Raw genomic sequence first — 288,358 nt, 5'->3', positions numbered from 1 at the left:
AATTGGGAGTACTTTGCTAGGTGATAGCATATAGTAGGTGCTCACTGTATGTTTCACTTTTACAACTTATTAACCTGCCCTTTTTGACGATTCTCCCAGGTACTGGACTCTGCTAGGCTCTAGGTCACAGAGATGAATAAGATTTCTTTTTTTTAAGTCCTAATCTCATAAACCAAAGTTGTTGTCAGGAAGACAAATGTTAACTAAGTAAAAAATATACATAAACAAGATCATTACAGACTGTGATGAATCCTATAATGGAAATGAAACAGATAAGGAGATACAAGGTAACCAAGGGAGGCTACTTTAGATTGGATAGCCAGGAAAGGTTTTCTAAGTAGTGGGGCTTCAAGCAGACAATTGATGGGAAAGAGAATGAACCAGCCATACAAAAAAACTTGAAGAAGAGTATGCTAGGGAGAAAGAAGAGTAAATGCATAGGTCTTGAAAACTTTGATGAATGTATGTTTTACAGATGAATGATTGAATAATATACATTAATTAGTAATACTTTAATGACTATTTACATTGCAGTCTACACTACAACTTTTTTGATAGTCCCCTTTCAGGTGCTTTTCTCCATTTACCAAGCGAGAATACAAAGTTCTTTGCACATTTTCCTCCTTTAAGAAATTGCGTTATGTATCTGTCACTTGTACACATAAATTCATAACTAGGCAAGCACTCCTTGGCAGTCCTATTACATTGTGTACATATGAGTTATGAATGAGTTTGTTTACTAGGTCCAAGAATTACACATATCTTCAGGGCTAAGAAATTCTCACGGAGCCTCTGCCAACTCCACAAAATTATAGTCTTATATGAATTCCCCAAGGAGGGGGAAGGGATTATTTTATTATCCCCGTACTTTTTCTCTAGCCTATAGTAAGCAGTTGCTGCTAGAGCTGCAAATACTAGAGAAGAAAAAAATTTAATAAAAATAACATCCACACTCCATAGATTTTTTTTTTGGTCAGATGCTCAGAAAACTATGTTTAAAATGAAATGTAGAGGTGACTTTGAGAAGTTGAATAAATGAAGGAATCGAGGATTATTTTGAGTTAGAGACATGTTAGGTAATGGCTGTGTCTCTACCTTGACTGGTTACATGTAAATGAATCAATTGGACATGGAGGTCCGATCAACCAGGTCTATTCACTGCAACATTATCAGCTTCCCAAATAGACTAGAGAGAGAGATAGCTAAAAAGGAAACTTGGTGTGTATATATGTATATAGTACAGTTTTAGAGAAGAACTTGAAGGAAAATTACAGGTAAACATTGGGATGTCCTCTAGATATTACTCCATATTTCTAAATTCAAGATGGAAGCAAGTTGATGAGCCATATATTTGCATATTATTTATCTAAAACAAATCTGCTCCATTAGTTGAATCCATGTTTCCACTTGAGTGCAGGTTGGCCCCTATTCAGATAGCATTTTAGCACAGCCCTAAAAAAAACCCAAATAATAAAAAAAATGTTTAAAACCACCACTAGAACTTTATTTCTTTAGATGAAAGCACTCATCCTTGTTAACATGAACATTCCCTAGCCAATGAGTTTTGGATCCCTTCTTGAAAGCAATGTTTCCTAACAACTAGATAAAAAGCGTGAAGGCACTGAGCAAATGATATGGTGGGAAAGGAAGGAAAAAATGCAAAATGGCAAGACCTTAATCACCACAAGCAAATTTCCCCTACCTTAACATTTTCTCTCTGGCAAGTTTTGTCCCTAGGTTTTGATTTAGGTTTCTGACAATTTGGCAAACTAGATATATGGTACAATGATTCAGAGCATATGCAGAAAACTTCTAAGACCTAACACAAATAAAGTGGCTCTAGGACTGTCCCCAGCCTCCAGCCCTGAGAGAGTTTCTAGGTCATAACACCAGGAGGGAAACCAACTGAGGGACACCGTGAGTTGAAGAGATGAAGCTGTCTGAGTAGACCAAGACCTCCAGGGTTTGCAGACCAGAGTACTAGAGATGAGAGAGTTGCACAAAGACAGAACTCAGGACACCTGCAAAATCCCCTTCAAGCATTTAGCAGAGTACTCATCGGAGCATCAAAGTAAAGAATTATTCAAGGTTAGGGTAAAAACCAAGTAAAAGCATTAGAGAACAGTGCCTGGTACTCACAAAGGGCTGGCAGTAGTGCTTCTTTGCAACAGGCAGACTGGAAAAAAACATAATTCACAGAGCAATGGGCAATAACTTCAGGAAAGCCTTACCTCAGTAGTTGCAAGTAATACAATTAAGCACTACTCTGTATCTGTGAAACAAATCATAAAAGAATCAAATTGTTTCCAAGTAAGTTAATTGGATCTTAGAACAAATCTCTAGAATATTTATAGCAACACAAAATGATACACCTAAAAAAGGGTAAAATTCTAATATCTAGCATCCGATCAACTAAAAAAGTGAATTTAGCAAGATTGCAGAGTAAATATAATGTGCAAAAATAAATTATATTTCCATATACCTGTCGTATACAACCAGAAATTGAAATTAAAATACCATTCAAAAAACATAAAAATTTAAAATACTTGAGGTAAGTCTGTCAAAAGATGTAAAAGACTTGTATGGTGAAACTAAATGACTAAATCATATGGCCTGAGTGGCAACGAAGCTTGCCTCTTCGCCTGGATCTATTACACAGCCCTCTGTTGCTGTGAGTCTCTTAGAAAATGGAACTCTGACTTTTTAATGATCGCCATCCTTACTGTTGTGAGATGGTATCTCATTGTGGTTTTAATTTGTATTTCTCTAATGACCAGTGATGATGAGCTTTTGTTCATATGTTTGTTGGCTGCATAAATGTCTTCTTTTGAGAAGTCTTTCATATCCTTTACTCACTTTTTGATAGAGTTGTTTTTTTTTAATTGTAAATTTAAGCTTCTCATAGATTCTGGTTGTTAGCCCTTTGTCAGATAGATAGATAGATTGCAAAAATTTTCTCCCATTCTGTAGGTTGCCTGTTCACTCTGGTAGTTTCTTTTACTGTGCAGAAGCTCTCTAATTTAGTTAGGTCCCATTGGTTAATTTTAGCTTTTGTTGCCATTGCTTTTGGTGTTTTAGTTATGAAGTCTTTAGTCATCCCTATGTCCTGAATGACATTGCCTAGGTTTTCCTCTAGGATTTTTATGGTTTTAGGTCTTACCTTTAAGTCATTAATCCATGCTGAGTTAATTTTTGCATAAGGTGTAAGGAACGGGTCCAGTTTCAGTTTTCTGCATTTGGCTAGCCAGTGTAAATTAGTTCAACCATTGTAGAAGACAGTGTGGTGATTCCTCAAGGATCTAGAACCAGAAATGCCATTTGACCCAGCAATCCCATTACTGCGTGTATACCCAAAGGATTATAAATCATTCTACTGGGCCAGGCGCAGTGGCTCAAGCCTGTAATCCCAGCACTTTGGGAGGCCGAGGCGGGTGGATCACGAGGTCAAGAGATCAAGACCATCCTGGTCAACATGGTGAAACCCCGTCTCTACTAAAAATACAAAAAATTAGCTGGGCATGGTGGCACGTGCCTGTAATCCCAGCTACTTCAGGCAGGAGAATTGCCTGAACCCAGGAGGCGGAGGTTGCAGTGAGCCAAGATTGCGCCATTGCACTCCAGCCTGGGTAACAAGAGAGAAACTCCATCTCAATAAATAAATAAATAAATCTACTATAAACACACATGCGGCCGAGGTGGGCGGATCATGAGGTCAAGAGATCAAGACCATCCTGGCCATGGTGAAACCCCGTCTCTACTAAAAGTACAAAAATTAGCCGGGCGTGGTGGTACGCGCCTGTGGTCCCAGCTACTCGGGAGGCTGAGGCAGAACAATTGCTTGAACCCAGGCAGAGTTTGCAGTGAGCCAAGATTGTGCTACTGCACTCCAGCCTGGCAACAGAGTAAGACTCCGTCTCATAAAAAAAAAAAAAGAAAAAAGACACATGCACATGTATGTTTATTGCAGCACTATTCACAATAGCAAAGACTTGGAACCAACCCAAATGCCCATCAATCATAGACTGGATAAACAAAATGTGGCACATATACTCCATGGAATACTATGCGGCCATAAAATAGGATGAGTTAATGTCCTTTGCAGGGACATGGATGAAATTGGAAACCATCATTCTCAGCAAACTAATACAGGAACAGAAAACCAAGCCCTGCATGTTCTCACTCCTAAGTGGGAGTTGAACAATGAGAACACATGGACACAGGGAGGGGAATATCAGAAACCAGGGCCTGTCAGGGGTTGGGGGACTAGGGGAGGGATAGCATTAGGAGAAATACATGATGTAATGTTGGGTTGATGGGTACAGCAAACCACCATGGCACATGTATCTCAGAATTTAAAATATAATTTAAAAAATAATAATTTTTAAAAAGGAAAAGAAAATGGAAGACTTCTGAGGGACTAAATAGATGAGTTAAAGCAGTATTCTGTATTGCAGTAAATATTTCCTCTGAGCCCAAAGAGGTCCACTAAGCATAGTGCTTCTCTTCTTGCAGCAGGAGGTGTCAAGTGCAATAATATATTCTTCATCTTAGGGGAGGATAACCCAGTATTGTCCAGTCCACTGACTTCAGAAAACAATATGGAAGGCCTCTGAATCTTCATGGGGCTTATCTCTTATCAGTTAGTACTAGGGAATCATCTAGGGTACTTACCACTTCTTGTTCAGAAGATTCAAATAACATGATGTTATCAATATAGTAGGCTAGTGATGTCCCATGAAATCTCAAGATAACCAATAGTTTGCAGACACATTATGACAGAGAGCAAGAAATATAACACAGCTCTGGTCAAAACAATAACTTCATTATTATATAAAAGCAAACTGCTTTTTATTCTTTCTACTGATTGAGATTGAGCAAAACACATTGACCCAATTAATAGTTGGATATTGAATAGGAATGACTATGTTGATATGCTCCAATAATGTTACCAACTTAGGCATGGCCACTAAAATTGGGGCTACTACCTGTTCATATTTATGGTATTCCAACATTATCCCTCATTATCTATATGCTTTTTGCAGGAGCAAGAATTATACCTTGATATGATGAAGACCACCATCCCTACATACTTTAAATTCTTTATGCTGGCACTAGTCTCTGCAATTCCTCTCCACTGGTATTGCTTCTGATTTACTATCTTGGTCAAGAATGGGTAGCAGTTTCAGGAACTTACACTTCATACTCCCCAACATTTTGGGCTTTATAAGATCAAATGTTAAAGTTCTGTTTGTGTTAATAATTTTTATTTCAGATGTATATTCAGGACCAGGAAAATAACTACAAGATGAGTCTGTGGATCCACAGTAAGATGGGCTTGGGCCGGGACTCCATTTACCAACTACTTGCATAAATTTTACTTTTTCTTTGGGCCTCCAAAAGCCTGTATATTTTCCTTTCTCCAGTTTGCAGTTATCCTGGAAAAAAAATCACAGATTCTTTTAGGAAAGGATTGAACAAATATATACTTATGATGACATTATAGGGTACTTCCTCAAGGGTACACAGCCTGTGCTTCAGTCGCTTGGCTCTCAGACTGTAAACTGACTTAGATTTGAAAAGTGAATGAGATATTGCAATTTTCTATTATAATGGCTGACAACAGCCCAGTATGCACCAGCTTTCACTTTTAAAAAGTATTGCTGTTGTCACTGTTATACCAATCAGCTAACACCTTACTCCATTGTCCTGTTTTAACCCTAGCAACACCATGATCTAATGGCCAGCAGCCTAAATCCCTATGGATCAAGGCACCTTCATTGTCACTCTATTCTTTCTGTGACAATCTAGGATAACCACAGATTGATTGTCAAAACCAAGACACTTTTGAGAGTGAAAGCTGGCACTAGTAATAATATGCTGGGACAATAGGCAAACATCCTGCGCAAAGTATAACATATGTTGACCTTACTTGTTATGGTAATTAGATCCAGCTTGCCTCTGATGATTCAGTGCTGCCACCTGGCTTCTGCCACTTCTTAATCCCTTCATACTCAAGAATTCCAAAAATCACCACTCCATGGCAGCATCACACACCATCAGCTCCAGTCTATACAAGACAACCAACATGAAACTTCTTGAAGATGTTGATGACACCTTCACAGGTACATTGTTTGCTGACTTTAGAAAGGTGATATCCTTTGGGACCTCAGGTATTACACAGTAAATCCTTTCTAACCTTTCCATATCCTTGAGCCTTCTGAACTCTTTCCCAATCTTATGCCAAAAAAAATTCTGGCATCTTTACTTCATTTACTATAAACTACTGCTATATCCAAATTTCAAAAGGCCATCCCAGCAGACTGTGAAGACTGGTTCCAGGTGTCTTTGCCAAGATACTGAATCCTGAGTCATATATGAGTGTCCCCATCAGTAAATTTTCTCCTATCTAGCTTTATATTTCACACTCCTCCCCAGTTCAATGTTCTCCAGATGTGGTCCCTCTCATGTTCCTCTGGTTCATGACTGTGCATATGATCCACATAATTCAATTACCTTGACATGTAAGCTATTTCTTTTTGGAGCAGGGTACCTCGTTATTCAACTTGAGCTAAAATGTGACCCTAGTTATGGGGGTCATACCCCAGGTGAGCCTGGGGTAATGAAGGGTAGAATCAGTATGTTAGTAAAAGGCACAACTTTATGAAACACTTGCTATAGCTGAGATCACTACACAGTCTCCAAGTACAGGAAGGCCTTTCTCCATGGTAAGTGGAAGGGTCTGCTTTTGCTTGCCAGAGGATTTAGAAGAATTTAGGCATTACAGATCTCAGGCTCATCTATCTAAGTGCCTTAGTTCCAGATCTCAGAGCCCTATTTTGTTTTATATCAAGGTCCTATCTTTACATAGGAAATCTGTCAAGTGGGCACAGTCATCCTCCTTTGAAGCACTGCCACCCTTAAAATCAGATCCAGGGCCTGGTTTTCAGCACAGTCTGCCATGTGGCTGCAGGAGTAGAGCAATAAGCTGTGTCAGCCAAGGTCTGAGTATTTCCATTCTGTTTAGCACAGTCATTATTGTAAATGAAAGCAAAGTCTCTTTAAAGAAAAGCAGAGTCTCTTTAAGGAAAGAAACGTCTCTTGGAAGAAGATTTATAGTATATTCTTGAGGCTGAATTGCAGGGCCCTTTCTCAAGGGGTCTACCCTCCTCTTCAATCAAAGGATTTGAGTTTGTGAACTGATTTAGATATTCTTTGCACAAATGGCTTTGACTCTCCGTTGTGGTGACTTAAGTCCACTTTCTGGCCATGAGACCTAGATTTTTTTTTTTTAATCCTGTTGTAAAGATCAAGTAACATTTTAGTATAATGTCTATCTATTTCACTTTCCTAGCTGATGGCCAAACATTCTGATTACTCTTTATCCCTCATACTCTTTACCATAAATGTGTCCTCATTGTCTTTGGCAGGTAAATGCTACCAGTTGGCTCTGGTATGCCAGGATCTTAGCTTCTCCATTGAAATCAGGGGACCGATTGCAATGCCAGCATCTTGCATAAATCTTCTTGGCCTACAGAGGACTGTGAGGATTCAGGTGCCCTCTTACTAATCTATTGCTTAATGCCCCAGTGAAGGAAGTATTTTCTGAGGTACCTAGTATGATGTAGTGGAATAGACCATGGGGTTAGTGTGTAAATCACTTATGATAAATCCACTCCAACATCCCCATTCTAAACCTTTAAATTTATTCCTCTGCCTCATGTGGGGAAAGCTCCATCTCCATCTCAAAGAATGTGGGCCATAATGGAACCGAAGTTCTGCCAACCAGCCAAGTAAACTGTTAGAACCACTTGCAGATGTGTAAGATAACATGTAATCTCTGGAATGGATGCCAATTTTAATACATTAGACTCAATCCAGTCATATTACAGAAACAATGTGTCATAAGGAATTGGCTAAACATATTAAAAGACTAAAAAGGCAAAAGGAATACATTGAGATAACATAGAAATAATAGGATAGAAAGAAGCTACCATTCCAAGGGCTGGGAAACAAAGAGAAGAGGTTGAATTTGTTGAAACCCAGACTCTTGGAGAGCCTCCATGTAGCAGGAACTCAGGCCTCTGAGAAGGAGCACTGGAAGCTGGCATCTCTGAAGGGGTCGATATTGGCAGTCACAGAACATAAAACAAGGAGCTGGTTGTTTCTCCTGCAGGCTTTCAGTCTCCCTCTAGTGTTTCCTTTTGGGAAAACATAACAGGGAGCCAGCTGCCAAAACAGGCTTGTAGAGCATCACAAAACAAAGTGTAGAAAAATGACGTTGGTGTAGAGAAACAACAGCTGAATAACCAGCATGGTGCCCCTCAGATGATCACACAGGCAGTTGGCTCAATATGACCTCATTTGGGCTTTCCAATGCCATTAACAGTTCAGTCTCCTCCATCATCCTATGCTTATAATTATCACCATATTTTTTGAGGCATGAGTTGTGCTATAGCCACAAGTACATGCCAGTGCCTCGGTTTCCCCCTGCATCTCATCCCAATTAACCCCTGATGAAAGCCTTAGTGATTCTGACACTATTAAAAGCAGGAGTTATCACCACCCCCCCTTACCACTGGTAACAGGGTCCCTACTGGCATCAGACTAGAGAGAAATGTAACTCCCAAATCCTAACTTGAGGCATCTGTTTTCAAAGGTTATCCCTGATTCCAGATGTCTTGGCTTGAGTCCTCCAGAGTACAGAGCCTAAGGCAAACACATTTATGTCTTGCTACTTTAGCTGAGAGTTCAAGCCCAGGAAAGCAGGAATGAAGAAATAAGGGGAAAAAGGCAGGAAAGTAGGGGAAACCAACACAAGGTATATTACTGAGACAGCTACCACCTGCTACCAAGCACAACTCATGGCTTGATCTGGCAGGATTCTAAAAGCCGATGAACAATTGCATTTCAGGACAGTCTGTGGGATGGAGGGAGAAAGAAAGGGTGAATCATTTTTCTGCCAGGTCCCATCTCCTTTTGTTCTAAGATCCACTCTCTGTTTCTCTAAGATGCACTTTCCTGCAATTCTGGTTGAATGTGTGGGCGTCGAGTATGTCCTAGGACTTCTTAAGTCTCAGTAGCAACAGAGGCACTAGCAACTTAGTAGCAACTATGGCAGGAAGTGAATGTCTCATGTCTTGAGCGAGAACAAGTAACTGTCTGGTTGAAGTGAGCCTTAGCCCTTGGGCTGCTGGGCTGGTCATTACAGCCTGCAGGCGGTGGAATGGGGGCAGGGCAGTAAAAAAAGGGCCCTGGCGAGGCTGAAAAGATTGAAGTGGCTTCTGTTACAACCATCATTTATATTGACAAAAGATAAAAAGAAACCAACGGACTATCAAAAGGAAAATGATTGAATAAAATACATATAATTATATGCAATTGTAAAAAAAACATGAAAAATCTATAAAATATATTATTAAGTGAACAAAAAAGATACAGATGAGCATTTATAATATGCAACCTTTCACAGAAAAAGTAGGAAAATTCAACCATACTTGTATCCCTTAGTATATTACATAAAAAATTCTGGAATGATGCATATGAAACCATAAACAGTACTCATCTATGGGTAGGACCCGAACATATGGGAACTAATATGGGAGGACAAGTTTCCATTGTAAAACGTTTTATGCTTTTGGGCTTTTGAACCATGTGAGTATATTAGCTAAGTATCCATTATAGAAATACGGGAGAGTGGAGAAGTGTTAGAGAACACACAGAAAAACAAAAAGGAAGAAAATACTACTTATGTCGCAGGCGGAAAATATAAAGCAAACAAAAAATGACAATACAATAAAACTAGTGCAGATTTGTAAAACCCCAGAACTTGTTCTTCAAAAACTTTAGTAAGATAGTCATATGAGACTTAGTAAATAAAAAAGAAAATGAAAATAAGTAAAAATGCAGAATGAGATAAGGAATAGTAATGCAGGCATAATATTATAAACAAGTATATACTGACTAATTTGAAAACTTAGATGAGATGAAAAAAGTCAAAGAGAAATAAGATGCTAAAATTAAAAATTAGAGAATTTGAAGAAAACACTGAGAATGAAATGGTAGCAAAAAAACCTCCATTTCGTCCCTCACCCTTGCTTGCCCCTCGTCAAATCTCCCAGGCCTGAATGGCTCTACAGTGAATTCCACCAACATATCAGGGAAGGTTAGCATCTATGTGATACAAATTGTCCCAAGGGTGGAACAAAAGCTGCCTAGATCATTTTATGAGTACAGTGAAATCTTGATTCCAAAAACAGTACAAGAAAAGAAAACAGACAATTTCTTTTATATATAAATGCTACCTTCAAAAATACTAGCAGAATCTGACTACTTCTCATCTGCTCCGTAAATTCCAAGCCACCGTTATCTTTTGTCTAAACCTTTTGCAACAGATCTCCCTGTTCCCACTCTTGGCCCACTGCCATCTCTTCTTCATAGAGGCAAGAGTGTTTTTTCTTTTTCTTTTTTTTAAAATAAGATATAATTTTCTCATTCCTTTCATGTACCTGCCTAAAGGTCTCTGGCAAAAGAGACCTTCATTTTCTTCCATACCCCATTGCTCTTTATCCTCTATTATACATTATTTTGTTTTACTTATTATCATCTTATATATTTTGTTTATACTTTGTTGTCTGTCTCACTCAATAATTAAATTTCATGAGATCGGAGATTTTGTTTTATCACTGCTGTTTTCTCTGCACTTAAAAAAGTGGTTGGCACATAGTACTAATAGATAAGTAGAAACTTAAATTTGCTGAGTAATGTCATTTATATAAGTACAACAACATGGTAAACAAAAAACAATCTTGTATTTTGTTTAGGAACATATGGATATTCCTAATGTTGTATGTAGGCATAACTACCAAATACAGGAGAATGCTTACCTCTGGGGAGAGGAAGGGCATAGAGAAGAATGTGAACAGTATGTAGTCATGTTTTATGTTTTATTTTGAGTGGTAGGTTCATAGGTGTTTGTTATATTATTTTCTTACCTTTTTAAACCATACAAACAGTCAGTATATTCGTGGTCCAGTATATAGACTGAAGAGCCTGACCAATTGGGTTTGAATTCCGTCTCTGCCACTCAGAAGCTGCACGACCTAAGAAAATGCACTTAACTTCTCTGTTCGGTGTCTTTCTCTGTAACATGGTCATAATAATGTCCATCTTATGAAGATGAGCATAGTGAATATATGCAAATTGGTTGGGGAATAGTCATATGACATAAGACTCTTCCTTATTTCATACTATGAAGATCAAATTCAAAAGAGGATTCTAGGCCAGGCACGGTGACTCACACCTGTAATCCCAACACTTTGGGAGGCCGAGGGGGCAGATTATGAGGTCAGGAGATCGAGACCATCCTGGCCAACATGGTGAAACCTTGCCTCTACTAAAAACATGAAAAAATTAGCTGGGTGTGGTGGTGCACACCCGTAGTCCCTGCTACTCGGAAGGATGAGGCAGGAGAATTGCTTGAACCCAGGAGGCAGAGATTGCAGTGAGCCAAGATCGCACCACTGCACTACAGCCTGGGCGACAGTGTGAGACTCCATCTCAAAAAAAACAACAACACAGTAGAATCTCAAGATTCTACTCTGAGAAACAAAATAATAGCTCCCTTTAGCATGGCCCATTTTATAGTAAGTACAGAATAGAGAAAATAGACATACCTATGTTTAGATTTTGGTCATGATACTTACTAGTACTCAACACTATGGAACAGATATAACAAATGCATAGACCCTACTTTTTTATTATACTTTAAATTTTGAGATATATGTACAGAATGTGCAGGTTTGTTACTTAGGTATACATGTGCCATGGTGGTTTGCTGTACCCATCAACCCGTCATCTACATTAGGTATTTCTCCTAATGCTCTCCCTCTCCTAGTCCTCCAACCCCCGACAGGCCCCAGTGTGTGATGTTCCCCTCCCTGTGTCCATGTGTTCTCATTGTTCAACTTCCACTTATGAGTGAGAACATACAGTTTGGTTTTCTGTTCCTGTGTTAGTTTGCTGAGAATAATGGTTTCCAGCTTCATCCGTGTCCCTGCACTCATCCTTTTTTATGGCTGTAAAGTGTTCCATAGTGTATATGTGCCACATTTTGTTTATCCAGTCTATGATTGATGGGCATTGGGTTGGTTCCAAGCTTCTGCACAGGAAAAGAAACTATCATCAGAGTGAACAGGCAACCTACAGAATGGAAGAAAAATTTTGCAGTCTATCCATCTGACAAAGGGCTAATATCCAGAATCCACAAGGAACTTAAAAAGTGTACATGAAAAAAACAACTCCATCAAAAAGTGGGCAAAGGATATGAACAGACACTTCTCAAAGGAAGACATTTATGCTGCCAAGAAACATATGAAAAAAAAACTCACTATCACTGGTCATTAGAGAAATGCAAATCAAAACCACAATGAGATACTATCTCACACCAGTTAGGATAGTGATCATTAAAAAGTCAGAAAACAACAGATGCTGGAGAAGATATGAAGAAGTAGGAACGCTTTTACATTGTTGGTGGGGGTGTAAATTAGTTCAACCATTGTGGAAGATAGTGTGGCAATTCCTCGAGGATCTAGAATTAGAAATACCATTTGGCTTAGCAATCCCATGACTGAGTATATACCCAAAGCTTTATTAATCATTCTGCTATAAAGACACATTCACGCGTATGTTTACTGCAGCACTGTTCACAAAGATTGTCCTCTTAAGGAACTTATCCTGGCAGTGAGACAGTAAGATACATAGCTAAATTATAATGCAATGTGAAAATTTCAGCACTAGAAATAGCGTAGAGAAGGGAATGTTTAAAATATGAAGAGCCTAGGGACAGTAGTACAAAACCTGCATTGTGTCAAACTTATAATAAACCTTAACTGCTTCTACTTTCTGTTCAATGGTCTGAGAATGAGCTTTTAATTAGAAAGAATATTAATTTAAGCTACCATAAGGAAGGATTAGTATTTGTTTTTCAACATTTAAAACACGGAAGGGAAAATTCTGATACCAAATGCAAGCTATTACTGTGTTCATATACTCTTAAGTGTCATAAATTGAAATTAGTCCTAGGAACTAACAATGTACAAAAAGCATGTCCTGCCAAATCTGTGGTTATATTTAGCTCAATATAAACCAAGGAACTATTTTTCCACTGTTTTCGATTCCTCTGTGTTTCATACAAATAATTCTCTAAAAATACACATTTCAAAGTATACTGACTTCTAAAAATGCCAAAGCTTTATTAATCATTGAGCTCAAATGACCTTTCATTGAAATTTTAAGTCCCCTATTGATACTAATTTAGTCTAAAGAAAACAAATTTGTAGTGTTAGGAAAGAGAGAAGGCATTGAACCTTCCTGAGAGCTTATTAGCTAAGGCATTCATGGTCTTTGTAAAATTTCTGTCTTTCTGAGCTTAAAATAGTGTACACTCAAGCACAATTGCAAATCAAGTAAAGTCTGTCTTCACAGCTCCTCTTTCTAGTAATTAAAGTCTCATATGCTGAAGAACTCTGCTTGTTGTACCAGCAGACTAAACAGTGTTGGAGACTGGGATGGGATACTCTCAGGCTGAGGTTGTATCTAAAAGAAGTGACAGAGTTCTGTATTTAAAGACACTTTGCATCTACATCCTTTTGAGAAGTTGACCATAGACTCAAGTAACTCTTGGGGAATAAGATCTATACAGATAATGAATTTCTGGAAAAGAAGGCAAACACAGTGGTTAGGAGTGTGGGCTCTAGAGACAGACTGCCTCACTTAGAATCCTAGTGTTACAACTTGTTGCTGTGGGACCTTGGGGGAAATTTTATTTAAACTCTCTGAGCCTTGTTTCTTCATTTGTAAACTTGAATGATAATAATACTTATCTTTTAGGGTTGTTATCAGAATTCAGTGAGTTAGTATTTGCAAAGAGTAATAGGGCCTGAAACAAAGTATGTGTTATTTAGGTCCTTTAAAAACAAATAAGTAAATACATCAACCATCCAACTAGTATAATTCTACTTCTGGTAATGACAGATGAAGTTATTACTGAACATAGCTAAAGTGAGCTAGAGAACATTTTTGAAAAATTCTTCTTAGAAGCACTGAAGATTTAATTCACTAGTGATGAACTACTGGGGTAATATCTGGGTAAAGGAGGAAATTCAGGACTATGGGCCTGAGATTTGATGCCAGTTTTGCAGAGTCCAGAGGTCAGCAGATGTGGAGACTGTTACCACCACATCTTCCTTATCTTGGGATTCCTCTTTGTGTAAGAATATAACCAAAATAAAACCATGCCTGGTTTTAGGTCATCTAGGTGTTCTCCCAAGTCCAGAGGTTTAAACAAGATAAAGGGTATTATTGATGGTGAGTGCCTTTAGACACCTGAGAGAAAGAATTTAAAATGTCTGAAGGAAGACAGAATTATGCAAGTCTTCAAAATTTCATTTTAGAACACATTTTCAAGTAGAATGACTAGCACATGATTAAAGACAAGAAGCCATGTGATGATACGTCATATAAGTGAGATAGACAGCAGAGAGAAAACCAAGAGGACTCCAAATGCTAGAATTATCAAATAAAGACTTAAAAACCATGAGGTCTACAATGCTCGTCTTGTTTATTTCAAAGACAAAGACTATGTTTGAAGATTTCAGCAGAAAACTAGAAACTATAAGAAGTTATATCAAAGAGTTAAGAAAGAATTAAATAAAAATTATGGCATTTAAACATGCAATAATAAAAATTGAGAACTTGAAAGAATTGGAAAGCAGATTAGAGAGAACTAAAACAAAATTAGTGAACTAGAAAATAGAACAGAAAAATATCAAAATTAAGCACAGGGGAACAAAATCATGAAAAACAGAGGAAGTAATGACAAGACACATAAAGGAGAGAGATTGTCTAATGTATAGTCATGAACTGCATAACAACATTTTGGTCAAGGATAGACCTCCTATACAGTAGTGGTCCCATAAGATTATAATGTGTATTTTCACTATATTTATATGTTTAGCTATGTTTATATACACAAATATCATTGTGTTAAAATTGCCTACAGTATTCAGTAAAGTAACATGCTTTGTAGTTTTATAGCTTAGGAGCAATAAGCTATACCATACAGCCTAAGTGGGTAGTAGGTTTACATGAACTAGGTTTGTGTAAATACACTCTATAATATTTGTACAGTGATGAAATCACCTAATGGGGAATTTCTCAGAATGTGTTCTAGTTGTTAAGCTACATATGACTACTTAATTAAATTCCCAGAAGAAAATTTTTTAAAAAAGATAATTGGATAAAAGCAACTTTGGAGAGATAACAGCACAGAATTTTCAAAATTGGTGAAAAACAGAGATTCACATATTTAATAAGTCTAACCAACTATGAGCAGCATAACTTTTTGAAACTCACACTTAGATATATAATAATGAAGGTGCATATAGTGGCAAAGACAGAGAGAAAAATCTTACAGCAGCCAGAGAAGAAATGCTGACTTCAAATGAAAACAATTATATTGGTTGTTTCTAATACTTTTCACAGCTCTAAGAAAAACCAGAGGACAAATAATATTCTTTCAATGAATGGAAAGAACAAAACTTCTGGATAAGAATTCCTTACCCAGCAAAAATAACTCAAGAATGAAAGTAAAGTACAGGGTCAGAACTAGAGTGAGGCAAGCAAGACACTCAACATGCAAAGTTTAAGAAGGAAATCACTGTCAGAAGCCAAGCCTGAGAGTGCGTGCCTTCTTCTATTTTACACAGTAGGCAACTTGCTTGCCTTTCCCTAGTGCTTTCACTTGCAAACCAAAGACTTTTTTGTCTTAACTTTTATTTTAAGTTCAGGGGTACAAGTGCAGGTTTGTTATATGGGTAAACTCGTGTCATAGGGATTTGTTGTACAGATTATTTTGTCACCAAGATACTAAGCTTAGTACCCAATAGTTATTTTTTCTGCTCCTCTCCCTCCTTTCACTCTCTACCCTTAAGTAGACCCCAGTGTTTGTTGTTTCCTTCTTTGAGATCATAAGTTTTCATCATTTAGCTCCCACTTATAAGTAAGAACATACAGTATTTGGTTTTTTGTTCCCGAATTAGCTGCTAAGGACAATAGGCTCCAGCTCCATCCATGTTCCCACAAAAGACATGACCTCGTTCTTTTTTGTGGTTGCATGCATACATGCTGTGTATGTACCACTGTTTCTTTGTCCAATATGTCTCGAATAAAGACAGATTTCTTTACTGATGGGCATTTAGATTGATTCCATGTCTTTGCTATTGTGAACAGTGCAAATTTATATTCCTTTGGGTATATACACAGTAATGGGATTGCTGGGTTGAATAGTAGTTCCGTTTTCAGCTTTCTGAAAAAAAAAACTAAGGAAGTTTGCAAAACACTTCCCTAAATCAAAAGAAATTCAAAAGATATTCATCAAAGAGAGGAAAATTAATCTTAGATGGAAGATTGAGCTATAGAAAAGAATGAAGAACAATGAAGGCTGTAGCAGTGTAATTCAATTCAATATTCACACTAAGAAGATCTGAGAATGTGGACAAAATATTTTAAAAGCTATTTCCTTTAAGGTATCAGGATTGCTGACAAGAGAGTAAAAAAATGACAGGGCTAGTATTCAAAACACAGAAACCCATTGTGATAAACCTGGTATTTGGTGTTGTTTACCCTCTAAGAGTTTCTACCAATTCTGGAAGAAGTGCTAAGACATTGAGCACCATTTTTGACAGCCTCATACGATTAGGAGAACAAATATTTCAATACAGAATTGAAACTTCAGGTTCAACCTCACAGAGATAGTTTATAGAAGTAAGGTTCAAGTTAAAATTATCCAAATTTTTGAAATTGGATTAAGGTGATACCATATTCCTAGTGTCTTTAGCTGCCTATAGAAGCAAATCTATCTCCATTCTCGAGGCAGATAATATTTTTCTAGATGTCACCTTATTTTTTATGGTTTTTTGTATACAATATTCTGCACACAAGCAAAAATAACCAAACACACAAAGAGACAAGACAACAGGAATAAAAACAAGACAAACAATAGACAATAGAAACATAGCCACAGGGGTAGAAATTAATAGTATTATCCAATGTAAGCTTCAAAATAACTATCCTTAATATATTCAAGGAGATGAAAGATAAGACTGAGAATTTTGTCAGAGAGGTGAAAAATTGTAACAGAAAGTTAAAAAAAAGACACTAAACTAAAGGACTCATTGGATGGGTTTAATTGCAAATATGATTAATCTGAAGATTAATCATTAAATCCTTAAACTGGATGATCAGTCAGAAGAAAATATTTAGAATGAAGCATGAAGAAGTGCATGGTTGGAAAATACAAAAGAAAAGGTAAGAAAAACAGGGAACACTGCGAGAATATCTAACATACATGTAATTTGTGTCTTAGAAGAAATAAAGACAGAAAATAGCATAAGAGCAATATCTGGAGAGAAATTAGTTGTGAATGTTTCCAAATCTTACAAAAGTCAACAAGCCAAATATTTACAAAGTTTAATGACTTAAAAGTCAGATAAATAAAAATAAATTCATTTCTTGACACAGTGAAACTCCATAGAACCAAAGAAGAACAATATTAAAATAGTCACAGGGTAAAACAAAAAAAATACAGCGAATTCAAAAGCCCTACAATTATTTTGGGAGCTGGTTACCCAACAGAAATAATGAAAACAAGAAGACTATGAAATAACATCATCATAGAGATTTAAAAAATGACTGACAATCAAAAATTCTCTACCAGAAGAAAATACCTTTCAGCAATATAGGTAAAATCAAATCACTTTAAGACAAATGAAGGATGAATTACCTGTCACCAACAGATACACGCTGGTAGAAATACAAAGAATGTTCTTCAGGCCAGAGTAAAATAACCACAGAAGCTCAAAAGTGTTGAAAGAAATAAGGACAATGTAAAGAAAAATGTCTCAGTATATCTAAATGAACATTGAAAGTATAAAATACTAATAATGAAATCTTCTGATGATTAAAAATTATATAGAATTAAAATATATAATGACCAACATGAAAGTTTGGAGGGAATTAAATGGAATTAAATTTTTCTGAAGACCTTATACTTTCCAGGAAAAGGAAAAAGGTAAGTCAAGGAAGCATGTTATAATAATTAGGGTCACCATTAAGAGAAACAAAAATACATATAACTGCCAAACTAATAAATACAATCCAGGCCAGGCACAGTGGCTCATGCCTGTAATCCTAGCAGTTTGGGAGGCCGAGGTGGGCGGATCACGAGGTCAGGAGTTCAAGATCAGACTGGTCAACATGGTGAAACCCTGCCTCTACTAAAAAATACAAAAATTAGCTGGGCATGGTGGTTTGTGCCTGTAATCCCAGCTACTTGGGAGGCTGAGGTAGGAGAATTGCTTGAACCTGGACCCAGCAGCAGAGGTTGCCGTGAGCCAAGATCACGCCACTGCACTCCAGCCTGGACTACAGTCAAGACTCCATCTCAAAATAATAAATAAATAAATAAATACAATTCAATACAATATAATACAATACAATACAAACAGTGTGAAGATTGAAGTGAATTACATTGCTACAGCCTTCTTTATTCTTCATTCTTTTCTATAACTCTGTCTTCATCTAAGATTAATTTTCCTTCCTTTGATGAATATTCTTTTGAATTTCTTTTAATAGAGATGTGTTTGCAAACTCTCTTAGTTTTTTTCAAAAACAGAACCACTATTCAACCCAGAAATCCCATTACTGGGTATATACCCAAAGGAATATGTAATATCAAAAAATTTGATGTAACAAGATAGGCAAATAGAAAACAGAGTTAGAAAACTAAATCCTGTATCCAATAAGGAGAAAGGAATTTTGAACAGGGAAGGTTTGAAGGTACTCTATATTCAATAGTTAAATATTCTTTCTATTATATATAAATAATATATTATTTATTATTTATAAATATTTATTCTTTATATCTCTTCTCTACCACAGGATAGCAAAGAAGTTTGGTAAGGTGCCCCAGTGACAGGTCTTACTTGGAAGACTCCTCCTAAGTCCTAGAGAAAAGCTGTTCAAGGGAGGTATTACATGCTTTTGACCTCTTTATTTTCCTTCTTTGTCTTTCCAGTGGCCTTTACTAATAAAACTTAGGACTTTCTTTGCCAGTTATCAGAGAAAAAAAATGTTCTAATGTTGGGAACGATCCAAGATAGCTGATCGCTAACATCTTGGGATTGCAGCTCCCAGTGAAAGTGCAGTGAACGACAGGACGCCATACTTTCAGACAAATTTTTGTCACTCACGGAGCAGAAGATTCCCAGTGGAGGAGCCTCACGGGTCACCAGTGCTACTCTTGTGGCCGGCGCAGTGGTTTTGCCCGCACCTCGGCACGGCAGCTCTTGGTGCAGAGTAAATGGGACTGGTTCCCCTTCTGACCAATGTTTGGAGCTCCAGGAAGGCAGAGTCGCCTATGACAGACACAAGAAGGAAGCCAGACTGGAGATTCCCGGGCAGAAAAGCACCATCAGTCTTAATGCTGCTGTTTTGGCCGGCACAGTGGGTTGCTCATATTTCGGCCCTGGGAATTAACAACTTGGACGTCCACTCAGAGACCTAATTTGAAAGTTGGTAATTACAACAATAACAGGTGGATACATCTACAATGATGGGAGGAAACCGGTGTAAAAAGGCTGAGAATACTCAAAATCAGAATGCCTCTCCCTCTGAAGAGGATCACAGTTCCACATCAACAATGGAACAAGACTTGATGGAGAATGAGTGCATCCCATTAACAGAATCAGGCTTCAGAAGATGGATAATAAGAAACGTCTGTGAGTTAAAAGAACATGTTGTAGCCCAATGTAAAGAAACTAAGAACTTTGAAAAAAGGTTTGACGAAATCCTAATGAGAATAGACAACTTAGAGAGGAATATAAGTGAATTAATGGAACTGAAGAATATTATGCAGGAACTCTGAGAAGTATGCACAGGTTTAAATGCTCGAATTGTTCAAGCAGAAGAAAGGATATCAGAGGTCAAAGTCCAACTTAATGAAATAAAACAAGAAGACAAGATTAGAGAAAAAAGGATAAAAAGGAATGAGCAAAGTCTCCAAGAAATGTGGGACTATGTGAAAAGACCAAATTTAAGTTTGATAGTGTACCTAAATGCGACAGAGAGAATGAATCCAAGCTGGTAAATATTCTTCAGGAAAATTTTCCTAACCTAGCAAAGCAGGACAATATTCAACCCCAGGTAATATAGAGAACACCACAAAGATATTCCTCAAGAAGAGCAACCCCAACACACATAATCGTTAGATTCACCAGGGTTGAAACGAAGGAGAAAATACTAAGGGCAGCCAGAGACAAAGGTCAGGTTACTCACAAAGGGAAGCCTATCAGACTAACAGCAGATCTCTCAGCAGAAACTCTACAAGCCAGAAGAGAGTGGGGGCCAATATTCAACATCCTTAAAGAACAGAACTTTCAGCCCAGAATTTCATATTTAGCCAAACTAAGCTTCACAACTGAAGGAAAAATAAAATCTTTTATGAACAGGCAAGTACTCAGAGATTTTATTACCACCAGGCCTGCTTTACAAGAGCTTCTGAAAGAAGCATTACACATAGAAAGAAACAACCAGTATTAGCCTTTCTAAAAATATACCAAAAAGTAAACAGCATCAACATAAAGAAGAATTTACATCAACACATGGAAAAAACAGCCAGTTAACATCAAATGGCAGTAATCCTAAATTTAAATCAACTAAATCCCCCAATCAAAAGATACAGCCAAAACCCAATGGTATGCTACATCCAGACCCATTTCACATGCAAGAATACACAAAGACTCAAAACAAAGGGATGGAGAAAGAGTTACCAACCAAATGGAGAGCAAAAATAAATAAATAAATAAAAAGCAGGAGTTGCAATTCTCGTATCTGATAAAATAGATTTTAAAGCAACAAAAATATAGTGGTAAAAGGATCAATGCAACAATAAGAGCTAACGGTCCTAACACCCAGATACATAGAGACTTAGACTCAATGAGACAGAAAATTAATAAGGATATCCAGGACTCGAACTCAGATCCAGAACAAGTAAACTTAATAAATATTTATAGAGCTCCCCACTTTAAATACACAAAATATACATTCTTGTCAATACCACATCACACCTACTCATAGGTTTAAGTGAAATATTGATTGGCCATTATTAATACCCATTTTTTTAGGATAAAGCAACATTTCTGTTCTCTCTCCCTCTTTTTCTTCCTCTTTCTTCCTCTCCTTCACTCCTTTTTTCTTTCCTTCTCTCAAAAAAAAAAAAAAAAAAAAAAAGAAATCAACTTGTAGACCTCTAGATCCAGGTCAGCAATGTTTCTCTCACTGCCTTATTTCCTTCCTTCCCTTCTCTCCCTCCCTCCCTCCCTCCCTCCCTCTTTCCCTCCCTGCCTGCCTTCCTCCCTTCCCCCTCAAAAAAAAAAAAAAGTTCTAATGTCAGAAGCATGGCAGCAAAGGGTGGATTTGGGGCAGAGAGGCTGCTATGCTTTGGATGTTTATCCCCCGTAATTGCATATTAAACTTTAATCCCCAATGAGGTAGTGTTGGGAGACAGAGCCTAATGAATGGGTGGTGTTTCGGCCCTGGGGACAGATCCCTTATAAATAGATTAGTGACTTGCTTGGGGGTGAGGGATGAGTTCTCACTCTACTAGTTCCTGAAAGAGCTGATTGTTAAAAAGAGCCTGGCACCTCCCATACCCTTCTTGCTTTCTCTCCTGCCAGGTGATCTCTGCACATACAGGCTCTCCTTTGCCTTTCACCATGAGCAGAAACAGCCTGAGGCCCTCATCAGATGCCCAATGTTGAACATTCCAGCCAGCAGAATCGTAAGCCAAATAAATCTTTTTTTTTAATAAGCTACCTATCCTTAGGTATTTCTTTACAGGAACACTAAATGGACTAAAACTGAGGCAATATATTCATAACTGGTATAAACTAATGAATCAGTAATTGCATTAAATATAAACAAAGTGATCCCCTTTAAGACATATTTTCAGGAAATCACAACTAGATGCTATTTACAAAAAAGTACAGCTAAGAAATAAAGACATAGAAGATATAAAAACAAATGTATATAAAATGATAAACTGAATAAGAATCTAATAAATAGTAGCCTTACCTCACTAATATCAAACAAAGTAGATATTCAGACACACTATTACTAGAAGTAAAAAAAGATATTTCACTATGATTAAGTTCAATTCATAAAGAATGTATAACGAATAAAAAATTGTATGTATCTATTAACATAGCCTCAAAATATATGGAAGCAAAAATTGATAAAGTTACAAAGTGAAATGGACAAATCCAAAATTTTATTGTAATATACATTTTCCAGTAACGTATTAAATAAGCAGATAAAAATCACTAAGGATATAGAATATTTGTGAGTTTGTTGCAATGATAGACACATAGGTCTCTGGAACCATAAAGCGAACTCTCATACCTACATTTATGTGAACACTTGATTTATCACAGATATAGCCTTGAAGTTTGGTAAGGGAAAAGATAGCCTTTTCAGTAAATCTTGTTGGATCAAAGAAAAGCACTTAATGTAAAGAAAATGAATCATACAGTAGACTAATATTAAAATTATGAACTGTTCATCAAAATACATTAATAATAGACTAAAAGACAAGATATGGGTGGTAAAAGTCATTTACATATCATTTATATTATATACACTGACAAAGAGATCAGATCAAGAGCATTATAAAAAAGACAGACAAGTAACTAAAAAAAGGTCCAAAATCTTAAACACAGTAGAAGAAAATCTTTCTTCACATAAGAAGAAAAGCAAATGGCTGATAAAAGTGCTCAACCTTATTAATAATCAGGGACATGTGATTTAAACTAACGTGAGATACTAATACCCACTTGAGTAGCTAAAATTAATAATCTGACAATAACTGAAAGTGGTGCAAAAGCAATTGTTAGTCACTGCGAAATAGAGTGTAATCTGGCATGACCACTTTGGAAAACAGGCATGATCTCGAAGGAATTAAGATACATAAGGTGCATGACCCAGTTGAGCACCCAGTTGTATTCTTTCCCTAAGTATCTACTCTATACAAATGCAGACTTACTTATATCAAAAGATATACACAAGAATTTCCAAAGCAGCATTTTATGTAGTAGCCAAATGTCCGTCAATAATAGGGTAAATTAGAAAAAGAAAATGTGACATATTTATTTAATTGAGTATTATACAGAGATGGAAAGTAATTAACGACAACTCCTATTTACAATGTGGATAATTGAAAAAATAGAATGATGAGTAAAAGAAGCCAGCTACAGTAGATTAATATAAAGTTCAAAACCAGGCTAAATGAAACCATAATGTTTAGAATGCATACTTTAGTGTGTGTTTACATATATATATATTTTTTTTTTAACTACAAAAGTATGCATCCTAAACATTATATATATCTACTGTTCATATATATATGAACAGTAACAAAGTGAAAACTATACAAGTCAAGAATGTGGGAATGCCTTAGGGAGGAAGAGGTTGTGATTCAGCGGAGCATCTGGGGATTTCTGGGGTGAAAGCAGTATTCCATTTCTACATCTGGGTGAGAGTTACATAAATGCTTTTTAATAGTTCACTTTGCTGAACATGTAGGTTTTTGCCCTTTTCAAAAGATATGTTTTATTTCATAATGAAATAGCCTCAAATCCAAAAAATAAACAATTATCCATAGTGAAGTAATTCTAACAAAGGTGACACATTGTGTTGGATATTTCCTGTTTATTCTCTCTTTTAATGCTGATAAAAATACTACAGTTCTCATAATCACATATTACAGTATTATCATCTCCATTTTAGGAGTATGAACTATATTTTAGTTGTTATCTTTCAAAACCTGGCACCATGCCTTGTATTCAATAGGAACCATCTATGTTTGATATTAAACAGTGGTTCAGAGATGTTAAATGCTTTTTTCCCCCAAAGGCAACATATTATACAGGGAGTGGAACCTGCCAACCTAGGTTTTCTTAGTCCAGGCTCCATCAGGCATGCCGCAGCTGCCTCTCCACGTTTCTGCTGTGGCAGACAGAAGAAGCTCCCCTGATTCTGATTGCCAACTGCACACACAGCTAAATAGAAAACCTATTTCCAACCATGGACTGCAAATAGCTTGCAAGATTAAAAGGCAACTAGAAAGCTAAAAAACAAACCATGATAGGACAAATGGGGACCGTGCACCTTTTACTGCTATGTGAAACTGACATCAGACAGGGAACTAGCATCCCTTCCTCCAGGCAGCAGGCGCTGTCCTTTTTCCCTCACTACAATATTTGCAGGTGTTATTCTGGAAGCAACAGAAATAATATTGAAATTTTATTATTTTTAAGTATTTGAAGTTCCTCCTTTTTCCCATTGCTTAAAGTATGTTTAACTAGTTCATCATAGTCAAGAAGTATTGTAATTATTTCAATACAATTAAACAGTCTTTAGGGCTCGTTCCCTGAACATGTTTACCCTTGTGAAACTAATAAAAATGTGTTTCTTACTGGTTCCTGACATACAGAAATTATAAAAGTCTAGCAGAACAGAAGAATTTTACTCTGTGCACTGACAGTGACAAACTCAGCAGATTCTCAGGTAGAGGAGCAAGCTCTAGGGACTTTCATGAGAAGGGATTTCTCAAACTGCAGGTCACAATCTGTCAGTAGGTCCCAACCATTTAGAAAAAAAATAGATCAGAATACTGTTTCATGAAATATTTGTTTCACATTACATATTTATGTGTGCAAGCATGCATATATATGTGTATATATATATATCTATAAATGTACATGTACCAAATTGTGTGTTATAAAATGTTTTTTCTTTTTTCCTTCTTTTTTTTGAGACAGAGTCTTGCTCTGTCTCCCAGGCTGGAATGCAGTGGCACAATCTCGGCTCACTGCAACCTCTGCCTCCTGGGTTCAAGTGATTCTCCTGCCTCAGCCTCCTGGGTAGCTGGGATTACAGGTACCCACCACTATGCCCAGCTAGTTTTTCTATTTTTATTAGAGACAGGGTTTCACCATGTTGGATCAAGCTGGTCTCAAACTCCTGACCTTGTGATCTGCCTGCCTCGGCCTCCCAAAGTGCTGGGATTTCAGGCGTGAGCCACCGCGCCTGGCAAAAACGTTTTTCTTAATGTAGAACATGGTTAAAAATGCGCCTGCAAAAACCTGATTTAGGTGTTATTTTCTTTCATATTCTATAAGATTTATGTCAGGCCTATACAAGTGTTCACTTTTGTGATAATTAAGATTGAACAAAGAGAAATATTGGGTTAGTTAACTGGTTTATCATCACATGTGATCTAATTAATCTGAATCAGTAACTTGATGGTGATGCAGAAACAAATGGCAGCCCGCTGACCAGCAGGCGCTAGCAAATTCTGTTACATCAATAAGCTAAGGCAAGAAACAACTACTAATATTCTACACTGTTTTTTAATCTGGTCCAAAGGCAACAAAGTTAGTTGTCCCTGGCTAGTGAGTCCCTGGCTAGTGCCAATGTACACCAAAGACTAATCCTCTAACTCATCCTAACTGCCACCAAAGACTTAGAACCAATCAGGTTATGGACCTTCAGTCACAAATGTCAACTGAGTTGCCTTATGACAAAGCATGAGGTTTTCAACTGAGTTGTCTTATGGCAAAACATGCTTCATGTTTGAATATTTCTCCTTATTTACTGCAACTGTTTGCAGTAAATTTACTGTTTTAGTGTTTTCTGTTTACCTTTGTCTCTATTAGGACAGGAGTTAGTTTCATTTCGTATATAAAAGAGATTACAAAGATACCTCAATTCAGAATATTTCTCTTTTTGGCACAATGACCTTATTTAGATACTGAATTATTTGGGGTATACGAAAAAAACTTTTATCATTATTAGAACAAACAGACTCTGGAGTATTCTAAGATAAGTTCACCCTGACAGATTATATGCAAATAAAAGTTTGGTAAATTGATTATTTTGCTACAAGTATGAAAGCATAGATGTACATTATGAATGAAAATTTGTGAAATGACTTAGTAGAGCTAGAACTAAAGGCATTCTATTTGTGAAGATAAATACTCTAGGTCTTTTTCTAATTGCACTGTGAGTCATGCAAGAGGATGCAATAGCCTGGTTGAATTCTGGACAAAGCAAACATCGACAGGAAAGCAGTAAGAGCTAATTTTGTGACTGATTCTAAAATAATCAATTACCCTTGATCAGTATGACTCTTTTCCTCAGAGATTCCATGGGATCACTGGTGTTAATAAAACGTTTTAACTCCTGAGAATGGTTTGCTCCCTTTCTGAACTATGGAGATGAACACAACTATTAAGAAGACAGTGAACATTTGAAAGAGAGATTAAGTACCTTTTTCAAAATACAAACACTACTGCTAATTCTTCACCATCTTTCTCTTACTCTTGGGAAGAGAGTGCAATCCTGTTTTAACACTGTTGACAGTTTAGTACAGCCTTACTGCTAGTAACCCTTTCCATTACAGGACTTAACCGATGTGCTAGGTTCTGGGCAAAGTTTTCTATACATGTTTCCCTTTTGTCTTTACAACTACCTGTGAACGAGAAACTGTTATCCTTAAAAAAACAAGGCTCATGAAACTCCAAAGCCTGTTTTCTAACTTAGGACTTTCTATCCTACTCCACATCCTTAGCACTGCCATACTGCAGTTTGACAGCATCTTATTTCTGTCTACTAAGATGCTTTCTGCTACCAAAAAACAAGTAACTTAAAGGCAAGATTATATTTACATCCCCAAGTAATGAAATTCTCATATATGATTATGTTTTTGTTGGAAGGCCATCTTGTACAGAGAGCTATTATTTATAGGCTGTACAAAATATATGCAATGATATATTTTAATTTAAAACAAGGTTTTTTGGTAGAGATGGAGTTTAACTCAGTTGCCCAAGCTGATCTTGAACTCCTGGCCTCAAGTGATCCTTCTGTCTCTGTCTCCCAACAAGCTGGGATTACAGGCATAAGCCATCATACCTGGGTAATGTTTTATATTATTGCTCAAAATTGTGTTAAACACTTCTAATCTTATATTGCTATTCTCATGTTGTCATACTAGTGGCACTCTTTCCCCAAATACTATTTGGTGATTTATCCAGGCTGAGGTTGGGTTTACTCTTCAAGAAAATTTTGGGAAAGACTAGTGTCGGCCAACTCTAAAACAGTGCCGTAGCCAACACTGAAATTACAACCTTAGAGTTTACCTTCTAAAGAATAAAGGCTTCTTTCTAAAAAGACTGGAGCCAAGTGTCATGGCCCACCACTACTGAAGACCAACTATAAACTGGTACTGTGTGTCTAACTCAATGAAGAGTAGATGATAAACCCTTTCATCTTTGAGATTATGTGTACTCAAGCAGTGCGCTTATTATGTAAAACAAAGTTGACAGCATGTGTTAGCAAAAATTTGAAACCAAAAAGAAAATTAATTTCCTTTATCCCTATGATTTCCAAACATTTGTGGCTGTAGGATTGTTCTCTATTTTTTTATATTAGAGAATTCCTGTCTTTTCTGGTGAAAAGAATATAAGAAAATTGCCTCGGAATCCTCAGTGCTAAATTTCTGAAGAAAAAGTCAGAGCACAGAAGCAGAAAGAGTATTACATATTTCACTAGGCTCAATAACTTACTCTCCTGAGATGTATTTTTGAGGCACTGGCCACCCAAAGCAGTGCTTAAAGTAAAACCAAAATTAATAGGCGACCCAACCGTCAATTGACCAGAGTCTTCAACTTAACCAAAATGGCCTAACAGCGCCCTATTTTCAGAGAAAAGGGTAGACAGCAAGCACATGATGCCAACTTAAGTATTTTGTGAAAATTATTCCTAAATGTCAAGTGTTTACTTGCAGTCAGTGTTTACTTGAGGTCAGTACACTCTGTTTAATCTTTTATTGTACACTTCTAGAAATTGAAAGTTGGTAAGAAGAATGATAATTCTGGGTCCATACAAATCCTTTATTAGGAAAAAAAGGATATTTAGTCATGTTTACCATAATGAAGTGCAGTATAGCATCCAAAGTCATTTTTTTTTTTTTTTGAGATGGAGTTTCGCTCTTGTTACCCAGACTGGAGTGCAATGGTGTGATCTTGGCTCACTGCAACCTCCGCCTCCTGGGTTCAGGCAATTCTCCTGCCTCAACCTCCTGAGTAGCTGGGATTACAGGCACGTGCCACCATGCCCAGCTAATTTTTTTTTGTATTAGTAGAGACGGGGTTTCACCATGTTGACCAGGATGGTCTCAATCTCTTGCTCGTGATCCACCAGCCTCGGCCTCCCAAAGTGCTGGGATTACAGGCGTGATCCACCACGCCTGGCCCCCAAAGTCATTTTTAATATAAGGGTTGGGCCAAAAGCATTTTTTAAATTAAACAAAATTTACTCAGAAAGATAATCAACTAAACCATTCTTCATTCCTTTGAGAGGTTCTCTTATTGAGCCCTCTTTTTTTGGAGGCATCAAGGGGGTTCTGGAGCTTCACATCAAGAAAGTTAATAGTTTCTACAATTGAGAATAAGATCTTTATATTCTGGAGCCATAACAGGCAAAATAAACACTTTCACCATTATCCACTATGTTTTCTGTGACATCCAAAATAATTCAGTAGATGACATTTAATTTCATTATGAAGCCACTATTCATTATTTGATATTGTAAATCTCAAGCTGATAAATCAAAATAGTACCAAAGCCAACGGATATGGAACACTTTTTCTCTTTAAAAAAACAAAAATCTTCAATTGTAAAGCAAGTATAAAATCCAAATCTGACTTGTACTTGCATCTTTTCTCTGACGGAAGATACACTAAAGGACATTGTGGATTTGGGTTATTCCTGCTTTAGAACCAACCCTGATATAGTGCCCAGAATATAAAAATAAAAGGGTACTGATTCTCCTTGTACAGCTTTGCAGGGTTGCAGTGCCTTTTGACAAGGGTAGTAGGTGGTACCCACAGGTCCAAAATGAAAAAATCCAGGTTCTCTTGGAATTGATACTGGCATTCTGAGACATGTGAAAAAGTGGGACTGATGTTTTCAAATATCTTTTGGAAATTTAACTGTGGTGAGGATAGACTTCAAAATACTTGATAAAGAAGTGGAATTAGAGACAGACCTTTAAAGATGGGTAGGACTGCAGAAGGAGGAGCTCTACAGGGCCAGAAGAAAAAGGATATTTCTTGATTTTGTTTTCAGACCAATATTTTCAAATATTTTAATTGTTTGCATACCTAACAGTTAAAAATAATTGTTTATTCACCAATATATGATGTTTTATTTATTTATAAATTGCATACATATATTGTCATTCTAACAAAGTATGTACGCATACAAAATATAGTTAAAAAATAAATATAAACAAAAGTTCCTACATTTTCTTGGTAAACCTCAATGAATAGTCTTGAGCAATCCCTGGAGTACACCTTCCATGTCCCCTTCTCTCTCTCTCTCTCTCTCTCACACACACACACACACACACACAGAGTGTACACTGGTCTAGACTTGACTAGTACAAGTTGGCCTGGTCTTACTTTTAAGAACATGAGTCTCCTGACTGGCAACAATCTTAATGCATTTAATTTGTAGAAACAAGATCAAGGAATATTTGAAAAAATTACTATTTTTATTCAGGAATAATATTTCTAGCATGATTGTGTCCAGTGATGAACAAGAATTTCTCTGGTATCTAAACTATCTGTTGCATTGTGAAGTATTATGCTTAAAACAGAATTAAACCCAGTTTGAGAGGAGTAAACAAAATAGACCTAGGACTTTGAAAGAATTTAATACAAGTTTAGTATAACGTTTAAACTTTTATTGGATAAAAGTGGGTCTTACGGGTAAAATTCCTTGATTATTTACTCTAAAAAATCAGTTTTGGTTAGCTCCATATTACAATTGAGTTTTAAATGTATGCATTTTGGTATATATTAGATTGTGTAACATTTTCACAACATATTCACTTGAGTATTTTACAAAGTATAAACAAAAAAGGTGCATTTACATGTACCAATAAAAATGACATTAACAGGCCGGGCACGGTGGCTCACACCTATAATCCCAGTACTTTGGGAGGCCGAGGAGGGTGGATCATGACGTCAAGAGATCGAGACCATCCTGGTCAACAAGGTGAAACCCCGTTTCTACTAAAAATACAAAAATTAGCTGGGCATGGTGGTGCACACCTGTAGTCCCAGCTACTCGGGAGGCTGAGGCAGGAGAATTGCTTGAATCCAGAAGGCAGAAGTTGCGGTGAGCCGAGATCGTGCCATTGTACTCCAGTCTGGGTAACAACAGCGAAACTCCGTCTCAAAAAAAAAAAAAAAAATGACATTAACATTAAATGTTTAAGTCAAATAATTGGGCACAGATACTTTTAAATTGGGGGTATAGCAGCCTGGGTAACATGGACAAGAGATGTTGCCCATCTCTACAAAAAAAAATTAGTTGGGGATGGTAGCACATGGCTATGGACCCAGCTACTCAGGAGGCTAAGGAGGGAGGATCACTTGAGCCAGGGAGGTCCAGGCTGCAGTGAGCAGTGTTTGTCCCACTGCACTCCAGCGTGAGGGACAGAGTGAGGCTCTGTCTCAAAAAAAGAAATTGGGGGTGTTTTATTTTAAAATCAAGAAATATCTTTTCTTTTAGACCTTCCAGGGCTCCTCCTTCTGCTGTCTTACCCATCTTTAAAAGTCCCTATCTAGGAGAGGGACTCAAGATGGCGCTGTGAGAACAACCCAGGATTGGAGCCCGCGTTGAATTCGCAAACGGTGAGTCAGTGCTGCATTTCCAGACTGATCTTTGTTGCCCACAGAACGGGGAAACTCCCAAGTATAAAAAGACACGGGACGCCAGGCAGTAGGTCTGCCTGGCGAAGCCGGCAGCCGGGGCGGCGGCGGCCGGCCCTACCCAGCAATCCCCACAGGGCGCGCTTGTCCGGGTGCCTTGTTGAACCGGCAACCTGAGACTTGAGAGGGCTGGACTTGAGACTGAACGAGACTTGCACAGTAGCCCAGCCCAGGGGATTGCAGGGACAGATCGTTTGGGATACCCAGTGGGACGAACAAAACCGCCATTTCAAACTATCCCGGGCAGACGGTCCGAGACGCTCTGTGGGGGAGGGGCGTCCACCACTACGGAGGCAACCTGCCCCAACTGATATACACGCCCACTGCTGAGGCAGCCAGCCGTTGCCGAGGCAACCCGCCCCACCTGAGATACACGCCCACTGCTGACGCAGCCTGCCGATGCTGAGGCAACACGCTACAACGAAGAGACTCCGCCGCAGGGCGTGGCGGAGACCACGGCAGAGCCGGCAGGAACAGCGCGAATCACACAACAGCAGGGCGGAGCCTCGGCAGCCAAACAGTGGCTAGTCTGCCTTTGAGCTGGGCAGGACACCTGATCGGACATCCAAAAATAAAGCCCAAACCCCTCAACACAGAGCATTTGAGGAAAAAAAAAAGGGTTGTTTAATGAGCTGTGTTGCAGCAGAATCAAACATAGCAGCCTAACAGCCCTGAATGAACAACAGAGTGCACAACTCAGCAATTAAACCCCTATAAAGTACAAACTGTCTTCTCAAGCAGCTCCCTGATCCCTCTATATCCAAAAGACTGTCATTAGGCAGGCATCATCCTGGGACAAAGAGAGCAGAAAAAGAAACTGGTAGCATCCCTCGCTGTGCCACGGCTACTAGAGGTGCACCCCAGACAAGCAGGGTCTGGAGCGGACCTCAACAGTCGTACAGCGAAGGGGCTAGACTGGTAGAAGGAAAACCAAGCAACAGAAATACTTCATCATCAACATTCTGGGTGTCCACTCAGAGACCCAAACGAAAAGTCAGCAACTACGCAGACGACCAGCGGACAAATCCACAAAGATGGGAAGAAACCAGCGCAAAAAGGAGGAAAACACCCGAAACCAGAACACATCGCCTCCTAGAAAGGACCAAAACTCCTCACCAGCAAGGGAACAAAGCTGGACGGAGAATGACTGTGACGAAATGACGGAATTAGACTTCAGAAGATGGATAATGAGAAACTTTTGTGAGCTAAAAGACCATGTATTAAATCAATGCAAAGAAACTAAGAACCTTGAAAAAAGATTTGAAAAAAGATTCGAGGAAATGATAACAAGAATGGATACCTTAGAGAGGAATATGAATGAATTAAAGGAGCTGAAAAACACAATACGAGAACTTCGCGAAGCAAACGCAAGTTTCAATAGCCGAATTGACCAAGCAGAAGAAAGAATATCTGAAGTCGAAGACCAACTCAATGAAATAAAACGAGAAACCAAGATCAGAGAAAAAAGCGCAAAACGGAATGAACAAAGTCTCCAAGAAATGTGGGACTATGTGAAAAGACCTAACCTACGTTTGATAGGTGTACCAGAAGGGGACGAAGAGAATGAATCCCAGCTGGAAAATACTCTTCAGGACATCATCCAGGAAAATTTCCCCCACCTAGCAAGACAAGCCAACACTCAATTGCAGGAAATACAGAGAACACCACAAAGATATTCCGCAAGAAGAGCAACCCCAAGGCACATAATCGTCAGATTCAACAGGGTTGAAATAAAGGAGAGAATACTAAGGGCAGCCAGAGAGAAAGGTCGGGTCACCCACAAAGGGAAGCCCATCAGACTCACAGCAGATCTCTCGGCAGAAACACTACAAGCCAGAAGAGAGTGGGGGCCAATATTCAACATTCTTAAAGAAAAGAACTTTCAACCCAGAATTTCATATCCAGCCAAACTGAGCTTCAGAAGTGAAGGAAGAATAAAATCCTTTGCGAACAAGCAAGTACTCAGAGATTTTGTCACCACCAGGCCTGCTTTACAAGAGCTCCTAAAAGAGGCACTACACATAGAAAGGATCAATCAGTACCAGCCATTCCAAAATCACACTGAATGCTAAAGAGCTTCAACATAATGAAGAATCTACAACAACTAACAGGCAAAACAGCCACTTAGAATCAAAATGGCAGTATCAAATTCACACATAACAATAATAACACTAAATGTAAATGGACTAAATGCACCAATCAAAAGACACAGACTGGCAAATTGGATAAAAATCCAAAACCCATCAGTGTGCTGTATCCAGGAAACCCATCTCACATGCAAGGATACACAAAGGCTCAAAATAAAGGGATGGAGGAAGATTTACCAAGCTAATGGAAAGCAAAAAAAAGCAGGAGTTGCAATTCTCATTTCTGATAAAATAGACTTTAAAGCAACAAAGATCAAAAGAGACAAAGAAGGCCATTACATAATGGTAAAAGGATCGATACAACAAGAAGAGCTAACGATCCTAAACATATATGGACCCAACACAGGAGCACCCAGATACATAAGGCAAGTTCTTAATGACTTACAGAAGGACTTAGACTCCCACACAATAATAGTGGGAGACTTTAACACTCCACTGTCAATACTAGACAGATCAACCAGACAGAAAATCAACAAGGATACCCAGTGCTTGAACTCAGACCTGGAGCAAGCAAACCTGGTGGACATTTACAGAACTCTCCACCCCAAATCCACAGAATATACATTCTTCTCAGCACCACATCACACCTACTCTAAAATTGACCACATAATTGGAAGTAAAGCACTGCTCAACAAATGCAAAACAACTGAAATCATAACAAACAGCCTCTCAGACCATAGTGCAATCAAGTTAGAACTCAGAATTCAGAAACCGACCCAGAACCGCACAGCTTCATGGAAACTGAACAACTGGCTCTTGAATGTTGACTGGGTAAACAACGAAATGAAGGCAGAAATAAAGAAGTTCTTCGAAACCAATGAGAATGAAGACACAACGTGCCAGAACCTCTGGGACACATTTAAAGCAGTCTCTAGAGGAAAGTATATAGCAATAAGTGCCCATATGAGGAGAATGGAGAGATCCAAAATTGACACCCTATCGTCAAAATTGAAAGAGCTAGAGGAGCAAGATCAAAAAAACTCAAAACCCAGCAGAAGACAAGAAATTACTAAGATCAGAGCTGAGCTGAAGGAGATTGAGACACGAAAAACCCTTCAAAAAATCAATAAATCCAAGAGCTGGTTTTTTGAAAAGATCAACAAAATAGACAGACCACTAGCCAGATTGATTAAAAAGAAAAGAGAGAAGAACCAAATAGATGCAATAAAAAATGATAAAGGGGAAATCACCACAGATTCCACAGAAATTCAAACCATCATCAGAGAATATTACAAACAACTCTATGCACATAAACTAGTAAACCTGGAAGAAATGGATAAATTCCTGGACTCCTGTGTCCTCCCAAGCCTAAACCAGGAGGAAGCTGAAACTATGAATAGACCAATAACAAGGTCTGAAGTTGAGGCAGCAATTAAGAGCCTACCTCACAAAAAAAGCCCAGGTCCAGATGGGTTCACAGCCGAATTCTACCAGACACACAAGGAGGAGCTGGTACCATTCCTTCTAAAACTATTTCAAACAATCCAAAAAGAGGGAATCCTTCCCAAATCATTTTATGAGACCAACATCATCCTGATACCAAAACCCGGCAGAGACCCAACGAGAAAAGAAAACTTCAGGCCAATATCCATGATGAACATAGATGCAAAAATCTTCAATAAAATATTGGCAAGCCGATTGCAACAGCAAATCAAAAAACTTATTCATCATGATCAAGTAGGATTCATCCCAGGGATGCAAGGCTGGTTCAACATACGCAAGTCTATAAACGTAATTCACCACATAAACAGAACCAAAAACAAAAACCACATGATTATCTCAATTGACGCAGAGAAGGCATTTGACAAAATTCAACAGCCCTTTATGCTAAAAACCCTCAATAAACTCGGTATCGATGGAACGTATCTCAAAGTAATAAAAGCTACTTATGACAAACCAACAGCCAATATCATACTGAATGGGCAAAAACTGGAAGCATTCCCTTTGAAATCTGGCACTAGACAAGGATGCCCTCTCTTACCACTCCTATTCAATATAGTACTGGAAGTTCTAGCCAGAGCAATCAGGCAAGAAAAAGAAATAAAGGGTATTCAAATAGGAAAGGTGGAAGCCAAATTGTCTCTATTTGCAGACGACATGATAGTATACCTAGAAGACCCCATCGCCTCAGCCCAAAAACTCCTGAAACTGATAAACAACTTCAGCAAAGTCTCAGGATATAAAATCAATGTGCAAAAATCACAAGCATTCGTCTACACCAATAACAGACTTAAAGAAAGCCAAATCAAGAGCGAACTGCCATTCGCAATTGCTACAAAAAGAATAAAATACCTTGGAATACAACTCACAAGGAACGTAAGGGACCTCTTCAAGGAGAACTACAAACCACTGCTCAACGAAATCAGAGAGGACACAAACAGATGGAGAAACATTCCATGTTCATGGTTAGGAAGAATTAATATCGTGAAAATGGCTATACTGCCCAAAGTAATTTACAGAATCAACGCTATCCCCATCAAGCTACCATTGACTTTCTTCACAGAACTGGAAAAAACCACCATGAACTTCATATGGAACCAAAAGAGAGCCCGCATAGCCAAGTCAATTCTAAGCAAAAAGAACACAGCAGGGGGCATCACACTACCGGATTTCAAACTATACTACAAGGCTACAGTAATCAAAACAGCATGGTACTGGTACCAAAACAGAGATATAGACCAATGGAACAAAACAGAGGCACCGGAGGCAACACAACATACATACAACTATACAATCTTTGATAAACCTGACAAAAACAAGCAATGGGGCAAGGATTCCATGTTTAACAAATGGTGTTGGGAAAACTGGCTAGCCATGTGCAGAAAGCAGAAACTGGACCCCTTCCTGACACCTTACACTAAAATTAACTCCAGATGGATTAAAGACTTAAACATAAGACCTGGCACCATAAAAACCCTAGAAGGAAATCTAGGCAAAACTATCCAGGACATAGGAGTAGGCAAGGACTTCATGAACAAAACACCAAGAGCATTGGCAACAAAAGCCAAAATAGACAAATGGGACCTAATGAAACTCCACAGCTTCTGCACGGCAAAAGAAACAGTCACTAGAGTGGATCGGCAACCAACAGAATGGGAAAAAATTTTCGCAGTCTACCCATCTGACAAAGGGCTGATATCCAGAATTTACAAACAACTCAAGCAGATTTACAGGAAAAAAACAAACAAGCCCATTCAAAAATGGGCAAAGGATATGAACAGATACTTTACGAAAGAAGACATATATGAGGCCAACAATCATATGAAAAAATGCTCATCGTCACTGGTCATCAGAGAGATGCAAATCAAAACCACATTGAGATACCATCTCACGCCAGTTAGAATGGCGATCATTAAAAAATCTGGAGACAACAGATGCTGGAGAGGATGTGGAGAAAAAGGAACACTTTTACACTGTTGGTGGGAGTGTAAATTAGTTCAACCATTGTGGAAGACAGTGTGGCGATTCCTCAAGGCCTTAGAAATAGAAATTCCATTTGACCCAGCAATCCCATTACTGGGTATATATCCAAAAGACTATAAATCGTTCTACTATAAGGACACATGTACACGAATGTTCATTGCAGCACTGTTTACAATAGCAAAGACCTGGAATCAACCCAAATGCCCATTGATAATAGACTGGATTGGAAAAATGTGGCACATATACACCATGGAATATTATGCAGCAATCAGAAATGATGAGTTTGTGTCGTTTGTAGGGACATGGATGAATCTGGAGAACGTCATCCTCAGCAAACTGACACAAGAACAGAAAATGAAACACCGCATATTCTCACTCATAGGTGGGTGATGAAAAATGAGAACACATGGACACAGAAAGGGGAGTACTAAACACTGGGGTCTATTGGGGGGAAAAGGGGAGGGCCAGTGGGAGGGGGAGGTGGGGAGGGATAGCCTGGGGAGAAATGCCAAATGTGGGTGAAGGGGAGAAGAAAAGCAAAGCACACTGCCATGTGTGTACCTACGCAACTGTCTTGCATGCTCTGCTCATGTACCCCAAAACCTATAATCCAATAAAAAATTAAAAAAAAAAAAAAAAAAGTCCCTATCTAATTCCATTGATTTATCAAGTATTTTGAAGTCCATCCTCTCCACAGTTAGACCTAGTCATTTCTCTGTAGTTTATATATTGCACATTGCGGCACTTTCCACCATCAATCTGATAATAATAATAGCTACTTTGCCCAAGATCATAGTTTGTAAACGGTAGCTCTAAGAAGAGCTCCACTCGATCTGACAACAAAGTCAATACACCTCTTCCATATTGCATTTTGTAAGTTATAACGACTAGACAGGGATCTGCAAAGGGTTGGGATAGTATCAATAGTATCACAACATCTAGCATAGCACCATGATGTACAAAATGAGTAATCACAAATGTTTGTTAATTTGAAATGATAAATGCAAAGCAGTTACTTTTTGGGTTTCTTTCTACACTATACATCATCGAGCAAAAACAGTTACTTTGAATACACATATTCAAATTACGTATATTAATATAAATTTAATAGATCATTTTGTTGGCCCTTATAATTCATATGTTCTTTAAACATATTCTTGTGTTTTTTAAGGAAAGGAATATGGGAAGCAAATCAGTAGATTATAATAATGTGTTATTCTGAAGTAAAATACTAGAAAGTAAGATAATATAATACTATTTAAGTTGGAAAATTCCACTGAAAAGAAAATAATTATTTTACAGTCTTGCTCTGTTGCCCAGGTTGGAGTGCAGTGGCGTGATCTCGGCTCACTGCAACCTCTGCCTCCCAGGTTCCAGCAATTCTCCTGTCTCTGCCTCCTGAATAGCTGAGACGACGGGAGTGCAGTGCCATGCCCAGCTAATGTTTGTATTTTTTAGTAGAGATGGTGTTTCACCATGTTGGCCAATCTGGTCTCGAACTCCTAGCTTCATGCAATCCGCCCACCTCGGCTTCCCAAAGTGCTGGGATTACAAGTATAAGTCACCATGCTTGGCTGAAAATAAATTCATTACCTGAGAGAAAAATGCTTACTTTACAATTTATACTGTATTTTAAATTTTTGTTATTCTTTGACCTTTCCAAATTCACAGTAGATGGTTACTGATGCACACTAAAATATAGAGTAATTCTACAGAGGAAATTTACTGGTGCACAGTAGTATTTGCATACCCTTCTCAAGAATTCTAGGATGTTGAACAGGGCACCAGAAATCCTGTTTGACTGAGACCACCCAAGGGAAATTAGGAAGATCTGTTTGTCCAGATTTTTGGGAATGCCAGTGGAAGACATTGTAAGATAATAGAAGATGCCTGGAAAGACAGGAAATTTCTCCTGAGACAGGAGAAATTCCTCTTGAGAGAGGAGAAAGTCACATCGTGGATGACCCATTTGGACTTGAGCGGCCAGCTTGGATAGAAAATGACACTTTTAAGAATGGTACCAGAGGGAGTTTCTGAAATGCTCTCCAGGGTAGCTACTGAGAACTTGCTCTAAATTTCCTGTAGAGAGACTTCTAAAGCTGAAAGAGTAAGGCTACTCTTTGGAAGTTGCGAAAGTTGTATTCACCATTTAAAGTCAATTCAAGGTTTTCTAAGAAACAGGAAGAAAACAATTTTTCCTTATTGAGTGTAATGTGTATTGTACACTTTGACCCCTTTACAGCAGGGTTAGCAAATGATAGCCTATTATGGGAATTTCATCCAGCCGTCTGTTTTCATAAGGCCCATCAGCTAAGAACAGTTTTTATATTTTTAAATCATTTTCTAAAATTAAAAAATAACATAATATGTGAAATTTGTGTGAAACTTAAAAATAAGTGTCCATAAACACTTATTTTTATGTGTTTTTTTAATGTATTTTTCCATGGTTGCTTTTCTGTGACAATGGCAGACTTGAGTAGTTACAACAGAGACTGTATAGTCCACAAAACCTAAAATATTAACTGTCTGTATATTCACAAAAAAAAATTGCCAACCTCTGATCTACAATGATGAGGGAGACAAGGGGAGATATATATATAGTGATGAATATGAATGCATGGACAATTCTCCAGTGAGGTAATATCTTAAGAGTCTTGAGAAAATTTGAAAGGAAATACAACGAAAGCCTCATAAATAATAATTTTAATGAGAAATCGTTTGGAGAAATAGCAAGGAATTTATAAAAATGATATCAGTGAGGCTAAAGGCTCAGCAGATTCTCAGGCTTGTGAAAATTATTTACGGCAAGAAAAAAGTTTTATTTCTGAGTTAAGGAAACAAGAATGGCATAAAAGCTACTGAATAGGGTAAATGGCATAATGCTGCCAAAAAGAAGAAATTAAGTTGAATTACTTAACTCTCTTTAACTCAACTAATTCCTTAAGCATGTTCTATCTTTTCTGTGGTGATATCATCATGTAGAAGGAACAAAATAAATGTTAATAGGAAGAAATAAAAGACAAAGAGACTAAAATAGTAAAGAAACATCTGTTCTAGTTTATCTCAAGGCCTGGATGATCAATACCTCAAGATGACAAAAGGATCGGTATGTCAGTCTATCAAAAGGCCATCTACTGTTACTAAGTGGCTGTTGATAATCTTTCAGAATTTGGAGAGAACCGAAGAGGGGCTTAAAATTTCGAGTTAGAAAAATCAAACATCCAAAGTTTTTAAAAAAGAAAGCTGCAAACTATGGGATTGAGAACTTGCTGTGACTCCCAGTAAGAATCTAGGGTGAATTACTGAGTCTTTAAGCACTGAGAATGGAAACTTGTGATGAGGAGGAAATAGAATAGGTTTTCTTTTTTTTAGTCAAGCCAGAAAAAGCTCATATGTTTATATGGTATTATAATATATCTTGATGATAGGAAGTCCTTTGATAGGTTCTCTTCCTTTTTAGAAGAAACAGAAGGAATGATACTACGGATTAAGAAGTATCATCAAGTGCAATTATGTTGATTTGCAATTAGGGTACTTTATTAATGATACTCCCCAAAGTGCTGATTAATGAATTAATGCCAAGTTATGGAAGATTCTCCAGATGTAAGCTACTCTCTCTCTTCTTTTCACCAAATGATTGGGTTCAGGATATTGCTGGCATGATGCCCAAATTTGCAGAAACTCCGTAGTAACACGGAGTAGCTAACATCTCATGGTTAAATCAAGATCCAAAATGATCATCAGAAATTGAAACAAAACTGTACAATTAGATCTTGAACAAAACAAAGCAAAACAAGAACAACAAAACAAAAGCCAAATGAAGCACAATTGTGGTTCTCAGTGCCAGCTGCATATTAAAATTATCTGGGGAGATTTGTATTTAATTGGCCTGGGGTGCAACCAGTGTATTTTAAAAACACATTCCAAAGGATTTCAAGTTCAGTGAGTGTGGAGAATCACCTATAATACACTAACTATGGAAGTAGAGGAGAGGGTGGTAAGTGGAATAACTAAAGCCCAGTGCATATATAGAAATGTTTAAAGGATTCTGGAACTGTGAGGTCAATGAACCAATGATCCTGTGAAATGTGGCAACTGAAAAAGTTAAAATGGTCCTCAGTTGTAGATACCAAATAGAAAATTAGGAAATAGTAGGCCAGGCGTGGTGGCTCACACCTGTAATATCCCAGCACTTTGGGAGGCTGAGGCAGGTGGATCTCTAGAGCTTAGGAATTTGAGACCAATCTGGGCAGCATAGCAAAACCCATCTCTACAAAAAATACAAAAATTGGCCAGGTGTAGTGGTGTGCACCTGTAGGTCCAGCTACACAGGAGGCTGAGGCGGAGGATTTCTTGAGCCCAGGAAGCAGAGGTTGCAGTGAGTGTCACTGCACTCTACCCTGGGTAACAAAGTGAGACCCCGTCTCAAAAAAAAAAAAAAAGCAAATTAGGAAATAGTAAAAGCTTACTTTCATTTGTTAAGTAATTACTCTTGTAAGGCAATTACTCTTGCATCATGAACAAAAAAAGGATTTTTAGTGCATCATATTGTTTAATCTTCACATTAACTCTGTGAGATAGATATTATGACCCCCAATTTGTGGTGGAGAAAACTGAGGCTTAGAGAGGTTAAGTAACTTGTGTAAGACTTCCATTGGTATCTAGTTTGGCCAAGATTTACTGAATTACTATGTGAGTAATGACGTGAAAATGGCCTGGAGAGACCAGTTGAATTTATTAGAAAGAAAACATCTATAAGTGATATTTTAATGAAGAGTTGGTGTTGAAGTACATATAGATAATGAAGAAAATACAATATTCAAATATTTTATCAAGATCTCCCAGCCTAGGATGTTGATACATTTATAGACCTATGAAAAAAAAAAAACGTGTCAATTAAAAGGAGGGTTTATTTTCTGGAGAAAAAATAATTTTGGTTTTTAATAATACAAGAAATATTTATAAAGTACCTATCTTGTTCCAAGTATTTTATTTCTGATTTAAGCCTTATACAACCCTATGAAATAGGAACTATGAATATTATTCCCATTTAGAGAAGTTGCCCAAAATTGTAGAGTAAGTTGTATAATCAGGATTTGAGCCGAGGTCTATGTAAGTTAGAGCTGGCATGCTGATTCACTCATGTTGAATTTAAGGTGACTGTGTAGTATCCAAGCAGAAATATGCCAGAGCAGTTGGAAATAGGTCTAGATCACAGGCAAAATGATTAATTATACACTTATTTAATAGTTTATAAATGGATCTACCAAGTAATTTTAAATGGAACATTAGCACAAACAGTTTTGTGTATCATAAATATCACTAGTTGCTAAAAATTTTGTATGGGACAGATATACTCTATTTTATACAATCCCTGGTTCCTTCTTTGTTATAAATATTTCTTGCTCATCAGTGATGACAATACCTACTTCTTCTTCTATCTTGGACCAAATACTCTTATTTTGGAAGGAAACTGAAAAAAAATATGAAACAAAACTAAGGTTACTTTGACTCTTATGTTCTAAATAAGTTCATTTGTATTTAGGTAACATGGTTTCTATTTTTATTATTTTGAAAGCTTTACTGAAGTATAATTGACATTCAATAAGCAGGACACATTTAAAGTGAACACATTGATGAGTTTTGACACATATACACAGAAGTGAAATCATTACCACAATTAAAATAACAAATATTTCCATAATTCTAATCTATTTGGGAGCCCCTTAATAAGCTCTCCCTCTTTCCATCCTCATTGCCAGTAATCACTGCTGTGCTTTGTGTCTCTACAGATTAGTTTGCAGTTCCTATAATTATTTATAAATAGACTCATAGATTTTACTTTTTATTTTATTTATTATTATTATTATTATTATTATTATTGCCTGACTTCTTTCACTCAGAATGACTTTGAAATGCAACCATGTTTGGGCAGGCACAATGGCTCAAGCCTGTAATCCAGCACTTTGGGAAGCCAAGGCAGGCAGATCACTTGAGCCCAGGAGTTCCAGACCAGCCTGGGAAACATGGAGAAGTCCCGTCTCTACTAAAAAATACAAAACATAGCCAGGCATGGTGATACATGCCTGTAGTCTTAGCTGCTTGGGATGTTGATACAGAAGAATCGCTTGAACCCAGGAGGCAGAGGTTGCAGTGAGCTAAGATTGCGCTACTGCACTCCAGTTTGGGTGACAGAGCAAGACCCTGTCAAAAAAAGAAAAAAAGAAATGCATCCGTGTGCATGTGAATGTGTGTGTGTGTGTGTATGTGTGTGTGTGTATACATGCTTCAGTCTTCTGTATTGCTTGGAAGTAATCACAATTTGTTTATCCATTCATCTGTTGGTAGACATGCAGTTTGTTAGAGTCTGGGATTATGGCAAATATATGTTATGAATATTCATGTTCTTTGTCTTTGCATGGACATATGCTTTCATTTCTATTAGGTAAATACCTAGAGAATGGACTGGCTGCCGATTTATGTTTAACTTTTTGAGAAACTACCAAACTGTTTCTACCAGCCATATAGCCCCATATCTTTACCAACACTTAGTATGATCAGCTTTTTACATTTTAATGAGTTGAAAAAACATTTAGTGGTATCTCATTGTAGCTTTGTCTTCCTTTGATACTAATGATTTTAAGCACATTTTCATGTGTTTATTTGTCATCCTGTAGCATCTTTGCTGATGTGCCTGGTCAAATCTTTTGCATGTTTTAAAATCAGGATTTCTGTCTTCTTCTTAATGAGTTGTATGAATTGATTACATATTCTATATACAAGTCCTTTGTCAAAGATGTGTTTTGTAAATATTTTTCAAAATATTGTTTTAAATCATGGTTGAACTCTTAAAAGTAATCATTTACACAATCAGTATTTTCTTCTAAACCAATTCTAGATTGTGACGTATCTTAAATGTTAATAACCACATTCATTATAGGAAAGCCCAACACTTGTTAGGAATTAAAGCAAAATTTTCACTGCTTTCTTCATTAAATACAAAGTGGTTTACTTCAGTTTCTCTTCTTAAGTCATATAGAAAAGTCTACATTTTCCAAAAAGGTGTTAGTATTGCAAAACACATTTTATATAATCAGCATTTTTTTCTAGAATGGAATATTTTTACTTCTTTGTTTACTTGATAAGTAGTAATGATGGACTAACATCATTGCATAAAATATCCATTGCTAAAAAATCTTAGTACCAATTCATCACATTTATTTTCATTAAAATTACTATTTATTCAGCTTCATTTTAACATAATTTTTTCCAGTCTTTGATCCTTTGGGTTCATTTTTCTCTATAATTACTCTTCAACATCTTTTTTTCAGAAATCAAAACTTCCACTTGGTAGTAAGCAGAAAAAACACCTTTAAAAGCAATAGATAAGTCATCAGAAAACACAGCATCTATATTTAAAGCAAATTGCAGCATTTGCTGAATTCTAGCACTTTCTTCTGCATCCTTCTGTTAAAACTGATAGCCAGCTTTACATTTATAAAGTTATATCTTAGTTGTCTGAAAATCCTGGACAGTGCACTTATCAATTTGTATCAGAAAATGGTATTATCTTTAAATGCCAGATGATGAATAATACTATCATAAAAGTCAAAAGTAAGAATAAAACTGGTAGGTATTCCAAAGGAAGTACCTCTGTGACATAATCTTTGTCATTTTCTCTAATATGCTGCAAATGTATTTCTAACTTTAAAAAAAAATCCTTCACAGAATCACAATTACATTTGATTTAAAGTTCCACTACAAATTAACTAAGACCTTCTAGCAGTTGTTTAGAAGAGAGGAGATAATAGGAACAACTCTAGCTGTTGGGTTGTTTCCCATCAATTGGAAACAAATCTCCTGGAGATTAGTCTTAGGTAGCATTTACTTCCTTTTCTAAAAGGTATGTAAATTGAATTCAGTATTGATAAATGATACAAAACAGGAAGCATTTGTGTCTGAGTGTGAAGCTGTCTACACTGGAACATAAATCAGAACTGCCCTTTTCTCCCCTATTAACATATCAACTTCTTTCTTAAACTGAGAATATAATTTATTTAATTGTGAAGGAGGAATTTTATTCTTAAAAAATATTTAAGAATAACCATTAACGCAGGTGCGATGGCTCATGCCTGTAATCCTAGCACTTTGGGATGCCAAAGCTCAGGAGTTCTAGACCAGCCTGGGCAACACAGTGAAACCCCATCTGTATTTAAGATACAAAAAATTAGCCAGATGTAGTAGCATGTGCCAGTAATACCAGCTACTCAGGCAGCTGAGGCAGGAGTATCACTTGAACCTGGGAGGCGGAGGTTGCAGTGAGCCATGATGGGGCTACTGCACTCCAGCCTGGGCAACAGAACAAGATTCTGTCTGAAACAAAACAAAACAAAACAAAAAGAATAACCATTAACGAGATCTTGAATTGTCTGTTGGAGATTTAAATTTTAGTGAATCTTTTAAAATAAAAAAATTCACTCAAAAGTAAACAGCCCTTTTCTCTAAACTTTCAGGATAGATTATTTCTTTGGTTCAGGACTTAAACCATTAAATTCTCCCTACTGCAGACTGGATCCAAGACAACGTGAGTAATAGAGAAGCAAGATTATTAACTGATGTGTACTCTACTTCTTCTCTTTCAAAGCCCACTAATTCAGGATTTTTGTTTGTTTTATTTTATTGGATGTGAGAATTTTTGGCAAGAGTTGAAGTAGGAGACACAGTGAAATGGTAGAGAAAAATATAAATTTCATTTTATCAAAGAAGCCCACTGCACTATACATCCAGCTAGTGCAATGACTCTTCAGATAAGTTGCTTGACAACAGAAACAAATAGGCCAGCTGCAGTGGCTCATGCCTGTAATCTCAACACTTTGGAAGGCTCAGGCAGGTCAATCAATTGAGTTCAGGAGTTTGAGACCAGCCTGGGCAACATGGTGAAACCCCTGTCTCTAGAAACCAAATAGCTTAGCTTCAAACTGGGTTTTAAAACCTTTTTTCCTTTCCTCTTTTCTCCCCAGTCTGAAGATACAGTTCTAAAATAAATTACACATGTGTTTTATACCCTTAAAATATTTTCTTTCCTCCCTTCTCCCCAGTCTGAACAGTCTGAAGATGTAGCTTGGAGACAAACAACATATGCGCTTCCTTTCACCTTAAAATATAACCTCAAGCTGTACTATAAACTTTCACTGCCTTTCCTTTCCTATACCATACTCCCATGCTTTCTGCATATTTATTTGCTCAAATGCTTTTTTTTTTTGAGATCTTCCTCTGCCCCTTTTGGGGTGTTGCTGGGGCTCTGTTCTGTTTAGACTTAGCTGCTGGCATCACCATTTGGGCATTTTTATCTATTTGTATTTGTGACACGCGGGGCTTTGCTCACGTTGACTCAATCATCTAGGAGGACTGGTTAAAATTAAGACAAGAAATTTGGAACCCTACCTAGCCCCTTGACGGGGATGTTTTGGGGAGCGAGCCATTGTTTACATACATTTGTATTTGTTTGCATCTGTGGCACTCTCAGGGCTTTGCCCACATCCAACTCTGTCACCTAGGGACCCATTTCGTGTCAGCCGGGACGGTCTCAATCTCCTGACCTCATGATCCGCTCACCTCAGCCTCCCAAAGTGCTGGGATTACAGGTGTGAGCCACCACGCCCGGCCCTCCCTTCCTTTCTTTTCTTTCTCTTTTTTTCTGTTTTATCTAGGGGTCCAGCCTTGAAAGGGAAAAATGGTTTCCAACATCCAGGTCTCTAATTTTGTTGTTCTCTTTGAAACTCCAAGTATTATGTATTATGTCCCATTTCTCCGCACATTTTAAACGGATAGACAAATTAGAAAAAAAAAATCAAAGCTCAAAGAGTTAACTTACACTATAGCGTTAGAGTCTTCTAAAACACTCTATCTTCCTTTCTTTTTCCTGCCTGCCTTAAATCTACTAGTTACTAACTACTAGTACCGAGAGAAGCCTCATTATTTATGGTCTAACTACAGCATAAACATTAAAACTCATTTAAAGTATGTATGTTTTAAAAGGTTTTGTTAAACCAAACTGCCATAAAGACTACCTCACCCCAAATTTTGCCTCACAGCCTTCCTTAGATTATCTAGCAGGGCAAACCAAGTTTAGCCATGTGAATAGTTTCCAATTCTATCAAAAAAATAACGTAAGAGTCAGGTATCTTTTATTTGTTGGTGAGTCTGTGGTGCTGTCTCCTGACTAGAGCTCTGAGGTAAAAGCTATTGAGTCTTCGTGTATGTATGTGTACATGTTTAGATATGGATACATACTATACATATAATAGTTACATTCTGTTTTCTGTCTAATATACTACCAAATTGACATATAGGTAAATGAATACTCATAAATTAATCCTCGCGGGTGAAGTGGTTCATGCCAGTAATCTCAGCACTTTGGGAGGCTGAGGCAGGTGGATCGCTTGAACCCAGGAGTTTGAGAACTGCCTGGGCAACATGATGAAATCCTATCTCTAAAACAAACAAACAAACAAAAAAAGGAATAGTGATGACACCTGTAGTCCCAGCTACCCAGGAGGCTGAGGTGAGAGGATCACCTGAGCCTGAGGAAGTTGAGGCTGCAGTGAGCCATGATCACACCATTGCATTGCAGCCTGGGTGATAGAGTAAGATCCTGTCTCAAAAAAAAAATTGAGCCCAAATGTTTTTCAAGTTCACATACATCTTTGATAAATAAGCCTGCCTTATACATTATTAATAAAATAATAGTTAAAATGTTTAAAAAGCTATTAACACACATTTTTATTTGAGTTTATTGATTAAATGGTTTCATATTCATCTCTGCCAAATATTATTAGGTGACAAAATGTAGCATAAAAATTATAGAAGTATAAACCCACCCAAAACCAAAATAATTTTACTTATATAATTTTTAATAAATAAAACATTTAATATTATTTAATAAAAACAACTAAATCTTCTAAATTATTAACAAATGTCCATATGTTTAACTTTAAAATTTTTAAACACCTAATGTTCATAAAGTTTAAAATAGTTAAGAAAAAGTTAACTAACTTTAAATCATGTCCATCCCTACATAATATGTTTTCAAATGTAATCTAAATAAGCAAAAATAAAAAATTGAGTATGTATAATGAAATAAATGCTTATAAGTAAACTTTGTATATAATTTAAAATCTTAAAATTATTATAGATGCTTATTAAATGTCTGTGCCATTTTCAATTTTAAAAATTATTATACAAAAACATATTCCAAAATTGTAGAATGGTTCTCACTATAAAATGCTAAAACCACTAAAAAACAGTTTTACATACAAAATATACAAAAATATACTTAAAAAATAAAATGTTTTTAGTAAAAAGTTATAAATGGTAAAAAAATACAATTTTTGTTAAAAAATATAATTTTGTCCAATTCAGAGTTTTAAAAATCACCTTAAAAAACTAAAAATTAAAACAAATACAAAAAATTTGTGAAGAGCGAATCTTATTTTAAAAGTTCTATAAGTAGGCCGGGCGCGGTGGCTCACGCCTTTAATCCCAGCACTTTGGGAGGCCGAGGCAGGTGGATCACGAGGTCAACAGATCGAGACCATCTTGGTCAACATGGTGAAACCCCGTCTCTACTAAAATTACAAAAAATTAGCTGGGCACGGTGGTGCATGCCTGTAATCCCAGTTACTATGGAGGCTGAGGCAGGAGAATTGCCTGAACCCAGGAGGCAGAGATTGCGGTGAGCCGAGATCGCGCCATTGCACTCCAGCCTGGGTAACAAGAGCGAAACTCCGTCTCAAAAAAAAAAAAGTTCTATAAGTAAAAACAAGTTGACTAAAATTTAAAGGGAATTATTTAGTTTCTCCATAGGTTAAACATTAAAATAAAAATATACTAATCCAGGACCAAAATATGGGCCCGTGTGTCTAAATAACAGGATTTTCTCAAAAAAATTAATCTACTTTTTAATAAAAAGTGATAGAATTATAAAAATTTTACTAAAATGTTACCTTACAGTCATAATTATAATTAAATAAATATTTATAGTTTAATTAAAAATTGAGTTTAACATTAATAGTACACTAATACAAAAGTAAAATTTACCTTTCTTTTTTAAACAACACTTGGCTGGGCACAGTGGCTCATGCCTGTAATCCCAGCATTTTGGGAGGCCGAAGCGGGCATATCACGAGGTCAAGAGATTGAGACCATCCTGACCAACATAGTGAAACCCCGTCTCTACTAAATTCCAAAAGTTAGCTGGGCGTAGTGGCATGCACCTATGGTTCCAGCCACTCGGGAGGCTGAGTCAGGAGAATTGCTTGAAGCTGGGAGGTGGAGGTTGCAGTGAGCCGAGATCGTGCCACTGCACTCCAGCCTGGCACCTGGCGAAAGAGCAAGACTCTGTCTGAAAAAAAACGAAACAACACTTTGATAATATTAAAAACAAGAAAAGATTTTTCTTTTTCTTTTTTCTTTTCTTTTTTTTTTTTGGAGACAGAGTTTCGCTCTTGTTACCCAGGCAGGAGTGCAATGGCGCGATCTCGGCTCACCACAACCTCCGCCTCCTGGGTTCAGGCAATTCTCCTGCTTCAGCCTCCTGAGTAGCTGGGATTACAGGCACGCGCCACCGTGCCCAGCTAATTTTTTTTATTTTTAGTAGAGACGGGGTTTCACCATGTTGACTAGGATGGTCTCGATCTCCTGACCTCGTGATCCACCTGCCTCGGCCTCCCAAAGTGCTGGGATTACAGGCGTGAGCAACCGCGCCCGGCCTATTTTCCTTTTAAATAAGCAAAAAAAAAAAAAAAAAAAAAAAAAAAAAAAAAAAAAAAAAGAAGAAAAAAGACATGCTGGCCTTATGCTGTTTTTATTGGGTCATATTTAAAAAACAGTCTCCCTCTATCAATGAGTAAAGACTTTTTGCCTTAACATTTTTTAAATTGTCATTTGAATTAAATAACTTAAAATAACCAAAATTTTATCTAATATCTAATAAATAACTTATAAGTAATATCTAATAACTTTAAAAATACCAGTAAATAAAAAAAACTTTCAAGACTCCCATAAAATACATATCAAAGAAACTAATTACATAAACTATTCTAATAAAATCTTTTTCTAACTTTTTGTTTAAAACACTGTTAATTCTTTTGTTTTACAAAGTCCAAAAACCTTTTTTTAAGCTATTAACAACTCTCTTGCTTTCTTCTTTTTTTTTTTTTTTCTTAATTGTACTTTAGGTTCTGGGGTACATGTGCAGATCATTCAAGATTGTTCCATAGGTACATACATGGCAAGGTGGTTTGCTGCCTCTATTCCCATATCACGTATATCTGGCATTTCTCCCCATGCCATGTTATCTCTCCCCAACCTCCCCACCCCCTACTGTCCCTCCACTAGCCCCTGCCAACAGACCCCAGGATGCAATCCTCCCCTCCCTGTGTCCATGTGTTCTCATTGTTCAACACCCACCTATGAGTGAGAACATGCAGTGTTTGATTTCCTGTTCTTGTATCAGTTTGCTGAGATGATGGTTTCCAGATTCATCTATGTCCCTACAAAGGACACGAACTCATCATTTTTTATGGCTGCATAGTATTCCATGGTGTATATGTGCCACATTTTCCCTGTCCAGTCTATCATTGATGGACATTTGGGTTGGTTTCAGGTCTTTGCTATTGTAAACAGTGCCACAATGAACATACGTGTGCATGTGTTTTTTTTTGTTTTTTTTTTGAGACGGAGTTTTGCTCTTGTTACCCAGGCTGGAGTGCAATGGTGCGTTCTAGGCTCACCGTAACCTCCGCCTCCTGGGTTCAGGCAATTCTCCTGCCTCAGCCTCCTGAGTAGCTGGGATTACAGGCACGCGCCACCATGCCCAGCTAATTTTTTGTATTTTTAGTAGAGACGGGGTTTCACCATGTTGACCAGGATGGTCTTGATCTCTTGACCTCGTGATCCACCCGCCTCGGCCTCCCAAAGTGCTGGGATTACAGGCTTGAGCCACCGCGCCTGGCCACATGTGTTTTTATAATAGAACAGTTTATAATCCTTTGGGTATATATCCAGTAATGGGATTGCTGGGTCAAATGGAATTTCTATTTCTAGGTCCTTGAGGAATCACCAGACTGTCTTTCACAATGGGTGAACTAACTTACACTTCCACCAACAGTGTAAAAGTGGTCCTATTTCTCCACATCCTCTCCAACACCTGTTGTCTCCAGATTTTTTAATGATCGCCATTCTAACTGTCATGACTCAATGTGGTTTTGATTTGTATTTCTCTAATGACCAGTGATGATGAGCATTTTTTCATATGTTTGTTGGCCTCACATATGTCTTCTTTTGAAAAGTGTCTGTTTATATCCTTCCCAAATTTTGAATGGGATTGTTTTTTTCTTGGGATTGTTAGTTCTTTGTAGGTTCTGGATATTAGCCCTTTGTCAGATGGGTAGATTGCAAAAAATTTTTCCAGTTCTGCTGGTTGCTGGTTCACTCTAATGATTGTATCTTTTGATGTACAGAAGCTCTGGAGTTTAATTACATCCCATTTGTCTACTTTGACTTTTGTTGCCAATGCTTTTGGAGTTTTAGTAATGAAGTCCTTGCCTGTGCCTATGTCCTGAATGGTTTTGCCTAGGTTTTCCTCTAGGGTTTTTATGGTCTTAGGTCTTATGTTTTAGCCTTTAATCCATCTGGAGTTAATTTTAATATAAGGTGTAAGGAAGGGGTCCAGTTTCTGCTTTCTGCACATGGCTAGCCAGTTTTCCCAACACCATTTATTAAACAGGGGATCCTTTCCACATTACTTGTTTTTGTCAGGTTTGTTGAAGACCAGATGGTTGTAGATGTGCGGCGTGGCCTCTGAGGCCTCTGTTCTGTTCCATTGGTCTATATCTCTGTTTTGGTACCAGTACCATGCTGTTTTGATTACTGCAGTCTTGTATAGTTTGAAGTCAGGTAGCATGATGCCTCCAGCTTTGTTGTTTTGCTTAGGAGTGTCTTGGCTATATGGGCTCTCTTTTGGTTCCATATGAAGTTTAATGTGGTTTTCCCCAGCTCTGTGAAGAAGGTCATTGGTAGCTTGATGGGGATAGCATTGAATCTATAAATTACTTTGGGCAGTATGGACATTTTCACAATATTTATTCTTCCTAACCATGAGCATGGAATGTTTTTCCATTTGTTTGTGTTCTCTCTTATTTCCTCGAGCAGTGGTTTGTAGTTCTTGAAGAGGTCCTTTACATCATTTGTTGGTTGTATTCCTAGTTATTTTATTCTTTTTGTAACAACTGTGAATGGGCTCTCTGTTAGTCTGTTATTGGTGTATAGGAATGCTTGTGATTTCTGCACATTGATTTTGTATCCTGAGACTTTGCTGAAGTTGCTTATCAGTTTCAGGAGATTTGGGGCTGAGATGATGGAGTCTTCTAAAAATACAATTATGTCACCTGCAAATAGAGACAATTTGACTTCCTCCTTTCCTAGTTGAATACCCTTTATTTCTTTTTCTTGCCTAATTGCTCTGGCTAGAACTTCCAACACTATATTGAAAAGGAGTGGTAAGAGAGGGCATCCTTATCTAGTGCCAGATTTCAAAGGGAATGCTTCCAGTTTTTGCCCATTCAGTATGATATTAGCTGTGGGTTTGTCATAAATAGCTTTTATTATTTTGAGATACCTTCCATTGATACCTAGTTTATTGAGAGTTTTTAGTGTAAAACGCTCCACTGCACTCCAGCCTGGGTGGCAGAGTGAGACTCCATCTCCAAAATAATAATAATAATAATTGACCACAAAGTTGACTGCAATTAATTTGTAACCTAATTAAGCCCAAAATGACATCAGGCCTTTCACTAAATAAAACAGCAATTCAAAATACGCCATTAAAACAAACCGTGCCACCTCACAGCCCCTTCCTTTCCTACATTCCAAATCCCTCTCTCTTTAAAAACCTCTATATTCCCTCCACAAAGGGAAAAGTGGAAATTTTTAAAAATTTCACCCATTCTTCCCCTTGCTAACACGAGTAATAATGTCTTGCTCTCTTTCTGTCACACCTCATTATTATTTTGACTTGTTTCTATAAACAAATGGCTGAACCCTTTTGCCAGTTGCACATCTAGTTATTACCCTTTTATAGTGCACATGGAAAATAAGAGGTTACTTGATTCTCCAGTTCACTCTTTGATGTCAGCCCTCCAAATTGGGGTATAAGGGGCACAGGTACCCTAAGATCCAGACTACCCAAGTGGTGGGACTAGCTGATGATCCATTGTCCTCTGATGAAGCCCACATTCTGGAAATGGAAGTCCTTGCAAACCTCTTCAACCCACTGCAGGCATTTGCCTTCTCTGATACTATCCACCTCTCCTCACCAAGGATCTGAAGACACAAGTTACAGAGTCTGGTAGACTGAATATGAATGACGTGGCAAAACAAGAAGCATCTTCTGTTCAAGTTCCTGCCATTTGTCAGTCATGGGGTCCACCAGGCTGGAAATCACCCATACTGTCTCCCATTCAGTGCCTCCATTCAGTGTGTCCCATTCAGGATCCATGATGTATTTAAGCGCCAACCTCATGGCATGTATTCCTGCAAGGAATCAGCCCTTACTTCACACTGAGCACCTTGGCTCATTTAGGTTCCCTGGGTCTCTGACCATGCACCATTATGATATCTAGTGGGAATCTCCACAAGACTTTCACAGAGAAGTCAGATGACATCCTTGTGAGAAAATGATGGACTACATACAGATGGCCTGAAGCAATCTGCTCTTGAAGACTTTTGAGGATTGCCAAGGCAAATGGTGTCCTTATTGAAAGTTCTCCCGCTGCAAAGCAACTCCTTGTTGCTTTAGACCCATCAGAAACAGGAAAACATTAAAATCAAGGGGATACACCCCCACAACTATATCTCACTGCCAACACTTCCTTTACCACCCCCTTTTCTCCAGTATGTTATCTGACACACGAAGAGTATCTCTGTTGTTTTTTTGTTTTGTTTTTGGTGGTTTTTTTCTGAAATGGAGTTTTGCTCTTGTTGCCCAGGCTGGAGTGCAATGGTATGATCTGGCTCACTGCAACCTCTTCCTCCCAGGATCAAGTGATTCTCCTGCCTCAGCCTCCTGATAGCTGGGATTACATGTGTGTACCACCACACCTGGCTAACTTTTTGTATTTTTAGAAGAGAGAGAGTTTCACCATGTTGGCCCAGCAGGTCTCGGACTCCTGACCTCAGGTGATCCACCCATCTTGGCCTCCCAAAGTGCTGGGATTACAGGCATGAGCTCCTGTGCCTAGCCTGTTTCTAGCTTTATCTTTGCCTATGACAAGTTTCTGGTTCAGCTGATAGCATTTCTCCCAAATTCAGAATACATAAGAAATCACTGAGAATTTACATCTGATTACCATAGATTCATTCTCTCATATTACAAGGCTCAAAGTTACAAAGAGAAATAGTATGTGATTGTGATGTTGGTGTTTCGTTAAAATTTTCTTAAAGTTAAAATTGTTACTTTTCTGAGGAAGTAGCCAGAATAACTCTCTCAAATTCAAAAAACCATTGGCACAATTTGAAGTCAGTCATCATTTCTAACCAATGTATACTCTTTCTGCTGCTAAGATAGCTTGACAATTTTAATATCTACATTATGGCCTATATGATAATCCCAGCAGTATTCTGGGGATAAGATCTTAGAGGGTTCGTTGAGAAAGAAATCCTTGTTTAGGTGGCTTTCATCATGCCACTTGGCTTTGATGTCATTTTTCCTGTCCTGGAGGATTCCCTTAAAGCATTCCTGGGTGATATTGAGAACTTGAATGAGTGTTCTACCAAAAATGACTTTGTGGTAATAAAAATCCCGCTGGCTGAATGAAAGGTATGCTGCCGACTCCTTCCAGCTCTCATAACTATACTCCTCAGGATGTGTCCCATACCACCAGGCCTGTAGCTGATCCACCAACTGGCCCAGGGTCTCTACCCCAAAATTATCTTGGAACACCTGGTCCTCATCCATGCAGAAGAGGAAGTTGACTTCCTGTTGGATGTGGGCCAACATGTGCTCCCTGATGGTCTTCATGCCCATCATGCTGATGTCCTGCTACCTCTTCTCAAGCTTGGTATCAAACACTGAAGAAACACAGAGAACCCAGCTCTATCAACAGCATCATAGCGACATGGGCCATGATATAAAATATGACTCTGTGGCCGACCATGAAGTACCTCTCAGCAGATGTTATAAACTCCTTCAAGTAATACTCTGTATATCTTCCAACAGCAAAACCCATCAACCCCACGGCAGTTTTCTGTTTGGCATAATAATTTTCTAGGATAGTTCTGTTCTAAGTGCCTTCCCACACAACCGATGCATTCCAACTGGTCACTGTCAGCACCTCTGGGTGACTGTATGGATTAAACCAGTCCCATAGCTGAAGGTTTTTTAAAAATTTTTTGGTCATCTTTCTATCTTTATTCTCTTTTTCTTTGTATCTTCTTCTTCCTCTGCTTGATGATTGTGAGTTCCATTGTTGAAGCAGCTTGGAAACCACCAGCCCTTCTGAGTGCCGCTGTCAACAACTTCTGGGTGTTTTGAGTGATACATCCACTAGAGATAGCCTGGGGTGTTGATGCATTTCCAACCCACAAGGATCACAGTGGAGACAACCAGTACTGGTGGAATTACCTTTCCTTTGACTTTCATTATCTTCTCCTCATCATCTGCTTCTTTCACCCCAGAGTAAAAGGCAAAACAATGAAGTTCTACTGAGCTCCCTTCTGCAGAAGGAAAGGTTGAAGGAAGGGAAGGTGCTGCATTCCAACTCTTGACTGGCAGAAGTTGGTAGCCCAGGGCCAGAGCATGGCAAGTGACGCTAGGCAGGGCATCTCACTCCCAGCCCAGGTGGCGCCCTCTCCGCTGCCTCTGCCCTAGCCAAGCAAGGCATGTGGGGGAAACATGCCGGCTCTGACATTCAACCCAGAATTATATTTCAGAAATTACCAACTAGTTGAATAAATATAGCTCTATTTTTTCCCTTTAACTCAATTTACAATAAATGTAGAAATTGAGCACAGGCCACATGTACTTGGCAGAAGGCTGTTTCAAAAATGAACATCAAACTTATTTTCTCCAAGACTCTCCTCCCCATCATCCATTCAGCATTCAGTTCAGAAAAAATTACCTACAGAACAATGGTTTTCAAATTATGTTTCATAGTCACTGTATTCTTATTCCTTGAGCTGTTACAGGTACGACTTAAATTCTATGCTTAAATGTGTCAAGCAGCTGCATACTACCTATTCCTCTTACATGTTGCCATTATTAAATGTTCTGTGGGCTGGACGCTGTGGCTGTAATCCCAGAACTTTGGGAGGTTGAGGCAGGTGGGTCACTTGAGATCAGGAGTTCTTGACCAGCTTGGACAGCAGGGTGAAACTCTGTCTCTGCTAAAAATACAAAAATTAGCCGGGCGAGGTGGCGCATCTGTAATCCCAGCTACTCAGGAGGCTGAGGCAGAGGAATCACTTGAATGCGGGAGATGGAGGTTGCACTGAGCCGAGAGTGCGCCACTGCACTCCAGCCTGGTGCCTGGCGACTGAACGACACACTGTCTCAAAACAAACAAACAAACAAAACCAAAGTTCTGAGACATTGTACTATTAAGAAAACTGTTTTCTGCACTTTTTCTCTTTTAATCACAACCCTCTCCAGCAACAACACCCCCTCTTCCCCAGCCAACACATAACCTAAGACCCGAAGCTCCTATTATTTTATGGAATTAGTGTTCTAGGGTTCACAACTTAGGAAATCCTACAGCAGAGCCTCCTTGTAATAATAGGGGGAAGAATGGAAAGCCATATAAAGCCCTGGAGAGTTTTTTTCCCCTAAGAATATTGATGTTTTCTTTATCTCCTGCCATATCAGAACTGCTTTAGTGAAAAGTTAGAGGGTTTTAATTCCATTTACTTTTATTTCACATTCCTAGTCTCTAGCTAGCAGGGGTGATGTTTATCAAGTTACCCTCTTTTTGCCTCTCACACTTAAAATGTGAAAAACACCAATTTCATAGGGCTGTTCTGAGGACTGAGTTAATACAGTGCCTCACTCATAAATAAGTGCTCAGCCGGGTGTAGAGGCTTACACCTGTAATCCCAGCACTTTGGGAGGCCAAGGTGGGTGGATCATCTGAGTACAGGAGATCCACCTAATGTCAGGAGATCACCTGAGGTCAGGAGGCTGGCCAATATGGTGAAACCCTGCCACTCTACTAAAAATACAAAAATTAGCCAGGTATGGTGGCAGGCAACTGTAATCCCAGCTACTTGGGAGGCTGAGGCACGAAAATCGCTTGAACCCGCAAGGCGGACATAGCAGTGAGCTGAGATCACGCCACTGCACTCCAGCCTGGGCAACAGATCAGACTCTGTCTTAAGGGGGAAAATGTGCTCATAATTTGAACAATTATTATCACATACAAATACTTGAACTTGTGTCTTTGAAGGACTCAAAACTTTAGTAGAATCAATTTCTATATTAGAACAGTGACAGAAAGGTCACAAAGAAAAGCTTAGGGACAAATGAAGGCCATTGACTACCAAAACATTTGGACTTTATTCTGTAATAGCCACTGAATGTTTTCAATAACACTATAAAAACAATGCAGGAAATATTAGTTATAAATATTGTTATGATCCACGCAATGTACTAAGCACTTTATATACAATATTTTATTTAACTCTCTTTTTTTTGGAGGGAGTTTCACTCTTGTTGTCCAAGGCTGGAGCGCAATGGTGCAATCTCGGCTCACTGCAACCTCTGCCTCCCCGGTAAAAGCGATTCACCTTGCCTCAGCCTCCCAAGTAGCTGGGACTACAGGTGCCTGCCACCATGACTGACTAATTTTTGTATTTTTTGCAGAGACAGGGTTCACCACATTGGGCTGGGCTGGGCATGGTGGCTCATGCCTGTAATCCCAGCACTTTGGGAGGCCAAGGTAGAGTTATTTAACTATTACAACAATCCTAAGCTTAGGAGTTAAACTCTTAAAACAACCCAGAGGGAATATCCTGATCATCATTTACCCATGAAGAAACTGAAGCTGAGAAAGATGAAAATGAATCCCAGCACTTTGGGAGGCCGAGGTGGGTAGATCACGAGGTCAAGAGATCGAGACCATCCTGGTCAACATGGTGAAACCCCGTCTCTACTAAAAATACAAAAAATTAGCTGGGCACAGTGGCGTGTGCCTGTAATCCCAGCTACTCAGGAGGCTGAGGCAGGAGAATTGCCTGAACCCAGGAGGCGGAGGTTGCGGTGAGCCGAGATCGCGCTGAGCCGAGATCGCGCCATTGCACTCTAGCCTGGGTAACAAGAGCGAAACTCCGTCTCAAAAAAAAAAAAAAAGAAGAAGAAGAAAGAAAATGAATTGCCTATGACACCTAGTAAGTGGCCGTAAACATGATTTATATTTCAGGAATCTGACTCCAAATATCATAGTTCAGCTGGAAATTCAAAAGTAAAAGAATTTACACACAAATCATGAAAAAGACAAACCATGATTTGGCTTCTGAGAGGACACAGGATAAAAGAAAGTATTATTGTTAATATTAAATGACTGAGACCTGAGATCCACACATGCAAAACACAACCTGCCTCTCTCTCTCTCTCTCTCTCTCTCTCTCTCTTTCTCTTTGTGTATGTGTGTGTTACATTAAATATTATGGAAAGTCTGCTCAGAGCAAAAGGAAATTAATTGTGGCTGAAGCACTCAAGGACAGCTCGATAAAAGACATTAATGATGGCAGATGGGTAAAATAAAGGAGAAAGATGGCATTACTGCGGACAAAAATGTATTATAATCATCTATTACATTTTAAATTATTATTATATTTTTTCGAGATGGAGTCTCCCTCTGTCACCCAGGCTGGAGTGCAGTGACATGATCTCCGCTCACTGCAACCTCTGCCTCCCGGGTTCAAGCAATTCTTGCACTACAGCCTTCCGAATAGCTGGGACTACAGGTGCGTGGCATCACACCCGGCTAATTTTTGTATTTTTAGTAGAGACAGGGTTTCACCATATTGGCCAGGCTGGTCTCGAACTCCTGACCTCGTGAACAGCCTGCCTTGGTCTCCCAAACTGCTGGGATTACAGGGGTGAACCACCGCGCCCGGTCTTTATATCACACATATTAAAGTAAAAGGATACATGAGGGCAGATCGGAGTTATGCATGAAATTTAGACACATATTATGAGGCTAAATCCCGTTTCATTTGTTTTATTAACTGCTATTGCCTGACTCTGAAGTATTCAGTAATAGTTGACTATAGAAAAGAATGGTAAAGGTCAGGTAGATTTGATCAGATCTGAGGTATGTGGAAGTAGAGGGCTATTTTGTTGTTTTTAACAAGAGTATCAAGTGAGATTGATTTTTCATCTCTTCACCCAGCTCTCTTTCAGAAAGGCCTGTCAGCTAGCTCCATCCCTAACACTTTTAGGGGTGTTGACCCTTAACTGGCAAAACTTGTGTTTAAAATCCCAAATATTAAACAGATAAAAAACGTAGATAGTAAATACTTCGATAACTCATTTCCAGGGAATTGTATGTCTGAGGGAACAATACACGGCTGCAGGTCCTACGAGGCCACAAAAGCTAACTACAGAGATAGTCTTCAGCTATTTTGAAGACAGTAGGCCTTGACTACCGTCATCTCTCGCATGCCCATTAGTCTTACTACGGTCCTGCTGGCGTCAGAGAGGTGGCTGGCTCTACGACGCACGGAAGGAGTGTGTCCGGCCAGAGAAGTGGGGAGGCTCGGCTGCCTTGGGAGGTGCAAGGAGTAGCGCTAGAAAGTCGCCGTTAGGCCTCTGCCAAGAACACCAATGGATCCGCAATGCGCCTGGCCAAACTGCAGCGGCTTAGCTCTTTTAAACACCGCATAACAGAGAAAGCCTGTATTGGAGAAAATAAGAATCTGCGGCAGAAACGGAATGCGCGGTGATTCAAACATTTTTATACAGCATGGTTCCCTCGCCAGACTGCAAATCCCAGCATCCACTCCTTCCACGGGAGCCAATGAAAAAGCTACAAGTTCCTGCAGCCAATCATATTCTGAGCCAGTGTATCACCCGACTGAATTCTGGGATTTGTGGTTTTCACGTGGCAACATTTACACCATGGTGGTTAAGGCAATACAGGCCACTCGTCTGATCCCAAACGAAACCTCCCTGTTTTAATTCTTATGTTGGTTCTGCAAGCTGACTCCTTAATTGTCGTTACTCCCAGGCTTTCTCCTTCTCAAAGATCGTAATCTTCTTCTCTTAATGTCACTAAATAATCAAATTATTTTCAGATTAAGGCCCACTCGTTCCGCTCATCTCCTGTCCTTTAACCGTCATTTAAAGTATCGCGAGAACAGCCCCTTTTAGTGATTGTCATGCCTCCAAAAGGCGGGTCACGCGAAAATTGACACAGGCTTCAGCCAACCGAATTGTGCTTTAACTCTCGTCTGCAGCGTGCTTGGGCGAGGCCTCCTGAACTCTGACCTTAGCTTTCCGTAGCGTCCTGCGTCTTCCGCCCCCGTCCCCGAGCGAAGTAGGCGGGCTTTGGCCTTTTGCCCTAGGGAGCGAGTGCGGAGGGAGTGGGAGCGAGACGGCCCTGAGTGGAAGGGTCTGGTTACCCTTACTGGCCGTGCTGTACGCCTCGCCGTTCATGAGTTCGTCCTTCCGCGAATAGCGCCGTCATTAGGCTGGTCCGGTAGCCTCGGCTTACCCCGGGACAGGCCCACGCCTCGCCGGGGAGGGGGCAGCCCGTCGAGGCGCCTCCCTAGTAAGCGTCGGCGTCGCGCTGCGACCCTGGAAGCGGGAGCTGCAGCGAGCGAGAGGAGGAGCTCCAGCGGCGGCAGCGGGCGGCAGCTCCATCAGCGCCAGCGGGCGGGATCGAGGCCGTCAACATGGCGAGCGCCTCGTACCACATTTCCAATTTGCTGGAAAAAATGACATCCAGCGACAAGGACTTTAGGTGAGGCCGAGATCCGACTCTCACTCCACCTCTGGGTTCCCCCAGCCGCGGCCCTGGCCGTCACGCAGGCCTTGCCCCACCCCTTCGGCCGCAGCCAGTAGCTTCGCTGCCCGGAGGTCTCTAGCCCACCGCTCCGCTGGCCTTTGGATCCCGGCGGGCCCCTTTCCTCTCCCGGCTTGTAACCGCCTCCCCCATTCGTTCCCCTAGGCCGTTGCCCGCCGCGGTCTCCAGGCCCCTTTTGCGTCTGTAAGCGCCCCCAGACCCTCCCCTGCGCCCCACTGGGAGGCGATTCTCGTGTCTCTGGTAGCGCGAAGGGGCGAAACCACCCACCATTGTAGAGAACGGAGTTGCTCTAGCGGGGAGACCGGGCCCCGGGCCTACCCGCTTGCCATCCTGCGGCGCTAGGCTGCCTTGCTCGCTGGGGCCCAAGCTGGTGGGGGACCCAGTACTCTTCTACCTGCTCGCAGGTGCGCGTGGGCCTGGCTGCATTCAGGTGTAATGATGAACTTTTGCGCTTTTGGCCGATGGGGTTATATACTTCTTTTTTGGATAATTTCTTTTCGTGAAGGTTGGAAGAAGGGGGAGGGGAGCCAGGACGGAGGAAACTTCGCTCGTAGGGTTTTCCCGCCAGCATCACTGTCAGTTCCCTCGTCAGGTAAAACCCACTTAGGAACTCGGGATTTCAGTCTCATATTTTTATATCCAAAATCACTACCAAAGGGGTGAATTGCTGGATCTGAATTGTAGCAGACGGATCTTCTTCAAAAGGAAGCGATGTTTAATACGGAGCTGGTGAATGTGAAGCTTTATTACAGCAATTCTGTTCAGGAGATTTGTAATGTTCCAAATTGTTGTAATATGCATAGTGAAGATTTGTTATATTTTTACACGTTATCTTTTTTCCTTTGTATGCTATGGTGGTTGTTACATTCTTACCCATCTCCCATCTCTTCACAAATGTTCTCGACCTAAAAAAAAAAAAGAAAAAAGGCTGCTTATTTCCTTATACCTGTTTTGTTCTCTAATGCTTCACTGGTTGTAATTAGGGTGCACTTTAAAGGAAAGAACAAATAGTCCTCAACTAAAATTGTGGCTAAAGAGCTTGTTTGTTTTATATGAACAATATGGTTTAACTCCTGAAAATATGTCCAAACCGTGTGGGAAGAACTTTTCAGATTTGTGAACGGAAAACCATGAAAAAGTAGTAGTTGTATTCCTGATTAAATTGATAAACTGGGTTGTTAAAATAGTCAATGACCACAAAACATCGTATTACTTAAAAGCTTCCTAGATAGAAATATTTTTTTAAGTGTTGTATTTAACACTTAAAAACCAGTTTGCTAATGGTAAAAATTTTAATATTGTAACTTTTGGGAGGTGACATAGATTTGTTTTATGTATTTTAGATTTGTTTAGTTGTAGGGCCGAAATTAAGATTCTTGGGGGAAATAAGTTTTGTGTTGTTTTACGGATTGGAATGCTGTTTGATTCTCTTTGGGGCTTTGCTAGCTTCCGATTGAAGTCAAAGATGTGTGGCGTGATTTCCTCCCTCTTGCTGTCAGTTTGGCTCATCCTGTAAAAGTGGTAAATTTTATTCTGATTGTGGTTAGTTTCAGGCTAAAGGTAACACTTTATAATAATAGAATTTTGTTCAACTAGTACGACTTCTGTATGGGTAATAAGTTTAGAAAGGCTAAAGAAATTATGTGGTGATACCATACATGTGATTATTGACTAAAGCTTGCTTTCTTAAATTTCCTGGGAAAGAAAGATAACATATACATACCTAGTTTTTTTAAAATAAATTATATGAAAGAAATAATCCTCTATGAAATGACAGTCAATGCCGAATTTGATAAAGATTATGAATTTTGGTTGTACCGAATCAACATTGCCTGGAGGATTGGTGTTAATATTAATATATTCCTAATAGTTCGTGAATGTTAAAGGTATGTTTAAAAGCAGTAAGTGATTTTCAGTAATTTGACAAAATTAAGGTTTTTTTAACTGTGTTCTAAAAAACATTTTTATAATATGCTGTAGCCATCTAGTTAATACACAAGTCTTCGGAATTAAAGCACTTTATGTATTCAGTTTAAATAGACGTTTAAGAATTAAAATAGTGGCCGGGTGCGGTGGCTCAAGCCTGTAATCCCAGCACTTTGGGAGGCCGAGGCGGGTGGATCACGAGGTCAAAAAATCGAGACCATCATGGTTAACATGGTGAAACCCCGTCTCTACTAAAAAAAAAAAAAAAAAATACGAAAAATTAGCTGGGCATGGTGGCGCGTGCCTGTAATCCCAGCTACTCAGGAGGCTGAGGCAGGAGAATTGCCTGAACCCAGGAGGCAGAGGTCACGGTGAGCCGAGATCGCGCCATTGCACTCCAGACTGGGTAACAAGAGCGAAACTCCGTGTCAAAACAAACAAACAAACAAACAAACAAACAAAAGAATTAAAATAGCATTTGGAGTCAAGTATTTTGAAATTTTTTCTGATATTTTTAGTATAGGCATTTATTTTAATACATTTGTTCTTTTTTAAAAAAAATAATGCTTTGTTCTCTTTAGAAGTTTATTTTGGCTTAAATACCAAGATTTGTGGCTGCATATTTAAAAATACCTAGCACTAGAAGGATCTTGAGGGCAAGGTTAATTAACATTATGGAATGACCACTATATGCAAAGCACTCTGCCTGTACTAAGGACTAAGAAAGAAAACAGTGCTGCCAAAATGAAGGGCCAATTTTATTCTCCTCTTGGTAGAGTCCAAAGAGAATTTGACCTAGTCACAAGATCTGGGTTCTAATCATGCCTGAGTCTTTGTTATCAACTGTAAGATTTTATGCAAACTACTTAATTTGAGATTTTCACTTCTGGGAGGCGTGGACATGACTAATTACAAAAGGTTGCTTATAGGCATAAAATTTCAGGTCTATTTAGATAATTACGTTGTCCATTAATGCAGAGAAGGTAAAGGAATGAATGCAGGCTTAAAAATTTGGAAATTTCAGCATTTTAAAAGAGTCTTTTTGTAGGACTTAATAGATTCAATTTATTGAAAAAAATTGCCAAATATTTCTTTTGTGTTTTAGTATTGGACATTATTTAAAAGTTGGGATATTAAGACTTAGGAGAAATGGGGAAAGCATTAGGATGAGAAATGTTGATGTTAGGAACCCTGATGCCATATACAGAGTTAAAAAAAAAAAAAGACTAGGAGCTCTTTTAGGGGGAGGCATTTGTGTGTTCTAATGACCAGGATAGTGCCTGTTACCTACTAGCCTTGGTTTAGTGAAAAGTTATTATTTTTAAAATAATGGATGCTAATTCAAATAAACCTTCCAAAGAAAAATGAAGAAACATTCTTTGGGACAGTACCTTAGAACAGTGCTTCTCATCACTTCCTCCCAAAAAGAAACACTTTTGGAGTATACAGAGACTTTTTGCCAGAAGAGATTGACACCAGTTTATATAGTTATTTTAAGGACCTCTAGGGATGCATGTTCCATAAAGGAGTAAAGAGTTACAATGTAGCCAATAGGTAGGGGATTTCCTGGATACCATAGTGAAAGCTTTAATGTGGATGAACCATGTGACACTCTGTGAGTATTAATATTGAATATTCAGTGGCTTGAGGTAACTAAGTTCTGTTCTCTCTCTCTCTCTCTCTCTCTTTCTTTCTTTCTTTCTCTCTCTTTCTTATTTTTGAGACATGTCACTCTGTGGCCGAGGCTGGAGTGCAGTGGCACAATCTCACTGCAACCTCAACCCCCTGGACTCAAGCAATCTTCCCACCTCGGCCCCCGGAGTACCTGGAACTACTGGCATACACCGCCAGGCCTGGCTCATTTTTTTGTAGATGGTGCATCACCATATTTCCCAGGCTGGTCTCAAACTTGAGTTCCAGCAATATGCCCACCTTGGCCTCCCAAAGTGCTGGGATTATAGAGTTCAGTCACTGTGCCCGGCCAGTTGTTTTCATAGACTTCGACCAATTGATTTAAAGTATTCCAAGGAATCAAGAGCTAAAGAAAATAAGGTACTCTCTATATACATAATAGTTAATATCAGTGCTTACTGTGAGCTTGATTTTTATTTATCCTTGCAACTTTAGTAAACGAGAATAAAAATCTCATTTACAGTTGAAAAAACTGAGATTTGGAGAGAAACTGACATTTGTTCAAGGTCAGTTAGATTGTAGGTCTGAGACTTATAAGATCTCTTTACCTCCAGAGCACGAAGTCTTTACTCATCTCTGTGCCACTTTTCCAGGGTTTAGTCTAGGGGATGTTAAGATGCAAGCCTTAAATTTCAGCTCCTTCTAAAATTAGGCTTACAGAATATTTCATGCTAGAATATGGCTTTAAAAATTCCTGACAAGGACTACAAAAAGTTTAAGGTCTAGTGTGTAATGCCCTAATCTACATGCTTGTTGAATAGTTAAAACACTATTGTGAAAAGTTGAATAACCCAGGGCAATATGTAATTGTCAAGCATTAAGTGGCAGAGAATATTAAAGGAAGAAGATTCATGTCCATGGAGAGATCTGAACTAGGTGTTGAAAATGAAACTCTAGGTAGAAAGAGAAAATGAATACAAGTAAGTATAAAAGCACATGATACAAAACTTCACTGGGAAGAGGGAATAGATAATTTTGACTGTAGCAACTGGGAAAGAGGGAATAGATAATCTTGACTGTAGCCGGATGAATATTTTTTCTTATTTTTTTTGAGACGGAGTTTCGTTCTTGTTACCCAGGCTGGAGTGCAATGGCGTGATCTTGGCTCACCGCCACCTCCGCCTCCTGGGTTCAGGCATTTCTCCTGCCTCAGCCTCCCGAGTAGCTGGGATTACAGGCACGCTCCACCATGCCCAGCTAATTTTTGTATTTTTAGTAGAGACGGGTTTCACCATGTTGACCAGGATGGTCTCGATCTCTTGACCTCGTGATCTACTTGCCTCGGCCTCCCAAAGTGCTGGGATTACAGGCTTGAGCCACCGCGCCTGGCAGCTGGATGAATATTGTCCACCAAACTCCTTAAGTAATAGGGACCTTGTCATACTAAATGGAATCCTTCTCTTTGTCTGGTTCTTGACCATATGGGTTCTCAGTAGGTAGTTGCTGAAATAGAATTGGATTTTAGTTCTATTATATAGGGATTTTAGGAACCTCCAGGAAACCATTGTAAAATCACCTCAACTATTTGTTTAAATGCCACTTGATAGGCTTTTCTTAAAATAATTCACTACATTGTAGAATGCAGTGTTTCCCAATTTTTAAAGGTTTATATTACCAGATTTATTTATTTAAGTGTTTTGGATATTGGAAGGTATTTTCTTTTGGAAACTGTTTAAAATGCTTATAAAAAATCTCAAGCCTGTTAAGGAATCATGATTTTCAGAGCTGGAAGGAACCTTAGAGATCCTATCACATAGCTGAAAGTACAGTGTGGGCATTTATAATAACATGACAGGAAACAGTGAAATTATCTTAAGTACTTGTGCTTGAAGAAAAGCAGGTTTAATCAGAAATAGATTTGCAGAGATTTCTGGGGACTTTTTAAAATACTCAGCAGGTTGATGGCAGTAACTTTCTTGATTTTACTTAGGTGTTTTTTTCTTGATATGTGCTATACTAACTGGTTATCAACAGTGATTAGGGCTCACCACTGGAAAAGAGGAGAAAGGGATCTCACAGAGAAAACTGGAAAGAAAGAATGGTAAAAATTAGATTTCTTTACATGAACAATATTAAGACTATTCCAATTTAGGCCTGGCACGGTGGCTTATGCATGCCTTTAATCCTAGCACTTTGGGAGACTGGGGCGGGCAGATCACCTGAGGTCAAGAGTTCATGACCAGCTTGGACAATGTGGTGAAACCACATCTCTACTAAAATACAAAAATTAGCTGGACATGATGGTGCACACCTGTAATACCAGCTACTCGCGAAGCTGAGGCAGCAGAATTACTTGAACCCAGAGGCAGAGGTTGCAGTGAGCCAAGATCGCGAGACTCTGTCTCAAAAAAAAAAAAAAAAAAAAAAAAAAGACTATTCCAACTTAATTCATAGCACTCTAAGGGAGAAATAAATGAGGAAAAGTGAAATAGCAGTGGTGTTTGTGCAGGATCACTGAAAGGTAATTGGTGTACTGAGTGATAAAATTGACCATATTGGTCGGGCACAGTGGCTCACGCCTGTAATCCCAGCACTTTGGGAGGCCAAGGTGGGTATATCACCTGAAGTTAGGAGTTTGAGACCAGCTTGGCCAACATGGTGAAACCTCGTCTTTACTAAAAGTACAAAAAATTAGCCAGGTGTGGTGGTGCAAGCTGTAATCTCAGCTACTCGGGAGGCTCAGGCAGAAGAGTTACTTGATCCCAGGAGACATGTCGCAGTGAGCAGAGATCACACCACTGCACTCCAGCCTGGGTGGCAGAGTGAGACTCTGTCTGAAAAAAAAAAAAAAAAAAAGACCATATCAGCTAGATTTCTGGTTGAAGGCAAGAGTAAAATTGTGTTTATGGATGATGGGAGAGGCTGTGGTGAGAGTTACTGTGAGTGCAAGGTATCTCTACCATTGCTTCTGCTTTTTTACATTGGATTTCTAAAGATGAAAAAGTGCTTCCCTTAATTAGTCCAATAGAGTAAGCCAAATGTTTAAGATCTAGCACATGCCTAGATCTAGTATAAGTTCCAGACTGTGTGTTATTCATTGCTGTGTTTGCAGAGTAGAGTTCCTTATGTTGGTGCTGCTAAAATACTTGTTGAATAAAGGAATGAGATGGCACTGCCTGCAGGTCATATCAACTTGGGAATTAATTCCATTGAAGTCTGAAATGTAACCTTTTATCTTTTGCTTTTCCCATCTTATGCCGCCTTTATCCTTATTTTGGCCTGTTAAATTACCATTCATTTAAAATCACAGGCAGAAAACCTTCATATCACCCTTCTGTTGTTTGTCTTCTTTAGTCTTCTGATGAGTATTTCTTGAATTAGTCTTGCTGTCTCAGGCCTCTTCCTAAATCCAGTCTGTTCCCTCTGACCATTAGAATTTTTTCCTAAATATTGTAGCTTATCATTTCCTCCCTCACTAACTTTCATTGACTACAAGATGAACTCCAAATCTCTTAGCTGTTGCCCATCTGAACTTGGAGAAACTGCTCTCCCTAAAATCCCTAACAGTCTCCCTAGTCTCCTAATGTAACTCATTTAGTGGATATTCTCTTTGCTCGTATATTTGGTATTTAAGCATTTTTTTAAAACAATTTTTTCCTTCTTGGAATTCTCTTATATGGGCATCCTGACCAAGTTGGGTTTATTATCCATAATATTCAGGGAGAACACACACTTGAGGGTATCAGAGGTTGTTAGAAGGTATCTATTCATTTGGGTAATTTGGGGAAGAGTCTAAGGAAGTGAAGCTTTGCTTTAAATTGAATATTGTCAGAAGGTGAGGGCAATTCTCTGATTCAGCATCTTAATAAATTTTATAGAGAGGGTTGACTAAGCAGGGGAAAAGGTGTAATTGGTAAAGAAGTATCAGTCATTTAATTGAAGAGCGGAATGTTAGGTATTTTGTGTTGCTCAGTGAACTTGTCCAAAATGGATGTTCTACGAAATCGTTTGTGTCCAAAAAAACAATATCACCTAGCTGGTTAGCATCAGATCAGTTGGTAATAACATTGAGGTTTATGTCCGAATCTCAGATAAGTTTCTGGACTGTGGAGGCTGCTGTTTTTTTCTTTATCAGTGCCCACTTTTGGCCAAGGGCAGACGAAGTTGGGCTGCAGGACATTAATTTTTGATTTTCACATCTTCTCTGTGGCTGAGATTTTATTAAGATCAGACGCATTTCCATTCAGTGTAGTTTGCAGTTTAACCAAAGTTAGTCCTTTCTTCTATCTTAAGATGAGCAGTTTATCCATCTGATGTTACAGTGGTTGCACGGTAACATTAAGACTCTGGACAAGGGTACATCAGCTGACTCTAATACCCAATCTTGTGGTTTTCCTTTTACTTCTTTCCTTCTAGGTCATCCTTACCAACCCTGTTTCTAATCCATTTCGAAGAACTATTTAATTTGTAAAATTCAAACCAACTAGTTCTCATTATTTGTAGTATGTTTCGTAAAGTTATCTTAAACACTGAGTTAGCCAGCATGGAACCATTGCTTCTAAGGGAATTATGGAATAAGGTTTCTATGAGTCACAGTGTTTTAATCAGTTGATGAGTTTGTAACCTTGTTTTATGAGTGTTTCTTTTAAAGATGCCTTACTTAATATATATTGCTGATTCATTAACATTGAATTCACAGCAAATAAAGAAGGTTATCTAACATGTGTTTTTTTTCAGAAGGCACATCATAGCCTTCTTGCACTTAGGGATGCTAGACAGCATTTCAGCACTATGCTTGGGGCCATATTAAATAACAGCACCAACAAAAAGCACAAACATGTGGAAAACATGGGCTTAAATAGGCCAAGAAGAAGATCCTTGTTAACAACATGAGAGCTGGAGCTAGAAGGCAGAGTGTTGCTTTGTCCCATCACAGTTGGGAATGTGTGTGTTGGATTACTCAAATTTTTCACCATTCTGCACTCATCTGCAAATTACTGTGAAATAGGAAACATTAATTTTGGGCTTACACATAAATGTTAAGGAGTAGGTGCATTTGCAAATATGGACTCTGGGAATAATGAGGATCAACTGTGTGTCAATTTTTTCCATCTTCATTAATTTCTATAACCCTAACTTGGGCTATTATAATTTCTCAGTTCTAACTAGTCTCCATTCAGTCTGGCCAAATGAAGCATAGTTCTCTCCAAAGTATGGTCCACAGTGTAGCTGGAGTAGTGTTTCTGAAATATAAATCTGATCATTGCATTTATTCCCCATATGTAACCCAGTTGTTTTTCAGTAGCTTCCCATTGCTCTTAGAATAAAGGCAAAAATCCTGCTACGGTCTACAAATCCTTTAAATTCCTGGCCCTTGTTTACCTAGCACCAGTTTCCCCCTGCTTCATAATAATTCTGTCCACTCTTTATTTGTTTTTGAGTTGGAGTATCATTCTGTTGCTTGGGCTGGGGTACAGTGGCATGATCTCGGCTCACCAACTTCTGCCTCCCAGGTTTAAGCGACCACCTCCCGGGTTCAAGTGATTCTCTTGCCTCAGCCTCCCAAACAGCTGGGATTACAGGCATGTACCACTATGCCTGGCTAATTTTGTCTTTTTGGAAGAGACAGGGTTTCACCATGTTGCCCAGGCCGGTCTGGTCTGGAACTCCTGACCTCAAATGATTCACGCACCTAGGCCTCCCAAAGTGCTAGGATTACAGGTGTGAGCCACTGAGCCCAGCCCTCACTCTTTAGATCAGTCTGACTCTGTTTCCTGACACAACCCCCAATCCAGTCTATGTAATTTACTTTGATAGTGTTTTCTCTTTTTTGAGATGGAGTCTCACTCTGTCACCCAGGCTGGAGTGCAGTGGCGCCATATTCACTGCAACCTCTGTCTCCTGCGTTGAAGCGATTCTCCTGCCTTAGCCTCCCAAGTAGCTGGGATTACAGGTGTGCACCACCACACCCAGCTAATTTTTATAATTTTACTAGAGATCGGGTTTCACCATGTTGGCCAGGGTGGTCTTGAACTCCTGACCTCAGGAGATCTGCCTGCTTCAGCCTCCCAAAGTGCTGGGATTATAGGCATGAGCCACTGCGCCCGGCTCTATAGTGTTTTCTTGATAACACTTTCCTTTCCTCCATAGCATTTATCTTAATTCTTAGTTCTACAGATGCTTACTCATATATTCAGTTTAAAAAATTAGTATGCCTCTTACTAGAATGTAATATAAGCTCGACGACAGCAAGAATTGTGTGTGCCTTGATTAGCCATTGTATCAGCCACGACTAGTAAAGTACCTGATATGTGGTAGGTTCTCATTACATAGTGCATGAATATGTAAGGCCCTTCCTATCTTGACCTCAACCTATATTCCCATTATTTTCCTATTAGGTTTCTGTGCTCTATACACTTAACTGTTTCCTTAGTCTTTCACTCTGAGGTGTTCTATCCTTCCCCACCACCAGAAAGAAAAAAGTAATTTAAATACCAAACCAATTTTTCCAATAGAAACCCCATTCATCTTTTGAGATCCAACTTAACAGTCAACTCTTTGGTGCGATAATTTCCATATACTCTTGAGTAGTGTTTTATAAAATATGTAAGATTGAGATTTGTGCCCTTAGCACCATACTTAAAAAAGTAAATGCTGAAGAGACATGGATATGCCGTGGACAGCTTTCAAACTGGTCAAATAACTTCCTTAAAAGATTAATAGTATTAATTTTTAATATCAAATTTACAGAAGGAATAAATTATTCCCAGAACTTTCTGATTTCAGGGTCACCATTGAAAAATAACTCTTGGTATTACAATAACCTACTTTTTCTGCTTTTTAAAAAATATCTATTGCTAATTTTGATAGGGCCTATTTCAACTTTTTAAAATAATATTTAAACATTAATGATTTTTGAAAATCAGTAGACTTCTTTATTACAATGTAAGCTCTTTGAAGTTGGGTAGGCCAAAGTGTATTTACCTTTTATTCCTTCGTCTAGGGTTTCTTACATAATAGGCAGTGAACAAATAATAAGTAAAGAATGAATTTGTGCCAGTAGAACCATACAGAACCATAAAACAACTTTTTGCTTGGGATTATGTTTTTTTACTTAAATTGATCATCATTGTTTTCTCTGGAAGCAGATAACTGGCATTGCAGCAGTTCTTAAAGGTCGTAACTATTATGGTCATTGAATGGATTTTATTTATGTAAAATGGTTAGGATGTTTTCAGTACTTTGTGTGCAGGAGTACCTGCATTAATGTGCTATGCAGTTTTTTCACTTTCCAGAATATTAATGAATATCAGTCATGTAGTTTTGATTTTGTCACATTATAAAATGGGGCTTCCAATTAGGAGAGCTGTGTCCATTTAAAAATATGTGCTAAATTGATCTTGTATTATAATGTAAATATAAGCCCCAGGGTAAATATAAGCTTTTTAAAAAATAAGCAATTTTACAGAATGTGGTAAGAATTGAACTATTAGGTTGGTGTGAAAGTAATTGTGGTTTTTTGCCATAATGCATACTTGCATGTAGTGTAAAACTTTGTCAAATCAGCATTAAATGAACTATACTAGTTATTGGAATTATCCTTAAAATTACCTTACATGTAATGAATTTCTGAATTATTAACTTGTTTTGCCAACCTTTACCACATAGTTTATTACCCATGTTGCTGGACTATCTCCATAGCTGTTTATCAGTTTGACTGTAATAGTCTTTTTATTTTCACATGGATTTTGACAGTTCTCTGTAGTGTACAAAATAATATATTTTTACTAAAACTGGATCTGGTTTGAATAAAAGAAAAGAACATTAACAAGTTATCTTAGTTGGATTGCTTCCAACGTGATTATTTCATATTCTGAGAAATTACTTTGAAAACAATGAATTGTTTCATAAGGCATATGGAGAAAAAATCTGAGACTGTATACCTTATTTTACCTGAGACTCTATTTACCTTGTCTACTATTCAGCTATTTCATTTAAAGCTGAGATTAGATGATTGATCACTGTATTTTTTCCAGGCTGTTCACTGTTAAACCTTCTTTTGGCAGTGGTTCTTAAGGGGAGGGGAGGCGGGAGATGTCAGGAGGAGCTACTTTCTAGAATCCCCTCTTCACTATTTTGAAAATAAACCTGGTGGCTGGCAGGTAGCTCACACTTGTAATCCCAGCACTGTGGGAGGCCGAGGCGGGCAAATTACCTGAGATAAGGAGTTCCAGACCAGCCTAGGCAACATGGTGAAACCCCATCTCTACTAAAAAGATAAAAATTAGCTGGGCATGGTGGCAGGCACCTGTAATCCCAGCTACTTGGGAGACTGAGTCAGGAGAATCGCTTGAACCTGGGAGTTGAAGGTTGCAGTGAGCCAAGACCCCACCATTGCACTGTAGCCTGAGTGACAGAGTAAGATTTCCTCTTAAAAAAAAAAAAAAAAAAAGAGGAAGAAAAGAAATCTGATACCTAGCGGTGGGTATGGGTATTGTGGAAAATTTCCAGTAATATGTAACCCACCCACCAACCCACCCCCATTGAGACATACTTGTTTTGGAAGTGTTCTTAATGTTTGGAAGATGCTCTTAGTGATCTTAATGTTTACGGTTAAGAGCTTCCTAGATAGAATTCAAATCTTATGTAAAGAAAAAGTAAAGAGGAGGTTTTCTCACCAAAAAGCAGTGATGCAATTAATTAGAATGAAAGAGTACTCACTGTAGGTCCTGTTAGTCAATTTGGAATCAAGAGCAACCTGGGGAAAATAATTTTGGATGATGATACCTCATATAGCATGTCAGTACTGTAAAAATCTCTCACCTTCTATCTCTCTAAATACAATGAATTTTAAGTGCATTATTGCTCTTTTCCTTGGTAGCTTTTAGAGTAAACTTGTGATCACTTTTTTTAAAAGAGGATGAGTTTTGTAATAAAGGATGTTCCTATTGAGTGAATGGTATAGCACTGAATTTGAAAAATCTTTTAAAATTAATGCTTATAAAAATTTTACAATTAACACATTTTATTTTTTTCATAGGTTTATGGCTACAAATGATTTGATGACGGAACTGCAGAAAGATTCCATCAAGTTGGATGATGATAGTGAAAGGAAAGTAGTGAAAATGATTTTAAAGTTACTGGAAGATAAAAATGGAGAGGTACAGAATTTAGCTGTCAAATGGTAAGTTGTTTTTTACTAGTTGAGTCTTTTTCCCTGGTCCCCCAACCCTGTTTTTAAAATCTCTGATAAGTAGTAAATTATCTTAGTCTTGTACCATGTCTTTCTAGTGTTAGTATTTAGAATTTTTAGGTGACTAATGTTTACTGTTTGTATATGGTACATATAATATATTTCCTTACAGCATATAAGTTACTAAATGTGGCCTTTCATGGTAATTTTTTTTTTAATTCTTAGGAAGTAATGTAGGGAACTCCAAAAACAATGATTCTCATTTGACCATAGCCTACATATTTAGCTGGGTTAAAGGCCTACTTGTCTCAGTCTTTCTCTGTATTCCAGTGGGGATGAAATTTTAAAACCAAATGATTAAGGAAAATTAAAAACTAATAATAAAATTTCTTTTTTTTTTTAATGCAGGGTCTCACCCTGTCACCCAGGTAGGAGTGCAGTGGTATGATCACAGCTCACGGCAGCCTTGACCTCCTGGGCTCAAGCAATCCTCCTGCCTCATTTTTCAAAATTTTCTTAATATGTGGCCCAGGCTGGTCTTTAACTCCTGGGTTCAAGTGATCCTCCTGCCTTGGCCTCCCAAAGTGCTGGGATCATAGGCATGAGCCACCGTGCCTGGCCAAAAGACTGCTACTAATAAAATTCTTAATAAAGAATAGCAGCACTTAAACCATAGTTAACTCAAAACAACACTGATGATACAATAGTTACAGAGAGTCTTTTCTAAGAGTTATGGAGATTCTGATAGCCTTTTTGTATACTATGCAGTGGGAGCTTCTTGCTATGCATGATGTTGGCAGTTTGGTTTCTGATTTTTTGTAGGGTAAAGAATTTGAGTTCTTGGCCGGGCGCGGTGGCTCATGCCTGTAATCCCAGCACTTTGGGAGGCTGAGGTGGGTGGATCACGTGGTCAAGAGATCGAGACCATCCTGGTCGACATGGTGAAACCCCATCTCTACTAAAAATACAAAAATTAGCTGGGCATGGTGGCACAGGCCTATAGTCCCAGCCATTTGGGAGGCTGAGGCAGGAGAATTGCTTGAACCCAGGAGGCAGAGGTTGCGGTGAGCTGAGATCGCGCCATTGCACTCCAGCCTGGGTAACAAGAACGAAACTCCGTCTCAAAAAAAAAAAAAAAAAAAAAAAAGAGAGAATTTTGAGTTCTCAATAAATTCCATTAACATTAATTTAGTTTATGAATGTCAACCTTTTTGCTTATACCTGTAATCCCAGCACTTTTGGAGGCTGAGTCAGGCAGATCACGAGGTCAGAAGATCGAGACCGTCTTGGCTAACACAGTGAAACCCCGTTACTACTAAATATATAAAAAAATTAGCCGGGCATGGTGGCATGAGCCTGTAGTCCAGCTACTCAGGAGGCTGAGGTAGGAGAATTGCTTGAACTCGGGAGGCGGAGGTTGCAGTGAGCCAAGATCGAGCCACTGCACTCCATCCTGGGCAACAGAGGGAGATTCCATCTCAAAAAAAAAAAAGAAACCCTTAATTTACATGGTTATTTATATAACCTTTAGCCTTGTAAAAGTTATGGAATTATGTCTTTTTGTACATCATATTTGGTGTCAGTTTAAATAAAACATCCCATTGGTACTGCTTTTCAAAGGATTTTAAATTTGTTTTAGCCTAAACTTCTGCATATCTCCTGTAAGAGTAAATAAAAATATGAGAAATAATTGGTCAGCATAGAATTTATAGTCATGCAATACAGATATTTTTAACTTGAAACATTTGCAAGTTTAAAATAAAATGGGTCTTTCAAAAAATGCTGTTGTAGGCTGGGAGTGGGACTCATACCTATAATCCCAGCACTTTGGGAGGCCAAGGCAGGCAGATCACCTGAGGTCAGGAGTTCAAGACCAGCCTGACCAACATGGTGAAACCCTGTCTTTACTAAAATACAAAAATTAGCTGGGCATAGTGGTGCATGCCTGTTATCCCAGCTATTTGGGAGGCTGAGGCAGCAGAATCTCTTGTTCCCAGATGGCAGAGGTTGCAGGGAGCGGAGATCGCGTTACTGCATGCCAGCCTGGGTGACAGAGCGAGATTTTGTCTGAAAAAAGAAAAAATTGGTGGTGTGGAATAATATAGTTGAGTCAGTAATTTTAGTTTAATTTTCTTATCTTTTAATTTTTTTTTGCCATGTGCCTAATAAACAAAATTAAGCTTTGTTCAGAATATGTCTTGTATGTTTCGCAAGCTTTAAAAAAAAAAAAATCTTTAAAAAAGTACTTTGTCCCAAATTGAGAGTTGGGAGGTATGTAGTTCTTAGTCACTTTAGTATGTATCCTCACTCATTAGGAACCTGAGTTTCTTGACCTTATGTTGATCTTTTATATTTATAATTAGAGGAGTTGGGAAGAAATAACTTATGTTCAAGAAAGTAAAGGAAGTAGGATATAAATAAATAGATTAGGAGATAAAATGATAATGAGTAAATAATCTAAGAGCTGGGTCTTGGAGGAGGGAAAATCCCAATAAATAATAAAACAGCCATATTAAAAAATTGGAAAAATTGAACAAAAATTTTCAGTTTTTGGAAAAATTAAAGAATTCATCACTCAAAAGAAAGGTCCAGAAATATTTCACAGATGTCTTTAAAACCTCAAAGAACAGATAATTCCAGTACAGACAGTTGTAGTACTGTTCCAGAATGTAGGGTAAGTATGAAAACCTTCCACACTTTAAATTAAATACTGATGACAGATCCTAATGATAACACTTAAAAGAAAATTATAGACTAGCTTCATTTAAATGTTCAAAATAAAATATAGCAGTGTATTACGAGTAACATACTGTGCCCAAGTAGAGTTTACCCCAAGATTATAAGGGGGAGATAGTTCAGTATTATTTGCTTTATTAATTAAGTTATTTTATTATGTTAATAGGTCAAAGGGAGAAAAAAACTATCTGGTTAGTTGTCAAGACACTGGTAAGAGTCAGCATTGACTCTTGATTAAAACAAAACTAAAAGCACTTAGTTTACTTACTATAATTAGAGAGGTGAGGAACTTCCAAAAACCGTCATACTCAGTTTGTCATTAAGTCAAAAACAAGTTGAAGATATATTATCCCACTTGACAGAATTCATCTGTTCCAGATAAAACATGTAACAACATAGGAATTGATAGATCCCTTCTTTAACATAAAAGGAGTACACATGTACACACACACACACACACACACACACACACACTTTGGCCCTTCTGTAACATAAAAGTAGTACACACACACACACACACACACACACACACACACACACTTCGGCCCTAAAGTCAGGGACAAGGCAAATATGTGCATCTCTCTGCCATTTCTTTTAAGAGTATTAACCACTGTAAGATGGGTGGGAGGAAAATTAGAAGCATAAGAATTGAAAAGTTTAAGTGGGAAAGACAAGTCAATTAAGAAAAATTGAATTGACAATAAGAATTCGGTGAGGTAGGATGTAAAATTTACAAAAGTAGTAGCTTTTCATATAAGCTTTTGATACAGTAGCTTTTCATTTGCTGATATGAAAATCATTAGCTTTTCATATGGCCAGTTAGAAGACATAATGGAAATGAACACCCATTTATTATAGCAACAGAAAGACAAAATACATAGGAACAAATGTAACAAGAAATATTATAATGGTGAGCATGGATTGCAGTGTTGTGTGTTATAAGGTAAGGTTACAGTTTTCTGTTCCAAATTTGTGGGAGAAAAATTTTTAAATACTTTTAAAATACCAAAATGTACTTGAACAAAGACATCTCATGTCCTTAAATGGGACAACTCTACACCATGAAGTTTTTGGTTCTCTTCAGGTTACTTTCATGCTAATCTAACTTTAAAAATCATTAAGTTTTTTTAGAAGCTAGACAAACTGACTATAAAGTATATTAGGGTTGAGAATGAGCAAGTGCTGAAGATAGTCAAGAGAACTCTGAAAAAGTAGAAAACTGCTGCGGATAGAAAGGTTAGCCCTATAAATATTATGTCTCTATCATCAAAGCGGTGAGGCAGTGGGGCATTAATAGACCAGTGAAGTCAAATAGAATGTAAAGTATGTTATGAAGGTAGCATCACTGGGAAAAAGATGGACCTTTTTCAAAATTGTATAATTTTATTGTACAACATTTCCAATCAAGGTCACCATTATTCAGGTTTTATTTACCTTAGTTTTGCCTGTTAAAAAACTTCATATAAATGAAATTACACAGTATGTGCTCTTGTATTTGGCTATTTTTGCTCTCATAATACCAGAAATTAATCCATGTTGTTTATATTAGTAGGTCATGTCTTTTTATTAATTAGTACATTGATAGTTTGTTTATTCATTTGGTTTCTTTCATGGATTTGACTACTGTCAATAAATATACAGTGAACGTTCCTGTACACAAGTCCCTTTTAGGACATGTGTTTCATTTCTTATTGATACCCAAGAGTGAAACTGCTCTTGTTCACTTAGCTTTTTATGAAGACGCCACATTGTTTCCCAAAGTCTATGTACCGTTTTATGTGAAAGTACCAGTTGCTCCACATTCTCACCAGCCATTTGGTTGTGTCAGTTTTTAATTTTAGCCACTTCAGTAAGTGTGTAAGTGTGGTTTTAATTTATATTTCCCTGATAATTAATGATGTCAAGCACTGTTTCATGTGTTGTTTGGCTATGTTTTTGTGTGTATGTGGACTTTTTATTTTCAAGTTGTAGTTCTTTTCTGAATTTGAAGAGCTTAAATTTTTAATTTTGGTTTCAAATTGTTTAGTTTGATTTAATTTATACGTAATTTAAATTTTTGTTTATGGCTGTTGTTTTCTGTGTTCTAAGAAATCTTCGTTTACCTTAGGTTGTAAAGATTTTCTCCAAATGAGATTTCTAATTTTAGCTTTACTTTTAGTTCTATGATGGATCTTATATTTATTTTTGCAAAGTATATGAGGCAGGAATTGACTTTTTCTTTTTTTCCCCAAATGGATATCCAGTTGATGCAGCACCATTTATTGAAAAGATCTTCTTCCCTACTGATTTACTTTGGCATCCTTGTCAAAAAAGTAATTGACTATAAAAGTGTGGTTCTACTTCTAGATGCTGTTTTGTTCCATTGCTTTGTCTGTATGTATACAGGTACACTTGCATTCATTGTAGCTTAGGAGTTTAATATCTTTGGCATTACTGACTCTTTGGGCCAGATAATTCTTTGTTGTTGAGCTGTGTATTCTGTATATTGTAGACTGTTTAGCAGCATTCCTGGCCTTTACTCAGTATTTGCCAATAGTATTCCCTCCCAATTGGGACAGTCAAAAATGTCTCCAGGCATTGCCAAATGTCTCTTGGAGAACAAAAATTGCCCTGTTGAGAAACACGGGTCTAGATCTTAAATGTAAAGTAAAAGACAGTTTAAGTTCTCTAGCCTTTGTCTTCCTTTCTCAAGAGTAATTAAGCTGGGTGTCATGGCTCATGCCTGTAATCCCAGCACTTTTGGAGGCCAACGTGTGTGGATCATGAGGTCAGGAGTTCGAGACCAGTCTGACCAACATGTGAAACCTCATCTCTACTAAAAAAAAAAAAAAAAAAAAAAAAAAAAAAAAATTAGCCAGGCGTGTTGGTGCACAACGGTAATCCTGGCCACTCAGGAGGCTGAGGCAGGAGAATTGCTTGAACCCAGGAGGCAGAGGTTGCAGTGAGCTGAGATCACGCCACTGCATTCCAGCCTGGGCCACAGAGTGAGACTCACTCTCAAAAAAAAAGTAGCTTAGTTTTTTTTAGGTCCTTTATATTTCTATGTAAATTTTAGAATTGTCAACTTTTATTCTTAAAAATAAGCTTGCTTGAATTTTGACTGGAATTCTGTTGAAACTTCAGAAATATTTGAGAAGGATTCACGTTATATTAACAATACTTAGTCTTTCAACCATGAACCATAGTATCTCATCCTTGTCAAAGTCGTTTTTGCTGAGTCCTCAGGATTTTCTACCTAAACAACATGTCATCAATGAATATCCCTCTCTTTTCAATCCTGATTTTGATAATTTGTGTTCCTTTTTTAAAAATCAGCAGTTAATTGAATCAGGAACTTAACAACTTTACTAGTCTTGTCAAAGACCTGACATAAAGTGTTATTAATTTTGTCTGTCTGTTGTCTCTTTCATTGATTTCTTCTGTTATTATTGCATTCCTAATGGCTTTCTTTCTAATTTAAGCATATAAAGGTGTATATTTTCCTCTAAGTACGTCTTCAGCTACATTATACAAATTTTGATCATTATCATTCAGTGTGAAATATTTTTAATTTTTGATGTGATTTTTAAAAATCCATTTGTTACTTAGAAGCAACTTCCAAATATTTGGAAGTTATCTACTTATTTTTTTACTGGTTTCCAATTTAATTCTGTGGTCAGGGCACTTTTCTGTTAACATTTATTGAGATTTGTTTTGTGGTGAGCTTGGCAAATGTTATATATATACTCGAAAAGAAAGTATATTCTGCAGTTGTTGGGTAAAATGTTTTATAAATATGAGGTCAAGGTAGTTGACAGTGTTCAGTTTTATATCTTTTCTGCTTCTTTTTTTTTGAGATGGAGTCTCACTCTGTCGCACAGGCTGGAATTTACTCGCCGCAACCTCTGCCTCCTAGGTTCGAGCGATTCTCAGATTGCCTCAGCCTCCCAGGTAACTGGGGTTATAGGCGCACACCATCACGCCCAGCTAATTTTTGCATTTTTAGTAGAGACAGGGTTTCACCATGTTGGCCAGGCTGGTCTCAAACTCCTGACCTCAAGTGATCCACCCACCTTGGCCTTCCAAAGGGCTAGGATTACAGATGTGAGCCACCATGCCTGGCCGTCCTTTCTGAATTTTTGTTTAGTTGATCTGGTGAGAAATATGTTAAAACTTTCAACTATGACTTTTTCCCTATAGTAATATCAGTCTTTTTTTCTTGCATTTTAAAGCTGTATAATGTTTTTCTGAGATGGGAGTCTCGCTCTATTGCCAGGCTGGAGTACAGTGGCACAATCTTGGCTCATTGCAACCTCTGCCTCTGGGTTTAAGCAATTCCCCTGCCTCAGCCTCCCAGGTAGCTGGGACTACAGGTGCGCTCCATCACACCCAGCTAATTTTTTATATTTTAGTAGAGATGGGGTTTCACCATGTTGGCCAGGATGGTCTCGATCTCCTGACCTCGTGATCCACCCACCTTGGCCTCCCAAAGTGCTGGAGTTACAGGTGTGAGCCACCGCGCCTGGTAAGGCTATATAATGTTAAAGACAAAATTGTACTGACATTTGTTTAAACAGTAAGAAATACTTTAAGCAGGACTGTTGTGATAGGTGTAAAGACTATTGGAATAAGAGAGATAGGTCTCAACTTCAAATACTAGGACAAGTAGGAATTTATAGCCAAAAAGCAGAAAGTCAGTCAGAGGTTGACATCAAGGGTGGTGAGATTCTCACTGCAATTGGGCTGTGCAGGACTAGCAAGGACAGGGGCCCAGGGTCAAGAACTGCTTGTTGAGAAGAGGGCTCAGACGAGTCTTAGTAAAGTTTGGTCAAGGAGGGAGTCTTTGTCAATGACTAGGTACATACACATTTATAATAGTTATGTCTTCGTGATGTGACCCTTTTACAAGTATAAGACGTGTCTCTTCTTCTCTACTAATACACCTTACCTTGAAATATATTTTCTCTGATGTTAGTAATATAGCCACGCCAGTTTGTTTCAAGATTGGCGTATGTGTATAATGTATCTTTTTTATTTTATCTGTTTTTTAAACAGTTTCTTATAGATAGCATGTAGTTGTCTTGTTTTTCATTTATTCAGTTTTATAATTTCTGCCCTTTTATATTTTTATTTTTAGCATTTAAATTTTTTATTTTTATTTTTGTTTTATATTTGATACAGAGTCTCTGTCACCCAGGTTGGAGTGCAGTAGCGTGGTCATGGCTCACTGCAGCCTTGACTTCCTGGGCTCCAGTGATCCTCCCACCTCAGCCTCCCAAGTAGCTGGGACCACAGATGTGCGCTACCACACCCAACTAATTTTAGTATTTTTAGTAGAGACAGGGTTTCGCTATGTTGCCCAGGTTGGGTAAGCTCAAGCAGCCTAACTGCCTCAGTCTCCCAAAGTGCTGGAATTACATGCGTGAGTCACCACTATTCTGCTGAAAGCTAGAACTCTTTAAATTCATTTTTGAGTTCCTTTGAACTCCACTCCCAATTTTCATTGCTTTATATTCGGTCTTCCCTTGTATCTGCCATGTTTCAGTTATCACTGCCTTCATTTTGGATTAAGCTATATTTAACCTTTGAGTTTTTTTTTTTCTTTTAAATCCCTAGATTGTTCTGCCTAATACTTCTCTGGTCAAGCAGTCAACAGTCATCAATTGAGCATCTATTTAAGACATTGATCTGAGCATTTATCAAATTAAACTATTTTCATCATGTCACTTATGCTTGAAAAAATTAATTGGCTTCCAGTTTTATCACATGTAAAGTCATTGACCAGACTTTAAAAGTTCTCTATAATATCCTGTGGTGTTTTCCATCTGCCTTTTGTATCCAGCAGTTCATTTTACTCCTAATTTCTTTCAATATGCATTCTACTTTTAGTCTCTGGTGTTTACAAGAGCTTGCTTCTTATTTAAAATGCTCTTATTTTCTAACTGTATCTCATGAAAGATCAATATCAGTTGGGCGTCCTGGCTCACACCTGTAGTCCCAGATACTCTGGAGGCTGAGGCATGAGAATTGCTTGAACCTGAAAGGCTGAGGTTGCAGTGAGCCAACATTGCATCACTGCACTCCAGCCTGGGCAACAGAGCAAGACTCTGTCTCAAAAAAAAAAAAGCTTAATATCTAAAAGTTTGACTGTTAATGTTCCATCTCTTATCCTGTAAATGCTGACTTTTTTAAATTTGTTTTTAATAAGGGTAGTGAATGCCTTATTTCATAAATAGTTAAGTGAATTCCTCAGTTCATCAACCAGATGGTTAAGTTTTTGAAGATAGGGGCCATACTGCCTTTGTTATTCAATAATTTTGAATACAGTGATTTATTAATATGGGGTCCTTAAACCCGGGGCTGTGGACCTGTACAGATCCTTGGCCTGTTGGAAAGTGGGCTGCAAAGCAGGAGGAGAGTGGTGGGCAAGCCAGCATTACTGCCTGGACTTTGCTTCCTGTCAGATCAGCGGTGGTATTAGATTCCCATAGGAGCGCTAACCTTATTGTGAACTGTGTGTGCAAGGGATCTAGGTTGTGTGCACCTTATGAGAAATTAATGCCTGATGATCTCAGGTTGAACAATTTATCCCAAAACCTCCTCTCCTGAAAATCCGTGGAAGAATTGTCTTCCATGAAATTGGTCCCTGCTGTCACAATGGTTGGGAACTGCTGTCTTTTTATGATTATTATTTTTTTAAATTGTACTTTAGATTCTGGGGTACATGTGCAGATCATGCAAGATTATTGCATAGGTACATTCATGGCAAGGTGGTTTGTTGCCACCATCCCATCACCTATACCTGACATTTCTCCCCACGTTATCCCTCCCCAACCCTCACTCCCACTATCCTTCCTATAGCCACCCCCACCAGACCCCATGTGTGATGTTCCCCTCTTGTGTCCAAGTGTTCTCACTGTTCAACACCCGCCTATGAATGAGAAATGCAGTGTTTGATTTTCTGTTCTTGTGTCAGTTTGCCGAGAATGATGGTTTCCAGGTTCATCCATGTTCCTACAAAGGACACAAACTCATCGTTTTTTATGGCTGCATAGTATTCCATGGTGTATATGTGCCACATTTTCTTTGTCCAGTCTATCATTGATGGGCATATGGGTTGGTTCCAGGTCTTTGCTATTGTAAACAAGGCCACGATGAACATGCCTGTGCATGTGTCTTTATAATAGAATGATTGATAGTCCTTTGGGGTATATACCCAGTAATGGGATTGCTGGGTCAAATGGAATTTCTGTTTCTAGATCCTTGAGGAAACACCATATTTACACAATGGTTGAACTAATTTACACCATTAGTGTAAATTAGTTTGAACTAACTCCCACCAACAGTGTGGGATTGCCGTCTTAATGAATGTTCATGTAGCCAACTTAACCTACTGAAATCTATGGGAAGGACATAAAGGAACGACTTTCTCCATCCTCAAGAAGTGGTTCAATTGGTGGACATAATGCAAATTTGTAACGACATCCTTAATACTAATGAGAAAAGTATATGCAAAGTGCTTTAGGAGCACAGGGTAGTATTCACTCGTTTTCACCTTTACAACTAATTACTTTAAGCTTTTAACATTTAGACAAGAAAATTTAAAAGCACATTGTTTTATAAATTAAGGAGACTCAAGGGCAGTGAAAATTCTTTTGGTTCATGATGTGGTGTTTAGTAATAGGAAGAAAGGGTCAACGTTGGCAAAGTGATTTGCAGGTTTAGTGTCCTTTATCTGAAATGCTTGTGACCAGAGTATTTCATATTTTGTATTTTTCCAGATTTTGGAATATTTGCATATACAAAATGAGATAACGTGGGGAGGGAACCCAAGTCTAAACATGAAATTCATTTATATTTCATATGTATCTTATACACATAGTCTGAAGGTAATTTTATATGATATTTTTAGTAATTATGTACATTGAGGATAGGAAGAGGAAAAAATAATTCTGCATGAAACAAAGTTTTGATTGTGACCAGCACATGAGGTTGGGTTTGGAATTTTCCATCATGGCACTCAAAGAGTTTTGAATTTTCAGATGAGGGATGCTAAACCTATATATTGGATGGAGCTTCCATTTACTTACTTACTTACTTATTTAGTTTTGAGACAGTCTACCCTGTCGCCCAGGCTAGATTGCAGTGGCGTGATCTTGGCTCACTGCAACTTCTGCCTCCTTGGTTTAAGCAGTGTTTGTGCCTCAGCTTCCCAAGTAGCTGGGACAACAAGCATGTACCATCATGCCCAGCTAATTTTTTTGTATGTTTAGTAGGCATGGGGTTTCAGCATGTTGGCCAGGCTGATCTCGAACTCCTGGCCTCAAGTGATCCACCTGCCTTGACCTCCCAAAGTGCCGGGGTTACAGGCGTGAGCCACCACATCTAGCCTCACCTTTTTATTATTAAAAAGTTTTGTGCCAGCCATGGTGGTGTGCCTTTGCAGTCCTAGTTACTTAAGAGGCTGAAGTGGAAGGATCACTTAATCCTAGGAGTTCAAGGCCATTGTAAACAACAGTGAGACCCTTTCTCTCAAGAAAAAGAAAAAGAAATAGGTTTTCTGTGTATTTGTCAACTAATTAGCTTTAGGGGTGTGATATGGAAAGTGTCTTCAGTTTCATGACACTAGGATGGAAATCAGTGAGCAAAACTTGTACCAATCACAATTTTTTTAACATCCTTATTTGTATACTATTTATGATACAGACATGGTATATACTTTATCTTGACAGTTCAAGGCAGAAAGGTTAATATTTTTACTTACGTATTTTCCTTCTTTTGTGCTTATCTGGATTTTTAAAAACAATTTCTCCTTTGTATTACAGTCTTGGCCCTTTAGTGAGTAAAGTGAAAGAATACCAAGTAGAGACAATTGTAGATACCCTCTGCACTAACATGCTTTCTGATAAAGAACAACTTCGGGACATTTCAAGTATTGGTCTTAAAACAGTGATTGGAGAACTTCCTCCAGCTTCCAGTGGTAAGCAAGAACATATTTTTCTTCCTGTTTTCTTTCTATGTGGAGGTATTTCTACCCACCTTTTTTTCTCTTCTGGCAGAGGGAGGGAGGGAGGTGGCTGTCCCTACAGATCTTCCTAGGAATCCCTTTGAACAATTAAGAAAATTAAAGCTTGAAGCCTTGTTTTTCTTAGAAGTAGATTAGCTGTTAAATGAATATTTTGATTGAACTTATATGTCGTATGAATGTCAGTGAAGGACTTTTATATGTTGGAACAAAATTTCATACTGTGTGTACCATGACTGCAGATTAGAGTTATGCTAACCTATGTGGTTAGGGAAGAGATAACCAAAATAATGCGTCCTGATTAGTTTTCTATTTCCAGTATTAATTTCACTTTGTGTCAGTATTTGCTACATAAAATTTAACACAGTTCAGACATAGCTGCGAAATAGTTTAGTTTACTAGTAGCTTTAATTAAAGCTGAGCCTTTTACAGCTACTCAGTAATTGAACAAATTTAAAACTAATTAACGTATTTGTCAATTAATTATAGCTTTTGGCCTCTAATAGAAATGTGTAGGTAATATAAATTTTAGAATTGGTCTTGACTACTAAACTGTTGCTAAAATTTGCAGGCTAAAAGCAATTGTCTCATCTGCAAAAAGTGAGATTATCACCTATCTCATGTGAAGATTTAGATTAATAATAATATAGTCTGGGTATGTTCTTTTCACTCAATTACTTAAATCATTCACTGTGCTAGTTTTCGTGCTAAATGCTGCATACATACAACTAGTCTATACATCAAATCATATGGGAGGTCTTACTATTCTTTCTAGTTTGTAGATGGGGGAACTGAAATTCAGAGGGATAAAGTTAATTCACCCAAAGTTGGGTGACTAATTGGGTAAAGATTCAAATCGATTATCTTTTAATCCAAAAAGGATGCTTTCTTCAATGTATCATACCAGTGTTATTTTACTCTTATTAAATAGTTGCTTATTTCAATAAAACAGTTCACCAACTCAGAAGTGTATTATTTATAATTGTATTAGCTATGTATTTTTTTACTATTTTTCTCTCATTGAAATGTGTTTGCGATTGAGCCAGTTTCTGGTTTTTACAAGAATTTTTTTAACCATTCAGATGCTTAATTGTTCCTTTTTTTCTTTCAGTAACAACATGACCTACTTTAAATAATAATAATTCTGATTTATGAGTCCTGGAACGAAGTTTCTGCTTTATAATGAAGTTATGGACTCTTTGGGTTGGAAATGACCTTATTAAAAGTTAGGGTTATTTATTTATTTTTTTTGAGACGGAGTCTTGTTCTGTCGCCAGGCTGGAGTGTAGTGGCGCAATCTCAGCTCACTGCAACCTCCGCCTCCTGGGTTCAAGCGATTCTTCCGTCTCAGCCTCCCGAGTAGCTGGGACCGCAGGTGCACGCCACCACATCCTGCTAATTTTTGTATTTTTAGTAGAGACGGGGTTTCACCATGTTGGCCAGGATGGTCTCAATCTCTTGACCTTGTGATCCACCGGTATTGGCCTCCCGAAGTGCTGGGATTACAGGCGTGAGCTATTGAGCTGGGCCCTTTTTTTTTTTTTTTTTTTTTTTTTAATTTTAAACACATGCTAAGCATTGGAGCTCAGAATATATGCTTTTTAATTCACTGAAGTTTGAAAGCCCAGTCTAATAGAAAATACTCAAATAGAGAAAACTCTCCTTGCTGCTTTTTAGTCTTAGGGGTGCAAGTGCTACAGTTACTACTGGCCCCATAGCTAGCATTCATACCAGTGCATACAGATTATCCGATAGATAGAATAGTTATCTACTATTAATAGTTATCTATAGTATCTTCTATTAATCCAGTAGAAATTGCTGATATCCGTATTGTTTTCCCTCCTTTACTTCTTCTGAAGTTGTCATCTCTAATTCTTATTTATGTCTAATAAGTTATTTTATTGTAAAGCAGCCTGCTTTGAAAGATGTGTTTTTCTGCCATGGGTCTCTTGTGTCTCATGATCAAGTGTGGAGTTTTAAATATTTGGTAACTACCATAAATATGAGATAGAGTTCAACATGCTTGCTTTGAAGTTATGCTTCTTATTCATGCAGGCTCTGCATTAGCTGCTAATGTATGTAAAAAGATTACTGGACGTCTTACCAGTGCAATAGCAAAGCAGGAAGATGTCTCTGTTCAGCTAGAAGCCTTGGATATTATGGCTGATATGTTGAGCAGGTAAGTGTGCCTGTTTATTTGCATTACTTTTAATGCAGATATTACATTGAATTACTAAAAACTTTTTCTAATAAATATAATAAAACTTGGTCAAAAATTATTCCTTTTTAAATGATGGCCCTTTTATAAATTTGTATGATTAGGCGTGAGGAGGAAATAAACTAATTACACTTACGTATAAGTATATAATATTGCATAGTAAACATTTTGTAATTCTTTAATAAAGTTTGTGATTTTAAATTTGTTAGCACAGTTCATGTTTTGTTTTGCATACTTGCATTCAATGATCTATTTAGATAAGGAGATGTGCCGTAGTTAGGGATTTTCTAGTTAAAAGAATGCCGGTAATCTTCAGCAACTATATTTATAGTACATATTTTAGGGGAGGAAGGACCTTGGATTTTATATATTTGTTGCCTTTCACTTTCCTTTGGAAGTCAGATGTTAAAACATAGACCTAAGCAACTCCTAGGAGACAATGCCTTAAAGTACCTGTCAATTTCTGATTCTCATAATCATTATAGGCCACCATTATTTGTACATATTTTTTTGTGGCAAATTCATTTCAACTTAAATACAATCAAGTGCCTTCATGTGGGGTATGTGGGGGTGTGTGTGTATAAAGTGAGGAGCTATCATCCTGGCACTCAAAGAGCTTATATTTTACTATAGGACATAAGAACACAAATGGCTACAGGGCAGAATGGGACTAAAGACTAACTGGGAGCATAGTGTGTTTTGGGTTTTAAAATGGAAGGATTCAAGAAAATTGTTTTCATGGAAATTGGCATTTGAATTGAGTTTTGAAGAATGGGTAGCACTTCAATAGGTAGATGTGCCCAGTAACGTAAGTAGTATATCGATGGGGGAGCGTATTCTAGTTTTCTAGAATATAGAATGAATAGAAAAGCAGTAGGAAATCATTCTAAAAGATGGTGGTCATGTTGAGGTGGGTGAGGAATTTATGTTTAATATGATAAACAGTGAAAATTCAGACTTTTTGTCCTTTATATGATTTAATTACAAACACTGTCCTGACGCAGGTTTGGGTACTAGTGACTCACTGAACTATACATTTGAGATGATTTGGAAGAGGGGTATTGGAACAACAGGAACAATGAAACTATGTGTGTGTGTGTGTGTGTGTGTATGTATATATATATATTTATGTAGAGGAAAGACAATAAGGCAGAGGGAGAACTCAAGAGAAACTCAATTTTTAGTACTGTGAATCCTCCCAAAAAGTAATACAGAAAGTCAGAATACAGAAAATCATTTAGAGACTTTTTTTTTTTTTTGAGACAAAGTCTCTGTTACCCAGGCTGGAGTGCAGTTCCTTGATCTCAGCTCACTGCAACCTCTGCCTCCCAGGTTCAATAATTCTGCCTCTGCTTCCTGAGTAGCTGGGATTACAGGCGCCTGCCACTACACCTGGCTGATTTTTGTATTTTTAGTACAGATGGGGTTTTCCATGTTGGCCAGGACGTTCTTGAGCTCCTAACCTCAGGTGATGCACCTGCCTCGGCCTCCCAAAGTGCTGGGCTTACAGGTGTGAGCCACCGCACCTGACCCAGAAAATCATTTAGAGATTTTGGAAGGAGAAAGTAACAAGATTGTTGTGTGTTTTTGGTTGTTATTTGTGTTTGGATTTGGTTTTGGTTTTGAGACAGGTTTTGGGCCAGGCTGGAGTGCATTGGCATGATCATGGCCCATTGCAGCCTCAGCTTAACCAGGCTCAGGTGATCCTTCTACTTCAGCCTCTGAGCAGCTGGGACTGCAGGCATGTGCCACCACACCTGGCTAATTTTTGTAGTTTTTGTGGAGCTGAGGTTTTGCCATGTTGCTCAGGCTGGTCTCGAACCCCTGGGCTCAAGCAGTCTGCCTGCCTCAGCCTCCCAAAGTGCTGGGATTACAGGTGTGAGCCATCGCACCCAGCCTTGTGGTTTTGTGTGTGTGTGTGTTTTTTTTAATTTCTAATACTTTACCAAGCCAGTTGGTATTGGATTGGATATGCTATAATTGGGGATTTAGGTCTAGATTCCAGGAGTCAGTTTGGCAATGTAAATTTCAAGGCTGTATTCACTTAACTCTGGTTTCTGTTGCATTGGTAGATAAACTGAGAATTTAATTTTCCTTGAGTCCCAACTAAATTTGTGTTCTGAATATTTACATTGAAGTCAGAGGCCAGACATGTAGTAGTGCTCAGGCATCTTGAATTCATTTGTTGTTTTCTTTCTTTTTTTTATTTTATTTTAAGGCAAGGAGGACTTCTTGTTAATTTCCATCCTTCAATTCTGACCTGTCTACTTCCCCAGTTGACCAGCCCTAGACTTGCAGTGAGGAAAAGAACCATTATTGCTCTTGGCCATCTGGTTATGAGCTGTGGAAATATAGTTTTTGTAGATCTTATTGAACATCTGTTGTCAGAGTTGTCCAAAAATGATTCCATGTCAACAACAAGAACCTACATACAATGTATTGCTGCTATTAGTAGGCAAGCTGGTCATAGAATAGGTAAGGAATTTTTTTAAGTTTTAAAGTTTTCTTTAATAAAAAAATAAGTGCAGGTTTTTAAAGAACCATTATGCTTTTCTTAGGTGAATACCTTGAGAAGATAATTCCTTTGGTGGTAAAATTTTGCAATGTAGATGATGATGAATTAAGAGAATACTGTATTCAAGCCTTTGAATCATTTGTAAGAAGGTACGTTTTAAGATCTTTATTTTTATTCCCTTAAGAATAGAATCATAAGATCTAGATTAGGTGTGTGAATAGAAGCAGCTTTTGGATTTCAGATACAAGAGACAATACAATATTTGAAGCTAATATCATCTTGCTGTTATAAAATGTGGTTGTCATATTTATTTTGAAAAATTTCTTGTCATTGTTGGGACTTTATTTAAATAATTTGGGAAAGGTATTTATAATTATTTTGGGTTTACTTTAGAAGGGAAGAAATGCCAGTGTAATAATGTAGTTTATTCTGAAAGCACAGCAGGATAAATTATCCAATCAGAAATACATAGTGAATTGTCTTTTCATCAGTTTCTTAGGTCACATCGATTTTGCTAGGTCAGTGATTCTCAATTTGGAAATTGATTCTAATATATTTTTTTAAAGCTTAGTAAAAAGTGCATATTTGTGTACTAGAAGGCAATGCTAGATAAGTAACAGAATTTTTGCTCTTGGCTAATGTATTGGCATGGTGTCTTGAGACCTTACAGGTTGTTTTCTGCATTTATCCCTTGATACTCCTGGTTTTGAGAAGTGGCTTTTAATCATATCATATTATTAAAATCAGAAATTGTTGGATTCATTTTGTTCCTTTAGTTGAGAAACACAAAGTATTCTTTTATTTGTTGGCTCTGTGGGCATTTATATGTTCTGTCCTCATTGTATAGCTAGAAGACCAAGCCTAGGTGATTATGCACTGGCATTTTCACAAATAACCATCATTACTGAAGAGCACATTCATCTGGGCTGGGTTTTTAAATAACATGTTGAATATATGCCGATTTCTCTCTATATTGCCACACAGTAACCATAACATAGTTAAAATGGGAATTAGGGAAGATCATCTTAAAATTGATTAAGTATAATTTGGAAGGTAAACCTTTTAAAATAGTAAGTCCATAGGAGAGAAAGGCACCAAGAATCATTGGTGCTAGTCTGGGAACTACTCTCCTATGTTATTGCTGGTAATTAAAGCAAAATGTGGCAGATGATGAATCAAGGAGAAAAGTACAACTCTTCAAGGAAGCTTTTGTTTTTGTCTTAGATGTCCTAAGGAAGTATATCCTCATGTTTCTACCATTATAAATATTTGTCTTAAATATCTTACCTATGATCCAAATTATAATTACGATGATGAAGATGAAGATGAAAATGCAATGGACGCTGATGGTGGTGATGATGATGATCAAGGTATTTCAAATTAAATAGAATCTTTTAAATTTTTATTAAAGATAGTGGTATAGATGGAGATGATTTTTAGTGCAAATTGTACTGTTTTATTTATAGTAGTGACAAGGGAAATGATCTCAATATTCGATAATAGCAAATTGATTAAGTTAGAGGGCATTCATGTATTGAACTATTGTACAACACATTAAAAAATTATGCCTGAAAAACATTTATTAATGCTGTTAATAAGATCAGTGAAAAGTATGTAGCAAAAATTTCTCTGTGTTCCAATTTTATTTCTTTAAGTATACAGAAAAAATTCTGTATATTTACAACTAGTACCATTACCACTTGTTTTCTCTTAGTAACTATATATGATTTTTGATTTTAAGTACTACTCAGATTTTCTACAAAGCATTTTTGTAAGGAGATAAATCAAGGTTGTAGAAAGAATTGAATCTGTAGACAGACATATTTAGGGCAGGTTAGTTTGAAAGAGTGTTAGTTTGTTTATTCATAGTTATGTTCATGAAAAAAAATCTAAATATTGTTTGAGGCCCATTTAACTTTCATTAATAGCTTACAACATTTCTGAGGCTTCTAAGCCTGATGTCATCACAGTATGATTTATGATATTTACTCTGGAAAGGAGTAGCAGCACTTCATGGTCATATGGGGTGCTCATGTTCAGTTGTTTCTGTTTATATTGGAAGAATCATAATAACAGATATTTAAGTTGGTAAATCACTAGGTAAACAGGTTGGTAGACTTTCATTATTTTTGAGAATACATTTTAGTGTGATTCTTTGAATGAATTCATATAACAACTTTCCTATCAAGTCGGTAATTTCACCCATCTTTAAAAAACAACTACCAAAAAAGTTTCTTAACACCCTATACTTCTCTAGCAGCTGCTGCCTAGTTTCTCTCTTCTACCACAGAACTCAAAAGAATGCAATTCAGTTTCTTACTTTTCCTTCTCTCTTGAGTCCACTCCTCCAGTGATGGACAAGATTGAAAATGTTTGAGTCTGCCTATCATATTGCTCAGTCGTAGCAACATTTCTTTTTCTTTTTAAGACAGAGTTTTGTTCTTGTTGCCCAGGCTGGAGTGCAGTGGTGCAATCTTGGCTCACCTCAACCTCTGCCTCCTGGGTTCAAGTGATTCTCCTACATCAGCCTCCTGAGTATCTGGGATTACAGGCATGTGCCACCATGCCCAGCTAATTTTGCATTTTTCATAGAGACGGGGTTTTTCCATGTTGGTCAGTGTGGTCTCGAACTCCCAACCTCAGGTGATCTGCGCGCCTCAGCCTCCCAAAGTGCTGAGCCACCATGTCCAGCAAGCAGCATTTCTTTTTTTTTTGAGACAGAGTCTCGCTCTTGTCACCCAGGCTGGAGTGCAGTAGCATGATCTCCGAGCACTGCAACCCCGGCCTCCTGGGTTCGAGTGATTCTCCTGCCTCTGCCTCCTGAGCAGTTGGGACTACAGGCACACATCACCACGCCCAGCTAATTTTTATATTTTTAGTAGAAACAGAATTTTACCGGATTGGCCAGGCTGGTCTTGAACTCCTGACCTTGTGAGCCACCCGCTTCGGCCTCCCAAAGTGCTGGGATTACACGCATGCAAGCAACATTTCTTTATTTAGCATCCAGGATACCATTCAAGCCTGGGTGTTCTATCATTGTGATTACTTCAGTGTTCTATGCTTGGTTCTTCTTCATCCCGACCACTGTACTTAGAGTACCTTAAGGCTCAGTGCTTGAACTTAATCTGTTATGCTCTTGATTTTTTGTTGATCTCATTTAGTCTCCTGGCTTTAATGTCAGTGTGCTGGCAACTCAGATCCTGTCTTTACTCCAGATCTCGCTTGTGAATCCAGATTCATATTCAGCTCCTTAATTAACATTGCTGCTTGGATATCTAAAATATCTTTTCCCTACCCCTTCCCCATCTCCCACCTAATCTGTTCTTTAGCCTGTACCATCTCAGAATGATACCTCCATTCTTCTTAGTTTATCAGGCCAAAAACCTTGCAGTCATACCTGATTTCTTTTCACACATCCCTCATCTAGTCTCCCACCTCAAAACTATCTTTCATTTTACTGTTTTTATTTTATCACACTTAGTAACTTTCTGACATACTGTAATTGATGGTCTCCTACCTATTAGAATGTAAGTTTCATGAAGGCTAGACATTTTAATCTCTTGATTGACTGCTTTATTCCAGTGTCTAGGACAGTGCTTGACACACAGGCAATCAATAAATGGGTTATATTAATGAAGGGAAACCTTAGCTTATATTTTACTATGAATATCTTCTGAAGAAAGCAGTAGCAATGTATATTCCAGATTTTGAATGTTGGCTTTTTGTGTAGTTTATAACAAACCAGGTACTTCCACCTGCTTTATCAGTTAATATGAGTCATACCTAATAAATGTCTTTCTGCGATGATTTTGTGATTTATAAAATCAACATGATTTTAGTGAATTAGGACATTGGTTAATTTTTTGTGATCTTTTCAATAAAGCACATTTCTGGGATGCAAGTACTATGGTGTATTGACATGGAAAAAATTTTTTGTGCTTTTAAATGGATAGTATATTTTGGCACTGACTTTTAACTTTATTTAAATAGATAAACTGGTAAATAAGCAAATGCCTAGCATTTAGCAGTATTTGGTTGTATTTTCCTATAATGTGCTAAGGTGAATTTTAAGCTTTGGAGATTGGAAAATTTTGCTGTTTTATTATATATCATAGAATCTTCTAAGGCCTAACTGGCTACATTTGACTGTTGCTAAGCTAACTGGAATAAAAGCCAGCAAAGAGTTATCCTGCTCAATTATTTCAAGGCTATATTTAGTCTTATCTAAAAATGACAAAATTATTGCTAGATAATTTTAGACTATCATGATAACTGCTTAATATTTCTGCCACCTTTCTGACTTCATATTACCCAACTAACTAACCCTGATGGTTGTCAGAAATACTTTCTGGAGATTTCACACACGTGTTATTTATCAAGTATAGATAAGCGAGATACAATTCTTAGTGCTACTGCTTTGAATGTTTAAGGTTTAGCATTAGGAGTTAGAGGAAAATGGTCCTCTGTTAAGCGTGCAGCATTTTCTTGTTATAATTAAGGAAAAATGGTTTGTTAAAGTACATTAAGACAAAATTGTGGAAGGTTTAAAATATGCATATTTGTTCTTCATAGCTTATCAACAAGTTAAGTGAAAAGCTTTGTAGTCACAAAGCTGATGTCAACCTTCTTTCTTTTCCCAGAAAATTAGTTCTGCAGTGTTTTGAAATTGGTAACCACTTTTTATCACCTAATCTATTACCACAAATGTATTTCATAGTTTGTCTTATAAAGTCCCTAATTGTTTGTTTGATTTTTTTTTTCCTATGCTATTAAGTAAATTCTTTGAATTTGGTTTCAAAGGCTGGGAAATGTATGACTTTAAAAGTATTTATATTCTAAAGAAGTTGAATGTGTTAATTGATTATTTTAAAGAGTTATAAATAAGCAGCGGTTCATTACAAAATAGATGAGAAAATGTTTAATTAAAAATCCAATTACTTTTTTAAGGTTAAGTTATGTGCAGATGTATAGAAGTAACAAGCTCTTTCTTTGTTTTTTAAGGTTAAGTTATGTGCAGATGTATAGAAGTAACAAGCTCTTTCTTTGTTCAAGTCCCAGTTCTGTTGAAACCTACCTGTTGCTGTATATGTTACTGGAAAGTTAGATTAACTGACTTGGTTAAGAATATCAATTCATTTTCTAAGTGATATACTTCTCCTGTCATTAATAGCCTCTTTACATTAAAACTTACCCTTTAGGGAGTGATGATGAATACAGTGATGATGATGACATGAGTTGGAAAGTGAGACGTGCAGCTGCTAAGTGCTTGGATGCCGTAGTTAGCACAAGGCATGAAATGCTTCCAGAATTCTACAAGACCGTCTCTCCTGCACTAATATCCAGATTTAAAGAGCGTGAAGAGAATGTAAAGGCAGATGTTTTTCACGCATACCTTTCTCTTTTGAAGCAAACTCGTCCTGTACAAAGTTGGCTATGTGACCCTGATGCAATGGAACAGGGAGAAACACCTTTAACAATGCTTCAGAGTCAGGTAAATTTTAAAGTACAGTTTAGAAAGTCATGGTAGTAAATGCAGTGCTGTTAAAATTGTTTTTATGTGGAAATATGAGTTACAGAATATCTATAGAGAAGCAGAAAGTTCTGGGATATGTTTATACAGTTAATGTATGATCATATTATGTTACTTATAAACTGTTCATTCTAATCGAAGTATTCTTCATTTTACTTTATAAACAGTATATAAATAATTTTAAAATTCAGTAAAGTAATCTTTATCTTTGGTGTTCATAGAGCAGACTTAGAGCTGTGGAGTCATACTACTTGTGTTAACATATCCGGCTTCACTTCTGATTTAGGTGTGTGATCTTGGACAAGTTAGTCACTTTATTAAACTTCACTTTTCTCATTTGTGATAAGGATGTACTTAGAAATATCTACCTGTGGTAATGAGAGCTGGATATTCTGTGTAGAGCATTCAGTGTAGTGCCCACTACATATGTGTTTGATATATTCCAGGGCTTATTAATAAAATACACATTTTTTCACTTGAGGGCACTTTTTCTAAAATCCTAAATATTAGAGCTATTATATTGCATCCCTTTATTGAATTTTTTTTTTTTGTCATGGAGTTTCGCTCTTGTTACCCAGGTTGGAGTACAATGGCACGATCTCGGCTCACCACAACCTCTGCCTCCTGGGTTCAGACAATTCTCCTGCCTCAGCCTCCTGAGTAGCTGGGATTACAGGCACGCACCACCATGCCCAGCTAATTTTTTGTATTTTTAGTAGAGACGGGGTTTCACCATGTTGACCAGGATGGTCTCGATCTCTTGACCTCATGATCCACCCGCCTCGGCCTCCCAAAGTGCTGGGATTACAGGTGTGAGCCACTGTGCCCAGCCCTTTTATTGAATATTTATTACATAACAGGCATTCTCCTATCTTATACGTAATCTCTACAGCAGCCCTATGGGATGCATAAATACTAGGTCAGTTTTTTATAGATTACAAAACAGGTATTGAAAGGAATTAAACCAGGGAGGGGATATATGTACTATATCTATCTTGTTTTCAAGTAGTACAGATAAATACATTTTTGTGGTGAAATTACTCATAAAGGTGAATGTTGAAGATTAATTGTAGAAGGAAATGAGATAAAGTATATGGAGGATATAAGCAAGTGAGTAAACATATAGAAGTCAGGTATTGCTCAGTAGAGTTGCCAGGAATTCTGACAGTGCTTTGGGAAATTAGATACTTTGTTTTTGTCTAGTTCTTAGATCACTGTGTAATTATGCTGTGTGTCCATGTAGTTTGGTCATTGGGGTTTTTCTTGGCTTTGTTTTTGCTTTTAATTTCTACTTGCTTTGCTGTTGAGGTATTCTAGAAGCTCCGTTTATAGCTTCGCATTTTTAAGATTTGTTAGTAGAGACCCTGTTTGTTTTACTGACTAGCAAAATGTTAGAAAGTTTAGAGCAGGCCAGGCGCGCAGTGCCTCACGCCTGTAATGCCACCACTTTGGGAGGACGAGGCAGGCAGATAATGAGGTCAGGAGATGGAGATGATCCTGGCAATGGTGAAACCTTGTCTCTACTAAAATATAGAAATTAAGCTGGACATGGTGGCATATGCCTGTAGTCCCAGCTACTCAGGAGGTTGAGGCAGGGGAATCGCTTGAATCCGGGAAATGGAGGTTGCAGTGAGCTGAGATCGTGCCACTGCACTCCAGCCTGGTGAAAGAGCAAGACTCCATATCAAAAAAAGAGAAAGTTTAGGTTAGATGTCTTTGAATCATACCCCTGCTGCTAGTAGCCACATTTGAAGTGAGGTTGATTCCTTGTAACCGCAAATGGAAAGTAAGAAAAGGACCTGTTCAGTGGTTACTTTTCCATAATTTGTCTTGTTTCCTTTGATTTTTATCTGTGCTGTTGTCATTCAAAATATCATTTATAAAAACCTCCTAAATTTTTGGTTGAAAATATGTTGATTAATTTCTTTTTCATCTTGTATGTTTCACAATAAAAAATAAAGTAGGGAAGACTATTTTGTTGCTCTTTGGAAAGCTAAATGACAGCTTTTCTGTAATTTTTTTTTCAGACAAGAGTCTCGCTCTGTCGCCTAGGCTGGAGTGCAGTATGCAATCTCTGCTCACTGCAACCTCCACCTCTTGGGTTCAAGCAATTCTCTGCCTCAGCCTCCCGAGTAGATGGGATTATGGGCCCCTGGCACCACACCCAGCTAAATTTTTGTATTGTAGTAGAGATGGGGTTTCACCATTGCCAGGATGGTCTCGATCCGACCTCATGATCTGCCTGCCTTGGCCTTCCAAAGTGCTGGGATTACAGGAGGCCAGGCTGTAATCTCAGCACTCCAAAAGTGCTGGGATTACGTCTTGGCCAGGCTGGTCTTGAATTCCTGACCTTGTGATCCACCCACCTCAGCCTCCCACAGTATTGAGATTACAGGCATGAGCCACCATGCCCAACCGTAATTTTAAAATAAGTATCAAGCAAATATAGTTACAAGAGGACATATATAATCCATGCAGCAAACTTTGTTCATATCTAACAGTCTTGTTAGTGTTAGCAATAGCAGTAGATAGCTGAATTAGGAATTTAACAAAAAAAGATAAATGCTTCCCTTTTTCCTTGTTCTCTATAATTCATGTTAAGTGTACTGACGAAATACCAACAACTGAACCAGCTAATGAGTATGTAATAATTGCAGGTTCCCAACATTGTTAAAGCTCTGCACAAACAGATGAAAGAAAAAAGTGTGAAGACCAGACAGTGTTGTTTTAACATGTTAACTGAGCTGGTAAATGTATTACCTGGGGCCCTAACACAACACATTCCTGTACTTGTACCAGGTATGAAAGAAATGTAAATCTCTTTTGGGACTTAGCCTCTTTTTGTTAGGACTTAGATAAGCTTAAATAATGTTCCCATTTAAAGGAATCTTTGTGACAACTTAACATGCACATAGAGCTAAACATTTAAATCTAACTGCGTTGAATACCTGAAGCTAGAAATTTGTAAGTAACAAGTTAAAAGTCTTACCCTGAAATATTTGGCTTTAATATTTATTATAGATAGTGAAGATTTCTACTTGTAGAAATAATATACTGAGATGGGAACATTAGCAGTACTATTGGGGTTGATTTTTAATTTTTTCTTTCTTAAAAGTCTGCACAGCAATGATTGGATTTTTTTGTTGGCTTTTTAGGAATCATTTTCTCCCTGAATGATAAATCAAGCTCATCGAATTTGAAGATTGATGCTTTGTCGTGTCTATACGTAATCCTCTGTAACCATTCTCCTCAAGTCTTCCATCCTCATGTTCAGGCTTTGGTTCCTCCAGTGGTGGCCTGTGTTGGAGACCCATTTTACAAAATTACATCTGAAGCACTTCTTGTTACTCAACAGCTTGTCAAAGTAATTCGTCCTTTAGATCAGCCTTCCTCATTTGATGCAACTCCTTACATCAAAGATCTATTTACCTGTACCATTAAGAGATTAAAAGCAGCTGACATTGATCAGGAAGTCAAGGAAAGGGCTATTTCCTGTATGGGACAAATTATTTGCAACCTCGGAGACAATTTGGGTTCTGACTTGCCTAATACACTTCAGATTTTCTTGGAGAGACTAAAGAATGAAATTACCAGGTTAACTACAGTAAAGGCGTTGACACTGATTGCTGGGTCACCTTTGAAGATAGATTTGAGGCCTGTTCTGGGAGAGGGGGTTCCTATCCTCGCTTCATTTCTTAGGAAAAACCAGAGAGCTTTGAAACTGGGTACTCTTTCTGCCCTAGATATTCTAATAAAAAACTATAGTGACAGCTTGACAGCTGCCATGATTGATGCAGTACTAGATGAGCTCCCGCCTCTTATCAGCGAAAGTGATATGCATGTTTCACAAATGGCTATCAGTTTTCTTACCACTCTGGCAAAAGTGTATCCTTCCTCCCTTTCAAAGATAAGTGGATCCATTCTCAATGAACTTATTGGACTTGTGAGATCACCCTTATTGCAGGGTGGAGCTCTTAGTGCCATGCTAGACTTTTTCCAAGCTCTGGTTGTCACTGGAACAAATAATTTAGGATACATGGATTTGTTGCGCATGTTGACTGGTCCAGTTTACTCTCAGAGTACAGCTCTTACTCATAAGCAGTCTTACTATTCCATTGCCAAATGTGTAGCTGCCCTTACTCGAGCATGCCCTAAAGAGGGACCTGCTGTAGTAGGTCAGTTTATTCAAGATGTCAAGAACTCACGGTCTACAGATTCCATTCGTCTCTTAGCTCTACTTTCTCTTGGAGAAGTTGGGCATCATATTGACTTAAGTGGACAGTTGGAACTAAAATCTGTAATACTAGAAGCTTTCTCATCTCCTAGTGAAGAAGTCAAATCAGCTGCATCCTATGCATTAGGCAGCATTAGTGTGGGCAACCTTCCTGAATATCTGCCATTTGTCCTACAAGAAATAACCAGTCAACCCAAAAGGCAGTATCTTTTACTCCATTCCTTGAAGGAAATTATTAGCTCTGCATCAGTGGTGGGCCTTAAACCATATGTTGAAAACATCTGGGCCTTATTGTTAAAGCACTGTGAGTGCGCAGAGGAAGGAACCAGAAATGTTGTTGCTGAATGTCTAGGAAAACTCACTCTAATTGATCCAGAAACTCTCCTTCCACGGCTTAAAGGGTACTTGATATCAGGTGGGTTTCTAGATTTTCTTACTTAAAAAAAATTTTTTGGTAGTTGGTTGCCTTAAAAGATGCCTAATGACAAAGTTAAGCCATATCTATATTTTCTTAAACCTAAAAGCTAAGTATGTGATGAAAAAGAACTGTCTTGTGTAGTATGGAGCAATAGTCAAATGACATTTTGTTGTTTTAAAGGATAGAGTATAATTAGATAATGGTTAAATCTGTTCTGATTCCTCATGATGACTACATTTTAATGTTACTATATTGTCTTAAAATGTGGAAATGACATATCATGAATTAATATAATCCAAAGAGCTTGCTAATACTAGTTACAATAAGTAAAATTGGTGAAAATACTTACTTCGAATGAAATATTCTGGAAGAGTTTTCAGATTTACCAATGTCATCCCCATTAGAATAAGTAGAAGGTGGTAATATTAATAGCAGTAATAGCCATTCATTCTTAGATATTGCTTTTATTTTTAGTAGATTTGAAGATTTTTAAGCTTTTTTTGGATTTAGCTAGTTCTCTTTTGTGAGGATGAATTCTGCCACTGCTGCTTCAGGTCCCCCCTTCCCAGAAGAAATTCTTTAGAAATTTAGTGGGATTATATTTTATACTCATAAAGTGAGTAAACTTTGTTACTTTGGATTCATGCATGCAATAAGAAATACCCTTCTTGGCCAAGGAGAATTCTAAGGAATTGAAGGCATTAGTGTTATTTGAAGTGGTTTTAAAATGATGTCCATGAGTTTTAGTGGACTATGTCATACCAATAGACTTGCAATTTATTTTTAATTAGGTTCATCATATGCCCGAAGCTCAGTGGTTACGGCTGTGAAATTTACAATATCTGACCATCCACAGCCTATTGATCCGCTGTTAAAGAACTGCATAGGTAAGTGGAAACAAAGATAAACATACTGATTTTTGGAATTTAGAATTGTCAAGAAACTTTTAAATTTAGTAACTAGAAATATCGAGGAATTAAAATGCTTGTAAAATAATTGCTTAAGATAATTGATATGAATTTATAACTTTAACAAATTATGTTGACTATATTGTTTATAATTATTCCTAGATGATTTTGCATATAACTGAAGTTATATCAGCATCTTTAGAGTCAACTGCATATTTGATAACCACATTTTTGGGTTGACATAGCTTTAGTGGAAAAAAGGAAAAGTACTATATTTATCTGACCAGTCTGAAGTTTCTCCCCAGATGTAAATGAGTCTCACTTGAGCTGTTGAGGCCTCAATTTTCAGTTATTACTGCTAACCCCTCAATACCCAAGGAGATCTATGGAGGTTTCTGTATTTAAGGTTGAAACAACCTAAGAATAAAAAATAAAGTTGGGTAGCGTGAATTCCCAGAAGAACTAAGAGGAGATAACCAAAGAAAAACTAGGACTTTCTCTATTTCTGTGAAGATAAGAATTAGGTTTAGGGACTATTTCTGATTTTATAGCCTCCTTGCATTTTGTTTTTATCATTGGTTTTCCTAGAGTTTGGTAGTAGCCAAAAAAACCCTGGGAACTTAGTGTGTTGCTTTCTTGAGGCCAGGATAATGGAGATAACCATCAGGGAGGATTGAGGGATTTGGCAAAGAAACTTGTAGCTTTGCACCATTCTGCAGTGTGCCAGAAAGAAAAAACAAATACAATTTAAAATTTGAACTATATAGAAAGGGATTGCCAATTCAGAATAAGGAAGGGACAGGCACAAATGAGTTCTATTGCTAGGGCCTAGAAATTATTAAAGTCTATATGAGAAATTTCTTACTTAAATATCCCCCACCCATTTTCTGCTTTGATACATTTATTGAGCACGTTGGTATTACACAAGATAGGACAGAGAAAGAAGCCCATCCCATATCTCTAGAAATATCTTTCCATGTTGACAACAATCAACCAGTATGCATTGTTGATATAGTTACTTAACCAGGTAGTTACCATTCTAATTGAATTATGATTTAGTTCAGTATTTGTCACTGTTTGAACATCAGAATCACCTAGGAAACTTGAAAAAAATTGAAATTGCTAGTTCATCACGCCATTTTGTCCATAATAGCAATATTTTAGATGCTTTACTTGAAAGCAGATAGATACTCTATTGTAATTGCTCTTCTAATCTACCAGTTTCATATGCAAATAATAGGGAGAGGAGATTAGTTTGGTACATTTATATTGTTTTCAAAAACCGTGCTATCTCTCAGACTTTTTTTTTTAAGTCAGTGCTGGAACTTTTCTGGGTATCAACATTGGGTTTGCCAGTCTGCATAGTCTGAAGTCTCTCTTTCCTCTCATATTTTCAAATTGCTGATTTTCTAAGTTGGCATTCAAGTATTTTGTTAACTCTCCTTCATTTCCATATGTATTGTAAAAGATTGCTGATGATAGAGTTGAGATCATTTAATGATGAATAATAACTATATGTGAATACCTATTGGGTATTAGACATTGTCTTCAACAATGTACACACCATTTATTCTGCTCAGTTTAGCTCTAAAAGGTTTATAATCCTCATTTTATTGACTGAGAAATTTATGTGAGAAACTTTAGGCAACTTTCTCGCCTGAGTAACTTGCACAAAATCAAACATTTAACAAGTAAAATGATTTGAACCATCATCTATATGACTCCAAAGGTCTTTGCATTATGCTTTCTTGCCCACATTTGCAAGACTTTTAAAGTACCTAGATGCCTTCTCTGGCTTTTGTCCTATGTTAGGTTACAATTTTCTCCTTTTATATTATTTTTCTATGAATTCATATATTTCTTATTGAAGACAAATAAAGTAGGGCTTCTGGAGGTACATTTCTCTTTCATTTGATGAATTATATATATCTGCTAATAGTACTCCATCTTTATTAAGCAGTGGATCTGTCTTCACCTCATTTTTTTATTCTTATTTTGAACTTGATTTAAAAATATTCTTGTTGCTCCTTTTAATGAACTACAAGGAGAATCATACATGTTTTTAGTCTTTTTAGCTGCTGTCTCTATTGTATCTTGTATCTATAAAAGTGATATTGAGAAACTTCATGGACTCTTCTTCCATACCCTCTGCATTATAGGTGCTGAGAGTGGATTATCAATTAAAAATATATTAACCTTCAGAAATGATAGTTGTTGTGCTGCTGAAAGAAACTTTATGGTTTACTTAGTATTTCATCAGATTCTTCCATGACCTTTATTGAAGAAACAACAATGACACAGCAAAAATAAATTATATCAACTTAGAGAAACTAAAATGTATATTATAAGTTTACCATGTCTGTCTGTTGCTTTTCTTGTAATATTTCAGGTGATTTCCTGAAAACTTTAGAAGACCCAGATTTGAATGTGAGAAGAGTAGCCTTGGTCACATTTAATTCAGCAGCACATAATAAGCCATCCTTAATAAGAGATCTATTGGATACTGTTCTTCCACATCTTTACAATGAAACAAAAGTTAGGAAGGAGCTTATACGAGAGGTAAGTTAGATCACACTGTTTATCTAACCTTGTGTTTGACTTAAGTATTTTATATTGAAATGTTCTATTTTGCTTTAACAGGTAGAAATGGGTCCATTTAAACATACAGTTGATGATGGTCTGGATATTAGAAAGGCAGCTTTTGAGTGTATGTACACACTTCTAGATAGTTGTCTTGATAGACTTGATATCTTTGAATTTCTAAATCACGTTGAAGATGGTTTGAAGGACCATTATGATATTAAGGTAAGTTGTTTGTGCCTATTTATTACAATGTTTTAGAAGATGACTTTGCTAGAGCAACTTTCACCCTTGTAATTTACTCATGTGTCTGAGAAAAATTAGGTTGTCTGTCAAGATTTTGATAAGCATGTTGTAAACTATAATATGCAAAAGTAATAGGCAGTGTAATATCACTTGGCATATAAGAAAGATCCAGAACTCTTTATTGGAGGAGGAAGTGGCAGTAGATGCAAAATGCTCTGCATTCACTTGCTTAGTAAATAGTACCTAGCTAGATCCTTTCCCTCAAAAGAGTCCCGACAGATTTTGCTGTTTAAAGTATAAATCTGTTACTTTTTGGCCTGTCTTAATATTGGACTGCAGTTGCTACCCATGTAGGGATTTCTTAGCTTCCCAGCATTCTTTATTAATTCTCCTGAGTTAACTTTGCAGCTAATCTGAATTATAACTGTATTATTTACCTGAATGAGGAATTTTTGTTTTTCAGTATAATGTACTTTGTTTAATATCAAGAGTTTTGTTAGAGGGCAACATGGAACTTTTCAGATATACAAAGTAATCTTTAGAAGCAACTTGAGAGAAATCATACTGCATCTTGCAGTGTTTGGAGCATGAATTTTGCTTATCAATGTTCTTTGTTTTCCTGCATGTTCAACTTCATTTAAAATGTGAACAGTAAAAGGGTGATTTGAAAAATAAAAAAAATATGTACATTGTGTCTTTTCATCTACTCTTTCATTTAGGGCTTTTGGCCAAGCAGAGCAAAAGTGGTAACTCAGTAATCAGCCATACTACCCGAACTCCTACTCTTAGGCTTCCATATGTGGTAGTGACCTGAGCCTCTCAAAGTTCAGTGAAGAGAGCTCCCCACCAAAAAGTAAAGGGACATGCTTGTTTAATTCTATGAGTTTATAGTCTAAGAGAAAAAGGTTTATGGATTAATCAGATTTCTCATGGATTAATCTGAATAACTAACTGGTCAAATCTGTTATGATAGTGGAAACTTATTTGTAATAAGTTGTGAACACAAAACTTGTGTTCCACTTCTGTAATTTTCTAATTCAGTGATTCTCAATTCTGGTGCACATGAACTTTTTTCAAAAAAAAAAAAAAAAATACTGAATCTGTGACCGTATTCTGACAGGTTCAGTAAAACTCTCTGGGGGTGGGACTTGAAGAATGGGTATGTTTCTAAAACTCTCTGGATGATTCTAATGTGCAACCAAGATTGAAAACCACTTTTCTAGTTCTCACATCTGTTCGAGACAGATTTGTCTCCAGCCTTATCTGAGTGAAGTGCTAAAGAGACTTCACCTATAATATGCTGCTCAAGAGACCTTACCTAAAGTACGATCTGGTGAGGTCTCTTCAGCACTTAACTCAGATAAGGTTTGAGACAAATCTGTCTAATTCTGATTCTGATAGGCAGATTACATTAAAAGGAAGCTTTTATACTTTGTATGCTAGTTATTTTGCTTTTAAAGGATTTGTCAGAATTTAGAATTTTGTTTTTAGAAAATAACGTCAAGTCTAAATTCTGTCTTTTTTTATTCTTCTTACTAGATGCTGACATTTTTAATGCTGGTGAGACTGTCTACCCTTTGCCCAAGTGCAGTACTGCAGAGGTTGGACCGACTTGTTGAGCCATTACGTGCAACATGTACAACTAAGGTAAGAAGTGATAAATATCAACCTATGTCAGACTTGGTATAATGGGGATTCCTAGCCAGTTCTTTTCTCTAGCTTTCCAAATATAATTATTCCAGTGCCCTAAGTAGCAGCTGGTTTAAAACATTAACCTAGTGAATACTGATGTTTTATAAAACTTAGCACTGTTAACTGCTATTCTTAAAAGGTTTTGTTTATGCTATATCAATATGATACATATTTTGAAGTACTGATATGGGATGAAATGATCAGGCCACAAAAGAGGATGTTTTAAATTCGGGTTGTGTCCTACACTCTTTGTTTCAACCATGTGGATCTAGATTTTTCTCTTCTTATAATGGGGCTTTGTGTAAAATATTCCCTTAAAAGAAGACAGCTGCTTTAAAAATAAGTTTAAAAACAGTTGTGCTTAGAATATAATACGCCTTATGGACCTATAAGAGTGGCTTTTACCAGAAAGATCCTCTGTGCTTAAATTTTGTTATTGTAAGAGCTGTCTTTTATAGCATGTAATCTAAGTTTACTCCATGTTACAGGTGAAGGCAAACTCAGTAAAGCAGGAATTTGAAAAACAAGATGAATTAAAGCGATCTGCCATGAGAGCAGTAGCAGCACTGCTGACCATTCCAGAAGCAGAGAAGAGTCCACTGATGAGTGAATTCCAGTCACAAATCAGTTCTAACCCTGAGCTGGCGGCCATCTTTGAAAGTATCCAAAAAGATTCATCATCTACTAACTTGGAATCAATGGACACTAGTTAGATGTTTTTTCACCATGGGGACCATTACATATGACCATACAGTGCACTGAATTGACAGGTTAATCATAAGACATGGAAAGAGAAGTGTCTAAAAGCTTCAAAATGTTCCGCTTTTTTTTCCTTCATGGAGACAGTTTGTTTGGCTTTCTTCCATTGTTGTTTTTGTAGCATTTATTTCAGAAATGTGTATTTCCATGATCCAGAGGTTGTAAAACCACTATTGTTTTAGTGGTTGCGGCAACATTTAAAATGGAAATTAAAAGTTAGGATTTTATGGAGTATGGAGGTAGGGTCCAGTATCTATTTACCCTGTAATGTTTAGGATTAAAATGTTAAAATTTTGTGACCATGAATTTCTTTCTTTTATATAATTTTCTCATTTAAAAATCAAAAATCTTGCAAAACAAAACCATGTTTCTTTTTCTTGTATAACTTTGTTTTCAGCGACATAAATTGATTTTTAGCTGGCAGACAAGAATATCCATATAAGATTTGTTTTCATTTCAGAGGGTTTGGCAATTTTAAAATGATAATAAGGTATCATTTTTAAAAATTAATATCCCTGTTGCGCACACTAATTTTGCATGAGCAAGTTTACAAATATGTATTGTCTGTAAAGCAGCATGTGCAGATTATTCATAATATAGAAGTTAAAATAAGTATTATTAGTGCAATTTTCAGATATTTATTTTTGCACAGAAAACACATTATCTGGAGAGAAAGAAAGGAGTAAATTTTTGAGACTTTGGTTTTCTTAATGCCAGTGTGAATTTGCAGATGTTTTCAGCAAATCAAGTCACAGTAACAATTTGCTACTTTTTTCTATTATAAATCTTACACACTTAAAATTTGAATATTTAAGTGCTCAGTTTTTCTCAGTTACCCATTTGTGTGTGTGTGTGTGTGTTTCCACCTAGAAATTCTTAAAACCAGATTTTTCTTTCATTTCCTTTGGATGTCTACATTCCTTATCAAAGGATATAAATACTGTGTATGCTTTTGAATTTTACTTTTAGGAAAATTCTGAAGCCAGCTATCACAGGTTTGTTAGCCTAATAATAGTATTTTCTTTTAGTTGAGTTAGATTTTTCCCCATCTCCTGTAGAGCTAATTTACATATTGTATTTGGTAAGTGTTAATTACTTTTCCTGATTAAGGGATCTGTGCTGGGGGAACAAAGCTTTTGCAGTACCTTATATTGTAGTTAAAATTTTATTTAACATATCCTTCAGTGAGCTCCTTTCACACTGTAGCCTCTTTTTTCAAATTTGTGGTGCTCCTGTTACAGTAAGAACTAATTCTGAAATAAAAGACATCTCCTAATGCTGTGCAAACATAGTTTACATGTGTTGAAGGAGGCAGTTGTTAAATTGAGTGACCAGTTTTAAGCAATCAGATATTTGAAAACTGCACCCTTTATTTTTGAAACTGTGAATTAGAAACACTTTTCCTGCTGTATTACTACCTGCTTTAACATCCAAATATACAGTGATTTTAATTGATAACATACTGTGGTTTCTTAGATTAACAGCTTGATTTTGAATGTTCAGGTGATAATGCAGAAGACATATCACTACTAGTAAGGATTTCGACTAGTGCATTGATGTTGAAGTTGGTGCCGTTTCTAAATGTGGCAGGTGATATCTTATACCATAATTTGCATAAAACTGTAATCGAAGTTTATTTTGAGATGTTAGTATATTATGTACTATGCATTTCTGTGGTATAGATGTTGTGGATATATTTAAGTATTTGGTTACATAGTTTCACAATAAATTACAATACCGCAGGCTCTAGGACTGAATAGGAGACTGACATGCATATGTTGTGTGAATGTCTTAGTTGGGTTAAGTTAAATCCCAATACTTCAACTGGCTTTTTCTTCAGTTTATTTGTTTTTAACTTTCAAGATGCATCTTTCTTTGTTTTGTTTTTTGTTTTTGTCTTGCAAGTCAGCTTTCTAACAGTTGAAATTCTTTCAGTACTAAAGAAATAGATGCTGCTCTTTTATAGCTTTAGTGTTGAGATACCTATTTATACACATTCATTAACAGAATGGGTAACAGAGCAATGCTTAGAATTTAAATGCTTTGTCATACTGATGGTTAACTCCATACTCCTAGCGATGGTGTGGTCCAGATACTGGAATGGATGTGGCAGGGTGTGGAGTCCAGACATAGTCTACCACTAATGCTGCTCACATAATATTAAGGTGTTCTGCTTAGCAATTTTCCACATGTAGGTTCCTGAGGAGATCTAAAAGTTAATACAGAACCAAGGCGTTTATTCATTTTCATGAGAACATTTAAGTTAGTTTTGGTCTAACTGATGTATTTTAAAAGAAGGCAGAAAGGAAATTTGGTATGGCAGGGCCTGACCTAAAAGGTTATTTAAAAAATCAGTAGTACTGAATGATAATTTTATAAATGATGGTCATGTATTTTATTAATGATTTCTGAAAGCTGTTTAACCATAAGGAATTAGAATTCTTAAAGGGTTGGAATATGATGATTTCATAAAATGTCTGAATATTTACATAATTTTTATGTAACCGTAATTAAGCCAAATTAGTCTTTTTTCTTCATACTTGGGTAAGTAGTAAAGAAATAACATAGGAGCATATCTAATTAACCAGTTCTAGTGGGTGTTCTGATATCTTTAGTTCAGTCTCAGACGTATGAATATGATTGTATGGTCGTAATTGAAGTACAAAATGAGGAAGCATACACAGTCCTCAGCCACTGAAAAATTCAGTTGAGTTGTTTATACTCCTGTAAGCTGTAATTAGTCACAAGACAAAGTATATAGTAATACTTTGTAATGAAGTAACATTTTTTGCCCACATTAATTTTACTAAAGATCTAAATTGTTAAAATGAATTGCCAATCTCTAGATATATTATGCTTAGTAAGTGTTTTGAAATTAAAGACCTTAAACATTTCAGCAAGTAAATTTTGGATTCTAGCTCTGTTTTAAATTCAATCCTAATTTTCAAACCACTGCTACCCCAGATTTATTTATACCTGTTTTGAAATCTTGTTTATGAAATGGAGAATTGACAGTATGGTAACAGTTCATTTACTAATTAGACAAAGTGTATTCAGGTTTTAACTGACTTTTCCATTTCAATAAAATTCATTTGATACTTTTGGTTGAAAAAATGGAACACAGTGGAAGTATTTGGCTACAGGCTACCAAAATCTAATCAGATAAGATTGTTTTCTTAAAGGAATTACAAAATGAAATTATACATTTTCCTTTTCCAATATAGTAAGTTGCTTGTTTTCCTATTAATACTAGAAAAGATTTTGTAAACACCTTTGCTGTAGTTGCAGGCAAGATCTTTCAGCAACATGTTTTTGCTCCTTGTAACTGAGAAAGTTAGCTCTGAATCAAGAAACTACTGAAGGGAGTAATGCATATAATTTTGCTTTGTTGGACCCTAGAATGCCAGTGTATCAGGTTTCAGAATGATTTTTAGTAGACAGAGATACTTAATTTTGTTTTTTGGAGTCTTAATACCCTGTCCACTTCATACCTTATTAGTGGTGATTTTAGCAAGTTTAATTATTTTGCTGAGATCTTCGAAGAGAGAAAGCCTATGCTATGTAAAATTACATTCTTATAGGAAGTATTGGAATTAATTTGCTATTACCAGTAAGTAATGGTTGATGGATATTGAATGATTTTATTCTAGAATGCTGTCACACAAATATTAAAGAACTGTACCTCAGGGCCAGATGGAGGTTCAGGCCTGTAATCTCAGCACTTTGTGAGGCCAAGGTCGGGGATCACTGGAGGGCAGGAGTTGGAGACCAGACCTAGGCAACATAGTGAGATCCTGTTTCCATGAGAAAAAAAAAAGAAAACATGGAGCCATAAGAATAAATGAGATGGCCCTATGTAAATGAGGATTACGTAGAATGATAAGACAGGTGGGCTGAAATACCCAGTGAACAATATTTAAGGGAAACTGAAGTACAAATAGCCTTACAGGTTTTGTTTGTTTTTGAGACAAGGTCTCTCTTACTCTGTTGCCTAGGCTGGAGTACATAGCACTAACATGGTTCACTGCAGCCTCAGCTTCCTGGACTCAAGTGATTCTTCCACCTCAGCCTCCTAGTAGCTGGGAGTATAGGTGTGTGCCACCACACCCAGCTAATTTTTTTATTTCTTTGTAGAGACAGGGTCTCATGACATTGTCTAGGGTGATCTCAAACTCCTGGGCTCAAACAATCCTCATGCCTCATCCTCCCAAACTGTTGAGATTATTATCACCTTGTCCAGCCCAATGTTGATTTCTTTTTGTTTTGTTTTGAGATGGAGTCTTGCTCTGTCGCCCAGACTGGAGTGAAGTGGCTCGATCTCAGCCCAGTGCAACTCTGCCTCCTGGATTCCAGCAATTCTCCTGCCTCAGCGTCCTAAGTAGCTGGGATTACAGGCATGTGCCACACCAAGCCTGGCTAATGTTTGTAGTAGAGATGGGTTTTTCACCATGTTGGCCAGGCTGGTCTTGAACTCCTGACCTTAGGTGATCCACGCGCCTGGCCTCCCAAAGTGCTGGGATTACAGGCGTGAGCCACTGCGCCCAATCAGTTTCTTAATCTATACATCTAGCCCACTCCATGCCCCTGTTTCAGACTATTATATCCAACTACCTGCCATATATCATAAAGGTAACTCAAAAACAGCATATATAAAGCTGAACTCATCTTTCTCTTTTTTTCCTGTCTCTTTGCTGATGGCATCCCATTTCCCCAACCATTCAAACTGTAAATCTAAAAGCCTCACATAGCATGAGTTTGGAGGCAGAATATGATAAAAAATAAGAACTCTGGGAGGCCAAGGTGGGTGGATCACTTGAGGTCAGGAGTTTGAGACCAGCCTGGCCAACATAGCTAATCCCCATCTCTACTAAAAAAACACAGATTAGCCAGATATGGTGGTGCAAGCCTGTAGCCCCAACTATGTGGGAGGCTGAGGCAGGAGAACTGCTTGAACCCTGGAGGTGGAGGTTGCAGTGACCCAAGATTGCACCACTAAACTCCAGCCTGGATGACAGAGCAAGACCCTGTCTCAAAAAAAAAAAAAAAAAAAAAAAAAAGAACAAGAACAAGATCCTACAGACAGGATCATATATCATATTAGTGTAAATCCAGGCTGTTAGCTGTTAGACTTGGGTAAATGAACCTCAAATTTACTTGCCTTTAAAATAGCACCTTATAGGGTTATTGTGAGGACTACATAGGAACATTTGTATAAAGTGCTTAAAACAGTACTGATAAATACTAAGTGTAATATAATTGTTAACTCTTATTTAGCATTCTGTCCCTTTTATTTCCTAAATAACTCTCATGCCCATCTCTGTTACTCTTTTGGCTTAAGATCTCATTTCCTCCTTATCTATTGACTGGACTGCAGCAAATGTCTGCTAATTGTTATTTTTGTGTTCATTCGTTTTGCAAGCCAATTTATTACTCGAATAGGGTGCTGCCAGGGCTACAAAAGCTGTTGAGACTGTACCTGATACAAAGAAGCTTGCTGATTATCATGGGAAGACTGACATAAAATTCTACTGTATAAGAGGTATACACAGTGGATACTGGGGTTAACAATAGAGGGTATGGTCCATTCAACATGAGTGGGACAGAATTCATAAAGGAGATGAAATGTCTTGAGAAATGAACTCTTCCTTAGAAGAATGGTTTTCAAATGAGTGTGCATCACAATCACCTGTAGGACTTGTTAAAACAGATTGCTGGGCTCTACACTCAGGCTGTGGTTTAGTAGGTTGAAGTAAACCAATAATTTGTATTTCTAGGAAGTTCCCAGGTCCTGATGCTGTTTCCCAAGGCCACACGTTGGGAAAGACTGCATTAGAATACCCGGAAGGCATTCATTCGTTCCCAGTCCTTCATCTACACAGCTGTCAAAACAATGGTCCTGACCATTTCACATCTTTGCACTACATCCTTCACTGTCTCTTTTGCCCATAGGATAAGTACAAACTCTAGATCTGGTTACTGCCTGCCCCACCCGCCTCAGCATCTCTCACACTTAGGACTAACCTTTTGACAACTATAAAATATTTCCCTCAGCCACCATGCTATTCCTTGCCTTTATAGCTTTGCTCAAGTTCAAGTTATGCCTTTTGCCTAGAATGACTTGCCTTCTCTTTTGTTTTACTTAGCTGGCTGCTTTTCATCTTGTACGTTAGGTCATGGACTCCAGGAAATCTTCCCTGCCACCAGGTGTTGAAGAGGGGATAATCTAGGGGCCAACTCCCATGTTTGGATCCTGACTCCATTTCCAGGCACGTAATATTGTCAAAATTTCTTTTAAAAGCACCTCTCTGTTAACGTTGGTGCAGATACTGCTACTCCCCACTTTTCCATACCATTGCTGATAGTTAATGAGTGGACTAGGGTATGGGAAGGGCCAACAAGTCCAAATGTCCTTTATGTCTAACTGAATACTGCCAACCTAGTTCCACTTTCTTTATCTATAGACTCAGCTTGGAGTCCTTTTTGGGACTTGGCTGGACTAAAAGTAACGCCGCCTTGTCTGGTTTGTGACATTCTCTACTCTGATGCCCCTTGCTTTCTGTCTTGTAGAAATTTGTCAGAATTTCTGAAATTCTTGGGCCTTCCCTCTTGCTCTATATATGGTTTTGGATTTATTCCTTTAAAAAAATATTTACTGTCATTTCAGTAGAATTTTGAGACAATAAATATAAGCACATGAGATTTTTCTGCCATCTTGAAGCTTCTGTTATTTCTTGCTCTTTGCTAATGCTTTACTGAGAAACATTATAATATAGTTGTAAAAGCTCAGGCTCTGAACCTGAGTTCAAATCTGGTTCTTGGGAGTAGGACTTTGGGCACATTATTAATGTATCTAGTGTTACCAGTGAAGGGGCTTGACCAGGAGTTGTCCAGGTCCTGGGCATTTGAACAAAGAACCGAACAAAACAAAGTAGCAGAGGAATGAAATGCAGGAATGAAGCAGCAAAATCAGGAATTTATGAAAGTGAGAAAGCAGTCTGCAGGGTGGGAGTGGGCTGGAGCAAGTGGCTCAAAGGCCCAGTTACAAAGTTTTCTGGGCTTTAAGTATCCCATTTGAGGTTCTTATCATCTCCCTCTTATCTGGATGAAGGATTTAGTCTGTGGCTAGTTAAAAGCTGAGGTGAATTGGCACCCTATGCAAATAGTGGAAGTGGTAGGGAGAGTAGCCTTTGATCCTTTGTTACTTGGCTTAGAGAGATGGGTTTTTTCCCTTTTGGTTTAGCTTTAGGAGTTTGTGTGAATTGGCCTTAGGTTTCCTGCCCCCAGACCCAGGTATTTTCCTTTAGATCCAGCTTTGAGAAGTCAGTGTTATTTGGCCTTAGATTTCCTGTCCCCTAGGCCTTGGTGTTTTCTCTTTTAAAAAGTTAGCACAAATTCGTTTAAAGTTCCCTGTCTCCAGACCGTATTCTCCTGCCTCACTAGGTCTATTTCCTCATTAGTCAAATTGAGCTGTATGTACTAGTCTGAAAAAGAATTTCCCCCAACGTGCTAAGAAGGACACACACGCGCACACACACAACAGTACAACACACATGAGACAGGGCAGGGACTCCTCTTAGTGGCCTGCCGGATCCCCTCAAGCATGGAAATTAAGGGAAATTCCAAACACCTAGCTAGCCTTGAGAAGTAAATGAGCAATTTAATAAGCAAGAAGGTAATATAGCTTAAACAATAGTTACCCAAGTAAGTTCCAGTTGCAAGATATTTGGTTCCCATAGAAACTAAAAATAACATCTTGATGCCTGTCCTTGAGTTGGTTTTCAGAAACTTGAACCTCCATCTGATGGAAAATGCTGACCTGTCTTGTAAACCTCAGATAAGGAGGAACTGAGGCCTGAACTTATTTATTCTAAATTTCTACCTGAGGGGCCTGCGGAAGTCACACCCTCAGGCAAACCCTTAACATTCCTTTCTGCTGACCCCAAGTTTTTAGACTTTCTGCTTAACCAATGGTGAATTGAAGAATCTCTGAATCTACCTAATCACCTGTAAACCTCTGCTTCAAGATATCTCACCTTTTGGGGCCAAACCAATGCCCCATTCATGGAGGCCATAACCTCCATGTATGGATTTATGACTTTGCCTGTAAACTCTGCCTCACCATCTTTAAAAACCTTTGCATGTAGGCCACTGGGGAGTTTGAGTCTTAAGCGTTAGCTGCCCAGTTCTCCTTGCTTGGTGCCCTGCAATGAATGCTTACTTTGTCTCACTGCAGATCTTGGTGTTGGTGTTTGGCTTTGCTGTGCCAGGTGGATGGACCTAAGTTTGGTTCAGTAACATAGAGTAATTACTCAAAAAATATACTAAAAAAATACCTTTATTCATAAATGACTGACTATAGAAGCTTGATAGTCAACTCATAGATTCTTCATATGTCACTCCCATTTTCTAAGGGAGGCAAAGGGATGTTATGAAAGTATTTTGAGTGAAATATTTTACTCTATTTTGAGATCTTATGATAGCTCAATATTAGAAAACATATCAATGTAAAACTATTAGTAAAGTAGTAAAACTGTAAAGACTGTCAGAAACCAATAAGAAATAGTATCCTAAACAATGAAACATTAAAACAATTTTATTTAAAATCAGAAGCTAGAATACTAGCATTATTATATAGCATTATTGTATAACGTGGTTTTTAGGAAGGTTTTCAAAAAATGAAATAAAGCAAGAAAATATAATGAATGATGTGAGTTAGAAAATAAAGCTATCGTTTTTGTGTGTGACTTAACTATACACATAGGAAACTAAGATAATGTAGCAGGAAAAAAGCTTAAATTGATAAACTGCTGAAGTGGATTCTTTCAAAGGAAGAACCCTGGCATAAACTGAAGATGGCTGACGAGAAGCAGGTAGTGTGCATGGCTCTCACAGACAGGAATGAGAGGGGTGACTAAATATAGCACCTTCAACTGAAACATCCAGGTACTTGCATTGAAATCAAGGAAACAATCTGACCCACAGAGAACAAAGAAAATCCACACAGGACAACAGCCCACTTTGGAGTGACACTGAGCCAGGGGAACTTCCCCTGCCCAGGGAAATGGTGAATGAATGTGTGACCCTGGGAACCCACGTTTCTCCTGTGGATCTTTGCAACCTAGAGGTCAGGAGATCTCATGAACCCACTCCACCAGGGCCTTCAGTCTGACAGACAGCTACATAGAGTCTTAGCAACATAGAGTCTTAGCAGAGCAGCTGCTGAGGGTGGAGACCCGGGCCTTAGAAAATCAGGTTTTCCAGCAAAAGTAACTGCAGGAAAGAGGCTATATACAGGTATATTTCCTATATACCTGTAGGAAAGAGGCTGAATACAACAGCCCAGCCCGGCCCGGCCCGGGCTGAATACAACAGCCCAGCCCGGCCCGGCCCGGGCTGAATACAACAGCCCTGCCCCTGCCCCTGCCCCTGCCCCTGCCCCTGCCCCTGCCCCTGCCCCTGCCCCTGCCCCTGCCCCTGCCCCTGCCCCTGCCCCTGCCCCTGCCCCTGCCCCTGCCCCTGCCCCTGCCCCTGCCCCTGCCCCTGCCCCTGCCCCTGCCCCTGCGGGTCTGATAGACCTAAATAACACAATACAGGAATTTCACGATGCAATCACAAGTATCAGCAGCAGAGTAAACCAAGCAGAGGAAAGAATCTCAGAACTTGACGATTGGTTCTCTGAAATAAGATAGACAAAAATAAAGATAAAAGAATAAAAAGGAATAAACAAAATCTCTGAGAAGTATGGGATTATATAAAAAGGCCAAATCTATAGTCTTTCGCATCCCTGAAAGGAACTTGGAGAAAGCAAACAACTTGGAAAACATCTCAGGATATTGTTTATGAAAACTTCCCCAACCTTGCTATGTAGCAGGAGCAGCCGCGAGAAACAAAGCTCCCAAACACCGAATGGAGAAGGAAGAGGTCTTTATCACAGCTGGGAGCTGAGGAATGATTTGTCCAAATTCAGCTAGTCTAACAAAGGAAGGTTCTGCTTTTATATAGGCTTATACTTTAGATATTACGCGTGGAAGAATCTTAGGTTTACAGCCTTAGAAATCACATATGAAAAGTGTTTGGGTTTACAGCTTCAGGACTCACACCTGAAAAGGTTTCGGATTTGATCTTGTTTTACATAAAAGCAGTGTCTTCCAGAGAGTTTCCCCAAGACCAAGCCTGCCACCTACAGGAAGGTGAAACAGGAGGTGCCAGTCGGTCAGCCTTTTTTTCTATTAAAATGCAGTGTGATAATCAAAGGGGAATTTGACCTCAGATGCCTGGGTCTCCTTCCTCACCTAGAGAGGCCAACAGAGAAATTCAGGAAATACAGAGAATTCTTGTAAGATTTTACACAAGAAGATCATCCCCAGGACACACAATTGTCACTTTCCAAGGTCTAAATCAAAGAATGTTAAAGGCAGCTAGAGAGAAAAGGCAGATCACTTACAAAGGGAACCCCATCCAGATAACTGTGGACCTCTCAGCTGAAACCCTGCAATCCAGAAGAGATTGGGTGCCTATATTCAACATTCTTAAAGAAAAAAAGTCTGCAACCAAGAATTTCATTTTGAGGCAAACTAAGCTTCCTAAGTGAAGAAGAAATAAGATTCTTTTCAGATAAGTAAATGTTGAGGGAATTCATTACTACCAGACCTGCCTTACAAGAGATCTTGAAAGGAGCACTAAATATAGAAAGGAAAGACTGCTACCAGCTAATATAAACACACAGACCAGTGTCACTATAAAGCAACCACATAAACACTGTGACACAAGTTTACCTATGTGCCCCTGAAGCTAAAATAAAAGTTAAAAAAAGAGGAAGAGCTGGGCGCAGTGGCTCACGCCTGTAATCCTAGCACTTTGGGAGGCTGAGGTGGGTGGATCACCCGAGGTCAGGAGTTTAAGACCAGCCTGGCCATCATTGTGAAACCCCATCTTTAAATTAAAAAAAAAAGGAAGAATCCCTTTTCAGAAGAGTTTAAGGGCTGACAGCAAATGGAGGTAGTGCCTGGGGCTCTTCACTCTTGAACTCATACTTTCTGGTTTCCCTAAACTCACTAGATGGGATATAAACAAGGGTCTGACATTGACTGCTTAGTCAACACCCGTATCTGAAGAGAACAGCTTATCTTTCCAGGGAACACAGCCTATAGACCAAAATAAATTGAAAATTGAAAGTGATAAGAATTTTTACCTTCTTCATCTTCCAAAGTTAGCCAAATCTCTGTGTTTTGCATCTGAGTTTTTTTAACCTTAAGTATTTATAAGATTTGTGTTTCATGGCTGAAAACAGGTACTACTACAATGGACCTTAAAGACAAATGAAATCCAGTTTTTGTTTGGAAGGCGAATGGTTGGCAATTGAGAGTAAGAGAGGTGGGATATAGGAGTATGTTGAGGGAAACCCAAGGTGGTAGGAGTCAAGGAAAAAAGGAGATTCTCTGCGACTGGGAAAAATGTATGTGGGGCACAAATGTACAATTGTCAGGGAAAGATGTGTGTCCACACATGGTGCTCAAGATTTTGCATGGGATTGCTGTCTGCTTTATGGATTCCATAGCTTACAGGCTCTTGGAAAAAGATTACTTAGCTCTTCAGGAGAATGGGCCACATGGGCTTGAAAACTGAGCATCTCAGTAGTGAAGAACAGAAGGCCCTCATCTCAATCCTTGGTCACTGTAGTTATTGCCTGTCCCACCCGTTAATGAGACACATAATATTATATGCCACTTCAAATAGTGAGATTCTAAGATAGATTTAATTTTATTTAAAACAAATTTCAAGGCCAGGCGCGGTGGCTCACATCTGTAATCCCACCACGAGGTGGGCAGATGACCTGAGGTCAGGAGTTCGAGACCAGCCTGGCCAATATGATGAAACCCCATCTCTACAAAAATTAGCCAGGCATGGTGATACTTACTTGTAATCCCAACTATTTGGGAGGCTGAGGCAGAAGAATCATTTGAACTCAGGAGGCAGAGGTTGCAGTGAGCTAAGATCATGCCAGTGCACTCCAGCCTGGGTGACAGAGTGAGACTTTGTCTCAACAACAACAAACAAACAAACAAAACACAAATGTCAAAAATAATTCAGTTCCCTGAGCAGATGCCATGTGTTTGGTAGAAGATTCAGCATTGAAGAGAAGAAAACTGCAGCCTTGTGAAAATTTACTGAAGGGGTTAATTTATTTATGAGTCCATAAAAAAAATCGCAAGAAAGTAAAGGACTAGGAAGGGAGGAGAGTAAAAAAATTATGAAGAGTAACATATACAGAGCCAAGAACAATTCATAAATGTATAGCTCAATGAGTTATCAGAAAGTGAATACACCCATGTAACTATTATCCTGTTCAAGAAAAAGAACATCATCAGCATCCTTCTTGGTCATCTTTATTGTTGCTCTTCTTCTTGACTTGCTAACATTGGGGTTACCCCAAGACTAAGATCTTGGGTCACTTCTCTTTATCTACATTAACTCCTTAGGGGGCTCATCAACTCCTATGGAGTTAAATACCATCTATACTGACCACTCTCAGATTAATATCTCCAATCAGAACTTTCTCCCCTGAACACAAGCCCTGTATATAGCTACTTGACATCTCTAGGATGTTTAAGTGGCTTCCCAAAATTGACAGATCCAGAACTGAACTCCTGACTCTCCACCTCATAAATTCTTTGCCTGTAGTGCCCTTCATTATAATAAGGAATAGCCTCGTCCTGGTTACTCAAGCCAAAAGCCTGCAAGTTATTCTTGATTCCTCCTTTTCTTTCACACACCATATACAGTTTATTAGGAAATTCTGTTTATTCTGCTTTCAACACATATCAGTGGCTCTGATCACTTCTTAGCGTTTTTATACTACCAGTCTAGTGTAGTTTATCGTGCAGGTTGTTGTAATAGCCTACCAACTATCCTTGATGCTCCTCACTTGCTCTCTTACAGTCTAGTCTCAAAAGAGCAATCATAGTGGTCCTACGAGAAAGTAAATCTCATTACACCATTCCATAGCTCAAAAGCCTCCACCGGCCTTCCATTTAACTCAAAAAATGCCAAACAATTTATTACATACAGTCTACAAGGCCCTCCATGATCTAATAACTCTTGTTGCTTCTCTCACTGCATCTCTAACTACTTTATCCCTTGTTCACCTTGCTAAAACTGCCGTAGCCTCCTTGCTGTTGATTGATCATGCCAGGTGCATGACATTTACAATGGCTCTTCCTTCTGCCTGGAACACTGTCCCCAGAGGGGTATGTCTCTGCCAGATATCCACATGGCTCACTCCTTCTGCTTTTTTAAGTGTTTGCCTAAATGTCACCATTCCCGCCTTTCTCAATCTCTGTTATCCTTTTTTTTCCCATACAATAGCATTTATCACCTTTAAATGTACAATAGAGCCTATGGATTTTATGTTCCTTAACTGTCTCCCTGCATAGAACATGAAATCTAATGTGAGCAGAAATTTTATCTATTGATTATTATCTCACTAATGTATAATAAGCACATGGAATATACATAAATGACTGAATAAATAACTTCCATATTTCAAGATATTCCATGTGGTGGTGCCAAGCATATAATGTTTGGACAAAGTAATTTTAGTGTCAGGAACATTGTAATAGCTCCACTTGAGGCTGCTGTGTTTACATGGAGAAATTTTTAAGTATTAATTACTCTTTTCAATCAGTATTATAATCATGGTAGAAAATTCAATATATGTTAAAAAGCAAATATCAGCTGGGCACAGTCGCTCACGACTGTAATCCCAGCATTTTGGGAGGTTGAGGCAGGTGGATCACTTGAGGTCAGGAATTCGAGACCAGCGTAGCCAACATAGTGAAACCCATCTCTACTAAAAATACAAAAATTTGCCAGGTGTGGTGGCACATGCCTGTAGTCCCAGCTGCTTGGGAGGCTGAGGCAGTAGAATCACTTGAGTCCAGGTGGCGGAGGTTGCAGTGAACCGAGATCACACCACTGTACTCCAGCCTGGGTGAGAGAGCGAGACTCTGTCTCCAAAAAAAAAAAAGCTTCTAGATTCTCTTATGTGAGGCATTGCTCTTAATTTTCTTGTGTAATATGCCAGAAACTGTTGCAACACATGTGAATGTATTTGTGGACATTCTTTTTTTTTTTTTTTTTTTTTTTTGTTAATTTTTTATTGGATTATAGGTTTTGGGGTACATGAGCAGAGCATGCAAGACAGTTGCGTAGGTACACACATGGCAGTGTGCTTTGCTTTTCTTCTCCCCTTCACCCACATTTGGCATTTCTCCCCAGGCTATCCCTCCCCACCTCCCCCTCCCACTGGCCCTCCCCTTTTCCCCCCAATAGACCCCAGTGTTTAGTACTCCCCTTTCTGTGTCCATGTGTTCTCATTTTTCATCACCCACCTATGAGTGAGAATATGCGGTGTTTCATTTTCTGTTCTTGTGTCAGTTTGCTGAGGATGATGTTCTCCAGATTCATCCATGTCCCTACAAACGACACGAACTCATCATTTCTGATTGCTGCATAATATTCCATGGTGTATATGTGCCACATTTTTCCAATCCAGTCTATTATCAATGGGCATTTGGGTTGATTCCAGGTCTTTGCTATTGTAAACAGTGCTGCAATGAACATTTGTGTACATGTGTCCTTATAGTAGAACGATTTATAGTCTTTTGGATATATACCCAGTAATGGGATTGCTGGGTCAAATGGAATTTCTATTTCTAAGGCCTTGAGGAATCGCCACACTGTCTTCCACAATGGTTGAACTAATTTACACTCCCACCAACAGTGTAAAAGTGTTCCTTTTTCTCCACATCCTCTCCAGCATCTGTTGTCTCCAGATTTTTTAATGATCGCCTTTCTAACTGGCGTGAGATGGTATCTCAATGTGGTTTTGATTTGCATCTCTCTGATGACCAGTGACGATGAGCATTTTTTCATATGATTGTTGGCCTCATATATGTCTTCTTTCGTAAAGTATCTGTTCATATCCTTTGCCCACTTTTGAATGGGCTTGTTTGTTTTTTTCCTGTAAATCTGCTTGAGTTGTTTGTAAATTCTGGATATCAGCCCTTTGTCAGATGGGTAGACTGCGAAAATTTTTTCCCATTCTGTTGGTTGCCGATCCACTCTAGTGACTGTTTCTTTTGCCGTGCAGAAGCTGTGGAGTTTCATTAGGTCCCATTTGTCTATTTTGGCTTTTGTTGCCAATGCTTTTGGTGTTTTGTTCATGAAGTCCTTGCCTACTCCTATGTCCTGGATAGTTTTGCCTAGATTTCCTTCTAGGGTTTTTATGGTGCCAGGTCTTATGTTTAAGTCTTTAATCCATCTGGAGTTAATTTTAGTGTAAGGTGTCAGGAAGGGGTCCAGTTTCTGCTTTCTGCAAATGGCTAGCCAGTTTTCCCAACACCATTTGTTAAACATGGAATCCTTTCCCTATTGCTTGTTTTTGTCAGGTTTATCAAAGATTGTATAGTTGTATGTATGTTGTGTTGCCTCCGGTGCCTCTGTTTTGTTCCATTGGTCTATATCTCTGTTTTGGTACCAGTACCATGCTGTTTTGATTACTGTAGCCTTGTAGTATAGTTTGAAATCCGGTAGTGTGATGCCCCCCGCTGTGTTCTTTTTGCTTCGAATTGACTTGGCTATGCGGGCTCTCTTTTGGTTCCATATGAAGTTCATGGTGGTTTTTTCCAGTTCTGTGAAGAAAGTCAATGGTAGCTTGATGGGGATAGCGTTGATTCTGTAAATTACTTTGGGCAGTATAGCCATTTTCACGATATTAATTCTTCCTAACCATGAACATGGAATGTTTCTCCATCTGTTTGTGTCCTCTCTGATTTCGTTGAGCAGTGGTTTGTAGTTCTCCTTGAAGAGGTCCCTTACGTTCCTTGTGAGTTGTATTCCAAGGTATTTTATTCTTTTTGTAGCAATTGCGAATGGCAGTTCGCTCTTGATTTGGCTTTCTTTAAGTCTGTTATTGGTGTAGACGAATGCTTGTGATTTTTGCACATTGATTTTATATCCTGAGACTTTGCTGAAGTTGTTTATCAGTTTCAGGAGTTTTTGGGCTGAGGCGATGGGGTCTTCTAGGTATACTATCATGTCGTCTGCAAATAGAGACAATTTGGCTTCCACCTTTCCTATTTGAATACCCTTTATTTCTTTTTCTTGCCTGATTGCTCTGGCTAGAACTTCCAGTACTATATTGAATAGGAGTGATGAGAGAGGGCATCCTTGTCTAGTGCCAGATTTCAAAGGGAATGCTTCCAGTTTTTGCCCATTCAGTATGATATTGGCTGTTGGTTTGTCATAAATAGCTTTTATTACTTTGAGATACGTTCCATCGATACCGAGTTTATTGAGGGGTTTTAGCATAAAGGGCTGTTGAATTTTGTCAAATGCCTTCTCTGCGTCAATTGAGATAATCATGTGGTTTTTGTTTTTGGTTCTGTTTATGTGGTGAATTACGTTGATAGACTTGCGTATGTTGAACCAGCCTTGCATCCCCGGGATGAATCCTACTTGATCATGATGAATAAGTTTTTTGATTTGCTGTTGCAATCGGCTTGCCAATATTTTATTGAAGATTTTTGCATCTATGTTCATCATGGATATTGGCCTGAAGTTTTCTTTTCTCGTTGGGTCTCTGCCGGGTTTTGGTATCAGGATGATGTTGGTCTCATAAAATGATTTGGGAAGGATTCCCTCTTTTTGGATTGTTTGAAATAGTTTTAGAAGGAATGGTACCAGCTCCTCCTTGTGTGTCTGGTAGAATTCGGCTGTGAACCCATCTGGACCTGGGCTTTTTATGTGAGGTAGGCTCTTAATTGCTGCCTCAACTTCAGACCTTGTTATTGGTCTATTCATAGTTTCAGCCTCCTCCTGGTTTAGGCTTGGGAGGACACAGGAGTCCAGGAATTTATCCATTTCTTCCAGGTTTACTAGTTTATGTGCATAGAGTTGTTTGTAATATTCTCTGATGATGGTTTGAATTTCTGTGGAATCTGTGGTGATTTCCCCTTTATCATTTTTTATTGCATCTATTTGGTTGTTCTCTCTTTTATTTTTAATCAATCTGGCTAGTGGTCTGTCTATTTTGTTGATCTTTTCAAAAAACCAGCTCTTGGATTTATTGATTTTTTGAAGGGTTTTTCGTGTCTCAATCTCCTTCAGCTCAGCTCTGATCTTAGTAATTTCTTGTCTTCTGCTGGGTTTTGAGTTTTTTTGATCTTGCTCCTCTAGCTCTTTCAATTTTGACGATAGGGTGTCAATTTTGGATCTCTCCATTCTCCTCATATGGGCACTTATTGCTATATACTTTCCTCTAGAGACTGCTTTAAATGTGTCCCAGAGGTTCTGGCACGTTGTGTCTTCATTCTCATTGGTTTCGAAGAACTTCTTTATTTCTGCCTTCATTTCGTTGTTTACCCAGTCAACATTCAAGAGCCAGTTGTTCAGTTTCCATGAAGCTGTGCGGTTCTGGGTCGGTTCCTGAATTCTGAGTTCTAACTTGATTGCACTATGGTCTGAGAGGCTGTTTGTTATGATTTCAGTTGTTTTGCATTTGTTGAGCAGTGCTTTACTTCCAATTATGTGGTCAATTTTAGAGTAGGTGTGATGTGGTGCTGAGAAGAATGTATATTCTGTGGATTTGGGGTGGAGAGTTCTGTAAATGGTTTGCTTGCTCCAGGTCTGAGTTCAAGCCCTGGGTATCCTTGTTGATTTTCTGTCTGGTTGATCTGTCTAGTATTGACAGTGGAGTGTTAAAGTCTCCCACTATTATTGTGTGGGAGTCTAAGTCCTTCTGTAAGTCATTAAGAACTTGCCTTATGTATCTGGGTGCTCCTGTGTTGGGTCCATATATGTTTAGGATCGTTAGCTCTTCTTGTTGTATCGATCCTTTTACCATTATGTAATGGCCTTCTTTGTCTCTTTTGATCTTTGTTGCTTTAAAGTCTATTTTATCAGAGATGAGAATTGCAACTCCTGCTTTTTTTTGCTTTCCATTAGCTTGGTAAATCTTCCTCCATCCCTTTATTTTGAGCCTTTGTGTATCCTTGCATGTGAGATGGGTTTCCTGGATACAGCACACTGATGGGTTTTGGATTTTTATCCAATTTGCCAGTCTGTGTCTTTTGATTGGTGCATTTAGTCCACTTACATTTAGGGTTAATATTGTTATGTGTGAATTTGATACTGCCATTTTGATGCTAAGTGGCTGTTTTTCCTGTTAGTTGTTGTAGATTCTTCATTATGTTGAAGCTCTTTAGCATTCAGTGTGATTTTGGAATGGCTGGTACTGATTGATCCTTTCTATGTGTAGTGCCTCTTTTAGGAGCTCTTGTAAAGCAGGCCTGGTGGTGACAAAATCTCTGAGTACTTGCTTGTTCGCAAAGGATTTTATTCTTCCTTCACTTCTGAAGCTCAGTTTGGCTGGATATGAAATTCTGGGTTGAAAGTTCTTTTCTTTAAGAATGTTGAATATTGGCCCCCACTCTCTTCTGGCTTGTAGTGTTTCTGCCGAGAGATCTGCTGTGAGTCTGATGGGCTTCCCTTTGTGGGTGACCCGACCTTTCTCTCTGGCTGCCCTTAGTATTCTCTCCTTTATTTCAACCCTGTTGAATCTGACGATTACGTGCCTTGGGGTTGCTGTTCTTGCGGAATATCTTTGTGGTGTTCTCTGTATTTCCTGCAATTGAGTGTTGGCTTGTCTTGCTAGGTGGGGGAAATTTTCCTGGATGATGTCCTGAAGAGTATTTTCCAGCTGGGATTCATTCTCTTCGTCCCCTTCTGGTACACCTATCAAACGTAGGTTAGGTCTTTTCACATAGTCCCACATTTCTTGGAGACTTTGTTCATTCCTTTTTGCGCTTTGTTCTCTGATCTTGGTTTCTCGTTTTATTTCATTGAGTTGGTCTTCGACTTCAGATATTCTTTCTTCTGCTTGGTCAATTCGGCTATTGAAACTTGCATTTGCTTCGCGAAGTTCTCGTATTGTGTTTTTCAGCTCCTTTAATTCATTCATATTCCTCTCTAAGGTATCCATTCTTGTTATCATTTCCTCGAATCTTTTTTCAAATCTTTTTTCAAGGTTCTTAGTTTCTTTGCATTGATTTAATACATGATCTTTTAGCTCACAAAAGTTTCTCATTATCCATCTTCTGAAGTCTAATTCTGTCATTTCGTCACAGTCATTCTCCGTCCAGCTTTGTTCCCTTGCTGGTGAGGAGTTTTGGTCCTTTCTAGGAGGCGATGTGTTCTGGTTTCGGGTGTTTTCCTCCTTTTTGCGGTGGTTTCTTCCCATCTTTGTGGATTTGTCCGCTGGTCGTTTGCATAGTTGCTGACTTTTCGTTTGGGTCTCTGAGTGGACACCCAGAATGTTGATGATGAAGTATTTCTGTTGCTTGGTTTTCCTTCTACCAGTCTAGCCCCTTCGCTGTACGACTGTTGAGGTCCACTCCAGACCCTGCTTGTCTGGGGTGCACCTCTAGTAGCCGTGGCACAGCGAGGGATGCTACCAGTTTCTTTTTCTGCTCTCTTTGTCCCAGGATGATGCCTGCCTAATGACAGTCTTTTGGATATAGAGGGGTCAGGGAGCTGCTTGAGGAGACAGTTTGTACTTTATAGGGGTTTAATTGCTGAGCTGTGCACTCTGTTGTTCATTCAGGGCTGTTAGGCTGCTATGTTTGATTCTGCTGCAACACAGCTCATTAAACAACCCTTTTTTTTTTCTCAAATGCTCTGTGTTGAGGGGTTTGGGCTTTATTTTTGGATGTCCGATCAGGTGTCCTGCCCAGCTCAAAGGCAGACTAGCCACTGTTTGGTTGCCGAGGCTCCGCCCTGCTGTTGTGTGATTCGCGCTGTTCCTGCCGGCTCTGCTGTGGTCTCCGCCACGCCCTGCGGCGGAGTCTCTTGTTGTAGCGTGTTGCCTCAGCAACGGCAGGCTGCGTCAGCAGTGGGCGTGTATCTCAGTTGGGGCGGGTTGCCTCGGCAACGGCTGGCTGCGTCAGCAGTGGGCGTGTATCTCAGTTGGGGCGGGTTGCCTCGGCAACGGCTGGCTGCGTCAGCAGTGGGCGTGTATCTCAGTTGGGGCGGGTTGCCTCGGCAACGGCTGGCTGCGTCAGCAGTGGGCGTGTATCTCAGTTGGGGCGGGTTGCCTCGGCAACGGCTGGCTGCGTCAGCAGTGGGTGTGTATCTCAGTTGGGGCGGGTTGCCTCGGCAACGGCTGGCTGCATCAGCAGTGGGCGTGTATATCAGTTGGGGCAGGTTGCCTCCGTAGTGGTGGACGCCCCTCCCCCACAGAGCGTCTCGGACCATCTGCCCGGGATAGTTTGAAATCGCGGTTTCGTTCGTCCCACTGGGTGTCCCAAACGATCTGTCCCTGCAATCCCCTGGGCTGGGCTACTGTGCAAGTCTCATTCAGTCTCAAGTCCAGCCCTCTCAAGTCTCAGGTTGCCGGTTCAACAAGGCACCCGGACAAGTGCGCCCTGTGGGGATTGCTGGGTAGGGCTGGCCGCCGCCGCCCAGGCTGCCGGCTTCGCCAGGCAGACCTACTGCCTGGCGTCCCGTGTCTTTTTATACTTGGGAGTTTCCCGTTCTGTGGGCAACAAAGATCAGTCTGGAAATGCAGCACTGACTCACCGTTTGCGAATTCAACGCGGGCTCCAATCCTGGGTTGTTCTCACAGCGCCATCTTGAGTCCCCTCCGGACATTCTTTTTTTTACTCAAGTGGTAGCATACTGCCCCTGACCTTTTTTTTTCATTTAACAGTATGGCTTCTATGTTAGTAGAACATAGAAGCTTCTGTTTCAGTAGAAATAAAAATGTTTTATTCTTTTAAAGTGCTTCATAATATTCTGATGCACAGCTTTCTCACAATTTATGTAGTGACTCCGATATTGACGTTGTTTCCAACATATTGCTATTTCAAACAATGCTACAATGAAGACTCCTGTGCTACTGACATGAAGACATTTTGATGTGATCAAAACAAACCAAAAAGAATGAAAGGAAAACATTTTTATTTGCTTATTTTTATTTTAGATTCAGGGGGTACATGTGCAGGTGTGTTACATGGATATATTACATGATCCTGTGAGCTTCAACTGAACCTGTCACCCGGGTAGTGAACAGTATCCAAAAGGTAATTTTTCACACTTTGTCCCCCTCTCTGCTCCCTCCTTTTGGAGTCACTTGTGTTAATTGTTCCCATCTTTATGTTCATGTGTAGCCAGTGTTTGGCCCCACTTATAAGTGGAATATTTGGTTTGCTCAATTTGTTAATTTCCTTAGGATAATGGCCTCCAGCTGCATCCACATTGCTGCAAAGGACATTATTTTGCTCTTTTTATGGCTGTGTAGTACTCTATGGTGTATATATACCACAGTTTCTTAATCCAACTCACAATTAATGGGCACCTGAGTTTATCCCATGTCTTTGCTATTGTGAATAGTACTGTCATAAACATGAGAGTGTAGGTGTCTTTTTGGTAAAATGATTTATTCTCCTTTAGGGATATACCTACTAGTGTGATTGCTGGGTCACATGGTAATTCATGGTAATTCTTTTTGGTCCTTTGAAAAATATCCAAACTGCTAAGAAAACATATTTTAACCACTAGGTTAAAATTTTTTTTAAAATTATAACTAATTGGTATATGAGATGTTCTTTTCTTTCCTTTTTGGTTTTGGCCATATTAAAATGTTCTTATTATAAGTACAAAATATTGAACCTTACTACATCATAAATTACCATCCCTGAAGTGTGAAACAGGATCAATCTGAGTTAAATGGTCTCTAAACACATTTTCTGTCAATAAACACATTTTTTTTTACTGTGCTCCACTCTGCTTCCCAGTGCTCAAACTCTGTCCTGCCCCATCAAGGATGGGAGGGAGTTAAGAACCATCTTGCAGACAAGCCACATAACCAGGAGTTTACTGCATTGTCATCCATTGTTCTAGGCAAAGTGTCTGTGAATTTTCTTTCTTTTTTTCTTTTTGGAGATGGGAGTCTCGCTCTGTCACCCATTCTGGAATGCAGTGGCACAATCTTGGTTCACTGCAACCTCCACCTCCCAAGTTCAAGAGATTCTCGTGCCTCAGCCACCCAAGTAATTGATTACAAGCACGTGCCACACACCCAGCTAATTTTTTGTATTTTTAGTAGAGATGGGGTTTCACTGTGTTGGCCAGGCTGGTCTCGAACTCCTGTCCTCAAGTGATCTGCCCACCTTGGCCTCCCAAAGTGCTGGGATTACAAGTGTGAGCCACTGCACTTGACCATCTATGCATTTTCTGATAATCTTTTGTATCTTGAATAGTTTGAGTTTTTGGTTTTTAAAATGTATTACTTTATTTCTCTCTCTTTTTTTTTTTTGAGATGGAGTTTCGCTTTTGTTACCCAGGCTGGAGTGCAATGCGCGATCTCGGCTCACCGCAACCTCCGCCTTCTGGGTTCAGGCAATTCTCCTGCCTCGGCCTCCTGAGTAGCTGGGATTACAGGCACGCGCCACCATGCCCAGCTAATTTTTTGTATTTTTAGTAGAGACGGGATTTCACCATGTTGACCAGGATGGTCTTGATCTCTTGACCTCGTGATCCACCCACCTCAGCCTCCCAAAGTGCTGGGATTACAGGCGTGAGCCACTGCTCCCGGCTTACTTTATTTCTCTTTTAAAGTTATTAGTAATGTACTTTTTACTAATAAGTCCCTGCTTAATAAACTTTTTTTTTGATGCAGGAGCTTGCTCTGTTGCCCAGGCTGGTCTCGAACTCCTGGGCTCAAGAGATCTGCCTGCTTCAGTCTCCCAAAGTGCTGGGATTACAGGCATGAGAAACCACCATGCCCAGCCGAATGAAACATTCTGTTTTCAATCTGAAGATCATGAAAAGGGACTATAGCTCTGAGGAGTTATGATTATGGTATTGTTAACCTTCCTATATCCTGAGGGTGAGAAGATGGAGCTGGTTGTAGCAGTAGATATCTGGACCACAATATGATCCCTTAATCTTAAATCTGGATGGCATATGTAATCCTTAATTAAATTTCTAACAAATCCTTTTATTCTTTAAGCTATGAACATATTTTACATTTAAGATTCAAAAGCTCTTAAGATGTTTTGGGAGATAAGATTAGGACCTCATTAGAGGCTTACACAGATTTAACAGTATATATAACGGTAATATATACTGTGAAATAATCCAAATAACCTAAAGAAAATGCAAGTCTCATGTAGTCTGGGTTGCATAAAGATCAGTAAGCTGCGTGCATGATTATTTGGTAATAAATAAAAACCCAGAGACTTACACATTTTTTATAGGGCTACTTTGATTCAGGAATGTTAAAGTGTCTGTGTCAAACTGACCTACTATATGATGTTATTTTGACACTTTTGCCCTGAGACTACCTCTGTCTTTGTCTTCCTTTCTCTTTCACTTGTCTTTCCTTCCTGGCCAAACCATAATCCTACCCACCCCACTTCACCCTTGCTCTCTACCACAAGCCTTCAGTGTCTTCTTTCTCTGGCTCTTTACCTAATTCTTCTATCCCCAACATCAAAACATGATAAAAGTATAGTAAGCTATATTTTTTAGATTACATTTCTTAATTTTTCTACTTCCTTCAGTGTTATTACATATTTTTGATGGTGGAGAGTTGTGAAAATATTTTTTTTACTCTTTTTTTTTAGAAGGGTCTTGCTATATTGCCCAGGCTGGAGTGCAGTGGCATGATCTCAGCCCACTGCAGCCTCTGCCGCCCCAGGTTCAAGTGATTCTCCCATCTCACCTCCCTATTAGCTGGGACTACAGGTGTGCTCTGCCACACCCACCTAACTTATTTTTCATTTTTTGTATTTTTGGTCGAGATAGGATTTCACCATGTTGCCCAGGCTGGTCTTACTCCTGGACTCAAGTGATCTGCCTGCCTCAGCCTCCCAAAGTGCTGGGATTACAGGTGTGAACTACTGAAACCTGGCCATTTTTTTTACTCTGGTTTCTCTCTTGATACCTTTGCCCTGGTGGTTTGATGCCCACAAGAGAAAATTATTATGACTATTTGATTTTCACTGAACTATATTAGCTATAAAATTTCTGAACCTCTTGGTAGACATAAATAAATTACAAAAATGAACTTGTCAGCATTTTATTTTGATGACTATAATAATAGCCTTAGGTGTGAGACTATAAAAACAAATAACTAAAGAATTCTAATTAATTAGGGAAGAACTGAAGCGATTAATGGGGATAGAAAGGAATGTTCTCCAGAAATAAACATCTGAGATAAGTTTCTGCCACCCAATATGACACTGAATTTTTGGAATTTGCTTTTCCTAGTAGTAACAATGGAAAAAATATTCTTTAATTTCATATAGCTGATATTTAAAAATCACTATAGGAGAGTACTTTTTAGATGTAGAAATTCTGCAATAAGATAATTATATAATATTGGTATAATTTGTTTTCTTTTTTTGAGATAGAGTCTCGCTCTCTTGCCCAGGTTGGAGTGCAGTGAAATGATCTCCACTCACCGAAACCTCTGCCTTCCAGGTTAAAGTGATTCTCATACCTCAGCTTCTCAAGTAGCTGGGATTACTGGTGTATGCCACTGTGCCCAGATTTTTTTTCTTTTTTAGTAGAGATGGGGTTTCACTGTTTTGGCCAGGCTGGTCTCGAACTCCTGGCCCTCAAGGGATCTGCCTGCCTCAGCCTCCCAAAGTGCTGGGATTATAGGCATGAGTTACAGTGCCCAGCCTAATATTGGTCTAACGTTTTATAAGCTAGAAAACTGAGGGATATTTCTGAATGTTTATGGTCTTCTCCTGCCCTGCCCCTTTGTCCCCTGCTATTAATCTTTTATTGATACATAATTGTGCAAATTTATGGGGTACATTTGATTTTTGATATATAGAATGTAATGATCAAATTAGGGCTGGATAGGGTTGGATATTTATCATGAACATGAATATTTATTATTTGTGCTGGGAATATTTCAGATATTCTCTTCTATTTTGAAATATTCAACACATTGATAGCACACAAACACTAGAACTTACTCCTTTTATCTGACTGTATGTTTGTACTCATTAACCAATTTCTCTTCATCTTCTTTACCCCCAGACACCCACCCTTTCCAGCCTCTGGTAAACATCAGTCTGCTGTCTACCTTCATGACATCACCTTTTTAAACTCCCATATATGAGTGAGAACATCTGGTATTCGTTTTTCTGTGCCTGGCTTAATATATTTCACTTAACATAAAAACCTTCAGTTCCATCCATGTTGCTGTAAGTAACAGCATTTTATTCCTTTTTCTGGGTGACTATTATTCTGTTGTGTATATGTACGTCATATTTTCTTTACCACTCATCCATTAATACATGCTTAGGTGGCTTCTGTATCTTAACTATCATGAATAGTTCTGCAATGAACATAGGGATACAGGTATCCCTTTGATATACTGATGTCCTTTCTTTTGGATAAATACCCAGTAATGGGATTACTGGATAATATGGTAGTTCTGTTTTTGTTTTTTTGGATAAACGTCCGTACTATTTTCCATAGTGGCTGTACCCACTCGCAGTGTGTAAGAGTTATCTTTTCTCTGCATCCTCACTAGCATTTGTTAATTTTTGTCTTTTTGATAATAGACATTATAACTGGGGTGAGATGATATCTCATTGTGATTTTGATTTGCATTTCCCTAATGATTAATGATGTTGAGACCTTTGTTTTCCTGTTGGCTATTTGTATCTCTTGAGAAATGTCTATTTAGATCCTTTGCCCACTTTTTAATGGGATTATTTGTGTGTCTGTGTTTTTCTGTTGAGTTCTTTGAGTTTCTTGCATATTTTGGATATTAGTCCCTTGCTGGATGAATAGTTTGCAAATATTTTCTCTGACTCAACAGGTTGTCTCTTCACTCTGTTGTTTTCATTGCTATGTGAAACTTTTTAGTTTATAGTCCCGTTTATCTATTTTATTTTTGTTAGCTGTGCTTTTGAAGTCTTAGCCATAACATTTGCCTAGACCAATGTCCTGAAGCATTTCCCCTATATTTTATTCTCATAGTTTTATAGTTTCAGGTCTATATTTAAGGTTTTAATCCATTTGGCATTGTTTTTGTATATAGTGAGAGATAGGGGTCAAGTTTCATTCTTCTGCATATGGATATCCAGCTTTCCCAGCACCAGTTATTGAAGAGCGTTCCTTTCTCAATGTATTTTTTTTTTTTTTAGTTTTTACATGTTTTTACAATTTTTAAATTTTTATTGAAAAATTATTTTGGGGCATATTCTTTTTATTTTTCTTACATGTTTTTTCCCAATGTACATTCTTTTTTATGTTTTACATGTTTTTAAATTTTTAATTTTTAATTAAATTTTTTTGGGGATACACAGTAGGTATCTATATTTATGGGATACATGAGATAATTTGATACAGGCATGCAATAAGTAATAATCACATCATGGAAAATGAAGTATTCATCCTGTCAAGTATTTATCCTTTATATTACAAATAACCCAATTATACTCTCTTAGTTGTTTTTAAATGTACAATTAAATTATTATTGACTACAGTCACTGTTGCGCTATCAATACTAGGTCTTATTCTTTCTAACTATCTATTTTTTGTCCCCAGTAACTATCCCCTTCCTCCCACCACCATCCTACCACCCTTCCTAGCTTCTGGTAACCATCCTTCTACTCTCTATTTCCATGAATTCAATTCCAGTGCATGTTCTTGATGTTTCTCAAAAATAAATTGGCTGTAAATACACAGTTTGATTTCTGGATTCTCTATTCTGTTCCATTGGTCTATGTGTCTGTTTTAATACCAATACCATGCTGTTTTGATTGTGTAGCTGTATAGAATGTTTTGAAATTAGGTAATGTACGGTCTTCAGTTTTGTTGTCTTGCTCAGGATTTCTTTGGCGCTTTGGGGTCTTTTGTGGTTCCATGTGAATTTTAGGAGGTTTTATTTTGTGAAAAATTTCAACATCCTAGTTCCTCACCTCTACTCAATACATTCCTCTGAACACCTGAAGAAATAGGAAAGAGGAAAAGAAAGAAAGGAAGGAAGGAAGGAAGGAAGGAAGGAAGGAAGGAAGGAAGGAAGGAAGGAAGGAAGGAAGGAAGGAAGGAAAAGAAAACCTCAATAATAAGAACCCCAAAATGTTTTGGCAAATTGAAGATAAAGAGAATCTGCTCTTCAGGCCTGTGTAAACATGCTGGCTTTTGTAAATCTTGTTTGATGGTGTTGGAGTGAAAGCAGACAGGCCCAGCTGGTGGAGGTGACGAAGAGAAATGCTGAATTTTTAGCAGTTCAGGTTTATTTTTAGGCATTGAAGGGTATCTTTAGCTTCCCAGTAAATGAGTCCATCAGAAGGCCATATATGAAATAATTAGAATGTAAAAAAAAAAAGAAAAATGTTATTGGTGTTTTGATAGGAATTGTATTGAGTCTGTAGATTGCTTGGGTAGCATGGTCATTTTAACAATATTAATTATTTCAATTCATGACCATGGGATGTCTTTTCATTGGTTTGTATATTCAATGTCTTTCATCCATGTTTTGTAGTTTTTCTTGTAGAAGTCTTTCACCTCCTTGGTTAAATTTATTCCTAGGTATTTTATTTTTTAAAATTTCTTGGAGCTATTGTAAATGGGATTGCCTGCTTGATTTCCTTTTCAGCTGGTTTATTACTGATGTATAGAAATGCTAGTGACTTTTGCATGTTGGTTCATTGGTCAGTTCCAAGAGTTGTTTTGGTGGAGTATGTAGCTTTTTTATATATAAGATCATATTGTCTATAAAGAGAAAGAATTTCACTTCCCCTTTTCCCAATTTGAATGCTATTTATTTATTTATTTGACAGTGTCTCGCTCTGTCACCCAAACTGGAATGCAGTGGTGCAATCTCGGCTCACTGCATTCTCTGCCTTCAGGTTCAAGCGATTCTCCTGTCTCAGCCTCTTGAATAACAGGGCCTACAGGCACACCACCAGTCCCAGCTAATTTTTTTTTTTTTTTGTATTTTTATTAGAGACAGGGTTTCACCATGTTGGCCAGGTTTGTCTCAAACTCCTGGTCTCAAGAGATCTGTCTGCTTCAGCTTCCCAAAGTACTGGGATTACAGGTGTGAGCCACCATGCCTGGACTGCATGCCTTTTATTTCCTTCTCTTACCTGATTGCCCTGGCTAGGACTTTCAGTACTGTGTCAAATAAGAGTGCTGAAAGTAGGCATCCTTGCCATGTTTCAGTTCTTAGAGGAAAAGCTTTCAGCTTTCCTCCATTCAATATGTTAGCTGTGTGTTTGTCATAGATGGTATTTATTTATTATTATTATTTTTTGAAATGGTGTCTCACTTTGTCACCCAGCCTAGAGTGTAGTAGTGTGATCTCAGCTCACTGCAACCTCTGCCTCCTGGGTTCAAGTGATTCTCCTGCTCAGCCTCTTGAGTAACTGGGACTACAGGCACTCACCACCATGCCGAGCTAATTTTTGTATTTTTAGTAGAGACAGGGTTTCCCCATGTTGGCCAGGCTAGTCTCGAACTCCTTAAGTGCTGGGATTACAGGTGTGAGCCACTGTGCCCAGCCCATATATAGTCTTTATTATGTTGAGGTATGTTTTTTCTATATCTAAATTGTTGAGAGTTTTTAGCATGAAGGGAAACTGAATTAATTCCAGTGCTTTTACTGCATCTATTGAGATGATCATATGACTTTTATGGTTTATTCTGTTGATGTGATGTATTGCCCTTATTGATGAATGTAGAGCCAACTTCGCACCCCTGGAAAAGTCCCACTTGATCATGATGTATTTTATTTTTGATGTGTCGTTGGATTTGGTATGCTAGTATTTTGTTGAGGATTTCTGCCTCTATCTTCAGCAGGGATATTGGCCTGTGGTTTTCTTTTTTTGTTGTGTCCTTGTTTAGTTTTGGTATCTACTGGCCTTGTACATGAGTTGGAAAGAATTTCCTCCTCTTCTGTTTTCTTGAAATGGTTTGAGGAGAATTGGAGTTAGTTTTTACTTATAAGTTAGGTAGAATTTAGCAGTAAAGCCATCTCTGGTCCCGAGCTTTTCTTTGTTGGAAGACTTTTTATTACTGATTCAATCTCATTACCCATTATAAATCTATTCAGGTGTTTTATTTCTTTCTGGTTCAATCTGGTTAGGTTGTACATGTCCAAGAATTTATTCATTTTCTTTAGGTTTTTCAATTTGTTAGCATATAGCTGTTCATAATAGTTTCTAATGATCCTTTATGTTTCTGTAACATCAGTTATAATGTCTCTTTCTTTGTTTCTGATTTTATTTTTTAGAGTCTTTTCTCTTTTTTCCTGGGTTAGTGTGGCTAGTGGTTCATTGATGTTTATCTTTTCAGAAAAAGCAACTTTTTTGTTTCATTGATCCTTTGTATTTTTTAGTCTATATTTTATTTAGTTCTCTGATTTTTAGTATTTATTTTTTTCTACTAATTTTGGTGATTTTTTTTTTGCATTTCTATTTCCTTGAGGTGTATCACTAGGTTGTTGATTTGAAATCTGTTTTTTTAATGTAGATGCTTATTACTATAACTTTCTCTTAGCAGTGCTTTACCTGTATCCCATAGGTAGGTTTTGATATGCTGTATTTTCATTTTCATTTGTTTCAATAAATATTTTATTTCCTTTTTAATTTCTTCATTGAATAAATGGTCATTCAGGAGTATGCTCTTTAAGTCTGTACATATCTGTACAGTTTCCGTGGTTTCTCCTGTTACTGATTTCTAGTTTATTCCATTATAGTTTTAAAAGATTCTTGATATAATTTCAATTTTTAAAACTTTGTTGAGGTTTGTTTTGTGGCCTATATTGTCTATCCTGGAGAATGTTGCATATGCCAATTAAAATAATATGTATTGCACAGCTATTGGATGAAATGTTCTGTAAATATCTGTTAGGTCCATTTGATTTGAAGTGCAGTTTAAATCCAGTGTGTCTTTGTTAATTTCTGCCTAGATGATCTGTTTAATGCAGAGAGTGGGATGGTGAAGTTCCACACTATTACTGTATTGGAGTCTATCTTTATTTAGATTCAATAATATTTGCTTTATATATCTGGGTACACATGTTGGGTGCATATATAGTTAGAATTATCATATCCTCTTGATGAACTGACCCCTTATCATTTGTATTAGTCCATTTTTATGCTTCTGATAAAGACATACCTGAGACTGGGCAATTTACAAAAGAAAGAGGTTTAATTGGACTTACAGTTTCATGTACCTGGGGAAGCCTCACAATCATGGCAGAAGGCAAGGAGGAGAAAGTCACTTCTTACATGAATGGCAGTAGTCAAAGAGAGAGAGCTTGTGGGGGAAACTCCACCTTATAAAGCCATCAGATCTTGTGAGATGTATTCACTATCGTGAGAACAGCACAAAAAAGACCTGCTCCCATGATTCAATTATCTCCCCCTGGGTCCCTCTCAGAACACATGAGAATTCAAGATGAGATTTGGATGGAAACACAGCCAAACCACATAATCATTATATAATGACTTCTTTGTCTCGTTTTGCAGTAATTGACTTAAAGTTTCTTTTATGTAAGTATAGCTACTCCTGCTTGCTTTTGGTTTCCATCTGCATAAAGTATCTTTTTTCATCCCTTCACTTTCACTTTAAATGTGTCTTTACAGGTAAAATGAGTTTCTTGTATGCAACAAATAGTGGGGTTATGTTTTGTTTTTTAAATTCATTCAGCCAGTGTATGGATTTTAAGTATCTATCTTTAAAGTCAGAATTTAATCCATTTACAATCAAAGCTATTATGGATAGGTTAGGGCTTATTCTGGTTATTTTGTTAGTTATTAATCTGGTTGCTTTGTATATCTTTTATTTCTTTCTTCCTCTCTTATTATTTATCATTGTAGCTTGGTGGCTTTCTGTAGAGGGAATATTTTAGTCCCTTCTCTTCTCATTTGTGTATCTGCTCCACTAATAGAGATTTAAACTTTCATATGTTTTCATTATGGTACATATTGTCCTTTCACTTCTAGATCTAGGACTCACTTAAGCATTTCCTGTAGGGCTGGTCTAGTGGTGATGAACTCCCTCACTTTTTGCTTATCTGGGAAAGATTTTATTTCTCCTTCATTTTTGAAGGATAAACTTTCTAGGTATAGTATTCTTGCATAGCAGGTTTTTCCCCCTTCTTTTAGCACTTTGAATATATCATCCCATTCTCTTCTGGCCTATAAGATTCCTGCTGAGAAATCTGCTTTTAGTCTGACAGGATTCTATTACACATGACTTGACACTTTTCTCCTGCTGTTTTTAGAATTTTCTTTTTTCTTTGACTTTTGACAGTTTTACTGTAATGTGCTTTGGAAAAGACCTATTTGAGTTGAATCTGTTTGGGGATCTTTGTGCTTCTATATCTGGATATCTATTTCTTGAAGGACTTGGGAAGTTTTCAGCTACAATTTAGTTAAATAGGTCTTCTATGCCTTTGCCCATTGTTTCTTCTAAATCTTTCAAAATTTGAATATTTGATTGATTTATGGATTACTATGTGTCATATAGCTTCCTTCATTCTTTTTCAGTATTATTAGTTTTTGTCCAAGTGGGTTATTTTTAAAAACCTGTCCTCTAGTTCAGAAATTCTTTCTTCTGTTTGACCTAGTCTATTGTGGAAGCCCTCAACTGTACTTTTTAAATTTTTGTACACTGATTTCTTCAATTCCAGGATTTCTGCTTGAGTCTTCCTATGATGTATATATCTCTTTGTTGAGTTTCTTATTCAGATCATAAGTTGTTTTACTGATTTTCAAATATTGTTTATATTCTCTTGTATCTTACTGTGTTTCTTTTTATTATTATTATACTTTAAGTTCTGGGGTCCATGTGCAGATCATGCAGGATTGTCAACATTGGTATACACATGCCATGGTGGTTTGCTGCATCCATCCCCCCATCATCTACATTAGTTATTTCTCCGAATGTTATCCCTCCCCAATCCCCCAATCCCCAACAGGCCCCAGTGTGTGATGCTCCTCTCTCTGTGTTCATGTGTTCTCATTGTTCAACTCCCACTTATAAGTGAGAACATGTGGTGTTTGGTTTTCTGTTCTTGTGTCAGTTTGCTGAGAATGATGGTTTCTAGCTTCATCCATGTCCCTGCAAAGGACATGAACTCATCTTTTTTATGGCTGCATACTATTCCATGGTATTTATGTGCCACATTTTCTTTATCTAGTCTATAATTGATAGGCATTTGGGTTGGTTCCAAGTCTTTGCTATTGTAAACAGTGCTGCAGTGAACATATGTGTGCATGTGTCTTTATAATAGAATGATTTATAATGCTTCGGGTATATACCCAATAATGGTATTGCTGGGTCAAATGGGATTTCTTTTTCTTGATCCTTGAGGAGTCACCACACCGTTTTCCACAATGGTTGAACTAATTTACACTCCTACCGACAGTGTAAAAGCATTCCTATTTTTCCAAATCCTCTCTAGTATGTGTTGTCTCCAGATTTTTTAAATGATTGCCATTCTAACTTGTGTGAGATAGTATCTCAATGCTGTTTTGATTTGCATTTCTCTAATGACCAGTGATGATGAGCATTTTTAATATATTTGTTGGCTGCATAAATGTGTTCTTTTGAAAAGTGTCTGTTCATATCCTTCACCCACTTTTTATTGGGGTTTTTTTTTTTCTTGTAAATTTGTTTAAGTTCTTTGTAGATTCTGGATATTAGTCCTTTGTCAGATGGGTAGAATGCAAAAAAATTTTCCCATTCTGTTGATTGCCGGTTCACTCTAATGATAGTTTATTTTGCTGTGCAGAAGCTCTTAAGTTTAATTAGATCCCATTTGTCTATTTTGGCTTTTGTTGCCATTGGTTTTGGTGTTTTAGTCATGAAGTCCTTGCCTATGCCTACGTCCTGAATGGTATTGCCTAGATTTTCTTCTAGGGTTTTTATGGTATTAGGGCTTATGTTTAAGTCTTTAATCCATCTGGAGTTAATTTTTGTATAAGGGGTAAGGAAGGTGTCCAGTTTCAGCTTTCTGCATATGGCTAGCCAGTTTTCCCAACACTATTTATTAAATAGGGAATCCTTTCCCCATTGCTTGTTTTTGTCAGGTTTGTCAAAGATCAGATTGTTGTAGGTGTGTGGCATTATTTCCAAGGCCTCTGTTCTGTTCCACGGGTCTATGTCTCTGTTTTGGTACCAGTACCATGCTGTTTTGATTACTGTAGTCTTGTAGTATAGTTTGAAGTTAGGTAGCATGATGCTTCCATCTTTGTTTTTTTTTTTTTGCTTAGGATTGTCTTGGCTATGCAGATTCTTTTTTGGTTCCATATGAATTTTAAGGTGGTTTTTTTCCAGTTCTGTGAAGAAGGTCAATGGTAGCTTGATGGGGATAGCATTGATCTATAATCGGGCAGTATGGCCATTTTCACGATATTGAGTCTTCCTAATCATGAGCATGGACTGTTTTTCCATCTGTTTGTGTCCTCTCTTATTTCCTTGAGCAGTGGTTTGTAGTTCTACTTAAAGAGGTCCTTTATATCATTTGTTAGTTGTATTCCTAGGTATTTTTTTCTCTTTGTAGCAATTGTGAATGGGAGTTTGCTCATGATTTGTCTCTCTTTTAGTCTGTTATTGATGTATAGGAATGCTTGTGATTTTTGCACATTGATTTTGTATCCTGAGACTTTAGTGAAGTTGCTTTTCAGCTTAAGGAGATTTTGGGCTGAGACAATGGGGTCTTCTCAATATACAAACATGTCATCTGCAAATAGAGACATTCTGACTTCTACTTTTCCTAGTGGAATATGCTTTATTTCTTTTTCTTGCTTGATTGCTCTGGCCAGAACTTGCAATACTATGTTGAATGGGAGTGGTGAGAGAGGGCACCCTTGTCTTATGTCAGTTTTCAAATGGAATGCTTCCAATTGTTGTCTATTCATTATGATATTGGCTTTAGGTTTGTCATAAATGGCTTTTACTATTTTGAAATACATTCCAGTGATACCTAATTTATTGAGAATTTTTACATAAAGGGCTGTTGAATTTTGTCAAAGGCCTCCTCTGTATCTATTGAGATAATCATGTGTTTTTTTTGCCTATGGTTCTGTTTATGTAATGGATTACATTTATAGATTTGTTATGTTAAACCAGCCTTGCATCTCAGGGATGAAGCCGACTTGATCATCATGATGGATAAGGTTTTTTATGTGCTGTTGGATTCAGTTTGCCAGTATTTTATTGAGGATTTCCCCACCAGTGTTCATCAAGGATATTGGCCTGAAATTTTCTTTTTTAGTTGTGTCTCTGCCAGGTTTTGGTATCAGGATGACGCTGGTCTCATAAAATGAGTTAGAGAGGATTCCCTCTTTTTGTTTTGTTTGGAATAGTTTCAGAAGGAATAGTACCAGCTCCTCTTTGTACTTCTGGTAGACTTCAGCTGTGAACCTGTCTGGTCCTGGACTTTTACTGGTTGATAGGCTATTAATTGCTGCCTCAACTTCAGGCCTTGTTATGGGTCTATTCAGGGATTCAACTTCTTGCTGATTTAGTCTTGGGAGGGTGTAGGTGTTCAGGAATTTATCCATTTCTTCTAGATTTACTGGTTTATTTGCATAGAGGTGTTTGTAGTAATCTCTGATCATAGTTTATATTTCTGTGGAATTGGTGGTGATATTCCTTATGTCATTTTTTATTGCATCTATTTGATTCTTCTCTCTTTTCTTTTTTATTAATCTGGCTAGCAATCTATCTATTTTGTTGATCTTTTCAAACACCAGCTCCTGGATTTATTCATATTTTGAGGGTTTTGTGTGTGTGTGTGTGTGTGTGTGTGTGTTTCTATCTCCTTCAGTTCTGCTCTGATTTTAGTTATTTCTTAGCTTCTGCTAGTTTTTGAATTTGTTTGATCTTGCTCCTCCAGTTCTTTTAATTGTGACATTAGGGTGTTGAGTTTTAGATCTTTCCTTGCTTCTCATGTGGGCATTTAGTGCTATAAATTTCCCTCTAGACACTGCTTTAAATGTGTGCCAGTGTACATTGTGTCTTCATTCTCATTGGTTTCAAAGAACATATTTATTTCTGCCTTAATTTTGTTATTTATCCAGTAGTCATTCAGAGGCAGGTTGTTCAGTTTCCATGTAGTTGTGCATTTTTTGCATAAGTTTCTTAATCCTAGTTCTAATTTGATTGCGCTGTGGTCTGAGAGACTGGTTGTGATGATGTCTGTTCTTCTGCATTTGCTGAACAGTGATTTACTTTGGTCAATTTTAGAGTAAGTGCAACATTGTGCTGAGAAGAATGTATATTCTGTGGATTTGGGGTGGAGAGTTCTGTAGATGTCTATTAGGTTTGCTTGGTCCAGATCTGAGTTCAAGTCCTGGATATCCTTGTTAATTTTCTGTCTCATTGATCTAATACTGACAGTGGAGTGTTAAAGTCTCCCACTATAATTGTGTGGGAGTTGAAATCTCTTTGTAGGTCATGAAGAACTTGGTTTATGTATCTGGGTGCTTCTGTATTGGGTGCATATATATTTAGGATAGTTAGCTCTTCTTGTTGCATTGATCCCCTTACCATTATGTAATGCCCTTCTTTATCTCTTGTCATCTTTGTTGGTTTAAAGTCTGTTTTATCAGAGACTAGGATTGCAAACCCTCCTTTTTTCCCCCCTTTCCATTTGCTTGGTAAATCTTCCTCCATCCCTTTATTTTGAGTTTATGCGTGTCTTTGCACATGAGATGGGTCTCCTGAATACAGCACACTGATGTGTCTTGACTCTTTATCCAATTTGACAGTCTGTATCTTTTGAATGGGGCATTTAGCCCATTTACATTTAAGGTTAATATTGTTATGTGTGAATTTGATCCTGCTATTTTGATGCTAGCTGGTTGCTTTGCCCATTAGCTGGTACAGTTTCTTCATTGTGTCCGTAGTCTTTACAATTTGGTGTTTTTGCAGTGGCTGGTACTGGTTGTTCCTTTCCATGTTTAGTGCTTCCTTTAGAAGTTCTTGTAAGGAAGGCCTGGTGGTGACGAAATCTCTCAGCAATTGTTTGTCTGTAAGGATTTTATTTCTCCTTTGCTTATGAAGCTTAGTTTGGCTGGATATAAAATTCTTGGTTGAAAATTCTTTAAGAATGTTGAATATTGGCCCGCACTCTCTTCTAGCTTGTAGGGTTTCTGCCAAGAGATCTGCTGTTAGTCTGATGTGCTTCCCTTTGTGGGTATCCCAACCTTTCTCTCTAGCTGTCCTTAGCATTTTTGCCTTCATTTCAACCCTGGTGAATCTGACAAACACGTGCATTGGGGTTGCTCTTCTTGAGGAATATATTTGTGGTGCTCTCTGTATTTTCTGAATTTGAATGTTGGCTTGCCTTGCCAGGTTGGGAAAGTTCTCCTAGATAATATCTTGAAGAGTGTTTTCCAACTTAGTTTCATTCTCCCTGTCACATTCAGGTACACCTATCAAATGTAGATTTGGTCTTTTCACATAATCCCATATTTCTTGGAGGCTTTGTTCATTTCTTCTCACTCTTTTTTTCCTCTAATCTTACCTTCTTGTTTTGTTTCATTGAATTAATCTTCAACTCTGATACCTTTTCCTCTGCTTGATTGATTCGGCTATTAAAACGTGTATGCTTTGTGAAGTTCTTGTGCTGTGTTTTTCAGCTCCATCAAGTCATTTATGTTCTTCTCTATGCTGATTATTCTAGTTAGCATTTTTTCTAACCATTTTTCAAGGTTCCTGGTTTCTTTGCATTGGGTTAGAACATGCTCCTTTAGTTCAGAGAAGTTTGTTATTACTCACCTTCTGAAGCCTGCTTCTGTGAATTTGTCAAACTCATTCTTCATCCAGTTTTGTTCCCTTGCTGGTGAGGAGTTGTGATCCCTTGGAGGAGAGGAGGCATCATGTTTCTTGGTGATTTCTGCCTTTTTGCTCTAGTTCCTTCCCATCTTTGTGGATTTATCTGACTTTGGTCTTTGAAGTTGGTGACTTTCTGATGGAGTCTTTGAGTGGATGTCCTTTTTGTTGATGTTGAAGCTATTGCTTTCTATCTTTTAGTTTTCCTCTAACAGGCCCCTCTGCTGCAGGCCCACTCCAGACCCTGCTTGCCTGGGAATCACCTGTAGGGGCTGCAGAACAGCAAAGATTGCTGCCTGTTCCTTCCTCTGGTAGCTTCATCCAAGAATGGTACCTCCCAGATGTCAGTCAGATCTCTTCTGTATGAGGTGTCTCTTAGGATATTTGGGGGTCAGGGAGCCTCTTGAGGAGGCAGTCTGTCCCTTATCAGAGCTCAAGTGCTGTGCTGGGAGCTCCATTGCTCCCTTCAGAGCTGCTGGGCAGGGAGGTTTAAGTCTGCTGAAGTGGAACTCACAACTGCCACTTTTCCCTGGTGCTCTGTCCTGGGAAGGTGGGGCTTTATTTATAAGTTCCTGATGTGCTGCTGTCTTTTTTAGAGGTGTCCTGCCCAGCGAGAGGGGAGTCTTTGTCAGCCTGCCTGCAGAGTGTTGCTGAGCTAACACAGACTGTGCCCAGCTGCTGTGTAAACTTTCTGGCAACTTTGTTTACACAGGCAAAGTTAGAACCACCTCAGTAATGGCAGATGCCCCTCTTCCCACCAAGCTCAAACATCCCAGGTCGAGCTCAGACTGCTGTGCTGGCTGTGAGAATTTCAAGCCAGTGAGTCTTAGCCAGCTGGTCTTTGTGAGGGTGGGATCTACCAAGCCAGATCACTTGACTCCCTGCCTTCACCCCCTTTTTCTCCAGGGGAAGGAGTGGTTCTGTTTCGCTGGCATTCTGGGCACTGGCTAAAGTGGCCATTCAGTTTTGTGCTGGAAACCCAGGGCACTGGTGTTATAGGCACCTGTGAGAATCTCCTGGTCTGAGGGTTATAAAGACCATGGAAAAAGCACAGTATTGGAGCTGGAGTGCTGCTGTGTCCAGAAGAGTACCTAATGCCTTTCCTATGCGAGGAGGGGAGTTCTCTGGCCTCTTTCACTTTCCTGTTGAGGCAATGCTACACCCTGCTTTGGTTTGCCCTCCTTGGGCTATACCCACCCACTGTCTAAGCAGTTTCTTTGAGATGAACCTGGTACCTCGGTTGGAAATGCAGAGACCACTCACCTTCTGCATTGCTCTCACTGGGAATTGTGCTCTGGAGGTGTGCTCTGGAGCTGTTCCTATCCAGCCATCTTGGTGGAAGTCCTGTGTTTCTTTCTTTTTTTTTTTTTTCTTGATGTATCACGTTTATTGATTTGCTTATCCTGTATTTCTTTAATATCAGTATTTTGAAAATTTTTTCAGGCATTTCAGATATTTCTTCTTCACTGGCATCTGTTGAAAGAGAATTATTGGGTTCCTTTGGAGGTGTCATGTTTCTTTGTTTCTTCATGTTTCTTTTGTGCTTATATTGATGTCTACACATCTATTCTTACAGTTGCTTCTTCCAATTTTATGGGTTGGTTTTTGTAAGAAGTCTTTTCCTATAAGTGTATCTGTAGTATCGGTTGGGTAAGTCACTTCGGCTTTGAAACCAGGGTGGGTGCGGTAGTGTAGTCCCCTTTAGCTATAATCAGCATCAGTGGTGTCTGTGAGTTCTTCAGTTGTTTAGGCTATGGTTGAGGTTTTGCTCGGCATAGGGATACCAGGTAAGTCAGTCCTTGGTCTCCATGTGGCATACGTGAGCATCAGTGGTAATAAGGCCAGGCAGGCTGATCCATAGGCCTCCAGGTGGCTTATTCAGGTGCCAGCAGTCACAGTGGTGAGCCCAGTGAGTGCCAATTTGTCTACTGCATCAGGATTTTAGTTCTCAGAGTAGGCAAACTCTTCTCCTGGCTTTTCAGGTCCCAGCTTCCCTTGACTGTGGCTCCTGAAAGATCACAGGCTTTGCTATCCTGGCTGCAGTGCCAAAATTATAGAGAACAAAGGGAAACCTACCCCTTGCCCTCTGAAGATTCACTGAAAAAGTTTGGAACTTTGTAGATACTTGTTGAATGGTTGTGACCAAATGCTGATAATGATATAGACAGTGAAGTCCAGGGTGAGGTGGTCTCAAATAGAGATGAGGAATTTATTGGGAAATATTGAGGAATATGCGAAAGTAGAAACCCCTGATAAAACCATCAGATTTTGTCAGACTTATTCACTACCAAGAGAACAGTATGGGGAAAACTGCCCCATGATTCAAATTATTTCCCATCAGGTCCCTCCCACACCTGTGGGTATTATGGGAGTGTAATTCAAGATGAGATCTGGGTGGGGACACAGCATCAAACCAAGGCACAATGAGGAGGCCAGTGGGACTGGAACAGTGGCAGTAAGGAAAAGAGTATTAGGAGATTAACTCAGAAAGGAAGTGTCAGGTTGGAAGATGTTACACTCTGATAAGGACTTCTGTATTAGTCCATTCTCACGTTGCTATAAAGAACTACCTGAGACTGGGTAATTTATAAAGAAAAAAGGTTTAATTGACTCACAGTTCAGCAGGCTGAAAAGGAAGCATGGTTGGGGAGGACTCTGGAAACTTACAATCATGGCAGAAGGCAAAGGGGAAGCAGGTACATCTTACATGGCTGGAAGAGGAAGAGAGCAAAGGGGGAGATGCTACACACCTTTATACAACCAGATCTCATGAGAGCTCACTCACTATCATGAGAACAGCAAGGGGGATATCCACCCCCATGATCCAATCACCTCCCACCAGCACCCCCACAGACATTGGGGATTACAATTTGACTCAATATTTGGATGGGGACACAAATCCAAACCATTTCAACTTCATATTTTAGGACGTTAGAAGGCGAGCCTCCATAGAGTGTTTTAGTTTCCTATTGTTACGGTAACAAATTATCACAAAGTTACTGGCTTAGGAAAATACAAATTAATTATCTTGTAGTTCTAGAGGTCAGATATCCAAAATGAGTCTTGCAAAATGTATTAATTTTCTAGAGCTACCATGAAGAAAGAACAAATTGGGTGGCTTAAAAATAAAAAACGTATTGTCTCACAGTTCTGGAACCTAAAATCTGTGATCAAGGTGTCAGCAGGATTGGTGTGAAGAATAATCTGTTTTATGCCTTTCCACTAGCTTCTAGTGGTTTGCTGGCTATCTTTGGCATACCTTGGTTTGTAGAAATATCACCACAACCTCTGCTTTCACCTTCACATGATGTTCTCCCTGTGTTGATGTCTGTGTCCAGTTTTCCCTTCTCTATAAGGACACTGGTCATATTAAATTAGGGCCTGCCCTAATGACCTCATTTTAACTTGGTTATCTCTATTAAAGACCCTATCTCCAGATAAGGTCACATTCTGAGGTACTAGGGGTTAGGACTCAAGTGTATATATATTATATATATATTTTTTGGAGGGGACACAATTCAATTCATAACACATGGGGTTAAAATCAAGGTGATGTCAAGACTATTCCTTCTGGATACTCTAGGAGAGAATCTTGACCTTGCCACCCCTAGAGCCCACGTTCCTGGGCTCATGGCTCCTGTCAGTAATGACACCACTCCCACCTCTCCTTCCGTTGGCTCATCTTCTCTAACTCTCACTCTCTTGCCTCCCTCATAGAAGAACCTTTGTTATTATACCTGGAGAATCAAAGACAATCTCTTACCTTAAGATGCTTAACTTAGTCATATCTGCAAAGACTCTTTTACCATATAAGGCAACATATTTGCAGGTTCTGGGGATCGCAGGTTAGGGATTAGGGGATCAGGATGTCTTTGAGGGATCATTATTCTGCCCAATTCAGAGGGTTTTGAGCAGAGGAGTGATATAATCTGCATTGCATTTTAGAAGAATCTCTGTACCTGCTGGGTGGATGAGAAGAGTTAAAGCAGGAGACCCGGTAGAAGGCTGTAGCAGTGGTTCTGGTGGAGGAAGATGGTGGCCTGGACCAGAGTGGTTGCAGTGGAAGTGCAGAGAAGTTGTCAGATTCTGGGCATATTGTGAAGATTGACTTGCCCATGGACTGCATGTGACAGGTGCGATAATAACAAATAACTCCTTATTGTTTCTTTTTCAGAATAACAGTTAACATATTTGTTTACTACCTTACATTTTTTGACATGGTTTATACATTTATTTTCTCATTTGAATTCCCTATAACCTTTTTATATATCATTATTTCTACATTTAATTTACATAGGAGGGACTGGAAGATCAGAGAGGTGATTTCTTCTAGTGATTTTATTTTTAGTTGTTTTGAGTGAAGTTTTTTTTTTTTTTAATTATCTTGACATATGCTTGATGGGTTTGAAGCACAGAAATTGCTAGGTAAGTTTATATTGGTGATAAAGGGAAACAGATGTTCTCTGATGTCACCTTTGTTTTATAAATAAATACACAAATTCCAAAGCCAGAGGTAGTTCCATATTTAGTTTAGTGAGGATTAAATGAATTAATATATACAAAGAGTTTAGAACATTGTCTGGTACATGTAAGCCCTAATATAATAATAATCACGACAGTTATTATTTAGTATTTAGAGTCAGTACTTCTAAAAGATATTTGAAATGGCTATTTTAAAAAGGCAAAACAAAGAAAAAAATAGAGGAAGAATTTGTATTGTGAGTACCTAGAATAAGTCAGTTGCTGCAGTTAAATGTTTTAGTTCTGAGCCTCTAGACGGCTTTGTCAAAAACAAAAACACCGTTATGTAATGTAGTTCTTGTTGATTTGTAATTTTAATCAAATTAGGTCATCTAAAGAAACAGAACTTTTTATGGAATTCTAATCAAAATTTAATGTACAGATCCTTGTACAAAGGGGCTTTGAAACAATTTTTTGGACTTTTTCTTAGCAAATGTATCCTATCAGATGGACTTTCTTAAGTCTTAAAGAAGGCCATTCAGATATGACATTAAATCTTAATGCAATAAAGTCCTGTATGCATGTGCTAAACCCACATATTCTAGGTGCTTATTTTTTGTTAGTGTCCATTTTCCCTCCTGTTGCCAGAGTGACTTTTAAAAATGCAAACATGCTCAGGTTTCTCCCCTGCTTAAAATTATTCCCTGACTTTTCATTGCTCACAGTGGTGGTCTCAAGCTTATTTTTAGTCATGGAACCATTTCTTCAAATTAGAGCTTACACAGAAATACAATATGTAAACCAGATATTAGCTCTGGATGAAGTACAGGTAAGGACTTGGCATCTTCATTTCCAGCTTCATCTACCTCTCTCCTTGTACACCTTGTTCCATCCTCCAACCATCAGGATATAATCAGAACCCCTCAGTGTGGCCTAAACAACTTCCTTTCTACCCATAAGTTGCCACGCTGGCTGCACTTAGTTTGAACTTAGATGAAAATCTAACTTATGAACCAAACTGGGACATTTTTGAAAATAAGTTGTTAAAAAATTAAAATTATATAAGTTTTGAAATATTTACTTATTGTTCAACAAACTGGTTTTATGTTATTGTTAGGCATATAAAACAGTTCCATTAAAACTGTTTTAAAAGGTCATTCTAAAAATATTAAAGCAAAAATTAAAAAAAGCAAAAATAACAAAAAATTATTAAAGCAGATATATTGATTGACTATTTTAACAAACACAAGTGTACTAATTATTTTTTAAACATATCACTGTATTTCACTTAGTTTCTTAGTTGGGTTTGTCTCTAGGACTATAACACTGTTGCTCTTCCTCCTCCCTTCTCTTCTTTCTTTTTTCTTTTCTTTGAGTAAATAATGCCTTTTCCCCAATATGGTTCTAAAATGTTAATAGAATTGTCTCTAATCTTCAAAATATAATTTTATGATATGTAAATGGCAAATTTTTGATACATTTACTTCTTTCTGAAAATTGTATTTTTAATGAGAATATATTCTCTCTGTGAGTACTGAGGTAATCAGTAGTAAGCTCACAACAAATGCGCTAAATAGAAGATCTTCTCAATTCTCTTTTAAAATATATTAAAGTGAGTAAACATTTTAGCCTAGATATTTTTGTTTGAATCCAGAATACCTTTGTTTGACAGGCACTTTTTAAAAAAAATTGTACTTTAGGTTCTGGGGTACGTGGGAAAATCATGCAGGATTGTTGCATAGGTATATACATGGCAAGGTGGCTTGCTGCCTTCATCCCCCCATCTCCTCTATCTGGTATTTCTCCCCTTGTTATCCCTCCCCCTCTTCCCCGCTCCCTGCTGTCCCTCCCCTAACCCCCGCTCCCAACTGACTGCAGTGAGTGATGCTCCCCCTCCCTGTATCCACATGTTCACTTCTATAAGACAAATCTTGTTCATGAAGGTTTCTCAGGGCCAGGCTGCTAACTAGTCCTAGTTAACTAGTGCTAGGCCGTGAGCTGGCATGCACTCTGTGCCTACCCAGTGGCTTCTGGAGTGGGTTTGAGGCACCCCCCAGTGAGCTTCAGTGTTGTCATCCTAGGAACTCGTTCCTGTGACAGCAGAAACTTTTTGAGAGCAGAAGGTGGATCCTAAAAAAGACAAGCAGGAAAGGGCTGCTTGAAAAATAAGATGTGAAAACAGGAAAAGGCTAGCCAAGAGTTCATTCTTGTTGCAGCTTTTATTACCCTTGTGAGGTTCCTGGATAAAGTAAGCCAGAGGCCTCAGGTGGAGCTCTCCTTGGAGGAGAGTGAGTGGAGAGCTCTGCTTCTCAGGAGTGGTCCCTGTACAAGCAGCAAGAGCACGTGATGGACTGGGACACCATCAGGGCCGTGCTGGAGGCTCAGCAGGAAGCTCTATAGGAGCTGCCACTCAGTCCCCTGAGTTCCCCACTGAGGCCATCAGGTGAGACCACAGCATGTTCCCCTTTGAGAGAGATGGTCCAGATTACACACTACAGGTCTCTAACTACCAGCCCCCTAAAGGCAGGTACAATGACATCACCAAGGTGTACACACAGGTAGAGCTGAAGAGAGAGTTGCAGCACCCGACCTTGGAACACTATGCCCTGAGAGTCAGAATGACCAGGGTTCAGGTCAGGTTTCCACAGAATTAGGCATGCTATTAATAAATACGTGTTTAATTTAAAAAGAAAAAAAGAAAAGGAAAAAGAAGGTTGTCTTCATGATTGTTTAGAACATTTCACCAAATTTAGGTTTGGCAAAAGAGTAGACTTCTCAACTTTATTTCATTCTATTCTCTATTCTGGAACAGAATGTCAATTTATCTGATTAAATATAGGAGCTCCATCAAAAGACTTTTCAAGTTGAAATATTCCAAAGTGCAGTTACGGAATTTCAAAATTAAGTCCTGTATACTGTTTAAATTTTTATTGTTGATATTTGTTCACGTCCTTGTTTTTGTACAAATTTTATTTGCTCTTTTGTAAGTTTTGTTTTCAATAGCCTTAATTCTCTAAAAAGCTTTGCAAGGTAAAGGTTTTTGTTCTTCCACTTGTTGAATGCCTTGATTTAAAATTTCAATACTTGTTAATAAAATGTGATCAAAATTTAGAAAACTTGTTTACAAGAGTTGTAGACCACTTACGTTGACTTGAAAGTAATTTATTTGAATAATCAAACATTTCAATTAAAGCTTCGTGATATGGTTTGAATTTGTGTTCCCACCAAAATCTCATGTTGAATTGGAGGAGGGGACTAGTGGGAGGTGACTGGATCCTGCGGGTGGGTTCCCCCTTGCTATTCTTGCGTTAGTGAGTTCTCATAAGGTCTGATGGTTTAAAGGCGTGTGGCACGTCCCTCTTCTTCTTCTCTCCTGATTTGTTATGGTAAGATGTGCTTGTTTTCCCTTCATCATGTAAGTTCCTTGAGGCCTTCCAGCCTCATGCTTCCTGTACAGCCTGTGGAACTGTGAGTCAATTAAACCTCTTTTTTTCATAAATTACCCCAGTCTCAGGTAGTTATTTATAGCAGTGTGGGAACAGACTAATATATTTCAATTAAAGATTTATTCTTGATAGGCCCAAAACATTGGCTGATGGGGAAATGGGGCTTTTAGAATACCAGATACATGTTAGGAGAGGGAGGAAAGTAAGTGAGCATGTCTTATTCCCCTCTGAAATGGTAAGGCAGCCATCATCTTAGCTGTCTATAGTGCTATGGTCCACTGGAAAACAGCCGTTTCTTAATGTCTTGGCCATCAGGAATGGTCATCCATCTGGCAAACATTTTCACTGTGCCTACCATAGGTTAGATATAGATTGGGGTGCTGGGGTTGCAGAATCAAACTCTTAATCTTTTCTCAGAATGAACCTATGACAGGTGAGAGGAAAAAACCATTTTACCAGCATATGCTGGGCCTTGCGATGGAGCTATAAACAGGGTCTTGTAGGAGCATAAAAGCAAGGAAATGCAGACTGCTTGGACAAGACAAGCAAAGGCAGCTCCTGAGCCGAAGTTGAGGACAAGTAGGCCTTACCCAGCCTGTCAAAAGGCAGGCATTGGGCAAAAAAGCAAGCATCTATGTAGCATAGTGACTGAGGACGCCTAGCATATTTAGGGAAACTTTCAAGTAGCTCTGTATCCTGGAAGTTGAGTTTGTGTTGGGAGTGCAGAAAGTGAGAAATTTGCCTAATATCAACTCATCAGAGACTGGTGAATGCTACAGGGAAAGGATTAGTGGCAATTTAGATAAATTTCTGAAACTTTTGAATTTCATAAAAGATGACCTCTCAGTGACAATGAATTTTATACCAAAAACTCTGTTTACTTTTGTATAGCCTTACTGATAGGTTAGAACAGGGCTATCTCTTTGAGATGACAGATTACAGGAGACATTGCTCAATTGATAGCATCAGTCTATCTTGGTCAAGTGTCTTAGCTTTACAAATTTATCATTTAACACCAACAGTACAAATCTTCATTTGGCGAATAGCTCAAAGATCAACAGGAAGCTGTCTAAAACTACAGCAGTGTCCAAGCAAGCAAGGCTCCACAGTGAGGGAGGAAGTGGAATGAAGGGGAGGAGATGGCCGACTTGAAAGAGTCCTAGAGTTTGATTGTGGGCCAGTGAAGCATTTCAGTTTTCTGGATAGTTATGAAAACTGAACTTATGACTCCAAATGTGGGTTCAAAGGGAGGGTGGGATGCTGAAATATGGTTTTTGCTATTGTGTAGGCAAGGTTCCTGCCTCAAGAAGAGGTTTGGCAGTAACAAAGGTTAGCTCTCCTCCTGGCCATCACTCTGGAAAGTGTTCCCACGACATGGCTGACTTAAAAAGTAAGTATCATATCACATGAGCAGTACTGAAAAGAGGCAGAGCTGAGGGGAAGAGGGAAGCTTCTGTGTACACATCAACTTTACTCTGACCACTGTACCTTTCCTTTCAGTTTGTGGGTAGCTTAGGAAACCAAAGTCAGACAACATAGTTGGCTTTTGGGGGATAAGAACTGTGTCGTTTGGATGTTTCTCGTAGTGCTTTTACAGGATATCCCCTCAAAAGAAGCTGAACACATTAAAAAAAGAAAGTCTGGCACATTTCAATGCTGCGTTCAAATCTTCTGTTTTCCTAAAGAGGCCATCAGGTATCAGTAGCAAATCACTTTTGTGGGTTATAAAAGGAAGGAGACTTGCAGCTCTAAAATCTTAAATTCTCTGTTCCATGTTCTATGTTTTATAAATAAGCATAATTGGTGTTCAGAAAAGAAATCTGCAATCTCAGCCTACTTCAGGATGTTGGTGAGATGACTAAGCTTTAAATGCCTTAAAAGTCAGGATGTTTGAGCAGAAGGGGGCAAAATGTCTAGACAGAACAGATGGTTTAAACTGCCTGGTGATGTTTAGTCGGAATTGACCTTAGCAGTTTTTCCTCTGGGTGAATAGCTTGTGATTTGTGAGTGTGAAGTGGTTGGACTGAAATGCTTTCTACTCTGAAGTTGTATGACTTTTTTTTCACTTATTGAATAAAGATATTGATGGAAAAGACATAATTATCAAGATAAAACTGTGTTTTAAAATAATACTTTTAAGTATTAGACTGTATTCCTTTGTCGTTATGCAAACCAAACCTTGAGAAACAAAGATTGATAAGATCTTGTGTAGAGAAAGTCAAACATTCCAGTTCATTTGGCTTTGTTTGTGCCATGTGTCTAAGTAACTGCAATCAGATAGTCTGAGAAATAAGAGTTAATCTGGGAACATTCTGAGTCTTGTTTTTAATGTTTTAAAATCCTTAGAACTCTTTTGCCAAATTCTGAGACTTAAAATGCAAAGATAAGGATGATTATTTTCAAAGCCAAGTGTGGAAATTATTTTTATAGTATCCCTCTGTGTTCCTGCAGTGCTATTGACTCTTGCAAAATGGGATCTCATCTCTCTTTACTAATGAGAACTCAAATCTTCCCTGGGGATTGGCAACTCTAAAGGCTCATTACTCATAGGTTTGATGTTATCTTTTTCTTGCAAATAACTGACGCTAGAGTCCTGAACATTTGCCTTTTAGCTTTTCTGTTTGCCCAACATTATGCTAATTCATCTGAAATGGAATTGTCAGTGGCTCCAGAATGTCTTTACCTTTCTTGAAAAATTGAAGTAATTTATCTTCACTGGAAGCCATAAAATCCTAAGCACCCTTTTTTTGCTTTCTTGGTCTTTTCTTCCAGGAGGTGGCGATAGAACATCATAAATATTAAAGTACAAAAGGCAAGTGTTTTGCCCCTCAAGCCTCCCATTGTAGAATTTAACAACCAGCATGAGTTACTATTCAAGATTTGAGGCTTGGGTGAGCTCTTTCATTGTAATATTTGACTTCCAAGTCATATCTAAAGAGAGCAGAAGTACTTTCAACTCCACTGATCACTTGTTTTTCCACTTAGCTTCTCATTTCCTGAGTTTGTGCTGCTGAGCGCAGGAATGTTAAAATAGGCTGGCCTCCAGTTGACAGGGGCTGAGATTTACCAGTGCTGTTGTAGGTTGGGCTTTTGAACCTAGAATTATTGCTTTTGCTGTAAACCAACATGGCTTCCATGCTGTTTTCTAGACATATGAGGATACTACAGACTCTATTTGAGACTAATTTTTAAAATAGCCCCTGATGTTCCCCAACTCTTTGTGTTTAGCTTTGTGTCCAGTATTCTTCAAGTTGGCATTTGGCAGCTTTTCCTCCTCTTAAGATAAGGTGAAGTTAAAAAAATTCTTTTAAAGGACATTTGTCAACAATTTCACAGGTAGCTTGACTGGGGAATGGGAATTTGGTATCCTGCTTATGCACCTGCCAGTTGATTTCTGATTTCTTTATTACAGGAGAGAGTTATTCCGAGGTTTATCATCAACAACTGTCTAATCCTAATAGGATTCGCTTTTAGAGTCATTTAATTTGAAAATATCCGCTGTTTGATTACCTTGAGTATTTTCTTAAAACAAGAAGTTCCTGGTTTAGCAAACAAAACTGGGATAGGTATGTGAAAGAGAATCCAGCAGAGGAAAATGAATACATAGAGAAAGGAAGCTTGTAAAACTAAGGGTGGGAACTTTCTATAGGGAAGCATTGAATAATTTTTTATTCAAGGAAATTTTAACTATATTGCAGTACTTCGCAATTGAAAACTGGAAAAGGTAAGTGCCTAATTTTAGTGCAGTAGTTTTGTAAGGGTTCTTTTTCTAACAGGAAAGTTTTTTTTTTTTACATTGATTTCTGTTAAAGTACATCTAGGTGGTCAACAAATGCTTATTTAATTCATTCCTAACACAAACATTTTTGAGTTCCTACTATTCACTGGAAGACATTTGCTCTCTAACAGGTAGAGACAGACTAGCAATTATCAGTAAGTAATGCTTTCTAAGAACACGTAGGTTTTTCAGATTTTGGTAATCAGAGCATGAAAGAAAGCCATCAAGGCCAGTTCTATGCAAAGCTGCAAAGCTAGGAAAAATATCAAAACAGCAGATTTTCTGGTTTTAAATTCTAGCTTATCATTCATTAACTGTGTGCCCATGGGCAAATTGCTTCAACTCTCTAAACTTCAGTTTCTCATGTAAAATGGGAATAATAGTACTTGGTGGCGAGTCTGTTGTGGGGATTTAATGAAATAATGTAAGTAAAGTATTCAGCATGGCACTCACTTGAGACTCAATAAGTGGTGACCACTGTGATAATTTCTGCTTGTCTCCCTTTAGCTGGCTTCCTTTCACTGCCCAGAGCTTGGCGCCTTGTGCTTGCTAGTTGCTGCTATTCTAGGAGGAACACTCCTCCTGCCTCTTCAACAAGACATGGGTGCTGTGATGCTTCCTTTAGGTCTGCCATCTCCAGTGGAATGGGGTTCTATTTCTAGAACTTACTTCAGGCTCCTGATCTCTGCATGATCCAGTTAAAGAGCCCAATAGAGTAGCCTGTGCCAATTAGGTCAGCTAACCTTCACCTTTACCTTGTTGAAGGAGGGCTGCTGAGACAGCCTGTCAATGTGCATCCTCCGGCATTCTGGCTTTTCTTCCTGAGGAGTGCTGCCTGTGGTCCTGTAAGAGTTGCGTTTCTGGTTCCAATGGCCGGACGGTCCAGGTATTCATCAAAAAGTGCGTATGAAGGGACTGTTCATTTCTAGATGTTGGGTGGACAGTGGTGGACAAAATAGACACTGGTGTCACATTGAGCTTGGAGAAAAATGGGGACAAAGACATTACACAGACAGATACACAGGAAAAGATATTTACAGATTTGTTAAGTACCACAAAGGAAGTGGTATGAGGAAGAATTAGGAGTCTGATTTAGATCAAGAAAGTTTATTAATTTGCTAGGGCTGCTGTAACAAAGTGCCACGAGCTATGTGACTTTAACATCAGAAATTTATTGCCTCACAGCTCTGAAGACTAGATATCTGAGATCGAGATGTTGGCAGGCTTAGTTCCTTCTGAGGTCTGTAAGGAAGAATCTGTTCTATGCCTCTCTCCTAGTCTCTGGCGTTCCGTGGTTTTTGCTACACCATCCTAATCTCTGCCTTCATCTTCACATTGTCTTCTCCTGGTGTGCATGTCTGACTTCAAGTTTCCCCTTTTTATAAGGACTCCAGTCCTGTTGGACTAGAGGCCCATCCTACTCTGGGAAGACCTCATCTAATCAGGTCTGCAACAACCCTATTGCCAAACAAGTTTACATTCTGAAGTGTTGGGGGTTAGGACTTCAACACATGAATTTTGTGGTTATGCAGTTCAAACCCCTGCAGTCAACAGGGAAGAGCTCTCCGCGGCAGAAAAGAAAGACAGACATTTCAGTGGTAGAAGTGTCTCTTGGGGCTGTACAATCATTCAGTATAAACAGCTGGTGCTCAGCCCTGTGTGAAGTTGGCCTTGTCACAGTAGCTTAGGCTGGGAATGGAGACAGAAAAACTCACATGGATTGTGTTTGTATATCTTGTTACTCATCTGATACTACATTTGAAAGTGCAAATTCAGTCTCCCACACAAGAAATGGGGCAGGAGGCTTTTTTTATTTCTTGTGCTTTGACATTAATGTGATGATCACTCTAGTTTAGACTTCTGGGTCACAGGGCAGAGGATGGAAATTTGGATAGTGTGAAAGATTTATATAATCATCTCACATGTCAGAGCTGCATGGAAATTTTAGATACTGAAAAAGTATCCTCTGTGTTTTCATCCATTCATCCATCCTTTGCACTGTGGTACTATGGTACTGTGGGCACTGTGATAGCTAATGGCAATAGAATCAGGTGATAGAAAAAATATTTAACCAGGCCGGCACAGTGGCTCATGCCTGTAATCCCAGCATTTTGAGAGGACAAGGCGGGTGGATCACAAGGTCAGGAGTTTGAGACCAGCCTGACCAACATGGTGAAACCCCATCTTTATTAAAAATACAAAAATTAGCCAGGCGAGGTGGCCCATGCCTGTAATCCCAGCTACTCAGGAGGCCGAGGCAGGAGAATGGCTTGAACCTGGGAGGTGGAGGTTGCAGTGAGCTGGGATCACGCTGCTGCACTTCAGAGTAATAGAGTAAGACTCCATCTCCAGAAAAAAAAAGAAAAAAAAGATTTAACCACTCCTGATATCAGGGCACTGGCCAAAACCAATAACATCAGTAAACAATTGGTATGGTCCCCTGCCAATGCACTAGCTACCAGCCACATGTACAATACTTAATAACCAGCAATTGTCCTAGGTCTCACGAAGCTGGCAGCTGGCTAATAGAAATATGATGCATACACCTGTGTCATTTAAAAGTTTTGTTTTTTATTTCTATTTTTCTAGAGTATGGGGTTTCATTTTGTTACCCAGGCTGGAGTGCAATGGTATGATCATGGCTTACTGAAACCTCAAATTCCTGGGCTCAAGGAATCCTCCCACCTCAGCCTCCCGAGTAGCTGAGACTACAGTGTGCACCACCATGCCTTGCTATTTTTCAAAATTGGTTTTTATAGCGATGTGGTTTTCCTGTGTTGCCCAGATTGGTCTTGGACTCCTTGCCTTAAGCAATCCTCCAGTACTGGCCTCTGAAGTGTTGAGATTACAGGCATGAGCCACTGCACCTAGCCAATTTAACGTTTTTTAAAAAGCTATGTTAAAATGTAAGAAGAGACCACTGAATTTAACAATATATTTTGTTTATCTCAATTTATCATTTCAACATGCAATGAATATAAAAATTATTAATGCAATATACCACATTCTTTTTTAGTACTAAGTCTTCAAAATCTGGTATGTATTCTAATGCATTTAAAGCACACCTTAATGGACAAACCACATTTCCAGGGCTCAATATTCACATGTGGCTGGCACCTACCATATTGGATAGCACAGGCCTCAAGGATAAACGGATATCAGAGATCTAGCTCTCACTTTGTTAGAAAGAGAAGAGACCTACACAGAATAAATGTCCTTTGAGGGGCATTTGAAAGAGATGTAGTAGGGAGATCATGGATTGAGAGAAGTATATTCAAATACTAAATGAATATATTTTTCATTTCCCTTTCCTCCAACTTGAAATCATGTTTTCTTGCAGCCTTTCTGTCAGTGTGAGTCCCAGAAAAGTGGCGAGTATAAATAACAATTTGGGGAGAAGGAAATAATCTGAGGCAAGGCCCTGAAAAACAGGATAAAGAAATAAAAGAAGATTCTTCTAATATGAAGAAGAAAAGGACAGATAGAAGGGAGGGAGCAAGAGAGAGAGATGTCAGTGTCCTTGCTTTCTCCTACTCTCTTAGGGTTGAACTGTGACAACAGGTGAGGTCTAGAAATGTGTGTAAGCATGAGGGAATGTAATGAAATTGGTAGTAGTGGCCCGCTTCCATAAAGCATATGAAAGGGTACTAGAATATGCATCCCCAATATATGCCTCTTTGGCATATGAGTTATTTTGAACTAAAGCCATTGAGAACCAGCAGATGTAGGGAGAACTCTCAAAACAAGGCACAGTTTTCTTTTTGTGAAGGAAAGGTTGTTAAAATGTGCGCACTGACTGAAGAGACTTCCCAAACAGGCTGTGAGCAAAATGACTGTTTATTCACCTGGGTGTAGGTGGGCTGAGACCAAAAAGGAAGTCCGCAGAGGGTGGTGGGTTAGGAGTTGGTTATATAGGTTGGGGCAAGTGGTCAGTTAAAGGTGGTAATCTGTTTTAGGGAGGGAAAGGGCATCACAGGATGCACGGTCACAAGGGTAGGGATTATCTATTACAAATAAGCATGATCATAAGGGAGGGTGGGTGTTATCGGTTGCAAGCAGAGGAGTTGCAAGCAGAGGGGAGAATTACATAGTAAATTACATAGTTACACGGGTGGGGGTCTTGAGAAACCTAAGGTCCAGGGGGGATGTTTCACAAGGCTGAGCAGGAACAATGGTTGCAGGTTGAAGCGGGAGAGCAATTAGTTGAGGCAGGAAAAAGTTGTTTCACTTTTTTCTATGGCCACCCGGTTACTTGTGGTTACCTCAGACTTTCTGGCTTCTGGAGACCATCCAGAGGTGTGCGTGCAGGTCACCAAGGCTATAATGGCCAGGCTTGGACTCAGAGGCCTAAGAAAGGTTACATTTATAAAGGAAATTTCCATTTGTAAAAGGTGTCTTCCTCCACCACAGCAGGACGAGTAGGATTCTTAACAGTTCTTATCAATGGAGAAGGCACATAATTAAATCTTTATAATCTTATTAAACAACGGTTGGTTACTATACTTTTCCTGGTTATCCTCCCATAATGACCACCCAGAAGCTCAAACTTTCTTTCCTTTATTTAGCTTAAGATGTTATACAAGCCCAAGTTCTATCCATCCCTTGGGGTTACTCATTACTGGGTGCTCCCATGTGTACATACATGTGTTAAACTTATGTTTGTTTTTCTCTTTTTAATCTTTTGCAAGACTAATTTATAGGGCCCCAGCCAGTAAACTTAATATAGGTAGAGAAAAAAGGTTTTCTTCTTCTTCCCTTCGAGAGCTTGGGGAAGAATGTAAGCTTCTGCATTTAAATTGGCACCATATCTCAGAAGGTGAAAGAAAGGGCAATGGGGTAGAATGGGGTAGAATGGGATAGAGTGGGGGAGGGGGGCGAGGAAGAGAGAGAGAGAGAGAGAGAAAGAGAAAGAGAAACAGAGATAACAGGAAAGAGAGATGAGCCTGAGGCTGTGGGTAACACAACCTGCTCAGGATATCACAGGGCCTCTGTGTGCCCAGTGAGGGGGTTTGGAGACACTCAGAGGTCGGATTACCATTAGGGGCTAAGAATCAGAATAAATAAATGAATGATTTGAGGACCTGTTAAATGGAAGCAAATGACTGGAATCACGGACTGTAATAGCTGATGTCAGCTCAGTGTCCCTGAAGGCCTGGGTGATATTGTGATATAGAATATATATTTGGTTTTCACTCCCAGTTCCTGGCCCAGAGCTCCTAAAATCCTGGCAATTTCCTGAATGATAGGGGTAATATAAACATCTTTTGTTATATTTTGTCTTAGTCCCAGGTCCCCAACACAGAGCCTCTAAGACCCTTGCAATCCCGACAGTGATGAATATCTTTTGCATGGTAATGACATGAGTTGTGGCTGGGGTCCCTAGAAAGCTGGGGGCGGCTCACCATAAAGACGAGGGCATAAGGAGAGAGCTGGAACTTTCATCCCCATTCCCTGATTTTTGAAGAGGGGAGAGGGGCTGGAGATTAAGTCAATCACCAATGGTCAATGATTTAATCAACCATGCCTACATAATGACTTTTTTATTTTTATTTTTTTTGAGACGGAGTTTCGCTCTTTTCACCCAGGCTGGAGTGCAATGGCACGATCTCGGCTCACCACAACCTCCGCCTCCTGGGTTCAGGCAATTCTCCTGCCTCAGCCTCCTGAGTAGCTGGGATTATAGGCATGCGCCACCATGCCAAGCTAATTTTTTTGCATTTTTAGCAGAGACGGGGTTTCACCATGTTGACCAGAATGGTCTTGATCTCTTGACCTTGTGATCCACCCGCCTTGGCCTCCCAAAGTGCTGGGATTACAGGCTTGAGCCACCGCGCCCGGCCAACATAATGATATTTTAATAAAAACCCTAAATGACAGCGTTTGGAGAGCTTTTAAGTTGATGAACACAGTAATGTGCTTGGAGGGTGGTACGCCCAGAGAGAACATGGAAATTCCACACTCCTTCCCACATACCTTGCCCAGTGCAGTTCTTCCATGTGGCTGTTCTTGAGTCGTATCCTTTAGAAGAAGCTTGTAAATGTAAGCAGTGTTTTCCTGAGTTCTGTGAGTTTGCTAGGAGCTGTGAAAAAAAGTTCTGAAAAAGGAATTTGGAGGAAAGAGACTTTTTTTCCAGTAAATAGTTTGCAAACTGGCAGAAGCAGCCTCTGGAATAAAAGTAAGCTACTTTCCAGAGAAAAAAAGAGAGAGTTCCACTTTTACACCAAAATTCAGGTCCAGGTTCCCGACCAGGTCTATTTATACAAATGGGGATTGAAACTCACTAATTCTGATTGGTTGGCACAGCTAAGTTCTGATTGGTCAATATAGCTGATATTTGATTGGTTGGCTTCCAAGCCCTGCACCAGAAGTCTCTGTCAGATGATTCTAACACCCAGTAGGGGTGTTTCAGGCCACGGTTTATCCTGTTACCAACAACAGGAACTGGTTTGACTTAATTGTAGAAAGGGAAGTCCTGTGGTACTTTTACAATATCCTTCTGAGAACACAGAGTAAGTGACTGCCCCCTCACTCAGCCATGCTGCCTGGTTCTGTTTTAACGTTGAGCACCTCGAAATGTCCATTTGTCAAAATGGGAACCCCTGATTTATAGCCAGTTGGTCAGAGCATGGGAGGTCTGAACTTGGGATTGGCATCATCTGCAATCAAGGTAAGTCTTGTTGTGGGGCTGGGCCCTTAACTTATGGAATCTGATGCCGGCTCCAGGTACATAGTGTCAGAATTGAATTGAATTGTAGGACACCCAGTAGGTGTCCTGAGAGTTAGAGAATTGGTTAATATGGGACCCTCCTCCCCTCACCAGTGTTTGGTGTCCTGTGGATAGAAGTAGATCTACCCTTGTAGCTAGAAGACACACAAGGGACCAGAGTACATCGTAGAGGGCCAAGGCAAAGCATTGTAGAGGAGGAAAACTTGCCTCCTTCTACCTTTTCAGGTTCTTGTTGGTCTAGAAATTAAATTGACATAGGATTAACAGAAGAAAACAGTTTTAATTATGTACATGTGCATGGCAGTCCCACAAAAGAATGATACTTAAAGAAGTGGTCGGATGAGGTTTATATATCACCTGGAATTACAGAAAAGAATAGGGATTTGGGGTTGAGGGAAATTATAGGCAGGTGGGAGAAAAGGCCAAATTAAGGGGAGATGGCCATGAAAAGCACGTTAAACAAAGTAAGGTTTGTTACGTTTTCTCGGTTGATTGAGTCCCTAGAGATTTAGTTGACTTTTTCTTTCTGGTGCAGAGAGGGAAACACCACTACAAATGGAAGTTTCCTTTATTGATGTGAATTTCTCTTATAAAAGGGTAATTTTTTGGACATTTTCTGCCTGCAGTTTCCCAAAACAACCAGCTCAAAATAATATGCCAAAAAGGCACATTTTAGGGTGGCATATTCTGGTCTCCCGCAGTTGTATTTTGGTGTGGTGTGTCCTGACCCCCATTATCATCTATTCTTCAGCATCAGCAAAAACCTGGAGAACTCGACCATTGCTGAGGCTTATTTATAATGGTCAGCATCCAGTCTGGAAAACAGAACCCATGCCAGACAATAGAGGGCATATATTACGGAAAACAGTGGAAGAGGTGTTGGAAAAGTGAAAAGGGGGAAAAGGTGAGGCAACCTCTAGATTAAAAGCAAGAAGCCTTCATCTCTAGGGCTTCAGTAGATCCTTGCAGGCAAGATGTTCAACCCAGCTACTCTGTATTTCTCTAAAGCACTGTTGTACCTGTAACAAGGAAGAGAGAATGGAGGTATCTGAGGAATAAAGACTCACTGATAAAGTGAATGAGAATGAATGTAAGATCTGACCTTACATTAAGTCAGGAGTGGTAAAAGCAGCCAGGGGCAACACTATGAGAACGGCAGACAAGGGGGAGTGGCCTTGGAGAGGCCTGGGACTGCTCTGGCCAGGTTATGTGGTCTCCATCCACAGAGGTAAGGAATTGGGCTCAGAGCTCTTGGCTTATCTTAAGTGTGAAGGAGAACCAGGTGTGTTTATTTACATTTCTAGGAGAACAAGCTCTCTGGGAGGCCATTCTTGACATGCAAACTACCTGGGGGGTCTGGCGCCAGCATTTCTGGTGGCACTATTGTTGTTGGCAGTTCTCATTCCTCCAAAACACTTTTTCCCAGAGAGCATCAGTGAGGCCATAATTGAGGTAGGGAGTGAAGAGGCTTTGAAGAAAAATTCTCACTGTGCTTCAGAGGACTTAATGCCTATTTTCTGCGAGTGATATTTCAAGAAGATAAGGACAGATTCTAATTTCCCTTGATATCCTCACCTAACTTAATCTAAAGGGACAGATCTCAGCCAAGGTCTGCTGGTACTTTTTAGGGAAACGTTTCCATCATTCTCTGCATTGAGCTATAAGAAATGAAAGGTAAAAAAATCATTTGAGACAAGAGAAACAAAAGGAAATGATAGCTTTGTAAATGGTAATATATACTCCTACAGCATTGGTGTTCAAATACTGTTTCCTGCACTGTCAAAGCCAAGGTCAGGGATTTTATTTTATGCAAAATTGTAAATGATGATTCAGAAGTCATTTAGTTGATAGAGGAACCCCTCACCCTATTTACACTTTTCCTGTTCTCATTAACTTCTCCACCAGTGTTGCTACCATCATAATTCATTTGGGGGATATTGTGTGCTAGGATTTGTAAAACTGGTTATCTTTTTAAATAAAAATATTTGAGGTAAGATAGGTTGAAAAAGATGGCAAACAGTAAAATCCAGGGATTATTTGTGGATTTCATCATTCTGGGCCTATCCTATTCTTCTTAATTATCTATAAGCATTTATGATTATAATGCAAGTAATTTCTAGTTTCTGGAAGTTATTTTTATTTTTTTCTGGGCTTGAAATTACTTTTGGAATTCAGTAATTTCTTATCTGAAGAAAAATGTTCTTTTATCATAAATTCCCACTTTAGGATAAAAATGCTATTGAAGTTACAGTATTTACATTTTTCTGTGGGATGAAACTTTGCTTTTCATACTTTGAACTGGCATTTCTTATAGTCATAGTTATGGTGCTTGGGGAGAAAAACATGCAGAAGAAAAGGCCCCTAAGGTGTTAACCCCTTTCTTCCCCAGAGGAAGCCACACTGAGGAGTGCACACTTTGCTCATTTGGCAGTCTGGGCCCCATGAGCAGCCTAAATGCTATAATTTAAGGGGCCCTGGTCCTAATCTGTCCTTGTCCCTAGAGGCCTCTCTCATGCAAAAAAAAAAAAAAAAAAGTCTTCTGTTTGATGTGCTACCTGAAATTCTGCCAATTTGTTCTTTGAATTATTGTCCTGGCCTTCTTTTTGAAATGCACATATCTCTGGGTGGGTTAGACAGTCATTGCCAGATAAGAATTGATTTTTAACCAGATTGATTTCTGTGGACTCTAAGGCTTCTTGGAGGTTATAATGGGAGACAACAAAGGACAGCATTTCTGGAGCCTCTGTGAGGCAGGGTTGGTGGGGAGAGGCAGAGAGAAAAGTGCCAAGGTGCATACAAGCAGCATGCAATACCAAGGAAGTCACCAGGGCCAATCTGGCTTATTGGAAATATTGCCTAGAGCATATCCAGCTGTTGATTGAACCATAACTACTTTTAGAAAGAATATCCTTCATTTGCAGAACTAGTAAAAACATCTTTGGAACTGCACTTCCAATTAATTCAATGACTGTTTATTAAGCCATTGTCGTATATGGGATATTGAGTAAGATTGTGTTGGCATTTACTGAGCACCCATTTATTACATGATATAATTTTTGCCTGTGCTATTTTACCTAATCTCCTCATCAACCCATTTTGCAGGTGATGAAACCTAAAGCAAGAGAAGTCAAGTTACCAGGTAGGGAGTGACAAACCTGGAATTCAAGTCTAGTTCTAGCCTTGTATTTTTAGAAACCATGTTTCTGAGCTTTTAATCTGGTCTGTGTGAAACTGCCTTGGCAAAAATTATGACAGTGAGAAAAACCTGACATAGGAAAATTATGACAAAGAGAGAAATCTGACCTAACTGATTTCCTCTTGCTTCTAACCCTAAGCTGCCCTTGTACATTCCTGGGAGTAGGCTAACAATAGGAAGAATTTAGTTTATAGTTTAACTTAGAAACAAATGTGACAAACCCCCTTCTAGTTTGTGGATCTGACTACCTTTGTAAAACTAACAAATTAGCCACAAGATTAGAAATTGTGGCTCAGGAGTCATGCAGCCAGAGGCCGCAAGATTCCTAACCTCCCCTGTTGCTCCTATGGATAACATCACTATTGTAAAACCTAACATTGGTGTTCGAGGTATTTTTGAGATCCTACGTTCTGATGGACCAGCTGGTGCCACATAGACTAATAAACTGCATCATCTGGTCTTGTAGGCCCCACCCAGAAATTGACACAGGACAAGAAGGCAGCTTTGACCACCCCCCATGATTTCATCCCTGACCCAACCAATCAGCATTCCCCATTTCCTAGGCTCCTGCCTGATAAGCTATCATTTAAAACCCCTAGCCTCCACATTTTCAAGGAGCTGATTTGAGTAATAATAAACTCCTGTTCTCTTGTTTAGCTGGCTCTGCATTTATTAAACTCTTTCTGTATTGCAAAAATCCACTGTTCTTGGTGCATTGGCTTTTCTGAGCATTGAGCAAGATGAACTGTGGGTGATTACATGTGTGTCTAGAAGAGACCTAATATTATGTTGTGGGATCATCTTTCTGTAGAGCACATAGCACTTTTTAAAAAGCGCTGAGTACCCCAGAACTTAAAGCATATATATGTGTGTGTATATATGTATATATGCACTGAGTAATTACACGATAGGGAAATATCATAGAAAATCTAATGCCAGGTCTTGCGTGTCTCCCTTGGGTAAAATTATCTTCTATAATAAGGTCAGGTGAATTTTTTAGATGCAAATAACATGCACATGGGATATGAGAGATTACAGAACTCACAGCTGATGTATATATGTGCTGCTAGTTAAAACATTGAGAGATGGCTGGGTGCGGTGGCTCACACTTGTAATCCCAGCACTTTGGGAAGCTGAGGCAAGCAGATCACCTGAGGTCAGGAGTTCCAGGCCAGCCTGGCCAACATGGTGAAACCTTGTCTCTACTAAAAATACAAAAATTAGCTGGTCGTGGTGGCAGGCGCCCATAATCCCAGCTACTCAGTGCAAAAAATCCACTGGAAGCTGAGGCAGGAGAATTGCTTGAACCCCGGAGGCAGAGGTTGCAGTGAGCTGAGATGGCACCACTGCACTCCAGCCTGGGTGACAGAGTGAGACTACATCTCAAAACAAAAGAAAACAAAACATTGAGAGAGAATTTGTTAAAATATTGAAGAATATATTTTTTTGCAAGCAAATATATTTAATGAAGCCATAATTCCATTAAGTGGAATATGAAGAACCCATATTTCAGAACAAGCCTGACAGAAGACTAATACTTTCAATAATTGAAGTATTTTTTAAAACTTTTTAAGGATAATTTTAGCATGCCAGTGCACAATAGAAATAACCTTATTCCCTGCTAATTAGAATGTGTAATTCTGAAAGAGGCATACATCATCTTAATTAGAAATAAGGTTTATGATGTTGTGATAATGGCCTTTGGTTTAATAATTTGCAGCAAGTTAATTTAGAATGGGAAACAGAAACCTGACACAAGACTGTTTCTCTTGCTTCTGGTTCAGGTCTTTTAGTCCACATGGTTTACTCATCTTTCAACTGCAAGGCAGCTTTGCATGGAGGATGGTAAGACTTTGGGCCAGCCCAAGTCAAGACTGAAGGAAGTAAGTAGTGGTCACATTGCTGAATCCTTCTCCTTTCCCTCTCTCAACTATGCTCCACCTCCTGGTGCTCTGGTCTTACCTGCTTTGCTGTGGGCTGGGTGGGAGTTTGCCAGTCATTGCTCTTTGGAGCACACCAGGCAGAAAGACACCTACTGCCAAATCCATCTCCTCCTATTCCTCCACCTCTCTCTTCCACTCTACTCAAACTCAGGAAGAGTGGCTGCTTCCACCTAGTTACAAGGAAAAGATTGGATTACATCTAGAAACACACAGAAAGGATGGGGAGTTTGTAGAGTTACCCAAAGCACCTAGCCTGGGGAGAGTGAGTGGAAATCCAGCTGTGCCTCACCTACCCTATCCTGTCCTTTTTTTTTTTTCACCTAGTGGCCCCACTGCCCTCAACCAGCATAGGATGTGGCTGTGTCACCCCAGAGGGGGACTTTGTGTCTTTATCTGCCTGGTGTTCTGCAGATACCATTTAGGCTCTGCCTAAATCATTACTGCAGTGACATAGTACTTTAAATAAAGATTTTATTCTTCGCTACAGGTCCAATGCACTATCCATTGTGCCACAGAGCCACTTTAAAGATTTTGTTCTAAATGCCCTTGTATGCATTCTCTCATTTAAAAATTACGATAGTCTAGTCACTTAAAATGGATCAGAGATCATTTATTTCTACTGTACAGATGAGGAAGCTGAGACTTTTATTGAGACTCCTTTTTCTAAGGTGCTAGATCTTGATTTTGAACCATGTTCTTGTGATTTTATGTTGTCCTTTCTACCCTTCCTTTGTTGGAATAGATTCACTGTGAAATGTGAATGACTAATAGTATTTTTAAAATTATTTATTATTAACTGTGCATACGTATATGAAAATATAGACAGTAGAATAATAAACTCATATCTATTATCCAGATTCAACAATTATTAGATTTGGTCAAAATCTGTAAGTAAATCTCAGGTACCATGGCTTTTCATCTTCCATATTTTAGTTTGTATGTCTTTAAAAAAATAGATATATTCTTGTGTAGCCACAATGCCATTATCATGCCTAACAAAATTAATAATTATTTTTTGGTATCATCTAATAGCCACTTCATATTCAAATTTCCTAATTTGTCTAAAGAAATTATTTTATTGTGGCTATGTTCAAATTGGGGTTCAAAAATGTTTCCACTATATTATCCCTTCTTATTTTCAATTTTTTTACTTCTGTCTATTGTTTAGAAGCTTACTGACACATTCACCATCTTTGACACACATACACATACACACATAGACATATTTGCTGTTGGGGAATCAGGTGGCAGCTGGCATAGCCCTTGTGTTCCAAGAAGATGATAAGACCACATATATGGGAAACAGCAGTGAGACAGTGCTAAGATAGAATTGCAAGGTTAGGCAAGTCTTATTTATGCAGAAATATTCTTTTGAGAACCTGAAATATACCAGATTCTGTGCTATATGCTAGAGATAAAAGTGAAGATTAAGTTTAAAGTCAGAGGTTGGGAACAGACATTAAAATAAATAGCCATAAAGGGCATTATTGTACGTTGTCTTCTACTTGTTTCTACATGTCCTACCTTTCAGATTGACTTGCTTTTGGTACTGTATCTCTAAAATGAAAATTGTCTGTTCTCATTGTTCCTTCTCGTCGTTTTCACATAAAGCTGTGTGTTATTTTGGATAGTTCTAGCTTTATTAAATGAACAACTGAGGTCTTTGTTGTGTGTAACTGTAATCCTTTGATTCCTTTCACTATTATTTACTTTCATCTTTTATTATATTTGGTTTTTATTTCTTATGAAGGATAAAATTTGGATTAAGGCCTGTGATATCGAACATGCTGGATGGCTGTTAGAGAGAAAGCCAGCTGCTTGCCTGAACAGTTTTACAATAGTACTGACAAAATATTAATGTTGGTTTCTGCATTAGGTAATGCTAGCCATGTAGCAAATGTCTCCCAAAATGTACAGGTTATTTAGAGCCGCAGTTTTCTTATTGCATATAAGCTTATGTGTGGTAATAATAAAATATTATTACATGTTTCTTTTAGGACTTCTGTGAAGAAATAATACATATTGACACATTTTACAAATTAACTTGCTAAACTAGTGTTAGTATCAACAGCAGGCTCAGAGTTGGCAGTGGCATCAGCAGTAGTAGCAGTAGTAGTGGTAGTGGTGGTAGTAGTAGTAGCAGTAGTAGCAGTAGCAGCAGTAGCAGTAGTAGTAGTGGTGGTGGTGGTGGTGGTAGTAGTAGTAGCAGTAGCAGTAGTAGTAGTGGTGGTGGTAGTAGTAGTAGCAGTAGCAGTAGTGGTGGTGGTGGTGGTAGTAGTAGTAGTAGCAGTAGCAGCAGTAGCAGTAGTAGTAGTGGTGGTAATAGTAGTAGTAGCAGTAGCAGCAGTAGCAGTAGTAGCAATAGTAGTAGTGGTGGTGGTAGTGGTAGTAGTAGTAGCAGTAGCAGCAGTAGAAGTAGTAGCAGTAGTAGTGGTGGTGGTGGTGGTAGTAGTAGTAGTAGTAGCAGTAGCAGCAGTAGCAGTAGTAGCAGTAGTAGTAGTAGTAGCAGTAGCAGCAGTAGCAGTAGTAGTAGTGGTGGTGGTAGTAGTAGTAGTAGTAGCAGTAGCAGCAGTAGCAGTAGTAGCAATAGTAGTAGTGGTGGTGGTAGTAGTAGTAGTAGCAGCAGTAGCAGTAGTAGTAGTGGTGGTGGTAGTAGCAGTAGCAGTAGTAGCAATAGTAGTAGTGGTGGTGGTAGTAGTAGTAGCAGTAGTAGTAGTAGCAGTAGCAGCAGTAGCAGTAGTAGTAGTGGTGGTGGTAGTAGTAGTAGTAGTAGCAGTAGCAGCAGTAGCAGTAGTAGCAATAGTAGTAGTGGTGGTGGTAGTAGTAGTAGTAGCAGCAGTAGCAGTAGTAGCAATAGTAGTGGTGGTGGTGGTAGTAGTAGTAGTAGTAGTAGCAGTAGTAGCAGTAGTAGTAGTGGTGGTGGTAGTAGCAGTAGCAGTAGCAGTAGCAGCAGTAGCAGTAGTAGCAATAGTAGTAGTGGTGGTGGTAGTAGTAGTAGCAGTAGCAGCAGTAGCAGTAGTAGCAGTAGTAGTAGTGGTGGTGGTGGTAGTAGTAGTAGTAGTATCAGTAGTAATAGCAGTAGCAGCAGTAGCAGTAGTAGCAATAGTAGTAGTGGTGGTGGTAGTAGTAGTAGCAGTAGCAGCAGTAGCAGTAGTAGCAGTAGTAGTGGTGGTGGTGGTAGTAGTAGTAATAGCAGTAGCAGCAGTAGCAGTAGTAGCAATAGTAGTAGTGGTGGTGGTGGTAGTAGTAGTAGCAGTAGCAGCAGTAGCAGTAGTAGCAGTAGTAGTAGTGGTGGTGGTAGTAGTTGTAGTAGTAGCAGTAGTAGTAGTAGCAGTAGCAGTAGTAGCAGTAGCAGCAGTAGCAGTAGTAGCAGTAGTAGTAGTGGTGGTGGTGGTAGTAGTAGTAATAGCAGTAGCAGCAGTAGCAGCAGTAGCAATAGTAGTAGTGGTGGTGGTGGTAGTAGTAGTAGCAGTAGCAGCAGTAGCAGTAGTAGCAGTAGTAGTAGTGGTGGTGGTAGTAGTTGTAGTAGTAGCAGTAGTAGTAGTAGCAGTAGCAGCAGTAGCAGTAGTAGCAGTAGTAGTCGTGGTGGTGGTAGTAGTTGTAGTAGTAGCAGTAGTAGTAGTAGCAGTAGCAGCAGTAGCAGTAGTAGCAGTAGTAGTAGTGGTGGTGGTAGTAGTTGTAGTAGTAGTAGTAGTAGTAGCAGTAGCAGCAGTAGCAGTAGCACTAGTAGCACTAGTAGTATTAGTAGTAGTAGTTACTATGACTCTTGTCAAAATGTCAGTGAACCATCCTTGCTAATCTCTGAGCCTGGGTTTGTTGTCAGAATGCAAAGTTGAGAAAGAAAATCTGGTGATCTCATTCTTGTTTTTATATAGCAGTGATTTACTTCCTACAGGAGTCTGTGATTGGGAAGAATTAATGATTTGGTTCAGGGAAAGCCTGAGTTAATGAGAAAACTCTTCTGTATTCATTGGCCTCTGCTTTGTTTTATGATAGAAGGTGCCCTTGGGAACACTGCACTGGATACTAATGCATCCTCTTTTTCTGCATTCATTGCTAGATGTTATTTACGTTTATGCTTGTTTATTTTTCTTTAGTAGCCTCTGAATAGATTTATCTTTTTATAATGTATGGCACTTAATAATTACAGCTCTGAGCAATTTGTAAAAACATTTGCTGGACGTCTCTCTAAGTTCTACTACAATGTACATCAAACGAGTGAGCACAGGAACCACCAGGGGGACCTTAATAAATTTTTGTGTTCTAGGCCTACCATTACAGATTGAATTGTAGGTCTGAGAAACGTCTAGTCATCAGGGATGTTTGTTAAGTTTTTCTGCTCAATTAGCTGTTCAAATATGCATTCTTGTGACACATTTTTAGCGATTACCCTAGAAATTTTAAAATGCATTCCTGACTAACTATAAAATACCTTCCTTAAGTTTTACCCAAACAACGAAAAAGCTTATGATGCTCTAACTTTAGTTACTGCCTCTTGCTCTTTGTGCTATTGTAGTCATATATTCATATATTTTAATTTTTACATATGTGTTAATTCCCACAGAACATATTATTACTGTGTTTAAAGTAGTGAAAGTAACTTTTTTTTTTTTTGAAATGGAATCTCGCTCTGCTGCCCAGGCTGGAGTGTAGTGGCAGGATCTCGGCTCACTGCAACCTATGCCTCCTGGGTTCAAGCAATTCTCGTGCCTTAGCCTCCCAAGTAGCTGGGATTACAAATGTGTGCCACCATGCCTGGCTAGTTTTTGTATTTTTAGTAGAGATGGGGTTTCACGATGTTGGCCAGGCTGGTCTCGAACTCCTGATCTCAGGTGAACTGTTTGCCTTGGCCTTCCAAAGTACTGAAAATACAGGCATGAGCCACTGTGCCTGGTTGAATTTGACTTTATATTTCCCTTTCCTATTGTGTTTCATTTCTTCCTGTAATTTCTGTTAGCTTTCATCTGGGGTTGCTTTCTCTAAGTTGAAGAACTTCCTTTAGTACACTCACAGTAAAAGTTATTTCAGCTTTTGTTTGAAAACATCTTTATTTCACTTTTATTTTTTGAAGGATACATTTACTGGGTATAGTATTTTAGATTGGCTTTATTTTTTTTACCACCCCCCTTGCATCCCAGCATATTAAAAATGTTATGTCTTTGTCTTCTGGTTTTCAATTTCCTTTAAAAATTCAGCTTTCAATATTGCTGTTGCTCCTTTGTAGGTAATGCATTTTTTTTCTCTGACAGCTTTTAATATTTTTTTTCTTTTTTAAAATTTGGATTTTTATACTTTAATATTATGTTCTGGCATGGCTTCCTTTGTTTTTATCCTGCTTGGTGTTTACTGAATTTCTTGAATCTGCCAGTTGATGTCTTTCATCAACTTTAGAAAACAAAAAACTATTTTCTCTTCAAATACTACTTCTATCCCAATTTCTCTTTCCTTTCCTCTGGAACTCCAAATATATATACATATTAAGCTTTTGACTGTCTTCCATGTATTTTTTATGCTCTGTTCTTGTCATTCTTCCTATTCTCTTTGTGCTCCTATATGGATATTTTAAACTGTCTTTTAGCTCACTAATTTTATATTCTTTTGTGCCCAGGTCACTGTTAAGGATGCCCAATTATTTAATCTTAGATATAGTATAGTTTTATTCTAGAATGTTTATTTTATTCTTGTATATAATTCATTTCTCTATTGAATTTTTTCATGTTTTTGTCTATTTTGCCCATTTCTTTTTCTTTATTTTCTTTAACATTTTAACTTAGTTATTTTGAAGTGTTAGTCTACTAAGTCCAACGTCTGGATCATCTGTGGGTACATTATCTACTTCCTTTTCATTTGATTTTGATCACATTTTCCTGCTGATTCATATGTCTGTTAACATTTGATTGTATTCTGGTCATTGTATCTAAGAGAATAGTAACAGCACTGCGTGATGCCTTTTACCAGGGAGTTCCCCCTTTTCCTCTACTAGATAGATAAAATATATTATCCTGTGGTAATTTTTCTGGCAACTCTTGTTTAAAACCTAAAATAATTGTGAAACTGTGCTACTGTGGTCTGTGTTCATATTAAAAATCGAGACCAAGCAAGTTTTGCCCTTCTTTTCTGTGGGCTCATGATTTGGCCTTGCACCCAGGGACTAGGCTGAGCCAGGGTTTAGTAAAAAAGTCAGTCTACTTTTGTTTGCTATTATTCTTCAGACCTGGTCTATCTATGCAGGCTTTTGATTCACATTTTGGAAGGTGTCTTACTTTGGCCTGCAGCTTTTTCCCTTTGAGGATTTTGAGGTGTTAACTCTTTAAATTTGCCTGCTCCCGGCAAATTTAAAATATGGGAACTGTCTTCAGGGAGAGACTAGTTGTATTATTGCAGACCCCTTCTCTCCAGTGGGACATTATCTTCAAGGCAAAAAGAGTATGTGGAGATTTCACTTGGCTTTTCTAGCCTAGCATCCTCAAGCCTCCAGCCTCCCAAGCTGTTTCAGAACATAGCAAATGATCAGTGGTAAAAATCAGTCTTGCATTTGGGTCTCCTCTAGTTTGCAGTCTTCCAGATCTGTGCAGACACCAAAGGCTCTGCTTGTTTCACTCTCCTTAGTCCAAGAGCCATGGGCCTCTTAACAGTGGCACTTATGTCTTGCCAAATGCCTCAAGTGAAAAAGATAGGTGACTGTGGTCAACTCCCCTAGGAAGTATTTACCCACCCTTCATTTTGGAATTCATCGTAACTTCATAGCCTCTAGAGAACTCTGGCATCTTAAAATAAAATTTTTTGCAATTTATTTACTTTTTGGTTAATGCAATGGGAATATTGGCCCTATATAACCTGCTTTATCCCACCTTACTTTTTTTTTTTTTTAATGCTTTAAGTTCTAGGGTACATGTGCAGATTGTGTAGGAGGATTGTTACATAGGTATACACATGCCATGGTGGTTTGCTGCATCCATCCTCCTGTTGTCTACATTAGGTATTTCTCCTAATGTTATCCCTCCGCAATCCCCCTACCCCCTGCTATCCCTCCCCTAGCCCTCCCACTCCCCAGAAGGCCCTGGTGTGGGATGTTGCCGTCCCTGTATTCATGTATTCTCATTGTTCAACACCTACTTATGAGTGAGAACACCCAGTATTTGGTTTTCTGTTCTTGTGTCAGTTTGCTGAGAATGATGGTTTCTAGCTTCATCCATGTCCCTGCAAAGGACACGAACTCATCCTTTTTTATGGCTACGTAGTATTCTATGGTGTATATGTGCCACATTTTCTTTATCCAGTCTATCATTGATGGGCATTTGGGTTGGTTCCAAGACTTTGCTATTGTAAATAGTGCCTCAGTGAACATACTTGTGCATGTGTCTTTATAATAGAATGATTTATAATCCTTTGGGAATATACTCAGTAATGGGATTGCTGGGTCAAATGATATTTCTAGTTCTAGATCCTTGAGGAATTGCCACACTGTCTTCCAAATGGTTGAATTAATTTACATTCCCACCAACAGTGTAAAAGCATTCCTATTTCTCCACATCATCTCCAGCATCTGTTGTCTCCAGATTTTTTAATGATTGCCATTCTAACTGGTGTGAGATGGTATCTCCATATGGTTTTGATTTCTGTTTCTCTAATGAGCAGTGACGATGAGCATTTTTTCATATGTTTGTTGGCTGCATAAATGTCCTCTTTTGAAAAGTGTCTGTTCATATCCTTCACCCACTTTTTGATGGGGTTGTTTTTTTTCTTGTAAATTTATTTAAGTTCTTTGTAGATTCTGGATATTAGTCCTTTGTCAGATGGGAAGATTGCAAAAATTTTTTCCCATTCTGTTGGTTGCTGGGTCACTCTATTGATAGTTTCTTTTGCTGTGCAGAAGCTCTTTAGTTTAATTAGATCCCATTTGTCTATTTTGGCTTTTGTTGCCATTGCTTTTGGTGTTTTAGTCATGAAGTGCCTAGGCCTATGTCCTGAATGATATTGCCTAGGTTTTCTATTAGGGTTTTTATGGTATTAGGTCTTATGTTTAAGTCTTTAATCCATCTGGAGTTAATTTTTGTATAATGTGTAAGGAATGGGTCCATTTTCAGCTTTCTGCACATGGCTAGCCAGTTTTCACAACACCATTTATTAAATAGGGAATCCTTTCCCCATTGCTTGTTTTGTCAGGTTTGTCAAAGGTCAGATTGTTGTAGATTTGTGGCGTTACTTCCGAGTCCTCTATTCTGTTACATTGGTCTATATTTCTGTTTGTACCAGTACCATGCTGTTCTGTTTTGATTATTGTAGCCTTGTAGTATAGTTCAAAGTCAGGTAGTATGATACCTCCAGCTTTGTCCTTTTTTTTGCTTAGGATTGTCTTGGCTATGCAGGCTCTTTTTTGGTTCCATATGAAGTTTAAGGTATCCCACCTTACTTTGAATGGTACTGATGCTAGTGATTGGAGGCCCACAGCTTTAGTCTCACTACCTTTTGTTTCAGAAAATGCAATATACTTGCTTGGAATGTATAAATTTTGTATTAATCTACAAATAAAGATTTAGGATTTAAATATGTTACTGAGAAATGTGCATGAAGACATCATCCTTAATCATCTTCTGAGAACAAAAGCTGCTTTATTCTAAATTCACTGTGCTATGGGTCTTAAAATGGTATACACAGTTAAACAGAATTATATACAATTCCAAAGTGTTATTTTAATGAGTGAATTTGTTTGAAAAACATAGTTTTTGGAAGCTTAATATCTAGTAACTTATTTGAAAAAGATTTCAAGTTCATTTATAAAAAGAAAGAAAGATAAAAATGTAAACCTTGAAGAAATTAATCTCCTGTGGATTTAGCCTCTTTCATTTTTAAAAATACGTTTTCATCTTGTAAAAAGCCACTTTATTGAGGTATAACTTACCTTTTAAAAATTGCAGCCATTTTACATTTATATTTCAATGAGCTTTTGACAAATGTATATACCTAGGTAACAATCTTCACAGTTAAGATAAAAAACATTTCTCAGCTGAGTGCAGTGGCTTATGCCTGTAATCTCAGCACTTTGGGAGGCCAAGGGAGATGGATCATCCAAGGTGAGGAGTTCAAGACCAGCCTGGCCAACATGGTAAAACCCCATTTCTACTAAAAATACAAAAATCAGCCAGGTGTGGTGGTGAGCACCTGTAATCCCAGCTACTCGGGAGGCTAAGGCAGAAGAGTTGCTTGAATCCGGGAGGCCAAGGTTGTGGGGAACCAAGATCACACCACTGCACTCTAGCCTGGGTGACAGAGTGATACTCCATCCAAAAAAAAAGAAAAGAAAAAATAAACTCCTCAAATATTCCACCTTTTGTTTTTACTCTTATATAGGCATTCCACAGCAGCTAGTTACTTAGTTTTCTTCCTCTTCTTCACAAGTTACTTGTTCCTGACTCACATTTATATACATTCCTACTACTGCTTCTGAAATACTCTCTCACAATTTGAGTCCTCTGATCTCTGCTTCCTTTTTCTTATGTCTAAATTGCTTTTTTTTTTTTTTTTAGATGGAGTCTTGCTCTGTTGTCCAGGCTGGAGTGCAGTGGCACGATCTTGGCTCATGCAACCTCTGCCTCCTGGGTTCAAGCAATTCTCCACCTCAGCCTCCTAAGTAGCTGGGACTACAGGTGCATACCACCATGCCTGGCTAATTTTTTTATTTTTAGTAGAGATGGGTTGGTCTCGAACTCGTGACCACGTGATCTGCCCACCTCAGCCTCCCAAAGCGCTGGGATTATAGGCGTGAGCCACTGCACCTGGCCCTAAATTATTATTCATCTGGGGGAATGGGTTGGACATGTATATTGCTCTGTAAATCTGTTTTCTAGTTGATTAATATTTCTGTACCCTGACTGCCCTCCTTGGAGACAGAGATCTATTTCTCTTGAAATTCCCTAGAGGACCCTTTACTATATTTTGTTCAATAAGTTCTACTAATAAACACAATTTGAAGAATGTAAATACACTTTATTTTTTAAAGTTCTAGACTCACCCCAAGCAGCCTCTGTGGGACTCATTCTATGCAAAGAGTTCCGAGCATGCACCCACAGCACACACGGTGCCATTAGCTCATCCAACCTCTCAACGTGATTTCATACCTGACTGGTATGAGATTGTCTTTATAAAAGCATTGACCCATAGCAGTGGCAGCATCTGTCTATTAGTGTGCTCAACATTAAACTGGAATTTTAATGCTAATAATTAACTAGAACAATATCTCACTTGGACAGAAGCCATTTCATCTTCTCCTGTGAGCTAAAATGTTATTTGAACAACTATCAAGGCCATAGAAGTAGAAAGAACATTTTGATATTACAATGTTTTAGCAAAAGTAAAAGAATAAATTCAGGTTTCATGAAAATATTAAAGGTAATGATCATTCTGAAATGGCGTTGGTTAATGCAAAACGATCTTGTTACTAAAATGGTATTTCAGTTTTCTTCTGTTTTAAAGCCAAGTGAGTCATAATAAAATGATATTGGTCATTATATCTTTATTGCTAATACAAACGTGAGTGGGCTTTTAATAATATTCAAGAAAACCTAGAGAAATGAAATTCACAAATTTTATTTAAAATCGGTACTAGTAATTTTCTTTCATAGCATTCTGTAGGAATTCTTAAGTCTGCTTTGGTTTCCTCTTTTGGTCAGGATAACCTTAAATGAAGAGCCTAGTAACTATAGAAATGCAGAAAAAGAAAGAAAGACAGAGGGGGTAAGAAAAAGAAAAAGAAAAGATCTGTGTAATTCTTGACCCGTAAATCAGCTGATGACAATCAGGAGTCGTTAGAGGTCAGAGTAGGAACATAAAGCAGGACACAAAGCTTTATTACAAACATACTAAATCCAGGGGATTTCCTATGTGAAAGCCCATTTAATTCCATATCACTGTTCAGTTATATGTGTGTGTGTGTTTATATATATATAATTATTGTATAGATAAGGAAACTGAGATTCAAGGCAGTTTCATTGATTAGATTAGAGTTACAAAGAGCCGGGGTCTAAACCTGTATATTCTGACCCAAAGTTTTATGTAACTACAGCCCATGCTGATGTCTAGCTTATTGGAGTCATAGAATGGGGCTAAAGAAACAAATCCTCCCTCTTACTTACTGTGTTATTATTTGCCAACATACATGTGAGATTATACCCATCAGTGTCAAACTTAGATATGATAATCCCAGGTTTTTGAGGTTTCCACTTGTTTGACAAGTTTAGCTATCAAAAAGCTTCCTGACTGTTTTAAACAGAATGCCTTGGTCATCTGAGAATAGGACACCTTCACTGGGCACCGACAGGGACTGTCATCTTGAAGTGACACCTTATAGCCTTCCTAATTGTGGCTTCTTTTAATTTTCAGGAAGATTCCTCCTAGTGTAAGCATTGAGACTGCAGGGCTCAACCCTGGCTTGAGATTGACAATGGTGGACTTTGTAGGTGACGAAAACCCAGTTAATAAGCTGAATGTACAAAAATGGTCTCTAAACTTTGGAAATGGGGCCAGGTGGTGATGACAAAGATAAATGTGGTTGGTTCGCCCTCTGCATGTTGGCTTTGCCCTGTACTAACAGCTTCCTTCTCACATTGTCACCATCTCTCTCTCTTCTTTTTAACACGTTATTTGAATTCATGCAGTGTGAGTCAGTTTTGCAGATTAGGGCATATCAGGAATACAAAGTTATGGAGGCAGAACTTGTGTGGCCAATGAGTTTTACTTTTTGGGAACTAGATTACATGAACCAATTTATTTGGTGATCATTTGGTTCCGATTATGTAAATCTGTAGATAAATGTGAAATAGGAATGCCTGATAAAGATATATTGCATATGTTGCATGAAGTTATCTGCTAGTACCATTTAATAGTTTTAATAAGAACAGTTAACTTTTGTGAGTGCTCACTATGTGTAAGGCATTGTGCTGAACTCTTTATTTAATTATTACACCATCTTTATGAGATAGCTATGATTATACCTATTTTAAAGGTAAAGAAATGGAGATTTGGAGAGGTTAAGTAATGCGAAGACACACAGTCACTAAGTGGCAGAGCTGGGACTGGAAGCCAGCTCTGTATGACTTGGAAGTCTATGCCCTCAAGCACCACATTATTTGGAGTAAGGCAATACCCTCCAAACCCGTGAGGTGTTCATTTTCACCTTCCAAGTTCCCTGGCAGAACCAGACATGGAATCCAGATTTTCAAGTCTCAGTTCTTTACAAGCTAATTGACTGACTTCACTTCTTTGGAATTAATTTGCTTTTTTTGCATTTTTCAGAAAATAGGATTTGAAGGAAAACATATGCTAATAAAAATTATTGTTTCAAACTACAAACAAAGTGAAAACTGTGCATTTGATTACTTTGTAGTCCATTCTGGTGAACAGAAATGAAGACTGTCCAAATCTAGGGCCATACTTGCTTCTGATCTTTCTTTGCCTAATATCAATACCATATCATTACAAAGAGGGTGTTCAGACCCAAGAAGCCTCCTTACACATGGCTACTGATTTTATCATAAGAGAAATCTCAGTGGGAATGCAGACCATGTCCATTTGCGGGGCACATCCACTCATCTTCCTAGTTCTTCCCGTGGGGGTCAGGTCAGGCTGTCTCGTGACTGCTGTAGGCTTCCACACGCTACTGCTTGCAAAGGCAGCTGATGTTAGCATGGGTTCCAATAAATAAAATTGGTTAAATGGTGCTATTGCCATGTCGGCTCTTTCAAATTGCACAAAGAAACTCTGAGAGATATCAGCTATATATATAGTCATCATACTTGTTAAAAACAATTCCTCATGGCCGGGAAAATAAATCATGACTTCCTTAAGTTCTACCAGAATTGTTGGTTGGCATTTCTGACTGAATTCACTCACTTTTCACTACAAGATTCTATAAAAATAATATTGCATCTATTCCTGGGACTTTTACTAGGCATTGAAGCTTTCTAACATTCAACTGAGGTACCTTAAGATCACTTCTAAAATTGGGTCTCTTTGCTGTAACAGAAAGGTCTAATTTGGGAGTTAAATGCATTTTATAGGATTTTAAAACTTTACTTTTGCCTCACAAAACTGACTGGCTTTGTATTAAGCATGAGCAAACATTTCTGTTATACAATGAATTTCCTGTACCGTAATAGTGTATGAATAACTGAAAAGCTTCACGCCATTAGAATCTCAATATAACCCTTACCCTATAATAAATGTGGATTTCTACTTCAAAGAAAATATGGACTTTTTGGATCATTCTACATCCTAGTGAAAGGAAGTGAAAAGGTGAGAAATTGAATCAAAGATAATTTTGGTTAGAAAATTCCATATGGCGTGGAATTTGGAAAAAACAAAGTCTTTGTTGGAGATGAGCACATTTTTATTTGGGACATTGTATTAATTTCCTATTGCTGTTGTAAGAAATTACTCCTTTCATAACGGCTTAAAAATTATCCATTTATTTTCTCTGAGTTTTGTATGTTATAAATCTGGTAGGCTCAGCTTAGCATCTTAGAATGCTGAGGTGTGGGCAGGGTTGTGTTTCTAACTTGAGGCTCTTGTGGGAGAATCCTTTCCAGTCTCACTCAGGAGGTTGACTGCATTCAGTTCCTTGCAGTTGTAAAAATTAGGCCCTTATTTTCTCACTGGACGGTGGCAGAATGTTGTTCTCAGTTTCTAGACCCTATCCACATTCCCTCTATCATGGCACAATTCCTCTATCTTCAAAGCCAACAAGAGCTGGCTAAATGCTTATCTCACTCCATCTCTCTCCGACCCCCTTCCCTCCCAGGCTCATATTTCTCTCCTTTTGCTGCTTCATCTCTCTGATTGCAACTAGAGAAATAGCTCTGACTTATGGGCTCAAATGATTAGATTTGGCACATTCAGCTAATCCAGGATAATCTCCCTATTTTAAGATCTAGACCCTTAATTATATCTGCAAAATTCCTTCGTAGCAGTACCTGGATTCCTGTTTGGTTAAATAATCTTAGAGTGACATCTTTAGAAATCTATTTTCCTTTGAAATGAATACAGCAGAGGCCATCCATGAGAAACTCTTTGGCTAGAAGTGGATGGACTGCAAGGTTTGATTCAGAATTCCGTATCATTGCTGCCTCTAATGTTTTTAATTAGTACAAGGAAACTAATCAATAAACTACTTGGCCAGCACATAGAAACATTTTAATACGTAATCAACTGATACACATTTACTGACACGAAGAATTATTTTTGTGTTTGCATTGTCATTAGATACTTGAGTTATGGGAGAACTGAAAGAGAGTCTTTCCCTTTTAGTAGTGTTGCGCTACATGCCAGTACCTCAGAGGTCTCAGCAGAAGATCATTATTGCCTTAACTCTCAAAGTACTGACTTCAGCTGACATAGTCCACTGGGGATAGAGTCAGAAATGAAGACGGCTTTCCCAAGGGCCTCACCTGGTGCAGTGGCATTGAGAAAGTGATGACCCAGATCTGAGATCTCCTGGAAAGTTGAAGTTCAGTCTCAAGAAAGGTGAAGAAATAGGATTGTGGAGAAAAACTCCAAGGGCTGGGAGTAGGAGTTTCTCTAGGTTTACCGGAGAGTAAATGAAAGGGGGACCTGTAACTGAATTTGGGGGAGGTTGGAGAGTCTCAGCTCTCTTGAGAGGATGTTCTTCCAGGCTCTTGGTCTATCACTCACCCAGGAATGGGAGAGGGGACCACGCTGGGTGCGGTGAGCAATTAAATAAATATCAGACCCCAAAGAGTTTTGCAGAAAGTGATTTATTTAGGCAGAGAAAGAGAAAAAGGAGAGAGAAAAAGATGAGAGACAGAAGCTTCCACAATATTGTGGAAGGGGCTCCAGAGATGAAGTCTGCCTGAATGTGGAGGACAGGGATTTTTAACCTGGGAGGAATTCCCACCCTCTTCAGGTTTTCTGGGCCCATGAAAGGAGTTCCCTTAAACTTCCACTGAATCTTTGATTTTTCTCACGTGTGTGAAAATTTAGACAAAGACCTCTAAGATCCCAGATGGAGTGGTGGGGGCATGGCGCTGGGAACTTCTTGCCTTTGAAACTATGCCCCCTTTTGGACCCAGGAAGAGAATACATTCCTTTAGTCCCCCTCTGAACAGGAAAGTCGAACTTCTGTTGGGACCCAGGGCGTCGATCGCTCTTTAGCTACTTCCTGCTGAAATGAGGCACAGAAAGGGAACTGCAGTTGAAATTTCCTCCAGAGGGGAGTCTTTTAAGGGTGTAGGTCGATTCAGAGGTCCACAATAGAGCCAAGGACATCTGGGGTTCCAGTTGTAGGATTATTTGTGGCCTTAAGATTCTAGAAGAAATGAATGTTACAAGAAGGTTAAAGATGAAAAGCCCAGAGGCCAACAATTATAGAATGATTATAGACAGGCCTAGGAGAGGATATAGCCAGGACGGCCAGTTGTTAAACAAGCTCCACGATATTATTTCTTGAAGGTCTTTAGTCATGCATTTGATTGATCCCTGAGTTCTTTAACTTTGTTTAAAACAGCACTTAATTGGTTTATAAAGTAGCAGCATTTCTTCCTAGAGACAGGTTCTCTCTTTCCGTTGTTAATAGATTTAGGGCCCTTTTACTTTGAAGAGCTATGGCAGCTAAAGAGTTAAGCTGTTTTGCAGAGTGAATTAGCAACCAACCTTTTTATGTTATTAATTAACTCCTGAGATAGCTTATAGTAACTGAATAGTAGTAGTGACTTTTCTAATACCAGCACCAAGTTTTCCTATTATTCGACCACCTCCTCCTTATGGAAGGAATAATTGGAGTTTGAGAGATAGCAAAATTAAGAGCTGTAGTCCTGCTAATGCCAGGATATCAATTAGACTCATGAGTGGTTACTTTCCTGAGGATCTTGTTGGAATAGCAGATGCAGATCCTTTAATGGCTCGTAGGTGTATGAAGGGTCATCTCCTGGAACTTCAGGCTGCAGCGTGGAGGGTTTATGACTTTTTTAGGAGGTGTCCAAGACTTTAGCTGAGTGTGATGAATCCATGAGCTAATTCCCACCAGCTTAACTGCCGTTGGAGTAGACAGAATAACTGAAAATGGTCCTTCCCTAGATGGGCCTAGAGAAGGAGAGTCTTAGGGGAGAGACTTAACAAGCACCAAGTCTCCAGGGCAGGAGAGAAATACTGAGAAGGCCATGCCAGTGTACAGGAGAAGCTTAACCTCCTGGCCCTCTATGGTCAGCTTTCTCCGGGGCTCTGTGAGGGTGACAGCTAGTGCTGGCACTTGCCCCAGGGACCCTCAGTCCTGCAGTTGGGTCATCTGGTTAGACACTTCAGGCCCTGGGAACCTTTGTCCCATGGGACAGTGTGCTTTCCAATGATCCCCTCAGCACAGTGGGCAAGGACGGGGTGGTGGTCCATTCCTCTGGGGACAATTTCTTATAAAATGTCCCTTCAGATTGCACTGGTAGCAAGTTCCGCCAGACTGGCAGCTAACCCGAGCCTTTCCTTCATTTGAGCCCCTGGAATCTGCTGGCCTGAAGGCCGTGACTAAGGCAGCAGCCTTTCTCTGGTCTCTCCCGTCTCTTTCAGCCTGTTCCTCCTGGTCTCTATTATAAAACACCAAGGTTGCTTGGTTCAGGAATGATTCTAGACTCTGTTTGGGCCCCAAGGCCAGCTTCTGGAGCTTCCTTTTAATATCTGTTGCTGACTTCATAATAAACTTTTCCTTTAGTATTAACTGGCCCTTGATGGAGTCTGGTGACAGTGGACTGTACTTTCTTAAAGTCTCCCACAATCATTCAAGGAAAGCTGTTGGGTTTTCTTTCTTTTTTTTTTTTTTGAAAAAGAGAAGAAGAAGGGGAAAAAAAGAAAAAGAGGGAAAAAGGAATATTACTTCATTCCTAAAATGGGTTTCAATAATGGCCGATCAATATTTTGAGTGTTTAAAGTGGTTAATGCATATTTTATGTGTTTAAAATGGAGACCTCTATTGTGTTTATTTGTTCTGGCTCTGAGTTCAAGTCCTGGATATCATTATCAATTTGTTGTCTTGTTGAATCTAAATCTCATTATGTGTCTTATGTATCTGGGTGTTAAGATCTCTTATTGTTGCATTAATCCTTTTACCCTTGCATCCTTGTAGCTTTGAAATCGATTTTATTAAGTGTGAGAATTGCAACTCCTGCTTTTTATTTATTTATTTTTGCTCTCCATTTGGTTGGTGAGTTTTTTTCCATCCCCTTGTTTTGAGCCTTTGTATATCTTTAGATATATCGTTAGATTTTGTGGATAATGTATATTTTGTGTGTTTAAAATGGAGAGCTCTATTGAGTTTATTTGTTCTGGATCTTAGTTCCAGTCCTGGATATCGTTATCAATTTTCTGTCTCGTTGAATCTAAATCTCATTATGGGTTTTATGTATCTGGGTGTTAAGATCTCTTATTATTACATTAATCCTTTTATCCTTGTTTCCTTGTAGCTTTGAAATCTATTTTGTCAAATGTGAAAATTGCAACTCCTGCTTTTTATTTATTTATTTTTGCTCTCCATTTGGTTTGTACGTTTTTTTTTTCCAACCCTTTGAGTCTATGTATATCTTTGGATACACGGTTAGATTTTGTCTGTATCTTTTGATTGGGAGATTTGGTCGATTTAAATTTAGGGTTGCTGCCGTTTGATATTAACTGGCTATTTTGTCCTTTTGTTGATAAAAATTCTTCTTTATGTTAATGCTCTTTACTTATTGATGTATTTTTAGAAAGGGTCATACTGGTTGTTCCTTTCTGTGTATAGTGCTTCTTTTAGAAGTTCTTGTAAAGCAGGCCTGGTGGTAATAAAATCTCTGAGTACTTGCTTGTTCCTAAAAAATTTTATTTTTCCTTCAAATGTAAAGCTTAAATTGGCAGGATATGAAATTCTGGGCTGAAAGTTCTGTTGATTAAGTATATTGAATATTGGCCCCCACTCTCTTCTAGCTTGTAGGGTTTCCGTTGAGAGATCTGCTGTAAGCCTAATAGGCTTACCTTTATGGGTAACTTGATCTTTCTCTCTGGCTGCCCTTAATATTTTCTCCTTCGTTTCCATCTTGGTGAATCTAACGATTATGTGCCTTGGGGTTGGTCTTCTTGAGGAATATCTTTGTGGTGTTCTCTGTATTGCCTGGGGTTGAATAGTGTCCTGCTTTGCTAAATTAGGAAAATTTTCCTGGATAATGTCCTGGAGAGTATTTTCCAGCTTGAATTCATTCTCTCCATCACATTCAGGTACACCAATCAAGCGTATATTAGTTCTTTTCACATAGTCCCATATTGCTTGGAGACTTTGCTCATTCCTTTTTATCCTTTTTTCTCTATTCTTGTCTTGTTGTTTTGTTTCATTAAGTTGATCTTCGACCTCTGATACCCTTTCTTCTGCTTGATCCATTCGGCTGTTTAAGCTTGTACATATTTCACTAAGTTCTCGTGTTGTATTTTTCAACTCCGTAAGTTCATTTGTATTCCTCTCTATATTGTCTATTCTTTTCAACATTTCATCGAACCTTTTTTCCAAGTTCTTAGTTTCTTTACATTGGGTTAGAACAAGTTCCTTTAACTCCCAGAAGTTTCTTATCATCCACCTTTTAAAGCCTACTTCAGATAATGGAACACAGTCCTTTTCCATCAGGGCTTGTTCCGTTACTGATGAGTCCTTTTCCATCAGGGTTTGTTCCGTTGCTGATGAGTCCTTTTCCATCAGGGCTTGTTCCATTGCTGATGGGTTCTGATTTTGAGTATACTCGGCCTTCTTAGGCTGTTTTTTTCCCTTCATTGTAGATGAACCGCCTTTCTAATTAGTTTTCTGAGTCGACGTCCGACTTATTGATTCCCAGTGTTGGGATCCGAGCAACCCACTGTGGCAGCCTAAATAGCAGCGGTAAGACTGATGGTGCTCTTCTGCCCGGGAATCTCTGGTCTGGCTTCCCTCTTGAGTCTGCAACAAGCGGCTCTGACTTCCCGGAGCTCCAAACTCCGGTCAGTAGGGGAAGCAGTCCTGTTGGCTCTGCATGAAGAGCTGCTGCGCCGAGACGCCGGCAAAACCGCTGCGGCGGCCACAAGAGTCACGCTGGCGACCCGTGGGGCTCCTCCACTGGGAATTGGCTGATCGGTGAGTGACGAAAATTCTTCCAAAAGTGTGGCGTCGTCTCATTCTCTGGGCTTTCACTGGGAGCTACAATCCTGAGCTGTTAGTGGTCGGCCATCTTGGATCGATCTCTCAGCTGTTGGGTTTTCTTCCTTTCCCTGGGTTGCAGTGGATAACATTGCATAGTTCATGGGCTTCTTCCTAGTTTGCCTTAATCCCTCAAATATGAAATGTCTATGGCTCCAGTCCCCCTGTTCTGAATCCAGATCCCAGTGAGGGTCTGTGCCAGGGACTGCTTATTTACGTGTAGGATATCTATCCTTTTTCTGTGGCATCTACTTAGCTAAGGTACCAGGTGTCCCCAAACTCTTGAATCTCTGCTAGAGCAGCCTCTCCCTCATTGGTGGTTAGGGTTTGATTAAGCAATAGCATGATATCTTTCCAGTCTAATTCAAAGGACTTACCCAGGCGCTGCAGAACATCTGTGTACTTGTCTGGGACATCTGAAAACTTTCCTAAGTCCACCTTAATTTGCTTTAAGTCAGAAAGTGAGAAGAGAGTGTGTAACTTGGTTGGGCCAAATTCTCCTCCTACTGCCTGTAAGGAGAAGAGTCTGGGCATCCTAGTAGCCTGAGTTGCCCTGGCATTGGTGGAGGTAGTTACCACAGGGAGTCCCACATGTGGAGGTAGTCCTGAGGAGGGCTGAGTAGGGAATGGGGAATAGGCCTGACAGCGCCAAGACTTATTCCTTAGAGAAAAGACAAGTTGCACATAGGGGACCTCAAACCATTTACCCTCACTTTTACAAAACAGGTCTATAGAATAGTGTCATAATCTATACTTCCATTTGGAGGCCAGGTTTTTTCACTTGGCAGAGGGTATTTTGGCCAAGAAAAATGAACCACTTCTTCTTCAAAGATTGTGTGTCAAATTGGTCCCAATTTTCCAAGATACATTTGAATGGGGACTTTAATTTGGGAAGAGTAGCACCCATCTGAAATCGAACACAAGGGATGCCCACAACCCAGGTTATAAATTGCAGCCAGTCAATCAGAGGCATCCCTCAGATGGGGTATTTGGAGTGTCCCTCAGTCAGTACCTCATAATTTCTGTGTGCCTAAGATGCATGATCATCTTTTTGGGGCCTCCCATGTACTGGATTCAAATCATGCCTACCAGCGTCATGGGACTCACACTTACTGTCTGCATGCGTTTAGTGACCACCATAAAGACATGTGGACTGTGGGGATGGGCTGTTCATACCAGCACATCCCTGAACCAGGCCAGTGAGGCTCAGGAGATGGGTACTAATATTCCCTGGCAAAAGTCAAATTTACATAGGCCAGATTATAAAACTGCCCTAGAACAGTAAACTTCTAGGGAGGGACCTTTATGCACATGAAGCTGAAGAAGGCAGAACTGTGTGGCTGAGGCCACAACAATACAATGACCTCAGGACCCGGACCTCTTCCCCCACTGTATTTTCCATTATAGAAAAATGCTAGGACTGGTTTGACTATAATCTTCTAAATGGAAAATTTCTGCCATAGAGAGAGAGAGATGCAATTCTAAGGAAGACAAATCATACACAAAACACAAAATCACATAGCCTTTAGCTTCTGAATTTCCCAAAAGGTTTTCCTACTCAAGACTGTTTCCACCAGGATTTTGAACCAGTTGCCTTACAGCTGCTGGCCCTATGCCTTAACCCCTTTACCATTTGGCTGTTTATGATAAACAGCTGCCAGGAAGAGGTTTACCTTATGGAAATCTGGACCCAGGTGTGGGCCCGAAAGCCTGGGATGGGCTCACAGCCAGCGGTCGCTTTTTGCTTCAGCCACTCTCTCCTTACAATGCTCCAATAGAAAAAAAAACTGCTTGCTGCTGTGAGTTTAAAAGCCACGTGCGTCCATTTGGGAGCCTGCATCCTCAGCTATACGCTGGAGAGGAATGCTCAATCCACCCTTGCAGTGTCCTGGTTCGTCATGATGCTGGGACCATGTGCACACCTTGGCCCCCTTTTTTCACTGCTGCCTCCAACTGGGGAACACCAGAGAGGCCTGCTGAGCTGTGTGCCAGGTTGCCTCACTCCTTGGTCCCACACAGGCCCGGGCCATCTCTTGCTCCCTCCCTGCTGTTTTTCTCCCACCCACAGTGCTGGTGACTGCAGCTTTTAACAGCCTGAGCCCACCCCAGGGCCAAGCTGCAGTTTCCATGGTACGAGTTTATGGCCTGGACATGAGGCTGGCGAGGAGCCAACAGCCTGGAGAGAGTGCTTGCCTGCTCCTCCCCAGCACCATGATCCCAATGGCTGCTGCACACACCCAGTTTCTGTAGACAGCATCTGCCTGCCCTGCCTCCCACAGGTACTTGGCAGAAAGAAAACAGCAGAGAGAGAGAGAGAGAGAGAGAGAGAGAGAGAGAGAGAGAGAGAGAGAGAGAGAGAGAGAGAGAAAGAAAGGAGGAGGAGGAGAGAAGAGAAGAGAGAAGAGAAGAGAGAGAGGAGAGAGAGAGAGAGAGAGAGAGAGAGAGAGAGAGAGAGAGAGAGAAAGGAGGAGGAGGAGAGAAGAGAAGAGAAGAGAGAAGAGAAGAGAGAGAGGAGAGAGAGAGGGAGAGAACAGAAAGCAAGCAGAGGTGGGGAGGAAGCCAAGCACAGCGTGCTTTTTAAATTTGGCCAGGGATTCCTGCAGAACCTCTGAAACCCCCACAGCCCAGCATGGCCACTCCCAGTGTTTCCTTAAAGTGACAGGACAGATTGCAAGTGAGAGAGGGGCATCTGATATAACTTACTGCTCTGAAGTAACAGTTTCTTACACTGCACTTTCTCCTGGCTGGCTCGCCAATATTTGTAACCAAATTCTGGGGAGTGGGGGAGTCTCAGCTCCCCCAAGAGGATGTTATTCCAGGCTCTTGGTCTCTCACTCACCCAAGAATGGGAAAGGGAACCATGCCGGGTGTGGTGAGCAATTAAGTAAATATTGGACCCAAAGAGTTTTGCAGAAAGTGATTTATTTAGGCAGAGAAAGAGAAAAAGGAGAGAGAAAAAGATGAGAGACAGAAGCTTCCACAATATTGAGGAAGGGGATCCTAGATATGTAGTCTGCCTGGATGTGGGGGACAGGGACTTTTAACCTGGGAGGAATTCCCACCCTCTTCAGGTTTTCTGGGCCCATAAAAGGAGTTCCCTTAAACTTCCACTGGAGTGATTGATCTTTGGTTTTTCCACACATGGGAAAGTTTAGACAAAGACCTCTAAGATCCTGGTTGGAGAGTTGGGGATATGGCACTGGGAGGTTCTTGTTTCTCTGATGTTTCCTTGAAGTCCTGAGCCAACTTTTTGGACAGATTCCAGTGATTTTTCCATTTGCCCAACTCTATGTTCATAGTTCTCATCCTTGAATCCACAGCATAAATTGAGTTATTTAATAGATCAAACTTTAGGAAGATGAGAAGGGCTAACACAATAGAAAATAGCCTGTTTTTCAAATGAACTTGACCATAGCTATTCTGGACAAAAAATATTTATATGGTTTTTACTCAGTTGACCACTTTCATGGATTTTGGTTTATGTAGGATAAAATATGGAAATAAAAATGTAACACACTCTTTCAGTCCCTAGACAAATACAATATACTCTCTGTCATACAGTAAATCCCATTTACATTGTACTTCTCTTCCTTGCTGGAAGTTTACAATGTAGTGATTCCATTGTCTGATAGTAGCCTGAGGATACAATCCAGACTTCTGAATTCTCAAACAAAGATGAAAATATGTCCAGTTTAAGTGTTAGGAATTATATACAGATTTTTTGAAAACAGGCATTCTTGTGTTCCATATATATATATATGGACACCTCTGATTTAACTAGTGTACTTGGTTGACAGAATTCTCCATTCACTAAATACTCTATAAACTCTAGATTACTATTAGGTCTTTAGAGTTCTGTCTTTGTTTTCTTTGCAGGATCCCATGGAGAGGTTTTTGTTGTTGTTGTTTTTACTTTCAGTTCTGGGCTACATATGCAAAATGTGTAGGTTTGTTACATAGGAATACATGTGCCATGGTGGTTTGCTGCACCTATCAACCCATCATCTAGGTTTTAAGCCCCATATACATTAGGTATTTGTCTTAATGTTCTACATTCCCTTACCCTCCACCTGCCAACAGGTCCCAGGGTGTGGTGTGATGTTCTCCTCCCTGTGTTCATGTGTTCTCATGGTTCAGCTCCCACTTATGGGTGAGAACATGCAATGTTTGGTTTTTTGTTCCTGTGTTAGTTTGCTGAGAATGATGGCTTACAGCTTCATTCATGTCCCTGCAAAGTATATCAACTCATTCTTTTTTATGGCGGTGTAGTATTCCACCCATGGGGAGATTTTCATGAAAATCAGCATCAACTGGGCTCAGTTCAGAAATTAAAAACAATCAGATGGCAAAATGGAGGGCTTGGTCCTGCCTGAGCTGTGTCCCCAGCCCTCTGTGTCAGTGGCTGCAAATACCACTGGCAACAGCACTAGCCAAAGGCTTGTCATCACCTGGGTTGAAGTTACATCTGTAAAGTATTTAACATCTGATTCAAAGCACAGGGTATTCTGCCAGAAGTATATCATACTGTGAGTTTTGGTTTAAAACTGTCTTGGTACCCATGCAGGGTCCATCAGTTATTGGCCTTGTAAACCTGAGAAAGTTGACCTCTCTGAGCTTCAGTTTGCTTATTTGTAAAAGGAGAATAGTACTTCAAAGGGCTGATGTGAAAATTAAATGGCATAGTGCAAGACAATCGATTGACATAGTAAGCTCTTGGTAAGTCTTCACTATGATTAATAGTAACATACATCCAGTTGATGCTTATAAAGACTTGTGAGTAAACAACAGTAAGAATGGTTGCCTTGCTGAATAATTAGGCAGGGGAGAATCCTAATTTAAGTAGGCTCAATATTTCAACATTTTAATTTTCAAAACCAGAAAAAGCAATATGGGGTAGTCCTTAACCCATAAGAGGCAGGGCAGTTGCCAGGGATGAAGGTTGGGGACACACTGGCATGCCTTTTGATTCATATGACCACCACCTGGACTGGTGCTTACAAGCTATGTATTGAGAAATTACTGAATTCCACTCTGTGCTTTACTACACTGTCTTCTTCAATCCTTAAAGTAATCCTAGGAAGTGGATACTGTTACAAACCATCTCATATTTACAGATGAAGAAACTGAGGCTGAGTAATTTGTCATTGCTACAGTCACATGGCTACTAAGTGTCAGAGCTGACATTCACATCTGTCTCAGTCCACACTGTGAGCACAGAATCACCAAGGTATACTACCTTTGATGGCGTCTGGACCCTCCAGCATTCCCTGGAGCTCTAAGGAGCAGGGTTATTCAAGTCTGTAACCTTTCACTGTAATAGCACCTCCTGCCTTAAGTAAGGTCAACAGATAATTTTAAGGAGAGTAATTACAATAGGCATATATTGGCTTGCTCTGTGCTGGTAGTACAAACAGAACTTCATATACATGTATCTCCACAATGACGCACAAAGTAGATGTTATTATTCCTTTATTACAGGTGAGAAAAAAGGCACAGTAATTTGCCCAAGGCTCAGAGTAAGTTGCAGGAATAGGAAATGCTACCTCTGAAGTGTTAATATAAGGCACAGTAGGAATCAGGCCCTCATCAAAGAGCTATTTTGGAAATGAGAAGTTGCTGGCAAGTGAGAGATGCTTTTGTACCTTCAAACCCTCTGAATTCAGCCATGGGAACTTTGGGAAACTAAGTTTTTCTGGTGGAGAGATTTGGGAATAGAGAGCTTGTTAAAACCAAAGCCACAAAGGATCTGAGTAATAGTGAAAACCTTGCTCCGTGAGAAGAATGCAATAACAGTTGCATAACAAGTTGTTTGTAATAAAAATATCCTCATATTTATCTATCTTTTCCCCTCACATTTGATGAAATATTCAAGACATTTTCTCAGAAAGTCTTGAGTAACACCTATAAAGAAAAGAAAAACATGACATTTTTAGGTTATATTGCAGCTTGTCACCATAGATTTTTTTTAAAAAAATTCTTTTAAAGCTTGCCAATTAACATAGGAAATTATGACTAAAAATAAGAGTGAGGTTGAAAAGGACAGAATGCAAAAGCCGCTAACCAAAACTATTCAGCTTACCTCCCACACATTCTCTCTGGGTAGTTCAGTCAACAGCATTTTAACTCTTTAAAAAACTCTCTGGAACTCCAAGGTGGGCTGATCACAAGGTCAGGAGATCAAGACTATCCTGGTCAACATCGTGAAACTCTGTCTCTCCTAAAAATACAAAAATTAGCTTGGTGTGGTGGCACATGTCTGTAGTCCCAGCTACTTGAAGGCTGAGGCAGGAGAATTGCTTGAACCCCAGAAGTGGAGGTTGCACCACTGCATGCCAGCCTGGTGACAGAATGAGACTCCATCTCAAAAAAAAGAAAAACCCAACTCTACAAAACAGACTATATTAATGCTTAATTTTAATTTTCATTGCAGAAAATATATTAATGGTTGAAGCTTAAGTTGACTTTTAAAACTTCCAAAAATGATCATCAATAACAAGGGGATGTCAATGATAGAACAGCCTTTGATATCTGGCTCCCTTTTGAGACCTGAGGTGGCCCAGGTGAAAACTGTTAGTGTGCAGGAAAGAAGACTTTCTGGAGATAAACAGTCTTTTTTTGTAGCTCTTCCTTTTGGTTGTAAGATGCAGAATCAATCTTCTGTGAATTGGGAGAGTTAAAATAGAGATACAAGAAGGCTCTTGCATTTCAGTGCTTGCTCTTCTTGTGTCTCTACTTTAACTCTAATGTCCTCCAGTTCTTCCAAAATCATGTGCTTTGTGTTTGCATGTATGGAAAAAAAACATGGCAAGTGGGAGGCAAGCTCAAGGCAATCTTTTGAACCAGTAACTTGTCTGGTTACAATGTCTGGGAGTTAGCATTACTATGATGTAACTATGTCATAACAATTTGTAGCTGTAATTTGTTGAGCATTTAGTCTTTTCCAGGTGTTGCCCTAAACCCTTGAATTTATCATCTCATTTCTCATCTGATGGACGAGGAACCAGAAGCTTAGAGGGGTTAAATGATGCTTCCAGGGTCACAGAGCTGGTGGGGACTGTGATCTGATGTTGGGCATGACTATGTTGTAAGAGCTAAGAATCCAAGCTTAGGGATCAGGCAACCTGGATTTCCCACTTATGACTGTGTAATTTGGGACAATTTATATAAACTCTTCATGCATCTGCTCTCTCAACCATAAAATAATGGTGACAATAATGCCTACCTACTTCAAGGTTAGGCACTCAATAAATGTCAGCTGTAGCCAGCATTCCAAGGCTCATATTCTTGATGGGTTCACCCTGCACCAAACTGAAGCAAGAGTCTGTGTTGATAGTGCAAAAGGTGAATTCTGTCTGAAATGCAGACTCCTTACTTCTACCTGTTTGCTATCCTGTGCTCCAAACTTGAATCTTTTTGTTTTTGTATATACTTAACATCTGAGTGAGCATGTCCTTGTAGAACATCAAGAGTAATAGAACGAGGTTCCAACCAGCAAAGACTATGTTGGACAAATTCAAACTGGATTTTCCTTTTATGTAAAAAAAAGTCAAGTTTTGGGTTTTAATTACATTTTGGTTTTAAAAATGGAATAAACTATCACAAAATTTTCTCCTAAGAAAGTGTTTTTTTAAAAAAAATATACATAAGTGATACATTAATACAACCTGTGATAAAAAAATCCTCAAGCACAGGAGTGTACACAATACAAAGTACAAGTTCCTCTTTAATCCCTTCCAACTTGACCTCCTGCTCATTCTAGAGGCAACCACTGATAATAGCTCTTTGTGTATCATTTCAGATTGTTTTCTCTGCATTTTAAGATGTAGGCAAATATGCTCCTGTGGCTATCTTTCAACCATGAATGGGATAAGACTTGACATAATTAATGTTTTTATTTTTTATTTTATTTAAGTTCTGGGGTACATGTGAAGGTCTTGCAGGACTGTTACATATGTATACACATGCCACCTCCATCCTCCTGTCATCTAAATTTTTTAAATGACTGCTCTGCCCAATGAAATTCAAACTCATCATGGTAGCAATGAAGACCCTTTATTATGTTTGATTAATAATAATAATGGCATTATTATTATTGCCCTTCTCTTCCCCATCATTCCTGCTCCCTGACTAATGCCTTATTTTTAGGAAAATTCCCCTGCTGTCTTCTGAGTGAGACCTGGTCACCACCACCTTTATAGATGTGCTTTTATGGCTTCCTATGTGGGAATATACATCCCTGCTTTCTCCACCTTTAGCTCATTAGGCCATTCTTTAGGGGCCAGCCAGGTCCTCTTTTCTTAGGAGACCTCTTAGACTCCTCTTACATCTCAAGATTACCTAGTGCTGATGGGCTTTCCTTTGAGATGTGTACCTTCTTGTATTCTATTTAACAGGTCAAGACCTGAGGAAGTGCATTGCTACTTCTGCATATCTTGTCTCCTCAATAGAATTTTATGTTGCCTTAGTTTTAGACTGTATCTTATACCATCTTTTGTTCTTCCTATGATTTTTGGCATAGATAATAGCCATTAAGACATACTTAAAGACTTGAACTAAATTTTTTTAAAGGAGGACAGACCAATGAAGGTTTTTGAGAATTATGCTGGTGGTTTAAGATGATTAACACGTTTTCTGTAAGCAGCTTTTAGTGTATTCATTTTAGAAAAACATTGAGTGAGAGGTGCTATCCTTAGTCAATATTCCTAGGATGTTGTATGTTGCCAGGGGGTGGGAGGTCCTTGCAACATAAAGGAATGTTGATAACAAAATACTTTTAATATTTCCTGCTATATAGCAAGTATTTTTTACTTCTACTTGATTGATTGATTGATTGATTGATCGATCGATTAGGGCAGAGTCTTGCTCTGTTGCTTAGGCTGGAGGGCAGTGGCTGTGATGTTGGCTCACTGCAACCTCCACCTCCTGGGTTCAAATAATTCTCATGCCTCAGCCTCTCGAGTAGCTGAGATGACAGGCGTGTATCACCATGCTGGGCTAATTTTTGTATTTTTAGTAGAGACAGGGCCTTGTCATGTTAGCCAGGCTGGTCTTGAACTCCTGGCCTCAAGTGATCTGCTCACCTTGGCCTCCCAGAGTGCTGGGATTACAGGTGTGAGCCACTGTGCTTGGCCAATTCTATATATTTTTTTCCTTTGGTCAGGATACATTGGCCACATAAAGACTAAAATAAAAGTGAATTAGGTGGTTATGACAAAGGAATTGTGTAATTAGTTATAAGATTACCCATTTGTGACTGAGAAGAACAATGTTCAATTTCAGCTACCTTACAAATACAAACAGGGTCTTATAATATCCAGTGAAGCTTAGCTGGGACAAAGGTGAAGCAATGTAACCATGGAAAACAAGTGAATTATTATAAATTATTTATAATTTTTATTTCTATTAAAGTATTTTTAGTAACTAAATGCCAGAGTGTTTGACCAATTTTGGAGAATTACTGGTGATACTGAAAATTCAAATTTATTGGAACTATAAATGTTAGACTTAAGTGACTATGTTTGACTTAATAAATTTACTAAGGTAAAGCTTCAAGCAACTGTGCTACAGAGCTAGTTATTTTAGTAATCCTTTAAATTCTATTACAGTAATCTTGGTGAGTGTGGGGCTAGATTCTTTGGACTGGAATTTAGGTGTTTAATAAGTGGGTGGTAAACTAAGCTTTGGAACTTTTTTTTTATGGCAAAAATTTGAATCTATGTGATTTTTAAATCTTTTCTTCCTAAAATATCTAAAGCATTTTTCCTCTTTATTTTTTTTGAAATTCAGTACATATAGTGTTTTCAGTAACTACTTATGTTCTTGTCTATATTTTTCAATAATTAGAGACTTCTGAATTAATTCCTCATATGTGAAGCATTCTTTGTAAACTGGTATTCCATTATAGAAATAAATTAGCAATTGATGGATAGAACCTTCATAACCAGAATGCTGTAGAAACACATCATAAATTTTTTCTCCTTAGCACATTTAAAAAGCATTAAAATAAATGACAAAGAACTTACTAAATGTTTATGACTTTGGTTTATGCATGTGGGCTAATGGAATGAAAGGCTAATCCATCAGTTAGCTCTTACTGCATTTAATTAGCCTGAATCACTTCATTCTATATGGGAAATAACTTATCTCTTTTCTCTTTTCCTTAGGACAAGCAAGGTAAAATTAACAGTAGCAGGAAATAGTTCTTTTAATTTTGGGTTGATGTAAATGGAGAGAAAAATACGCTTACTGCAGAGACCAAATAAGGAGCAACTGCAGCCAGCAGCTGCTCTTGAACCTCTAAATGGATTATTTCAATTTGAGATTTTGGTCTTCTTCCTTGTATCTTCGCTACCTTGTTTCATCTGTGACATTACATCAGTTGTGTCTTGAAATGGGCCACGGATATAGACAGGAGTGTGCAGTGTTTAGACAGCAAGACTCATGGATTCATGTTCTTATTTATAGAGAATAATTTTGTATTCTTATTTCTAAAATTAGGCACCATCTTATATTTTTAAAATGCTTTGCAATCAGTAATGAGTTGTTCATGTTACAAATTTGACAACCAAAATGTTGTGCTTGGTTCTAGATTATGCAGAATAACAGTGCTTTTTTTAATGGGAGAAAGCCCACGATTGTGGTGTTTGATGGAAAACATGTTCATTAACTGCCATATCAAATTACGTAATTAAAAAGTGACTTCTATCTTGGGCAATAAAGGAGGGAGCTGCTATATCTTTTTGTTGTTGTTGTTCATCCAGGCTTTCTTTCTAGAAGAGACTTGGGCATTGATTGGAAGCAATTTAGTGGTGTAGTCATCTGGGTTCTAGCGTCAAGTTAGCAACTAGCTGATTGTGTCAGTTTAAGAAAGTCATTTAACCTCTGTTGTATTTGTTTTTCTCAACTCAAATAAAGTGAGAGGTTTTTTCTAGATTAGTGGCTTTCAAACTGTCCTGAGTAAAAGATTTATCAGTTCTGAATCCTACCGGATGCTCTGGAAGCTCTTGTGCTGGGGGCCAGAGCAAGAGCAAGAGTGGGAGGAGGCCCTGAACAAATGGGTCTCCAAGACCTCCCAGTGAGTGGGAAACTCTGCTATTTATTTTATTTATTGGGCCTCTTTTATGGGAGTTGGGAAAAGTTTCTTCTTTTAAAAAGAGGTTGGAAAAACTCCATCCAAGACAATGTCTAGGTTTCCCTCCAGTGTTTTAATTTTATAATTTGAGTTATGAACTGGCAACATGAATTAAAAATGATTATAATTTAAAAAATAAATCCCTTTAGAAGAACATAGTAATTCCTGTCCATTTGTGCCTTAGGGTTTATCTATATGCCCATGATGAATGATGCATACTACATACAGTGGGAAGGCAATGTCATAGTTAAATGACGTTCTTTTGGCTAATTACTGTCTATGATGTATATCTCTGTGAATCTAATGAAGCCAAACAGGCTACTCTTGAACTGACTTGTATTGAATTTGGTGCATATAAACAGTTTTCTCAGTTAATGTGTTCCTATCTTAAATCAATTTCACTCTCTAATTTAATTGGGAACATTTTGTTTTGGTGAACACAATTACCAATACATAGTGTTTTTGTAGCCTGATTTGTTATGTTTTAAATTTCCTTATAGATATTTTCAGACAAAAATATTAAGCAAGCACTAAAGTTTATAGAAATGATGACAGTGATGGAAAAAAAGAAAACTAAAAATTTAGCAAAAGGAAATGTAAAATATATCCAGGATACACAGAACTGCATGGCACTTTATTCACTGTGTGCTTAAAGACTACCTGAGATTGATGCAGTTTACAGAAGCTAGCTCGAGACCCTTCTCTGGTTTGGAAAACTGGTGCTGTGACCTTGGTATGGAGTAAACGGACAATCAAGGAAGGGGCTAGGGAGAAAGGAGTCCTATTTCATTTGCCTGTAGTTTCAGATCTTGCAACTGCCACCTGCCTGCAGGATTCCTAGGGTCTCAAGTATACTTGAACTTAACTGTCTTAGTTTCTAGGGGAGGTGAGAAGGGAACCTCTGTGTTTTTATCATTGTGCTGTCCCCTGTGCTTTCACTTCCTTCCAGTGAAACTTGTCCTTTAAACCTATTAATACTTTGCCCCCCAAGAAATCTGCCCCTAGTTGGAGGAGGGACATTGAGGTCAGGATTTTCTGTGCTTGAGTTCAGGAGGGTCTCATCAGCCAATAGTCAGGAAGTGCCACCGCGACTAATCAGGGACAATGAATCTTCAAGCCACCCAGTGTAATATAATCTCCCACACATGGGAAAAGGTCAGGTTTGAACAGTAAATAAATTCCTGTCACACAGCAGCATGTCTGTTCAGGTTAGATAGTAAATCTTCATGAAGAGAAGTAACCACACATACCGTAATTCTATTTCTATGACCCTGGACTTCATTAGTTAATTTTTACACAGCTGGTCTTCTCTTTTGTGAGGCTTGGGCCTTATTATTCTTGTGTGTAAAGACCTCCCAGGACGCAGAGGCTGGATGAAGTGGACTGGGTGGGCCTCCAGAGGATTCTGAATTCTGTTTATAGTGTATAAACTCAAATGCCCTTGAAGGGAAGAACATTTTGATTTATAGCCTGTCCATATTTAATAGAAGACGGGATTGTTGATGCTTCCTTTGATATATAAAATTCCTTACAATTTTTTGTAACAAACCTTTTAGAATGCTGGAAATGGAAAAATCTCTAGCATATTACAATATATTACACCCAATTTTCTTTATCTTAACAGTCCAGAGGTTAGTAGTTGGAGTCAAGCACCTGAAGTCTCAATTCTGATTCTTTAGCCAGCCAATCAGCATTTATTAAGCTATCACGCTGTAAAAATACAAAAATGAATGAAGTTGGCTGCCTCAGAGAACTCACAGCCTGGCTAAAGGAAGAAAGACACTCCAGCAAATCATTAAAATGTAAATCCTGAGTGCTATAACCAAGCTTTCCCCAAAGGGCAATAGGAACGGAGGGGAAGAAGCCACCAATTTCCTGGGAAATTTTGAAAGGCTTCACCAAGGAAGTTTGTACCTGGGCAGATTTTTTGAGGAATGAGTAGTTTTTTCTCCATAGCAAAGGAAAAAAAAGGAAGTACACTACAGATAGAGGAAAGGCTGTATGCAGAGGCTCGGTTAGTCTGTTCTAGCATTGCTATAAAGCAATAGCTTTTTGGGAGGCCAAGGTGGGTGGATCACGGGGTCAAGAGATCAAGACCATCCTGGCCAACATGGTGAAACCCTGTCTCTACTAAAAAATACAAAAAATTAGCTGTAATCCCAGCTACTTGGGCAGCTGAGGCAGGAGAATCGGTTGAACCCAGGAGGTGGAAGTTGCAGTGAGCTGAGAATGCGCCATTGCACTCCAGCCTGGGCAACAAGAGCAAAACTCTGTCTCAAAAAAAAAAGAAAAAAAGAAAACAAATACCCAAGACTGGGTAATTTATACAGAAAAGAGGTTTAATTGGCTCACAGTGCTGCAGGCTGTGTAAGAAGCATAGCAGTTTCTACTTCAGGGAGCCTTAGGAAACTTACAGTTGTGTGGGTAGGTGATGGGGAAGTAGGCACTCCCATGATGGGAGCAGGAGGAAGAGAAAGATGGGCAGATGCTACATAATTTTAAAGGACCAGATCTTGGGATGAGTAACTTTCGTCATAACAGCACCAAGGAAGGTGGTGTTAAACCACCAGAAACTGCCCCCATGATCCAATCACCTCCCAGGGAACATATTACAGGTAGAGGAAAGGCTGTATACAGAGGTCTAGAGATGTAAAGGAGCAGGACATGGATTAGTAAGTATGAGAATTTCAATATGGTGTGAACTTAGGGAAGTGGTAGGAGATGCAACTTGAAAGATCAAAATGATTCAGGTTAAGTCCAAATGCATGCATGCCAAAGGCAAAGTTCTGGCAGATTTCTTCTTGTCCCTGACGGCCAAGTTTAAGGCAAGATCAGGCCTCTTTCCATCCCTATTATATACCCTTCTCTTTGTGAACTGGATCACTATCTTGGCATAGCCAGATGAGTTGTAGCGAAGTTTCCTTGCTTTTAGCTCTGATCATAAAGAATTTCTTAAATGCATTTTAGAGGAAGCCCTTGTCTTTGACTTTCTTCACTGTTTCCACTTGACAGATGTCAAGAATGACAGTTTTCAGAATGTAGGTCCCCATCCTTGAGATGATCCAAGAGCTACTGGAAGAATTTTTGATCCAAGAGCTACTGGAAGAATTTTTGTGTCATATTTTTGGCAACGTTATTTTGTGTTTATGTTTGTAGGGCAATTGATTTTCAAAATCTAGGCTTAAATTTTTTTAAATTTTATTTTATAGCCACAGGCATCTGTTTTATAACTCCCATAAATAAATGCAAAGAGACGTTCACAAGGGAGTAAGCTTTCTGAGATATGTTTACAGACTATTGCTTCACCAGAATTTGAATTCTTACCACTAGCAAGCAAGATCTTTACTAATTCATGGGTTGCACAGTGAAACATAAGTTCAGATAAATAATATTCACCTGCTTGTTCAGGGATTAAAATGTTTACACTGTAGCATGAGAATTTCTAAAATTAGTGCTGAAAGGATAGCCGTACGTATAAGAAGAGCCTTTCCTTTTTTTTCTTGTAAAGTAATACTGTGGATGCAAAATGGATTTCCAACAGGATGGCAGATGCTGAAATGCATTTCCAAGGGTCCCCACCCCCACTCATTTCCCTTGGATATTTTATCTGAATGCAGGAATTCATTCATTTAATCTATCCACAGATACAGATTGAATTCTTGTGTCATAAGATTAGGGATATAGTGTGAATAAGACAGATAGGTCCCAGATTCCATGGAACTGCAGCCTAACTGTGTTTAAGTAAATACACGAGACAATTAGAGGTTGAAGATTGTAGGTAGTACAATCTTCAGGTGAGGTGAGAGATGATAACTCAGTTGTTGGTGGTCAAGGGTTTCTGAGGAATTTACATATAAGCTGAGGCCGGAGGGATGAGGCATGAGAAGAGACAGGGAAGAGCATTTCAGACAGAGTGGGCAGAATGTGCAAAGACCCTGAGGCAGGGAAGGACTTGGACTTTTTGAGGAACAGAAAGGAGAGGAATGCAGATAGAATGGCTTCGTATCAGAGTATCAGAAAGGGAGGTGTAGTATGGCAAGTTCCTGTCTTAAACATCTATCCATTAGTCAGAATGGGCTTGCTCTAGATGATGGAGGCATAAGCTTTGAGCTGACTTCCACCTGTTGGCCTGTGAAACTTGGCTAATCCTCACAAATAGAAATGGGTGCTCACTCTTGTAGATACCCTTGGTACCTTGCAGCTTTACATGGTCCTTATTCCATGCTGCATGGTGTGACAGCTATGCTGGAGATGGAGTTATTATGACATGAGTATCAACCGTTTTATGCTGGTCAGGTGCAGTGGCTCACGCATGTCATCCCAGCACTTTGGGAGGGTAGGCGGGTTCATCATTTGAGGTTGGTAGTTCAAGATTAGCCTGGCTAACATGGTGAAACTCTGTTTCTACAAAAAATACAAAAATTATCTGGGCGTGGTGGTGGATGCCTGTAATCCCAGCTTCTGAGGAGGCTGAGGCATGAGACTCACTTGAACCCTGGAAGCGGAGGTTGTAGTGAGCTGAGATTGTTCCACTGCACTCCAGCCTGGGTGACAGAGTGAGACTGTCTTAAAAAAAAAAAAAAGGTTTTATTGCCTTTTCTTGGCCCCCAAATGAAGCAGAGGGCACTTGATTGGGGAAGAGCTTTGAGGCTTGGACTTACAATAATCAGAATAATAGAGCTACAGAGGCTCAGCAAAACTTGGAGTGGCTAGAAAGGACCTGGAGCTATGCCAAAAATAACACGTTTACTTTGGGATGTTGGACTAAGAAAGGGAGTTGGGCAAGAGAAAGAAAATTCAAAACCCTCGCTGGCATTGGGATGGGAGGAAGAGATGTGATGCAAGCAGATGTTCTGAAAAGTGGGACTATGAAGAGAAGATCTTTATGACGACTGCTTTGGGTTGTACAATGTAAGGTCTGTGAAGTGCTGTTTTGAGATATTTCAGTACATTTATAAATTCCTTTTTAATATTTAAACATTTGCTTCAATGTCATCTGGTGTGAACACAACTGCATCATAATTCTGAAACATGAGGTGGTTTGGATTTGTTATATCACTGGGCTTGTCTCTTTTTCCTTTATCTATGCTGCTGTTAATGCATATTTCTGGAGGAAGGCAATGTAAAGACTTTGCCTATAGTGGATAGTAATAAAGATTTGAACTAACGGATGAGCATGCGTATACATTAGCGGATAAAACAAAATACTGTTCCTTTCTTCAAAAAAAGATGTTGTTTTGAAATATGCCCAGCAATCAGGATCTAAGTAATGCCAGAAGGGGGAAAAAATGTAAAAGGATTTTTCTGGGAGGAGCAAGTGAGTTATATCAGATGCCAAACTGCACTCTAGGTGAGCAAGAGTTAAGATGAGGGAGCTGTAAACAGGCAATGTTTTTAAGCACAACACTGAATCATTCCAAATAATCTAGCAACAACATCTTAAACAGCTCTAAAAGGACAGGTGATGTTCTAATGCATTATCAAAATGGAATTTGGTGTTTTTGAACAAAGCAACAAATGGCTTTTGTAAAGTGGTCTAAAGCATAGTCAAGACAAGTTGGCGAATGTAAACTTCAGCAGCGACCAAAAACCGTTTTTTATAAAGACTCAACAAACTGATAAAAAGCAATTTTCAGAAGAGCTGAGTATGATGGCACATGCTTGTAGTCCCAGCTATTCAGGAGGCTGAGGCAGGAAGATTTCTTAAGCCCAGAGTTTGAGTCTAGCCTTGGCAACACAGTGAGATCCCCATCCCTGAAAAAAATGTTTATATAATTTGTTAAGAGCCATAGTGGCAAAATTTCATTTCCACACTTGCTGTGAGCAAACAGATCTTGCAGGACAATCCAGAGATTTACTATTGGCTGGGCATGGTGACTCATGCCTGTAATCCTAGCACTCTGGGAGACTGAGCTGAGGTGGGTGGATCCCTTGAGTCCAGGAGTTTGAGACTATCTTGTGCAGCATTGCAAAACCCTGTCTCTATAAAAAATAAAAAAAATTAGCCAGGTGTGATGGTGTGTACTTGTGGTCCCAGCTACTCGGGAGGCTGAGGTGAGAGGATCATCTGAGCCCCAGGAGGTTGAGATTGCAGTGAGCCAAGCCATGATTGTACCACTGCACTCCAGCCTGGGTGACAGAGTGAGACCCTGTTTCAAAAACAAAACAACAATAAAACCCAAATATTTACTTTGGGTAAGGACAATTTATAGAAAAAGAGAATGGTTAGATATGATTAGATAATCTGTGTTCACTGAGTATAATAAAATGCTACATCTGTTTCAGTACCGTCAGGTTCCTGACAAACATGCAGCTGAAGATAGGGGAAGTAAGTTCTCAAAAGGGATCTTAATCTAATTGAAGTTTATCATAAAGTTGCTTCAGCATTTCTATTCAGGAACGGTATTGTTTTCCTCCAGAAGAAGGTTGTAAAGAACCTTGTAAAGTGATTTTTCAATCCTTTAAATTTCCTTGTCATTTTTCAATGACACAGTCTGGGACATTTTTCTCTATAGATTAACAAAGAAAATATGTTTTCAGTCATATTAGTATGCATAGATAAACATAGATTTCCTCTTCAGCAACTGGGATTATTCCAGCAGTAACTTCAGTCTTATTGGCTAGGTGCAACCAGGTTTTGTCTAGAGGATATGCTAGATTATGCTAGGATGATCTCTGGAGCAGCTAAAAGCACACGTAGCTGGTGGTGAATGCAATTTCAGGAAACCAAGGCTTCGAACTAGAGATGCAGTAATATCAGGCATTGGACAGAGAAGCAAAGTCAGAGATAGGAGCTGAGAAGTTGAGAGCTGGCATCATTAGAAGAGGCTGGAAAATATAAGCGTGAAGCATGTCTTGGCAGGAAGGTCCAATGTTGGCCAGGGAACAAAGCAGACTCCTTGGCATGCCCTCTCACTGAGGCTGTGTGAACTGCTGGGCAGGCTGGCTGATTTAAAGGTAAGGGCTTCAAAGTGGGACAGATGCTGGGTGTTATAGGGGGTGAAACTCACCATTTGGCTGTTCACCTTATGCATGTACTTGAACAATTTCTTGTGTCTCTTCCCAATTTATAAACCTATTTTCTATTCTCTACTTCACAGAGTCTATTACAACTTCCCTGGGACTTTTCTAGTTTATTTTTTTCAGTGTCTTCACCCCGGCATATTAATCAGTCCTGCTATGCTCTATGCAATGATCTACAAGTCTTTAGTAGAAACCTTCAGTAATACTAGTTGGCTTGATTATTAAATGTGTTCTTCCTTCCAGGAAGTACAGAGGTACAAAGAAGTGGTGGGTGTACAAATACGAGGGGAGAGAAAAGGGGGGCATAAATTGAGACCCTTTACAACAGCATCTCATTGGACTACTGCAGTGAATTTTGAGCACATTAATTTAGAGTTAGTGATAAGTGGAATAGGCTTTGGAGAAAAATGACAAGGAAATTTAAATGATTGAAAAATTGGGACCCATGTCTGTGGGTTAAGAGAATTAGAAATGGTTGACTTAAAAGTAGAAAAGCCTGTAGGATGAGGTCATATGAAAGCATAATCTGGGGGGATATAGTGCTGGGGGTGGCCTTTGTGAAAACAAGACACATCTTCCTGGAATATCAGTTTATTCAAATACTCCAGAAGAGAGGGGGTAAGGAAGAAATTATTTTAGTGAGAATCATTTATAGCTATATCATGGAGTAGAGTGTAAAATGTTCAATAATTGTTGATATAAAATTCAAATTAAAAAAAATCTCAAGCTTTTGTCTGAGCTGTCATGGTTTTGCCTCCTGGGTCCTAGATATATGGATTTAATTTCTTTAGTCATTAGGAGGCATTTGAGTGTTTAATTACAATAGGGAGGATGGTGACCAACTTTCTGGGAGCCTGATAGAACTAGAATTACAGGTTACATAGAGAGTTTTAACTTAAGTACAAATGAGGACTTTTATTGAGGTTTATTACAATAAGTCAGATTAGCAAAATGAGTTTAGGAACATTTAGGAGTGGATTCCTTACCTTGGAGAGATCAGTAACATGGAGAACAAGTGCTGTGGTATCTTCTAAAGCCTTTGGTGGGCTTCTCTCTCAGGTAGAGTCCTGGCTGGTGCATGCTGTTTTCGTCTGATGGGGCTTCTTTGCTAAAGTGGAATTGCAGTTAATAGGCCCCTTGCTGAGGGTCCCAGAGGACAGGACTGAGACAGCTTTTTCCAGAGTGTTTTATATTTATACCTATCTGGAAACAAATTTCCAAATTACCATAGTAGGAGTCCTGAGTATTTTTATATCAATAAATTCTCAGATTCTAATGACAAGAGAAATACTATGGATTTAAGTGAAAAGTACATGTCATATTCCTTCTCAGTCTTATCTTCCAGAAATAGCTACCAACAATGCTTTCTTATGTGTTCTTCTACAGATTTTCTTTCTTTTTCTTTGTTTTTGAGACAGAGTCTCACTCTGTTGCCAGGTTGGAGGTCAGTGGCACAATCTCAGCCCACTGCAACCTCCGCCTCCCAGGTTCAAACGGTTCTCCTGCCTAAGCCTCCCGAGTAGCTGGGACTACAGGCGTGTGCTACCACACCCCGCTAATTGTTATATTTTTAGTAGAGACACAGTTTCACCATGTTGTCCTGGATGGTCTCTATCTCCTGACCTCATGATCTGCCTGCCTCGGCCTCCCAAAGTGCTGGGATTACAGGCTTAAGCCACCATGCCCAACCTCTTCTACAGATTTTCTATACGTGTACTAGGAGATACACACACACACCCATCCATACACAAACGTATACATGCATGTGATCATATTATTTAAATTTTTTCAACTTTTTCATTTTTTAAATGAAAATGCTTTTTTTCATTTAAAATGTCTAGAACATTTACCATACAATTTTCTCCTTTATTCTTCCTCTGGCGACAGACTTCTGTAGAGAATTCCATCATGTGGTTGTACATTCATTTCTCAAACAATCTCATATTGCAGGATATTAAAGTTGTGTGGCAGATGCAGCAAGTTGTCATTTCTACTTCTTTCTGACGAGGAGAACTCTGACTTTGTTCAAGATAATAATATTCTCAAACCTATTAGCGTCCCCAGTATCCTATGTAGGTAGGGGTGGCACGTGACACTGTCTGGGCTCAATGGAATTACAATATTCCATTGTTACTGGTGGAGCGTGTCCAGGTTCTTGGCATCTTGAACAAATAATTGAACAAAATGCACAAGCAAAGAAAGGAAAGAATGAAGCAACAAAAATAGAGATTTATTGAAAATGAAAGTATACCCCACAGAGTGGGAGCTGGCAGAACATGGGGGCTCAAGAGCCTGGTTACAGAATTGTCTGGGGTTTAAATACCCTTAGAGGTTTCCCATTGGTTACTTGGTCTGCATCCTATGTAAATGAAGTGTAGCCCACAATCAGAGGCTGGTGTGAAGTTACAAATGTTACACCCTATGCAAGTGTCTGATTGATTGTGGAAAGCAACCAATCAGAGACTGAAGTGAAGTTACAAAGTTACACTCCTATGCTTTCTGCAGCCAATCAAAGACACTTTCGATTTTGCATCTGCCAGACGGAAAAAGTGGGTGGAGGGTTTGCAAAGGGAATAGCCTTCCATCCCTTTGTTTCTTACATGTGGAAAGCTGGGGTTTTCGTTTTGACTTAGTCCTAGGAGGTCAGTGTGAATCGGCCTTAGGTTCCCTGCCTCTACACCCTATTCTCCTGCCTCACCATTGTATGGGCACATCATAATTTATTTAGCCAGTCAGGGAAAGCTAAGTTTGGACATGGAGGTTGTTTTCGAATTTTTACTGTTATAACATAAGCTTCAATCATAGTTCATCTGCTTGATTCTTTCCTTCGACAACAAAATTGAGTTTGCGTGGTGGAGTTTTGAGCAGAGGCCAGTGGGTAGGGAACGTATTTCAGGGCGGGGAGCTGCCATCTTTTTAGTCTGTGTATTCCACAGCCTTCTCCTCCTGGATCTTGTTGGAAATAGAGGTTGACTCAGGGATACATCATGCATCACCAACACAATTTTTACAGTTTATTGAGCCCCCATTTTCTTGACAGCATCTCCTTGGTTCCTTCCTTGCCTGCCTGCTTCTGTGGCCAGAGGCCAGCTCCCAGTCAGTGCCTATGAGAGTCTGGATGTTACTGCCATTTGCATTCTGCCTGGCTCTGCTCTCATGATTTCAGCATGACTGGGTTAAAAGAGAAGAGTGAGTAAAGTCAGGCTCTCTCTTGGGAAGCAAGTTCATCCAGGCTGCAGGCAAATTTATTCTGTTGCATCTTAATATCCAAGGTGAAAGAAATTGAGGTAGACATATCATAGGCAGACAGAAAACAGAATTCTAAAATATTCCTAAGCAATTTCACTTTGTTGAAAATATGTTGCTGCCTAGATATGGACAGCAGTGATAATCAAGATACCTAACAATCAGAAGATGGGGATACCACTTATCAGAATGGATGCTGGCATGAAGAAACCAGCATGGCTGTACCGGTGTGAACCAACTGAATATCAGCTGTGGTTCAGGAAAATAGGATTCGCCTTCTTCTTATCCTCAGGAACTTAGTTATGAAATTCTTGCCAGCTGGACTCCATTTCAGCAGTTTATTATCTCTCCCAACCAGTTTGTGAAAACTAATCTTCCTAAATTAAAAACATATCTCTTTGATTAAATCATCAATGGATATTTACTTTTTACTAAAATTAACTTGGATGTATTGGTCAGAACTCTTTGGGTTGTAAGTGGCAGAGCCCAATTAAGACTACATTAAACACAATGGGAGGTTTTTAGTTTCCATTACTGGGAAGCCCAGGATAGAAGACTTCAGGCATATTTGGATTCAAGCTCAATGGTACAGTTAAAACTCCTTAATAATTATCTTCATCTCTCTTTATATGCTAGCCTCACTGTCTTCATTGTCAGATGGTGTTCTTCCAATCTGGTGGATAGAGCCATACTCATGGATAAGCAACTTTTGCACTCACTAGAGTTCTGGCACCAAGAAGGGTCCTGAGCACACACACCTGAGCAAGCCCAGCTCCTACTCCCTGAGCCAGACTCCAATCAGCAGAACCTTCCAGTTGACTTACAAGCAAAAATCAATCTTTATTGTGTTAATCAGTCCTTATTGTGTGTTGTATTGGGGGGACTATTTGTTACATAGTGTTAGTATGGCATTAGCTAACAAATACATGTGACTATGGTTAGTCTTCCAATGCCTTGCCATACTTGGTGAGCTCTGTAGACCATGAAATGTAAAGTATTTATATTCCTATTCTCCAGTTGTACTTAGTACAATGCCTTACATTTCATACTTGGGTGATAAATATTTTTTGAGTAATAGCTACTTCCCTATTCCTCTTCTACTTGTCTCCATGAAATGTCTTACTTTTCTGTAGTTACTGACTTCATCCCCATTTTATTGAACTCGTGATCCCACCTCTCCCTTGAGACTGTTCTTGAATTGCCCATCAATAGCCTCTTGGCTGCTGGTTACAGTCGCACCACCTCCTTCCCTTACTTGGCATCTCTACAGCATGAGGTGCAGTTGGCTGTTCCTTTCTATACAGAACACTTTAGTCTTCTGGCTTTCATGGCACCACACTTACTTAGTTTTTTTCTACTTTTCTGGCTGCTTTTTTGCAGACCACTTTGATGTATCCTCTTTCTTCTTCTTATTCTAAACAATGGAATATCCCAGGGGTTATGGAATTTTTTTCTTTACTTTTCTTTCAGTTCTTCTCTCCCTTGATGACCTCATCTATTCTTATGGCATCAAATAATGTTTTATATTGATAACCCAAAATACCCTTTTCTAGCACTGACATGCCCAGATCTATCTATCTGTCTACCTGATATCTCTATTTGGGTGTCCAAATGGTATCTAAAACCTAATATGATTAAGGACAATCTTTATTCTTTACCAGCCTCCCATCTGTTTCTATTCAGTAGACTCCATTTCAGTAAGTGGCCTCACACCACCCCAGTTGCACAAACCACAAATCTAGACATTATTCTTGTTCCCTCTATTTCCCTTATTCCCACATCCATCTCTCACCATGTCCTGCCAATTCTATTTCAAAGTCTGTCTCAAATTCTTCCACTTTTCTCCATCTGTACTACTATCCTAAGGCAAGACATCTGGTGATGTCTATAGTCCTCTTGCCTAGAGGACTATAATGGTTTCTGTATTGATTTTTCCATTATTATCTCCTAACAATCATAAGCAGCCAGAACACAATGTTAAAAATGTAGGTCAGGTCATGGGTATGTTATTCTGATTTAATGCCCCCCCATCATCTGTCTTCCTGTCAAACTTAGAATAAAATCCAAATTCCGCAAAGTCCTTCCTTGAAAAACCCTCAGCACATGACCCTCGCCTGCCTCTCTGTGTGCACCTCTTATCATCCTTATATCATGCATAGGCTTCAGACACACCAAGCTTCTTTCTGCTCCCTGACATTTGTTCCTACCATAGGTCCTTTACATGAACATTTTCTTCCTCTGGAATGTACTCCTTGTTGATCTCTGCGTGACTGTTTCTCATCGTCCAGATCAATTTTAATTCACCTTCTCAGACAGGCCTTTCCTAAACCACTCAGTCCCAGTTTACTACCAAGCCACTCTCTCATGTCATCCTATAGCCCTGCATAACATTTACCCTTGGAAAGTGTTCTTATTGGAGGGCCTCTGTGCAGTGGTTATAAACTCCTTGATAACAAAGGCTTCTCTCTTTCCTGTTAAATCCTAATACCCAGGACATTATCTTGAACATGGTGGGCTTTCTGTATTTGTTGAATGAACGTGCAATATGTTTATATATATTGAGATGGAGTTTCACTCTTGTCTCCCAGACTGGAGTGAAGTGGAACAATCTTGGCTCACTGTAAACTCCGCCTCCTGGGTTCAAGCGATTCTCCTGCCTCAGCCTCCCGAGTAGCTGGGATTACAGGTGCCCACCACCATGCCCATCTAATTTGTGTATTTTTTATAGAGACGGTGTTTCATCATGTTGGCCAGGCTGGTCTTGAACCCTTGACCTCAGGTGATCCACCCACATCGGCCTCCCAAAGTGCTGGGTTTACAGGCGTGAGCTACCATGCCCAGCCTTTTTTTCTTTAAAAATGGTATTTACGACCCAAACCTGAAAATGGCACTTTGACAGTCTTCCATATAATCCACCCTTTTGAAAATAAAAACCAACCTTGATTCTGAGTCTCTTATTCTTAGTGAAAATGAGTTGCTGAAAGGAAGAGAAAGAGAAAAAGAGGAGGTGTAGATACTAATTAACATCATTATTAACTTTAGATGAATTGCATGAATATAAAATTCTTAAAAAACAAATTTTTAGAGTTGGAAGAAAACCAAAGATTTGATAATCATAAACCTCTTCTTGGAGCTGGGTGTGGTGGCTCATGCCTGTAATCTCAACACTTTGAGAGGCCAAGGTGTGCAGACCACGAGGTCAAAAGATCACGACCGACTCAAGATGGCGCTGTGAGAACCACCCAGGATTGGAGCTCTCGTTGTGTCCGCGGAGAGGTGAGTCTGAGCTGCATTTCCAGACTGATCTTTGTTGCCCACAGAACGGGGAAATTCCCAAGTGAAGTGGAAACACGGGACGCCAGGCAGAACCTCCGCCTGGCGAAGCTGGCAGCTGGGGTGGCGGTGGCCGGCCCTACCCAGCGCTCCCCACAGGGCGCACTTGTCTAGGTGCCCCGTTGAACCGGCAAGTGGAGATGTGAGAGGGCTGGACTTGAGACTGAGCTACACTTGGACAGTGGGCCAGCCCAGGGGATTGCAGGGACAGAGCGTTAGGGGTGGCCCAGTGGGACGAACAAAACCGTGATTTCAAACAAGCCCCGTGCAGACGGCCCGAGACGCTCTGAGGGGGAGGGGCGTCCACCATTACCGAGGCAACCCGCCCCAACTGAGATACACGCCCATTGCTGACGCAGCCAGCCGTTGCCGAGGCAACCCGTGACAACAGAGAGACTCCGCCGCAGGGCGTGGCAGAGAACACAGCAGAACAGCAGAGCCAGGGCAACCCTCACAACAACAGGGCAGAGCCTCGGCAGGCAAACAGTGGCTAGTCTGCGTCCTAGCTGGGCAGGACCTCAACGGATATCCAAAAATAAAGCCCAAACCCCTCAACACAGAGCATTTGAGAAAAAAAAAAGGGTTTTTTTAATGAGCTCTGTTGCAGCGGAATCAAACATAGCAGCCTAACAGCCCTGAATGAACAACAGAGCTCACAGCTCAGCAATTAAGCTCCTATAAAGCACAAACTGTCTCCTCAAGCAGCTCCCTGACCCCTCTATATCCAAAAGACTGACAATAGGCAGGCATCATCCTGGGACAAAGATAGCAGAAAAAGAAACTGGTAGCATCTCTCGCTGTGCCACAGCTGCTAGAGGTGCACCCCAGACAAGCAGGGTCTGGAGCGGACCTCAGCAGTCGTACAGCGAAGGGGCTAGACTGGTAGAAGGAAAACCAAGCAACAGAAATACTTCATCATCAACATTCTGGGTGTCCACTCAGAGACCCAATCGAAAAGTCAGCAACTACGCAGACGACCAGCGGACAAATCCACAAAGATGGGAAGAAACCAGCGCAAAAAGGAGGAAAACACCCAAAACCAGAACACCTCGCCTCCTAGAAAGGACCAAAACTCCTCACCAGCAAGGGAACAAAGCTGGACGGAGAATGACTGTGACGAAATGACGGAATTAGACTTCAGAAGATGGATAATGAGAAACTTTTGTGAGCTAAAAGATCATGTAAATCAATGCAAAGAAACTAAGAACCTTGAAAAAAGATTCGAGGAAATGATAACAAGAATGGATAACTTAGAGAGGAATATGAATGAATTAAAGGAGCTGAAAAACACAATACGAGAACTTCGCGAAGCAAACACAAGTTTCAATAGCCGAACTGACCAAGCAGAAGAAAGAATATCTGAAGTCGAAGACCAACTCAATGAAATAAAACGAGAAACCAAGATTAGAGAAAAAAAGCACAAAAAGGAATGAACAAAGTCTCCAAGAAATGTGGGACTATGTGAAAAGACCTAACCTATGTTTGATAGGTGTACCAGAAGGGGACGAAGAGAATGAATCCAAGCTGGAAAATACTCTTCAGGACATCATCCAGGAAAATTTCCCCCACCTAGCAAGACAGGCCAACACTCAATTGCAGGAAATACATAGAACACCACAAAGATATTCTGCAAGAAGAGCAACCCCACGGCACATAATCGTCAGATTCAACAGGGTTGAAATAAAGGAGAGAATACTAAGGGGAGCCAGAGAGAAAGGTCGGGTCACCCACAAAGGGAAGCCCATCAGACTCACAGCAGATCTCTCGGCAGAAACACTACAAGCCAGAAGAGAGTGGGGGCCAATATTCAACATTTGTAAAGAAAAGAACTTTCAACCCAGAATTTCATATCCAGCCAAACTGAGCTTCAGAAGTGAAGGAAAAATAAAATCCTTTGCGAACAAGCAAGTACTCAGAGATTTTGTCACCACCAGGCCTGCTTTACAAGAGCTCCTAAAAGAGGCACTACACATAGAAAGGAACAACCAGTACCAGCCATTCCAAAATCACACTGAATGCTAAAGAGCATCAACATAATGAAGAATCTACAACAACTAACAGGCAAAACAGCCACTTAGCATCAAAATGGCAGTATCAAATTCAGACATAACAATATTAACCCTAAATGTAAATGGATTAAATGCACCAATCAAAAGACACAGACTGGCAAATTGGATAAAAATCCAAAACCCATCAGTGTGCTGTATACAGGAAACCCATCTCACATGCAAGGATACACAAAGGCTCAAAATAAAGGGATGGAGGAAGATTTACCAAGCTAATGGAAAGCAAAAAAATGCAGGAGTTGCAATTCTCATCTCTGATAAAATAGACTTTAAAGCAACAAAGATCAAAAGAGACAAAGAAGGCCATTACATAATGGTAAAAGGATCGATACAACAAGAAGAGCTAACGATCCTAAACATATATGGACCCAATGCAGGAGCACCCAGATACATAAGGCAAGTTCTTAACGACTTACAAAAGGACTTAGACTCCCACACAATAATAGTGGGAGACTTTAACACTCCACTGTCAATACTAGACAGATCAACCAGACAGAAAATCAACAAGGATATCCAGGGCTTGAACTCAGACCTGGAGCAAGCAAACCTGATAGACATTTACAGAACTCTCCACCCCAAATCCACAGTATACACATTCTTCTCAGCACCACATCACACCTACTCTAAAATTGACCACATAATTGGAAGTAAAGCACTGCTCAACAAATGCAAAACAACTGAAATCATAACAAACAGCCTCTCAGACCATAGTGCAATCAAGTTAGAACTCAGAATTCAGAAACCAACCCAGAACCGCACAGCTTCATGGAAACTGAACAACTGGCTCTTGAATGTTGACTGGGTAAACAATGAAATGAAGGCAGAAATTAAGAAGTTCTTCGAAACCAATGAGAACGAAGACACAACGTGCCAGAACCTCTGGGACACATTTAAAGCAGTCTCTAGAGAAAAGTATATAGCAATAAGTGCCCATATGAGGAGAATGGAGAGATCCAAAATTGACACCCTATCGTCAAAATTGAAAGAGCTAGAGGAGCAAGATCAAAAAAACTCAAAACCCAGCAGAAGACAAGAAATAACTAAGATCAGAGCTGAGCTGAAGGAGATTGAGACACGAAAAACCCTTCAAAAAATCAATAAATCCAAGAGCTGGTTTTTTTAAATGATCAACAAAATAGACAGACCACTAGCCAGATTGATTAAAAAGAAAAGAGAGAACAACCAAATAGATGCAATAAAAAATGATAAAGGGGAAATCACCACAGATTCCACAGAAATTCAAACCATCATCAGAGAATATTACAAACAACTCTATGCGCATAAAGTAGTAAACCTGGAAGAAATGGATAAATTCCTGGACTCCTGTGTCCTCCCAAGCCTAAACCAGGAGGAAGCTGAAACTATGAATAGACCAATAACAAGGTCTGAAGTTGAGGCAGCAATTAAGAGCCTACCACACAAAAAAAGCCCAGGTCCAGATGGGTTCACAGCCGAATTCTACCAGACACACAAGGAGGAGCTGGTACCATACCTTCTAAAAGTATTTCAAACAATCCAAAAAGAGGGAATCCTTCCCAAATCATTTTATGAGACCAACATCATTCTGATACCAAAACCCTGCAGAGACCCAACGAAAAAAGAAAACTTCAGGCCAATATCCATGATGAACATAGATGCAAAAATCTTCAATAAAATATTGGCAAGCTGATTGCAACAGCAAATCAAAAAACTTATTCATCATGATCAAGTAGGATTCATCCCGGGGATGCAAGGCTGGTTCAACATACGCAAGTCTATCAACGTAATTCACCACATAAACAGAACCAAAAACAAAAACCACATGATTATCTCAATTGACGCAGAGAAGGCATTTGACAAAATTCAACAGCCCTTTATGCTAAAAACCCTCAATAAACTCGGTATTGATGGAACGTATCTCAAAGTAATAAAAGCTACTTATGACAAACCAACAGCCAATATCATACTGAATGGGCAAAAACTGGAAGCATTCCCTTTGAAATCTGGCACTAGACAAGGATGCCCTCTTTCACCACTCCTATTCAATATAGTACTGGAAGTTCTAGCCAGAGCAATCAGGCAAGAAAAAGAAATAAAGGGTATTCAAATAGGAAAGGTGGAAGCCAAATTGTCTCTATTTGCAGACGACATGATAGTATACCTAGAAGACCCCATTGCCTCAGCCCCAAAACTCCTGAAACTGATAAGCAACTTCAGCAAAGTCTCAGGATATAAAATCAATGTGAAAATATCACAAGCATTCGTCTACACCAATAAAAGACTTAAAGAAAGCCAAATCAAGAACGAACTGCCATTCACAATTGCTACAAAAAGAATAAAATACCTTGGAATACAACTCACCAGGAACGTAAGAGACCTCTTCAAGGAGAACTACAAACCACTGCTCAACGAAATCAGAGAGGACACAAACAGATGGAGAAACATTCCATATTCATGGTTAGGAAGAATTAATATTGTGAAAATGGCTATACTGCCCAAAGTAATTTACAGAATCAACACTATCCCCATCAAGCTACCATTGACTTTCTTCACAGAACTGGAAAAAACCACCATGAACTTCATATGGAACCAAAAGAGAGCCCGCATAGCCAAGTCAATTCTAAGCAAAAAGAACACAGCGGGGGGCATCACACTACCGGATTTCAAACTATACTACAAGGCTACAGTAATCAAAACAGCATGGTACTGGTACCAAAACAGAGATATAGACCAATGGAACAGAACTGAGGCACCGGAGGCAACACAACATATATACAAGTATACAATCTTTGATAAACCTGACAAAAACAAGCAATAGGGAAAGGATTCCATGTTTAACAAATGGTGTTGGGAAAACTGGCTAGCCATGTGCAGAAAGTGGAAACTGGACCCCTTCCTGACACCTTACACTAAAGTTAACTCCAGATGGATTAAAGACTTAAACATAAGACCTGGCACCATAAAAACCCTAGAAGGAAATCTAGGCAAAACTATCCAGGACGTAGGAGTAGGCAAGGACTTCATGAACAAAACACCAAAATCAGTGGCAACAAAAGCCAAAATAGACAAATGGGACCTAATCAAACTCCACAGCTTCTGCACGGCAAAAGAAACAGTCACTAGAGTGGATCGGCAACCAACAGAATGGGAAAAAATTTTCGCAGTCTACCCATCTGACAAAGGGCTGATATCCAGAATTTACAAAGAACTCAAACAGATTTACAGGAAAAAAACAAACAAGCCCATTCAAAAGTGGGCAAAGGATATGAACAGATACTTTACGAAAGAAGACATATATGAGGCCAACGATCATATGAAAAAATGCTCATCGTCACTGGTCATCAGAGAGATGCAAATCAAAACCACATTGAGATACCATCTCACGCCAGTTAGAATGGCGATCATTAAAAAATCTGGAGACAACAGATGCTGGAGAGGATGTGGAGAAAAAGGAACACTTTTACACTGTTGGTGGGAGTGTAAATTAGTTCAACCGTTGTGGAAGACAGTGTGGCGATTCCTCAAGGCCTTAGAAATAGAAATTCCATTTGACCCAGCAATCCCATTACTGGGTATATATCCAAAAGACCATAAATCGTTCTACTATAAGGACACATGTACACGAATGTTCATTGCAGCACTGTTTACAATAGCAAAGACCTGGAATCAACCCAAATGCCCATTGATAATAGACTGGATTGGAAAAATGTGGCACATATACACCATGGAATATTATGCAGCAATCAGAAATGATGAGTTCGTGTCCTTTGTAGGGACATGGATGAATCTGGAGAATCATCCTCAGCAAACTTACACAAGAACAGAAAATGAAACACCGCATATTCTCACTCATAGGTGGGTGATGAAAAAAGGGAACACATGGACACAGAAAGGGGAGTACTAAACACTGGGGTCTATTGGGGGGAAAAGGGGAGGGTCAGTGGGAGGGGGAAGTGGGGAGGGATAGCCTGGGGAGAAATGCCAAATGTGGGTGAAGGGGAGAAGAAAAGCAAAGCACACTGCCATGTGTGTACCTTTGCAACTGTCTTGCATGCTCTGCTCATGTACCCCAAAACCTAAAATCCAATAAAAAATTAAAAAAAAAAAAGATCACGACCATCCTGGCCAACATGGTGAAACCCTGTCTGTACTAAAAATACAAAAATTAGCCGGGCATGGTGGTGCATGCCTATAGTCACAGCTACTTGGGAGGCTAAGGCAGGAGAATCACTTGAACTCAGAAGGTGGAGGTTGCAGTGATCTGAGATCATGCCATTGCATTCCAGCCTAGGTGACAGAGCGAGAATTCGTCTCAAATAAAAACCAAAAAACAAAACCTCTTTTCACTTTTTCTTTCCATCACCATTTTGGGGTGACTGTGATATAATTTTAAAATAAAAATATATGTAACTATGATATGTATTATACTACACTACTATATGATTTAAGTGAGAAGACACATATCCAACCTCCCTAGTAGCAGCTAATAGGCTAAGAAGATAACTTTATTGTGATCACACATAAAAAGAAGTGACTAGCCAAAACCTGGCAAGTACACAATTAAATAGAATTACACCATTTATCAAGTAAATGTCTGTGTGATAGTAACTAGAGACAGGAAATCAGGGGAGATATACATTTTGGAAAGTGTGGCTGAAGTGTGAGATAGAAAACCTTATGCTGTAACTTTCACATAGAGAGAAAACCAAAATTTTCTTCTCTGTCTTCAATAGTTGCCAGGTAGATGCTCATGCTGCTGGCTGTCCCGGTCTTTAAACTGAGAATGAATAAGGCTTTCCACTTGGGTGCTCCTGGCTGATCACTGATAAGTGTTCCACAGGTCCTGTTCGGCACAGAGTAAGAGAAATTGCTGGTTCGGTTGACCTTCAGCGGACAGTGATTCAAGAGCAGTGAAAGAATTGACCAGCACCTCCTATAATTAGACATTTGCTCTGACCTCTGCGAGTCATACATAGGCTTCCCAGCAGTGTCATGTCTCACTTTTCTCCCAATACGACAGAAGGCAGAGGGTCCTTAGAAATGTGACCCTCCCTGTTGGAGAATTAAGTGCATCTGTGTGAGTGTGTGCATGTTACTGGAAGAAAGCCACACCTTAGTCGTGAAATTTCCTGAAGGACAAATGAATCCCCAGTCATCCTCTATAATTAAATACCTGTTATGGACAGTTGGAGGAACTGGGTATGACAAATGGGTTAGTAACGGTAATTGCTGGGTTGCCTTCTTGGTGAGCCGCTTGTGTTGAGTTTGCCAAACATGGCTGAGGTGGTTGTCATCGTTATTTGTTCCTCTGCTACAGCTGGAGTCTTCAGATAGGGTAAGAAAATCCTTGACTCTGGGCTTGTGTATGTAACCAGTATTTTGAAAAAGCAAATGTGATTAAAAATATATATATAACTCAGCATCCTAAGACAAGGTGAAAAATAAATAAATAAAAATAAAAATATAGCTTTCCTTTTCTCTTCCTCTGCCCCATGACTTTTCTACTGATTCTTAGGTAATAAACTGTTCTAGGCTGGGCACGGTGGCTCAAGCCTGTAACCCCAGCACTTTGGGAGACCGAGGCGGGTGGATCACGAGGTCAAGAGGTCGAGACCATCCTGGTCAACATGGTGAAACCCCGTCTCTACTAAAAATACAAAAAATTAGCTGGGCATGGTGGCGCATGCCTGTAATCCCAGCTACTCAGGAGGCTGAGGCAGGAGAATTGCCTGAATTCAGGAGGCGGAGGTTGCGCCATTGCACTCCAGCCTAGGTAACATGAGCGAAACTCCGTCTCAAAAAAAAAAAAAAAACAAAAAAACCCGTTCTATCTATGATCTCTTTAAGCTGGAAATAGTCTTCATTCAGAAATTAAGTGTGTTCAGTCCAGGATCGTTGAATTGGATTTAATGTCAAGTATTTGCTCCTCTCCTGGCTGTCTTCCCCAGGCTGGAAGCTTGCTGGGGAGAAAGGGTGCAGGACTGGTGGCTGACACCTCTTTATTTCTCTTCCTCCGGCTTTTCCTCCTGTCCCAAACCAGCTCCCTGGTCAGCTTCTAATGTCTCCAGGGTAGGTGTGCCAGGGAGGGAAGAGGAGTGAGGAGTGAGGAAGGCTATTATGTGAACTGGTGGGAGTATTCGCTGGCCTTGTATGCTGCAGGTCTGGCTGAATGTTGCAGTGAATTTGACCTTGATGGACTTTTCCATAGCTAGGCTCGGTTCTGCTCACCTCCTCCTCCTTTGCCTCAAGCTGATGCAGCTATAGCAGGGTTAAAGTGTAGCCTATAAGCTCCATCCAACCTGCTTCCTGTTTTTGTCAGTAGTTTCACCTGCACATAGACACATCCATTTGTTTACACATTGCCTATGACTGCTTTTGTGCAATAACCAGAGTTGAGTAGTTGCCACAGAGACAGCACAGCCCTCAAAGTCTGAAATATTTATTAGAGAAATACTGCTGACCTCTCTGAGAATTTGCATGGTCATTTCCAACTTTTCTGGAACCAGTAGACATCCAGTTTTCCCCTACAACTTCTTGTTGATAGATTCCTTCTAACCCTTGGGAAGTCCTAGGGCTGACCCTCCATTGGCTTTCTCTCGAGGCTTGCTCTGTCCAAGGGAAGCATTCATGTATCCCTTGCTGTCACTGTAGAAGTACAGATGATCTGTCCACAGGCTTATTAGGCCTAAGGTGGAAATTTAAGGGTAGGGATCGGAACTGACATTCATAATATGGCAATATTTCTCTAAACATTTTTTTAATAAAACCTTTACCTTTGTGTATCTTTAATCTGGCTGAGCATCTGAACATCGTAAGCTAAGTTTGATATTTCTGTCAGTCTTGTACATATGCAGCATGTCGTATTCACTTTGACATCTTATATTTATAATATTGGTACCTCAGTTCAAACTTCAACATTTACATCCTACAAAACACAATAATCTACATTGCTGGGCAAATAGGTAATCATGAAGTTAGATTAAAACAATTTGATAAGGGTTTCAGTGACTCCAAACATTTCCCTGTTACGGGTCAGCAACTCTATCATTTGGGAAAGATATCTTTGTTTTTGTTTTTATTATTATACTTTAAGTTCTGAGGTACATGTGCAGAACATGCAGGTTTGTTACATAGGTATACATGTGCCATGGTGGTTTGCTGCATCCATCACCCTGTCATCTACATTAGGTATTTCTCCTAATGCTGTTCCTTCCCTAGCTCTCCACCCCACTGACAGGCCCCAGTGTTTGATGTTCCCCTCCCTGAGTTCATGTGCTCTCATTGTTCAACTCCCACTTATGGGTGAGAACATGCAGTGTTTGGTTTTCTGTTCTTGTGTTGGTTTGCTGAGAATGATGGTTTCTAGCTTCATTCGTCTCCTTGCAAAGAACATGAACTCATCCTTTTTTATGGCTGCATAGTATTCCATGGTGTATATGTGCTACATTTTCTTTATCCAGTCTATCACTGCTGGACATTTGGGTTGGTTCCAAGTCTTTGCTATTGTGAACAGTGCTGCAGTAAACATACCCGTGTCTGTGTCTTTAAAATAGAATGATTTATAATCCATTGAGTATATATGCAGTAATGGAATTGCTGGGTCAAATGATATTTCTGATTCTAGATCCTTGAGGAATCACCACACTGTCTTCCACAATGGTTGAGCTAATTTACACTCCCACCAACAGTGTAAAAGCATTCCTATTTCTCCACATCCTCTCCAGCCTCTGTTGTCTCCTGACTTTTTAATGATTGCCATTCTAACTGGTGTGAGATGGTATCTCATTGTGATTTTGATTTGCATTTCTCTAATGACCATTAATGATGAGCTTTTATTGATATATTTGTTGGCTGCACAGATGTCTCCTTTTGAGAAGTGACTGTTCATATCCTTTGCCCACTTTTTGATGGGGTTGTTTGTTTTTTTTTCCTGTAAATTTATTTTAAGTTCTCTGTAGATTCTGGATATTAGCCCTTTGTCAGATGGGTAGATTGCAAAATTTTTTTCCCATTCTATAGGTTGCCTTTTCACTGTTCACTCTGATGATACTTTCTTTTGCTGTGTAGAAGCTCTTTAGTTTAATTAGATCACATTTGTCTATTTTGGCTTTTGTTGCCATTGCTTTTGGTGTTTTAGTCATAAAGTCTTTGCCAATGCCTATGTCCTGAATGGTACTGCCAAGGTTTTCTTCTAGGGTTTATATGGTTTTAGGTCTTACATTTAAATCTTTTATCCATCTTGAGGTAATTTTTGGATAAGGTAAAAAGAAGGGATCCAGTTTCAGCTTTCTGCATATGGCTAGCCAGTTTTCCCAACACCATTTAATAAGTAAGGAATCCTTTCCCTATTGCTTGTTTTTGTCAGGTTTGTCAAAGATTAGATGGTTGTATGTGTGTGATGTTATTTCTGAGGCCTCTGTTCTGTTCCATTGATCTATGTATCTGTTTTGTTACCAGTGCCATGCTGTTTTGATTACTGTAGCCTTGTAGTGTAGTTTGAAGTCAGGTGTGTGATGCCTCCATCATTTTATTTGTTTGTTTGTTTGCTTAGTATTGTCTTGGTTATGTGGGCTCTTTTTTGATTCCATATGAAATTTAAGGTGGTTTTTTCCAATTCTGTGAAGAAAGTCAGTGGTGCTTGATGGGAATAGCATTGAATCTATAGGTTCCTTTGGGCAATATGGCCATTTTTATGATATCAGTTCTTCCTAACCATGAGTATGTAATGTTTTTTCATTTGTTTGTGTCCTCTCTTATTTCCTTGAGCAGTGGTTTGTAGTTCTCCTTGATGAGGTACTTCACATCCTTTTTAAGTTGTATTTCTAGGTATTTAATTCTCTTTGTAGTAATTGTGAATGGGAGTTCACTCATGATTTGGCTCTCTGTTTGTCTGTTATTGGTGTATAGAAATGCTTGTGATGTTTGCACACTGGTTTTGTATCCTGAGACTTGGCTGAAGTTGCTTATCAGCTTAAGGAGATTTGGGGCTGAGATGATGTGGTCTTCTAAATATGCAATCATGTCATCTGCAAATAAAGACAATTTGACTTCCTCTTTTCCTATTCAAATACCCTTTATTTCTTTCTCTTGCCTGATTGCTCTGGTCAGAACTTGCAATACTATGTTGGATAGGAGTGCTGAGAGAGGGCATCCTTGTTTTATGCTAGTTTTCAAAGGGAATGCTTCCAGCTTTTGCCCATTCAGTATGATATTGGCTGTGGGTCTGACATAAATAGCTCTTATTATTTTGAGATATGTTCAATCACTACCTAGTTTATGGAGAGTTTTTAGCATGAAAGGCTGTTGAATTTTGTCAAAGATCTTCTCTGCATCTATTGAGATAATCATGTGGCTTTTGTCTTTGCTTCTGCTTATGTGATAGATTACATTTATTGATTTGCATATATTGAACCAGCCTTGCATCCCAGGGATGAAGCTGACTTGATTGTGATGGATAAGCTTTTTGATGTGCTGTTGGATTCAGTTTGCCAGTATTTTATTGAGGATTTTTGCATTGACGTTCATCAGGGATACTGGCCTGAAATTTTCTTTTTTAGTTGTGTTTGCTAGGTTTTGTATGAGGGTGATATTCGTCTCATAAAATGAGTTAGGGAGGATTCCGTCTTTTTGTATATTTTGGCATAGTTTCAGAAGAAATGGTACCAGCTCCTCTTTGTACCTCTGGTAGAATTTGGCTGTGAAACCATCTGGTCCTGGACTTTTTTTGGTTGGTAGGCTATTAATTGCTGCCTGAATTTCAGAACTTGTTATTGGTCTATTCAGGGATTTGACTACTTTCTGGTTTAGTCTTGGGAGGGTGTAAGTGTTCAGGGATTTATTCATTTCCTCTAGATTTTCTGGTTTATTTGCATAGAGGTGTTTATAGTATTCTCTGATGGTAGTTTGTATTTATATGGGATTGGGGGTGATATTGCCTTTATCATTTTTCATTGCATCTATTTGATTCTTCTCTCTTCTTTATTAGTCTGGTTAGTGGTCTATCTATTTTGTTGATCTTTTCAAAAAACCAGCTCCTGGATTCATTGATTTTTTGAAGGTTTTTTTGTGTCTCTCTCTCCTTCAGTTCTGCTCTGATCTTAGTTATTTCTTGTCTTCTGCTGGCTTTTGAATTTCTTGGTTCTTGCTTCTCTAGTTCCTTTAACTGTGATGTTAGGGTGTCAATTTTAGATCTTTCCTGCTTTCTCTTATAGGCATTTAGTGCTATAAATTTCCCTCTAAACACTGCTTTAAATGTGTCCCAGAGATTCTGGCACATTGTATCTTCATTCTCATTGGTTTCAAAGAGCATCTTTATTTCTGCTTTCATTTCATTATTTATCTAGTAGTCATTAGGAGCAGGTTGTTGTTCAGTTTGCATGTAGTTTTATGGTTTTGAGTGAGTTTCTTAATCCTGAGTTGTATTTGATTGCATTGTGTTCTGAGAGACTGTTATGGTTTCCATTTCTTTTGTATTTGCTGAGAAGTGTTTTATTTCCAATTATGTGGTCAAGTTTAGAGTAAGTGCAGTGTGGTGCTCAGAAGAATGTATATTCTGTTGATTTGGGGTGGAGAGTACTATAGAGGTCTATCAGATCTGCTTGGTCCAGACCTGTGTTCAAGTCCTGGATATCTTTGTTCATTTTCTGTCTCATTGATCTGTCTGATATTGACAGTGGAGTGTTAAAGTCTTCCACTATTATTGTGTAAGAGTCTAAGTCTCTTTGCAGGTCTCTAAGAACTTGCTTTATGTATCTGGGTGCTCCTGCATTGGGTGCAAATATATTTAGGATAGTTAGCTCTTCTTGTTGCATTGATCCCTTTACTATTATATAATGCCCTTCCTTTTCTCTTTTGATCTTTGTTGGTTTAAAGTCTGTTTTGTCAGAGACTAGGATTGTAACCCCTGCTTTTTTTTTTTGCTTTCCATTTGCTTGTTATATCTTCCTCCATCCCTTTATTTTGAGCCTATGTGTGTCTGCACATGAGATGGGTCTCCTGAATACAGCACTCTGATGGGTCTTGACTCTTTATCCAATCTGCCAGTCTGTGTCTTTTGATTGGGGCATTTAACCGATTTATATTTAAGGTTAATGTTGTTATGTTCAAATTTGATCCTTCCATTTTGATGCTAGCTGTTTATTTGTCTTATTAATTGATGCAGTTTCTTCATAGCATCAATGGTCTTTGCAATTTGGTATGTTTTTTCAGTGGCTGGTACTGGTTGCTCCTTTCCATGTTTAGTGCTACCTTCAGGAACTCTTATAAGGAAGGCCTGGTGGTGACAAAATCTCTTAGCATTTGCTTGTCCATAAAGGATTTTATTTCTCCTTAGTTTATGAAGCTTGGTTTGGCTGGATATGAAATTCTGGGTTAAAAATTCTTTCCTTTAAGAATGTTAAATATTGGCCCCCATTCTCTTCTTGCTTGTAGGGTTTCTTCCAAGAGATCTGCTGTGAGTCTGATGGGCTTCTCTTTGGGGATAACCCAAATTTTCTCTCTGGCTGCCCTTAGCATTTTTTCCTTCATTTTGACCTTGGGGAATCTGACCATTATGTGCCTTGGGGTTGCTCTTATTGAGGAATATCTCTGTGGCATTCTCTGTATTTCCTGGACTTGAATGTTGGCCTGCCTTGCTAGATTAGGGAAGTTCTCTTGGATAATATCCTGAAGAGTGTTTTCCAACTTGGTTTTATTCTCCTCTTCACTTTCAGGTCCACCAATCAAATGTAGATTTGATTTTTCACATAATCCCATATTTCTTGGAGGCTTTGTTCATTTCTTTTGCCTCTTTTTTCTCTAATTTTGTCTTCTCACTTTATTTCATTGAGTTGATCTTCAATGTCTGATATTCTTTCTTCCACTTGATTAATTTGGCTATTGAAACTTGTATATGCTTCATGAAGTTTTCATGCTGTGTGTTTCAGCTCCATCAGGTTGTTTATGTTCTTCTCTAAGATGGTAATTCTAGTTAGCATTTCATATTACCCTCCTTCTGAAGGCCTGCTTCTGTCAATTCGTCAAACTCATTCTCCATCCAGTTTTGTTCCCTTACTGGTGAGGAGCTGTGATCCTTTGGAAGAGAAGAGGCATTCTAGTTTTTGGAATGTTCAGCCTTTTTGTGCTAGTTTCTTCCCATCTTCATGGATTTATTTTCCTTTGGTATTTGAGGTCAGTGACCTTTGGATGGAGTCTCTGAGTGGACGTCCTTTTTGTTAATGTTGAAACTATTCTTTTCTGTTTGTTAGTTTTGCTTCTGATAGTCAGTTCCCTCTGCTGCAGGTGTGCTGGAGTTTGCTGGAGGTCTACTCCCGACCCTGCATGACTGGGAATCACCAGCAGAGGCTGCAGACCAGCAAAGATTGCTGTATGTTCCTTCCTCTGGTAGCTTCGTCCCAGAAGAGTACCTGCCAGATGCCAGTCAGAGCGCTCCTATATGAGGTATCTGTCAACCCCTACTGGGAGGTGTCTCCCAGTCAGGATACATGGGTGTCAGGGAGACACTTGAAAAGGCAGTCTGTCCCTTATCAGAGCTTGAGTGCTGTGCTGGGAGATCTGCTGCTTTCTTGAGAGCTGTCATGCAGGGATGTTTAAGTCTGCTGAAGCTACACCCACAGCTACCCCTTCCCTCAGGTGCTCTGTCCCAAAGAGATGGGAGTTTTATCTATAAGTCCCTCACTGGGGCTGCTGCCTTTTTTTTTTCAGGGATACCCAGCCCAGAGAGGAGGAATCTAGAGAGGCAGTCTGGCTGCAGTGGCCTTGCTGAGCTGGGGAGGTCTCCACCCATTTTGAACTTCCCAGTGGCTTTGTTTACACTGTGAGGGTAAAACTACCTACTCAAGCCTCAGCAATGGCTGCTCCCCTCACCAAGCTCGAGGGTCCCAGGTCAACCTCAGACTGCTATGAGAAATTCAAACCAGTGAATCTTAGCTTGCTGGGCTCTGTGGTGATGGGACCTGCCAAGCCACTTAGCCACAGACCACTTGGCTCGCTGACTTCAGCCTCCTTTCCAGGAGAGTGAATGGTTCTGTCTTGCTGGCATTCCAGGTGTCACTGGGGTATGAAAAAAAAAAAAAAAACTCCTGTCTCTAGCTCAGTGTCTGCCCAAATGACCACCCAGATCTGTGCTTAAAAGCCTCTGGAGTAGGCACCAGAGGGAATTTCCTGGTCTGCCGGTTGCAAAGACCATGGGAAATGTACAGTATCTGGGCTGGGGTGGACTGTTTCTCCTGGTACAAGCTCTCATGGCTTCCCTTGGCTAGGGGAGGGACATTCCCCGACCCCTTGCACTTCCTGGGTGAGGCAACTCCACCTTGCTTCAGTTCACCGTATGTGGGCTGTACCCATTGTTTAATGAGACCCAATGAGATGAACTGGGTACCTCAGTTGGAAATGCAGAAGTCACCCGCTTTCTACGTCAATCTCATTGGGAGCTGCAGACTGGAACTGTTCTTATTCGGCCATCTTACCAGCAGGATGGAAATTTTTTTTTTTTTTTTTGAGAAACTGCTTTATTATTTTATTTATTTATTTTGAGTCAAAGTCTCACTGTCACCCAGGCTTGAGTGCAATCGGCAATCTCAGCTCACCACAGCCTGTGCCTCCCAGGTTCAAGTGATTCTTCTGTTTCAGCCTTCCAGAGTAGCTGGGATTACAGGTGCATGTCACCAAACTTGGCAAACTTTTGTATTTTTAGTAGATACTGGGTTTTGCCATATTGGCCAGGCTGGTCTTGCTGGGATTACATGCATGAGCCACTTCATTTGGCCCAAGTGTTGGCAAATCTTAATATGGCCTTGTTAAGTCTTTGAGTAGGTTTTTTTTGAATTGTGCAGTAGTCACTATGGATGACTTGAAGAAGTTCTCCTTTCATTGTTGTTCATTGATTAAGAGGTGTGAGAGGAGGGGGATTGGAGCTTGAGGTGATTACATTTAGGGAAAGTTACTTTAGGAATGGGAAAGGGAACTGAGTGGTAACAAAGTGAAGGCTTGCTGATGTACCTGAGAAATCACGTTTTTACTAGAAGGACTGGAAGCTATCTGATATCCTGCAGGGGCGCTGTGGCTGGAGACTGGAAGTGGCTTCATCAGTACTGGAATGGAGATTGCCAGGATTATTGTTCCAGAAGAACAAAGAGATGAGCTATAGTTGAAATTGCTGCCAGTGGGGTTCACACTAGGTAGGAAAGGAAGTAACTTCAGGAAGGAGTCAGAGAAAGGAGGTAGCAGGTACAGAGGACTGAGCTCTGAAGGTTTAGGAGGAGTAACTCTGAGTGCAGCCATGGGCAGCACTGGCATCACCTGGAGTTTGTTGGAAATGCAGAATCTCTCCTCCCACTCCAAACCTACTGAATCAGAACACACATTTAAATAAGATTTCCAGATGTATATGTACATTCAATAAGAAAGATTTAGTGTTAGAGTATGAAAGATATCAGCAAAATAAAAGATTAACCTAATAGAGTAAAATACTGAAGTTTGATATTTTAGAGGTGATCTTTATTCCCTTTCTTCCTTCTTTCTTTCTTTTTTGAAATGGAGCCTCACTCTGTCATCCAGGCTGGAGTACAGTGACATGGTTTTAGCTAAGTACAGCCTCTGCCTCAGAGGTTCAAACATTTCTCCTGCCTTAGCCTCCTGAGTAGCTGGGAATACAGGCCTGCCACTATGCCTGGCTAATTTTTGTATTTTTAGTAGAGACAGGGTTTCACCATATTGGCCAGGCTGATCTCAAACTCCTGACCTCAAGTTATCTGCCAACCTCGGCCTCCCAAAGTGCTACAGCGGTGTGCCAGTGGGCCTGGCCCTAAACTTGATCTTTCTAAGCATGACACCGTTAAAGATAAAACCATAATAAAAAGGCTAATAATTTAAAAACATAAATATGTATGACTTCTGTACAGGAAACCTTATAAAGGTTATAAGAAGAAAGGTTTAAATCAGGTTATAAGAAAAATTACAAACTGGAAGAAGGAATTAATAGCTTTTACAAAATCAAGAATAAGCAAAGGACATTAGTAAGCTGTTCATAAAAGCAGTAACACAAATAGCTAATAAACACAGTAAAAGTGACCAACCTGGTAAGCATCAAAAAATTACAAGTTAAAAAGATAAAGTAATATTTTGTTTTGCTTATCACAAAGCAAGATTGAAATGATTGACAATACCTGGAAGTAGACAGGATCTCAGGAAATGACATTTATGCTGTTTCAATGGTATTCTACATTAATACAATCTTTCTGGAGGGAAATCTGGAAATAGACGTCAACATTTTAAATGTGCCATTTCTTGCCAGAAATTTATGCTATAGAAGTAATTTAAAGATGTGCTGAGTTTGTATATGTTAGCAGCTTCATAAGTGCTGCTTCTTTAAATTGTGACAAAGTAGATAAAACCTAAATGTCAAACAGTAGCAGATTGGTTAGATCAGTGGTTCTCAACTTGAGGCAGTATTGCCCACAGCAGACATTTGGCAATATCTGGAGATTTTTTTGATGGTCATCACGAGGGATGGGAGCTACTGGCATCTAGTTCTGATACAGAGGACACGGAGGCTATTAAATATCCTTCAGTGCACAACATAGCCTCCCACAACAAGGAATTATCCAGCCCAAAATATCAATAGTGCTGAAGTTGAGGCACACTGGAATATAATGATTATAGTTATAGCTGTACAATTAATTATTTTTCAGCCATAATAATTTCAGTATAGATCTGTATTTACTGACTTGGAAAGATAAATTGTTCTGTGGCAAAAAGCAGATAATAAAAGTAAAATGAATAGTAAGATCTCATTAAAATGAAGCAAACAAAAAAAGATTCCTAGCAATATGTTTCTAAGGTGACCAACATGCTGAGTGCTAATCCACAAGCTGCAATGTTTTTATTTTCTTTTTTAAATCTTTCTATATTTTCTGAAAAGTTTTTCCAGTAAACATACATTGTTTATTAAATCAGAAAAACAACGAAAGCATTTTCATCTAAAAGCAAAGCAGAGAAAAATGCACAAAAGTGTTAGAGAGGACCAGTGACTAATTCTGAATGAAAACAGGATCAAAATGCCTTAGAGTGAATTACAACAGTGCTGAGGAGGTAAAGATCACTGGAAATGGGAAATTCAGGAATGAAAAAGCCAGAGTGTTGGATTGGTTCTGTTTAAGGGCCCTGAATTCCCTAAGCTTGTAGCAGGAATTGGGACAGAGGGAAAAACTGTAGTCAGGGGCTAAGCCCCTCAGTAGATGTCAACAAGAATGAGAACAGTCGAACTAGACTTTGTGACTTTCAAACGTTTTTCTTTTGACAGTGGCACAAGAAAATATGAACAACATAAAAGAAAAATTTTGAACTTACAAATTGTATGTACCTGGGAACAACCATTCTCAAAACATATTTAAGGGCAGGGCATATTGGCACACACCTGTAGTCCCAGCTACTCAGGAGGCTGGGGCAGGAGGATTGCTTGAACCTAGGAGTTTGAAGTTGCAGTGAGCCATGATCACAGAGATTCTCTCTCTAAAAACAAAACAAAACAAAACACTCCAGAGCAAACACACACACACATGTAGGTATTAATCAGTGCCCTAGTGTTGCACATTTGTTTCTGATATTTCATTACTATACATGGCACATCTATAAACATTCTTAGAGCTAAATCTTTGAGCACCTCAGTACCTCCTTAGGATCAATTCTTAGACATGCAATTGCGAGGTTAAAAAGCATGTACATTTTTAAGACTTAACATAATATTTTTGTCTCTATGGGACAAAAATATTAACATCTTACCAATTTTCTACAAGTGAACATCTGAATTTACAGTTGTGAATTGTGCAAATCAATAACAACAAGTCAGGATTCAATTCACCTTAGATGGGCTAGTTAGGCACTGCTCTAACATGAAAATGAATTATGCAATCGTATTTTGCTTTCCAAGTTTTGGAAAATCTTTTTCTGACCAGAGGTCATCCCAATTTACAGTCCTCACTGGTCACATGTGAAAGGGCCTGTTTGGCTCCTTGTGATTACTATTATCTCTTTTAAAAAGGTGTGCCAATGTCATAAATAAAAATGAAATCTCATAATTTTAAATTTTACTATTAATGTGACTGAACATTTCTCTCATAGTCTTATAGAACACTTATTGTTCTTTTTAAAAAAATCCATTAATATCTTTTGCTCATTTTTCTAGTGGTGTATTTGTATTAGTCTTCCTTCTTGATTCATGCTTTTTTGATATATTCCTACTAAGTTTATTCTTAAATTATATATTAATTTATATTTTCTTCTATTTTTATTTCCTTGGCATTTTTATTTTTTTATTTACTTTTTCTTCTTTCATCTCATTTTTTAAAATGAATTTTTAGAGCAGTTCGAGGTTTGCAGAAAAATTGAACAGAAAGTATAGAGTTCCCATTTACCTATTCCTGCCCCACCCACATACACAGTTTCCTGTTATTAACATCTGGCATTAGTGTGGAGTATCTGTTACAATTGATGAGCCTGTACTGATACATTATTATCAACTAAACTCATAGTTCACATTAGGGTTCCCATTATGTATGCTATGAGTTTTTTTTTCATAGAAAAACTAGCTGATTTTATTATCAATGCCAAACAAGTCTTTAAATCAACTAAAATTTAATTCAGGATAAATTTACTTTCACATTTGTCTACAACCACAGTAAATACAGTTCTTGGCATAAAGACACAGCCTCTAGAATTCAATGCCTTTCCACCTGCAAGTTACATATATAAAACTCCCACTATTGTTTATATAATGGTGGATTAATCAAATTAAAATAGTTATACTATCTAGAATAAAATAAAATGGAAATAATTTACTCATAAGATTTATATTTAAATCATCTTTATTTACAAAGTACTAGCCTGGAATTATGCCATTAAGCTTCCATTTTAGCAAAAGTAGAAGTAAAGTAAATATAAGTAACAGTTATACAGTAACAGCAGTGACTTTAAATTGAAAATTATATCAGTCAAAATCATTTTTGAAGACAGCAAAAAATATCATGAAGTTTCTTGCTGTGGTTCTGGATGTTCAGTAGCAGTCTCATTTGAAGGTGGACTCGACCCTGAAGGACTCACTTCTGGAGTGGAGGTGGGAGGAACAATCCAGGTTTTGGGGGAAGGTGAGGAGGAAAACTCCTTGGTGGATACACGTTTCTCACTGTTCAAAGAGATTCATAAAAGACGTTTTATAACTTTGAGAACCTGCACTGTACCCTAATAAATCATTATGTTTATAACTTCCATGACCTATTCTTTTATATGAAAATTGGTACCAGAATAATGACTTGATCTAACAAGCTAATTTTTACAACATTAAGAAAAATATACCTCTCCAAATACAGATGATTAAAGGAAATATCATTAATTTTTAATGTAATTTTTGTCCTATCTTAATACGTCTCTTAAAAAAGGAATTATTTCAAAATGTATAAAACTTACAGTAAAAATAATGTTTTCCTTTCATTATCAAAGTCCTTTTAAAAGACCATTTTCATGTAATATAATTTTCACCAAGTTTAAAATTCATATCAGTGATTCCCAATTCTGATTTGATATTATACTAAAACATTTCCATTTATATCAAAGACCACCTTAAAACTCCTGCAAACAAAATTTGTTTTAATTCACTTTAAATTTTAAAAAGAGAGGCGAAACGGGAAGGAATGACCAGATGAGACAGTCATAGGCAAAGCCTGGTATTTGGTAACCACATATTTATTCTGCAGAACCCTATAGTTCAAAATGGTAAAGTGAATATAAAAGAAATATATTATTCCTTTTTCTTATGTGAAGCTTTAAAAGAATTCAGTAAATCCAACAATTAGGTCAAACGTAATACATACATTTTAAGTTTTAAGTAAGTAGGACTACATCAGAACTACTTATGAAAAAGACTTTAAAAAATATCGTAGCCAGTAATTTTAATGGGGGAATAAAAATATTAATTATTTTAACTAACTGCCAGAATACAAGTTGCTACCAAATAAGAAACAGATAATTTTAGTTTTATACAACCTGTAAAAAGTCAACTATTTTCTTGACTACGAAAATACAGAAATAATTCTATATTATTAATAAGAATCAATGTGAAACCTCATTATATTCCACTTATGGCTGGCTGCCTTCCCAATTCAGAAAAGTAATGGTACACTTACACAATGCTAGAAAAGTTTTTCCTCCACTGTGTTACTACATGAACAGGTGGTAAAATTAGTATCTCTGATTAAGAAAACACATATTGAGGTTTAAAAACAAATTTAAAAAACAAGCATACTTGCATATGGAGCATGTAGTAGACCTGGGAAATCCCTTGGTGGAAAATCATCTCCAGAAGCTCCCTTTTCCCACAGAGGTGACAGGGGCCCAGTGTCAGAAGGACCCCTGTGAGAATGGGTTAACGTATCAGAGCTTGATTCTCCTCTTTCATTGATAATCTGATGGTCCAGAGGATTCTCTGGGCCTCTTGAGCCTCTTCCTCCTCTCCTTGTGAGCAAAGGCAAGAATCTGGGTGGCCCCTCCAATGAAGTTGGAGGAGACAGAAAAGCTCTCATTTCAGTTGAAGGCCGACCCAGTGGTGAAGGACCAGATGAGGAAGGTCCTCTGCCAAATGGTGTATTTGGAACATCCAGTGCATATGGATCTCTTTCTAAAAGTTCAAATTTAAACTCTAGTTCAGTTAATTTTTGTCTGTTATGAGCATTTTATTTCCTTAAATCATGGAGATGTCTTTCAGTAGTTTGAGCTGCAAACCAGTTATCATGCACATTGTTCTCATAGGAAATAGTGCACTTTTGATAATAACGCATCGTTCTCTCCAATTCTTCTTCAAGATCTTTGGCTCGCTTTCTATAGGTCTTCAGCTTTGCAGTGGCATGGCTGATCCTTTAGTCTCCCTTAGAAAGTTTGTCTTCTGTCTCTAACTGGCAATTTTCCTCTGTTGTTAATTTCCTGTAGAGTTTCATTTCATTTTCTTGATATAATTCAGTCATTACTTTAAGTTTCTGTTGAAGCTTCTGATTCTCAATTTCAAAATGTGTGTTTTCTGACTGCAAAGATGCTTGTTCAGTCTCAAGATTTTTAATACATTCAGTAAGTTCTTCCTTCATTTTATCAACCTCAGATAACTGAATATAAATTTGGGTTCTTTCTCCTTCTAAACTTTTGAAAGAAGCATTGAACTTAGCAGCATGAATCAGTTTCTTCAAAGCTCCGATTGGAGGATGATCTAAGTACACACCATTTTCTGATTCACTGCTCATTTCTGACTCCAAGTTATCTTCATCCATTCTGTCTTCTCCAAGCATAGCTGCCCAATCTTTCATCTTCAGCAAGTGTTCAGTCAGAGTCTTGATGTGATTGTCTTCAGCACTGAGAACTTGTTCTGCGTGTACTTTGGAGTCTTCCAATGTTATTTTCTGTTTATTAAGTTCACTCACTTGTTCTTTCCGTACTTCAGCTTCTTGCAAAAGCTGTTTCTGGCTTTCCTGAAGTGGAGAATTTTCATTCAAAGCATCTTTTATTGCTATCTTCAGTGGTTCTTCATTCATTGGAAATAAAGTCTTGAAGGTCGTTTTGGCTTCAGCTACTGGTGATTTGAGGGATTTTGACTCATCTTCTAGAGACTATCCTTTTTGAAATATCCGCCATCAGTTCATTTTGTTCAGACTGTTTCAATTTCTCTTCTTTTAACTCTTTTACTAGACATAGTATTTCTTCCTCAAGTTCCACATTGGACCTGTGCAGCTTTTCACAGGTTGCCTCCAAGCTTTGTGCTTCTGTTGCCTCCTTCTCAAAGCTGGCATCCTTTAAAGATGACTCTACTTCATGGCCTTCATACTCTTTTTGAATAACGCTCAGTTTTTCAAGTAGTTGACATTTTTCCTCAATTAGTCTAGACAGTGTTTCAGCAAGCTTTTTCTCTCTTCCCACATAAAGCCGACTCCTAATGGATCTAAAACCTCTCCATGCAAAAAAGAGAACAGCAATAAATCCAAAAATAGCTGCCCATATCACCCATTCCCATGGAAAACCATAAGAATTAGAATCTGCTCCCATACTTTGACACAGTGCTGCCACAACCCTGTGTAACACCTCCAGAACCAGACTCAAGTATGGCTAAGAGGTAGCCTGGGGCTCCTCTGTAGTGCCAAGGCGGCTCTGGTGGTCGCCCCAGTAACCGGGGCCTCTGGGGGCCACAACCAAGGGCAGAGAACAGTCAGCCTTCTATCTGGAACCTTAATCTGCAGGGGGCAACTGGAGCGAACCACTGCAGAGCAGGCTGTGGGGGGAGCTTGGAAACCCTGTGGAGCTGGAAGATGCGGGGGTAGCAGGGGGACGAGGGCACCCACAGGCCACACAGGCCCATGCTGCCTTTTTTCTTTTCTTTTTACTTTATTTTTATACTGGGGTCTTGTCAATGTTGTCCAGGCTGGTCTTGAACTCCTAGCCTCCAGTGATCATCCCACCTTCCTCAACTAATCTTGGCATTCAAATTCCACACTTCCCCTCTAACTAGGATAATTTTGCAGTTTCAAAAATCTGTTCATCCTTCTTTGACTAAGCCTTTGTCAATACCATAACTGAAAAAAGGCTCTTCCCCCTTTAATTATCCTTACTACTTGTATAACACTGAATTACATTGTCTCACACATAAATTATGCAAAACGCAATTTTGCTGACATGTTTTTCATCTGAATTATATATACTTTTGGGCTAAGACCTGTCTTACTCATCTTTATATGTCCACATTAGTAGCATGCAAATAACAAGACACAACACTTAATATTTATGGGATTTTTTTCCTTAGAAAAATGTCTCAGGTCATAGATACTTATGTTTTTTAATACACTTGAAGATATCCTTTTAAAGAGCCTTTAGGCAACTTAAAAAAAAAAAGTCGTTAGCTGCTCATCTGATTCCTCATTTCAGGACTTTAGTAAATAAGATACTACCTAATATGTAAATAAATAATACCCAATAAGATCTTCAGGCCCATATTTGCTGTCAGTGGCTAAGGGTAGGAGCATATATGAAGTAGAAGGCCACAGCTGGAAAAATCTGGCAGTTAGGATATGACTTATTCAACACTTGCCTCTAAGTAGCTAATTTAACACACAATCATTTAACATTTTTTTTTTTTTAAGACAGAGCCTTACTCTGTTGCCCAAGCTGGAATGCAGTGGTGCAATCCAGGCTCACTACAATCTCCACCTTTGGAGTTCAAGTGATTCTCCTGCCTCAGCCTCCCAAGTAGCTGTAATTACAGGCATCCACCACCACATCAGGCTAATATTTATATTTATAGTTTCACCATGTTGGCTGGGTTGGTCTTGAACTCCTGACCTCTAGTGATCTGCCGCCTCGGTCTCCCAAAGTGCTGGGATTACAGTCATGAGCAACCGTGCCCAGCTCATCATTTAACTTCTAAGGCTGTACCTACTTCATCTAGAAAAGGACCTTAGATTAAATGACTTCCATATCTACCTCAGTTCTAAAAACAGAAACAAAGTATATTATTTATGGCCTCTGATGCCAAAAGACTTCTGTAGAGTCATGTTAGGAAAGAGTAGTAAAAACATTCATCAAGCTTCAGCTCTAATTCCTAACAAGGGCTCTGCTGACAATCACCTTAGAATCACAAGTCAAGTTAGGATACAATTAACATCCCTAACAAAGTAACCCAACAAACCAGATACTTCAACTCAAGTCCTTAGTGCACTAATTTTAGAATAAGGGGTAAATCACAAGAAACGTTCAGTCTCAGGAAACATACTCCGTGCTAGGGGTCTGCACCTGTGGCCCATCACCCACTATTTGTATAAATAAAGTTTGAGCACAGCCATGCCCATGTGTTTTCTTGTTGTCTGTGGATGCTCCTGCATTGCAAGAGTGGGGCTGAGTAGCTGTGACAGAAAACATGGCCCTGCTGAGCCCAAATAATTAGCTGCCTGGCTCTTTGCAGAAAGTTTGCCAACTCGTAAAAAAATGCAATTGGGAGTGGTTTTAAAAAGTTTTGGCTCATGTTCACAAAAGAATGCCCCAGAAACTATTAAATACTGTATGTTTCAAAAGCATCAGGCTGGGAGTGGTGGCTCATGCCCGTTGTCCCAACACTCTGGGAGACAATGCAGGGGGATCACTTAAGCCTGGCAGTTTCGGACCAGCCTGGGCAACAGCCTGAGACCTCATCTCTGAAAAAGAAGTAAAAAAAATTAGCCAGGTGTGGTGGTTCATACCTGTAGTCCCAGGTAACTCTCAAGGCTGAGGAGGAAGGATTGCTTGAACCCAGGAGGTAGAGGTTGCAGTAAACCATGATCATGCCACTGCACTCCAGCCTGGGCGACAGACTGCGAGGATATCTCAAAAAGAAAAAATATTTTAAAAGTATCAGCTAGGCTTGCTCTGCAAAGATCTTAGATTTTTGTAGTCAGAAATACCTAGAATTGTTTGAATTTCAATTGTGACAACTGTGACAATTAGTTGTAGAAACAAGTTATTTAAAACACCCAGTCTCAGCTAAAAATGGAATTTGAGGCTGCAAAGATGACAATAGATCATAATATAAACTGCGTGGTGTACAGTCTGGAATAGTCTTAGTTTCTCACAATTTATTAAACCCCAAAGAAAGATGGGAGAGAAATGCACTTTCACAAACCAGCAAATGATGCCATCCAGTGATGACTATAACATTCTCAAATGAGAGAAATTAAAATTAAGAAAAAAAAAAAAAAAACTGGCCCTACCAAAAGTTTTCACAACTAGGGACTTAGCCTGAAAATGAGAGAATTTAATAGATGGGAGGTTTTAAGAGCGTGGACAAGAGTACTAACAAATAGAAAAAAAGAAATATTGTTCTACTCCACTTTGATAACAATGGTAGGAGTTATGAAGAAATTATTTTAGGCAAATAGAAAGGAAAAGGGGTCCTTGGAAGGTTTTTTGCAGCTCCAGAAACATTTCTTGTCTAGCATAAAAGCCCTGGGTCTTAGACCCAGGCTGGCAACCGTTAAGATGCAAATGCAAGCCTTTATAAACTGGGTTCACCCAACTTGATGATTCCCACCGTTGTCCTCTTGCCTTCGCTCCAACATGTGCCTAACAGCATGGCCTCCCTCACATATCCCCATGAGTGTAAAACACCAGGGCGCCCTGCATATGCATCTTAAAGGACGTTGTTTATCTAATTCAACTCAAAACAAAATCCTGGTGTTCCTCCACTTATCAAAGCCACATCAGTAACAAGGCTTTGTAACCAGGTACAAAGCAAGAACAAATATCACGCAGCTAGAATTCTGATATAACTTTAACAAAGGCTATTCATTAAATCGGGCGCTGGGCTCAGTGGAGCAAGTCTGTAATCCCAACACTTTGGGTGGCCAAGCCAGGTGGATCACTTGAGGTGAGTTGAAGACCCGCCTGGCCAACATAGTGAAACCCCATCTCTACTAAAAATAAAAGAATTAGCCGAGTATGGCAGTGGGTGCCTGTAATCCCAGCTACTCGGGAGGCTGAGACAAAATTGCTTGAACCTGGGAGGCAGAAGTTGCAGTGAGCCAAGATTGCACCACTGCATTCCAGCCAGGGCAATAAAGTGAGACTCAATCTCAATCAATCAATAAGTGAGACTCAATCTCAATAAATAAATAAATGGATGGATGGATGGATGGATGAATATGGTAATTATCTTTTTAACCAAACTTGTAGTTTTAATTGGATCTAATTTTCAGATCACACATATTTGCTCTCAAGAACCTGTGTTTTTCATTGGATTTATTAAATGTTTTCATTTTTATCATGAATGATCTACTTCCCATTAAGGCAAGAACCGTATCTACCTTGACTACCACTGTCTCTCCAGTGCCATCTCAATTGTATGAAATCTGGTAGAAACGTAAACATCCACAAATGAAGAACCTGCTCTCAGACTGAGCAGGAGCTCATCCTGCCATCTAGCGGTCTACACGAGTAACAGCTCCGTTAAACACAGTACTAACTCTAGAGGGCAGGTGTGCGTTCATACACAGTCACTACTTTGGAAAGGAAAATTTTAAATATAATACAGGAAGTAACAAGAATAGGTAAAAGACTAGGATTACTATCCCAGTTGGTTCCATCTCTTACATCTTCTAGAGAACTATGCAATGATTAGTGATATCCAGAATAATGACCACGAGACTCTGTCACATTAGCAAAAAATGTATCCAATGTTTTGGCTTCTCTAGGCAGGGACATTCGGGTTTGCTGAAGTTGTACCCACAACCACCCCTTTTCCCAGGGGCTCTGTCCCAGGAAGGTGGGGGCTTTATTTTTAAGTCCCTGATGGGCTGCTGCCTCTTTTCAGACACGCCGTGCCCTGCGAGGACATCTAGTGAGACAGTCTGCCTGCAGTTTGTTCCAGTTCAACTTCCCAGCAGCTGTGTTTACACTGTGAGGTTGAAACCTCCTACTTCAACCTCAGCAATGGCGGACGCCCCTGCTCCCAGCGAGCTCGAACATCCCGGGTCGAGCTTAGGCTGCTGTCCTGGCTGGGAGAACTTCAGGCCAATGGATTTTAGCTTGCTGGTGTCTGTGGGGGTGGGACCCCTGAGCCAGACCACTTGGCTCCCTGGCTTCAGCCCCCGATCCAGGGGAGGTAACGGTTCTGTCTCGCTGGTGTTCCAGGAGCCATTCAGTTGGAAATGTGGAAATCACCCACTTTCTGTGTAGATCTCACTGGGAGCTGCACGCTGGAGCTGTTTCTATTCGGCCATCTTGCCGCCCACCTTCTTAGGGTTTTTATTTAGGTGTAGCAAGCTTTTAAGAGCATATGTTCCATGTTACACGAGTTTACATGAAGGCGGAATTAGCAAAATGTTTTCAAATTCTAAGCCCTTCAAATTTCCTCAAAAATTAAAAGAAATGATTAGAAATTTTTTGTTAAAACATTCATTTTAGAATACTGTATTTTGATGTTAATTTTAAATAACTCAATGTTCAACTATATAACAATAGGTTTTATTTTTCTATTTGAGTACGTAATACAAGATATTTAACTTTCTTTAACTTGCATAAAAACATAAAAATATGTTATAAATGACATGTTTTATTTCTGGAGCAAACACCATATAGTTTGAAATAATGTAAAAGTATAACATGAAAATATACCAAAATGTTTAAGGAATCTGATGCTCAAATTCTTAAGATGTGGGCTATAAAAAATTAACTTGTTAATTTTGAAATGGAGACATGAGATGCTTGCCTTTAAGCGTATACCATCTGGCATTTTACAAGAGAGATAAACAACACTGTAGCGTTTGACCGTCAGAATTAACTGCTGGATTCACAAGGTTTAAATACAATCTTGGTGGTGGGTCAAGGTTTTAGTGACCTGGGATATGACACACGATGATGTATGTTTATGTCAGATAAGCTGTTCAAGCAAAACCATGTTTAGTCCAGCAGTCACCTTCATGTTGTCTGTCTTCAGAGGGAACAGAAGGACAAATGTTAAGTGGGAACTCAAACCCTCCGGCCTCACAATCTATTTTCTGCTTCTGTCGTTGGATTCTGTACTTTTATTTTCTTAGAGAAATAAAGAGCATTCTGGGCTCTGTGTTTGCTCAAATGTGAAATCAGGACTCTACTTGGATCAGCCCAAGGCATCCCCTTTAAGAAAGAAAGAATGAACCATATCAATACCCCTAAAGGCACCACAGGGACAAAAGAGTCCAGCTAAAATCTCAACAGGTGTGAGATGTGTTTCTTTTCGATGAAATGTGGTAGTGAAGAGGAGTTCATAAATTTTTTTAAGCAGTGACAATCAATAACCTGAGAATATTTTTATACCTCTAGATTTTTTTTTTTTTTTTTTGAAACAGAACCCTGTTCTGTTGCCCAGACTGGAGTGCAATGGCAAGATCTTGGCTCACTACAACCTCCACCTCCTGGGTTCGAGCGATTCTCCTGCCTCAGCTTCCTGAGTAGCTGAGATTACAGGTCCCTGCCACCATGCCTGGCTAATTTTTTGTATCTTTAATAGAAACGGGATTTCGCCATGTTGGCAAGCTGGTTTTGAACTCCTGACCTCGTGATCCGTCCACCTTGGCCGCCCAAAGTGCTGGGACTACAGCCATTGCACGCAGCCACCTCTAGATATTTTTTCCAGATTATGAAAGAATAGACCACAGTAAAGTTATGTCTATCAGCAAGGCCTTTACATATCTCAATTTACAAAGTCTGTAAATAAAGAAAATATGATATATGTAAATAAATATTATTCAACCTTCACAAAGAAGGAAATCCTGCCATTGAGACAATATGGATGAACCTGGAGGACATTATGCTATGAGATACTCCAGACTCAGAAGGACAAATACTTGAGATCTCACCTATCTAAAATAGACTTGTAGGATCAGGGAGTGGAATGGTGGTTGCCAGGGTCTGGGGTAGGCTGGGGTGTACTGGGGTAGAATGGGGAGATTTTGGTCAAGGGGTATCAAGTCAGTTATACAAAATATAAGTTTCAGAGATCTAATATATAGCACTGTAAATATAGTGAAGAATATTATTGTACACTTGACATTTGCTGAGCCAGCAGGTCTAAAACATTCTCATCACATAACGCACAAAAGATGGCAACTATGTGAGGTGATAGATATGTTAATTAGCTTGATTGTGGTGATTATTTCACAGTGCATTTGTGTATCAAATCATCAATTTACACACACCATAAATATATCATTTTTAATTGCCAAAAAACAAAATATTAAACAAAATATGATCAAATGCTTGGACCTAAAATAAAAATACATTGTAAGAAACAAAACAATAACCAAAGTCTGTAGGAACAAAAAAGTTGCTTCTTCATAATGAGATTCTGCTCATTTGATTATTTATATTTCTAGATAATTTGTACTTAATTTTAAAAAGAAAATGTAAGATTTTTTTTTCCGGCACATTTTTTTGGGAATATCTAAAAACATGGTAAAACTAGGGATTAAATTGTTGAAAAACGTGCGCTTTGAATGAAGAGACCTTCCAAACAGGTTTTGTGTGAGCAACATGGCTGTTTATTCACCTGGGTGCAGGTGGGCTAAGGCCGAAAAGGACATTAGCAAAGGACAGTGGGATAGGAGTTGGTTTTATAGGTTTGGGTAGTTTTTTTGGGGGGGGGAGGGTGTTGCAGAGTAAGTTCAGTTCCACTGGTGGGGGATAGGGGCAAGGAGTGTACAAGTTCAGTTACAATGGCAGCGTTGGGTGAGTGGTATTTACATTTTCATAAGAACATTTAAGATGGCAGGGTTGGGTGCGGGCCTTGTGGGAAGCTCAGCTGGGTGATCAGGAACAGTGGTGAAGGCAGGCAGTGGGTGGGAGACTTCAGCCGGAGGCAAGCAGGACTTCAGACTTTCAGGCTCCAGGCTTGCATATGGAGACCTGACATAAATTTTAACAATTTTGACATAATTCCTTCTGGTAATATCACCCACTTGCATTATCAGTAGGTCTCAAACTTTAGCATATATAAGGATGACTTGGAGGCAGGCAGTGGTTTATGGATAAATGTCTAGTAACTAGCTCTCTGGGGGAGAACAGAGAAGCCCTGATTTGTAGCATTTGCCAACTTTCATGATGTAAATACTTCCACCACAGCAAATTTCAGCCTACCATTGAATGAGAAGCCAAATAGCTCACTAATTTCTAAAATTCCTGGAATTTTAATAATAATCTGTTCCGGAGAGTTGATACCTCCCAGCTTCAGGATACCATTATCTGGAGGGCTTGTTAAAGCTACTATTTCTGAATTGCACTTCCAAAGATTCTGATTCAGGAAGCCTGGGGTAGGCCCGGAGGATCTGCCGTTTTAAAGAACTTTCTGGCCTCTACCAAGTGGAGGATGCTCGCAGGTGCACAGATCTGTCTTAGAGCAGCATTTTCCAAATTTGTTCAGTGGAACCCTGGCTTAGTAAGTGTTAACGAATGTTCCAGAGGGAAAAGAAAAAGACGTTAACACTGGGAAATGCTAGGGCAAGCAAAGGTAAGTAGGCTTTCTTTAATACATGACTTTTTAGGCCTTAATGCGCCCTTCTGCAATGTGAAACATGAAGGAGAGGGTTTTGACCGCCGTATTTCAGAAATGTATTTGATCCTAGAACATTTTCACCTAGCATGATGTTTTTGCAAATACTATTAGTATTTACACTTTCTAATTGTGGAATTAGAGTTAGATCTCAGAGTCACGAGACTGTATAAACAAATTCACATTGACAATACTAGGCGGGAGGTAAATGCTGTCCTGCTTTCAGAAGCGGGATTAGACTCAATGAGCAGTAAATAGAAAGCCCTTTATCTAAGTCCTACGTAAACTCTGCCACCTTTTTCAATACCAAATTGAGGCTGGAGAACAGATACCAGCTCCTTAGCATTCTTGAAGCCTCTGTCTAGAGAAATATGAATCATTTAGTTCCATAATTTCAGAGCTGAAAGAGATCAGGAGGTCACCTGGTCCAATCCCCCTTTTCAATGCATGAGGAAATCAAACTAGGGAGATGAGGTACCTTTCCCAGAGCAGGCTAAGACTTTCTAACACCATCCACTGCTCTTTTCACTATATTAAAATTTTGTCTCTTTCCTGGAAAAAGTTCAAGACTCCAGCTGCCTCTGATGCCTGTTTGAGCAAATAGTTAGGGGGCCAAAAGTCCAATGTCCTACTCAGAGCTGTTTCGGAATAATCCTCTTAAATTCAACTGGATATCTCCTTCCTTTGAAATTCTGATTAGTCGAGGGTGTTTGATTCTGATAACCCACCAGGGAGGAAATTATGCTCTGAGGTCCAGCAGCTGCCAGAAGCAAGCTGTCAGGCTTAATACCAGCTCTCTTTCTCGCCATTTTATCAGCAAAGCAGCTGGGAACAAAGGCATGGAGGGTAGAGCTGGGTGAGGAAACACAACACCAGCGAAAGCTGGCATGTGCTGAGCTCTGTTGCTGAAAGGGCTATGAAATTTTACGACGTTGCTTAATTAGAGTCAAATATAAACATCAAGCAAAACAAAACGTCAGTGTAGTGTGACAATAAGTTATTAGATACGGGTTATTAAAGACAAAGCGTTCCTCTGTACCCTTAAAACATCATTGTCCACTACTCATTTTATACCTATTATGCCACTGAAACGTGATCTGAAAGGGTCTGGTTGAGTTGATAAAACGGAATAATTATTCTCTCATCTCTCTCTCTCAGTGCCCACCCGCATCCTCACATATAAGCCACAGGTGACTCAGTAAGTGCTAAGAATGGCGTTGAGGTGATACAGTATTAAAATTGACACTACTTATACACTTTCCACTTATTTATTAGTTGCATTGATTAAGCACCAACTATGTCCCAGGCACTGTGCTGCACTAGCAGGATTCCACAATGAGCAGAAACAAGCCTGGTTGGTCCTTGCTGTCAGGAAGTTAGGAGTCTTGTGTGGGGGACAGACAAAAAGGAAAACAATTTACAAAAAATATGTACAAATATCCACTGGGATAGATGCTTTGAAAAGAAGGTACATGGTGCTGTAAGTGTGTAACATGACAATGTGACCTAGACTAGTGCGTCTCAAACTGCAGGTGCTGAAGGACCGCTTTTCCCCTCAATCTGCCCTGGACTGATACCAGAATACAAATGTGCTACATGTGACTGACCACAGGAGTTTGACAACACCTGAACTGCTCTTTGCCCTGTTCAACAAGGGGAGTCTACTGGCCATGTATGTGCTTGGATGTCATGGTAATAGTAAAACACTGTCGCACTTTCTAAATGCTTATTTCTCAGTTTTCACTTTTATCACATTGGAAACAGTTTGTAGATTGGCACCAAAGTATGGATCGCACTTTGAGAAGCTCCAACCTGGACGATGGAATCAAGAAAGTTTTCCTGGAGGAAGTGATTTTTGCCTAGTGTTCTGTGATTAATCTATGATCACTATGACCATCGTAGATCACTGCGATAAATATTGAAGGGCAAATAGGCAAAATTGAGATGGGAAGGAGAATTCCAGGTAGAGACAATCCAGATGAGGAGTGTGGCTGGAGCATGCAAATAGGTAGAAGATCAGTCAATGGGAAATGCCATGCCAGGCCTATGTTATCTTTGTGTTTTCTTTATGGCAAAGAGCAGGTTTTGAAAAGTTTTAAACAGTGTGATTTTATTAGAGTCGAGGTGTTCAGATCACGTTGCTGCCATGTTGACAGTATACTGGAAGATATGTCAGTCTGTTCAGGCAGTTGTAACAAAATACCACAGACTGGGTGGCTTATAGACAACAGATATTTATTTCCTACAGTTCTGGAGGCTGTGAAGTCCAAGATCAAGGCACTGGCAAATTAGGTGTCTGGTGAGGGCTGGCTTTATGGTTCATAGATATTGCCTTCTCGCTGCATCCTCAGGGCACAAGAGGCAAGGGCTCTCTTTGGGGTCTCTTTTATAAGGATAGTAATCGCAATCATGAGGGTGCCACACTCATGACCTCATCACCTCCCAAAGGCCCCACCTCCTAATTCTATCACCTTATGGTTTAGGATTTCAACATAGGAATTTTTGTGGGACACAAATATTCAGACCATAGCAGGAGAATAAAAGTGAAAGTAGGGAAACCAGTGAGTAGACTATGGCAGTAGTCCAGGTAACTTGAGCCAAAGGGGCAGTGGAGGTGTAAGAAGTGGGAGACTGAGGCTGAGTGCATTGGCTTACGCCTGTAATCCCAGCACTTTAGGAGGTGAAGGCGAGCGGATTGCTTGAGCCCAGGAGTTAGAGACCAGCCTGGGCATTGTGAAGAAACACTGTGCCTACAAAAAATATAGAATTTAGCTAGGCATGATGGTGACTGCCTGTGGTCCCAGCTAGCTGGGAGGCTGGGGTGGGAGGATCGCTTGAGCCCAGGGGGTGAAGCCTGCGGTGAGTGGAGACCACACCACGGGAAGTGGGAGACTGAGATTGAGAACGTAGGAGAGGATTTCTGCTGGAGTGGATATGGGGTTGAAAGAGTGGGACAGATCAAAGAGGGCTCTTGTGGTAGCAGATCATCCCAATATTCCACTCTAATGCAGACAAGGAATATTGCTCCCTTTCTGTTCAGGACCAAAAAAGTCCCTTTATTCCTAAGAAATTTCCTGGCAGGGAATGGTAGTCCATTTCCCAAGTCCTTCAGAGGCTCTGCCAATACTTTCAGATGTGCTTCATAACTGCCGTTCTTTCTCCAATTAACTTTCCATTTATGGAACTAAACGACTTCTCCCTTTGAATATAAATTCTCCTCTGTAGTGTTTCTGCAGTTTTATTCTTTAAAACCTTATTCTATAAAATATTAATTAAGCACTCAATGAGAAAGGAGTCACATCAAAGAATGTATTCTGGAAACACTAAGCTAAGCAAGAGTCAGGCAGTTTTTTCCTTCAGTGCATGACTTTTCAGAGCATTTAATATGTTAATGTACATCTTCAGTTTCCAAGAGGGGATAGACAAAATACATTGTTTCCAAAACTTACTTAGTTATGAGTTCCTTTTTGCCAGGAGCATCTACTAGGCTAGTGTTCTATGGAAGCTTTGAGGAAGGACGCTGCCTGGTGACTAGAGCGGCCCTGTGTTCAGCATTGGATGTTTGGTTCTGCTTTACATTTTGAGGCAAGCAGAGATATTCATTGGTTTGTCATAGGACAATCTAGTTCCATTTCCTAAGGCACTTTTACTGAAAGGCTAAGTAAGTTTTTTTGCAATCAGCAATGACCCTCCCTGTACCTGACTAAGCTTGCAATTCTAGCTCTGTGATAAGCATTGCTGTGCTAGCTCTAAGTAAGTGTTGGCCTGAGGACAGCATCCTGTGTCTGTCTGGGGGCAATGTGCCCCACTCAGGCAATACATGGGAAAGGAGGACCTGGGGTACTGCCTTGATGAAATTAATTGACATTGGTATGAGAGTAGTCCATTTTCCATTTTAGCTAACTGGGAAACGGCAGCAGTTATAAATGATAGCTATGTCTGCAGAGGCTGATCTCTTCATCCTCCCTTCTTCCTAGCTTTTGAGGGTAGCCAGGGGAACAGCAAAGAACAGCTTCTTTTTTTCTTTTGAGACAGAGTTTCACCCTTGTTACCCAGGCTGGAGTGCAATGGCGCGATCTCGGCTCACCGCAACCTCTGCCTCCTGGGTTCAGGCAATTCTCCTGCCTCAGCCTCCTGAGTAGCTGGGATTACAGACATGCGCCACCATGCCCAGCTAATTTTTTGTATTTTTAGTAGAGACGGGGTTTCACCATGTTGACCAGGACAGTCTCAATCTCTTGACCTCGTGATCCACCTGCCTCAGCCTCCCAAAGTGCTGAGAGTACAGGTGTGACCGGGCGTTTTCTTTATCTGGTAAATGGGTGTCATTCATTAGCAGGTGTTACAGATCCAGGTCTCTCAGATTCGAAGGCACACGGGAATTCCCTGAGGATCATGGTAAATGCAGATTTCTGGGCCTCACTTCTAGAGGTCCTTATTTGGCAGATCTGGAATGAGACATTGTTATCTGTAGTTATTTTTATCTTTATACCTTTACTCCTATATACTTGAGTTCATTTCCTCAAATTAAGAACTATTTTCTTACATAATCACGGTACAATGATCAAAATTAGTAAATTAACATTGTTACGAGAGTGCTGTTAGATTTCATTCTAATCTCTCTAATTATCACAATCATTTACTTTCTAGCAAACCCTCCCTGAAAAAAAAGTTCTGGCTCAGGCCAAAGGGACCAGATGTTCGATGTTACCAAATTAGCCTGGGCCTAAGACAATAGGAAACAATGGAATATGGTGGAAATTGTGGCTAACTCTGCTGAGTCCCCTGCCTAAAGACATTTACATTGAAATTTCTCAGACCCACAATACCAGCCTATGATGTGATCTTGCATGCCCCCCACCTTTAGCTTCTCTCTGCCTGGCCTATACCTGCTATGTCTTTGCAGTTTGAGGCTTCCTGAGCTACATGATTTCCCTGTCCACAGCCCTCTCACTCCCCTAACAGAATACCCCACTGTGCCAGGCAACACAGCCATTATGCCCACGACTCAGTTATTATGTCCATGAGGCAATCTTTGATCCATTCAGAGAAATGGATAAATGCTGGTTAGAAATACCAGGTAGGCTTATGAGCATTTAAACTGTTAAATGCAGAACAAAATATTGCCCTTTAAACTAGCTGCTGCAATGCTGTTTAACCGGTTTGTGTCAAGAAACACTCCCTGAAAACTAAGGAGGTGGTTCTGGTAGCTGGTTAGTCAGATACCATCCCAGTATTCAGTGTTTCCTAGGAAAACAGCAGCCAATAGTAACACAGTATAGTTTTGATTAGATGCAACTAGAAGAAATTGCCTTCCTTCAGAAAGGCATTCTCTTCCCTTGTGTTTTGAGGAAGTTGGCTAAGCAGACAGGTTCTGCTTACTAGAACCTTGGCCATTAAAGCCACATTGCTAGCACACCCATTGATTTGGTGATTTAATTCCAAGAGAGTGACCTTATTGTTAATTTCTTAGAGGGCATCTCCCCCGTGGCTTCCAAGTACCATCTGTGGTTCCCAATTAATCAGAATAACTTCCTTGTCACCTTTGCTCCCTTTCCCCGATATCATCTTAATACCAGGCAATGGTTCTGGAAAACAAAAGATAGCTTCAGTTTGAATTATGTATATGGCAGTGGAGGGTGGCTTCAAGCATGCACACTTAGGAAAATTGTTTGATTATTTAAAACTATGTTCTTTCTGTGTGATGATTCCCAGGCATCGAATCAATACCAGGGCACTAACTGACTTAGAACTTTATTGAAGAGACATCTAGTGGGGCTGAGGCAGAAAATTGTCATTCTGAATTCTGCATCATCGGGGCTGGAGGATTCAGTGCCAAGAGGGACCTCTAGTGTTCTGCAAAGGTTCAGCCTTGATAATGTGAAGATTCCTTAGATGCCTTTTCTATTTTCCATGTGTCAAAGAAGAGTGTATTTTTATTCAAAACTTGCCACTCTTGTCTATGAAATAAAAAGGCATAGCCTATTCGTAGTTTCTGTGTAGGTATTTTTAAGTTGATGAACTTAAATAAAGAAAATATTTTCCCGGGAGTACCAGGATGTGCTGTTTTCCCAGGCCTATCATAATACCAGATCTTATTTATTGTGCTTTCTACAAACTGGCACCAGGCTCAGCACTGCACATGGGTTGCTGCTGCTTCTATCATTATTTTTTTTTTTTTTAGAAAAAAAAAGTGGTGTGATGTCGGCTTACTGCAATCTCTGCCTCCTGGGTTCAAGCAATTCTCCTGCCTCAACCTCCCTAGAAGCTGGGATTATAGGTGCACACTGCCACACCTGGCTAATTTTTGTATTTTTAGTAGAGATGAGGTTTTGTCACGTTGTCCGGGCTGGTCTCAAACTCCCGATCTCAGGTGATCCAACCATCTCCACCTCCCAAAGTGCTGGAATTACAGGTGTGAGCCACCACGCTCTGCCAGGTTGCTTCTTTTAATCATTAGTAATTGTACTCTTATTTTTTATTTTTCCAGTGAAGACTGGGAGACATATGAAGGTGAAGTTACAAGTGTAGGAAACTCTTAAGCGGCAGGGCCTGACCTTGGTTTTATATCTCCCTTAATTCCAAAGCCTGTTTCCTTACCTGGCAAAATTTTATCATAAATTTGAAGGGTAGATTGAAAGGTCACCCTCTGTCCGTCCTTCCCTGCCTCTCTCCTCCCCCCGCCGCCCCTTTTTTAATCCTTTCCTTTCTTCCTTCCTCCCTTTTTTTCCTTCTAGTTTCCTCCTAAAGGGAAACTTATTCTTCCTTCCAGTCTTTATTGTCCCAATCTAGCAAGTATATCCATTTTCCATCAGAAGCTTGGTGAAATTTGCAGAGGGAGTGGATGTGTTTCTGTCAGGGTTACACTTGGAATGGCATTTTGACAACTGCTGGGAATTGGCATGTTTTGTCTTGACATTGCTAAATAATCTCCCACATGAAATCAAAGCAGATATTTCATATGTCACTGCTGGGTAATGGTTTTTCTTGGGTTGTATCCAATTCAGAGAATGGAAATTCTTTTATTTCCCTGATGAAAACTGTTATTTGGCCTATTAAAAGCTGGAAAGCTTTTAAATTATTCTCTTAGAATTTCTATCTCAGTTGAAGAGGTAAATCTGTTTTAAAGAACAGGTGCTTTTTGCTAAACAGAGACATTGAGGTTAAGCAAATCATTCGTTAGAAGTTGAACATCTGGAAGCCGTTAACTTTAATATAGTGCCTGGAATCTCATGGCTTCCTCAATCATGAATGGTTTTGTTTTGTTTGTTGTTGTTGTTTTTTGCTTTGTTTTGTTTCAGGTTTAAACTGAACCTAGGAGAAAATTTTTTTAGGCCTTTTGTTTAAAAACATATGATTAGGCCATATATGGAAAGGTTTTGAATTGGGTGGTTGAGGGGTCACTCCACAGAGATCTTGACCTTAGGGCATAAGAAGCTCTTCTGTCTGCCTAGCATCTCACTGTTGGAAATCCCAGCCTCTCATGTCTGTGGAGCTGTCACACACATGGCCATTTTCCAAAACAACTGAGCATTTGAGCCAAATTGGACAATCATGCTCCATCCTCCCCAATATGGTGATGTGTCCTGCAGTGGGTATCTAACTCAGCAAGAGGCATTTAGAGTCATATCAGAGTCACTGATGTTGGGGTGGCACTGAGAGAGTCATTCTGAAGATTGTAGTATCAAAGAACCATTTAAACCTGAAGCTGCAGAGATAATTTGTGCTGCCCAGTGTAGAAACTTTGTTTAGGGAAGAGAGAAGCAGAGCCTGAAGATGAAGAGGAATCCCAGCCTGTAATCCCTGAACTAGAAACCTACTTTTCAACTTTTCAGTTGTAAGAACCAGTACATTCCCATTCGTGTTAAACTAGTTTGAGTTGGGTTTTTGTCACTTGAAATTGGAAGTGTCCTGATGAATTCAACAATATATGTAGAAATTCCTGGTTGAACAAACAGGAGGTGAAGAAATAGGGTTCAGTAACCCTTGATATTGATCCTTTCTAGGGAGGATCCCATGAGAGCTGGTAAATGGTCTCCTGGTATCAACTGTGAATGAATCAAGACTTCTTTTTGTTCCTGCTTTTCCTCCAATGTGAAATCCATATGAAGTAACTGAGAGTTGCTTAGTCAGTCTTCTGAGTCTTCTCCATCACCGCTGCAGGTCACTTCCATATAACTAAGGAGACAGTTGTTCTGACCACAACTTTTAATAAGAATTAATACTTTGGGATGCTGAGGTGGGTGGATCACTTGAGATCAGGAGTTCGAGGCCAGCCTGGGCAACACAGTGAGACCCTGTCTCAGCAAAAAATACAGAAATTAGCAGGATGTGGTGGTGCATGCCTGTAATCTCAGCTACTTGGGAGGCTGAGATGGGAGGGTGGCTTGAACATGGGACGTTGAGGCTGCAGTGAGCCATGATTGTGCCACTGCACTCCAGCCTGGGTGACACAGCAAGACTGTCTCAAAAATAAATAATAAATAAACACATTTAGTGGTATTTAATTCTTTGAAATTGAATTGCATTGCACTGGTTCCCATACTATTTACCACCAAGAACAAGAACAATTTTTATTTATTTCTATGTGAAAGATTTTCTTTACAAAAACATCACAGTTGCTAAATAATAAGGACTTTGCTTATTTATATTTATATATAAAATAATATAATATTTATATATTATGTGGTTTTGCCCTAGGAAATAAACGCATATAAAGGAATCAGTAAGAATTGCTTACCATTTGCTAAAAACAGCTTTCTACACAGAACTGATATAATTTCTGCTGTGAACAGCAATCTTTAGAATAATGTTATAGTTTTGTTAGGATTTTTGCAATATTGTATATATTGTGAATATAAATATATTAAATATTGCACATGAAATATATATGTATGTATGCAACTCTACCTTTGGAAACCCTATATCGGGCACATCTGCCCTATTATACATTGATATTATGTTAAGTACTAAGAAGATGAAATGACATAGACCCTGTTGTAATAGAATTTATAATTCAGCTTATAGTGGAAAAAAATAACCCTTTTTCCTCTAGCCTCTTGGGTTCCCAGGAGCACTGCAAATTAGACTAACAAAAGACAGATTAGCAGGAGAAGAAGCTAATAGGCCGAAGAGCTTATATACCATTTTAAACAAAGAATATATACCATTTTAAACTGTGGAGATTGACAGGAAAGAAGGGGTTTGGGGCTTTGAAGAGCAGTCCATTATGGGAAGGTAAGTATTTGGGGAACACTAACGAAAGCCAAGGGCTGTCTCGGCAAGGTGTCTTTGTTCAGGTCCATCTCAGTGGTGACTTTCTGTGTTCTTCATGGCCTTAAAAATTCCCTTGGAGAGGCAATTTATGGCAGTCCTCATTTCCTAGGAATTTCTGATTTTAGTCAGATTTTTAAAGAAAGAGACGCTCTGGAAAGACTTCGTTCTGCATCTGTTGAATCTCGAAATAGTCCTTATGCCAAAGTGGCATATTTTGGGGTGGCATATTCCAATCCCCTTCAGGTTTCATTCATCCCTTCACCAAAAGTTTACCTACTGCTTGTCAACCAAATTTCACTGAGAAACGACATTGATGAACACATGTCTTCTGCTCTCAAGGAACTTGCAGCCTGATCCCCAAGACACTTGCATTTCTGAAAGTAACGCAACTCTCAGGCTGTTATAACTAAATGCTGTAATAGGTTAGTATGTATTTTACACATTAGAATAATTAGGTTTCCATGGGAACACTGCCATAGCCCCTGGCCAACCTGCTGTTCTCAGTTCCTCCTAGCTCCTATGACAATAGAGGTAATGGTGACACAGCATATTCACAGAGTGATCACCCTTACTTGGCAACAATGTGGCCAGCATGTGTTACGGACCTGTGGGGAAGGTAGTGAGATACTGCAGGAACCAGTATGTTACATACAGGAGGCGTGGTTTGTCACACACTGTTTTTTAGATGATACGAATTAGTTATGCTGGATTTTCAGGGTGATACAGTTGGTGTTAGATGAGGCTGGGTAGTGCCTCATTCAGAAGTTGTTACTGGAAAGGGGTCTTGATCCAGACCCCAAAAGAGGGTTCTTGGATCTCACGCAAGAAAGAATTCAGAGTGAATTTATAGAATAAAATGAAGGCAAGTAAAGGAATAAAAGAATGGCTACTCCACAGACATAGCAGCAGCAGGGCTGCTATTTGTACATTTTTATGGTTATTTCTTGATCATATGCTAAACAAAGAAAGGGTCGAGTATTCATGCCTCCTCCTTTTAGACCATATACGGTAACTTCCTGTCGTTGCCATGGCATTCCTAAGCTGTCATGGTGATGGTGGCAGTGTAGCAGTGAGGATGGCCAGAGATTGCTCTTGTCGCCCACTTGGTTTCTGTTTTATCAGCTACGTTTTTATACCTGTATCTTGTACCAACCTTGTATCTCATCCTGTAACTTAGAAATGCCTTAACCTCCTGGGAATGCAGCCCAGCAGGTCTCAGCCTCATTTTACCCAGCCCCTATTCAAGATGGAGTTGCTCTGGTTCAAGCACCTCTGTCAAACTCACCATAACCTCCTGGGACTTGTTAAACTAACTTAATGAGAGGTCATTAGGCTGAGATGACTCTATCACCCTGCATTCCTATGTAAACAATTTGAAACTTAAGCCAATTGAGCATTATATTACCAGGGAATTTCTGCTGATATAATCCAAATAAGGCAATGTCTGATCTGAACCAATTAAATATTTTCTTTGCCTCACTTTTGCATTCACCCTATAATAGCTTTTCTCTCTCTTGCACTTCTTTGGCAGGGCTCTGACCACTTCTGGTTTGGAGCTGCCCGGTGCATGAATTGCTGTCTCCTCAGATAAACTCTTAATATTTTAATATGCCAGTTTGTTTTTAATATGCCAGTTTGATCTTGTCCAGATCTCACCCTGGACAAGTAAACACCAATACCACCAACCTGAGTAGGGCTTCCATGAGATACTGGGGACACTAAGAAGCCATGTCCACTGAACCGTTATATGGTAGCTTGGCATTTGAAGCAAATTGGAAAGATGAGAAAGCTTGATAACTGGGTGCTTTGTGAGCTGACAGAAAATAAAACAATTTGTTATTTTGAAGTGTCATCTTCTCTTATTCTTTTTTTTTTTTGAGGCGGAGTTTCGCTCTTGTTACCCAGGCTGGAGTGCAATGGCGCGATCTCGGCTCACTGCAACCTCCGCCTCCTGGGTTCAGGCAATTCTCCTGCCTCAGCCTCCTGAGTAGCTGGGATTACAGGCACGCGCTACCATGCCCAGCTAATTTTTTGTATTTTTAGTAGAGACGGGATTTCACCATGTTGACCAGGATTGTCTCAATCTCTTGACCTCGTGATCCACCCGCCTCGGCCTCCCAAAGTGCTGGGATTATAGGCGTGAGCCACCGCGCCTGGCCCATCTTCTTTTATTCTATGCAACAACAGTGAACTGTTTCTCAATTGGAATGTGATGTGTGAGGAAAAGTGGATTTTATATGACAATCTGTGTCCATCAGCTCAGTGGCTGGACCAAGAAGAAGCCTCAAAGCACTTCCCAAAGCCAAACTTCCACCAAAAGAAAAAAAAAGACTGTGGTCACTGTGTGGTGATCTGCTGCCCGTCTGAACCACTACAGCTTTCTGAATCCCTGGGACTCTATTACATCTGAGAAGTATTCCCAGCAAATCAATGAGACACACCCAAAACTGCAATGCCTGCAGCTGGCATTGGTCCACAGGAAGGGCCCAATTCTTCTCCACAATGATGCCTGACTGCACATCACACAACCAGCACTTCAGAAGTTGAACAAATTGGGCTATGAAGTTTTGCCTCATGTGTCGTGTTCACTCTCGCCAAATGACTACCACTTCTTCAAGCATCTCGACAGCTTTTGCAGGGAAAATGCTTCCATAACCAGCAAGATGCAGAAAATGCTTCCCAAGAGTTTGTCGAATCCCGAAGAATGGATTTTTATGCTACAGGAATAAACAAACATTTCTCATTAGCAAAAGTGTATCGATTGTTAATAGTTCCTATTTTTATTAAAGATACGTTTGAGCCTAGTTATAATGATTTAAAATTCAGGGTCCAAAACTGCTAGTACTTTTTGCATCAGCAAGATGTGCTTATGAGAGGCTTATTTCACCAAGCCTCTTATTCAGTCACCTGTAGAATTATTTCAAGCACAGGAGGGACCCTACTTCATACTGGGGAGGATTAAGGAAGGCTTCCTGGAGGATTGCCTCAGAACTTGCTGCAGGTGCATATTGAAAAGCAATTCATTACCACTGTCTGTAAGAGACTGTGGCGGACTACCGCCATACCACCCTGAACGCGCCCAATCTTGTCTGATCTCGGGAGACTGTGGCGGAACAGTCTGATACACAGGTATGGTCAGAACTTTGTGTAACAATTTCTCCATCACGTGTAGAAATCCTAAGGAAAGGAATACTCTCTTTCAGCAACCTGAGCCCTGTAGCCAGGTACCTTGAATAGCGTTTCCTGAATCTTTAAAACCCACTGACTTCAAAGGGCATGGCTTCCAGAGTATAGAGGTGGGTACAAAGAGCACCTTAGCTCCCCCGTTAAAATCGTGTCTTGTCAAAATCACGCAGACTTTCAAGACTTGTGGATTCATTCCTCTTTCCATTGCCATTGCAAAAGCTCATAGGAAATTTTTCTCTGTACATAAAGAAGGAAATCATGCTCTGGCAGCTGCATCCTGAGTAATCACTTTTGAGATAAGATGATTTTTCTAGCTGTAAAGGCTATATTTGAATTTCACCAGCTGCTTTCTTAATGATTATTAGACTATTTTGATAATGGCACCAGCTTCAGGAAAGGTGGTGATGCCACCTAACCTCTCTTGCTTAAGAAATATTTTTCATCAGGGGAGATTACACTTATTTAATGTAATCCAGATGTCTCCTTTCTCAGTGTTCCCCAATTCTGCCAGCTTCATTGATTGCTCCAACTATTAGTATTCAAATAAAAATGGCTTGAACATGTAAAGGGAAACCCAGAATACTTTGCTCTTCATTTTTTTTAAAATTTTTTATTGCATTTTAGGTTTTGGGGTTCATGTGCAGAACATGCAAGACAGTTGCATAGGTACGCACATGGCAGTGTGTTTTGCTTCCTCTCTCCCCTTCACCCACATTTGGCATTTCTCCCCAGGCTATCCCTCCCCAGCTCCGCCCCCCTGCTGGCCCTCCCCTTTTCCCCCCATAGACCCCAGTGTTTAGTACTCCCCTCCCTGTGTCCGTGTGTTCTCATTTTTCATCACCTGCCTATGAGTGAGAATATGCGGTATTTCATTTTCTGTTCTTGTGTCAATTTGCTGAGTATGATGTTCTCCAGATTCATCCATGTCCCTACAAACGACACGAACTCATCATTTCTGATTGCTGCATAATATTCCATGGTGTATATGTGCCACGTTTTCCCAATCCAGTCTATCATCGATGGGCATTTGGGTTGGTTCCAGGTCTTTGCTATTGCCAACAGTGCTGCAATGAACATCGTGTGCATGTGTCCTTGTAGTAGAATGATTTATAGTCCTTTGGATATATACCCAGTAATGGGATTGCTGGGTCAAATGGAATTTCTATTTCTAAGGCCTTGAGGAATCGCCACACAGTCTTCCACAATGGTTGAAATAATTTACACTCCCAGCAACAGTGTAAAAGTGTTCCTATTTCTCCACATCCTCTCCAGCATCTGTTATCTCCAGATTTTTTAATGATCACCATTCTAACTGGTGTGAGATGGTATCTCAATGTGGTTTTGATTTGCATCTCTCTAATGACCAGTGATGATGAGCATTTTTTCATATGATTGTTGGCCTCATGTATGTCTTCTTTTGTGAAGTGTCTGTTCATATCCTTTGCCCGTTTTTGAATGGGCTTGTTTGTTTTTTTCCTGTAATTCTGTTTGAGTTCTTTGTAAATTCTGGATATCAGCCCTTTGTCAGATGGGTAAACTGCAAAACTTTTTCGCATACTGTTGGTTGCCGATTCACTCTAGTGACTGTTTCTTTTGCCGTACAGAAGGTGTGGAGTTTGATTAGGTCCCATTTGTCTATTTTGGCTTTTGTTGCCAATGCTTTTGGTGTTTTGGTCATGAAGTCCTTGCCTACTCCTATGTCCTGGATGGTTTTGCCTAGTTTTTCTTCTAGGATTTTTATGGTGCCAGGTCTTATGTTTAAGTCTTTAATCCATCTGGAGTTAATTTTAGTGTAAGGTGTCAGGAAGGGGTCCAGTTTCTGCTTTCTGCACATGGCTAGCCAGTTTTCCTAACACCATTTATTAAACAGGGAATCCTTTCCCCATTGCTTGTTTTTGTCAGGTTTATCAAAGATTGTATACTTGTATGTATGTTGTGTTGCCTCTGGTGCCTCTGTTCTGTTCCATTGGTCTATATCTCTGTTTTGGTACCAGTACCATGCTCTTTTGATTACTGTAGCCTTGTAGTATAGTTTGAAATCCGGTAGTGTGATGCCCCCTGCTGCGTTCTTTTTGCTTAGAATTGACTTGGCTATGCGGGCTCTCTTTTGGTTCCTATGAAGTTCATGGTGGTTTTTTCCAGTTCTGTGAAGAAAGTCAATGGTAGCTTGATGGGGATAGCGTTGATTCTGTAAATTACTTTGGGCAGTATAGCCATTTTCACGATATTAATTCTTCCTAACCATGAATATGGAATGTTTCTCCATCTGTTTGTGTCCACTCTTATTTCGTTGAGCAGTGGTTTATAGTTTTCCTTGAAGAGGTCCCTTATGTTCCTTGTGAGTTGTATTCCTAGGTATTTTATTCTTTTTGTAGCAATTGTGAATGGCAGTTCGTTCTTGATTTGGCTTCCTTTAAGTCTGTTATTGGTGTAGAGGAATGCTTGTGATTTTTGCACATTGATTTTATATCCTGAGACTTTGCTGAAGTTGCTTATCAGTTTCAGGAGTTTTTGGGCTGAGGCAAATGGGGTCTTCTAGGTATACTATCATGTTGTCTGCAAATAGAGACAATTTGGCTTCCACCTTTCCTATTTGAATGCCCTTTATTTCTTTTTCTTGCCTGATTGCTCTGGCTAGAACTTCCAGTACTATATTGAATAGGAGTGGTGAAAGAGGGCATCCTTGTCTAGTGCTGGATTTCAAAGGGAATGCTTCCAGTTTTTGCCCATTCAGTATGATATTGGTTGTTGGTTTGTCGTAAATAGCCTTTATTACTTTGAGATACGTTGCATCGATACTGAGTTTATTGAGGGTTTTTAGCATAAAGGGCTGTTGAATTTTGTCGAATGCCTTCTCTGCGTCAATTGAGATAATCGTGTGGTTTTTGTTTTTGGTTCTGTTTATGTGGTGAATTATGTTTATAGACTTGCGTATGTTGAACCAGCCTTGCATCCCTGGGATGAATCCTACTTGATCATAATGGATACGTTTTTTGATTTGCTGTTACAATTGGCTTGCCAGTATTTTACTGAAGATTTTTGCATCTATGTTCATCAAGGATATTGGCCTGAAGTTTTCTTTTCTTGTTGGGTCTCTGCCAGGTTTTGGTATCAGGATGATGTTGGTCTCATAAAATGATTTGGGAAGGATTCCCTCTTTTTGGATGATTTGGAATAGTTTGAGAAGGAATGGTACCAGATCCTCCTTGTGTGTCTGGTAGAATTCGGCTGTGAACCCATCTGGACCTGGGCTTTTTTTGTGTGGTAGGCTCTTAATTGCTGCCTCGACTTCTGACCTTGTTATTGGTCTATTCATAGTTTCAGCTTCCTCCTGGTTTAGGATTGGGAGGACACAGGAGTCCAGGAATATATCCATTTCTTCCAGGTTTACTAGTTTATGTGCATAGAGTTGTTTGTAATATTCTCTGATGATGGTTTGAATTTCTGTAGAGTCTGTGGTGATTTCCCCTTTATCATTTTTTATTGCATCTATTTGGTTGTTCTCTCTTTTCTTTTTTATCAATCTGGCTAGTGGTTTGTCTATTTTGTTGATCTTTTCAAAAAACCAGCTCTTGGATTTATTGATTTTTTGAAGGGTTTTTTGTGTCTCTATCTCCTTCAGTTCAGCTCTGATCTTAGTTATTTCTTGTCTTCTGCTAGGTTTTGAGTTTTTTTGATCTTGCTCCTCTAGCTCTTTCAATTTTGATGATAGGGTGTCAAATTTGGATCTCTCCATTCTCCTCATATGGGCATTTATTGCTATATATTTTCCTCTAGAGACTGCTTTAAATGTGTCCCAGAGATTCTGGCATGTTGTGTCTTCGTTCTCATTGGTTTCGAAGAACTTCTTAATTTCTGCCTTCATTTCATTGTTTATCCAGTCAACATTCAAGAGCTAGTTGTTCAGTTTCCATGAAGCTGTGTGGTTCCGGGTTGGTTTCTGAATTCTGAGTTCTAACTTTATTGCACTATGGTCTGAGAGACTGTTTGTTATGATTTCAGTTGTTTTGCATTTGCTGAGGAGTGCGTTACTTCCAATTATGTGGTCAATTTTAGAGTAGGTGTGATGTGGTGCTGAGAAGAATGTATATTCTATGGATTTGGGGTGGAGAGTTCTGTAAATGTCTATGAGGTTTGCTTGTTCCAGGTCTGAGTTCAAGCCCTGGATATCCTTGTTGATTTTCTATCTGGTTGATCTGTCTATTATTGACATGGAGTGTTGAAGTCTCCCACTATTATTGTGTGGGAGTCTAAGTCTCTTTGTAAGTCATTAAGAACTTGCCTTATAAATCTGGGTGCTCCTGTATTGGGTTCATATATATTTAGGATTGTTAGCTCTTTTTGTTGTATTGATCCTTTTACCATTATGTAATGGCCTTCTTTGTCTCTTTTGATCTTTGTTGCTTTAAAGTCTATTTTATCAGAGATGAGAATTGCAACTCCTGCTTTTTTTTTGCTCTCCATTTGTTTGGTAAATCTTCCTCCATCCCTTTATTTTGAGCCTTTGTGTATCCTCGCATGTGAGATTGGTTTCCTGGATACAGCACACTGATGGGTTTTGGATTTTTATCCAATTTGCCAGTCTGTGTCTTTTGATTGGTGCATTTAGTCCATTTACATTTAGGATTAATATTGTTATGTGTGAATTTGATACTGCCATTTTTATGCCAGCTGGCTGTTTTGCCTGTTAGTTGATGTAGATTCTTCATTATGTTGATGCTCTTTAGCATTTAGTGTGATTTTGGAATGGCTGGTACTGGTTGTTCCTTCCTATGTATAGTGTCTCTTTCAGGAGCTCTTGTAAAGCGGGCCTAATGGTGACAAAATCTCTGAGTACTTGCTTGTTCACAAAGGATTTTATTTTTCTTTCACTTATGAAGCTCAGTTTGGCTGGATATGAAATTCTGGGTTGAAAGTTCTTTTCTTTAAAGATGTTGAATATTGGCCCCCACTCTCTTCTGGCTTATAGAGTTTCTGCCGAGAGATCTGCTGTGAGTCTGATGGGCTTCCCTTTGTGGGTGACCCGACCTTTCTCTCTGGCTGCCCTTAGTATTTTCTCCTTTATTTCAGCCCTGGTGAATCTGACGATTATGTGCCTTGGGGTTGCTCTTCTTGTGGAATATCTTTGCGGTGTTCTCTGTATTTCCTGAATTTGAGTGTTGGCCTGCCTTGCTAGGTTGGGGAAATTTTCCTGGATAAATCCTGAAGAGTATTTTCCAGCTTGGATTCATTCTCTTCATCACATTCTGGTACACCTATCAAACGTAGGTTAGGTCTCTTCACATATTCCCACATATCTTGGAGACTTTGTTCATCCCTTTTTGCACTTTTTTCTCTAATATTGGTTTCTCATTTTATTTCATTGAGTTGATCTTCGACTTCTGTTATTGTTTCTTCTGCTTGCTCAATTCGGCTGTTGAAACTTGTGCATGCTTTGTGAAGTTCTCGTATTGTGTTTTTCAGCTCCTTCAATTCATTCACATTCCTCTCTAAGTGATCCATTCTTGTTATCATTTCCTCAAATCTTTTTTCAAGGTTCTTAGTTTCTTTGCATTGATTTAAAACATGTTCTTTTAGCTCACAAAAGTTTCTCATTATCCACCTTCTGAAGTCTAATTCTGTCCTTTCATCACAGTCATTCTCTGTCCAGCTTTGTTCCCTTGCTGGTGAGGAGTTTTGGTCCTTTGTAGGAGTTTTGGGTGCTTTCCTCCTTTTTGCACTGGTTTCTTCCCATCTTTGTGGATTTATCCACCTGTCATCTGAGTAGTTGCTGACTTTTCGATTGGGTCTCTGAGTGGACACCCAGATTGTTGATGATGAAGTATTTCTGTTACTTGGTTTTCCTTCTACCAGCCTAGCCCCTCCACTGTACAACTCCTGAGGTTCACTCCAGGCCCTGCTTGTCTGGGGTGCACCTATAGCAGCTGCAGAACAGTGAGGGATGCTACCAGTTTCTTTTTCTGCTATCTTTGTCCCAGAATGATGCCTGCCAAATATCAGTCTTCTGGATATAGAGGGGTCAGGGAGCTGCTTGAGGAGAGAGTCTGTACTTTATAGGAGCTCAGTTGCTGAGCTGTGAGCTCTGTTGTTCATTCAGGGCTGTTAGGCTGCTACATTTAATTCTGCTGCAGCAGAACTCATAAAAAAAAACAACACCTTTTTTCTCAGATGCTCTGTCTTGGGGGATTGGGGTTTTCTTTATGAGTGTTCGTTGAGCTGTCCTGCCCAGCTAGGAGGCAGTCTAGTCACTATTTGCCTGCCGAGGCTCCACCCTGCTGGTGTGAGGTTTGCCCTGTTGCTGCAGGCTCTGCCCTTCTGCTGCGGTCTCTGCCCTGCTGCCACAGGCTACGCCCTGTGGCGGAGTCTCTCTGTTGTGGCGGGTTGCCTCGGCAATGGCAGGCTGCGTCAGCAATGGGCATGTACCTCAGTAGGGGCGGGTTGCCTCAGTAATGGCAAACACCCCTCCCCCACCAAGCTGCACCATCCTGGGTTCAGCTGTGCCCACAATGAAACTCTCCACCCAGAGCGTTTGGAATCGCTGTTTTGTTTGTCCCACTGCCCCGGCCCAAACGCCATTTCCCTGGAATCTCCTGGCATGGCTCGCTGTCCAAGTCCCGTTCAATCAGATGGATATGCCAACCTGCCTTCTCAAGTCTCAGATTGCTGGTTCAACAGGGCACCCAGACCAGTGCGCTTTGTGCGGAGCACTGTGGAGCGCCACTGCGCTGCAGCAACGGCCGCCGGCTGCACCGGCCACCGGCTGCACCAGCCAAAACCACTTTGCTGGCGTCCCGCATCTCTTTTATACCTGAGAATTTCCCCATTCTGTGGGCAACAAAGATCCGTCTGGAAATGCGGTCCTGACTCACCCTTTGCGCGTTCACTGAGAGCTTCAATCCTGGGTTGTTCTCACCATGCCTTCTTGAATCGGTCTCCTTTGCTCTTCATTTTCTATGGAAATTCTGGGGGGCAGGATGGGGTGGGATGTGGTAATTTTCTCCTAGATTCTCTGATTTTGATAAACACTTCACTTCTCAGCCTCAGGTAGTTTTTTTTTTTTTTTTTTTCTCAAAGCTACACAGTTGCTTCTTTTTTTAAAAAAGTTTTTCCTAAATGCCTTTATAGAAAGCATTTGTGTGTAGTTAATTTTTACAAGGGTTTTAGAAAACAGGAAGATTGCATTGCTGCAGAGCATAGCAAATTCTTTAAAGCTAAATACAGTAATCTCCATCAAGTTCTAAATGCGGATATTCTCAGCCCTTTTCATCATTGAGAATTTCTCTTGAGCTCTCTTTTCCTGGGCCTCCAGATTTCATTTTCCTGAACCCCCATCCTTCCGCCTTCTCTCATTTCCTCCCTATTTCCTCCACCAACTCCACCATCTCCATCTGCCTTTAGAAACTTATTTTTTTTTTCTTTCATCATTATGCAGAGAAACAAAGTTATCACTGGTTTCCTGGTTTTTCTTTTGGGCAAATATTTCAAACCTATTTTATTTTATTTTTTTAATAGCCAAATGACTCTTCAAAGCATTTTGCTAAGGAAAAAACACTTTCCTCCTAAGAAAAATTTCATCACCAGCTTTTACACTTGATCTTAGCCAAAAGGCTGAGAAGCAATCATCAACAGCCTTTAAAATAAGATTTTGTCTTCTCCTTGCTACATTAAAGTCTATATCATATCCAGATTTTAGTAACTAATCAGCATTATTTTTATAGTATTGCCAAAATAAGGCTATATTTTGAAAATCACTGAGTAAGGAGATATAAGACTCAATATGGTCAGATTTTAAATTCATGTTCTTTCCATCTTTTTTGGTAATTTTTGCTTATTGTTTCTTGAGGAAGAGATTCCTTCCCACAAGCAGCCTCATTGTATTTTTCTTTAAAAGGGTTTAAAAACATTTTTTTAATTTTTTTTTTTTGGTAGGCATTTATTTCCAGGAAACTGTGGGTTAGCTTGAGATAGATATTAAAATTAAGGTTATAAACCTGATGCTGCATCTGACATATGCAAAAAAGTCAGGAGTTTGGAAAGAGGTGAAATGATCACTTACTTGCAACTGTCTTTGCTATAGCCAGAAATTTATACTTGGAAGCAAAATCTAGGAATACTGAGACAAAGTTGTTTCTGGTTTTGAATCGCAAATGTTCATTCTTGGTGTCTTGTCCCATCTCAAGACTACAAATCTATTCCTTCAAATTTTACTCGGGGAATGAGAGTTGATAAATCTCTGTGGTTTTAATGATGATAGCAATTCCATAAATTATTTAAAGCAGTTTGCATTTTCTACCAGGTCACTTAATCCTCACTCACATCACATCTCTAAGAGATGTCCTTCTTTTGAAAAGTTTGCTAAGAAGTTCCCACGCAGGTCGATTTTTATACAAAGACCTATCATCACAGCAGCCTCTTGCTGGGTTTACTTCCAGCCTTCTGAAATGTGTATGATCTGAAAGTACTTTAGGGGGTTGAAGAACAAGGCATGTCAGCTCCATTCCTGTGCACCTACCTGCTTGTCTGCCTCAGGGTCACCATGTGACTGTGTAGTGACATCATCAGACAAGAGGGATGTTTCCAGGGGGTGCTTGGGCCTGGACCAGGCCACTAGGGGACTGCCCTAGCCTGACTCCTTGGTCCTAAGATGTCCATCTGTTTAGCATTACATTTCTTATCCAGTTGTTTCCTGGTTTTACCAGCTATAGATATAAAACAGGCATGTAAAATATGGTAAAATTATTATGCCTGTTTTAATGTCTCTGAGATCCCTTCCTTGGTATCAACAGAAATTCAGCACCCAAAAGTGTCTCTGGTCATCTTTGCAATTTTCCCGTGAGGGTTTTACACGTGCCCACAGAGGAGTCGGTCATTTGGTGGCCTCTCATGCTCTTCTGTTTCTTATTTTAATTCTCACATTTCTCATCTATGCAGGTCCACTGTTTTATAGTAATACATATACAGTAGTAAACATTTGCAGAGTAACTACTATGTGCTGGGCATTATTCCATAGGTCATATACATATTAAGTTAATTAATATGTATGTTATAGTCACGTTGTAGTGCTGACTTTATCCAGTTAGTGAGAACACAGGGCTTGACAGGAGTCACACCCAGGCTCAAACCCCAGTTCAGCCACTTTCTCCTCAGGTAACTTTGGCAAGCTGCTTAGCTTCCTTGACCCTCAGTATCCTTATCTGTAAATGGAGAAAATATTAGTACTCTTCTCATCACATTATTTTGGGGATTAAACAGAATAATGCATGTGTGTTACGTGAAATGGAGTCCCTGGAGTGTTACAAGCATGCCCATAAATGTTAGCTCTGAATATGATAGCAATAATAATTCTCCCTATAACCTTTTTGCGGATTAGCAAACTGAGGCTTGGAGAAGTGGAAAACTTGCCTAAGATTAAACAGCATTAAAGAAACAGAGGCTGTGCTTGCAACTCAGCTCTAGGACTCCAGAGTCTGCCTGTTCCAACCGCTTCGTCTCACCGACTGTGAGCTCAGTTGATGCTAAAGACCCATGGTAGGTGCTATGTGGGATGTGGTTTTGATCAAGAGATGCCCTGATCTTGTACACAATTATCTGTGATAAGAGCCATGTGTGAGAAGTTCCACCTGCATGGACTAAATGACATGTGGCTGGAGTGCTGAGCAGAGAGGAATCATGTGACCGTGAGCTCAGATCATTCCTGGGTAGTCTCAAACCTTTGGCTGAGTGCCTAAATCTTCATTTCACCTCTTGCTGTGGAACTCTTGTTTTTCTTTAAACCCAAGAGTCCAACTCCATGTGTAATACAATATCATATAAATGAGGGTAACCTTGGAAGGCAGGCTGCCTGTCATACTATAGTGGCTTTGCTGCTATAATGAAAACCACATGCTTCATGGTACTTTTAGACTAGTTAATATTAGCAGGTCAGCTGCATTTTTATTTAGATATTGCTATTCCAGCTGTGCTTTTTCTGGTTATTTCAAGAGAATTCAGAATTTCTACCAAGCCATAAGCTTTTTCAGGAGAGTGGAGAACTGGAAGAAAGTGGCCAGCATTTTCCTCTCCATTCTCTGGTTTCCATATGGAATTTGTCATTGTTTTCTCAAGTCATTGTGAAAGAAAGATGTGGTTGACCCCGGAGCTTGCTTTCAAAGAGTGGTGGAACAAATAGCAAGGTGGAATAAGTGCCGAGAAATGATTTAACTTTGTCCTGGGACTAAGAGAAAAGAGTAGAAAGCAGGAAAGAGGAAGGAAAAGGGGCGTGCTTAACCGCCTTGCTGAGTTCTTGAAATTTACTGGAGTGATATAATCATGATTATGATTCTTTTGAGAACAGGAGGATCATTTCTTTCCATTCTTGAGTCCTCTTTGGAGTCATCTGAATCTCTAAATTTGCTTCACAGAGAAAGTTTTATATTTTTGGGGAAAGATCTTTAATTACTTTCGTTTCAAACTAAATTGGGTCCCTCCTTCTCTACCCAACATTAAATAGCCAATGTCCCTGTGACTGGAAGAGTCCCTTCTCTTTCTGTAGAAAGAAACTGGGGCAGTTGGAGAACTTCACCATCTAATAATATCATTAAGAGCAGTGATTTCCTGTAAATCCGTTTGAGTTCTTTGTAAATTCTGGATATCAGCCCTTTGTCAGATGGGTAAACTGCAAAAATTTTTTCCCATTCTGTTGGTTGCCGATCCACTCTAGTGACTGTTTCTTTTGCCGTGCAGAAGCTGTGGAGTTTCATTAGGTCCCATTTGTCTATTTTGGCTTTTGTTGCCAATGCTTTTGGTGTTTTGTTCATAAAGTCCTTGCCTACTCCTATGTCCTGGATAGTTTTGCCTAGATTACCCATTCAAAAGTGGGCAAAGGATATGAACAGACACTTTACGAAAGAAGACTTATATGAGGCCAACAATCATATGAAAAAATGCTCATCGACACTGGTCATCAGAGAGATGCAAATCAAAACCACATTGAGATACCGTCTCACGCCAGTTAGAATGGCGATCATTAAAAAATCTGGAGACAACAGATGCTGGAGAGGATGTGGAGAAAAAGGAACACTTTTACACTGTTGGTGGGAGTGTAAATTAGTTCAACCATTGTGGAAGACAGTGTGGCGATTCCTCAAGGCCTTAGAAATAGAAATTCCATTTGACCCAGCAATCCCATTACTGGGTATATATCCAAAAGACTATAAATCGTTCTACTATAAGGACACATGTACACGAATGTTCATTGCAGCACTGTTTACAATAGCAAAGACCTGGAATCAACCAAAATGCCCATTGATAATAGACTGGATTGGAAAAATGTGGCACATATACACGATGGAATATTATGCAGCAATCAGAAATGATGAGTTTGTGTCGTTTGTAGGGACATGGATGAATCTGGAGAACGTCATCCTCAGCAAACTGACACAAGAACAGAAAATGAAACACCGCATATTCTCACTCATAGGTGGGTGATGAAAAATGAGAACACATGGACACAGAAAGGGGAGTACTAAACACTGGGGTCTATTGGGGGGAAAAGGGGAGGGCCAGTGGGAGGGGGAGGTGGGGAGGGATAGCCTGGGGAGAAATGCCAAATGTGGGTGAAGGGGAGAAGGAAAGAAAAGCACACTGCCATGTGTGTACCTACGCAACTGTCTTGCATGCTCTGCTCATGTACCCCAAAACCTAAAATCCAATAAAAAATTAAAAAAAAAAAAAAAGAGCAGTGATTTCAATCCTTAGGTTAGGTCTTTGTGGACCTAAAGATCGACTGATGGGCACTTTCTCCTCTCTCCAGCAGGTTGGAGGAAAGGGGTATGAGAAATACATTTTCAGAGTCCCTCATAACAATCTTAAAAACAAAGACCTGTCTGCTAAGGATAGGTTAGTTTGTGCCATAATCACAGAAGCAGCAGCTCAGACCCCTCTGTTGGTGGGATATGGGGCTTATGAGATTTTGCTTTGGCATATGTATTGTTTAACCAATGTATTGTGCATATATTGAGCCCAAGAGCTATGAACAGGAAACAACTTCATTTTCTCTACCATGAGAACCTTGAAAATACACTCTGCTCAACCTTCCCCCACTGTCTGCTTCTGTAGTCTGATCATGTTCAAGCAACAAAAATGAGTCTTTTATTGAGGAGTATGACTCATCTATAAGCATGAAAAGACCCAATAGAGTCTAAATCAAAGCTTCAATCTCTTCACATCTTCTCTCATTTTCACAGCCCAGGCCTAACCCTTGCTGGGGTTCCCAAAATAGGGAAGGGGAGTCTGGTCTCATGGTCTGTTTTTTCACTCGTTCCTGACTCACTCCTCCTCCCCGATTTGCCTGCTGCTTTTGGCTTCTCCATGGTGGTGGTGTGGTGGGGGAGGGGAAGCAGACTATGGGCAGCCTTTTTATGTATCTGGTGCTCTTTGTGGCTCTCTCTTGGCTGGCTTTGCCCAGATGCTGGGCCCTTCATTACACCTTTCCATGATGTGCATTTGTGGGTCCTCTGCATTGGGACTTTTCTGATGTACTAGGAACTGATATTGGCACAGGCCTGTCAGCCGACCCCATGTGCCCCACTTTCCTCCTTCCACCCCAACTCCTGTCTTGGTGGTTGTATCTCCAGCCTCTCACTGCTGGCATCTCCTTGCTCTGGCAGGCCACCCTCTAAGGTGGGGTCCTTTCAAGATGTTTCAAGATAGATTTCATGGTGTCCGCCAGGCTCATGGGAACTCCTGCATTCCTGCTCTACCCCACCAAGAAAAAAGAAGGCTGCTTCCCCTGCTGCCTCTGTCCTTGCCTCCCCTCTTGTGCAGTTCATGGCAGGCTTCTGACCTCAGAAATAGTCTCAGCATGAGGCAGGATATGGTCTCTGTTCCACCGTTTCTTCCAGTCTTCAAGGACATGTGTCAGTTTCTCCTGTGGGGAGAGAAAGGCCAAGAGATCTCTGTTCTCAGGCCTTCCCTTCAACAAGCTTTCTTGGAGACTTTCAAGTCTTCTTTTACATAGTCTGGAGGTAAACGATCAGTTTGGGCACCTTCTAGTGAGCCCTGGGACCCAGCAGGTCTCTGCAGGACTGGGGATAGAGGGGCTTGCTACTTACTCTTTTCATTTTAGGAGCCTCAGCCAAAATGCAGAGACAGCAGGAAAATCCCATTTACACCTAATGAAAATGTGTAGGTTGAAAGTTTATCAGCAGTGAGCTTGCTGTGCTGACTGCACTTTGAGACTTCCTCATGAGTCATTTAGAAAAATATTTCCAGATTGTACTGTCTCTGGAAAGCAGTGTTTGCTCTCAGAAGATGTCTGTGAATGTATCTGCTTCAACGATTATTTGCTAGATAAACAGAAAAATAACAGCCATGTCTACATTGGCGGAAAACTATATATAGCTATACTTAAAAGGTGTGGAGCACGTCTTTGCTAAGCTGTGCTATATGTATGTTTTAATTCTTAAAGCCTCACTGTAATTATCACCATATCATAGAAAAGGAGATTGAGGTGCAGGAAGTAACATGAAGAGGTCACAAAGCTGGAAGAAGACAAGTCCTGGTTGCTTGGTTTCAGAGCTCCTGCTTGTGACCACTGCATTCTCTACCATGGGGCTGGACTGCACTGAGGAATAGAGGTGTTCCCCCATTGCTGACTTCCTGATGAAGCTCCTCTGAATTTCCTTAGTCGAATGATGCAGAAAATGCACCTCTGGGGAAGGAATGGCTCCAAGATCAAGATCAAGTCTGAGTAGTGAGTTGGGTAACGAACCTTGTTTTCACCACTTGGCAGAGTGGGAAGAACACATTGTTTTGGAGATGTGAGATCCTGTGTAGGAACAAGTTTGTGTCCATGATGGAAATCCCATGAGGAAAGTCTACCTTTTTGGATATAAACAGATTTATATCCAAATATAAATATATTTTCCCTTAGGTGATGTAAACAGATTTTTTTGTAAGAGGAAAATGTGGTGTTGGCTCCTCTGAGTTACCCCGGTTGTTCAGATGAGACCCATGCACTTCTGCTCCTCTGTGGTGCTATGGAGAAGGAAGGGTCTGGGCACTTGATTGAAGTATAGCCGGTACCACGTCAACCTCTTACCTGAACCCATGAAAAGCGAGAAGTATCCATCTGAGGGGATTGTCTGGGAGTTCTGGATGGTGGTCAATGGAGGAGAGGCCTACAGAAGTAGAAAGGAGAACACAGTGCTCAGAGCAAGTTCCAATTCAGAGAAGTGATGTGAAATAAATCTCCCCCTTCCCAATATATTCTTAAAGAATCTGACCAGTTTCTGGGTAGTAGGAGAAGAGGATGCTTGGGTTAGACCTTTCTTCAGTAAAGACCAATAAGACTGTCATGTCCTTCATGCTTTCAAAGAAAGAGTGAATTCTGTGTATCCTATTGAATGAGATTTGGAAGACACAGAATTGAGGGGGTCCTGCTAGATCTGCAAGGGCAAGGAGAGTTCAGGCATCGAGCTTTGTTTGGAATCCTGGCTGAGGTGTCTTAGGTAGGCAGAGAGGAAAGCCCATAGTCTCAGCTTCCAGGGTAAGTGGAGTTTAGAATAAAGTGCGGGAGGTCTGGTGGTGAGGATAACTGCAAGAGTCAGGCATGGCAACTCAGAAAAGCATACTACAGAATGCTTTAGTATGTCAGACTTCCTTTGCAGTAACTTTCATCAGAGGACCACATAAATAGCAACAGAACAGCAATTTTACCAGTCTTCATTCATTTTACAAAAGTATATAGAGGGCTTCATGTGTGCGGGGCCTTGCATTAAGCTCTGGAGACACCTGCAATTAGAAGAGCATGATCTTTGTTTGAACAGTTTATAGTCCAGGGGTGATTTGGAACATCAACACTATGGTCTTCTAAGTTTATTGATGGGATACACACAGGTGCTCTGGGCTCATAGGAGGGTACACAACCTAGACTTTAAGTGAAGGAAGTGATATCCAAGAAGACTTCCTGGAGGAAGTGGTATGTAAAGGGAGGCCTGTCCAGGAGGGAGAGAGATCATCAGGGACAAATCATAATGGGTTTTATGCCAGACTAGGAGGTAGGTAGTGCTGTCGTTGTTTTATAGCTGATGCCAGTGAGCTCAGCGGGTTAAGCAACTTGCCCTGAATCAAACAGTGCAGGGGACAGACCTGGAATTGGATCTAAAAATCTATCTTACCACAAAGATGAAGCTCTTTCCACTTCACTCCTCCCTGTGTGCTTTTTAATTAGGGAAAAGTTTAATGAGCTAAAATTTATACCCCCTCCCCACATCATGGGTCTGTCTCCGATAGGCTTCTCTGTCCCACTTTGAGCTAAAAGCTATCACATCCTCTGAGGCTGAAACAAATTGAAATTTACTTTAAAATATTCTTCACTGATCCTGGTGGAGGCAGCAAATCACCAAAAACTCAGCTCAGGGCTTTGGCCTAAAGTCTCTGTGAGGGAAGCCTTGGAAGAGCTGGGTCACATTTGTATTCCAAGTGAGAGTCCAGAGAGAAAAGCACACAGCAGTTTCTTTCATAAAATTTTTAAAAGGACTAGTTTGTTCGTGACCTTGGTTGATTAGGGTCAGGTACTTGATATAATAATGCTTAATATATCAGAGAAATCTGTGTTTGCTCACTGGCCCGTGCTCCTGATCCGGCTTCTCCAGCTGTAACTTCTCAGGACTCAGCCCTCGGGAAATGCAAGTCAGTTTGAGCTGGTTTTTTTCCCTCTCCCTTCCCAGTTTGGTGCAAAATCCAATGTAATTTTGGCATTTAACCACTGATAAGTGAAAAATAAAGTTCATTGAAAGCGACTGTTGTCATAGTTCATAAGAACTCACAGTCCCTGCATCTGGACGGCTGCCTTCTTGGCTAGACATCCAATGACAGTCTTTCCATTTTATCACAAGGCTTTGGACTTCGGTCACTCTATGTTTTCCTCCCTGAGGCAGTGCAGACCCTGGTTTGTCTTAGACAAAATTGAGGAGCAGTCAAAGAATGGTTTTAGGGCTGTCAACCTTCCCATTTTTCCTCTCCCATGGATTTCACATTCAGTGGCTTAGATGCCCAGCATACCATGGTCTTTCCTTACATTAAAATGATGATGGGGAAAGAATCTGAAGCATAGTTATTGGAAGGGAGGAAGGAGTAATTATGACCACAGTAGCAGCTAACACTTAGATAGCATGTACCATGGGCAAGACACATGATTCTAAGAGTTTCATGTACATTGACTCACAGACTACCCCAATAACTCTATGGATTAGGGAATATCATTATCTCCTTATGACACAGAGAGGTGTGTTTACTTATATGAGGTCATGTAGAAGGTTGTAGAGACATGATTTGAACCCAGGAAGTCTGGTTTCTTCCATGCACTTAACCATTATATTTGAGAATGAGAGTGATTAATTGGCCAAGATGTTGCAAGCACTGAGCTAGATACTGTAATGTGTTACTTTACTTGACATTTCTAACTAGCTTTCAATAAAGTTTTAAAACCTCATTTCACAAAAAGCAAGACAGAGAGGATAAATGATGTGCTAAGATTTCATACCTAGTAAGTGTCAGGTTCATACCTAGTAAGTGTCAGGGCAGGCATCTAAATTATGATCTGAATGAGTGCAAATTCCTCGTTCTTTCCACCAGAGTACTTCAGGACTCAGAACATCAATTCCAGGGTAAGTGTCATTCTCCTCAGATGTGGCTCTCACCTGAAATCTCAGCACTTTGGGAGGCTAAGGTAGGAGGACTGCTTGAGGCCAGGAGTTCAAGGCTAGCCTGGTCAACATAGAGAGACCACGTCTCTACAAAAGAAAAATTCACACAAAATTAGGCAGAGTGGCATGCGCCTATAATCCCAGCCACTTGGGAGGCTGAGGTAGGAGAATTGCTCGAGTCCAGGAGTCTGAGGTTGCAGTGAGCTATGATGGGCACCCCTGCACTCCAATCTGGGCAACAGAGACCCTGTCTCAAAAAGAGAAAAAAAAGTATCAGAGCATTAAGTTAGATGATTGGAGCTATGGTCATTTGGGGTACACCTTTAAGTAGCAACTAGTAGGTAGGAGAAACATTTTATTGGGTGGGGCGGATGGGCGATGAGACTTTTTTGGCCCTAGAAAAAGGGCCCTAGAAAAAGGATTCAGTAGGCTGCTGTCTGCTCAGCCATGCTAGCATGCTAGCCTCATAAAGAATTTTTTTCTCTGCAGTTCTAGCCCACTGTATTTGGCCTCACCCCAACAGTTCACAGCCTTCCCACCCCCAAGTCCCCATACTGAAATTAAACTTGCATTCCTTTTATTCCCATCTAGGGTTAATAGCATTGCCTAAGGTTGAAATACCCCTTCCCCTTCACCTGCTACATTTAGTCAGTCCTTGAGTTTTATAGATTCTATAGATTCTGCCTTTTACAAACGTTTCTAGCCTATTCTCTTATGCCTCATCACTAACACTAACTTTATTTAGATCATTCATCATCCTTTGCCTAAATTATTGTAGTTGTCTCCCAAGTGGCCTCCTTACCCTGAGTTTTTCTCTCCTCTACTCTATCCATCATACTGCCCCTTGTGTAACTGCTCTAATATGAAAATCTGATCATGCCACTTTCTTGCCCAAAATCTGTTTGTTGCAGGGCCCTAGCACCTACATACTATTTCCTCAAACTGTAGGCTGAGGGCTTCAGTAATGCACTTTTGGGACTGATGGTATCTCTTGGAAATTAAAAAAAATACTTCAATTTCAAGGACAGTTTAAAATTTGAATAGATGCATCTTCTAGATAATTGGATGACTGTTTGTGTAACCAAATGCTGCCAGTTGATTTGTCTTTACCTCTGCCTTTGCATTTAAAATTACCCTGGAGTCAGGCTGGGCGAGGTGGCTTCATGCCTGTAATCCCAGCACTTTGGGAGGCCAAGGTAAGTAAATCATCTGAAGTCAGGAGTTTGAGACCAGCCTGGCCAGCATGGTAAAACCCTGTCTCTACTAAAAATATAAAAATTATCCAGGCATGGTGGCATGTGCCTGTAGTCTCACCTACTCGGGAGGCCGAGGCACAAGAATCACTTGAACCCAGGAGGTGGAGGTTGCAGTGAGCCGAGATCATTCTACTGTACGTCAGCCTGGTGACAGAAAAAAGAATTACCCCACAGCCAAACTCAGCATGTAGACAAAGGCGGTGCTGGCCATATGACATCACCACAGCTCCTTTGAATGCGTGGCTCCATGCTAGTTTGGCTAGAGAGAAGGAGATCTGCTGAGTCATTACTCAGCACATCATGTAAACAACCTGAACTGAAAATATTCCACATGCTTATTATCAGCACCACAATCCTAGGCAGCAGACGTTTTGTTTCAGTAATATTCGTTGCATTAAATGAATTTTTTTCATTTACATTTAATTGGTTTTACTTTATATTTCTTTTGGATTTATAATTGTATAAAAGATACACATTGGGAAGTTGTACCCCATTGTTAAACTAAAGTTGGTCTGAGAATGCCTCCCTACCTTAAGTGCCTAGGTAACAAACCTCAACCTAGCTTAGTACATACACAAACTGAAAGCCTAACCAGTAGTAAAGTCTCAGCCAATCACAGGCTACCAACTGGTGAGGCCATGTGCAAATAAGACAACCACTGAGCTGTAACCAATCAAGCTGTTTCTGTGCCTCACTTCTGTTTCCTGTCCACGGGGCTGCCCGTCCAACCTTGTGGAGTGACTTGACTTCTCTGAGCCTCTTCTACTTCCAAGGGCTGCCTGATTCACAAATTGCTTATTGCTCAGTTAAACGCTTTTAAATGTAACTCAAAAGTGTGTGTTTTTTTTTTAACATGCCTTATGTTTATATATATTTAAAAAATATAGTAAAAATGAGTCGTCAATATCAGGAATATTTAATTAAATTCTTTTTAAAAACATGATCCCTGCAGTTTTCCATATGAAGGTTCGGGAAATCCTGACCTGACCAGTAGGATCAAATACAAACTCCTCAGAGTGGCACGTGAGGCCATTCTGCCCTGTCTCCGTCACCTTTCAGCCTCGTTTCCTGCATCTCTCCCAAAGACTGCTCCCTTTCACTGGAGTAGAGCTTCTGAACGGTAGGTACCCTTTCCTTTTCACATATGTACCTACAGAACCTATCGGTGAATGTTTACAGAATGAATTAATGCAGGAATAAGCGAATGAATATGTGATGGAAGGCAGGAGGAAAAGGAATAGGCTCTTTCACAGACCAGTTAGCCAACTCCTAACATTACTGGAAATAATAAAGTTCCTTGCATGACCCCAGGCTGGGACTTTCCAGCCTCCCCTAGTTCAGCCATAATTTTATTACAGAATAACAGAATAAGTTATTTTGAGGGGGAGAGAGAGAGAAAGAGAGAGAGAGAGAGAGAGAGAGAGAGACAGTGTGTGAGCTGAAGCTAACACCCCAGGAGGAAGGTCAGATGCAGCCTGTATTCTGAGAGGAGGATTCATCTCCCCACAGCATTTTCAACTGGGGAATTCTCAAAGGATCAAAGAGAGAATGTCCACACTGCTACCCATCCCATCTGCAGCCTATGGACTGCTTCCCTCCCACCCTTTTTTAGCTTCCCAAGAAAGGATGATTCACGTCAACAGACTTGTACGTGTACTTTTGTTTAGTCCAGAAAGTATTTGTTTTTCGTGTTTGTGTATGGGAATGTGAGTTGAGATCAGCTGATGTGGTTGTGGGCATGAGTAACTTAGCAAGCAAAGCTGCACAGCTTATTATGATCTTCAAGGCCCATGTCAGTTCCATGGTGCTATGCTCATATTACTTACTGGGTGAAAGTCAACTGTAGTGGTCCCTACTCTGTTATCATTCTCATACAGAGGATATGGATGTGCTGTGTAGCCAGCCTCATCCCTTAAAAAGGAAGACTTTTCTTCCTTTCTTTCCTTTTTGCCTCCTTCCTTCTTTTCACCATTCAATTATTGTCTCCAGTGACAAGCTTGTCCAGCCTTTGACCCTGATCTAACACAATAAAATTATAAAATAAGTTCTTCTGTGTCTGCAGAAAGCTTTACATATGGACAATTCAGTTGTAACAAAGAGGGTGTCAGCCATGGCTCTTTCCCCATAAACTTGGGTTTTAATAGTGCATTTGGAGATAAGGAGACCTGGGTCCTCCCAGCTGTGTGACCAGGAATCATTCACTTGTTTTGACCTTAGATTCCTCCTCTACAAAACGATGATGGAAAAATAGCTGCTCTTTTTTTTTACATGAATTTCAGTGATGAGAATTGAAAATAAAATGAGATGATCTTGGTAAAAGAGCTTTGTCAACCGTATAAAGTACTAAGCTAATCTAAAGGGGGATAATTCTTCGTAGCATGCCTTTCCCCTCATTAGAACCATTGCATCCTACATATGTGAAAGTAATTTTATAATAGGACATTAGTCTGCTACTGTTTAACAGCCATGACAGATACCCTTAATCATTCCACCAGATAAATATACTGAGAGAGAACTGGGCCGTGGCACGGGTGCTTCTGGACAGAGGCAGGCCACCACCCCTGCTTGTACAGCAGGTCAGAGGGCGCATGCTGTGGGTGGAGAGGGTCCCAGTGTTGAAGGCTGTCTTTGTGTTGTGTGTTGAGCTCTAGGGATAGATGGAAAACACCCAAATGCAAGATGGTTAAGCTTGCTGGTGTCCCCTTCCTGTTATGGCTGGAACTTCCCTTCCATGGATGGTCATTGTTCAAAAGAATTGAATAAATTCCCAGGGATTTTTTGGTCGCTTTAATTATATTTTCTCAATGTACTCAAATGGTAAGACAAAGCCATTGTCTGCCTTTTGTGAACTATATGTAAACACCTTGCTCTATCTGTCTGTCTGTCTGTCTGTCTATCTATCTATCTGATTGATCTGTCCTATTACCATTTTGTACATATTAACATGTAAAATATGTACATATTTAATGTAAACAACTCAGTGAATTTGGGGATAAGTGTCTACTCATAAAGCCGTCAAGCCTGTAGACATAAATAATCACCTCTCAAAGTTCCCTCCCATCCGTTTGTTATTATTACTATATTGTGGTAAGAACACTCAATATAAGATCTACTCTCCTGGAAGATTTTGAGTATACAGTACCATATTGTTAGCTGTAGGCACTACATTGCACAGTAGATCCCCAGAACTTATTCATCTTTCATAACTAAAATTTTATACCCTTTGACCAACACCTCCTCATGTCTCCCTTCCCCTTAGCTCCTGGTAACCACTATGTCTCTACTTCTATGAGTGTGACTATTTTAGATTCCACAGATAAGTGAAATTATACAGTATTTTTCTTTCTGTGTCTGGCTTGTCTCATTTAAATCATGTCTTCCAGGTCCATCCATGTTGTCACAAGTGACAGAGTTTCCTTCTTTTTAAAAGCTAAATCAGATTCCACTGTATATAAATGCTGCATTTTCTTTATCCATTCATCTGTCTTGGACACTTACGTTGATTCCAGATCTTGGCTATTGTCGATATTGCCGCAACGAACATGGGAGTGCAGCTAACTCTTTGAATTATCAGTGTCATTTCCTGGTCATATGGTAGTTGTATTTTTAAGTTTTTGAGAAACCTCCATCTTATTTTCCAGAAGGGCTATGCCAGTGTACATTCCTACCAACAGTGCACTGGATTCCTTTTCTCCACATCCTCACCAACATTTCTTCTTTTTAACCACCCCACTTTAAAACCACAGTGATAACTGGGTGAGTTTCTTAGTCCTTTAATGCCTGCGCCCTCCCTGCCCACCTTCTGGCATGTCACCCACATGCAGAAATGCATATTGGGGAGGACGTGCTACTGCTTCAATATGGGAATAAAATATCTTTTCTAATGATACAGATATCCACCTTGTTTCCTACCTCCTTACCTTTGGGAAATGCACATATCCTCTTCGAGAGATAACACCTACCCTATTCATGATGGGAGAGCACTTTTCCCACTGCCATCTTGAGCCCCATATTTGGGCTACTCATTCATCCATTCATTCATGTATTCATACATTCAGCATACTGTGATAGAGGTCCTACTATGTGCCAGACACTGTTCAAAATGCTTGTAATAAAACAATGAACAAGAGAAACATGGGCCCTGATTTTATGGATCTTTTCTATCTATGGAGCAAGAGGAAACAGTGAATAATCAAATAAACAAGTATATGGAAAGACAGATTCAGATGGTGATAAGTGCCATGAATGAAATACAACAACATGTTAGAGAATGACCAGGGAGGGGACTATAAGGAAAGGCTTCTCTGAGGAAGTTGCATTTGAGCTGAGACCAAGAACAAGGAGGAGCCAGCCATGGACAGGTCTGGAACAGAGCATTCTGTGTTAAGGAAACATCAAGTGCTAGAGGGAAAAGGCCTCTCTTGCTTGCTGGGAAGCCAAAATTTGCTTTGCTGAAGTTGACAATGGCTGGGTGTCCAGATGCAGAGGCCAGTTTTCTTTTCTTTCTTTTTTTTTTTAATTGCATTTTAGGTTTTGGGGTACATGTGCAGAACATGCAAGATAGTTGCCTAGGTACACACGTGGCAGTGTGATTTGCTGCCTTCTGCCCCTTCACCCACACCTGGCATTTCTCCCCATGCTATCCCTCCCCAGCTCCCCCCACCCCGCTATCCCTCCCCTATTCCCCCCAATAGACCCCATTGTGTAGTGCTCCCCTCCCTGTGTCCATGTGTTCTCATTGTTCATCACCTGCCTATGGGTGAGAACATGCGGTATTTCATTTTCTGTTCTGTGTCAGTTTGCTGAGAATGATATTCTCCAGATTCATCCATGTCCCTACAAAGGACACGAACTCATTGTTTTTGATTGCTGCATAATATTCCATGGTGTATATGTGCCACATTTTTCCAGTCCAGTCTATCATCGATGGGCATTTGGGTTGGTTCCAGGTCTTTGCTACTGTAAACAGTGCTGCAATGAACATTTGTGTGCATGTGTCCTTATAGTAGAACGATTTATAGTCCTTTGGATATATACCCAGTAATGGGATTGCTGGGTCAAATGGAATTTCTATGTCTAGATCCTTGAGGAATCGCCACGCAGTCTTCCACAATGGTTGAAGTAATTTACACTCCCAACAGCAGTGTAAAAGTGTTTCTATTTCTCCACATCCTCTCCAGCATGGGTTGTCTCCAGATTTTTTAATGACCGCCATTCTAACTGGTGTGAGATGGTATCTCAATGTAATTTTGATTTGCATTTCTCTAATGACCAGTGATGATGAGCATTTTTTCATATGTTTGATGGCCTCATGTATGTCTTCTTTTGTAAAGTGTCTGTTCGTATCCTTTGCCCATTTTTGAATGGGCTTGTTTGGTTTTTTCCTGTAAATCTGTTTGAGTTCTTTGTAAATTCTGGATATCAGCCCTTTGTCAGATAGGTAAACTGCAAATTTCTTTCCCATTCTGTTGGTTGCCGATTCACTCTAATGACTGTTTCTTTTGCTGTGCAGAAGCTGTGGAGTTTCATTAGGTCCCATTTGTCTATTTTGGCTTTTGTTGCCAATGCTTTTGGTGTTTTGGTCATGAAGTCCTTGCCTACTCCTATGTCCTGAATGGTTTTGCCTAGATTTTCTTCTAGGGTTTTTATGGTGCCAGGTCTTATATTTAAGTCTTTAATCCATCTGGAGTTAATTTTAGTGTAAGGTGTCAGGAACGGGTCCAGTTTCTGCTTTCTGCACATGGCTAGCCAGTTTTCCCAACACCATTTATTAAACAGGGAATCCTTTCCCCATTACTTGTTTTTGTCAGGTTTATCAAAGATTGTATGGTAGCAGATGTGTTGTGTTGCCTCCGATGCCTCTGTTCTGTTCCATTGGTCTATATCTCTGTTTTGGTACCAGTACCATGCTGTTTTGATTACTGTAGCCTTGTAGTATAGTTTGAAGTTTGGAAGTGTGATGGAAGTCCAGTTTTCTATTCTCTAAACCATGTCACAGTGAGTGCTCATAGGTTCAAGAACATAGGCTATCTGCTTCTTTCCTAACTTCCCCTCTTTTCAGGGTTCTCTTCAGCAAAGAGAATAACACAGAGCTTGTTTTAAGCACCACCTTTGCTCAATTACCTTGATTTCTTTCTAAGCTGCTAAAGCCTTTTCTGTGATATGCCTACAATATATACTTAAACCAAAAGTAGCACACAATTATTCCTCTTAAGTAGTGCTAACAGGTATATTGACCTTCAAATCTTAAGACACTGACCTTAGTCTGGGGACTGATAATGGGGTTGATGTAGTGTCCGTCTAAGAAAGGACATCTTTCTTAGATGTCAGGGTTAGCATGACCATCCTCCTGGTGTTCATGGGTGAGCTTAATCAAGGAGAGTGGGGGCTGGGTAAAACCCCTGGACAAATCAATGACACAGGAGAAAGAGAAGCGGACTTAAGATAGAAACATTATTTACTAGGTGTTAAGAGCTATTTTTCCTCTTGTAGTAGAACAACCATGAGTATGTTTTTGTGAAAGTTCTTCCAGACACCTGAAGGAAATTGTCCCCCCTCCATTCTTTTCCCCTTATGTGTCCATTGCCTCTGGAAGTATTTGAAATACAAAGTGATATGGTTTGACTCTGTCCCCACCCAAATCTCATCTCCAATTGTAATCCCCACATGTCGGGGGAGGAACCTGGTGGAAGGTGATTGGATCATGGGGGTGATTTCCTCTTTGCTATGCTCATGATAGTGAAGGAGTTCTCACGAGATCTCATGGTTTAAAAGTGGTATTTTCCTCTTCCCTCTCTCTCTCTTGCCTTCTGCCATGTAAGATATGCCTTGCTTTCCTTTCACCTTCTGCCATAATTCTAAGTTTCCTGAGGCCTCCCCAGCCATGTGGAACTGTGAATCAATTAACCCTTTTTCCTCATAAATTACCCAGTCTCAGGTAGTTCTTTATAGCAGTATGAAACAGATTAATACACACAGTGATCACTTTTTTATGACATAATTAAATTTAAGAAAGTAGTAAACAAGAAAATAATCTGTAACTCATATCAAACAAAGTGAGTGTTGCTTGTACCCAAGATTTCTGGGCCAACTCAATTCCAGAGTCTTATTCATCTCACAAGTAATGCTGTGGATCTCCCTCCCTTTTTGTTTAAAGCTCATCCCTGAAGTCCACCCAAGAGGCTAACTTTGATCTCCAAGTTCTGTGCCATGTACATCTCCATTAGAGTATGTTGCTCATTTCTCCTTCAGGGCTAACCTTTGCATGCAGCATTCATTTACTCATTTAAGATGTTTTATCAAGCATCTACTATGAGTCTGGGCTGTATTCAGTTTGGGAAATATACATTTATTCACCATTGTGGACAAACTAAACATGCTTCTGGCCCACATGGAGCTTGAAGTTTACTGAGAGACATAGACAAACAAGGAAGAGTGATATGGGGTGACAAATACTTTAACAGAAGTGAAACAGAGGTCAGAGGGAGCACAGGGGAGAGAAACGAGGAATGCTACTCTCCCAAAGAGAGCCAGAAAGACCTCTCTGCCTCTGCTGGTTTCAGGGCTCATCTTCTAGGTATTTATACTACCTTTTTATTTTTTTGAGACAGAGTCTTGCTCTGTCATCTGGCTGGAGCACAGTGGCACAGTCTCGGCTCACTGCAACCTCTGCCTCCCAGTTTCAAGCACTCCTTCCGCCTCAGCCTCCTGAGTAGCTGGGACTACAGGCATGTGCCAAACGCCCAGCTAATTTTTTGGTATTTTTTTTAGTAGTGACAGGGTTTCACCGTGTTGGCCAGGATGGTCTCGATCTCTTGACCTCATGATCCACCCGCTTTGGCCTCCCAAAGTGCTAGGATACTTTTTTTTTTTTTTTTTTTTTTTTTTTTTGAGATGGAATCTCACTCTGTCAACCAGGCTGGAGTGCAATGGCACCATCTTGCCTCACTTCAACTTCTGCCTCCTGGGTTAGAGCAATTCTCCTGCCTCAGCCTCCCTAGTAGCTGGGATTACAGGTATGTGCACCACACCTGGCTGATTTTTGTATTTTTAGTAGAGATGGGGTTTTGCCATGTTGGCCAGGCTGATCTTAACCTCCTGACCTCAGGTGATCCACCCACCTTGGTCTCCCAGAGTGTTGGGTTTGCAGGTGTGAGCCACTGTGCCCGGTGTTCACTACCTTTTTATCCTCTTTCCTGCCTCTGGAGAGCCAAGGGCCACAAGGTGCAACTGACCATTTCAGTGACTCTCAACCACATAGCCAGTTAGAATTCATCTTCTTTTTGCCCTTACTGTCTGGCAAGTCCCCATTCTGCATAATTTTTGCCAAACCAAGTTTTTCTCCTAAACTCCTCTAGCCACAGCCTCCTCTTGGCCCACAGCAAATGACCAAGGGTTTCCTACTGACAGGAACATAGGGTTACTGTTTCAGTGGGACAAGGATTTAGGGTCATTGTCCCAGGAGTTATGATGCCTCATGCTCCTTGTGACACATCTAGGTTAAGGGCTTAGAAGACTTTTGTCAGGGGAGAGTTCTCTCTCTGACACTAACAAGCCTATATGGGAATACCATCAGCTTCTGAGGCTTCATTAGAGCTGATCTCTAACCAGAAGATATAGGGTGGAACTAATGATATTGAGTCAACTATTCAAATGAAGAGATTTGCATGCATTTTCAAGTGCAGGACCTGGTATACCTGCTAGAATTTTAATAATTTAAGCTGTGGCCTTCAGCATTTTTATTACACATTGACTGACTACACTGGGTAGGTAATACACATTAATACATTCTATTGGATACTTCTGGGGAAGAGGTGAGAGTCTCAAGATGAATAGTGTTTATTTCTGCACCAACAACCACAGCTCTTCTCTTATTCTTTGTGACCCTTATTCAGCCCACATCACAGCAAATGAAATAACATCACACACTTGTGTTCTATGGACCCTCTCTTTTACAGAATCATTACATCACCAGGCCACCCAATGGCTACCCATTGGCTTGAGAGTGACAATTCATTAGGTTTTTTCTTTTTTTAAAGGAGTCTTGCTCTCTTGCCCAGGCTGGAGTGCAGTGGTGTGATCTCGGCTCTGCCTCCTGGGCTCAAGTGATTCTCCTGCCTTGGCCTCCCGAGTAGCTAGAACTACATGTGTGCACCACCATGCCCAGCTAATTTTTGTGTTTTTTTAGTAGAGACAGGTTTCATCATGTTGGCCACCCTGGTCTCCAACTCCTGACCTCAGGTGATCCACCCGCCTCAGCCTCCCAAAGTGCCAGGATTACAGGCATGAGCTGCTACACTCGATTGAGCTGATATTTTTATTATGGGTTTTTTTTTTTCCAGTTGAGAAGCCTGAGCCTCAGAGGAGGAAGTGACTCCTTTCATTTATGCTGCTGGCATCTGGTGAAGCTTGGTCTTGGCATTCAGGTATGCAGGTGGGTATGTGTGTGGCAGGGAGTAGAAGTCTCTTCTTAATGTTCTGCCGACTGCCTAGTGTTTTATGATGAGCCCAAGTCATTTGTCTTGTATCAGTTTTCCCTCCCTTGTTCTAATGCTTCTCTTTAGATAGAGCAAATTTATTCTTTTGTTCACCAGCTGGTCCTTTTACCTTTGAGGAGGTAAAAGAAGAAGGTTTCTAGCAGAGGGAGAGGGAGTATGAATGAAGGTCATGGGAGCATAGAGCAGGAAGAAATGGTCCCAGTGGAGTTGCCTACTGGCCACCTAGGATGACAGTCAGATTCATAGAATCTGTCTTCGGTGTAAAGTGAGGTTGTGCTGTGGGGAGAAATGAAATGGCAGTGAGGGTGATTAGCCTCCCAGAATACACCAGAGCTCTGCCCACGGTCACTGGTTAATTGGAGCTACACCTGGAGATTCGGGCTGGACACAAGATTGCTGTGATTGACGTATTTTTATTTCATCACAAGCTAGTTCATATCAAGAAAATGAACACACAAGCTAGATCACCATGGAGAGCAGGCAGTTTAGATGCATTTATTTGTTTTTTTCCCTTGCATTTTTAATGTTTTGCTTGATTTCTCTTCATTTGAAGTTGCTCCTCTGATGTTACAGAGATAACATTTGCCTGATGATCTCAGCCAGAAAGTGGTCACAGGAGTAGCATTCCACAGGACACTGAGCATTCGCTCTTGGGAGCACATTGCACAAGGGCAAAGGAAAGGGCAGCCAAGGCTGGGGCGAAACGCGGCGCCCTCAGCTTCGAGGAGGAAGCATGGGTAGAGCGCCCTCTTGTGGAACTCAGCTCAGTGTCTAATCTGCCTAGTAACAGGCGCTCTTTCGCAGCTCTTTATACCCACGGATATATTTTTTCCCCATGAATTTGTGTTTGAAGGTATTCTTAGAAAATTCTGAGTACAACTCTCGGCTGCTTTTCATATCCACCAAGAACTGACAATCTGAAGTCAATGTGCAATTTAAAAGGTGGCATTTTTTAAAAAGAGAGCCAGATTAACTGTAAATTACCTCCCAAATTGGCATGTTGGGTAATTATTTTCATATTTTTTGTGCAAAGCCTATCAAAATATGGGTTTTGCAATTACGTTAAAAAAAAAAAACTACGTCTTTCACCTGTGTAGATTTAAGCAAAGCCCAGGCAGTTTGGGGTTATTTTTAGTTCTGATTAATTATTCAGCCAAGATAATTCCAAGTTCAGCAGCTTATTTGGAAGAGACATGACCGCTGGGCTCTCAAGTCAGCCCCAGGTCAAAGCCAACATCTTCATAGAAAAACTGTGCTCTCCACACCTTTTGGGGCAAGGGTAGGGGGTTGCATTTTCTGTGACACTGGTGTCAGCTTTGCCAGCCTGGAGCCAGTGAGTGGAGGGAGAAACGCCGATTTCACAGCAGTGGAAAATAGGTCACTAATGACACGTGGCAATGAGCCAATAAACTGCGGCCAGGAGCTCGGAACGGTCTGCTGGTGGCAAGATCCACTTCCCTAGAACTCCAGAAAGAAAGCAATCTGCTTTAATTTGTTTAAAACAACCGTAGGGTTGCAGAACTCCGAGGCCAAGATTGTGATCTTACTCCCACTTGCCTTTATTCTCCTAAGCGTTCAAGTTTATTGTTTCGGTTTATCCCTTTTCCATTCTGATGCACTGAAATAACTCTGGAGCTCCTGCCTTTTTTTTTTTTTTTTAAATAGTCAAACTGATGTGATTCTTTTTTTTTTTTTTTCCTCAAGTGGCAGGGGGGAAAATGAAGACGACATAGTGTGGCTTTGTGTCCACACCCAAATCTCATCTTGAATTGTAATCCCTACCTGTGGAGGGAGGGTCCCGGTGGGAGGTGATTGGGGGCTATTGGGAGGATGATGAGGGCGGTTCCTCCACGCTGTTCTCGCGATAGTGAGGAGTGCTTACAAGGTCTGATGGTTTATCAGTGGCCGTTTCCTCTGCTGCTCTTTCTCCTGCAGCCATGCAAGACGTACTTTGTTTCCCCTTTGGGTTCTGCCACAACCGTAAGTTTCCAGAGGCCTCCCAGCCATGTGGAACTGGGGGTCAATTAAACCTTTTTTCTTCATCAATTATCTGGTCTCAGGTGTGTCTTCGTAGCAGTGTGAGAACAGATTGATAAAGGAGACAATGATATCATCCTTTCTGATTCCCTCTGTTGATGCTGATGTGGTTCTGGTCGGTTTAGTTCTTGTCATACTGATCTTCATAAAACCGTCTGTGGCTCACATCTGTAATCTCAGCAATTTGGGAGGCTGAGGTGGGTAGATCACAAGGTCAGTTCAAGACCAGCCTGGCCAACATGGTGAAAACCCATCTCTACTAAAAATACAAAAAAGTTAGCCTGGCATAGTGGCACATGCCTGTAATCCCAGCTACTCAGGTGGCTGATGTAGGAGAATCACTTGAACCTGGGAGGCAGAGGTTGCAGTGAGCCGAGATCACACCACTGCCCTCCAGCCTGGGGAATAAAATCAAAACTCTGTCTCATAAAACAAACGAACATCTCTGAGATTCTAGGCAGTGGTGTCACGTGTTGCCATTATGTGAGAAAATTACTTCATTTTGTGTAGTCGCTCTGGATCGATGTTTCCCATTAATCTGGGTAGTTTCCTAAAAGGAGAAGGAGGAGTTTTAGAGAAGAAGGCTGGGAATGGCTAATTGCCCTCCATATAAGCCTGGTGTGATTCAGAACAGAGCCTACACCAGAGACTTCCAAACCAAAGTGAGCCTCAGCATTCCTAGGAGGGCCTGTTAAAACCTAGATGGCTGGATTTTCTTTTCTTATTCTGATTCAGTAGGTTTGTATGAAGAGCCCAAAAATGTGCATTTCTAACAAGTTTCCAGGTGATGCTTGTGCTGTTGGTCTAGGTACCTGCCTAAACCTGAAGTGCTGGCTCAGGCAGGTCAGCAGTGGCCTTAGCACTGCCCCACGTAAGCAATTTTCCCATCCTATGGCTTCCTCTACACTGAAGACAAGTTTAAGGGTAGAGACCATGTCTCATTCATCTTTGAATTTCCAGACTCCAGCATAGTGCTTGACACAGATGTGTTCAATAGTTGTTGAATTAATTAATGACTGAACCCTATCATCTGATCTTCTCAGAATTTCTTACTTGAAGAGGGTAATCAGAGATGTTTTACTGAAGCTCTGGAATTACCTTAAATAGGATACTAGTTGCACTGAATGTAAATGATGAAATCACTGAAATTAATTATTATTATTTTTTTTTTTGGAGACAGAGTCTTGTTCCGTCGCCAGACACCAGGCTGGAGTGCAGTGGCGTGATCTCAGCTCACTGCAACCTCTGCCTCCCGGGTTCAAGCAATTCTCCTGCCTCAGCCTCCCGAGTAGCTGAGATTACAGGTGTGCACCACCATGCCCAGCTAATTTTTGTATTTTTAGTAGAGATGGGGTTTCACCATGTTGGCCAGGATGGTCTTGATTTGACCTCGTGATCCGCCCGCCTCGGCCTCCCAAAGTGCCGGGATTACAGGTGTGAGCCACCGTGCCCGGCTTGAAATTAATATTTTAAAACACAATGGAGTAAGGAGAAATAAGGCAATATGCTTTCCTAAGTGCTGCTCAGGTTGAACAAAAGGAGGCAGATTTTAGGAAGAAGCCGGGCAGAGGAAAGGTGGGCATACTAAAGCGAATGAGGTATTTTACCACCATTTCTAGTAAGAGACAGAAACCTTCTGCACGTAGTATATTAAGGAGGTGACCTGGCACCTTTCCCCTGGAGGGTCCCATGCACTGAATCTCAGGGCAGGGCAAGAAATGGCTCTTGTTTCAAGGGAGAGTTTTTGGCATGGTTTGTGACTTAAGGACTATGAAATATGTTGGCAACAAGTATGTAAAGCCTGGAGATCAGCCCTAGGGCTCCTCTGATCTGTGTGTTCATTCTTTTATTTGGATGGGAACAAAGGCAAGAATAGAGTTTGAGTCTGGTTTGGCTGGAAACTTCCATCCCACGTGACCCTATGGCTGCCTCAGCATGTGCCCTCTCCACGTGTTGCTGGGCATTTTCTGGCATGCTTCTTTTGTTTTTTGTGGGGTTTTTTTTTTCTCATGCTATCCTTCTGCTTGGAATGTCTCCTTACTGTCCAACCAGCCTAATCCTAGGTAATTCAGACTTAACCATTTATAACTTCCCCTAGCAGCTACCTCTTCCAGGAAGTCTCTTTAGGGGTCTCTTCACTGTGTTTTCATAATGCCCTGTGAATACCTCAGTGGAGTTCCTAATATGTGCTAGGCATTTGGGATACAAAGATGGACATGACATAGCTCTTGTCCTTAAGTAACTCATTGCCTAGTGAGAGGATATAAACAAGTAATTACAATACAAAGTGTAAAGTCCTCAGATAGGAGTAAGCACTCACCTATGGAAATACGTAGAAAGGATGCCTAACCCCAACTTGAGGTGTCAAGGAGCATTTTCTAGATTAGCAGTCCCCAACTTTTCTGGCACCCAGGACCAGTTTTGTGGAAGATAGATTTTTCACAGATGGGCAAGGGGAGGGATAGTTTCAGGAAAAAACTGTTCCACTTCAGATCATCAGGCATTAGATTCTCAAAAGGAGCACACAGCCTAGATCCCTCACATGCACAGTTCACAATAGGGTTCACGTTCCTATGAGAATCTAATGCCACTGCCATTCCGACAGAAGGTTGAGCTCAGGTGGTAACACTCACTGGCCTGCTGCTCCCTTCCTGCTGTGCAGCCTGGTTTCTAATGGGACACAGACTGGTACTAGTCCATGGCCTGGGTGTTGGGGACCCTTGTTCCAGATAACAAAACATCTTACTTAAGATCTAGCAGGTTGAATAGAATTTTGCCAGACAAAGAGATGGGAGAAGAGCATACCAATGAGAGAAGCAGCTTTTGCAAAGGTCATTATAGACTATAGACTTTGAGGGCTGAGACTGTTTTACTCCTTAGTCTAGCCCCAACTCACAGCATCGTACCTGGCAAACAGTAGATGTCCAAGGAAATATTTCGTGAATGTGTGAATGAATGAATTAGCCTCTGCTGCAGTGACTGTGGAGGGTACTGATAACCTTAGAAGGTGATGATTCTAAGAAAGTCAGCCTTTGTTGGCTCAATGGCTCTCTTTTCTTCTTGTATGCTTTTTCCTGTGTGCTTATCTGTTGGTTAGAAGACATTAAAACTGCATGGGCTCTATGTGCAGGTTCATTTCATGTTCTGAGTATGATTGCTGATGTGATTTCCACATAGAAGCAAAATGCTCCAACCCAATGCTTTGAAAACAAATGTGCAAATTCCGAAAAGAGGATTTATGCAAACAAGGTTAGAACTCACTGAGCATTTTAACACTGCGTGAAATATAAGTAAATCAAACTGTGTTTTCAGAAACAGACTCTTTTTATGATTGGGAAAATGCTGATTTGGTGGTGGTTGTTGCCTCCATTGTCAGTTGCCTCTCGAAGTGTGTTCTGTCGTTAATGGAACAGCGGAAGGCAGGTCTGCAGGCCCACGTGTCTACCCACTCATTGTCAGTGAGCGTTGGATTTCTGAATCACCTGGGAAAATGGGAAACGATTAACTCAAAGCAGAAAAGATGACTTACATTTTCTGAATGAATGATAGTGATTGAAGTGCTAACTCCTGAGAGATTTGCAGAGGAGTTCATGCAAGGGGTAGAGAGCATCCCTGTTTTCTTAGGAGTTGCTTTAGTAAAAGGAGCCCTGGCACAGAGTGGGGGAACTGAATAACTTGGCTGGAGAATCTTGGTGCTACTCCTCTATGGCCTGATTGTGTGGGCTGACATCTGGCTGCAAATACATGCTCAACAAAGGATCATGGCTTAACCATGGCTCATAACAGTGCTTTGAAACTGAGTGCACATCAGAATCACTTGCAGAATTTTAAAAAATACCAACCCTAGGGCTTCGTCCCAAGAGTTCCTGATTTAATTGGTGTGGGATAGGACCCAGGCATCAGTATTTTTTAAAAGCTCCCTGGGTGCTTCTATTTGAAAGTCAGGATTGAGACGAATTGTTTGTACTGGATTTGGAGAGCCTCTTGCCAGCCAAGGAGTGGCTTCTTTACTGTGAGCTGTCCCTTGTCAGGATCTCTCTTCCAGGACAAGAACAGAGAAGGGAGAACAAAAACAGGGGAGTCATTAAGGGTTTAGTGTGATCATTTTAAAACCCCAGTCCAGAGAGGCTTTAAGAAACACAGGTTACATGCACACTGATCGATATTATTATCCTTGAAATTAAAAACAGTATGGCAAATGAAGAGTTGGCAACATTTTAAAAAATGATGTGGCAATGGGTTATTGGCAAGGCATTTCCAGCAGGTCTTGAAATATGTTTGGCAAGAAACTCACTGATCAGATGAAGGGATCTGTAAAGTGAAATGTGAAGGGAAACAAAGGTAAGTACTGAGGGAGGTGAGGAGAGGAGCTGTGGAACTAGAGATCCAGGAATAAACTGCTATATGATTCACCTGAGAGACAACGGAGGCCTCTCCATGACCCCCAGGAGAGATGAGGAAAAGGCACAGGGATATGCTCACAGGTTTGGATGGGGACATAGGTTTCATAATTTCTGTTTAGAGAACTTGGTATCATTTTTTCAATTTATTTTAAGTACCACCAACACAGTTAGGGTCAGACTTATGAGCTGAACCCTCCATCAGAGTTCTGCCCTCCAGTTACAGGTTTCCAGAAAGTGTACAGCATTGCAACATTGACATAGAGTGTTCCATCCCAAGCCTTGTGAGGTCTTCAAAACCATACCGCAGTATTCTTGGGGGAAAGTGTCTTCATAGAGAGTATTTCAGCA

General features: G+C 39.5%; 1 protein-coding gene, 1 long non-coding RNA gene and 2 pseudogenes across 7 annotated transcripts; 2 read left to right on the top strand and 2 right to left on the bottom strand.

The window, feature by feature from the left end:
* Nucleotides 1-50,488: 50,488 nt before the first annotated feature.
* Nucleotides 50,489-59,559, bottom strand: LOC118144214 (N-acetyllactosaminide alpha-1,3-galactosyltransferase-like; annotated as a pseudogene). Its single transcript, XR_013522320.1, has 2 exons — nucleotides 59,254-59,559; nucleotides 50,489-55,962 (listed from the first exon to the last, which is right to left on the bottom strand). The product of XR_013522320.1 is annotated as an N-acetyllactosaminide alpha-1,3-galactosyltransferase-like (transcript).
* Nucleotides 59,560-60,126: 567 nt separating this feature from the next.
* CAND1 (cullin associated and neddylation dissociated 1) lies at nucleotides 60,127-107,950 on the top strand. The gene is made up of 15 exons (XM_002752734.7): nucleotides 60,127-60,539; nucleotides 73,201-73,344; nucleotides 84,894-85,048; nucleotides 87,149-87,272; nucleotides 89,530-89,786; nucleotides 89,870-89,975; nucleotides 91,051-91,196; nucleotides 95,025-95,317; nucleotides 98,014-98,155; nucleotides 98,512-100,005; nucleotides 100,800-100,895; nucleotides 103,306-103,475; nucleotides 103,557-103,721; nucleotides 105,282-105,389; nucleotides 105,923-107,950. Exons 1-15 carry the CDS (start codon nucleotides 60,472-60,474, stop codon nucleotides 106,145-106,147), a joined length of 3,693 nt encoding a protein of 1,230 aa, XP_002752780.1. The 5' UTR covers nucleotides 60,127-60,471; the 3' UTR covers nucleotides 106,148-107,950.
* Nucleotides 107,951-126,384: 18,434 nt separating this feature from the next.
* LOC118144213 (uncharacterized) lies at nucleotides 126,385-240,023 on the top strand. 4 transcript variants are annotated; one of them, XR_013522317.1, is made up of 8 exons: nucleotides 126,386-127,333; nucleotides 131,310-131,476; nucleotides 147,027-147,214; nucleotides 148,268-152,378; nucleotides 164,596-164,632; nucleotides 166,474-166,572; nucleotides 224,873-225,031; nucleotides 237,954-240,023. It is a non-coding gene; the product is annotated as an uncharacterized LOC118144213 (long non-coding RNA). The 4 variants fall into 4 exon arrangements; XR_013522318.1 differs by lacking the exon at nucleotides 131,310-131,476 and having other exon boundaries at nucleotides 126,385-127,333; XR_013522319.1 differs by lacking the exons at nucleotides 126,386-127,333; nucleotides 131,310-131,476; nucleotides 147,027-147,214; nucleotides 148,268-152,378 and adding an exon at nucleotides 161,140-161,275.
* LOC118144212 (melanoma inhibitory activity protein 2-like) lies at nucleotides 230,480-233,785 on the bottom strand (annotated as a pseudogene). Its single transcript, XR_013522315.1, has 2 exons — nucleotides 231,888-233,785; nucleotides 230,480-230,771 (listed from the first exon to the last, which is right to left on the bottom strand). The product of XR_013522315.1 is annotated as a melanoma inhibitory activity protein 2-like (transcript).
* Nucleotides 240,024-288,358: the final 48,335 nt, after the last annotated feature.

This window comes from Callithrix jacchus, chromosome 9, assembly GCF_049354715.1.
Source record: "Callithrix jacchus isolate 240 chromosome 9, calJac240_pri, whole genome shotgun sequence".
NCBI classification, from domain to species: domain Eukaryota; kingdom Metazoa; phylum Chordata; class Mammalia; order Primates; family Cebidae; genus Callithrix; species Callithrix jacchus.
Note: the sequence above shows the minus strand (reverse complement) of the source record. Positions and strands in the feature narration are given on the sequence as shown.

Bases quoted from the DNA above. Each gene is read 5' to 3' on its own strand.
- CAND1 (XM_002752734.7), top strand. From the start codon at position 60,472: ATGGCGAGCGCCTCGTACCACATTTCCAATTTGCTGGAAAAAATGACA. The intron at 89,787-89,869 runs GTAAGGAATTTT...TGCTTTTCTTAG, and splicing joins GCAAGCTGGTCATAGAATAG to GTGAATACCTTGAGAAGATA. The intron at 95,318-98,013 runs GTAAATTTTAAA...TAATAATTGCAG, and splicing joins TAACAATGCTTCAGAGTCAG to GTTCCCAACATTGTTAAAGC.